General features: G+C 43.1%; 8 protein-coding genes and 2 non-coding genes across 13 annotated transcripts; 6 read left to right on the top strand and 4 right to left on the bottom strand.

The window, feature by feature from the left end:
• Positions 1-5,734: 5,734 nt before the first annotated feature.
• Positions 5,735-30,209, top strand: ERICH6B (glutamate rich 6B). Its single transcript, XM_049815733.1, is given in 14 exon segments — positions 5,735-6,098; positions 8,681-8,738; positions 10,760-10,898; positions 12,146-12,224; positions 14,417-14,548; positions 20,456-20,580; positions 21,599-21,697; positions 21,898-22,052; positions 23,682-23,746; positions 24,328-24,473; positions 26,318-26,406; positions 26,632-26,784; positions 28,716-28,944; positions 30,063-30,209. Coding segments are annotated over 14 exon segments (1,980 nt in total).
• Positions 30,210-31,570: 1,361 nt separating this feature from the next.
• Positions 31,571-63,267, bottom strand: COG3 (component of oligomeric golgi complex 3). Of its 3 annotated transcripts, XM_049815713.1 has the most exons (23): positions 63,058-63,267; positions 61,101-61,247; positions 60,482-60,543; positions 58,603-58,768; positions 57,717-57,791; positions 57,503-57,595; positions 57,062-57,187; positions 55,716-55,796; positions 55,464-55,507; positions 55,129-55,255; positions 53,951-54,042; positions 51,354-51,493; positions 49,917-50,077; positions 47,404-47,509; positions 45,264-45,388; positions 43,540-43,629; positions 41,704-41,824; positions 39,308-39,396; positions 39,075-39,209; positions 37,802-37,877; positions 35,999-36,126; positions 34,979-35,077; positions 31,571-33,749 (listed from the first exon to the last, which is right to left on the bottom strand). In XM_049815713.1, exons 1-23 carry the CDS (start codon positions 63,217-63,219, stop codon positions 33,720-33,722), a joined length of 2,475 nt encoding a protein of 824 aa, XP_049671670.1. In that variant the 5' UTR covers positions 63,220-63,267; the 3' UTR covers positions 31,571-33,719. The 3 variants fall into 3 exon arrangements, with proteins under 3 accessions (XP_049671670.1, XP_049671671.1, XP_049671672.1); XM_049815714.1 differs by lacking the exons at positions 60,482-60,543; positions 63,058-63,267 and having other exon boundaries at positions 61,101-61,243; XM_049815715.1 differs by lacking the exons at positions 61,101-61,247; positions 63,058-63,267 and having other exon boundaries at positions 58,603-58,764.
• A 700-nt stretch (positions 63,268-63,967) lies between these two features.
• Positions 63,968-76,769, bottom strand: SLC25A30 (solute carrier family 25 member 30). Its single transcript, XM_049815735.1, has 11 exons — positions 76,722-76,769; positions 75,686-75,791; positions 73,546-73,624; positions 71,879-72,026; positions 71,095-71,189; positions 70,728-70,813; positions 69,367-69,462; positions 68,630-68,754; positions 67,396-67,534; positions 66,340-66,420; positions 63,968-65,552 (listed from the first exon to the last, which is right to left on the bottom strand). Exons 3-11 carry the CDS (start codon positions 73,607-73,609, stop codon positions 65,511-65,513), a joined length of 876 nt encoding a protein of 291 aa, XP_049671692.1. The 5' UTR covers positions 73,610-73,624; positions 75,686-75,791; positions 76,722-76,769; the 3' UTR covers positions 63,968-65,510.
• Positions 76,770-99,289: 22,520 nt separating this feature from the next.
• Positions 99,290-103,588, top strand: TPT1 (tumor protein, translationally-controlled 1). Its single transcript, XM_049815743.1, has 6 exons — positions 99,290-99,446; positions 99,811-99,884; positions 100,307-100,497; positions 101,229-101,334; positions 101,828-101,944; positions 103,360-103,588. Exons 1-6 carry the CDS (start codon positions 99,419-99,421, stop codon positions 103,360-103,362), a joined length of 519 nt encoding a protein of 172 aa, XP_049671700.1. The 5' UTR covers positions 99,290-99,418; the 3' UTR covers positions 103,363-103,588.
• Positions 103,165-103,294, top strand: LOC126045276 (small nucleolar RNA SNORA31). The gene has a single exon (XR_007508052.1). It is a non-coding gene; the product is annotated as a small nucleolar RNA SNORA31 (small nucleolar RNA).
• Positions 103,589-104,337: 749 nt separating the features above from the next.
• Positions 104,338-104,473, top strand: LOC126045277 (small nucleolar RNA SNORA31). Its single transcript, XR_007508054.1, has one exon. It is a non-coding gene; the product is annotated as a small nucleolar RNA SNORA31 (small nucleolar RNA).
• An 8,915-nt stretch (positions 104,474-113,388) lies between these two features.
• Positions 113,389-204,011, bottom strand: GTF2F2 (general transcription factor IIF subunit 2). Its single transcript, XM_049815740.1, has 9 exons — positions 203,769-204,011; positions 196,301-196,374; positions 195,813-195,831; positions 194,263-194,407; positions 186,114-186,152; positions 160,398-160,479; positions 126,427-126,526; positions 120,426-120,569; positions 113,389-114,277 (listed from the first exon to the last, which is right to left on the bottom strand). Exons 1-9 carry the CDS (start codon positions 203,832-203,834, stop codon positions 114,158-114,160), a joined length of 789 nt encoding a protein of 262 aa, XP_049671697.1. The 5' UTR covers positions 203,835-204,011; the 3' UTR covers positions 113,389-114,157.
• Positions 170,944-173,385, top strand: KCTD4 (potassium channel tetramerization domain containing 4). Its single transcript, XM_049815741.1, has 2 exons — positions 170,944-170,991; positions 171,991-173,385. The coding sequence occupies exon 2, from the start codon at positions 172,191-172,193 to the stop codon at positions 172,962-172,964; it is 774 nt and encodes a 257-aa protein (XP_049671698.1). The 5' UTR covers positions 170,944-170,991; positions 171,991-172,190; the 3' UTR covers positions 172,965-173,385.
• A 22,825-nt stretch (positions 204,012-226,836) lies between the features above and the next one.
• On the bottom strand, positions 226,837-245,382 carry GPALPP1 (GPALPP motifs containing 1). 2 transcript variants are annotated; one of them, XM_049815966.1, is made up of 8 exons: positions 245,290-245,382; positions 240,007-240,151; positions 238,906-239,001; positions 234,762-234,870; positions 231,001-231,135; positions 230,603-230,767; positions 230,088-230,186; positions 226,837-227,797 (listed from the first exon to the last, which is right to left on the bottom strand). In XM_049815966.1, the coding sequence occupies exons 1-8, from the start codon at positions 245,372-245,374 to the stop codon at positions 227,579-227,581; spliced, it is 1,053 nt and encodes a 350-aa protein (XP_049671923.1). In that variant the 5' UTR covers positions 245,375-245,382; the 3' UTR covers positions 226,837-227,578. The 2 variants fall into 2 exon arrangements, with proteins under 2 accessions (XP_049671923.1, XP_049671924.1); XM_049815967.1 differs by lacking the exon at positions 245,290-245,382 and adding an exon at positions 244,947-245,240.
• Positions 245,383-245,618: 236 nt separating this feature from the next.
• Positions 245,619-271,169, top strand: NUFIP1 (nuclear FMR1 interacting protein 1). Its single transcript, XM_049815993.1, has 10 exons — positions 245,619-246,673; positions 246,935-247,023; positions 248,196-248,300; positions 248,949-249,011; positions 249,344-249,420; positions 257,206-257,298; positions 260,231-260,493; positions 264,583-264,711; positions 266,350-266,582; positions 268,863-271,169. Exons 1-10 carry the CDS (start codon positions 245,707-245,709, stop codon positions 269,199-269,201), a joined length of 2,358 nt encoding a protein of 785 aa, XP_049671950.1. The 5' UTR covers positions 245,619-245,706; the 3' UTR covers positions 269,202-271,169.
• Positions 271,170-288,358: the final 17,189 nt, after the last annotated feature.

Here is a 288,358-nt window from a genome sequence, read left to right as displayed (position 1 = left end):
GCAGATGGTTCTCATTCCATGAACCTGCAGAAATAACGTGGTCTTTATCTCCTTGAGGTTGAGTGAATTCTCCAGGGCCTGGATGACCACATATTTGCCATTTCCTTCTGTATTTCCTATAAGCCTGATAACGGCCACTGCAGCTTACAGAGAGGTAGGCAGCCCCTTGGTTGGAGCCGATGTCACCGCTATGGTGAGATCCAGGTTTTTGGATGCAGCCTTTCGAACTGAAAGATGCTGCTGAGATGAGTATTGCTGGCGGGGCTGGTGCTTACGGGACTGGTAGGATGTAATAGGCATAAGGGCTGCACAACGGGAGACCACTCAAGAGTCTTCTGTGTGATTTACGGCAACCGATCGCTCTCCAAACGTCTTTGAAAGTGCAACGTGCAGAAACGGAGTGATTTTAGGAGATTGTTTTCCCTACAAGAGTAGTGGTTATAAGTCGGAATTTGGAGATCTAGTCTGGACGCAGCTGCAATGGCAGAAATAGGGGAAACTTCCTCCTTGCTTTTGATGGGCTTGTTCTGCAATTAAAGCCCATAAATGCTTTTTAAAATATATATAATATTGTATTGTATCATATTATATACATAAATGTATGTAAAGTGTATAATAATAATAGTGTGTATAATGTACACACTATTAGGAAACTAGTCAACTACTTTCCTTGGACCTGTAAATGGATACATATATGCATATATGCATATGTATATGCATATATACACACATATAGCTGCTTCTTCAAGGAAGTGTGGACTCCCACCAGCCCAGCCTGCTGTTGGTGGGTGGTATCGAGCCGTAGATCTGCACATCACAGCACCCACGGTGCTCTGCTCCAACAAAACGGGGCGACCGCAGCGACGGGACCATTTCACTGGGGCCTCGGTCCCTCCTGGGCTGTGGGTCTGAAAGCTCCTGAGATCTGATGGCGTATTGTAAAGTCCTGCCTCAAAATCACGTCTAAGGAAAGCAGAGGCACTGTCAGATGCCTTTCATTGCGGTGGACTATAGAGCAGGAGATTATAAATCTCGTAGGATCAAGCAGGCATTGCTTAGAGGGAAAGATTCCCTCTACAAGCACAAATATCTTGAAGATAGCAAAGGAAAGCAGGGGCTGACTAAATTCATATTTACACAGTATTCTCTCCAGACCCACTGTGGTGTGGAAATTCCCCTGCAGTGTCTGTGTATGAAGGTCTCTCCAGCCTTGTGTACACAGCACTCCTCTACCTTTTGGGATACGTGCAGGGAGCTTACGACTGGAATTAATTCGGCTGGCATTTTGCAGCACGGCGAGGAGTTTAATCCTCATTTGATGACATTGCACCCTCTGCCTTCTGCTGCTGCCTGGGGAGTTACAGCCATGCAAATAATAACATTTCCCCTGGGACGATCCTGCTGGGAAGGAATCATCTCTGACCGTGTGTTCGCAGCACCCAGCGGAACAGCCTGGATTAATGGGTCCCACCAGTCGCTCTCAGCAAAAGAGCTTGTCGATGTTTTCCTGGCCATCCTCGCACCCAACGGGGCACCTCGACCATGATCATAGAAATGGTGAATTCAGCTGGATTCTTAATGGGGGATGACGGGAGAGCTCAGAATAAGGAAAACAAGGTTTTCATGGCGAATCTGGCAGCTGTGATGGGTATATCCATGGGGGGCCGGGTATCTCGGTTCAGGGCAGTGCCCCAGGGTGGAGATGGCAGGAGGTCCTGCCGTGACCTGCCATGGACTCATCCAGCCTGGCCGTGGCCAAGAGCGAAGGAGTGAGGGGCTGCGAGATGGGACACGACAGCAAGAGTCAAAGAAATATGGGGGTAACGGCAGCAGGGAGGTAATTCTAGTGTTATTAACACAAACACAGTCATCGGTCTGCCTTTGTCTCCCGATGAATCAGAGGAAATTGCCTCCCGAGCCCTTCGCCTTCCAGCGACTTCAGCTGTGTTTTGTTTCTCTAAGATTCAAATATTCCGACTGGATTTCAGCATATTATTGTGAGAACAGAAGAGCTATAGAGAAAGTGAAGCTTCACAGAGGAAGCAGCCAATAAATGTTGCTTTGAATTCACTTGCTTTTTATGGCGAGCTCTGATGTCAGGGACAGATATGGCTTTGGAGAAGATGCGTCGCTGTGCTGCAGATGTGTTTGTGAATACTTAGTGGACAATCTCCTGTGACATTGTAATGGGAGGCTTACCATTATCTATTAGATTTTTAAGCCTGTCATTTTGATGTGACTGAATATTCTATTTAGTACCAGTCCCCATGAACTATGAGCTTACAAAAGCAAGAGCACTCTTCTTTGTGTGGCGATCCTATCTGGCCAGATTAGCAAAGTGTTTATTTGCATTTTGCTAAAAAAGATTGGGCTTTGTAACAAAAATATGTATCAGGTCAAGTGAAAAAATGTGATGGTTTGATATCAAAATCCCAGAATGGCTCATGACGGAGAGGGGCAGGCAAACTTCCAAAGCAGAAATCTTTAATTTTGGCACTTTCAAAATGTGGCATTTCATGCCTCTAATTTGCCACGGGCTTTTTGTTTCGAACATTTCTTTTTATGAAAGCAAGCATGCAAACAAAAAAAAAACCCTCTATTTAGAATTCAATAAAAAGCTTCATTTGATCCCCTTCAGTTTCCTGGAAAAGTTCAACATGAACATTTAAGTACTGCATTTCTTCAAATTATGGGGAAACTGCTGATCTCGGAGTTGTGCAGCTTTGATGTGCCAAGTGCCAAGAGAGGCTCTTCTAAAATTCTCCTGTAATTCATATTACTCGGTAGGACCATCCCGATGAGCGTGAAAGCTCAGCCTGGCAGGTACGGTACGAGCACAGAGCTAGAGGCTGTCTGTCCTGAAGGCTTTACCCTCCTGGTATACAATTCCCATAGGGTCAGCGATTTGGTTTTGTGCAGAGTGGCACAGGGAGAACGGGAAATTCCAATTGAAAAGACTTTCCACTGCTGGAAGAGAAGTTCTCCACACTTGCTGTATAAGCTGATTTTTCTCTTTTGTTTTAGGGGGAAATTGGGATAGAAAGGGTGACAAAGGCCAGGTAGACAAGCAGTATATTAAGGATGAGATCCTGCCCCTAGGCACTGCTGCTGGAGCCAGGCAGGTGAGCTCAGCCAGCCTGTTCACGGCTCGTGCTCTTCTGCTGGGTTTGAAAAGTGCTCGTTCCAGTTGTGCTTTTACTAATTCAAATTCCCCATTTTCAAGACCGCAAGAGAAAATTTTTTAAAAGCCTTACTAAGAATATACTACAAAACGTCCTTTAAAACGTTGGCGAAAGAGGATGAGTTCAAGGGTGGCAGCCAGTTTTAACTGGCGATGGTGTGCAGGGACTCACCCAGGTACCTGGTTGGAGGTGAAGAGAAGCGTGGTGCAGAGAGAGATACGGGGCCAGGACAGCCCCGCCATGCAGATATTACAAAAATGGCACCATCCTGCCCCAGAGCAGTCTCTGAGCTTGCCCAGATCCTTGCATTGCAATCCAAATGGCAATTACAGGGCGTGAGAGCAGGGAGATGAAGGCAACGCTGGGTTGGAGGAAGCAGCAACCCAAAACGGCCGAGTGAGACCTGACTTCCAAACCTACCGGGTGGAGGGATGTGATTATTACCCGCTGCTTGGCACAGGTGAGGTACATCTGGAGTGCCGTGTCCAGTTTGGGGCTCCCCAGTATGAGAAACATGGACGTACTGGAGTGAAGGGTCACCAGGACGTAGGGGCTGGAGTCTATGTGCCTATTAGGAGGCTGAGAGAGCTGGGACTGTTCAACGTGGAGGAGAAAAGGCTCGGGGACATCTCATGGCTGCCTATAGCTGCCAAATAAGAGGGTGAAGGGAAGACAGCCAGACTCAGAAGCTGGGAAGCTGTAGGAGAAGGGGCAACGGACACCATCTGGAGTACGGGAAATCCTAATTAAATACTGGAGTCAGAAAGGCTGTAAAATCTCAATCTTTGGAGATATTTAAGATTTGACTAGGCAAGACCCTGAAGCCCCTGATCTAGTTGACTTGCTTTGAGGATGGCCCTGGAGCAGGTGACTTCCAGAGGCACCTTCCAGCCTGGCTTGTTGTACAGGTCCATGACCATGAAAACGTGACACAGGAAGCAAAAGGACAGCAGTACCATGATCAGTAGAGTTAACGACATCAGAGATGCTTTAAAGTACAGTGAAGAAGCAAAGGAATCTTAACATTAATTTGTTACAAGAGAAACGAGAGAACTGTTCATGAAAGGCAGAAAGGACAGACTTTTCCAAAGCTAGTTCTCTAAGGAGATGAACATCAAGTGACGTAATTAGATTACATGGTAACGAGATACTTGCAATGAAGGATGCAGTGTAAGACTGCCACTGGTAAAGCTAGGTGCTTTAAAATCGGACGTAGACATCTAGCCCACGCCAAAGAGTAGTGAAAGAGAAACCTTTGGGATCTCTCTGGGTCATTGCTCGGCATTTGCCTACTCTCTTCTCAGAAATTGTCCTGCCTGGGAAGCCCAGCCGAGGGGTGAGGAGCACGTCCCACTCAGCGGTCCGTGGTACCCACGTGTGTATTTTTCCGTGGGCTCCCACACCTGGCAGAGACCACCCTGCCCATGTGGACGGAGAGGGATGCATAGCCTGAAGGTGATCCCTGGGTGCCCCAAAGGTGGAACCCAGGGCACGGGAAGGTTTTGGGCATCCTGCATCCGTAATAGACCTGGAAACAGCCATCACGGTTTGCAGTCCGTCGGAGCAGAGGAGCATCATGCCCGATGGGAATTGGCAGGGAAGGGGAAGAGGAGGTTGCGAAGCACTAGTTCTGCCAAACTAACCTTATTATGTTTCCCTTCTTTCTCTTTTGACATTAAACAGGCTGAGTGGATGAAGGGAAGATGCAGATGCAATTAACCAGATACTGCAAACAGGAGGACGAGGAGCTTTTTATGGCTAGTTTATGTTTCAGACACACAACTATACAGAATAATGCAATAACAGAAATCATGTGGTAGTTACCCCGCGTTTATTCACTGCAAGTCCTCTGAGAGCTGCTTTTGTTTGTCTTTATTTAATTGGCATGGTCGGATGGCCACCAGCAGGTCCAATTAAACAGATTCAATAGATTCCACTGTACGTTTTTATTATTTTCTTCATCAGCGTGTAGCATAAAATGTCCAAAATAATTTGTCTGAGTACTAGTAATGAATATAAAGTGCACTCTGTTCCAGCCTGCATACAGTAAGTTTCAGCTGTACAGCATTTTTACAGCCAAAGCAAACTAGGTTAATAATGAAATCACTGATGCGATCTTTAGTACAGCCTTAGTGGAGACGAGGGTACCATTGCGTGTTATGATGCGAGGTATTTGGTTGCTCAAGTTTGGGCCTGTCTGAGCACTGATAGGCATTATGCCATGTTTTTTAGCGATCTTAAGCTTTGGTGTTTAAGCGTTAGGTGGAACCTATTTAAGAAAATCCCGCCAATGGGACGTGGGCATGCTCTTAATATCAGGTATTTGTTTAAGTGCTTTGTTGAATTGGAGCCTAGTAGATCCTCTTGAAAAGAAAGTGATTTTCAATCTAATAAGGTTATCTTAGTGTGAACATTTTAACTACATCAATCAATATGCCCGTCAGGAGTAAATGACTAATGGGATTTCTCTTTTCTTTCTTTCTTTGTTACCAGAATGATGAATTGACTTTGCCTGTTGCTGAAGATTCTCATCTCCTTAATGCATTGCAGATATGTCTAATGGATGCAAGCTGTCAGGGCCTGGCAGTAACCAGTCCCAACCAAAAATATTTCCCCCTGGGACTGGTTCATCAGATTCCAGCTCTGCTCTCACAGTGGAAAATGTGAAAAGGCTGGAAAAGGAGTACATGACTTCTAAAGAAGCCTTCAATAAGCAGAGAATACAAGATTATATTAAGCAGACTAATCTTGCTCACTTCAACAAAGACACGACTAAGAAAAGCAGCACAGAGTTTGTCTGGGAAGCAGAGCCTGAAGGATCCTCCTCATCCTTTCCTGCAAAACAGAGTGAAAATAGCAAAGAAGTTTGCTGGAAGACCTCTGAAGAAATTTCAAGGAAAGATAAGCTCCTAACAGGTATTTTTCAGCCATCTGTTAGAGGGAAGGAGAGAAAGACAGCTGTCCTTGATCTTTCCTACGTTTCCGTTTGCATATGGTAAATATGAGTGCCATGCACGGACACCTAAAATGATGATGGATTTTTGAGGAGCTACATGTGCCTGCCCTTCCTTGCCTGGAAGGCTGTGGTTTTGTGGACTTCTGGGCTGGTTTGTCCCATGTTTGGGGCAAAGGTATTGAGCTGTGAGAGCACAGTAAGGAGCACCAGCACCCAGACCTGAATCCTAACCATGGAGATTGTCAGAGAGCTCATCACAAATGCAAGGTGCTAGTCTAAGGGCCCCGGCTGGAAAAAATGGGATTTCAACAGGAATTTAAACAGAAGCAGAGTGAAGCCAGGATAGAGTGTAAACAGAAAACCCACACATCCATTTTAGGCAGCACTCCTGAATTTCCGAGGTGTTCAGAGTCCAAATACTGTGATTAGTTTTGTCTGGAGCAGAGTTGCTCTGTTGCATGTAAATGCCAGCAAATTAATATCAGACAATTATCTCTCTTACTAGATAGCTCAAGCTATGTTTACTTTTTTTTATATATACATATACTCCACTTTTAATAATATTTTACAGCTCATTAAGTAATCCAGCCAATGATCAGAGGCAGATAGCAGGGACAAAAATGTAGTTAATCCACAGAAAGAAAACCCCTCTAAATTATAGGGGGGGAAAAAAACCCTTTTTTAAGGATGGCAAGAACTTGTCCCATTTTGGTTCTGGCTGCATGTGGTGCCCATGTCCTCTGCTTGCAAGCCAGGATGTGGCTTGTGGCTGTACGCAGGACAGGGTCACAACTTTTCCCAGTGACTGCGCAAGGAAGGGACAACTGGCCCCATCAAAAGCCACTGGAAATGGACCACAAAGCAGCCATGGGGACCAGCAACTGGTTCCCTACAGAGGGAGAATCTGGCTTTCTGCAACAGAGGCTGGATCCTGAACTGGGGTCCAAGTGGGACAACTTGGCCTTATCCTAAGTATAAATCAGGTTTTTAGGGGGAAGATTGGACTTTTTCCGTATTTCTTCTTTGAACAGGCTATGAGCATGCATTTCACCTGCTGTAGGAGAGCCCCTAGCACAGCCTGTCTTGGCACAGCCGGCATGAGCGAGCCAGGCTAATCCTTGAAGTAAAGGGTTACCTATTTCCTACAGAATTCATGCATTGGTCTTCCTTGGGGGTTGGCCAACAGAAGTGTTTTTCTGCTCACTTTTGCATTTTTCTCAATGCAAATTTGTCAGCTCCCAAGAATAGGAAAATCGACTGTTTGCAAACGTAAGGTTTATTTTTGAAGAGCTTTCCGTGTGGAAATCAAGTATTCTTAGCAGGCATACACGTGAGCTGCATCCTTGAGGACAAATCTGCCCCTGCAAGAGGCTGAGGATCTCAAGCAGCCACAAGTGACTGGAAGCAAATGCATGCTGAAACCTCTCTCAGTGCTATCCCAGGCAATCGCTTGTTGGATTTCCACATCAGAATTTAAAATTCAGATGAAATATGAAGTTTCTCTCAGCCTGTTCCAGTAGAGGGCTAGTATTTAGACACAAGTAGGTTTACCAAGGAAAATCAAATATGGGAATGCCTCATTAGGGACCTAGAGTGAACAGCTAATATGTCTTCCAGAATTTTGTACAGTACAGCGATTCACAGGACTTCTTTGGCCTTTTTCAACCTCTTTTCGTTGTTTTTTTTTTTTTTTTTTCGTCTTTCATAAGAGTGGCTTATGTAATCTGATCAGTAACCTTCATTCCAATGCTTCTTCTGCTGCCCTGTCACAGCCGTGCCTCTCTTTTTTCCACGTCTCTCACTTTTCTACATTTTCTTTTCCACCATCATCTCCTCTGCCACCCTGCTGCCCTCCCCAAATGCCTCCATGCCCGTGCTCTTTCCTCAGACCTCTACATGCCCACGGGTGCCTCTCCTCTCTCCCACCACCTTCTGCCTATGCCTGCCCTAAATCTCTCCCTCTGACCTCTCTGATTTTTTGGAAATAAAGCCGCTTGGGATGGTGGCACGGAGGTAGGTTGCCTAAGCGCTGGTTTATCTGATAAAGCGTTTGAGCTGAGCTAAGATGTGCAATTAACCCAGTAAATGGGGGCTGCAGCAGACCCCAGTTCTGCTGTGCTCGAGGGAAACGTCCAGCCTGTGGCACGAGCAGGGAAGGTGCAACACGGATGGGAATATGCCCTCCCAAAGAGTCGGTAAAATAAGGAGACCCAAGCTGCTTACAGATGAAACCTGAACAGAAAAGCAAAGTAAATTAGCTTGTAACTCTTGCCTCTTCCTCTGCAAAGCCTGCCCTGGGTCTCCAGCAACTTTTTTTTTACAGCTCATTTTTGGGAGCTTTTTCTTCGCTCTCCCGCAATTTATTATACCATTAAAACTGATGGGGAAAAATGTTCGTCGTTAAGGTGGGAAGGTTTTATCTGAAATACAAAATAATGACATGGCAAGAAATCTCAAGGCAAGAAAAAAACCCTGCTGTTCTACACAAAAAGAGGATCTTTTTTGGATTTTTTTTCAAGAAAGCTTTTTCTCTCCCCTCCAGCACCAGCGACAGATTCCCTGTCAGCTCAGCCCACTGGCTCTAAGCGGAAGGAATCCAAGTAAGGAGAGTAATTGGTAACATTTTTCTATATAATTCAGTCACGTTAGGCTGTATTTATGCCATACACGGGTGAGCATCAGGAACATTTAACAACTGGAGATTTACAGTATGCCTGAGACATCCACAGCCTGGCAGCCGCTGCTGTGCCTCTTTTGTTAATAAACTGGAAGTTATGTCTGTCCGAGTGGTTGTCTTTGGGCCCCTCAACATTTGCTGTATTAAAAGGGATGTTGCTGGCCTCTGCAGAGGTTTTTTTTAATTTTTTGTTGTTGTTGTTGTTAGACAGATAAATGCTGTGCAGCATCTCTCGACGCGGCTGCAGTGTGTGATTTTATTTTGCAGGCTGTTCTTCCAGCTGGGGAGGAAAGGGAGGTCTGATTCCCCAGCCACGGTAAATCAGCCTAATACCACCCTTCACACCACCGATGCTGCTGCAGCAACATGGATTTACATCAGCCGGGGATGTAGCTCACTCCTTTCGGCTGTCCGATATAAACGTTAGACATATCTAATCTTCCTTGCAGACAGAGAGAAGGGGAGAGAAGAGAAATTGAGTAGACACGCTTGTTCAAGAGACAAATAAAGACCAAATTCTTCTGCAGTGTACTTTAAATGGCACTCAGTTCATTGATAACATTCCTTACGCGAATATCTGAAAGATGGTTTGGCTTTTTTCCTGAAAGATGTGACTACATGCACTTGGCACCAAGGGAAATGCATATAAGCAGCTGTTTAAGGAAAGGCTGTTGTATTGCTACATGAACATGCAGCGAGGTGGTTTTTTCATTATAGGGTTATAAATTCATAACTTGCAGCCTGAAAGAGTGCAGGCTCTATTTTTTCCCCAAATTATGAAAATGTTACGGTCTGAGATAAAACCTCTGTTGCGGTATCCAGGGAAAACGGTCTTACGGTTTCCAGGCTAACAGAAAGTCATTACGGAAATGCAAGAAAAAACCAGATTTCCAGCCCATCTGAGAGGTTTGTGCCTTCCCACGAGATGAGGAGCTGCTGCTGCAGGAGCTGGAGGGGACCCAGCATCCCAGCACCTGGCAGGGCTGGCCAGAGCCGTCCTTAAGGAACCCGCCATGATTTGGGGTGGATGTGTGTGCTGTGCCCAGAATCCTTTACTATTTGTAGGTAACTAATACAAAAGCAGTGATGTGTAAAGGCCTTTTTGAATTACTAATGCAGATAAATTAAAAAAAAAAAGAAATCAAAAGCCCTTCACTCCTTCCCTTGGATCAGCTGAAGTCATGCCCCAACCACAGTTTGTTCTGCATCTTTTTTTTCATTTCACGTTTTTGGTGTGGTTTGGTGGTTTGTTTTTTTTCACTCGCCAAGGCCACAGGCATCTTTAAATTAGTATATCACAGGGGCAATCAAGAAATTCTCCCTGCATTACACAGATAGAAGCAGCTGGACACCTTGATAGCTCTGTGTTGTAGGCTCGGAATGATTTCACACCCTGCCAGACAGCTTCAGGTGAAAGGAGAGAATGGGACGGGAAAGCCCCAGTTGCTTCTGGACGTGCTGTGGCAAAGGAGGGGTGCCCCAGTAGACCCCCAACCCGCATGGGGTGCAGAGCGATGCCTGGCGGAGCGGGGCTCGCCTAATGCCATTTGCAGAACTGGGTGAGCAGAGATAAGCCGGAGAGGGATTTTAGGACTGATACAACCTCGTGAACTAGAGGCAAGGGAAGCAGTAAGTCCATAGAGGACTCTGTACGCAGCTGCTACCAATCCTCCTCACTCATTTTTGGGGGGCCGGCCGTTGCTCCCCCTCCACTCTTAGCTTTGCGAGCGCATCTCTCCCCTCCGCACGCTGCAGAGACCTAACTTTCCCATCTTCTGAGGCAGGACTCATTTAAGGTGACTGGTGCTTCCCTGCCCAAAAGAACGCCACTGAGAATCACTGGAAACTGCTGGGAAAGTTTGCCTGCTCCTAAAACCTACAGCCCTCTTCCCCGCTGGCCGTGAACTGCCTACGAGCATCCCACCCGGTGTCACCTCTTTGCAGACAGCGTGTAGACATCTACCCTGTCTCCTGCCGCAGCAGAAGGCACGACATGGAAGATGAGATGACCCAGACGGAGTGGAGCTATTCAGATGAGTCCCTGGCTGCCAGGAAGGACGGTAAGTTCATTTAAAGCTGCCATGTACAAAATCCCAAGTACTCAGTACTGTAGATTTCTTTTTGAAAGTGGCTTTTTGGCATCAGTTTACTAAAAAAAAAAAATACTCACAAGGTAGGCTTTGTTTGGCAGAAATTTTGATTTGATAAATATCCTCTTACCAATATCCTGAATTCTGTTCCTCTCCTATTAAGTAAGGTACGCTCCTGGTAAGCCAGGGCAATGCTGAGCACCTCGCCTGATAGCCCAGCAGCTAACGAGCATCATCAAGAGTGCTCTGAGCCCATACGACACCAGCCTGCTCTGTCAAAGAGCAGGGATGAGCTGCTTTTGCGCCGAGCTGCTCCTTGAAGTCAGACTTGCTCCGCATCACCACCCTAAGCCACGATGCTGGAGCTGAGGGATGACACCTCCCGAGGTGGAAGGGTGCCCAGAGGTGTTCAGCATCTCCAGCCCACGCCTGTGCCAGCCCGGGTTGTCTCACTCAACGGAGATGGTCGCGACCCAGAATGGAGGAATATTGTTATTTGCCCAAAAAAGGGGAGCGAAGTCAACATCACTTGAAGTTCACGAGCGTTTCGATGGTGCTGTCGTCGCAGTCTACCAGCGACGTGCCAAAGCCGTTCCTCCCCTCCCTGCCTCCTGCCGTCCTGAGGTTGTCCCTCCTTCCTATCCCCAGCAAAAGGGGCCTCTCCAACCATCCGAGGTCACTTTCCGAGGCCAGCATCTCCCGTTGGGCTAACGCAACTCCTCCATCCCCAGCCATCCAGGTTCGGAAGGAGACCGGAGGGCCTTCTGAGAACCATTCCCAAATGTGATTCAAATCAATCCCATTGATTTCCAGGGGCACATTAGACACCTAAATGTTTTAGGGGATCCTGGCCTAAGAGTCGCTCTGTGAGAGAGAGAAGCACAACGTTGTCACTAGGCTGCCTCAGCCCATGAGGGTTTATGAAATGCTTAGCTAGCAAAACAAAAAGCATTAACTTCTTGGCTACAGCTTTCTGCCAAGAGATAGGCAGGTTGTGCTTCGATGCAGATGTCTCAGAGAAAAAATGTGCAGTGCATTAGAGAGCTGTGACTCATAGAATAATTATCCTCGTTTCTCATAGTTTATTAATAATTTAAACCCAATCTTGGTGTTATTGATCTATCATTGAATTGGAGATTTATTTCAGATCTGTAGTCACTGGAGCAGTAAATTTAATCCCCCTTCCCCTCCCACCCTTCCATCCACTAAACTCACTTTATAACTAAAACATGATGTTTAGGCTGTTTCAGTAATAGGAGAGGAGAAGAGCTCAGAGGCTGTGGGTGGCGGGAGCAGCCTTAAGCCCACAGAAGACCAAGGTGAGCAGCATTAAGGTTCTGGTTTTAATACACCTTTTTTGACCAAACCATCCTCTGCACATGATCTCAGGGATGCCAAAAGGACCAAGTGCTACTTGCTGGCACCTGCATCGCAACCGGATCCTAAACCAGTTTTGCCTGCTTTCATCTGAGCTTGCTTGCCCATTCCCACAGTTGACCATCAGTATTGCAGTCATCCCAGTTGTGGATCCCAGTTCTACTCTTTGTCCCCTGGAAACACAGACAGGACCTCACCGATGTAAAAGCGCCTGCAACACGTAGGCTGTTGCGAGGCACACAAGCTCTTGGGCCCAATCCGAATCTTACTTAAACTGGCAAAAACCTGAAGCAGCTGCCTGGGTGCCCCAGGAGTACCATGAGTGTAAAATCAATTTAAGTGCATGGAGGATCAAGCCTAGAAAACTGTAATGTGAAGACTCCTACAGCAGTGCTCACTTGGCTGTACCATGTGTCTGGTGCATTCACTAATATAAGCAGCAAGACCTGGCCTTTTAAAGGAAGCCAGGAATGGAAAACAGAGTGCTTTACAGCTGTAAAGTGCCCAGAAGAGTGATTTTTGTAGGCAAATGAAATACATTTTTATTAGACCAATTGTAGTATACAGTTGGGGTGGGAAATGTGTTCTTGGCCATACCAACTCTTTCTCAGGTCTGAAAGAAAGCAGCAAAAATACCCAAATGCTCATCTGTTGTTTTCCATCTGTATTAATGGATATACTTAAAGATATTACCGTTCCCTGCCAGCCCATCCTCGCTGCTGTCCTTAAACCCTGCAGCTGGAACCACAGCAAGCGGGGGCTCTTGGCTGGGGTTGGGGCTCCTGCAGCCATGGAAATGTGCGACAGGGCCAAGCCGTCACAGCCTTGCTCCGAAAAGCAAACAAGACTCGGCGTAAGCAGGAGGAGAGGATGTGTCGGTGAGGTAAAGCGTTGTGTGCACCCACAAGCGTGTGCTCTTGGTGCAGCCAATGTTTCTTGCCCAAGTGGAAGACGTCCCTAGAGAGGAAGCGCAGGAAAACAAAGCACAACAAATGCGGTGTAGTCTGTAACTACGTTTTCCAGAGGTATCATTCTTAATGACATAGTTGTGGAGCCGGGTTTTCCTTGGTTTGGGGGATTTTGGGTGCTTGGTTTAGGTCAGCTAAACCTGGAATAAGACCACGGAAATGCTGGTATTTCGTTGATCCTGCAGGACAAGGGATGGTGCCAGCAGTAACGCATCAGGGTGCAGGTGCCGGGTGTTGCGGCGCTGTCGGGAAGGGAAAAATTCCAGGGAAATCCACGGCTGGAAACGCTGCTGGGTGGCTGGCTCCCTGTGACACTGGGTCCCTCCTGCCCTGATGGGACCGTCGTCATTGGCGGGTCGCAGCTCCTGCAAAACCCAGGCTTGCTAGCATCAAACCTTTCTCTTCTGTGAGGCCTGAGAGACTTGTTTGGGGAGATTTCACCCAAAAGCATGAATTCCTAGAAATCGGGGGGTTTCCTGCAGTTGCAAAGCAGTGACTTCCCTTCCTCCCCCCCTCCTCGGTGAAATAGGTGGAGTGAGCGATCGCAGGCACAGGTACCCATCACCGGCGCGTTTTGAGCACCCACCTGCGATGGGAGCAGATTCGGCACCTCTCTGAACCCATAATCCTTCCTCCCACCGTTTAGTCCTGCGCCAGGCGATTAGGAGGGTGTTTTCAGTACTGTGCAGCCGGGTAGAGAAACTGAGCATCCCTTCAGGGTGCAGTTCACCCACAATATATTATTTAAAGTGTTTAGGTCCCATTGCACCCCGGCGAGGTGAAGAAATGCCTTTTCTTGCCCTTTTAGGAGTGTTTAACTAGACAACCGTGTCCCCATCTCATCCTCCCTGGGCTGGGTGCCTACTCCTCCGAATCGCTTGCTGGAGGTGCCTGTTCCTGGCTGTTGACAATATTAGGCTCCTAATTCAGGCACTTCACCTAACAGGGATGACCGTGGGCCTTGGTTCAGCTCCCACAGGTCTCCTGACCCACGGGACACCCTCTTCAAAAGGCGCAGGTAAGGTATTTGCAGAGGCAGGTCGTGGTCAGCTCGCCCACCCGTGGTCCCCACCACCCCATCCAGCACCCGTCAGAGGCTGCAACGACGCAGAAGCAGTTTCGGTGCCGTGTCCTCATGCTGTGGGAAATTCTGATCTTCCCTCCAGCCGTGGAAGTGCTCTCCAGGGACACCGAGGTGTACCCCAAGGATGGAGATAAGAAGGAGCCAGCCGAAACCAAGGAAGAGGCAGCAGGCGAGGATGGAGAGGACAATAGCCAAGCAGGACTGTATGAGCAAGGTACAGTGCCATATTTGGAATAATCACAGCCACCGTGAGATAAATTTGTGTTTTCTAGGTGCCCACCCACCATCCTTTGAAAATCCCAGGCTAAACTAAAAAAACATTTTGTTCATAAGAATGGCCAAAGCATTTGAAGTCCTCCTTTTGCTGCTGTGGATCAGAGATTCCACGGTTTGGTGGCCATGGAGGACAAGTCATCCTGTCTAGTCATCCAGGGCCATTATAAAAATGAGAAGGGAAATGTGAATGGGAGCATTTTCATCCAAATACTAGAGTTAGCCTCTAGAAAAGGGCCTAGTGGATGCCTGGTAGTACCAGCCTTAAACCGAAGGGTTGCAGCCCTCTTCCTCCCATGGTCTTCCTCCTCAATTTCAGTGGGTTCCAGTTCTGCCACGTCTCAGCTGGGTGGGACATGGGGTGTCAGAGACCACAGGAGGCAAGAAAAATATGTGGTTTGGGAAGGGGGGTGAAAGAAGGAAAACTGGGAATCTGAGAAAGAGGACAAGAAATATGGGATTAAAGAAGGAAAAAATATCTATCAATAGCTGTGGGGATATGAATGAAAAACTAAGGAGGACAGACCCCAGGGAAGAGAGGAAAACAAGAATAGGGATTAAAAGACAGGCAGACTGGGGGGGATAGTGGAAAAACAGAGAGTGAGACATTGAAAGCAGAGGTGGGTATAAATTAGGAGGAGAAGAAATTTAGCAGTGTTGCAAAACAAAACCTGCAAAGCGAAGAGCACCTGATTCCAGAGGGCAGGGGAGATAGGATCAGCAAGGCAACTCTACGGTTGTCCATTGAAAGTTTGGTGACAAAATAGTGCAAAGAAGGTAACTCCTCTATTCTTCTTCTGTCTGGGTGTCTGCAGTCCTCCGAGGAATCAGGCTGTGAAAGCAAGACCTGGGACTGCAAAGCATTTCCCTTCTGTTTGGGATGAAAAGCGCTCATTCCGGGGAGAAAAGGGGAAAGGGCAGAAAGAAGACATTCTTGCTTTTCTTTTTTTTTCTTTTTTTTTTTCTTTTTTTTCTTTTTTTTTTTTTTTTTTTTTATTTTCACAAGCTTTGACACACATTTCTTAGGTAGAGGGTGGCTATGTGGAGCAGGGGACATGCTCCATTGTGAGCTCCGCTCCAGCATTTTCCAGAGCAGATACCAGGCAAAAGGAGGGGCACAACTGCAGAGTTGCTGACTGTGCTACACCAATCCTCTCGGTCTCCCATCGCTGGAGTCCAGCAGCTGGAAATCTGCAGGAGGAGAGTTCCTGGAAACCCAGCTCTATGCCTTCCCACACCCTGCAGCTCGTCCCTCCATCCCTACTTTTGCTTGTCAGGCATTTGTATAAATAGGATTAACATCTGCAGTTACACTTAGCTAGGTTGCAAATTACACAGGCTATCAAGCCTCGTGCTTCAGGGCATAGACTGATTACCATCGGAGGGGCAAAAATGAGTTTTTCCAATAACAGAATATTGCGTGATTGACTGGGGACATTATGGGGCAGAGTGGGTTAGCCTTTGCCATCAGTATCAGTTATATGTCATTACCGCATCGAAGCACCAGATGTGGGTGAGCCACTTCCATTCAGGCAGCGTCGGAGGTGGCTGGGTCCAGAAGAGTAGGGTTGGTTGGTAAAACCAGCACTGGTTTCTGAAGCTGCTTATAAAATATGCTTCCAGCAAGCTGCGCTCCCTGCTTCTGCTTGCCTAGCTCCTGGGCTGCGTGCCTTCAGCTGGTCGGAGGAGCCTGCCCTCCTCTCCTTTGTCTCCTGGCACTTCCCAACGCTGGTGGGATCAAGAGGTGTCAGAGGATTTGGGACCCACTGTAACAGGAGGCTGGAAGGGACCTGACCAAAAAGGGCTGCTGACTCCATCCTTACGGTGCTTCCAGGGGCTGAGGTCCCCGTTAGCTCTCCATTATCTATAAACAGCTTTGCCCACCCTCAACTTTGAGGCCGTCTCATGTCCTTCATCTTGGCAGCAAATGATTGTCTCATTTGAATGGGAGAGCTACAATTGACAGAAAATCTAAAACAAGGAGCATAATTAGCAGCAAAACTTTTAATTCCCCTTTCTAAGCCATTTCTAAATGTGTTAGTGCTTATTTATTGAACCTGGCTTGACATTTAGACAGTTCCTTTTAATGCTAATAGGGTTGATTACCAGGTCGAATCCTACTGCTTTGAGGAAATAGCTGCTCAGTATTCAGAGCTGCCAAATTCCCCCCTGCACGGAAACACCCGCCTTTCTCCACAAGAAATATGTATTATTCAGTGCAAATATATTAAAATAAGGCCATCGCAGGAGCGAGGACCCTGTGCCAGCAGTGTGGCTATGGGATGCCAGGGTTCTGCTTTTCGGTGGCTAAAAAAAACCCTCCAGAGCCAGCGGGATGGGGTCAGCCCACATCGGGGGGAACCAGTTTGGGGTCTGCTGGGGGGGGGTGGGGAACTGGGGGCAGCAGGACCCCCAAACAGTGATGGATGGGGAGCCCTGAGGAGGAGGAGAGGGTGAGAGGGGCAGCTGCAATGAGGGAGGAAGAAGAAGAGGAGGAAGAAGAAGAGGAAGAGGAAGAGGAAGAGGAAGAGGAAGAGGAAGAGGAAGAGGAAGAGGAAGAGGAAGAGGAAGGGGAAGGCACCCGTTTCCCCAGGTTGCAGCCAAGACCTGCTCTTGCCCACTTGCAGTTGGCACTCTACGTTCAAGGCTCTCATCTCTCTCCCTAATCCTACAGAGCCAAACACAGCAGGGACTCCTTCCCGATGGAAATCTAGGGCCGAGAAGTGTGGGTGGGGTGTCTTTTGGTTGTTTGGTTTGTTGGTGGTGGGGTTTTTCCCCCATAACTATCGCTATCAGATTATTTGCTTCGGTGTGTGTAATGGAGCTTTTTGTGCTCCGTCTCCTGCAGATCAATTGACCAGACAGATGTCTGATTGTCCTCTTGTTTCAATATATATCATCATTACTCCTTCGGAGCTGCTGCAAAATAGCACAGGTGTCAATAAGAATAGAATTTGGCCTTACATTTATTTTAAATTAGGCTTTATAGGTGAAAAAGGTTGGGTTTTCAGAAAAATAAGCCTCCTCTCCACATTACTGAGCACGCAATGTCAACACAAGGCTGCTTAGGCGATGCAGCAGCCTCCAGAAATAGGGCAGACTCCTAAACGCTGAGAGTGACAAGCCAGCCTAGCTTGACAAGCTTTGCCAAGGGCTAGCCGAGTGCAAGGAGATTACCCTGATGTGGGGAACAGAGATACTTGAGCTCAGGAATTTTTCCCCGGGGTGTGATTACCTTGTAATAGCCACTATCCCTCACTCTCATTTCTAGCTGGAAAGGAGGTGCAAAGTGAGGCTCCTAGTTTGTATCCATCAGCTGGTAAACAGCCAAGGCATGGCTTTTAAGGCAACCTTGGAAAAGTGCACAGGGACATAAATGTCCCTATCATTAAGGTGGTGAGTTTTCAGCCAGAAGAGACACTCATATATTGTGTCATCGGAGCGTCCAAGTGTTTGTTTTTAATTTACTGGGGGAAAACTTGAGTGAATCGCTCAGATTTGGACCAAGTGTTTGAGCCACTGCTGCACTTTTTTTTTTTTTCCCCGCTCTCTCATCATTCGTAGCCATGCATCACAAGCAGAACGGGAGCCTCTCTCTTTGAATGCAGCCTTAGAACGATAAAACCCAAGATGATCCATGGTCAGGCTAGGGGAGGGTGACCCAACTGCCATAAAACATCCTTGTTCTGAGCCACAGCCACCCCCAGGTCACACTTCCACCGCACAGAAAAATTAGAGACCTGCATGGAGCACGAGGTGCATCCCTTGGTTATCAGCCGTGTTTCAGAACGACTTGGCCTCCAGCTGAGGACCTGCGGAGAAGACCTGTCCCTGCAGGAGAAGGTGGAGTGGACCAGGCTTCCTCAGGTCCCAGACCCGGTGATGGGAAGAGATGGTGCGAGCCAGGCTTCTGCAGGGGGTGATTTTTGCTTTACGTCCCTGTGCTTGTTGGGGATAGCAGGCGGCTTGGTGCTTTCCCTCGGTCACTCAGGTCCGCTTCAGGGCTCCCACCGACAGCCACAGAGGTCACTGCTTCGTCTTCCACGGTGGGGGTATCCCATGAGAAGGGGTCCGTGCTCTCAAGCGGTCGCCCTACAGAGGCTTTTGCTAAAGGCAAAGGGGATGCGCTTTCCTGCAGGTCTTGGCAGAAGGGTTTTTAAGCCGAAAAATCGCGCCTGGTGTGTTCAGGCTGGAAAGCCACCAAGCAGCTATATCTCTGTGATGCAGGGGGCTGCATCAGAAATGATGACAAGCAGCAGGACCAGATACCTCGGGCTACATTTAAGCTGCTTGGCCTTAGTGGGAGAAATGGCCCGGTGTAAAAGGCAGGACGTAAGGTTGACTGCAAAGGGTCAGCCCCAAAGTGCGCCTGGCCCAGCATCCTGCCCTGGATGAGAGACAGCAGATGCTCGGGAAGCAATACAAAAATAGAGCAAACATTTGCTCATGCTTCGCAGAATACTCGCCATTCCCCTAGTTGTCTGCGATTCGGGAACCTCCTGAACTGTAGACACCACCTCTGCATTTAATCGCCCTTGATTGGCTTGAGGGATGCTTCTTCCATCGATTAGTTTGCCCCTTATTGAACCAACACAAACTTTAAACATCCACTGTAGCCTACGGCAAGGAGTGCCACAGCTAAAAATCTCTTTTGTTTATTTTGAACTTGTCACTTGATAGTTTTCTTTGACGATCGCTCTCTTCCTTTGAAGAGCACTGAATAATGCGAACAGCTGTTCCCCAGTCACGCCACTCTTCCCATCACAAAACTTGTTCATATTTCTTCTTCAGTCATTTTTTTCTTCCAAGATAAAAAGTCTTAATCTATTCAGTCATTCCCTGAATGGAGGCCCTTTTATGCCTTTGATCATCTTCAATTGCCTTCCTCTGTAACTTTTCTGTTTCTTCTGTATCATATTTGAGATTGGTGAATCAGGACTGCACAATAGTATTCAAGAGGTGGGAGCCCATGGATTTACGCAGCAGCATAATGATTTCCTCTGTTTTGCTCTCTTCTCCTTTCCTAATAATTTCTAGCTTTCTGTTTGCTTTTTTGATTGCTACTGAGTGTTGAGCTGACATTTGCATAGAGCTATCTATTATAACCTGAAAATTTGGCTCCCAAGTGGAAATAGCCAGCTCAGAGCCCATTATTTTGTATGTAAAGCTAGGATTGTCTTTTCCCATGCGCATCACTTTACATTTATCTACATCAGATTTCATCTGTGATTTTATTACCCTTTTATTCAGTGCCACGAGGGTCTTTCTGCAACTCTTCACAGTCAGCCCTTTGCCTCAACCACCCTGAATATCATCAGCAAACTTCTCCTCTCCCTGCTCACTGCTATTTTGAGATTATTTATGAATATTTCAAAAGCATGGGACAGTGCTTAGGCTAATCTAGCCGCTTTCCCTCTCAAATTTGAAGTGCCAGGTCCCAAGAAGAGGGACGAAATGTAGTCTCCCAAGCTCTTGGCATGTGAGAAGAGATCACTTGGTGCTTCTGGGGATGGATGCCGTTGTGCCTAACCAGCACATTTCCCTCTCCCCTTGCACAAATATATGCGGGGGGGGGGGGGGGGGGGGGGCGATGCCATTTGCTGGGATGTTTGTCTGTCCCCTCCACCAGACTGTATGGGACCAGTGAGAGATGGATGGGGTTATGGTGGCCCTTTCTTCTGCTGAAGCTGGGCCCTGGTACAAAAAGAGGTGCGCAGAAGTCCTGAGGTCCCAGGAGAGGAGGCGGAGGGGAAGCAATGGATGGCAAAGCCTTTTTCTCTGTACGCAAAGTTATGAGACATTGCTTTGAATAAATAGGAGCTAACTGGCAACTCTTCCTTGCAACAAGCGTCACGGGAGCCTGCTGAGCTTGCCCAAGGGAGTCCAAGGCTGGAGTTAGATGAGGAGCCACCATCCACGGGGGGAGAGTGTGAGGATGACGGGATGGCTGCGACTACCCTCCACCCGGGTGAGGTGAGACCCAGCCGTCCGATTAACCAGGGATTACTGTGCCGTGCACTTTTTCAGTGGTGTTTTTACCCTGGGGAGCAGCACCTTGCAGCAGTGCCTGGCTGCAGGTCGGTGCCGGGGTGGGCAACAGTGAGGAGAACCTCTCTCTGCTGGGTGCATCCTTGTTTGGGGGAAGAGGCTGGAGAGCTGCCGCTGCTATTTGTAGGCAAAAGATGTCAGGCTGAGCAGCACCATGGCACCAGAAGTGAGCATTAAATAAATTCGGAGGAAGTGAACAGCTTTGGTGGAGGATTCCTCCTCCCTGTCCAGTGGTGCACCTCGGAGCCGTGGGTTCCCACCGAGCATGTTTTCCCCTCCCGGTGATTTCTTGTTGCTGCATTTAGAGCCAGGCAGTGCAGGATTTGCCAGCTGTCTGGCAAGACAGCTTCCAGAAAAGGCATGCAGCTTCCAGAAAAATGTTCTGCGGACGTGGTTTGATGCTCCTGCAGCTGTGAGGGGAGAAAGGACGATAGTGTCTCTTCTCGGATAATGGAGAAAACATTGCTCCAAAGGGGAGATGTTTTCCCCTTTGAGAGACATAGAATAGAATAGAACAGAATAGAGAATAGAGTAGAATAGAATAGAGAATAGAGAAAAGAGTAGAATAGAATAGAATAGAATATTTTCAGTTGGAAGGGACCTACAATGATCATCTAGTCCAACTGCTGGACCACTTCAGGTCTGACCAAAAGTTAAAGCATGTTGTTAAGGGCATTGTCCAAATGCCCTTAACACTGGCAGCCTTGGGGCATCGATCACCTCTCTAGGAAGTCTGTTCCAGTAGTTTCTCAGGGTTTTCTTTTTAAAGAAGAGACAGGAGCTGCTTTTTAAAACTTGTTTTAAAGTTTTAAGCCTTTTAAAAAGGCTTAAAGCCTTTCTTTGCTCTTTGGTTGCCTGTATGGGAACAGCCTAGACTTAAGCCCAATTTAGTTTTTAAAAAATCAGTGATGCTGATGCTGAATTTCTTTTGTCCTCTGGGGAGATCACCTGGACCAAAGACTCTGCAAAGTGCACCTTTTGCAGCGCTCCTGAAAAGCCGATCCCAACAGTGGTGGATCTGAAGGAACAGCCCCAGGAAAATGTGAGTCTACCCATACCATGTGAGCATGCCTGTAACGTAAGTTTCTTCCTGGCAAAAGGGAGAGCAACCACCCCGTGGAAGTGGCAGAGAGGAAGGGGAGAGGGATGTGGGCAGTGGGAGCTGGAGGGTGAGGAGGTCCCTGGTCCACCCAGGTGCCCCATGCCAGCCCCACCGCTCCTGATGGGCACCGCACCCCACAGATCTTTTGCTGCAGGAGATACAAGGAAGTGTTTGACGCCATCATCCGAGACCTGATGAGTGAAAATGAAGTGGAAGAAGAGCTGGACACGGCTCCCCGTGCTGACCCTTCCCAAGCTGAGCTGAGGAGCAGCATCAAGAAGAAACTGCTGCAACAGTAAGGGACTGAGGGAGAGCAGCCCCAGGCCCTGGTGGGAGGAGAGGAGCCCCATCATCACGTCCCTTCCCAGGTCCCAGGGAATTTCGCTGGTGGAAACCTACTCGTGGCATCGCACTGCTGCCCACGTGCACCAACAAGCACTGAGGCATCCTCATGTCAGTCCTGTGATGGACTTCCCTGGCAGGAAAGATCCATCGCCTGTCCCGGGCAGGATGTCCTGAGTACGCAACAGTACCAAACAGGGCCAGAATAACATGCTGGACTAGGACGGTTCAGTGCTGCCAAGGCAATACTTGCTTGAGAGTCCTCGTGCAGCTTATCTTTAGAGCCCTTAGAAAGGCACTGGATGGCTTGATAAGGAGAATCTAGAGCTGAGGGCTCGGCAGCCATCAGCTGCTCCTTCTCTGCAATTTTGGCATTGAAGTTGTGACGTTCGCAGATTAGGAAGTGCCCTAGAAAGAAGAATGGAGCCAGATGCTTTCCCAGATGGTAAAAGATTTTCCCAAGTCAAACCCCGGGTAACTGTTCTCTGCCAAGAGACCCTGAAGGCACCTGACCCCATCTGGGGTCTCCTTCCCATTGCAGAGCCCCTACACACCTTCCCACCAGAGTTGCTTCGGTCCCCACACCCAGCAGCCTTGGTGGACATGGATGTGACTTCCCAACCTCTTCCCAGGCTGCTCAGTAGCAGGAGAAGGGTCTAACTCCCGTTTCACCCCGCCTGGGGATGCATCTCTCCCAGGGCACACCACGGGTGGGCACGGCTGGGGCATATTGACCTCACCAAGGTGGGCAGAGATCGGACCGCATCACTTTTGAGTTATCCATGCTTTGTCGCTGTTTCCCCTTTTCTCCTGCTATTTTGGTCCTTTGGGGTCTGACTTGTAAGTGCCATCATATCTTCATGGGTGCAACAGCCCACACTAAAATTTCCCTTGGGCACAGAAGAGCAGCGTGAGGTTCAAGTGCCACTCAGGTCGTAGAATCATAGAATCATTTAGATTGGAAAAGACCTTCAAGATCATCGAGTCCAACCATCATCCATGCTCACTAAACCAGGTCTCCAGGTAGGATCTGGTTTGAGCCTTTTGGGTAGGGTCTGTCTTCTGGCTCTGGACGGGTCAGCAGCGTACGTGGCGTGCAACGCTTGGTCCCACCAGCCACGCAAGCTGAGGTTCGCCTTGAGAGACCAGAGTGGCAGTCAGGGGCACAAGGCAGAGGTGGAGTGGGGCAGGGTGTCCGACCACGTGTGGGCAGCATGTCCCGAGGGTTGGGACTCACCTTATTTCTGTAAACCCATACCCACGCCTTCGCCCGTCACCTGCAGCTCTCCTTGACAGAAGGGCAGGGAAATAGGTGTTTCTACTGCACCGTTCATCAGACCTGCAGTGAGATGGCTCTCCCCTTTCTCTGGCTATAAAAGGTGATGATAAATATATATATATATTTATATATATAAAAAATAGATATAAAAGTGACGATCTCATATGCAGACATTTGCGTTGCTTCAGGTGAATCCTGATATAACATCCCATGACACTTTTTTTCTTCCCTTTGATTATGTGGGTGGTGTCATTAGCCAACAATTTGATCTTATTTTTAACTTCCTTTTTTTCTTGATCTTAGGTTAGGCGAAGGAGGCTTTGAGAGCTACAGGGAAATATTTCAGCAGTATCTGAGATTTGTTGCCAGTAAGTGCCTTTCCTAGTGAGTTGCTGTGATTGCTGGGCTTGACCTGGAGCCAGAAGCACAAGGCAGCTTCAGTGCACCTAGAGAAGAAGCAGAGACTCCAGCCCTCTGTGTAGTAAAAGGTGCCATAATCTTAATTACGAGTGGCCAGGAACCTTCACAGTTTCTCAAAACACAGGTCTGCATAATTCCCTGTCTAGAAGGCCTGTCATCACCATATGTCCTCTGGTTGAGAGGAGTAGGAGATGGTACAGAAGAGACTTGCTAGTCCATGTCTAATCCATCCTTTGCTATAAGTAATTATCAGCTCCTCACGGGCTGGATGATTCATTGTTTTAACCGAGGACATCCCTTACATCTCTTAGGAAAGCCATCCTGCAGCGTCACAGATCCCACCCCATTCTAGTTAGGTAAGATTTTGCCTTTCCACTTATTTCTCCTCAAACAAGGCAAAACACACAAAAACTCCTCAGTGTCTCCCTCCATCCCTGCTCCTTTCCAAATAATCCATGATACAAGGCTTGGAGAAACAGAGCTGCGTCACCTTCTCCTCAACACCAACCTCCTAAAATGTTTTTTTCAGGGACCAGCATCTCATTCAGACTCTCAGAACAAAACAAATACGCTGTCAGACCGAAAGCTGTCCCTTTCAAAAAGCACCGACCGACATCAGCACCTCCAGAAGACCTGCTGGAGCCAGACAGAGAGTTTGTTGCAGAGCACTTAAAGGTGGGTCTCTTCTTGTTGCTTTTCGGGCAGGAATTGTAGAGAGCTGTATGGCGTCGTACCGCGTGAGAGTCCTGTGGTTCCAGTTAAGCCCATTTAGATATCTCTCGTGAGATACGGAGAAGATCCTGATTCAGCGAAACAATAAAATGATTATCGGTGGGTGCACTAAGTTGATGGGACATACCAACTGGTGGCTGTTTGAAGATGGATTTAATCAGATATTGATGGCCGGGGTGGAAAGCTGAGTCTGGCGTCCCTGTGGTTTTACTGGGACGGTGCCCATGTATGAAGGCTTTTACTTATGGAGCATCCTATGCAGCTTGAAGGCTGAACACCACCAGTCAGTGATCTCCACCCAAACTGAAGCCTTGGATCCTGGTCTACTCGCTTCCATACCGTTCATCCTTCACCCTCCAAATCAGGCTGCCTTATCCAAACTGCCCAGCAGCATCAGACCCAGGTTCCTCAGCCAGGAATCACTTGGGGCAGCGTTCCCGGTGTCCGGTCCAAGCCCTAACCCAACAATTTAACAGCACAGGCAAAAGCCTTACGGGTCCAGGCAGCCTTGAATTCATCAGTAGGGATGTCACCGCTGTGCCCAGCAAGGGATGGCGTGTCCTGGGGTGTCCCCTCCACCCCAGCTGCTACAAGAAGCAGCTCCCCAGGGCCAGTTGTCCAAGCCCCAGTGTCTCCGAGAGGGCAAGCACAGACTGGTGGCCCACTCCATCAGCCAGGGACTGGATGGGATCCCCCTCGCCAGCTCAGCCCCCGGCAGCACGGCTCTTCTTTTCCCTCCCCTGCCTCTCCTCTTCCCTTCCCAAACCAGAAAGCATTGCAATTTCTGCAGGTGTGCAAGAAAAGTACCTGTGATTTATCACACAATCAGTGATTTTGTTGGCTTTTTTTATTTTTGACATAGAAGCGCCTTATACTGCTCTCCCCTCCTGAAATATAGGGGTAGCAAATCCTCCAGCCTGGGACCCTCTGTCTTTTTAGCCTCATAAAAAGCCTGAAAAATGAAAGCAAGAACAATATCGTCGGTTTGTTGCTTTTTGGTTCCCCTCCATCCCTTACGACCGGGAAGTAATTCTTAGCTATTCTGCAGAGCCAAAACGTGCATCTTCAGGTTATAAATTAGTGCCGCAGTTATGGCTAGAGTCAGCCACTTCACATGTACAAAATGCCTCCACCTGGGAGCTGCCGCGGACGAGTCCCTCAGGTCCTCGCGACAGACAAAACCCGAGCCCGGCCCCTTTCTGCACATGAGAATTAGCTGCTGCTTTTAACAAAGATGTTAAAAAGGAACAGCGAGGTCTCCCCCGTCTCCTAGCTGCTCTCCATTCTTCCCAGGGAAGCAGGCGGTAATGCTGCTTATTCCTATTAGAAAGCATTAAACCCAGCTCCCTTGTAAGGTTAGGAGCTAAGCCCTTAGCGAAGAAATGTTTCTATTTCGCTTGTCAGTATGTTGCAGGATAAATTACTTGCGTGTCTGATGGAAAGAGGGCTCTTGGCAAATTATATCATCAGAGAGCAGCTAATAACATAAGAGAGCTGAGCTTTGTACATGAAATGCAAAAAAAAACCCACAGAAGTGAAGGATGAGTTTTCCTCAGTTATTTAAAAGGATTTAATTAAAAAGTAAGCAAGCAAAAAAAACCCAAAAAAAAACCAAACCACAAACCAAGGCTAGGTGGAAAGCGTGGAGTGTGACGGTCTGGCAGTGCTCTGAGCTTGGTACCATGTGGGGAGAGGAAGACCTCGGGCAGAGCATCCCCATCCCCTGTGTCCAGGCAGGCATCCCCACGACTTACCTGCCTCTCACCACCTTGGGTTTGCTCCTACAGCACTGCCGCTCTCCTGAGCCCGTAAGACGACGTTATCCTGACGGACAGATATTTTTCCTCCTGTTCCCGGATGGAAGCGGTCAGGTTTAGTATCCAGCAGCGACAGTGCTTGGCTGGCTACGCAACTCGTGCTGCTCTTGCAACGGAATGAGGTCTACAGAGCTGGTGGCCTTGGGGTTGGCTGTCTGAAGGGTGGTGGAAGCTTGGGTCACTTCCCACACCCCTCCCCAGACACCGTCCCGTGATGGTTTTCTTCTCAAGCCTTCTTTTCGGTGGGCTTTCTACGGGCTCGTCTTTCCTTAACTGTTTCTCAGCTACCCGTCGGGCAACTTGGCCGTTCTCATCACGTTCACCAAGGAAGCCCTGTTCACCTATTGCATCCTGGAGGACAGCAGGTACCCCGAGATCAGGGCTGCCTTCGGGAGCCACGGCCACGGGCTCTGCTTCCACCCCGACGGCCACCTCTGGTAAGTGCCGGCAAGCCCAGAGGTGACACCAGGTCCCAGCTCGTCCCCAACTCGCCCCAGTGGCACCCTAGGGCTTTAAGGCACGCTGAAAGCTTTTTCATTTTTTTGTTCCAATTTTTTTTTTTTTTTTTCCCCATGAGAAAGTGCAGGAAAAAGGAGAGAGGGCTGTGCTGCAGCCCACCAGAGCAGTGGCTTCTTGGTTTTTGTTTTGGGGGGGGGTTTTGGCACAAGGGCACACAGGGATTGTCCCATCTCCGTCGCTACCGACACTTGTCCGCAGACCCCGGCGTGAGGACTCACCTCAGCCAAGACTGGCCACACAGCCACAGAGGTCTTTTGGCCCCATTACAGTGCAGGGGTGAGGGCAAATCTACTTTTTACCGGTTTCCAGCAGAGCCCCAGGTGGCCACGCTGGAAAAACGTGGGGTTATTATCTGCACATGAGCGAAAGCCTCGATAGCCAGAGTCAGTTAGCTTGAGGTCAACATTGCTTCTGGTTTGTTTCTAATATCCAGTGAGTGTTCCTCACTAAAGAATGACTTAGGTGACCAATTTCTTGCAGTCTTTGTAATATGAGGTGACCGATGGCTTTAGCAGAAACTGCTGGCGTTCGAGCCATCAAATACTAATTTTCCGACACCCCATCCCCAGTCTCCAAAGTTTCCCTTCAGAAAGCTAGTATCTGGGGGAATCAGTAAATCCCATCTCAGTTTTACAAGTCCTCCCCGTGCTGAGGCTAATGAATGGACATCTTAAATGTCTAACCGGCTATTACAAATCATTTTAAATAGCTTTTGCAATAATGCTTCCATCAGACTCCTGCAGTCCTACCGTTTGCCTGCAGGCATGTTTGGTCTTTCATCCATCACGCAGCAGCCAGGTTTTTACAGTCCGGCTCCCAGGCGATCCGTAGCAGCACTAAACCATCGCCGACCCTGCCGCGGGTCTCTCCTCGCCCCGCTGGACCACACATTCCCCATCGGTGTTAGCCACGCACCGGCTGCTGGCTTGCCATCCCCCCCAACCTCTCCCAGCATCTGTAAATTAAGGCTGATGCTCAGTGACCGATTGATGCTCAGTGATGCTATTTATAAAAAGAATATGATAGCTTTGATGAGAGGAAAACAGAAAACCGACAGCCTGTGGGTAGGTCATCTGTCCCGCATATGGACCGGTTCAGGCTTGTCCACGGCTGGAGCTGGAGCACATCACAGCTGCAAAGTCAGATTTATTTTTTTCCATGCTGGTTTTTTTCCGAGCTGCAGCGTGAGGTAACGCTGGGGGAGGCTGAGCCGCTCTCGCAGCCTGCTGAGAATCAACTTCTTCACGCTTAGGCAGAAAAAACTCAACCTAACGTACGCCGTGAATGATAAAAACTCTCCGCGTGCCACGGCTGGGGGATGCTCCAGCGCCCAGAGCCGCCTTCTCAGCCTGTCATGAGATGGGGAGTATCAATTTGTATTTGTATGCCGTAATTAGGGGCTGTTTTCCCCCACACGCTGCATTTCTCTCTCCTTTGTAGTTTGGCAAGGCCGTTTCCCGTACCCAGCCACGCACGCACGGAGGACCTGTTTTTAGCATAAAGGTGGCTAGAGCAAAAGAAATTACCATGTCTAGAGACTTTCAGAAGATGCTGATGTGCAATAGGAAAAGGGAGACTCACACACAGAGCCCACGCTCTGCCCGAGGATTTTTCTCTGCCCTTTGGGGACTCGTTGCTCTCCCAGGAGCCGGCCAATTTCTGTAGCGTGCTTTTAGCATAGGACAAAAACTATTACCGAAAAAACAGTCCCTGACCTGATGCATCAGGTCCCAGCTGTGACTCTTGGATGGCAAAAATAAGAAGTTTGGTCCGACTGCAGACAAAAGATGGCATTTGGAGCTGGGAAATTGTCAGCTCTGGATTCATCCAGCTTCTTGTTTGTTCCCAGGGCTGCCCTGGATCCCTGCACCGGGATCTGCTTGGACCGGGCAGGGAACAGTCAGAAGTGCTGGAAGTGGCATGACTTCAGCCACCACACTCACAGCCCTCCTTTCCAGTCCATCACCATGAAACTGAACGACCACCTCACCCTTAAAATCCTGGCTCAGGATCACATCGACTTACTGTTCACCAGCCGCAGCAATCGTATTCGTTTCAACGTGGGGTCCCGGCTCAAGGTGAGCGTTCGCGGTAGTAACCCAGCCCGGCCAGCTCCTGTCCATCACCTCCTCGGAGAGCGGCAGCAGCAGCAGGGAAACCTCCCGGTGGAGATAAGCTTTGGGACCGGTCACAAATTTTCAGGTGGAAAAATCACCGTTTCGTTCAAAAGCAAATTTCCTGCCCCTGTGAATCTTAATGAAATTCCCTTTCGGGAAAGCTTTTAGATAAGATTGAAATGCTGTCGCTAAAGGGCAAGAACAGCAAATTTATTCTGAAACACTATTTCTTTTCAAAACATTTATATTAAATGTCAATACAAACACAAAGCTCCTGATTTTATCTAAACAGCATTTCACTTAACATGAAACGAGCATCTGGGGAGAGGAGCACCAAAATACTTTGGTACTTGTTGTCACTCAAATTTCCACCTCTGACCCTTCCCTGGAGGTGGAAATGCTGTTTTGGCCAGGGTTCAGCCCTGCTCGGTGCTACTGTGACCGTCCCAGCCTACTGGTGTGCATCCCAATCCTCCACTGGGTGCAAACACGAGTGGCCAGCTCTGAAACGCAGGTCACGTCACCGGGAGCTTGGGGGCTGTGTCCTCAGGGCGAAGGATTTAAGATGTCTTCCCCGGCGTAGGCACAAACCAAATGTTGACAGCCCTCATAGCAATAAGTCTATACGTGCCCATGGATGTACTGCTAATGGAAACAGACATCTGGGGGAGCTTTTCGGAAAGGTGGCAACAACTCAAGGTCAGCATGTGGAAGCGTAAAGCTCTAGCACCTCCTCTTCCATCCCCAAAATTCAGACTTCTTCCCAGGACCCATTGCTACGTTAGGTAAGGAAGTCCTCTTCCCTGCCCCACCACTTCTGGGCAGCCCACTCCCACCAAAGGAGGCAAGAGCCGTGAGTTTAGCTCCTCAGTCCCCTTCTACGTGTGCGGGAAGAGGATCGCCTCCCGAGGGAAGCCGTAGGGTTATCGTGCTCCATGGGCATGGAGGGAAAGGGGACCCCGGACACGCTACACAGGTAATACATGGGTAAGCATCAAAGGTTGGGTTACAAGGGATGCTGCCCCGCTTCAGGGGGTTCAGCATTAACGCTCTTCACCTTGGACGGGCTCTCTTTGCAGTTAAAAGACCCAGAGACAAGTCACCTGCTGAAGAGGCCAGAAAGCGAAGAGGAGCTCTTCCTTCAGTCTAAAAAGATTCAGCTCAGGAACCTGCTGTTCAAAATACAGACGGCGTTGCGGTGCTTTTGGCAACCCCTCTCTCAGTGATATCACACCTCGTGTTTCATCATCTTCTATCTGCACGAAATACCGAAATGAAGGTATTAAGACTAACAGCAAGCAGTTACATCAGCATTTCAGATCAACTTTGCCTTCGTCAAGGAGGTAACGGTCACTTTGCGCTGAAAATAAAGCTCCTTTTTTCAAGCTCCCAGTGCCCATCTCCCTGTACCTCAAGTCCTCATAACACCAAACTCATCTCGGTTGAAAGCACTTGATGGATCCTGGTACGATCAGTGGGGTCATACGCCGAAATGTGCAGTACTTCAAAGGAGACGGCTTCATTCCTACAGCTGATGAACTGGACTTTGGGAATTTGTTGTACCGAGCGTGACCGAGGAGCCTGCTCTGGCTCTCGGCCGGAGACACCCAGGCTGGTGGAGAGGGGATGGCGAACAACAGCTTGGGTACGGGGACCGGGGGTAATCCAGGAGAGGGAAGATGAGGGTTTCAAGGGCTCCAGTTGGTGGTAGATAGCTTAATGGCATGGTTGGCCACCACTGTAAGGGGCCAACCGATTCTTTTTTCTTTTGGTTTTGTTCTATTCAGTCTTTGTACCAAAGATCTGATTTTCTCCACAGTGTTGGCTTGGGTTTTAGGGTTCAGTGAGGATAAAAATGCACGAGGGTAGGAGAAAGCAGTGTTTGTGGACACAGGGCTGGATCTACCTGCAGTCACCGCATGATTTGCTGCAGCAGCACTGACTTTTTCCCCTTTTCCTACCCACATCCCTTTGTCAACACCAAACATGCAGAGTTTGAGGAAGGGACAATTGGTTTTGCTTGGAAAACACCCAGCAGAGCATAAGCTATGCTGTGGGCATCACTGTTGTACAAAAAGAAGCGAGAATGCCTGGCCAGCTGCTTTGGCATTCATGTCGTTTACGAGGGATGCAATCCAAAGGGCCAATCCTCTTTAGGAGGCTCCGAGCACCTAGGAAGCAATGGTCACACATCACTGCCCCACACCAGGCAGAGAGAAGCTGAATTCCACAAGAAAAGAGCATTTTTCCTTAGGTTACTTCATTCAAATGACATTGGCAAAGCCAGAGGGTGAAGGGAAGCTTCACGCAGATGTTACAGGGGACAAACCACAAGCATCTAGATGATGTGTTTCTACAACACCAACAGCCAGAAGAACTGTACGTGGTAATGAAAAACTACAGGTAGATGAGGCTGTGACTAACCAGGCAACAAGAACAGCTATCAAATACAATACTACTTGTGCTTTCTGCCACCAGTTCCCAAGTTTTCTCTTAGTAAAAGCCAACTAGTTAAAATACGGTCTTGTATTACAGTTGCGATTTCTCCCCCCCAACAAAATTGCAAGCCAAGAGACCATTTAGTCACACAATATCATTTGTCAGTAAAGAAAATACAAATTTACTTTTATTATAACCATAAAGAGGCATTACTTCAACAATTAGCTGTACATTCAGCACTCAGGTATACATCTCTGCCAAATAAAGTCAATTCTCTTACTGCTAAAAAAGAACACTTCTTCTCAGCGATGCACTGCTTGTGCTTACAAGGATGTTTATTGTCTCTGTATTACAGTTATCTTGACAGACAAGCCTCAGGATACAGAATAAAGCTTTACTCTTGGACCAAAATAGGAGGCAACATTTTCGTTTAAAAAAATTAAAAACGGCAAGTTTCTAGTCAGATAATATAAAGCATCTTAAATTAATCTTTTGAAAGTATTTACACTATTTGTAAACGTAAATATCTGAAACTGTACATGTTTAAACAAATGTTCATTTAGCAAACAGGCTGTATAAACTGATTGCTCTTCTAATCTTTCAACCAGCTGTCCTAGAGCTGTCTGAGTACTCGAAGAGAGAAAAAGATCCCAAGCACAAGAGTGACTACTGCAATGGTTTACCCTTCATGTCTTTTCTGTACAATGTCCGTATTAAGTCAGTCAACTCTATACAGCAACCATGCAGTCCTCCTGTAAAACTTTATAAAAACCAAATATACATATATTACAATGCACTGGACATTATTTTACAGCCTGTATTTCTACATAAGTAAAAAGAAAGGACAAGTTTTCTTCCTTGTTAGTTCCTTTAGTTAATTTTTGAGGAGTCATGTAAGGTCCTACGAGTACCATTTATGTACCTCAGCACCACTGCTGCAACACTTCTCGTGGTAGCTTTAATACCTACCATCTTAGTCTCCAGCTATACCGTTTATAACAGGCAAATTATTAAATCAAAACACCACCGATGTGCATGGAACTGTCTACATCTCTAAAACTAAAGAGCAGGTTTTATAAACACGTTAAAAATCTGCCACGTAAGTCACCACATTTTTCTTTCGCAGTGCTGCACAATAAAGACTTACACACTCAGACACCCTAAAGCTCCTAGTAGTGTCTCATTCCATTAATGGCCAAGTGTTTAGCATTCAGCTTTCTGAAACGATCACCAATTAATGCATACTGAACGGCGTGCATTAGTTACCAGTTACCAAGTACTTATCCTCTCTTGACAACGCTGATTTGACAGGCTTGCACATTCAATTTCTGGCATCCCCACACCCCCTTATTAGCGCTTACTCCAGCGCGCAAAGGCTGTACAAGTTCCAGTCCCAGTTCCCACTTTAAACAATGCACACCACCATCTGATCTTGGGTAAGGCCAAGAAACCAACTCTAACCTAAAACTAAGGACCTGAGAATCTCAATGCTAAGCTTTGCTGTAAAGCATCTGAAAACATGCAGTTCCCTCAGAAACACCAGAAATTACATTGCACAGCTTTCCATTGCAAATCCGAAGGAACTGAGATTCTTTACATGGAGGAAGGTTAGAGCATGAAACTTCAGGTCTGACCTCACAGCTCCCAATCACAACAGTGTAAGAAAAACAGCATATCCAGTGTTTCAAGAAATGCTTCACATGTGGGAAATACAGTCTTCCCAACTAAAAACCTCTGAATTATGTTCAAGCACGTGATGAACTACCAGGATTTTGGGGAGAGTTAAAAGAAAAATCAGAGCATGCCTGCTCAAGTCAAATTGTCATACTAATGGGCTTATCTCCAAGCCTTGCAAATATCTATTACCGCTCCCATTTGATTCCCTGCGCTTTATTTCCAGCATGTCTTTGAAAAGTGCGGCTTTTCACTGCATACATCAGCTTATTAAAGGAAAGCAAGAACGGTTTTTACATTTAAAAAAACAGGATTTCAACTTTGAAAACATCTGGATAAGGCAGTAACTGAGCTTCCATAGGAGTGATCAGCAAAGGGGTTTTTGTTTTGTTTTGTTTTCTTCCTCCCCCCACTTAAGCCAATGACCAGGAAGACCTTTAACATATCAACAATACTGTTTTTTTCTTTTTTTTTTCCTAAAACAGGGTTAAGCAGCCTGGATAGTTTTGATGCAGACTGGACTGCACAGTGGGATCCTCCGTTTACTTCAAGCGAATGTCTTTGCATTGCCTTCACTGCCTGGCATTCAGCTGAAGTTTACTTCAAACAGCCCCACTGTTGGGCTACTTGGACATTGACAAAAGTAGGTTCACCTGAAAGACAAAAGCAAAGCCTACATTAGACAGAGCAGCTAAGTTTCAGAACTGATGTCCGGTATTTTAACATTCAAACAGGATTCCCAGGAAGCACATGGAGTCTTAGATGAGTCCGGAGAAGACAGGTACAAAACAACTGGGCAAAATTTCCAGCCAAATGCCTACTCACAGGCTTTCTAAAATGCAATTGCTGACCATGTTGACTAGTCATTTCAGCAGTCACAACCTACTGTATCAAAGTTTCTAGGATGACTTCAGCGTTGTCAAGGAATTCCAAGAAATACGCGCACTGGCAAAAAATGTTAACATTCATCTTAGATATCTGAAACACATTTGGGATTCTTTGCAATACTTGTTTCCCACAGATTACAATACGGTTTCCCATACACTTCAGTTTGTAGAAGAAGCGAGCCTAAGGATTTACAGATAAACAATTAGAGGAAGCCATCTCCTCTAGGATAACCCCACCTCCTTCCAGTGCATCACTCCCACTCTGTGCTCCAGAATAGTTATCTTGCATCCCTGTAGCCACATTCACTGCAGGCAACGTCCTCTAATCCGTAAACTAGATTGTCTGTTTAAATACTGGCATCCTGGGATAATCATGATTCTATCCACATTCCATGGACCATTAAGGTCAAAGTGAGATTTTTAAAAACCTACTTGGTTTCTGTCAGAGCAACCTAATACAAAGAATTCTTAACCCCAGTCATCTGTGAGACTAAAGACCTTATCATGTAGGGTTATATTTTCGTAAACATCTGCACATTTTCCCAATGCAATTTACTTCAAATGAACCCTTGTAATTCTTTCTCATGCTTCCTAAATGTAAAAGTTGTTGCTTTTTGTATCTGTCGAAAGCAAGACTGCCTCCACATGCATGGGCTTTTTTAAAGCGTATTCAGTAGCTTTGATATCTCTCCAAAAAGACAAGCCCAGAAACAGCAAGACTCTGTCACAATGTTGTACGACTCAATCCCCAGCAACATCAATCACCACCTTCAGTTTAAAAACTCTATTAGATATTCATAAAAAAACCAAACAAAACCCCCTTTTAGCTGAAAGCCTAGAGTTCAGATAAAGCCCTGAGTTTAATCATCCAGGACTAAGGTTGATAATAAATAAAGATTCTGAACACTGAAAATACTAAAAATGAAAAAAATAATGTTTAAAAAAGCCAATCATGTGAAAGAGCAACTGATAAAACAGGGAGCTTCAATATATACCTGTTCCATTGAAGGACAAGCTATGATCTGGAGATCTTCATTATTGAATTCTTCTTTCAACAAAGCGTGGAGTTTCTGGAACATTTGCTGAATGTTATTCTTTTAAAGGAAAGAAGAAAAACCTCAATATTAAAACCCACAAAACTCATCTCAAACATGAACCAGAAAAAGCACAATGTACATGGAATAGCTACTGAAGTGACCAGGTAGGGAGAAGCGGTTGAGCTTTAAGAGCTTTCCTTCTAAAACAAGCCCCAAAACAACCACGAGGAATCCACACTGACTGTGAGATAAAAACTTCAGCTAAGATGTGCTAAGCTGAAACACTGAGTTCTACAGACTTAACCTGCAAGCTTAAAACTCAAGCTTGGTTCTTTCTGGTGGGTTTACAGTGGGTCTCCTATTGAATCTGTACCATCCTCTCTGCCTCCAGTGCTTCTGCCCATGCATAACTGGCCAAGCTCTACTGGTTTTGGCTGGGACAGAGTTAATATTCTGTACAGCAGCTCGTGTGGTGCCAAGCAGATGATGTGCAGAATGAACAGAACCGGTTACTTCCCTGTAACGTGCGTATGTTATGTAGGCCGAGTACAATGGAGAGCAGGACAGCTAGGTTTGTTTGTTTGGGTTTTTTAAGCTAAACATATCATTATAAAACATATTATTACATTTATTTATTTGTATTTCATATGTCTTTTTAACAAGCTTCTCAGATCAGGGACACCACAGCGACTGTAATCGTTCGCTACTTGGTGCATGGTATTTGTCACGTTTACTGGCTGGACTGGTAGCCTAGAATAACTCTACAGATATACAGATATACGTATGTACGTGTGTCTGCATATATACACTTATAAATATATGCATGCAGACATATATTTATATAGATGTATTATTCACATAACGACACACACACAGAAATACAAGGTGAACGATCCCACAAAATGCGTTTAAAGTCTAACTAAATGAAGGCCCAACACCTACAGGAAAGCATGCTGAAGTACATCTAACAATACTCACCCTAACTGGCTTAAACAAAATTAATTCTGTATCTTTATTGGACAAGTATAACGACATGCTTCGTAACGTTGATGGCAGCTTTGTTTTTATTGTCTTATAAGTGGAAGAGACCAGATCGTTGATCTTTGCTGAAAGTAAAAGAAAATACGCTTAATAGGCTAAAATGGCATTCCGCTAGTTGAAATCTACACTCCAGAATATCACCTCCACTTCACTGGGGCTGATCATAACCACAGGTTTGAGTGAAAGGGAAAGAGGGGGTGACTGGGCTGTACAGCATCAACCCATCATATGACCACAACATGCCAGACAAGACTTTTCTTTTGGGACATACTCAAGACATCAGCCTCTCTCTCCCTGCAGAAAATGCATCTAACCCATTTCTGCAAGCTGCCAAATCTTCCTGAGGTTCCTGAAGTCACAGCCTTCCAGCAGCAACAAGTCCTCCACAGGCTTCCCCCTAGAAAACTTGCCTGGAAAAGCAACTGCTGGGAAATAAACAGTGCTACTAAAGAGAACTACATATCATAAATTCTCCTTACTGACCACAGGCCACTGTAAGAAGAAAGGCTGCAACAGCCATCTGGATTTTGAATCAAGCAGGCAGGAATCCTCTTTCAGACAAGACCGTCTTGCTTTATTGCTAGGTATTTTAATGATTTTACAAGATCTTTGCTTAAAGGGCAGGGGAAAAGTACATTTCATGTAAGTACCAAAGTTGATACACTATGTTCATTTTTTTCCCCCAATTTCTGCTGTATCTAAATTTTCTGCCTACTCCTGCTTCCCAGACAAATGACTCCAAGAAACAGCAGAAGCTCACAGCAGACGCTCAGCTTGGATCTGCCTCTACACATATAATTATCTCCAAACAAACATTAAAAATACTCCTGAAGAAGCAGGAGATGTTAAGTAGAAGTTTGAGTTAGCCCTTGAGAGTGTCTGACCCATGGAGCAGCAGTGAATTATGAATGAATGTGGCCGGCTTTGCCTTTTAAGAACATGACACAACAGAAGGTTCCAATGTATGCATTGGAATAATCAGATTTTTCAGTGTCACCCAGAAGCACAACTTTGTGATGTGAAGAGCAAAACAACCCAGGAACCAAATGTTTGTATGAAGCATTCACATTTGAATTCTTAAGAAAAAGGGAAACAAAGCTGGATTCCATTTTTGCATAGCGACAGGAAAACTGAAAAGGAAGCAGGTACCAAATGTACAGACAATAAAAGCTTCAATGCAGATTCATTTTTTCCTACAAAAGCAAAAGCTTTATCTTAATGTAATCAAATAATTCCTTAAACACATTCCGTATGCAGTTGCGGAAATGCTGTTTTCATGCAAGAACAGTCACAGCTTGAGAAATACTCGAGTCATTCATCTACTGCACCAATTAAATACATACTCTGAAGTTTATCAGGTTTTGATCTAGAGGTATCTTAAGACATTTAAACTAGCACACAGGTAAAAATAGAAGCCAGGATTTTCAAGAAAAAGGTAGACAGTTCTTAAGTACATAGAATTCTTCCAAATCAATCACAGTCTTACAGTCCAAATTAATCTGGCCTGCTTTTCAGATTCCTGTGTTTTAGAAGTCAGGCACAGAGACAAATGACATTCTGAAATACTTGAGCCCCATATAATGCAGCTTATATAGCTCTAACAAAAATGGTGAATGGAAAGGGTCTTTTTCTCCATTTGATGAGAAGTTTTTAGAAGTCATCTCAAACTAGCAAACAGTCATGGCTTTATTAGCCTACAAGCACTTCAGAGACAACATGAATATAAACCAAAGCAAATACCTGGTTGCGCCCAAGGTTGTTGCGAAAGGCTGTACTTGGGACCTCCTTGAGTGGCCATTGTTTTTAAAGCAGCTACCTAAAACAAGGACAACCAACAAAATGATGTTTCTTTCAGCTGAATTCACAACAAAGGGACCAAGTAACAATTGCACAAGTCTCTCAGATACTGCAGTGTACAGAATCTCCCTTGCTCTCTCTCTTCTATGCCCTGATTTAACAACACACAAGGAAAGCAGCTTGACAGAAATGCAAATGAAAATTACAACCATGATCACTTCTTGAAAGTAAAATTCAAAATGGGATTACATTTACAAAGACGCTTAGGCACCTAAGGATACAAAACGTCAAAAGAGATTTATACTTAAGGAGGTTAGTCAAACTCCCCAGATTCCCAATGAATCATTGGGATCACTTGCACAATCTATCAATCTCACTGGTTACCCCTTTATATTTTAGGCTCACCCCAGCATGACAGGCATCAGTAAATTTAATACTGTAATATTCTAAATTCTCAAAAAACAGCAGCTGGGATATTTGTGATGTCCACGCGATGCTGTAGCCCCAGTTTCTGAGAGGCCATGCCACTTCTTCTCAGTACATAAAGATCCACATCACACTTTTCATTTTACAGAAGTAATAGATCCTGCTGTGTGGTTTTCTCAAGTTGCCTAGAAATCCTGAGCTCTACAGCACGTATGAGCAAGAAGTGTACTGTAACAAGACATCTTTTTTGTTCCTATCCCCTAGGATGCCTAATCTTTCTGACCAACTTCTATCAGGAATTTCTGTCACAAACAGGACTTGGGAGGAAAGTCCTGCTTAGCGAGCACCTCAGTGGTGTAAAATATGCTGAAAACAAAATTTTAACATGCTTCACAGCCATGCTTTAAGACCTGCCTCAAGAACACACACGACCCAAGATTGTTTTTAAAGGCTTACAAATTCAGTTAAGGTAGGAGTTTTCCTGCAAACAGAAAAGCTCCTGCCAACTTTCACAGATCTGTTTCAGCTCAATGAAACATTAGAGCTTCTTGATCGAAGAGCATAAGGGGTGCTTTTAGAACCAAACTATGTCATGTTCCTTTAATCTATTCATTTCAAAAATGCCCAGAAAACTGTTGTTGGAACTTAAAGGGAAGCACGACCTTATAATGGGAAATGCCATCAGCTAATCAGACAGAACTAGCAGCTTCTCCTATACCCAATTTAAATACTAATTCCCTTGTCCTACCAGTATTACAGTAATGTTAATGAATATACAACATGTCTGTACCTTTGTCATGAACTCCTCCAGCTGCTCTATAAACTGTTTGGTTTGCTGCTGAATAAACTGCTCACAAGCTGATTTCAGATGACGATCTACATCTTTCTTAGAGTCGATGTAATGTTCTCTGATTTCTGGAGTACCCTGGAACAGAAGACAGCAATTCTCTCCTTTTAATTGCCAGAGATCACCACCCGCTTAAATGACCCAATTTTTCTTAATGCAGTAAGACTCCATATTACCTCCAGTAAGAACTGTATCAAGGCGTTGTTGCTGTTTAGTCTAAAAAATCTTGAAACTGTCTTAGGGTTCAGGATTTTAAATGCTGCATCTGTGAATCAGAAAGTTACTCATGCTTTAAGTCAACGAGATTCAGCTCCAGAAATTAAAAACTTTAATCACTCATTTACACACAAAAAAATGGCCTAGCTGATTAGGACTGTAACGATTCCACTACCACTAGGTGTGGATGCACAAGTGCGCATGCACAGAAGCACACAAAGCGTGACCCGCTATTTTTTAATTGCACTTACAGTAAACCTGAATTAACAGTTGCACAGTCTAAATAGATAAATACATTATATGAACCTAACAAATGGCTGATATTAGCTGTAGAGCTGATAGCATGCAAAGAGTCTGAGCCCTTTTCCTTTTGCAACTCTATCTACAAGTGAAAGACTTTTACATAAACTATGTAGTTAAGCATTTACAAACAATATGCAGAATTTGGCCCATGTTGCCTAAAAAACCAAGTACAGTTGCATGAAATAACTTAGAAGTGGCACTCTTTCCTCTGGGCTTAATTATTTTAGTTAGGACTGAAGAACAAAACATCAAGGTTGATCTACACTCATGTTTATGGTCTCTACAGAAGTCCCAAGAAGGAAAAGCAACAATGTCTGTAATTAACACAAGATATTGAAATTATTCCTATAGTGTTAACAGGATGTTGTCAACCTGAGATCTAGTCAAATTGGGGAAAAGGAAAATTATCAATACAACTTCAGAATGGCTTATTGCCCTAATGTCATTCATTTATCATCCTACACATCCATCTGCTTTTTTTTTTTCATTTCAGAAGCAATTCTGCACCCCTCTTGCTGTATAAAACAATGGGAGGGAAACAAGACATAAGAGTTAAAGAAGTGCTGTCAAAAGCTTTAAACAAAGAGGGAACACCAGACACGTAGACGTGTACGTTTTGCACTGAACTAAGAACCTGCACTCCTATGCAGTTAAAGGACACCAGAGAGAAAGATTCAGTTTGTTCTCCTAATTATTTCCCAGAAACTTCACCAATGCCAAAAAGAGCCTGTGTTCTCGATCAGTAGCCTATGGGCTAGTCAGTGTGAAAGTCACTTCTCCCCACTGTATACTTCAGTTGCACGAACCTTAGCATTATACTACTTTAAAAAAAAATTGGGCAGAAGCATGATTTTACATTAAGCAGCGTCCCTTTGTCTATAAATCCCAAATTAAATCTTAAATCAGTGTGCAGAAAGCTTGGCTAGAACACAGTAAAACTCCTATGAGCCATGTTATTTTTCTTTTACAACCCATCCCAATCCAAAAGCCCTACTGGCCTATGCTAAACTACATTAAGAATTAAGCGCAATGTACATCTTTCCAACACCACCATCACCATCCAATATAAAGAGTTTTCCATTACTTACCACCACCATCTGCAAAGCACTGGCTGGCACAGAAGTTTATTCAGTTAAATGAAGATGGAGAAAAAACTTGTGTGTCAGCCAGGAACAAGACACCAAAAGGATGTATTTGCCCTTTAACCTCCAGTCAACTAGAAACTACTCAACAGGTAGGAGGTTTCATTGATGTTCAAATGCAACAGGTGAAATGGTTAGTGTAAGAATTGCTTGCTTCAGAGTTAAAACAGCAGCACATTAGGTGGCAGGAAAGAAAAGTTATTTCTTCAGCTTTCTCTTCTGGAATGGGAGAGAAACTTGACATGCTTCCAATTATTTTTCCGATTATCTTTATAAACTTGACAAGTGTGTGACAGTTCACTTATGTATTGAGAGGGGATTTTCTGCATTTTACAAAGGAACCACAGTACAATCTTAAAAATCATGACCAAGGCCACTACTCTCTATTTTCCCTTCCTACAACAGACATGGCTGCTACATAAAACTATTCAACAATACTGTTTATTGAACTTGCAACATAAGAAATCCTTTCCAAAACAAAACCTCACAGAAAGGTCTAGGAATTCTTAATTTGTTCTAGGCAAGTCAACTATGTATTGTCAAATTGACCTGCTAAACAGTGGTAACAAAAGATCTTCCTTTAAAGGGTCAGAAAAGGGGAAAGACATCTCTGTGCAAAAGAAATGTAGATTACTTAGCTGTCCTTAAAAGGGACTGGATAAATAAGTTATGTCAGCAGCAAAAAGCAGTCAAACGCATTTCATACAGAAATAAAGAATCTGCTAGATTCACCTTGAATCACCCTGAATAAGAGAATGGCTTGTTTTTTTCAGAGAAGATAAGAACAAAGCAAGAGATTAGAACAAGCATACAGGTCATTGCAAGTGAACATAAAATAAACCCAGAACTTTTGCTGGCACATTAAGGGAGGATAATCCCATCCCATTCTGTAGCCAGCAACTGTTTAGTACCTCTAGTTTTCTTAAGGTCCAGGGAAATTTCCTTAATGGTGAAATCAGTGTGGAAAGGAGCAATTTGTTCACGAAGAATCAAAAGGTGTTTTATTAAGAAAAGCTGTCCATCAACCTGGGTCTACAGCACAACAAGAGAAAGAACAAGCATTACATGTAAAAAAACCCAAAACAATTAAACGAAGAGCAAAGTTTCAACACCTCCACTTTTATTAGTTACTTCCTATAACAAAATTAACACTAATAACCTTACTAACAAGCTTTTTCCATTAGTCTGTAGTGCCATTAACTACACTCCGGGACCACCAAATCCCGCTTCTGTACTGTTCCTAACACATTGCTCTACAGCAGCAGACTTTATTCACATTTCTTAGAAGAATTAGATTACACAGCCATATTACTAAATGTCCACATGGAGTACAGGTATCCATTATTTGAAAGATACAAACTTATTCTTCATCAGAGCCAGGAACTATTTCCTGTAATTCATATCATTTATAGTTGAAAAACATGAGGTTCCAGAATTTTTTTAATCATTACAATGATTAAGAAAAAGCCAAACAGTTAATGTTTCTGTAATGACCTTGATTAACTGTGCTACTGTGGAAAGGTCTTACAAGGCATTTTTCTCATGTCATTAAATGCAAAGCTTAGTTAATTTCTAAACAGTACAGCAAAGATACAAAGAATAAAACAAGGCTGAGTTCACACCACTGAGACGATCAGTTTTGCACTGCTTGTTATTTTAGCTATGTGCTTTACGCTGCGTGCTGCTTTTAATCTTTGAAATTCATGGCTCATTGAGGTAAATGGAGGAGGACTCAAATTCAAATTTGCTTTTGCAAGCTGGAAGAGAACTCTCCTTGATATAATGTTAAATAAAACCGTAAAGAAGAAATAAGATTTAAATCTGCAGTTTTAAAAAATAGAAATGTTTACTAAAAATAAGTGGTGGAAGGGTTTATTGAGTTTTTATTTTTTTTTTATTCTTACATGTATGATTTCACCAGATAATGTTAAATTAACATGCATCAAGAACAAAGTGGTACAGATCCTAGTCCCAGGCCAGCCTATCTAGGGTTTGCTGCAGGATGAGTTTCATTCTCTGCAATACTTTTAAGTCAGTGCTGACCCGATATACAGTGCTGGAATGGATAATTAACTGTAGAACTCTGAATCAATTACATATGAAATAGTTTCTGCTCAAGCTAGAAGGAAACGTGGTTTGAATTTCTTTTTAAAGATACTACATTTAGCAGATACTTTTCAAAGGACACTCAAAAGAAATACTTCGAAGGCTTACTCCAACTACTTAAAGTAACACTTAAAATTAAAATGACTTGATGAAATGGCATTGAATTCTGAGCAACACATCAGATCAAACCTTTTGATAATAGACAGTTCTGAGCAGAGAATACTTAACAAATCTTCCCAGTGAATTTAATACTTGGAAAGATTTTTGAAAATTCAAACAATGGAGGCAGAGAAAAAGAGAACAGAGTAACAGGCAGTGAAAACAAATACAGGGAGCAGAGACTTCTAGCAGAAATTTTTCTTTAGGTATCACTTGATTGAATTCACATGAGTTAGAGCAGCCTGTAAACACGATTGCTACGATTTGTATTCCACCTTTTCAGATAGGCTAGCATGTGAATCATTATCTTTGCTTTACAATACATTAACCGTAACTAAAAGCTGGCAAATCCATCAGGTCTCTCGGGGCAGAGCAACATGCTTTCACTGAGATTTCAATAGAATTCTGAACAACTGCTTCATGCCTTTAGATGAACAGGGAGGGGGAAAAAAATAAATCATACCCAAAGCACAGATTCTGACCTTGTTTTTGCTGATAGAATCAGCAGCTCCCAGCAGCGAGTGGATACAGGCAGATAAGGCCTCTTGCGATAATCCCTGAAACACTGCCCTCTGCAGAGAAGAGGAAATCAGACAAAAAAACCCAGGTGTTAGCAAAGCTTAAGCAGAATTTAAGAGTTGCAGCTTGTGAAGGATGTGCTTAACCAGCACATAAAACTCCACAGTAGTTAGCTACAAACATGTCATCTAACTGCATTAAGACAGGATGGAGCGTTCGTATACAAAAGCTTGCTACAGCACTTAGTCAGAGTGGATACAGGTACACACTCACACATGCCCTGTTCACCCTCCGGCTCTGAATTTGCAGCCGGGTAGCAACATGGACAGTGACACCTAATGCATTCACAGCTAATGGCATGAACGATGCTTACCGGGTAACCTGACTAGACAGTTCACGTGTCAGGGTAACTATCTGTGTGCGCAATTTATATTTGCAATAGGCATGAGATCGTTCAGGGGAGCTTAACCTCAAGCAAACTTGAGTTATCTCATATTTGCACCAGGTTAGTAAACAAACATGACAGCTGCCATGGCCCAGGTGACAAAGAGTAACTCATTAAGCTGCAGCAACTAGATTGTAAGGCTGAGCTAGCTGTAGGAACAGCCTCCACCAGCACTCCAACATCGTAGATGACAGCCCTGACTGCTCCAAGACTCGCCAGTGTCACTTCATTCATGTCTTCTCCTATCTACAGGGTGCAGGCAAGGCATACCAGTTCTGCTAGAATCTCTCAGTGAAAAAAATAAATAAATCACTGTGCAGACACACTATAAATGAGCCTTGCAGACAATGCGAAAACGACTTCATCTCCAAAGGTCTGGCTGAAAACAAGGGCAAATACTCATTTATCTTTAATGAGACTGATATATCAAGCAATAAAGTATTAATATTTCCAGCTTTCTTTTTAAGCAAATAGCATCTTGGTAGCAGTTTCACATAATACCTACCAAAGATATTTTGAAATGCATTAAATGTATCTAATAAAGATACAACACGTACAGAAAAGCAAAAACACTGGCATTATGTTTCTTAGAAACTTATTAGTCTTTTATGCTATTAGGTGACAAACATAAATCAGATTCTAAAGGGCAAGTCTCAAAATACTTGTGAAGTAAGCACTGCTTTTGTTTCTGTTAGACAAGGCGATTCCTACTGTCTTAAACTTCGGAAACGTCTCCTACGTTTTGGAAGGTAAAAAGATGAGCCACAAAAAATTCCTGAGAACATTTCCAAAATGCAGAAGTAGTAGAGTCACCATTTTTAAGACCAGAAACATTACCTTGTCTGATGTCCTGCAAAGCCCATCGCAAGAAACACATTACCCAGAAATTTCAGCAGTAAAATCATTCTCTATAATCGACCCAGAACTTTCTATTCTTTCTTGTCCTATTCAGTCCTCAACTTTAGTGCGATAAATATCTTGAGCATCAGACACTGAAGTATTTCTGTAGTAGCAAAAGCAATAGATGTACAAACTAGTGCCTTTTTTCTAACTCTACAAATACAAAATTCTCTTGGAAATGATCATCTAAATTTTGTCAGTTCACATGTTTTACATGAAGATAGCAGCAAAAAGACTAAGCGATAACAGAGGCCAGTAATTGTCCACTCCTAATTTACATTAAAATATTTACACACTTTGTAACTTCACTTAAAAAATTTAGATAAAGAAATTTTTGCATACGTCTATACATCTGTACAGTTTGGAGAGACACACTAGAGTCCTTCTGACGGTAGGATACCACATTCCATGCAGATCTGCTGGTGAAATCGTGGTCTGGTGCCTGGGATTAAGGGATTCTGCTGAACCTGTTTAAAAGTAAAATAATACACCCATGAAAAAACTTGCCCATCTGTCCTTTCAACTGAAGGAGACTGCAATATCAACTGCACTTTATACTGACTCCGCAGTAGTAAGACATATTTTATTGCACCCAAACAGGTTAGGGTTTATTTTTCTTCTGAGCAGGTCAGTACTAGATTTCTGACGTATATAGACCACATGGCTGTGAAAGACGAGAATTCACTTTCAGGCATGGCCCAGTTTGACTTTTTTACTGAGTTAGTTTTACAGGCATGTCTCCAATGACTCACGCACATACACTATTTAGCTCAACAGCAGAAATGATCAAACAATTACTTTAAAAAAGCATAGGAGAAAAAAAAAAAAATTAGTTATCATGGACCTACAGGAGATGCTCAGCAAAAAAAAAAAAACGGAAAAAAACTCCCATTCCATCAGTTTTACTTCTTCATGCTTTCCTTTCTGCTGGGGATAAACCCACATGGATTAAACAGTCGCAGAAAGTGTAGAGTTTAAACATCACATTAATAACTGCAAAAATAATGGCAAAAACAATTTTGTCATGAGGGGGCTGGAAACATAAAAACGTGCTCCTCTTGGGTAACCTTTGTAATAATTCTGTATGCTCAAAATGGATTCTTGCAACACCTGACAGACAGAAGTCTTGTATTATTTTCATTTTGTCTTTGAATCCTGGGAAACAGCTGAGTCAATAGCATCAGAACTCTGATTCCAATTAGCAACCATTCAAAAAAGTAAAATTTTTAAAGTTTTACCTAATGATGGAATAAGCACTTGTGAAACGTTTTTGTGATCAGTGCGGGAATTGTCTAAAATAATTCAGTGATATCTTTCTACCTTTTGCAACAATAAATTTATTGCAACAGTAATTAGAAGGCCTGTAAGACTTTAGTTGTCAGTTTGAGGTTCCTAGGCTCTTTGTTAGTCACTTCAGATACTCCTGCAGGCATTGAAATGGGAGAGAGGCACCTGTGAAGGGCAAAAAATCCCAATTATCTCAGACACTTATCTTCAAATTACACCATATAGCTTCCTTCCGTCTCCTGAATGCAGGTGGGATTTACAGGACCTGTGAATGCCACACACTTGGCTTGAAGCAAGATGAACTCCACTCTCAGTGGGATTTGTGGAGTCCAGCTAGAAACAGCCAGAAAGACCTCTGCAGGCCTTGCAAGCCAAATGCAAGAATCTACCCTGTAATCAAAAGGAATATGAGAAACAACTGACAAAGAGCTGAGAAAGGGGCTGCTGGGAATATTAACCATTCTGAAAAATGATAAAATAAAGGGAGAAATTCTTCATGGATCTTAAACAAAAATTGAAAGGGTTGTAACACTCAAATGACTGGCATCAAAAGAGCTACGTTTCATGGAATTTGCTTCCAGTTCGCTGTAATTTACAGGCACATGGTCTCACACATTTTAAAAGTCAATGACTATATTCTGAATTATTGTAAACAGCTAAAAGTACTAACTGGTTTCACTAAGTTGAAACACATTCAAAGGAAGAATATTCCCAGGTAAAGGCATGCACAAAGACACTCCTAGATGCTCAAAGGATTCATTTAAGAGACATTCCAGACACACCAAACCACCCTTCTCATCTTAGCACAGCTAACAAACAGAAGCACCCTTAAGTATACATCTTGATGGTAGGGCTACTTTGCAGTAGAGAATACAGAAGCTCAGTTTTACACAAAGTACAATAGATGTTGTCAGCTACAAAAGCAGTTGCTCCACAGAATGGATTGCACTGGAAGCACAAAGAAATGCTACAAAAGAACAAGATTAAGTTGTTTCTCATTCAAAAAAAAAAAAAAAAGTTTAAAAAAAAAAGTTAAGAACCCTGAGACAAAGTTCATCTCAAAATCTCTTATGAATGTCTCTAGGAAAATAACCCTTTAAGATACATGCAAGTTTCTCACTGATGGTTCAAGTTAACGCTCACTCTCTGCGAGATTTATACATTAATTTGACAACGTGAGATATATATTTCATACCAGATTTAACTAAGCTGCAGGACTCAGGATCTTCTAGCCGGACATCTGAAAATGAAGCTTCAGATGGCAGCTTCTTCTGTTCCTCTTTCAAACTCTGTGCAATTTGCTGCAGAGGAAGATATACCACAAATTTTTTTTTTCCTCATTAATTTAAGCAGCATTACACTGCTTTGATTACAATAGAGAAAAGCATATTAAATTTCAAAAGGACTCAGCTACACTCAGCTCCCCAGTGTTTCAAAGACATTAAAAGAAATGGACAGATGTTTCCAAAACAGTAGCAGAAACATTTCAATATCAATTTAAGATTCACAAGTATTACACAGATCTGTGTAAAGCAATGTTCTTTCCATTTTGTCTGGTTTTACTGATCTGTAAATAATAACCAGTGAAGCCACCTAGAAAGAGAAGCTCAAAATAGGGGAACCCAATTCAACACTCACATGGATTTCATACAGATAATTTCTGTGATGGCTTTATTCCTATAAATGATACGTGCAGATGGCCCCAAAGTACTCTCTAGTTTATTCCCTGCAGGAGTTCAACAAAAAGCTTTCTCCCAACATTCCTCAACACTTCCACACTTCAACCTTTTTCACTACTTGATCTGCTTCAAAGCAACGAGAGGCAGCAAGAACGGGCAAAGAACTGCATTAATATTTGAGCAGAACAGCATAAGAAATATTTCTGCCCTGTGCTTTTAACATTTTAATAATTAATTTACTCAGACAGAAGGTCTCTCTAAATAGCAAGGTTTTGAGGTTTAAAAGCCATCAAGTAGCAAAACAAATCTCAAACCAGGCAAAAACTGGAGTCTTATGAGGACATATGAAGAGCAGTGTAATTTCTCGATTTAGAATGAACTGTAAAACTCACTTTCTTCTTCTTCCTAACTGAATGGCCACAGGACCCTAGTTAGAAAATAAGGCCTTGTACAGACTAAGTATCCATACTGCTTGCCTATAGAAATTATGGCTAACATTAAAAGGTTCTCACAATCATTTTTTTATCCTGTTGCTCTATTCACACAGTTTTAGCAAAAAAAGCCACACCAAACAAACAGTGCACTCCTAACGGTTATACTGGTAAAACTTCTGATCCCTAATTGTTCTAACAGAGGAATCCCATTTAGCTACATTTTGTGTGGTGGGCTTCTTAATTACTATTTTTGCTTTGTCTTCAAAATCTTGTTAGTCCTTAAACTCTCAGTATAAAGGGCAACTATTCTACAAACTCACTAGCTTCAGGATTTGTAAATGCTTTGCTAAAAACCTGTGAATGTTCCTTATACTCATCAAAGCATAAACTGTAGCATAAGAAAAGCTTTAGTCATGTATAAAGACAAGATTATAGCAACCTGAGTTCAGTACTAAGAAGTTTCTCACAGTGTTTGTCTGTTTACAGGCAAGAATTGAACACAATAAGGTACAGTTATACAATATTAATTTCTTCCAGCCCACAGCAAAATATATATATATAGCTATAAACCTTCTGCATTTTATATAAGTAATGCTCTGATTCTTAAGTCAAACAACAGCTTCTCTACCAACTGGTCAGCTGCAAGTAAGTCCCACAATTTTCTAAGGACCACCAGCTATTCCAGGACGTAGATGGAAAGCAATATAGAGCAATAAAACCTGGATCTTGCCAGTCCTCGGAATTGCCATTCTTAGTCAACTCAATCCTTTGACAGCTTGGGCCTCTCATCATAAAGTCAATGGCAACAGTTATTTAGGGAGGGGATCTTTAGTATGCTTAATCCCTTCTGTGCAATGCTACCTTTCAGTTGCATATCAAATGCAGTTCGCTCTAGTCAAAAACTAACTTAAAGTCTTTCATCAGCCACTTTGTTATTTCTGTGAGTAGTTTCATTCCGAAATCTTTCATCAATATAGTATTAACCTTTTAAAGTAAGTAGAAGTAGTTTGATTCCTTTCAGCAGGAACATTGACTCAAAGGGCTTGGAATGACTACAAGAATGGCTAATACTGATAAGAACTTGAAAAAGTTCTGGAACCCATTGCTGACATGTTAAATTATTTGAAGGTACAAGCAAGTCTCCCTTCACACTGCCTGAGCATAGCGTGCACACGTGCATATCAAACACCAGTTTGACCAGTAATTCTGAAAACAAACTTGCAGCTGACTGTGCCTGTCTCAAGTTTCTCTTCAATTCCAGCTCAACTAGAAAATACATTGGGTAATGCCTACTATTAGGTACAAAAGTAAATAAAAATTTACTACTATGACAGAAAACTCAGAAGCTTCAAGTTTAGACAAAACTGTTAACTCCGAGAACTATCATCAGTTTTACTGAGTTTGATGTAAAGTGTTCTCTGACATCTAGTTTAAGGTCATAATTTAATCAGCAGGTGCCAGTTTGGTAGTCCCAGTAATACTAAATACACCCAAGAACTGGAAAACCCCATCTGCAAAGCACTATACTGCACAATTCTATATACTGCATAGAAAAAGAAAACCAATCAAGAACAATAAAATAGCTGATGCTATACCTCCATCATTTCCAACTTGTCAGGATATGCAAGATCACCCGGAGCAGGCTTGTAGCCTGTGATATCAGTCTGAATGTAAATATGTGTCCTATAGACAAGACGCTCTTGTACGTCTTCTAACATCTGCTTGACACCAGCAGCAAACGCACCCAGTTGTTCAGCTGACAAAGGTAAAAAAAGGCACAAATTTGTTAATTTAATTACAAAACAAGCTTATAGACACAAAGTTTGAAGTTTCACATATAGAACTGCCACAAAACTGGCACACTGCAGATGAACTCAAGACTATTTTTGCAACAGCGGCATGAAGACAAATTTGTGACAAACAAGAAACTACTGAACTCGGTATTGCAGTTGCTTCAGCTCCCCAAATTTTCATTAGATTGTGAAAATGCAATCTCATGCTGATAACATCAGACGCCATGTTAGAATTAAGCATTCTAATTATTTGAGACCTGGGTACGTCAAGTGGCATTTCTGCCTAGACATCAAACCAATGTGCTTTCGTTCCGTCATAACCAATGCCTGCAGTGTGACTGTCCGGAGTTGACAAGCTAACTCATCTACCTACCTACCAGAACAGATAATCCAAAGCAGCTCACATCCAATTTAAGAACTATTATATCAGCCTGAGTTTAAGTAGTAGAGAGTCACTTAAGATTAGCTGAAAGATTATGTCACCAATTTTTTCCTCATTCCCAACAGTGTTACAATTCTACTTCCAGGAAAATCAGCAATTCTTCACTATACTGGCAGAGCTTCAGAGACAAAGGGGTACACTGTGTTACATACCAGCTACCAAGTATGATTTCTGTTTATCACTTGGTGCAAGGTTAAGACTGTGAAATGATTCCATTACGCACTGGTCATAGAAAAAAATCTGATACCTCATTTTCTTAGTAACGGTCAGCTCACTTCTATGAGACTATGAGCTCTGAACACTTCCAAACCTCCAAAAACTCTACCAGCTATAGAACTCCTCCTCTGATGTTGCAATTGCTAGTCTGGGAAACACCACATCAAGGAGAATGCAAAAATCAGGTTTGCATTCCTTTGTTTTATCATCATGTATGCAGAAAGCTCTACACGGATGATGCATTAGCAGCTCCAAGCGAAGTAATTCATTCATTTGAAAAGTTCATTTAAATCAATCCTGGTGCACGTATACGCACTGGGTGGATGCTTGCTTGCAGTTGTACAATCCAGAGAAAACAGGACTGTACAACATCAGTACATTAATTTAAATTAAGATATATACAGACCCTTCTATTATAAATGAAAAAAACTAATTTATTTAAAATAACCTTACCTCATCTTTGACATGTTGAAGACCCATTAGAAAGAAAAAAAATCTAGGGATTTCTTTGCCTATGCAATTTAATAATTTTATCAGTTAAGAAGACAGTTAAAAACAATCAGCTTCCATCTATGAGTTACCGTTGTTCTGCACATGATCTTCAAGCATCTCATTTTTGAGAATCCCGCAGAGTTCAGAAAGTGTCTCTAAGTGAATGACATGGATGATCATTGGCCTCAGGACATCATACAATGAAAGACACAACTTCTCCAAGAGTTCACTATGAAATAAAAAAAATAAAACAAAGCAAAACACTTTCAGGAACCTGCAATACCAAAATAAAATTTTATCACAAACATGGATTATTTTATGGCAAAGATTTTTAAAAGGAGGGTGAGAAAACAATGCAACACAGCATCATAGGAGACTTAAGAAAGGACTGTTTAACATATGAACCCCTCATTTCTTACAAAGTCTTTTAAGAGATGTAGGATACCACTGCTTAAAACGGTGGTGCAGTTTTGAATTAATTTTAAAATTAAAAAAAAAAAAAAATTCAAAAAACAACCAACAACTCAACCTGTCACAAAGGGAAGATACTGCAAACTGGTTTACCTGGCTTCTGTGTAAAGAAATGCTCGTGGTGAGCTCAGAATCATACCTCCAATCTCCCTTTGAGAAAAGGCTCATCTGATTCCAAGTACTCAATAGTTAATTCGAACCAGGACCACACGGAGAGGGACACAGGAGGAGAAGCTTCGTAACCTTTTCTGTTACAACTTCCTACATTGCAGGGCACGCTTTCCAACCTAACTGAAGTTACGATACCAATGCAATACGAAACACCAGAAATACTGCTTTTATTTTTTCCTTTCCTGTTCAAACTGATGCTTATCTTGGTCAAGACACCAGAAGCATTCATCCTAGACATTTTTGCCATTCTCAATGCTACCTTCACTAATCACAGATTAGATAATAATGCTGTCACCAGTAGTTGAAAATTCAAGTAATTCCCCAGTTAGACTTGGAAATATAAACACTAAGAATATTAAGTATTTACAGTGTGGTACAGTTGTTGAGTCTATTGCACTACTTTTTTTTCTAATTCACTAAGAATGTCTGACAATAGGACAAGGACACTTCAGTTCCTTTCAGAGTATAGACAAAAAGTGCTCACAAAAGAATGTTCACAGAAGAAACATTTTGAATGCCTCTCTTCTGTCATATTCCATAGCTTTACAAGCAACTCTATAAAACAGTAACTCTGCATGTTAAAAGCAGAAACAAAGGAGAAGTTTCAACAGCCTTATTATTAAATACAACACTCAACCTCAGATCTCTACTCTTGGCTAGATTTTTGGTAAACTCTTTTATCTGTACAGACACCTAGTTATTATGTCCTCAGAGCACCTCAGCACTTCAGAAAAAAAATGAGGCTATTTATTATGCAGCTAAGAAAAACCTAGTGAAGTAGTTACTATTTGAAACATTTTCCTCAAACTATTTTATTTAGATGTAGGCAAAAAAAGGGAAGCAAGTTCTTAGGAAAGGAGGTTAACTACTTTCCATCAAGATTCAAAAATAATCAGAAGTCTATTCTCATTTTTGGTGTGAAGAGCAATAGTGATGAAATCTCTGTCTGAACAACATTTTACACTGATTTCTACTAGGGATGTTTACTTCAGGATTTGGACTGAGATAGCTAAACTGGTTCTTAAGCCAATTTAGTCAGGTCACCTCAAAACCTGAGCATGTCCTACACGACACCTCCATTTCTCAGAAAAGAGAAAGGCTGATACTACTCTGGCACTATGGCTTATTTCTAGTGAGCTTTACGCATTTATGGTTTTCCTTTAGCTTTAGAGGATGGGGAGGGTAGTGGGCAGTATTTTTTTCTATGTTACACATATTCAACTCAAGCTGCGCTTGATTTTAGAGATAATACAACACTCAAACCCAGTGTCTCAGTTATATTAATAGGAATACACTTTATTTATGGACTTCATAACTAGGGAACATGACCTGCCCGAATTTCAAAATTAAGTATCATTATTAAAACATACCAGCAAATTGGAAAAGGGGAATAATCTACTGAATTGCTCTAATATTACAGGTCTGTTGTAAAAACTTAGAATACCTTTATAATGCAATTACCATGGGAAGACAACAACCTGTCCCTCTTCTAGATCTAGGCAGAGCAGATACAGATACTGTTCTTGCCAGGTGTCCACTACCCTGCCTTCCGTTCAGCCCACATACAGGCACATGCAAATATTCTGTGACAGTAAGGGCAGCTCACTAACTCTAAATCCTTGATGAAAAATGGCTGGAGTTCATCAGCTTAATTTTACACTGAAGTAAATGAAAAGCATTTCTGCAACTGACTGTGCAAACCATTGGCATAGAGGCAGTATAAAAACAGCTGAGATCTGTAGCACTGTAAACTTCTACAGCTATTTCCAAAGCAACTGTGTCTCTTTACCTCTTTCAGACCATCTACAGAGCATTTACATTACTCAGATTACTTATGGAGAATGTAAACTATCAGATTCACTTGAAGAAAAAAAGAAAACAAAAGAACATCAAATTCTGATGCAGGAAATGATTGGGTTTTTTTCTTGCTGGTTCTTACCAAACCACTTCAATACAACCCTATTTGCCATATAACATTGTCTGCTGTATCACAGCATAGTAAATACAACATGCAGTAAAACAAAAAACAGCATGTACCACCTACTCCAGTTTTGGTGTTGGTTTTGTGAAGAATTCATTGTAGAGCTGGTGTTCATCCTGGCATACGTGGACCATAAAGGCACAACCACTTCGTACCTGTATTCACGGAAATGCAAATGCTTGATTATTAAATTATTTTCCTTGCATCAGTACCACAGGAGGTATTACACATATTATTATTATATACTAAATTATATCCTATATTGTATTATCCTTATTACTACAGTAGCTATGATTAAATTGAAGCTTTGTGGAACTCAAAATCATTGAGATCAACTATAAAACTGAGGACTGAAAAGATGTTACTAGCCAAATACAAGCTCATTGTGCAACTTCTGTCCCTTTTCGTTTCAGATGAAATTTAAGTAACCACATTTTATGCTTTTGCACACTCCTTTGTGAGGTTTGTAGCAGAACAGAATTTTTACAGAATAATCTTTCCCAAAACATGCATTACTTGAAAATATTAGTAAAATTTTAATGATTCTGTCCTGGTTTCAGCTGGGAGAGAGTTAACTTTCTTCCTGGTAGCTGGTATGGTGTTACGTTTTGGGTTCAGTATGAGAAGAATGCTGATAACACACTGATGTTTTCAGTTGTTGCTAAGTAATGTTTAGACTAAGTCAAGGATCTTTCAGCTTCTGATGCCCAGCCAGCGAGAAAGCCGGAGGGGCACAAGGAGTTGGGAGGGGACACAGCCAGGGCAGTGACCCAAACTGGCCAAAGGGGTATTCCAGACCATGTGATGTCATGTCCAGTATATAAACTGGGGGGAGTGGGGCTGGGGGGGGATCGCTGCTCAGGAACTAACTGGGCATCGGTCGGCAAGTGGTGAGCAATTGCACTGTGCATCACTTGTTTTGTATATTCTAATTCTTTTTTTATTATCTTCATCATTATTAGTATTTTCTTCTTTTCTGTCCTATTAAACTATCTTTATCTCAACCCACAAGTTTTATATTTTTTTCAATTCTCTCCCCCATCCCACTGAGTGGGGGGCAGTGAGCAAGCAGCTGCGTGGTGCTTAGTTGCTGGCTGGGGTTAAACTACGACAGATTCAAAACCACAAATAAAAGTGACAATTCTACGTGTAAACTATTAAATTAAGTAAGTACATTTTACTTGGGGGACAGGAGATTAAAACATAACAAAAACCCCACAACACATGACTACTTTACCTACCAGCGCACAATGATCTCTGTTGTTCTGACTGGTTAATTCTGTAACGGTGCTAGCGATACTTGGACCAAGCAAAAGCTCCCTCTGGTCAAGGTAACATTGATGAATTTCATTGAGAACTTGTTGATACCTAGCCAAGAAATTAAAACAGTAACTGCATCCTGAAGCTCATTTTCTGCTAAACACAAAATTCATTCTAATACCCTCTTTAAGGTCTACGTAATTTCAACTTTTAAAACTTTCTTTTGAATGAATAATGTATTAAAAAATACTTAAACAAAAGTAAAGATTTTCAAAACTTAAAAACTGTTGAAAATAAATTATGTAGACATACTCACTCTGGGATTTTTTCAGATCTTTGCTCTACTTGTTCAATAAGAGTCTGCCCAATAAAAAGCAAAAAGTATTATCAGTAAGTGCTTTTTTTCTAATAATTGGAAAATAGTTTGCAGTATTTTTCCACGGACACAATATGCAATCTGTGGACATTCACACTTGCACAATATGCAATCCTTGCATTCACACTACTAATAAATTCAAACCCCATTTTCATAGCTTCCTTCTTAACAGCTAGTTACCAGCCTACTTACTCTGACTTTGGGAGCAGCTGCTCTGAATTTTACATAAAACAGCGTGAAGGCATTGTCAGAATTTGGCACAGCTGAAGGATCCTGAAAGAAGAGATGAGTAATTGGTTAAAAAGGAAAATACTATATTTGGCTTCTAGTATTTAATGGCTGAGATAATTAGGCTCTAAAACAGGATATTGGTTCTTTATGCTTATATTGCCAGTGGGACAGCTCTTTGCCACTTTCCACCTAGAAAGGCATGCTGTTTCAGAACTTGGATAAAGCCAGCTGGAAGAACAAAACCCAAAACAAAAGTTTCAACCAACAGTCTCTACAGCAAAAGTAACGTTTTCAGTAATTACAGCATTCTCCATTAGAGACAACAATTTTCTCTGGACCTGCCACAGTAGTACTGCTTGTTGCTCCTTAATCTGTTGTACTAAAACGGAACAAAACCTCCCTTTTACCTGCCAGTCCCAGGGTGGAGAAGCTAAGATTCAGTTCGCATTCAAGCTTCAACTGGAACATCAAGTTTTGACGCAGTTTCCCCTGCAGCTCCCCAGCATAGCTGGGCAGACAGCTTGAACTTAGGCAGTTCTAGCACTAATGACTCTCTAACATCGCTGTCACCATTTTAAAACTAACCAAACGATACTGCCAATACTAGTAGGAACCTATCACAGTTATTCTCTGCAGCAATGCAAAGCACTGCAGACTGATCAAAAAGAAATATTTAGATGAGCAGGAGCACCCAAAAATACTTACTGGAATACAACACTGAAAGCGTAATTTCATGAACTCACGAGTTGTTGCGCTTTAACAGTTTTCATCCTACAACACCCAGCTCCTGAATACTTTCTTCCAGTATTCCCTGCAACCTCTCTGTCTCTTAACGATCCATCTCCAAGAGACCCCCACAGTAGCCATATTTCTCTTGTGCGCCCTCCCCATTTGGGAACACAGATAGCAGCACGCACTGCAGCTGATTCAGAGCTACAGTGCACAAATGGGTTCAGGAAGGCATGCTGCTTGGCCAGCTGGTTGCTGCCTCTCCAACACAACCATTTATCCATCCCTGGCCTTCACTAAGGTTACTGTTCACCTACCTCAATTCACCTAATTTACCTTCTTCAATTTCCAGGATTTTTTAATTATTACTATTTTTAAATCTTCTGGATCACTAGGTCTCTGTCAGATTCGGTTGGAACTTGGCCAACCTACAGAAACACTGTGGTATAGGACTGACCTATTTTCACACAAAACTGCTGATGCGTCCCACTCTCAAAAACACAAAGAGAAGAAAACTGTACAGTGTTACGATAGACATTTCAGTACAGCTTGAGTTACCACTTACTGATTCACCTTACCCTTTTCATTAACTGGCTTGTGAGGTTCTGTAGTGTATTCACAGTGTACGTCTTGATAAGGTGCATAGCTTTAGAAAGGCATTGTTTAAACTTAATCAAATATACAGGATAGTCTTTAAAATTTGGCTGAAAGAAATAAAAAAATCCATTTTAAATATGAACAGTAAGAGTCGAAAGTTTATCAAAACTTAAAATAGTCTTTTTACTAGCTAGAAATGCTAGTTTGTACGAACCAAAAGCAGTATTTTATAAAAATTAAGCAGAATATTAAATATATTCAGTAAAAATTTCTTATGTTTACAAACCGTCATCTTTGCTTTCTTACTGTATTTGGCAGAGAGAACATTTTATAGGGGGGAAAAATCCACACCACAAAAATAGTATGAGTGCATAGTTTTGAAACTATTAAGATTTAACTAAAACCAATATAGAATTACTTACATGCGATGAAATATATGCAATACAATCATCAAGCTTAGCCAGCATGGGAATGAATCCTTCACTGTTCACGGACAGCGTAGGGGAATTCAATTTCTTTGGAAAACAAGACAAAGCATCATTGTAAGGAACCCAAGTAACTTAGTGTTGGCCATAAAGTTCAAAAGATCGGTACGCTTTCATTTTCTAAGACTATTAACAGTGAAATAATACTTACTGTGTTGATGTTTTCCAGCTCATTAAAATAGGAAAGTTTCTGTTGGATGTTTTCAGCCAGGTCAACAAGTTCTGACTATTAAAAAACAATAAATAGAAGAAAATCAGCAACCTAGCAAATATAAATATATATTTATATACATATATTAGAACAGATATATATATATAAAATTATTCAGCCTCCCTTTCAGCTTTCAACATGCACCAGCATTAACTAGCTTTAGACAACTTGCAACTAAAGAAGTACAACAAAAGATGCAGAATACAGCTGTGCTCTCTTGCTCTCTCTTACCAGAGAAAAGACACGTTACTCTCAATAGTATATTTAAAAACATATATTCTACAGGTTTGTCAGCATTCCACAGATTCTATTGCATACAAAGAGCAATGCTGTCATCAGTATTACGGAGAACTGTAGAAATCCTGTATTTCAGGACTGGAGCCTTTAAAAGTTCTCCCTTATCCTGTTATGCTAAAAAGACACATTTGTTATATCACTATTGGAGCACTTCGTGATGAGAAAGAAAGTGTGTGGAAATAAGCTCATAACTTTTAAAAAAAATCTTTCTTCTTGCAATAACCAGCTAAAATACTTTTATAAGGGATATGAATTATTAATCTCAATAAAGTTTGCACTTGTCAGGCATCAGTTACAAAAGCTCACCTCAGCTAGCTATCCTTCTTGATTAAAGCGTGTATCAACACATACCGAACATTTTACTGCACAGAGCCTGACACCCTAGCTGCAGGTGAAACACACCAAAAACGAGGTCCAAAGCAAATGGAGGGACTGTCACCACAGCTCACAAGTCTTCCCAGCCTGAGAAAAAGAAACTTTCATTTATGGTATCTTAGAAGTTTCCAGTAACGCTCCCATCAAAGATTACCTGCTCTTTCAGAAGTTGTTCACACGCCTCATGCAGCGTTCCTGTCTTTGTGGATACAAAAAGATACTGTTTTTGCAGTGACTCCAGGTGCTGAAGGGCACTATTCACATCATTCAAGATAGCATCACACTGCTCCTGAAAGCCAGACAAGTAATCCCTCATCTGTCTGGAAAAAAGAGAATCAACAGATGACAGAAGTAAAATTTCACTTTCTGAATTTGCAAATCCGGCTGCCTGCAGGGACACTGCCACTACCTTTCCCTCTCTAGGAATAAAAGACCACTTCCATCAATCAAGAGCGCACAATAAGCAGATGTTCCGTGACCCACAGAAATAACACAGCTATAGGGTTTGGAATAGCCACCGCAGTTACTCCATTTCCCTGACATTCCTTATAGCAAGCGTACCCAGAAAGCAGCAGCATGCACCACAGCTAGTCTAGAGCACGTAAATACTGTCTAAACAGACAGCACAAACATAGTGACTACTGCAGGCTACTGCTAGCAGGCAAATTTTACCTGCCTGCCTTCCAGTAGGGGTGTTAATTTGGGTCTCTCCTACACAATTTTCAGTTTCCATTTAGAAATTAGTTTCACTCTCCTAAAGTAGCTGAAATTATCCAGAGGGTTCAAAACTTACTGCGAGGACTGAAAGAGGCTTAAATGAAATAGATCCAGTATCTAATGTCACCAAGTTTGTCTAAGGCTCAACACAGATATAAACTCTAATGATCACTAAATATGTGTCAAGCATTGAGCTTGACCAAAACATCATTTAAAATGAATCACTCTTGGATTTCAGCTAAAAGTTCTGAGATCTACTTTACCCCACACAAAGCGGCAAGTAAAATCACAATTCTCGGTAGTTGCGTGCAAAACCCTTTAGTGTACAACAGGCAAAGAACTTACTTTACTCCTGCTCCTCTGGCCTCCTGCAAACAATTACATATTGGCCATCCTACAGACCATTCTGCGTCCACGGCACACTTAAGTATCTGTGTGTGCTATTATGAACATGCCAACTGACAAAGCGTAAGGGTGCTACACTTTTTAGGTTGTTAATGATCTGATCATGGGCTCAGTATATGCCTAAACCTCTACTTTTAAGAACCATCATGTCCTCAAATGTCAGAGCAAGAGAGGAAGAGGCAGACCAAAGACAAGCAGAGAAAAACAGAAGAGGGGAACACAGCAGCATCACTTTGTGGCCAAGGGCCAGTTTATAAAGTCTCAAAACACAAGCCAGTTTCCATAAAAGCCATCAGCAGATTTGGCAAAGTCATTCAGCTGTACTTCAGACTCTTGAGGAGTAACTGCAGAAGTCAGTGGAAAGGAGCTCTTGGGAGCCCAACAGAAAAAGTCAATTAGACACAAATAGATGAGAATGCCAAGTCTCAAAACCGGAGTTGAGCTCAGTGTCAAGAAATGCAGGGAATGCAGATAAGAGAATCACAAATCACAGCCACAGGCACTGGTGAACCAAATGTTGAGAGAAGAAATTACTACCAGCTACACCTGCTCACACAGTCTCGCCCTCAGAGGATGCCATTTCAACAGCAGCGGCAGTTGAAAAGGCATATGAAAGCTCTTAGACTGCCTTTCTCTACAGGCCTGTCTACAAGCCAAACTAATTTTAATCTGTCTTAATGTACTGGGCAGTTCAGGAGGAAATCTGTGTCCCTTTTAACTGCTCTTCCACGAGGGCAATAGCCTTCAGGATGGGAGTGGGGCACACGGCTTTGGAAAGCTTCAGCTGTTCCAACACACGCCCCCATTCCCCGCCAGCTGAATCTGAACACGTGCTAACACTACATGGACAAGATGAAGTCCTTCAAGGTTGAAATTGCTTACAGCGAAAGGAACTAAGGAAGAACACGTACCTATACTTGGCACCTTCATCTTGATCCATCTGTGTTTGTACCTGAGCAAACCAGGAGAAGAACTAGAAGAGATTTTATGGTGTGAACAACACAGATATCACGTGCAATAAATTAAAAAAAAAAATAAAATCAGATCTATGAAATGAAGATGAGCTTTTGTTAAAAACAGAGCTGTTTCAGAACTTTATTATTAATCAAGGAAACAAACTATTAACTCCTCATTGTAGGTCCCTTCCAAGTGAAATATTCTATTCTGTACCTCCACCAAATTAAAATGGGAAAGACTGAATTTCATCTCTTTTTATTTGCACAAGAACAAGCCTGTCACATTAGAAAGGGGGGAGAGGGCATGCACTCTTCTACATGATGAGCAAAACCACCTTACTGAAGGGGTGCCTTAATCTCACATAAGACTCCACTTGAAATGGGAAAAGTATCTTTCATTTAAGAGCTAAGACTTCAACAATTCCACACACACCCCCCCCACAAGTTTCTTCATGCATCTTGAAAAAGGCCAAAATTAACAAACCCACCAAAAACTATGCAAGAGGCACAGAAACTCACAGAATTCTCTGAAGAAGATTACTGCAACTTGGAGGTTACTTTCAGCATCACTTACCTGCTGTGCTGTTTCAATTCTTTCATCCTCCATCCCCAGTACGGCAAATCCTTTCAAGAGGACATCCTCTGTGGATTCTGGCACTGCGGCCGTCAGCGTAACAGTTAGCGACTGGGATGTGAGGCTGCACAAATCTTCAATTGGAAGCTGCTCACAAAACCCCACAAAATTTGGTTAGCGAACTTACCAAGAATAACTGTATTCAGCTCAACTACAATGACACAATCCAAAGCATCAGCTTGAGAAAATTACAGGCATCTAGTTTTGAAGAAACAAATGCAATGGACATTTGATCTACCAATGTGATAATACGCCAACCACTACCATATCTATATATCCAGAAACACCTAACTTTTTTTAACTCAGAAAACATTATATATCATTTTATGTAAGTACACGTTTGTGTAAGAACAGAAACTGAATGTACATGTGCCTGACATCATGATGAGCTATACTTTGATTTCCAATTTAACTGGTTCTATACCTAGAGAAATGCACTAGAAAAGTACCTGAGAACATAAGAATTCAGAACGCATTCAGAAGCAAAAACAAATGCCACTACTGTCTACACTACACGGCAACACCACCGCACAGGAATTGTCAGGATTTTTTGCCAGAAACTGAGAGAAAATTCAAGACTTAGCACTGCCAGAATTTATTCAGGAAATAGTGCCACATATTCTTTCAAATGCCTTTTACTGAAGAAGCCAAGCCAAAAAGAAAGGCTTATTTTAGAAGACAAGGAATAGCTCCGCTGAATGGGAATTATCAGCCACAATGATTTTTTTTTAAGCAAGAAAAATACAGAAAAAAGTAACTTGAAAGAAATTGCATTTAGGGATGATTGGAGACTATTAATTAGCTTATATGGAAGAAAGTAATTAAAGAAAACAAATATCATTGTATACTCTTAATGAATGCCATACCCTTTTTAATTCACTCGGCAAGTAAAGTATGCTTTCTATTGCTGAGAACATCAGTAACATAAAACCAGAAAACACTACTTAAACAGAAGTTGGTATCTCTCTAGCAAATTACTCGCTTAGTAAAACATCCATTGCCTGGTAACATTAGTCCGGCAAAGACAGGATTTCAACCATTCGAGAAAAGACAGATTGACCTATCTTGTTCAACTTCCACTTGTCTCCCGCACCCCTCCCGCCATCCGAAACAGGCAGGACCCTAGCTGGGGAGCCTGGGTTTCTCTCCTAAGGAAAAGACGAGTCCATCAGCACCCACTTTTTTGGAAAAGACAAGATGCCACTGTCCCAATCCACTTCAGCAGGAGCCTAGACCAGCTGAAGTACTCAACGTCTCGGCATCCCTGTTGTTCTGACTGGCAAATCCGGTACCTGCCTTGTTGCAGAGCTGTTTGAAAATCCTTAAGGGCACCCGTGGGCAGCAGCACATCCTTCTACAATCCTTTGGGATGCCTGCCAGGATTTACTTTAGTACGGTTGCACACAGCTGACACCAGAAAGAAACCAGGGAGCGTGTCGTGAAGCAGGTGCATTTCAGGACGGGATTGCCTTGCCCCCTCCCCTTGGTTATTTTGAGTTTTCGGACACCCGCTGAGTGCCAGCTTTGTGGATTTTGTGGCACTGGGCCTCGGTCCTCATCAAATACAAAACCTCCCCTGGAGAGCGCAGGTAAGGAACCCAAAAGTTTCGCTCCTTCCCTTTGCGGACAGGGGAGCATTTGTAAAGAACCACCTTGCCGGAGTTTTGACATTTTATAAGTGAGCGGGAGACCACCCCTTCCACGCTAACGACAGCTTATTGTCAAAAAAAAAAAAAAAAAAAAACCCAAACAAACCCCAAAACGTAAAAAACACCCCAAAACGGGGAAGAGCGGCGGCCTGGCAAGGCCTATAGCCGGTGGGGCCGGGCCGAGCCGCCAGGCGACGTGGCAGCCCGGCGCCTTCCTCCCTCCTTCCCTCCGGGCCCCGCCGCCTCACCTCGGCCGGTACCGGCAGATTCTCAGCCGCCGCCTTCAGCTCCAACACCGAGTCCGTCTGCCGGTCGCTGAGGGGGGCGGCGGGTTGCGGCCGGCGGTCCCACAGACACAGGCGATCCCGTACCTCCCTCCCCGACGGCTCGGGGGTCGGTGGTTCCGCCATACTGCTGGGCCGGGGGCGGGGGGGAGAGACCCGGACCGGGGCCGGACCGGAGCGTGACGTCGCTTCCGGGGTGGGGAAGCACGGCGGGCGGTGTTCCGTGGCGTCACGGGGAGAGGGAGGGAGGGAATGGCGCCCCCTGCCGGGGAGGAGGAGCCATGGCGGGAAGGGAGGCAGGCCGCCATTTTGAGGGCGGGTAGCGGAGCTGCCTTCCCCACCGTGCCGCAGAATTCATGGTTTACCGTGGAAACGGCCTTCGGGAGCTCGGGTGGGCTGTTACGCTTACGAGAACCGAGTCTTTTGCCATTAAACTAAATCCTAAGGCACGTCTGAATTCCGAGAGCTCGGAAAACCGCTGGAGGGAGGTGGGCGTTCGCTGAGGCAGCCGCCTCCAGTCCCAGATCCCGAATTCCCACTTCCCTCCCTGCGTGGCAGCTCATTTCACGCTCCGCGTCGTCCACCAGTGGCTCGCCGGCTTCCCCCACGGAGGAGCTGGTGGGGCCCGCTCCCGCGCTGTTCCTCATCCCCTCGGAGCTGCATACATGTGCGTAACACCCGTTATTGGGTAGTGAGATACAGAAACATAAGCTTTTAAAACTACAACTTCAGTCCACCTTGCCCAAATAACCAACGTACGGTTCAGTGCCAGCAACGGCTTTCCTTCCTCAGTCACCTTGCAGTATTTGGAAACTCACCCCTCTTCCCCTACCTTGAACAGCAGTTCAGAGTCACTACGTAAGGACTTTAAAATTTTAATGAGCTTAGAAAATGTAAAACATACACTTAGTTTACGCAGTGTACAAAATATATTTACAAATACTTCTATTAAGGCATAGAAACAGCTGTAAGGAAAAACGCTGGACATAAGCATACCCATATACATAGAAAAACATTGTGCCTTAAGAAAGAAAGTGCCTTGTGCATTTAAAAATCCATTTGTGAACTCAAAATCAGTAGTTTTAAGTGATTATAGCAATTTTGAAATCACAGTGACATTTAAGTGGAATGCATGATTAACCAAAAATATTTAAGAGATTAACACAATGCCACAAAAATACAGAGCTATGGATCCTACTTTGCCACCTTCTGTGAACACAGAAGGACCGCTCTATGACTTGCATCTCACCTGCTGCCTTTCCTGGAATTCAACAACAGCATTTAATAAGAACCTTGATGTAACTTTAGTTAATGGCCCTGAGGTTTTGAGATACATTTCACTAAAAAGTAACACTTAAAAGAACTTGTGGTTGATTTCTACACAAAGTGTTTGCCTGCATGTAACAGCAACCTGGGGCTGTCTGCTATAGAACAGTGCTCCGTAGCTCTGGGTTTGGATGTCTTAAAAAGGAGGAAAGCAGCTTTTAAAGAGGACATAACCTTTGGAGGGGCTTGGTTCTTTTCACACAGGCACCTACGTGACACAGCCTGAGCTGCTCAGGGTAAAACTTGCATCTTTCAGATGACACATAACAGCCAGTAACCATTACAAGTAGTTCTTCCCAACAATGGAAGAAGCATGGAAAGTTTCTCTGCAAGACAGGCAGATGAGCATGGACTTGTTTGAACGTCGTTCCTACTTGCAATTTACATATGAATATGCTGAAGAATCACTTATGGCAAAAATCAAGAATGATACATTGGAAAAAAAACTTTCCTCAAGCTACGCAAAACTGACAACTGCAGCAACCACACTTTCAAATGAAGCTGGGTAATTCCCAGCAAATTATGCAGACATCTAAGGACTTGGAACACAGGAAAGCTCCAAAACCAGAAGCAGATTTTTGTATTGCAACAGGTATTTTGCTGAACTGAAAGCCTGCAAAGATGTCATGTGACACTTTCAGTTCATTAGAAGCTATTACAGTCAAATTGTATATGCTTCTGAAAACAGGAGAAGCCCACCTCCTTGGAACTACCTATCTTCCTTTACAGAAAGATTGTTCTGTCTCTTACACCTCTAAATACCATGCATCTGAGTCTCAACAGCATGAAGTTGCACTACACATCTTCACATTCAAGACGACTCAAAACAGTTGACAGAAGGTATTCCACCACATTTGGTTCAGTCTAGAAAATACTGCACAGCATCCACTGAATCATGTGAGCAAGCCATTGTTACGGGAGCCAGTTTGCCTTGAAATCACTTCCAGGTTGTTCTCATTCACGACAGTCTTGTAATGACCTCTTCCTTTGGCCAGCATCTCAGACAATAAAGAGCAGATACTCAGGGTAACTTACAAGTTGCTCTGAACTCAAACTGTACATTAACAGAAATCAGTATACAGTTCAGCATGTCAGCAGTCTAATTTCTTCAGCTGTTCATATGTCAAAAAGAACTGGAACAGCTGATTAAGGAAAACTGTTTCCTGTTCATGCAGTGCAAAATGATCACTTTACTTCTAAAGGACAGCAGCATCTGTGTGAAATTTTGCTCTTCTCTTAGTTCCCTCCTATGTAATGGTGCTGGTTGACCATTTTTGTTACGCAGAACAGTAAAACTTGCTTCAGGGCACTCCTGTACATCAAAAGCTTTAAGGCTGGTGATGACACCTGCTTTCCCATCCCTGTTCCTCAGGATCTTAAACACAGGACTGACAGGAGAGCATTACAAAAGCCCTTAGAGACTTCACTCACTTAGCTTTGATAAGCTAAAATAGATTTGCTCATGATAAAAAAAATTACTACCAACCCACTTCCCAGGGTTCCAATCAGCTGCCTCTTGAAACACAAACCAAGTTGTGTGAGACTAAGATAAATAGAAAAAGACTTCATGGCTAACTGCCAGCAGTTTCCCTAGTTCTAGAAGTAGCCCCCATTTCTAACTCATCTGGTCAATTTTATTTAAAACTAGGCTCCAAACTAAGGAAATGGACAGGTATGAAATTGGAGGAACAGAAAAGTGTTTTGCAAGATGACATTCTAATAGTCACTGTGTGAATCACAAATTCAATCTGACCAGCAGCAGTTGACAGGAAAGCGGTCAACTACACCATGTTCCATTCAGAAAACAGGAATATTTGTGCTGACATGACACTTTCCACAGAGCACTCTGTGAAACTGTCTGACAATACTTGCTGTTGTATGGCTAGATTAATAGTTTTGCACACCTTTGAAAAAGGATACAATGATATTCCAAGGACCAAGTCTTAACCAGTTTGGCCAAAACCCTTTATATAGGGCAAAAAAGCCTTCATTCTTCCATGTCTGGAAAAAAAAGAAGCCACACAGTAAGAACACACTTATGTAATTCTTTATTAGTGAGAAATCTAAACAGCAGCTCAGCTAACAAGATTCTATACCACTGAAGGGGACGGCTTAGTGCTGTAACCTCGATTTAAACATATTATATGATGGGACAAGGACACGTTTCACTAGATAAAGCCAAGATTAGTAATGCCTGCAGCATTACCTGGCAGGTAAAGATGTAGTCCATGTCATTTAGTACCCAACCCACATTCATCCTAATTGCATTCCTGGACTTGTTTTTTTTGTTTGTTTGGTTTTTTTTTCAAAAACCTTGCAGAGAGTGGCATGTAAAGCTGCAGTTCATGTTAGGCACCCCCTTGAAATTTTTCAGTTTGCTTTATGGACTTCACAAAGTTGCACTGGACAGTGTGACTTGGACTGTTAAACTGGACTGTTCAGTCAACAGCAGCTTCCTACCCACTATTCCCCATGTAAAAGGCCATCATGCTCCTACCTCATACCCAGTTTAGGGATTGAAGAAACCAAGCCAAAAATCAGAGACTGACATTGCCTTTGGCTGTAGTAGGCTTCCTATTATGCATTAAGCAACAGAGAAAAGCATCTTCCCTGGAAGATGCTGTTCTTTAAGAACTGACCTATGAAATTACTGTTTCCTATCAATATCCTAACATCATAAAAAGTCAAGTAAGAGACCGTGCTGCTGAGAGACTTGGTCTACTCATCCAAGTACCAAAAGGAAGTAAGTGCCTACAGTACAAGCTAACTTTCTTCCTGCCCTTCTGTCAAGACAGTAGATAGTTTTCACACCAACTGCATTATTGGCAGTACAGTCTTTCTGAGCATAAGGGCAAAAAGCACATTTAAGTTTCCTTAAAAGTTAATCCAGGTAACTTGGAACAATTTCAAGTTCTACACCAAAATCACTGCTTGATGGCACCAGTTTCTACTTATGCTGATACATGAATTACTTACTTGTAACAAGCAATCCAAAGTACCCTTGTAGTTTGAGTGTCCTCCATGTTGTTGGCTTCTCTGATTCATCATGCGTGTTCTCACAACATCAATTGGGTTGGATGCAACGGCTCCAGCTAACCCACAAGTAAAACTTGAGCTAATAAAAGAAAGGTTTAATGAAATTTGACCTAGCACATTTAAAGGTGCACAAGAATTCCCCCTCCCCAGAGAACATGTAGTAATAATGAGCGACTACTGCTTTTAGTTAAAAGTTACTGTCCTGGTTTCAGCTGGGAGAGAGTTAACTTTCTTCCTAGTAGCTGGTATAGTGCTGTGTTTTGGGTTCAGTATGAGAAGAATGCTGGTAACACACTGATGTTTTCAGTTGTTGCTAAGTAGTGTTTAGCCTAAGTCAAGGATTTTTCAGCTTCTCATGCACAGCCAGCAAGAAGGCTGGAGGGGCACAAGGAGTTGGGAGGGGACACAGCCAGGGCACCTGACCCAAACCAGCCAGAGGGGTATTCCAGACCATGTGATGTCATGTCCAGTATATAAACTGGGGGGAGTGGGGGGATCGCCACTCAGGGACTAACTGGGTATCAATCAGCAGGCGGTGAGCAATTGCATTGTGCATCATTTGTACATTCCAATCCTTTTATTATTACTGTTGCCATTTTATTAGTGTTATCATTATCAATAGTAGTTTCTTCTTTTCTGTTCTATTAAACTGTTCTTGTCTCAACCCATGAGTTTCACTTCTCTTCCCAATTTTCTCCCCCATCCTGCTGGGTGGGGGAAGAAGTGAGTGAGCAGCTGCATGGTGCTTAGTTCCTGGCTGTGGTTAAACCAGTTACACCAGCTAATACATGTGAAAAATTATTTTTATTTACTATAAAGCATCATTTTGAAGATTTGCTATACAGCCCTTGCATACAATTTTGGTATACCTGAAGAAATGTTTGTGCCTGTGAAAATAGCAAATATTTGATTGGAACTTTCCTCTAACCTCAATTTGCAAAGCTGAATGATTCAGACCATCCACAAAACAAAATTCTATATTCAAAAGAAAGTTAAATCCAAGTCCTACATAAAATTAGCTTCCATGCCATGTGCTACCATTTGAGATGCTATTGCATTAAAAAGTATAAACACATCAGAAGTATATTTACATCTAGAATGATTACAGAAAAATCCCTCATAATGAGAACTAACCAATGATGAGCTATGCAAACAGTTAGTTATACAAACTTACAGGAAGTGAGTATATACTGTATCTCCCATAAATCCAGACATAATTATGTGCTTCTTGGTAAGGTCATACACTGGCAGTTCCACTCCAACAACAATAGCAGCTCTCTGCGCTGTCAATGATACTCCCTGTCAGAAGAAAGGATATAGTTGAAATTTAAAATTGAACTTTTGTGCACCATCAGAAAAGCCTAGCTTTTACAATACAAAGCAACACACCATGAATGCATTAAGAACATTGTAAATTCAAATAAGACTAATTAGTAAAAGTCTTATGCATATGTGTTCCAAAAATGCAAATTCAGAAATCACTTTTCCACGCTGAACGGCAATTTCACAATGTACAGGACTGAGTACAATAATTCCTGAGCTAGAGGGGATGTTCATTAATACACTAAAGAACATTTGGAAGTAAAGGTATCTTTTAAGCAGAACAGAGCATACAGACAGAGAAGTGCCTTGCAAAGGGTTCCTGAACTGATCCTAGAGCCAGTCACCATAATTTAAGCCTCCATTTGTTTCCCCTTTTTTTAAGAAGTGGCTAATCCTTGAACATAACAGTGGCAGTAACTCTTTGTCAAAATGCACTGAGACACCAGCAGTGAAGTAGTCATGAAAAATTACACACATATTAGCTACTGACTTCTCCTTATTTTGGCTGAGAATACTGTAGAAGTACGCGAAATTCAGTTGAGCAAGAAAGCGTACTTGAAGCGTAGGATATAGTTCAAAAAAACTTACCTTCCATAATCCTTTAGTGCCTTCCTTTTGGTAAATCTGTATGAAGTTGCCCATCATTCCTCCTTGAATCACACTACCTTGGGCTTGCATTCTGATCTGAAATTCATTTGAAGATAAAATTAGAATATAAATACTTTTCAAACATACAAACCATAATAGTTTAATATAGTTTCATTAACATTTGAAGTTTCAATCTTTTAGGTAGTAAAGTCAACTTCTGTTTGACTACAGATTAAGAGCTGACATTATCATAACCATGATGCAATCTTTCAAAGCGCCTTAACTATCCAAATGCAGCTGCTAATTTTGAACGAGTACGTGGTGTAGTTCTTAACGGCACTAAGTCACTTCTATTTCTGTACTTGTACACTACTCCATTTAGATTAGACTGACAGATGGGTTCTGCAGGATGTTCTTCACAGTGTTCTCACAGGAACATGTGAAAATGAAAGGTTAAAAAGATTAAGGTTTCAGCTAGTGAGATCCATGGTCTTTGACCTTGGGTACTTCCCAAGAATGTCCTTGGGAACCTGCCATGGTAATCACGAAATACAAGTTTGGTGACAGGCAAGTTGGTACGGGGACATAATTTTGGGAAATAACTAATTGAAGCTACACTTGAAATAGAAGCTTATATTTGAAATGCCTCTACATAACCACACTAGCCCTATGAAGCATTTAGTTTTTAGTAGTTTTAGAAGAACAGAAAGAGTTTTCTTGAATTTTTCATTAGAGGCAGTCATGTAAGTCACATGCTACAGTTTTGCAAGTTAAATACCATCAACCCTTCCAAGTAACTGGAAATGAGGTCATTGACTATCATTAAGCTAACAGCTTCTTAAAGAGGTGATCCTTTCACCAATTCACTTTGATGCTGGAACAGTTTCCATGGCACACTGGATTGCAAAGCCTCTCTACAAGATTAGAGAATCACACAGTACAGGTAGCACTCACTGAAACTCTTGCCTCTGAATTGATCTTCACCTATTTTGAGCTCTAGAAACATCCTAGTGCAAGTGTTACCAAAAAGTATAGATGAAATATACAGTGTGGCTTCCACACAAACACTACAGCATGGAAGTTAAAAAGAGTCATCTTAAATTATTCTCTCCCCACCCCCAGAAAAAGCTATATGGATCCAACTACCTCCCCAGCCATCAGTTTCCTGGTGCATACTTCCAAATAATTAGTATAGACCAGAAGGACATTCCAAGAATTCAGGACATTACTGATTTTTAAAAGTTAAGAGATGAGAATAAATAGGGTGACAAAACAACAAATCCTATATTCATCAGGAGATTCTGCATTTCCTCAAGGAGAGGACAAAAACCAAGGACAAAGTCTACGTAACACATAATTACCTTTAAGACATCTGTGGGGTTAGCAATAGATGATGAGATTACTCCCGAAAGAATGCCACATAGAACATTTATCATCAGGGTTTCATCTATTCCATAAACAAAGAAAAAGAGTTTAGCTGCAGATTTACAAAGCCTAATATGCCTAAGGGCAGGATGATGCCACCCTTCCTTTAACCAGAGAGAGTGCCAATTACAGAAGCCTTAAAAACTGCTCTGACAAGTTTTCCTTGCCGACTCACTTTGCTCTAATTGGTACAAGGAATGTCTTCTCAGTAGCCTTGGTTCAAACCACTACAGTAAGATATGAAATGGAAACAACCAGCTTCAAGCAAAACAGTCCTCAATTAAATTGAAAAAACCCACTCACCTTCTGGATTCTCAACAAACATTCTTTTAAAGCTCTGGTAAGTGCCTATTTTTATAGTTCCATATGAAGCTTGCCGTAGCATTGCAGGTGCAATCCTGTAAAAATAGGCAGTGATAATATTTATGCTCAAAATTGCAAAAGACTGATTAGCAAATACTTTTTAGAGCAGGAGAGAGTGAAGATACCTACCAGAGGAAGGTTTGTTCATTTAAATCAACAATTTAAATTCACTATAGACAAAACAAGCTTTCGTGGGTTTTGTTTTGGGTTGGTGGTTTTGTTTGTGGGGGGTTTTTTTTTTGGGGGGGTGGGGGGGGGGATTATTGTTGTTGTTTGGTTGTTGTTTTTTTTTTTAAATAAAGCCTGCAAGAACATGAATGAACTGTGGAAGGATTACTATTAGAGCATACTTCAACTTGTGATCGGTAACTGGCAAGCTTGTCTGAAACATAATCTGCAGATTACATCTTTCCCCCACCATCCTGCATGTTTTAAAGAAAAGTATGCCATTTATACAGAAAGGTGAATTCAGTTTTTCTTCTGAGATGGAACAGCCATAGCAGCATGGTATAGAATAACTTTAGGCTTAGCTGGTTTTTTTCAAGTTTTTTTTAGAAAACATGAAATGCTATTGCAGAGTGCAAAGACTGAAGCAATCAACTTCCAGATTAATTGAAGCTAACCAAATACTTTGTAAATCTGAGGCCCAAGAATTCACACACTATGGGCTTATACTTATCAATATACTGTTCATAAACCATTACTGCAAGTCAGTTAATTTTACCCAGAGTATAAGGCTTTCAATCCTTCTTCTCTGCATATTCTGACTAGCGCATGCACCATTCCACGGTAGCGTATCTCTTTATATTTGGCATCATTAACTTGACCTTGAACCTGCAGACGTGTTTTGGTCAGGTCAATGGGGAAAGTACCTTGAAGAAAAATCAGAGAAAATGAGTCAAGTACTTACCTAACCAAAGACAACAAAGAACATGATATAAGAAACAGTGTTCATTATATACTAAAACATAAAAATACTCCCAGGGAAGAAAGTCTCCCTTACCAAGGGTTTCTGAACAAGTGGTTCATTTTATGTCACCTTGCTGCTTCTAAAAGCTTGTCAGAAGCCGTACCTACTTCTCATGTTTACATTTTGCATTCACTATATTTTCAGGCAACATGGTATTGCCTGGTTGTAAACAGCCACACTGAACAGGACTCTGCAATCACAATCAAGTAGAGTTTGGGTGTGTATTCTACCAACATCTTTGAAGAGCATTTCTTTGAAGGCAAAGAAAGAAATCCCATAGGACAAGCTATACAGATTCAAGTCTAGAATCTAAAGAAGCAGTAGCAGCAGTATCCATTTCTGTTATTGCTTTCCTATAGCCTACTGCTATGTCAAGTTCATACTCTCCATCCTCCCTTTATGAAAGGGTTTAGAAAGCATATTCTTCCAGACCTTATCTTTAGAAAACGGACCAGCTCAACATTCAATACTCACCTAAACACTAACAGCAGTCAGTATTAACTACATCTGTTCTAACATGGTTTACCAGACAAGCAAGGCTTTTATGAATTGCTTGTCTTCTGCACAAAGCTTTTGGTATTATTGGCCATGTTAAGTCAAGTCAAATAAGAGAGGTTTCAAACTCAAGTTTGAACAGGATTCATATGAGAAGGTAGAAAAGAAAAACAAAATAGTTAAGTGTAATTTTATACTACATCTGTGTTATTAGACAGACTTCACATGCAAGCCCACCACGTCAGACTACGTTCTGCTACTATGAAAAAACATATTTCCTTTATACTCATGTACATGCATTTCAGGTAAGACTTTAAAAAGGATGTTAGTATTTTAGGTTTGTCTTTAGAGTAGGCACTAAAACATCAGATACACCATCTCACTATAGCAATTATTCTATGTTGCACACTAACTGAATCTAAGTATTCAAATCTAATCAGCCACTCGCATTCAAGAAGAGAGAATTTAAACCACAAGACAGCTACTGAGAAAAGAGAAAAATTTTACAAGCTAAGAGCTTAACTTGTCTAGGAGAGAAAAACAAAAGCTGTGTATACTTATGACCACTGTCTAGGAATACAAACAGCAAATACCAGAATCCAAAGGCAAAGTTTGTAAAAAACAAAACCACCCCCCTCCCCCCCCCAAAAAAAACCCAAACACAAAACCCACACTAAAAAACCTACAACAACCAACAAAAAAAAAACCAAAAACAAAGACTTATATGAGACATGAGTTTACAGACAGAAGTGTTCTGACATTGTAACGGAGTCCTGAGCAACTCTTCAGTCAGCATTGAAGAAAAAAACTCCTATTCTGTAGACCACCATATGCTACTGTGTCACTGACAGCATGGAACCAAGCTTGTTTTGGAAGGGATTTTCTGGGTAAAAGAAATCATGTAAACAGTTAAAGGAAAAGCTTACCACATTCTGCAGTGATTGATGCTAAACCTCCATAGATAAAGGGCTTCCAGTTTAGTGCTGACATTATTGATTTTTCTTTCTGTGAAATAAGACAATGATTTAATGCTTCTATAACTACATCTGTTATATATTTATACATGCTAACATTTAATAAAACTTTGTGCGTTGTCCATTTAAGATGGACCTTCCAAACCTGCTAAGGGTAAAAGCATTTAATATCTTTGACAATCAGAAGTCAGTCAGTAATACTGCACAAAGGCATCTGGGTTCAAATCAATGTCTCCGCTACATATTTGGGCCACCACTATCATCAGCATGCAAGGTTAAAGTAGTTTGTCTCCCAGACATGATTAAGGAGCACTGCAGTGAATAGCCTCCAATGATTCTTACCAAGCTGAATTACTTTGACTATACCCTGCAATCAAATGGAACTTTAGGACAGTCATTACCAAACTTCTGTCTCCCGCCCCCCATCAACATTAACATGGGCTGGTATACCTGTACAGAAAATAGAGGCACATACCTTAAGGCCTATTTCTGCTACCAGTGTTCACAATATTCATCCTTGTGAATGTTATGTGGAAATAGTGTAATCAGGTGCCTAAGGCCTTTTACAGTGAAAAAGGCTGCTCTAACTTAGAGGTCAATTGAGTGAATTTGTCAAAGTGGTTGCAAATCATAATTAACTATGGCATATGCTTTACAAAATGCTAAAGTAATCCAATTATCTTAGAAAACAGATAAGAACTGCAAAACCAGACTGGTCCAGCCCACACAAGATTGCCCTTTGCAAAGCCAAGTAGGTCTCTCCACAGCTTATCTTTCCCCTTCCTCATAATATAAGAACTTCCCATTCCCCATTTTCTATAATATCCTCCTAAACATTGGATTCTACAGTTATCTTTTTGCCAATTAATTTTGTGGAATAATTGCACCTGAAACTATTTCCCTTGGCACTTCCATTCCCTGTTACTTTTGTTTAGTCATTTGTACTGCCCAGCTGGAAAACATCACCAATACACCAGTTGCTTAGCACCACCTTTTGTAAAGATAAACATTCTTTGGTCACTTCCTCTAGAAGTGCCAATAATCCAGCATCCAAATGAAGTTAACAGAAGTAGCAGACACTGAGCATGCCCAAATAGTTACTGCAGCCCTGGTTTTCCTTTTGTCATCTTTATTTCAGAAGCAGTTAACCTGGGTCTTCAGTCTTCTGACACTCAATACAATAAAAAAACCCCAGGAGCTCAAAGCACACAATTTCAAATACTCAACAACTAAGCCCACAGAAATCCATCTTGCTCTTTAGGCCACTGCAGAGAACGCCACTGATATAAAAAACCCACAAAGAAAAGGCAAGTAAGGGCACCCACTACATTGCCAAAAAGAGCACAGTACAGACAGAGATCAGGACCCACTGGCACAGACTATGCAAGCTTTTTCAATATGAAAGCAGCAGAGCTACATGGCTACAGCACTGTGCCAGAGGCTGGCCACTTCCAGCTCCAAGTCGCTCATATTCCTGTCCTGCTGTGATTAATGGCAGATCATTTAATTAAGGGAGACAAAGCCAAGATAATTTTCCCCACTAGCCAGCCACACACAGCATCTTTGCTTTTGAGAAACTTATCAAAGATGAAAACAGAGTTAACTTTTTTCCCCCCTCAACACATCAAAACAAACTTTCATCTATCACAAATCCCACAACACTGAAAAAAACCCCTTAAAATATATATCTGTACTTTTGTTTGTTTTGTATTTCACTCTGCCTAGGCAAGGAAGGCTACTCAGTTTTTCTATGCAATTCTGGGGCACTGACACAATGTAGAAGTATGCAAGCACAGCCAAACAAAGTTTTCAATTCTTACACAGATTTACTAATATTAGCTGAAGTTTTGATATATGTATAGGATACCCTAATGCAGAAATTTTATAGCACACTGTTCCTCTGAGAGATCCCAAGGTAAAGGCCTCACATAGCACTATCGAGGTTTGTAACTCTGAAAGGCTTACTAGTCTCCTTTCCTGTTATTTAGGCTAAGCTAACCATCCGAATCCTTCCACTTACTTCTACCTAGCATCCCTCCTTCTAGCTTTCCAAACTTACAGGAAGAAATTAAAACAGAGTGGCAGAGCTTACCTCAAAAAAAAAAAATCCAAGGCATATCAGGAACTTCGCCTTTTCTCCTCTACCGTCTCCTTTTCTGAATTCCTGTTTTGCTTCTTCTCAGAAATTCTTCCCTACGCTGATAAAAATAGTAAGCATCTCCTTAGAAGAATTCCATTGGCAACTGGCAATTCAATTGGCAGACTACTTAAAAATGAAGTCCAGCCCTCATTATAGAATAAATTGAGGCCTCCAATTCTACTAGAAAGAAATCGGCCTTATCAAATATACATTGTTGTTCCCCGAACATCATTAAGATGACAGCGGTGCTACTACCCCTGAAGGACACTGGGTTAAGGGTTAGTAGAGCAATTCATCCACAAACTCTTTGCAAAAGTCAGAAGCAAGTTTACTTGCTTTTAGTTACCAGTGTGACTGAAATAAAATCAAAAGCCAAGGTTCCATAAAAGAATGCATCACTTAAATATTTAGATATTTCCCTGTTAGAGAACAGGCTTTAAAAGTCACATATCAAATTCTTTATTGGTTAACAACATTGCGAGTATACTAGGCACACAGTATACTCCAGATTACAGTGGGTTTAGCTATGTGAGATGGATTTGACCCTTGAATGTTATAGAAGGCTTACGCTAAATGAGTTATTAGTCGTAAAAAGTTATTACCTGTAATATAAACATGCACACACAAGATAGTTATCCAAGCAATACTTTCTAACTGCACGGATTACACTGCAGACACACAGCTACAGACTTTGTATTCAAGCAGCCAAGCACCATCAGAAACAAACAAACAAATAAAAAACCCCAAAACACAGGACTAAAGCTAGCAACCTCCGTGCCAAGTTTTTGCAAGATACCAGCTCCCTTACAAGCACAAAAGCCAGTGAACCCCCCCCTTCGCAACTACAGGGATTGCCTGCAGCACTCCCCGTCCCCCCTCAGCAGCTCTAAAAGAGCCGGAGCCCACAACGGCCTCGCCGGCCGGGCGAAAGAAAACTCCCCGCCGCCAACCCGAGGAGCCAGCCGCCGCCTACCCCGCTCACCACCACCACCACCGCCGCCGCCGCCGCTGCTGCCGCTGCTGCTGCTGCTGCTGCTGCTGCTGCTGCCTCCTCCTCCTCCGCCCCCGCCGTGCCAACCGCGGCCACCCTCCGCCACCCGCCCGCCCGCCGTTTATAAAGGCCCGCCGTGCTGCCCTCAGCCGGGGCGGCCGCTGGGGAACGCGGGGCCCCGCCTCGCTTCCCCCGTTGGCGGGCTCGCCTGAGGGGACGAGCTGGTGAGGTCTGGGGGGGTGTAAGGGGTGGATTTAAAGGGGCCGTGAGGGGAAGGCCGAGCCGGTCTGTAGTGAACCGGGGAAAAAAAAAAAAAAATAACCGCCCTGTCCTTCCAGTGAGAAGTCTCCCTTCGCCGCTGGCCCTTGGGAGACTTGTGTTTGGCCGGGCGGGATGGTATTTTCCACTAGCAATCCCTCCCCAGGAGACTGGAACAGGTATGTCAGGTATTTCAGTGCTCCTCGGTTAAGGAACAGGTCACTCACCCCTCGGGGGTTTTCCTCATCATTAACTATAACGACGTTGATTTTGTCCCTCGGTTTACAGCTGTACGGCCGCCCTTGCTGGCTGCCGGCGCGACAGCGGTATCTGGGTTCAGCTTCCTTGAATCTAAGGTACGGGAACCTTAGTAGCTGCTCTGTGGAGGAACAGAGAGGGGTCTGGTGGGTTTAAATAGCTACTTTGCTCTTTAAAATACCCCATCTAATATTTTTGGCAAAACAATTCCACAGGTGATTTTTTATATTATTATTATGCGCCTTTGTGCAATTCTAGGTATATTTCTTTGCATTACCAACGCTGAAATCGTGCAGCCAGTATGTAAGCTTTATATTGCTTTGTAAATGTACATCCAGTGCCCTTCCAGAAGGATGGCAGTGTGCCATACGGGACATCGGCTGTGGCCACCACAACGCAGCCTGGCCAGAGGAGGAACATCTTTTGGGGACATCCAAAACGGCAGGTCTCTGCTGCTGTGCAAGTGGCAGCGACCAGTCCACCAAGGCTGAGTGAGAACCAGAACTAGTCCGTTCCCTTAGTTCAGAGCCCAGGACTCCCTGTGAAATAGTTGAAATTAGCTCTTTTCTCTGCCCCTAAAGGCAGCCTGTTCTGGCAACTCAGTGCTTTCCCTTTCTGACTGAAGAGCTGCCAGACGTGCTTGTAGGATCTATCCCCGCCGCACAGCCCTGCTGCTGCTGTCACTCCACTGCCTGGCAAGTGGATTGCCATGCCTTACCCCTGAAAGGTCAAAACATCCTGCTGTATTGCTCCCCGCACTAATCTCGGGGCAAGGCTGGCAGCTAAAAACTTTTTTCAAGCTTATCCCGCTGGTGGACGAAGGGGATGATGCCCCTTCAGCTCTCATTGAGAAGCTAGCTGCGGCCTTACATGAATCTGTCAAAACATAAGGAATTCAAAAATTGGGTCACAGTGTGCTGTAAATGCTTCATAGAGTGAAAATAGTTCTCTACAACCATCCAAGTCCATTGCAGACCTCCCAGAAATTTTACGTTTCATACTCCCAATTGCAGTGTTGCAGAGTTATCTTTGCAGACGGGCCTCTCAGAAAATAGGTACAAACTCACACCTCAGAACTGGTACTCGTGTTCAGACCCCCTCCTGAAACTCCTAGTAACTGCCTCATACTTTCCAGGTTTTATATCTACAGTGGGGAGGATCTTATTTGAGGTAAACTTTGAATGGCTCCTTTCTTTCTTTTTTGCACAGAGATCATTTGGACCGATTCTCAAGCCGAGTGATTTTGCAAGACGGCCACTTCTGTTTTCTGACTTCCCAAATGTCGCTCTCCTTTTAAGAAGGACTTTAGTTCCACTTTGACCTTAAGTTGTTCCTGGAGTTTAGCCAGCTCCTTCCGCAGGCAGCCGGTTTTTATTATCTCTGATGCAAACCAGTTCCTGCTCACACATTACAGCTTGCACCTGACTGCATTTCTTAAGTACCTGTTAGTACTCAACCGTGTACTTCTGAGTAAAGAGGAATTCAGGCTAACTTTTGTTACTCCTAGTGACTTTTGGATGGGTCCTCTGAATAACCTCTTTTCTTGAATTTTCAACCCGATTCATACCATGAGATACGTAAGGCTTTGATCAACAGCCAGTAGACTATATTTGGCAAACTGCCTCGAGCCTGACATCAGTGCCATATCAGCAGTTGACTTTGGTGCTCAGCATCTTTTCACATGTCTCCAAAAAATCCATGTGCTACTGGTGTGCTACTGGTGTGCTACCGGTTACACAGTCTTACAACAGTTTTGACCAAAAGCCAGTTCTTTCCTGCTGGGCTGCGTAGGGCTAAGGTTTAATTAATTAGTTCCCAGACCCCTAAACTTACTGCTCCTGAGTTGCCTCACGCCTTTTTTGTTTCTTTTTTAAACAAAAGAGGGGCACCCATTCTACCAGAGAGCTCTGCTTTTTGTGCATTGATTCTCGTTTCACTGTTTCCACTGCTACTTACATAGGAAAATCATTTCTTCTCTCGTCTCTGCAGTGGTGAAGGCAGTTTTGCCTAGTGTCCTACTGCTTAAATGAATGGTTAGTGAAGTGACCCAGATGGTTATGGGCATTATTCAAACTGCCTTGTTGTTTTGTCACTAGTTGTAACTGCTGCTTTGTCCATTGGTAACTTTCATAATTATTAGTCACATAATTCATTTGCTTTGTTCCTGTCCCATTGGCTGCATGCTGAAAACAAGTCTGGCACATGGGAGTCAACTCCTCCCTGCCCTGGCTCAGCCTTCTCATCTTTGGTGTTTGCACTTTCTGTCTGGGAAGGAGTTAATCTGACCCTCAGTCATAGAGCAGATGACTTTGTTGGAAAAAATAAACACTCAACCTGCTATTGGCATGTGTAAAAAATGTAAGACATATTAAATAGTCGTTCCATTGTGTTTGCCAGGGGCAAAGCCACAGCTGGAGCACCATGTCCAGCTATGTGTGATGCATTTCAGGAGGGCTGTAGAGAGGAGTTAGGAGGATGAGGTGAGGGATACAAAACACGATCTGCAAGGAAAGATTGGAAGAAGTGACTTGTTTATTTTAAAAAAGATTAAGGATAACATAATCTTCAAGACTGAAAGGTGGCCGTACAGAGGAAAGGAATTACCTGTTTTCCACCACTTGTATTAGACATTAGAACAGACTTTCTAGTGGTATGGACAGCGCTAGATGAGACTGACTGGGAAGCTTGCAGTGCCTTCGTCATCACAAACTTTTAAAAACTGTTAAGCAGCTGTTTCTCAGGAATATTTTCAGTCTGGATGATCCAGCCCAAGCATCAGGATGGACTCTCAAGGATCTTTCCAGCCCTTTTTTCTGTAATTATTTAATGACATTTCCTGCTCCAGCTTCTAGCATGTCATACAGGCGTACAATGACAACACATCTTACAGTTTCTAACTTAGTAACAGACTCTGCTGTGCAGAGTTCAAGGAGAAAGGAAAGTGAAAGCAAGAATAACAGTAAATGTTATTTTGTAGCCTTTTTGTTAATAAATATTTTTTTATGATCCGATTTGGGCCCTGACATTGGCAAGAGCCAAAGGTCTTTATCGTATCCTCATTTTGTGGATATTTGTTTTTAATGTTTGTGGTTATTTGTTTTTAATGCGTAAAGGGTGAAGGAATGGAGGACAGTTCCGGGCTTTGAGGGTGAAGGAACTGAGGATAGTTCCGGGCTTTGAGTGGACGGAAGAGTCATACAGCACGAGTTCCCAGCAAGGCAATTCTAGTAAATGTAAACCTGGAATCCAAACAAAATTTTCTGAAAGTGTTGCAATCTTCCAGCAGGACCTGGGAAATTGATTTCTCTTCATTTCTGAGACTCCCTACAGAGATAATAATTCCTATGTATGTCACGGCATTGGATTTGATGTTATTTGAAAAGCTGTTAAAGATTCTCAGATAGGAAGGCACTACAGAAGGCTTTTCATTACTATACAATACTTTCCGACCTCAACAGGCAATTTGAGAAGTAGGCTGTTGTCCTCTGACCGCTTGCCAAATAAAGATCAGTCACAATTGCTTCACAGAGGCTTCTGTCCAACATGGCACTGCAGCTAAACAAGCAGCAGCTGGAAGAAATTATGCCAATTTGAATGCTAGCAGATGCAACACAAGGAAAAGCAAACATGTTTCTATGCCCTACTAAAAACCAGGCAGCAGGTGGTGTAAGATATGGCCTAACCTTTTCCACAAGAGATGATTCAATGTTGAACGAAGGACAGAGAGGTCAGCGTGTCACCAAAGAACGTGGTACATACAGTATGTTTTCTACCACTTTAAGTACACCCCTCACTTGGCAGTACTTAATATCCAGGGACACTAGGACTAAGCATCTGCTGGGGGAAATACTTATTTGCACTTGACTATCCTGTGAAAGCAAAGCTGCAGTTGAAGTAGTTCTACAGTAACAGAAATGTGACTCATGCATGATAACAGACAGTGAGATGTGGCGGCAGATGACCCCAAGCCATGTCCTTCATAGTACAGGATTTAGGTCAATCAAAACACAGAAATGCCTATGTAAGACATTTCAAACTTTCAGTGCTGTTACTTTTTAAAGGAGCCTCACTATTCTCTTTCCTGACTCCCAAGTTTTCATCATTTTCCCATAGTATCTATGGAATACTTTGCATTAAATCATTATCCAAATAATCCAGCTTTTCTTCTGTTTACCACAGTCTGGCTGTGGGTAACCCACCTTTTCCTATCTGCGTTTGAATACCATTTCCTTCTTTTTAACTTTAAAAATGTACTTTACAAAATTTTGTAAAATGAAGCATTTAAGTAACATCACAATTTTTTTTTTAACTTAAAAGGTTTGGGAAAAACAGGATGCTTTCTGAAGAAGTACTTTCTTGCTTCCCAGGCCTGCTGATTCACAGCATGACAACACCAGGGTCCCAGAACTAACGCTGTGTTTGGCCAAGATGAGCTGATTGCTGTTAACCTTGAGCAAGACAGGTTAGTCTGCACAGCAGGAGAAAACAGCTGTAGGATTTCATCCTTATGCTAGTCATCTGTCACGAAAAACACATCTTGGACAAGTCACTCAGGATCTTTAGTGTGCAGTGGGGTTCCTTGCCGATGCCGCAAAGCAGCAGCCACAGGTAGGAACTCCCATCTCCACTTGCTTCCAGTCACAAGGCCTGACAGTGAGGGAAAGTGCTGGTCTTCCAGGGGCTGAACAGGCACAGACTGTGGTGATAGACACCCTGGGCTTCTGGGGAAACGTGGCAGCTGATGTGTTCAAACACCTCCCTCCATTTTCCACAGTAGTCCCTCCCTAGGGTCTGAACAGAGGGTTCAGTGGATGCCAGCTTTTGGACCGGCTCATGCCTTAGGTGGCAGCACCAGTGAGCGCAGCAATGTGCCTCGCAGCTGCAACAAGGGCGTTGTGCAACATGGCAGTATGGATGTAGGAGCTCATTGCCAACAAGGAGGATGCTCCCTTACCTTCCCACATCCTGCCCCTCCCCATTCCCAGACACAGCTCTGGCCCTTTGCTCATGCCGGTGATAGCTTTCCTCTGACTCGTGAGCACGTTCAACTCTCTATGTTTACAGAACGCAGTCATCAAAACCTAGGCTTTTGCCAGCTGATGGAACTGAATTGGCTTCACACTGGCACCAGCAGCAATGTAACAGAAGTGGCAGGAGTGCATGACTTGCAGTGGGTTCAGCCTTTTTGGAAGCATTGAACTATTAGAATGACTCAACATCTCACAGGACTTAGCCACAAGTACTGGGCACAGCAGAAACATCTGAGGAGTTGCAGTATGCATTCTGCATTTAACACCACATCCTAATACCTCTGGCCTCCTGTCTGGCTTGCAGCATGAACAGGAGGTGGCATTAACCGCTGGACTTCACACAATGTGCTGACAACTTTTTCTGACCTTCTTCAAAGTCAGAGAGCAGAGACTGCAAACAAGGCAGAGCGACCTTGCAGCCTGCAGGCTGCCAGCTGGACCATGTGGAAAACCTCACTGAAGGACTTTGGATGGACTCCTACAGTACAGCTAAAAATGCACAGTGTAATTCATGCAGGAGATGGGTTGGCCTCATTTCAGCTCTAAGGCCAGGGGGAATCCAGTCCTGTAGAATCAAAGAACCAGCCTACAAATTTCATTGCTCTCCATTTCAAATGCAAAGCAAGCAAGAAGACAGGGAGAAGAGAGACAAAAAAGCAATTAAGAGTGACATGGTTGAACAAGAGAAGGTAGTGCAAATGAAGGCTGAGATAAGAGACATGAGAACAGGCATGTATAAACTGTGCAGAAGCTTTTACTGGTGCTAGACTGAAATGACAAGAGGGGGTTTGTAAGTGAAAAGAGTAAGTGATCTTTTGAAAACAGATGGTCTGCCAGTTCTGTAAGAGTTTACGTGTGGATTAAGGCATTTAGGTAGCTTGTTCCAGAGGAAAGTGCTACCGGTGAAAGCTATTTCTGACACCTTCAGCAGTCTGAGAGCCAAAATGTTCCAAGGAAAGTGGCTGGAGGTTGAGTTGAATTCCCTGGAGGAGGTCTTGAGGGACCTTGGAAGGCCACAGCAATATGCAGTCATACCTCAGGAGACCCACCATGGCCATCCTTTAGGCTGCTTGGTGAGCAGGACTTAGCAATAGATTATATACTTCTCCCTGGATGGAGTTAAACTTTGGGAGTTTGTAATATCTGTAAATTTTATGGGAAACTAGCCCAGCTCTTGTAGTTCTGACACACCCTGGATTTTATATGGTTCCAAAAGACATACATCCACCGTTTTTACTATTTTTTTATCTTAAACTACAGTCCCTAACTGAAAGGCTTCTAATAATGGATGCAACTGTGTGAAAATGCACACACATGTGAAATGCCTCTGTACTAGAGGCTACACAACTTTTTTTCAAATCCTTCTCAGTGATATGCAGATGACAGCACTTTTTTCTGATGTTGACTGTCACTGCAGACTCCATTGTAACACTGAATTTTTGAGAATATAAACAGGATGCTCTGTATTTCTAAAGCCTTGGAGTACAGAAACAGTTCCATAAGCAGGGAAACCCCAGAAAATGGCTTTTTTATCAGTAAGTGTACAGCAACTGAAAGGAATGGTAGAGGTGCAAAGAGTGGGCAATGAAGTGCACAATATAGATGATCTTACTCCCTGCATACTGTCTGGCACATCGTAGAGACATTTAAATGGTGTGGGTAAAAACTAGGTGGGGAAAAATCACAGTGGTGTGCAGGCTCCTGCAGCTCCATCTGGCTTATCTGAACAGAGCTCATTCAATTAGCTCAGCAAGTCTCTAATCAGTAAAAAAGATCTTAGTTTAACCACTGCCTGCGTCACCACGGCAGAAGGATACAGCTCCCAAACTGAGCTGCCTTCTCATCTGACCATGTTAACACATAGCTATGGGTCAGTCTTTTAAATCTAAATGTTAACACACCTAACACACCTAAATTTGAGGGTGCTTAGCTAAGCTTAGCCAGACACTGGCTTCTGGATACCTGCCCAGAAATGGTTCTAAGAGTTTACTTAAGCCTGTGTAGCCTCTGCAGCAGTTCTGTGCTGTGCTGTGATCCCCTACATGGTGATAGGAGACAGAGCTGCAGCAGCAGTGAGACCTTGTAAACTTCCTGTACATGTTGCAGGAAGACAGCATTAGGAACAGAATACTTGGCATGCTGTCACCAGTGCAGCACTTCCCCTAGCAGGAGAAATCAGAATTGGGACTCTTGTGATCAAAGCTGTTCTGCCTGTGCCACACATTGTTTCATTTTGCTGTTTTGCATTAGAAATAATGAGACCATTTTTGCATTTTCATAAATAACATTCTTGGTCAAAATCAGTTTACCCAGAAAGCTCAGCTGAACAGCTTTTTTTTTCTTCTTAATTCTTCTAAATCCACTGCAAAATACATTGGTTCTCCGGAAAACAATTGTTCAGACAGGCCACAACGTTTTTCCTGCCATCCAGTGCGCTCTCTCCCAACAGTTTCAGCAACCCTGGAGCGCGTTTGCCAGGTTTGGAGGTTATTTGCCATTTGCTGACTAGTGGCAATGGCATTGGGCCCTAGAGCTTCTCACTGACATTCACTTCTTTCTCCTTTACCTTCCCCGTTTTATTTACTTTAAATGCACTGAAACAACTGGCAATGTAAATATCAATGAATCATAGGCTCATTAAATGGACTTAGGTTTGCCTCCAAGTTTTAGCTGCTCTCTCTTAGCCTTGTGAGGAAGGTACTGTGAAAATGTTTGGAAAGCCAGAGCTTTGATTTCAGAGGGCAGTGGTGGGAGGCCGATTATTATTTTCTGAAGTTCTCAGGGCATAAGTTTTGGACACAAAAATGGGAAAAAAAGTCTTGAATGAAAATCAAGAGCAAAATATATCCCTCAGATTTTTGTCAGGATGGTAACAACTGCTCATCCTAAACCAAGGGTATAGCCTCACATCTTCAAATATTTGGCTAGTCACAGTCATGTTAAACTGCTTCATGTGCACTGGCACTTAAGGTGCTGCTGCAAAAGGTACAGCTGAATTTATAGAGCAGATGATCCTCTCTAGTGTACATTACACCTAAAGACGTGCCATGACACTGACATTAAGTATTGCACTGTAAATACAGAGATGTATGTTCAAACATTGCTCTGAGCTCATATAGGCTTTGCTCTGTTGATTCTAGTTGACTGTGGCCATTGGGCTGAGGAGTCAAAGGTGGCAAGGCATAATAGTAGTCACTCTGAATTTTTGATGATGGAGACTAGCGCATCTTGGCTCCAGTATGTCTCAATTTTTAAATCTTCTCAAGTGTAGACTGAAATGTTTGCCATCACTGAACACCACATATGCAGATACAGACACTCTCCCACCCCACTCCCCACATTATTTTGTACTTGAAGAGGTGCTTGCAAACATGAATTTTAAAAGGTATAGTCAAAAGGGCAGTCAGGAGCTCTGTGGGACAGGTAGAAATATATAATAAATCTCCTCTCTCAGAACTGCATCTCAGCTCTCGCTGCCTGTGTTTTGAGCCCAGATTTGGATGTCTGAACTTTTCCCTGGGTAGCGCATGACAGAGCGAGTTTGTGCCAGGTTCCAAAACCAGCTCCCAGAGACCTCTCCTGACCACAGACAGGAGGCAGTGCAAGCAGCGTGACCTTACTGTGGGGTCACTCTGCACTGGTCTTTTTAAAAGTAAGTCTTTTGCTTTCTGCTTTACACTTCTGTAATTGCATTAATGCATTCATGTCTGACTTACTGCAAGCAATACAAAGAGAAAAAAATACAGCACTTACTAAATAAATGTGTGATTGCAAGAAAACTAGGAGGAGTAGTGCAAATTAAAGCTGTTTACATATTTGTAGAGACTGCATAAAATCCTGTAGCAAACGCCTCATGGCTTTTGGTAATTTAGTGCTGTATTTTATATCAACTGTAAATTAATCACAAACATTTGTTAACATAAACCTTGTCTATGGAATATAAACTTACTATGCCTTAATACTTTCAACATGTTAATGAATAGTAACAGTGGCAACAATGATGATGCATCAGCTAGAACATTATGCCAGCTGCGTTCATACACAGTAATAATTCAGACCATCCTTCTTCTTAGTTTAAAAATGCTCAGATGCACTTCCTTGCAGAGCAAGCATTGAAAAACAAGTGGGAAATCCTGAAAGAATTGTACCTAAAATTTTGCAAATCTTCATTGTTTGGCTTCGTTTCCTCTTACTATACACTATTAACATGAGAATTTGTGTTTGAACTAAGTCAAAATAAAGCCATGGTTCACTTGCCAGAGCATGGACAATAAAACATTGCATTGTAAATCACAGTTCTTGTCTTGCAAACTACATGATGTCCTGGTTTCAGCTGGGAGAGAGTTAATTGTCTTCCTAGTAGCTGGTACAGTGCTATGTTTTGAGTTCAGTATGAGAAGAATGTTGATAACACACTGATGTTTTTCAGTTGTTGCTCAGTAGTATTTAGTCTAAAGTCAAGGATTTTTCAGCTTCTCAAGCCCAGCCAGCAAGAAAGCTGGAAGGGTACAAGAAGTTGGTACAGGACACAGCCAGGGCAGCTGACCCAAACTGGCCAGAGGGGTATTCCAGACCATGTGATGTCATGTCCAGTATATAAACTGGGGGGAAGTGGGGGCAGGGGGAATTGCTGCTCGGGGACTAACGAACTGGGTGTTGATGGGCGGGTGGTGAGCAATTGCACTGTGCATCATTTGTACATTCCAATCCTTTTATCATTACTGTTGTCATTTTATTAGTGTTATCATTATCGTTAGTAGTTTCTTTTCTGTTCTATTAAACCGTTTTTATCTCAACCCATGAGTTTTACTTCTCTTCCCCATTTTCTCCCCCCATCCCAGTGGGTGGGGGGGAGTGAGTGAGCGGCTGGGTGGTGCTAAGTTGCTGGCTGGGGTTAAACCACGACAATGATTAAAAAAATGTAACAACTGCAGTCATCTTAATAATACTACTGTATCACAAACCAGAGAAAACGTGAGCACATATATTCAACAGTCTTTACCTCTCAGATTTCTACTGGACATTTGCAACAGATGACTAAAGTTATCTGACCACCAGTACATTCTCCAAGAGTTATATATGCAAGTCCATATGTGCAGTATATGCAGTCTGTAGCTTTCATATTTTTCACAGAAAAAATTATTAGCTAGCAGTAGTTAACATTGTATGCATGTTAATATAATTTTTAATTCTTTGAGATAGATATATGAATGAAAACAGTACCATTGAAATATTGGGGGGATAGCATAAGTCTGTCTTTCTCCCCTTTGTGCCTCCTGGTAAATCCATAGCTATTCCTAGTACAGTTTTTAAGCTAGTAGGTCCTTCATATTAATGGTATAAAAGGGCAAATAAAGGACTTCAAAATTCTGAATACGACTGAAATTCCACTGATAGTGAAAAGAGGCTGGAGCAGTGCCTGCTGCTGTTCACGTCTCTGCAACTGGGCTTGAGCAAGCAGGTGTGATTCTTAGATGCTTTGTAATGCTCAGCCTTCTGTCTCAAGGCTTAAAAGGATCTCAACCCGTATACTGCACTTCTAATGAGTCTTAGGGGTACTTCTGTGTGGTCAGAGTTACTGCCCACAGGTACACGTTATGAATAAAGGGACTGAAACCAAAAGATAGAAGCCCAAATTTAGAGCCAAGAGCAAGACCTGAGCATTACAGGAAGCTCCTACCTCCTCCGAGAACCCAAAGAAAATTACTTAGGTTCCTAAATACAGATTTACAAGCTTGGCCCTGAACACCCTAGAAAGCGGCACTGCTCCAGCAGGGCTGGGGCATGGGACTTTGCAGCTGTCAGTCCAAAACCCAGCCCTTTTTCATACTTCTCTTTTCAGGGTTAATAACTTGGGGATGCGAGGCCAAGTGCCACACTGTGAAAACAAACCCTGTAGCTCTCTGAAGACCAAACTCCTGCATCAGCACCACTGAAATATTTTATCATGGCAAGATCTCGGGCTCTTTCTATCCTTCTTGAATATCCATGATCTCCATAGTTTTGTCTCCCTACCTATGGAAATATGTAATAATTTGTCACAACAGCATTAAATCAAAAGAGATGCTATGAATGAATAAACACATTTGGTCGCTGTATCTACCAACTGTCATGGTTGTTTTCAGGAATGGAGAATATCATCAGATATCAAGGAAATTACAAAGAAGAATTTTCATGGCTCTTAATTTTCAGTGGGCTAAAACAATCAGAAGATCCAGCCTTTGTATTTGCACTTTTCATGTGAAATCTGCAAAAAAAAAAAAGAATTGCAAGTAAAAATCACTGCCCTGAGCCTCTGCCTAGGTGAAACTCCAAGTAGTACAAACACTTTGCACCTACAAGCAGTCAGGTTGTTCCTCTGGCAAAGCTGACCCTCAGGGAAGCGGCTTGCTCATAGGTCAGGGCTGCACACGGAAACTGAAACGGTGCCTTTTGTGTTCAGCAGTGGCAGAACTGTTCAATGAACTAATGGAGAATTTACTTTTTTTTTTGTCTGTATTTCTTATATGAAGCATGTGAGTGCGGGCCTTGGATAAAAGCCAAGTCTTTAAATAGCACTGGCTGCCGGCAGAAATCCAAAGGAATGGATGATAAACTCAGATTAATAGAAAGAAAGGTAAACTGTCCCCATTTCCACAGCATTGCTTTTAAGTGCCTGGCTGGGGCTCACCCCCTTTGCCTCACAGCAGAGGAGTTTGAAAGCAGAGGCCAATTTGTATCCTGCTATTTAGGGGCCGACCGTGGCTCTGGGCAGCACCAGCACACCATACCCTGCATGCTCTCACTGTGTGTCTGCAACACACACTGGAACCAAAACCAACTCCTCAGCTTCTCTCTCGGGTGTTCAGCACAAAACTATTCATGAATGGTGAGGAAATGCACCAAAAAGACAAGCGGAATAATTTACATACATTTGATGTTCAGCATAGTGCATCTGTTGCATGGTTTCCACATTCATGCTGTTCTCAGTGGAGAACCATTTGCTTTGTGCTGTAAGAGCATACGCCCCCGAGCCTCCTCTTTCCTCCGCGTTCACTTGCTCCTGTATATATTAATTATTTCAATGGGATTTCTTCTTGGTTTCCTATCCCCATAGAGTAATAATGATTTGTTCTATCAACCCTCACAGTAGGTGGATAAACATTACTAGCCTCATTTCATGCATGGAGAATCTGAGACAGGAGGGTTATGCACTGACTGCCGTCGCAGAGAAGAGCGGCTGTAAACACCACTTTTGGCACAAAGGAATTTCTTTGTTGCCTGCCAGGTGTGTACCGTGCTCCCACCCATGCTGTTGAGCTTTTCAAAACTGAGGGATGGCACAAACTTTTAGGAAAAAAAATAACAAACCCAAACGTAACAGGCATTGTGCACATCGTGGCCACAGTGGTTTTCATTTGCAACAGAAAAATATGTATGGTCAACTTCGTATGTGCATATATGTCTTTTCGATCTCCTGATGTGCTTTGCCTGCTTGCACACATGTAAATATTTGTGGGTTGAGATGTGCACGTATGTCAGGACATCCCAGATGGGAAATTTGCTGTCATTTAATGCCCAGTGAGCCACAGGTGGAGGAATACAGGACTAGACCACGTTGCAGAACAACTCAGAAGTAAGACAGATGGAGGGTGCCTGTGGCTGCCCAGAAGACTGCAGAGGGTGGACGTGATTTCTTGGCACGGCTGAAACAAAGCACCTCCATAATCCTTCGCTTACCCAGGGATACCCAATGTACAGTCATTAAACAGTAAGGAAGCTGATGGCAGCTAAACCACTTGACACGTGTGAGGGTTTTACTTGCTCTTTCAAATGTCAAAACCAGGTCAGAACTATGAGACAGCAAAATTAGACCAGGAAAAATCCTCAGGCTGGCAGTGAATGCAGTTTGCATAGCTGTGAGCTGGTGAGCAGAGCAGGCAGCGGCCCTCCCTCACCTCAGCACAGTCCCACAGCTTGCCAAGGGTTATTTCAGGCCAGAGAAACAGCCGGAGATGATTCCCCAGCCTCCTCATGACCTCCTTGCTCCCTCTTCCTTCCTAGGACTGTCCCTTCCTGAGGCTGCACATGATTGGTAAGTTAATAAAGGCGATTCAAGGGTACAGGAGATCTCTTCCAAACCTTTTATCCCGCAAAACCTACAAATCTATGCAGAGGAAGATTTTTGTAACATTTCAGCGTTAAATTTCCCGGCCTCCAGCAGTCTTTGGCTGAAGGGCTTCTTCCTGAGCCATTCTGCATTTTTTTGGTTACTCTTTCTAATTGCTTCTGCATTAATCTAAACTTTTGGCATCCACACCATCCTCGAGCAGTAAGTTCCACAATATAACTATACACAGGGTGTTAAAAGGAGCCGCCTTTTGTTTCTTCTGAACCTGTCAGCTCATCATTTTCTTGATGTTCCCATAGTTCCTGTGTGCTGAGAGGCAGTGAATAATTAACCTTTTTTAACTTTCTCAGTGCCACTGTTAATTTCAAAGACCGTTAATTTCAAATATCATACCCACCACCTCAGATATCTCTTAAAGCTGGTGTGTCCTATTCCAGTTTATTATTTTGCTCCTTGCCTCTCTTCTTGGTACTGTTACTACTTTTATCATACCCTTCTGGCACTGGGAGGCCAGAACTGCACATGGCATTTGACATGGAATATCCCTTTGGTCAGTTGGGGTCAGCTGTCCTGACTGTGTCCCCTCCCAACTTCTTGTGCACCTGCTCTCTGGCAGAGCATGGGAAACTGAAAAATCCTTAACTTAGGATAAGCACTACTTAGCAAGAACAAAAACATCAGTGTGTTATCGACATTATTCTCATACTAAATCTGAAACACAGCACTATACCAGCTACTAGGAAGAAAATTGACTCTATCCCAGCCGAAACCGGGACAGGCATACAGCAGTTATATATAAAACGTGTATGTGCAGATATATATATATATATGTATTTATTCTGTGTGTGTGTATATACAGACATATACATGGCAGGGATGTTTCTGGTTTTATTCTCCATTTCTTTCTTAAAATTTCATTAACAGTTTAGTCTTCTGATCAGCACTGAGAGCTGCTCTTATGTTTTCACAGAAGTATCTATTATCACTTCAAGCAAACTCAGCCCTGAATTGTATTCATTAGCTAAACTGCTTTTTATCTGTAAAGCTTCTTGGTAGAAATACACGAGATGGGCTGGTTCCTCCATTTCTCCTCTCTACCTACACTATCATGTATCATGACCCCACAGATAGACTTCCATGTGCCCCTGGCCCAGTGAAGGAACCAAACAGTGGAGAACATCCTGGTTCATCCTGTGTGGAAGTACTGACAAATAATACAGAAATTTTTCAGTTAAATATGGAAACTGTGCAGCCAAGTGTCCATGTAGAATGAGGCAAACTAAGGATCTGAGCATCAGACAGACCCCTAAATCCACTTTAATACATGTTATGACCCATCCTATATTTACAACACTCACAGGGGAATGAGAGGACCCAGCCCCCAGCCCCTTTTTCAGTAAATGTTTGTTCTGCAGAAGAGGATGGTAATCTCCATCATCAGGAGATCTGAAAAACAAGGTAGACAAACATCTCCCCAGAGTGGTGCATGTCTAACTAATCCCCCTGATGCAAGAAGACTGGCTGATTGACCTCTCAAGGTCCTTTCCTAACCTAATCATAAAGTGCCAAGGATTATCAGCCATCTTGCAGATAGATAAACAGATAGGGCCTTATTTTCTCAAAGCACAGCACATTTGTGGGGGACAGTTTGCACAGAGCTTCTTCTACCACCCTTCCATTGAAATTCCCCACTTCATAATGGCTCCTACAGTACTGCCGTACCTTTCTAAAACAATATCAACCGGAACAGTTCAAAATCACTCAGAAGATGGATGATACCTCCTAACCCTCCAACATATCCTTTGTTGCTCAGGTCCCTTTTTGATTTTCACAGAAGGGGGGATATAGTAGACAGAAAATCCTTATCAGAAAATAATGAATAACAAATCTGTCTTGGGATCTTTGAAGATAATAGCAGGTTTGTGTTTGCAGCTGACAAGCGTTATGAACTCAAGTTACTGGATTGCATTTAGGAAGCTGTTTTCCAAAATGCACTCTTTTGGTCCTGTTGCCTGCTTTCTCCTACAGTATTTTAAAGTGATGCTTTGCACAACTGGGAGACCAAAATGTTGATCTACCACTTTCCTTATAATGCCACCTTTATTCCTGCCATTCTCCTGGAGCATCTGCAGCAAGGTTTGCGTTATAAACGTAACTGAGTGTGTTCCTTATTTATTACCTGCTGGCAAATCCACTGCCAGAATTTTAGGAATAACACCATTAACATGCTGTGTGCTCTGATGATTATTTCTCTATTGACAAGACCGAGAGCTCACACTGCATAACAATGAACTAAAAAGCACGCAGTGACAAATTAAAACGATAGAACTCAATTTCAGGCTTCAAAACATTTGTGAAGCAAACACCATTTTGAAAAATGGCAAATGATTGAGTTTAGCATGGCAGGATCAGCCCCTCTAATGGTTAAAAACTCAACAGAGCCAAGCAGGGATGCTAATTATCTGGAGAGAATGGTATTTGTGTGCAGCATCCAACTGGCCAGGAGCCCAGAGGAGTTCTGTCAGTTACAGGCCCAAGATCAAATTTTTCTTGAGCTGGTCCTGGGGCATTCCAGGTGATACGGGAATGACCCCAACACCAGTGGAAAAAGCACTGGCCTCCTACCAAGATGAGTAGAGCCCTGCTTGCCATCCACCGACTCCTGTCCTGCCATCTAGTGGGGTGTCTCTATATGTCACAGGTACCCAAATAAGCAGAAAGTCTTACATCTGGAGGGCAAACACAGAGATCTAGCAGGGGAAAGTCTTGAGTCTTCCCGAAGTTAACTGAGGATACAATTCAGCTCAGCGTCTTCAGGGAGAAAAATTAGGCAGAGAGGTTAGCTGGCCTTAGAAAAAAGCTGTTCAACTTTAGAGGGGTGTCTGCAGACAGAAGTTGTAACCTTGGCTCAAGTTGCAGTAAAACCAGCTGCAGTGTGAGCTGGAGCCATGAGCGACCTCGCTGGGACCCTCTCCGTCCATTGCTCCACAGCTGCATTTGTGCTCAGGCCCTTCCCTTGCTCCCCACCTGTGTTATGCTGCAGCCATGCTCTGCCTGACCCTGGATCTTGCTCATCCCAGCTCTGGCTTGACTTCAGACCTTGGTCCCACTCCGCTGGCCTCGCTGGGGCAACATGGGCCTCAGTCCTTGCTGGGGAGGACACTGGCCCTGCCTGTCTTGCCACCACCCACGCTCCCAGCTCCCCTTCCCTTATGGAGCAGGCCCTGCTGCTCCATGAGAAGCCAGATCCAGCTCACTTAACAAAGGGATCTAGTGGTGAGCCATCTCTACTGTGGAGGTTAAATAGGATGAATTCCAACCTCATTCTTTACAAAGCAATTGAACCAGCCAGCTGTGCACTGATTTTAATTTTTTTTTTTTTTTTGTGGATGAATTTATAAATCTTCCACTCTGCAGATTAAGCAGAGTCCTGGCAAGCACAGGTAGTTAAATCCCTGGTCACCTTTGCCTTAGGTTTGGCATGCAGCCCTTTCTGCAGCATAGCTCTGATTTGAGTCAAAGGACTGTACCACATTGTATTTAAATAGGACTAAAGTGGGGAATCCTACCTGGATTACAGCTCTGGGCACTGAGGAACCTGAATGCTTCTCTCTCTGCACACATGTGATTTCCACGCAGACCCATCTTGCCATGCAGGACAACAAACACATTCCTGTCTGACAATGTCCCTTTTCCAAACCCTCTTGTCCATTCTGAATAGGGATACGAGGATATTATTTTTATCCCAATCGTGTAACCAGTCTAAACAGGTGTCAATGACAGCACATAGTTCATCTAGGAATCACTGGGTGACAGAGAATAGGGCTAGAAAGGACCTAGAAGCAGCCTGTCCCTCTGTTGTGGGGCAGGATCAGCTATTATCTGTGTCATTCATGGTGGATCTATCATGCTTTCTGATCTCATCTGAGCAGGTTTCTAGCCTATGCTCAAAAACCTGCAGGGACAGAGAACTAGGTAGACAGCCTATTCCTTGCTTCTCTATTGACAGTACTGGAAAGCATTTTCAATGCCTAATCTAAAACTCCTTGGAGCAAAATAAACCATCTCATATTCCTTCGACTCATTCCCGCTGCTCTTCTGAACCTTTGCCAATTAGTCCGTACCTTTTTCAAAGCGTGTTGCTAAAGCTGGAGTCAGTGCTCCAGGAGGTATTCACAGCACTGAACAGAGCTCAGCCCCTCACATCTTTAAGACAGCAGAAGTTTCTTACATGTAACATCACCACTTATATATTCCAAGATGGCATGGCCTTTCCTTAAAACAGGTAAGACAGATGATATTAGGAAAAATTTCTTCACCGAAAGAGTTATCAAGCACTGGCACAGGCTGCCCAGGGGAGTGGTTGAGTCACCATCCCAGGAGGTTATTTAAAAGACACGTAGACGTGGTGCTTAGAGACATGGTTTAGTGGTGGACTTGGCAGTGTTAGGTTAACGGCTGGACTCGACAATCTTAAAGGTCTTTTCCAACCTAAACAATTCTATGATTCTGGTTCAGCTTTGGATCTGCCAGTGCCCCAGGTCTTTTCTGCAGAACTGCTGCCCAGCTCTTTGTCCTGTGTCTGTAGCCGATCATTTCTGCTCTGCACTCAAGAGCGTGACATCAGAACAGCCATATGGAGTGCAGCATCAGCTCAGCAGCCCCTGGCATTTGCCAGCAGCAGAAGCCTAGGGAAGAGTGGAGGACCAGGCCCAGTAGAAAGCAGCACTTCCCCCATACACCCTCTCATCTTCTAGCAGTGTGTGGCTTAGACCTTGCCTGAACCTCGTGTTGCATCTTTGTGTTTAAAAGCCTTCGACAGATTTTCCTTTAGTAAATTTGTTTGACTGCTCAGTGACCTGCTGGCCTTGTGCAAGTGCCCTCTATCGATTCAGGCCATTTGTCCAATGTGTCAAGATCATTTTTTAATTCTAATCTCACAATACACTTGTGGTCCTTCCTGACCTAATGTTGTCTGCAACTTTAATGAATGCACCCTCTATTCCAGCACTCTGCACATTAGTGAAATACTGAAAGGTAGCAGACCCAAGACAAGAGCGGGCCTGGCTACCATAGTTCTTTTAGTCACAGGGATGTTTATAAGGTGACCAAGTCTAAAATGTGGCTGCAGCTTTGGGCAGCACCTTGCTTCAAAGTTCCTATCTTGGCAATTCCAGTCCCGTTTTTCCTGAAAATGCACTAGTTGCAGTGCAGCCTGACACCCTCACACATCCCCACTGGCAGCGTTTTAGGTAAGTTGAACTGGTGCACTTAATGTCACCGATAAAAAGCCTTTTTGTTGCTGTGCAGTGACCTCTCTGTCTGTTCGAAGAAGTGCAGCCAGCCATCAAGCAAAAGAGAGCTGTGGGTGTACAGCCAAGGGAGATGCAGAGGATTTTGAGGGGCCCAGCTGCAACAGAAAGAATTGTAAATACTGTAAACGTCAGGGTAACACTACCTACATTTTTTCTGAGTGCAGGAGGGGTTGTTGCTGAATGGAAGACCTTTCTTGTAGTCAAAAAAGTGATGCCTTTGTCTGGGATCTCTTCATCTATTTAATCCAGTCTAACGTATTCTATTATTTGTGAATAGATCAGACCCGATAAGCTACACTGATGATCAAAGTTCAACTCTTTCAAGCAGCAATCTTGGGATCTGGGATTCTGGCTTAGTACATTGCCAGAGTAATCTAAATTACAAATTCTGGCTCAAGCTCCAGGAGGCTCCAAGAATTGCCAGGGACTGAAAGGCTGGCTATATTGCATAACCTAAACACACCTGAAAGAACCAAACTGATGGCCTGGTTTTCTGCTGTCAATTCCCAATTAATAGGAAGGTTTAGCACCTAGAGGCCAATCTTTATTGCCCTGAAACTCCTTGGGGAAAGAACTCGAACAAAACCAGTTAGAGCTGCAGTTTCCCTCTGGATGGGTGGAATGAGGGGCTACAAAGAAAGTCACAGCTCCCATTTCAGTCCTAAATTCCAGCCAGATTTGTGAAGACACAAGCTGATCACAGGTTTGTCATGCACCCTCTCTCCCAGTGCAAGAGCCTTCATGCCAGGAGATGCACTGGGGAATGGGGGCACTGGGCCCAGACTGCCCTGCCAGGCCTCTCTGCAGTGCCAGGTCTTGCTCAGTCATTTAGTCTTTGATTTCCCAGTTTCTCGCTACCAGGATATATATATATATTTTTAGGACCCTCTGCCCTGCATCCAGCAAATTATGTAAAATATCACCACTACTATGTGACTTTCACAGCCTTGTACAAAGGTTAGAAGAACGCATCGGTGCCATCCCTTACCTCAGAGCCCAGCCTCCCGTCTCTTCCTCCAGCCTCACCTCTCATTTATTTCCACTGATTGCACTTCACAGGATACTTAGCTGCAGGCAGGATCTCCTCCCTTTTCATTCAGCTCAATGGGAGCTGCCACGATGGGCTGAAAATGTGCTGTTTACTTAGAGGAAGAATGGCGAAGTATCAGCTATCATCCACCATTTTAATCCAAGACACAAACAATCAGTTGAGCACAGTCATATCCAGATGCTGATATTTGATGGAAGTAACACTGCAATAATTCACGACTAGCAGAGATGTGTCTTCCATGAGAAAAGCTTCTTGTGAGACTCTGCAGACACCTGCCTAGAAAATCCTCCTCAAATGATATTAAAAGCCTCATCTACAAAAACACAGGACTTCCATCAGTCCTTGGGGATTTACACATCTCCAAAGATGAGGTACACTGTCAGGAAAACTTGTCATATCATTTTTAGCTGTCAGTCAGCACCTACAAAGACCCTGCTGTGGAGGGACCACCTTTTTAACCTACCGCTCTGGACTGTATTAACAAAATACCTATTCTCGCTGGATGTGATAAGTGCTTGAAGGGGCTGCCTGCACAGAAAGCAGGTGAGGAACACCAAGGTTTTCTTCAAACGATGCTGGTTTGGGGGGGGGGAGGGGGGAGGATAAAAAAAAATTTAAAAAATGCATTTTTGAATCTAGTTCATCACAAAGGATCAGCACGTGGCAGAATTATCTATTTATACGGCATCACAGGTAATTTTCAGCACTGGTACCTCAGTGAAGTGATTCCTGCAAAGCCTACACCAATTAAAATATCAGTAACTTAGTCCTGGGATTTATTCAGGGTTGTCTGAGTTTAAATCAGTTTTAAAAGCAACTCAAGTTAAATGGATGCAAAACCCGGTCATGTCAACACTCCTAGTCTCATTTAAAGCTTTTTCAACTTGATATTGATTTAGCTTAACTCCACATCAAACTGGTATTCACACAGGAGCCTTGACCTATTTAACTGATGCATTTTTAAATAATATCTCCCATTTCACAGCTGCAACTCTGAATATAGACCTACAGGCAAAGCAACCTGAAGGTCCACCTACTTTAGCAGTTGTGCCGAAGGTTTTCTACCCTGGCTCCAGTAAATTGAGTCAACCGCTGAATTTGTAAGGGGGTTCAATACCACTACAGAAATATTCATTTTTCTAGAACAAACTCTTCAAAATAAAACCAAATTGAAGCACACCTACTAACTGGATGTTTTTAGCTGCATATTACACTACGGAGAAGGAGCCAAATGTTCCCCTGTCACTCAACCCACTGCTAAAGATGCAAGTTGCTCTTTTTCTACTGTGGTTTGTAAAAAAGAGGGGCTATCTTTTATCAGGCCAGCTGCCACTGAGAAAAAAAACAGGTAAGATTTTGGGCAGAAGCCCCTTCTTCAGGTCTGAAACAGCACCAGCAGTCTTGAAGGTGAAGAACAGCAGAGAACGACTTACAAATTTAATTGGATTACGTAAGCAGCTAGACCATCTATAAAAAAAAAAAAGGGGGCACTGATATCTGGAGCAAAGGAAGGGGTAGCAGGGCAGGAGGAGATAAAAGGTGAGCTCCTCTGGCACACACAAAGAAAGCAATGAGTAATTTACTGCTTGAGGAGTGTGAGGAAGAGGGACTTGTACCCTGTGCCCTGGTGTCTCTGTCAAGTCTGGGATCGTTAGCAGCATTAAGCATTTTAGGTCCCATGATGTCCTTTGAAGGTATTTTGTCAATGTCCCCTAAGAATCAGGGTTCAAGGGAGGTCTGCATTCATTTCAACTGTGGCAGGCTGCTGCAGAAAAGTACGTGCAAGGGGGGGAAAAAGAGGCCTAGGTATTACTGTCCTTCTGCCTTTCATCTCAACCCCAACTGCTGGGCTTTCATCTGTGGCAAAATAGGAAAGATACACCTGCCCCAACTGGTCCTTTCACAAGCACAGAAGTGGTGCCTCTGAATGTCCTGAACTCGATTTATCTGCAGGAGTAGTACCAGGAAGAGTCTAACAGCTTCTTAATTATTTGTCCACTAAAAAAACCAGCACGTATTTGGAGAAGGCACAGCGCTCGGGACAACGAATACATGCCGCGGCCCTTCCGAGGCGTCAGGAGCTCCACAGCGAGCGAGCGAGCACAGCCCACATTGCAGCAGTCACTACAGACGACGGGAGACCATAGCTAGACACCTCCTAGGTGAGAAGGCAGCGGCTAACACACTTGTTTGCCAGGCTGTCAACGGAGCGAGCGACACAGCGGCACGCTGGGGACGCCTGGGAAAAGCTGAGAGCGTTTCTCCTCACAAAAAGGAAAAAAAACCAAACCCTCAAGCTTGTGGCAGAGCTAAAGATTACACCCCGCTCTACCCTCCTCGGCTGAGGGACGCCGGCTTCGCCGGCCCTGTGAGGTGGAGGGCGGCTCGCGCGGCGCCCTCGCGCGGCCGTTTGGGCGGGAAGGCGGTTGGTGGCGTCCACCACCAACCGCCTTCCCGCCCAAACGGCCGCGCGAGGGCGCCGCGCGGCGGGCGGGCGCGCATGCGCGATGACGCGCAGCGACGTGCCCGCTATATGAGCACCCGGCAGGCGCTGACTCGGCCCTTTCCGCCTCGCTCCCGCCCAGCTCTCGGGTCGCTGCGCAGAGACCCGCCGCCGCCGCTAAATCACCACAAAACACCCTTCTTTCCCCCCCCCTTCCCTTCCCGCCGCCATGATCATCTACCGGGACTGCATCAGCCGTAAGGATTGACGGCGCGGGGGAGGGGGAGAAGACGGGCGCTCGGTGGTTTAGTCGGTCGAGGCGGGGGGGGGGGGGGGGGGAGAGAAAAGCGCTTGGCCGCGGCCTGCGCCCGGCCGTTGGGCCTGGTGCTGCCGCGCATGTGCAGTACGGGCGGCTGAGGGGAAGGCGGCTGAGGGGAAGGCGGCTGAGGGGAAGGCGGCTGAGGGGAAGGCGGCTGAGGGGAAGGCGGCTGAGGGGAAGGCGGCTGAGGGGAAGGCGGCTGAGGGGAAGGCGGCTGAGGGGAAGGCGGCTGAGGGGAAGGCGGCGGTCGGAGGCTGACCTGTGTGCCTTGTGTGTGTCCCCCTTGCCCTTCTTCCTCACAGAGGATGAGATGTTTTCCGACATCTACAAGATCCGGGAAGTGGCGAACGGCCTGTGCCTGGAAGTGGAGGGGAAGGTGAGTGATCCGCCCGCCCCCGGAGAGGGAGGGGGGGGGGGGGGGACGACACGGGGGGACGGACTCGGGGACCGGTTGCTGCGTGGAGGTAGGATTTGGGGGTTGGCTTCGCTGCTGGAGGTCCGAGAGGGGCAGATTCACCATGGCCTGGTGCTTGTGGCCAGGGCAGGGCTGGCTGCTGTCAGGTGTGAGAGGGCACGGGGCAGCCAGGCCAGAGTGGAGCACCGGCGGTGTAACGAAGCTTCGGTCGGGCACCGGGAGAGGAGTCTGGCTTAAGAAATCTGTGCTCAGGCTGCAGTCGGGTTCCTTGCGCTTAACTGTGGCTCTGAAGTCATGCCCTGCCGTCAGGTCATAGATGTGTAAGAGCGGTAGCGTTAAGATTTTTGCAGAGCCGTTAAGTTTTTTGATGTCTCTAAATCTAGATGGTCACCAGGACAGAGGGTCAAATTGATGACTCTCTAATTGGTGGCAATGCCTCTGCTGAAGGTCCTGAGGGAGATGGAACAGAAGCCACGGTCATAACTGGTGTTGATATAGTAATAAACCACCACCTTCAGGAAACCAGCTTTACAAAAGAATCCTACAAGAAGTACATCAAGGACTACATGAAAGCGTAAGTGTTGATAAGCTTTTTCTTCAAACGGGATTGCAAAACTTTTAGGCTGCTGAGATTTTAAAAACGGCGTTGAACTTTATTCCTTGTAGGTGTTAGTTCTGGTACAGGTGCCAAACTGGCTGTGAACTGCAATAATGTCTTAATACTTGGCAAAACTGGAAGTCTAAAGAATTGATACTGGAATATCTAAGTTTATCTTGGCTGGGGCAGAGGACCTGATCACGTGCTTTGGATATTATTTGTAACCTTGCTGTTTTCTTTTGGATTTCTCTGTGCCAAACATTCATGTGGAAGGGAGTGAGGTGGCGAAGAAAAGCTTCCTGAAGCTTTTCTAACTTGAACAGTTTAAATGTCGAAAAATAGTATGTGTGAATGGAACTTTTTGCTAATTCAAGGTGTGGTTTCTGCTACTCATGGTTCAGTGGGCTAGTATTAAAGGTGAAAACAAACACTTTGTGATACTGATGGTGCTCTTGGTGCTGTGAAAATGGCTTGCTAATTCTTGTCTACCGCTAGCCTACAAGTAAAATGAGCTTGATATGAGTGGCAGGCACTGTTCTGCTAATTCACTAGCAAAAATAAAAGTGGGGGGCTTTGAGAGGGAGAGGGGGAGGGGCAGCAAAATCGAACAGTTTGACTGCTAGTAACTCTTTCTGTTATGGTGTGATGCTGCACAGTGAAGTTACATAAGCTAGAACATGTTTTCAGAGCTTTTTTTTTCCTTCCAGAATCAAAGCCAGACTTGAGGAACACAAGCCAGAGAGAGTAAAGCCTTTCATGACGGGGGCTGCAGAACAAATCAAACACATCCTTGCTAACTTCAAAAACTACCAGGTAATGAAACTTATGTCTCCTTATAGCAGTATTGCAGTGATGCAAGCTGCGATTAGTTCAGCAGATGAACCAGCTTGTTGAGAGTTTTGAGGGCTCCTGTTGTGAGGACACCTAACTTGCCCTTCTCTGAGAGTATTAGGGGCTCTGAGAGTCAGGGAGGAGAAATAGCAAAAGACTTAGGTGTTTGGGGATGTCATTTCAGCTTGCCATGCTTGTAGTTGGCTACATTTGTACTTGCCACCATTTAGGAACTGTGGAGTTAAAGACTTGAAAGATGGATCACTTTGGCTGCTGCTGTGTCTTACTCTGCTGTTCATAGCAGCGTGGTGAAGTTACATGGTACTGAAATGGACAAGCTGCAGAAAGCGAAATCCTGCAGCTGGTCAGGGGGGCTTTTAAACTGAACTTGGAGATGTTACAGCTTGTTTGTATAAAAAGGCGCTTTCTCCTGATAATAGCTCATTAAATGTCTCAGTAACACATTTCTCTGAAGTTCTTTGTAGGAGAGAACATGAATCCAGATGGTATGGTGGCTCTCCTGGATTTCCGTGAGGATGGTGTGACCCCATATATGATTTTCTTTAAGGATGGCTTAGAAATTGAGAAATGTGTAAGTACTGACCTGAATTGGATGAATGCGCCTAACTACGTGATTAGCTCTTTCAATGCATCACTTGTTCTGTCGTATCCCTCTTAAAAGTTGAACAGTAGCTGCCAGTTTAAAAACTTAAAGTTCATGTAAGTACAGCCTAATTGCTGCCTCGTGTTACATAAAGTGGCTGAAGCTTCCCTTGTACACTATTCAAAGGGGACATAGCTTCACTGCAATGATTCATGGTGACTTAATGGCTGAGAAATGCGGAAAGAATTGCCTTGGAGAGATGTGTGTAACTGGTAATGGTTTTAAACTATTAGATGAAAGACAGTGTCCTTGGAAATGGAGCACTTTTGCTCTGGATCCCTCTTGTGGGGGTTAATCAGAGTACCTTACATGGTCAGGTTCCATCTTCTTTCACTTAGTGTGATGCCCTTACTTTGTTATGTGAGAACTGTCTGTTTAAATATTGCCCTAAATTTGGGAACATGGTAATACTTGGCCGAGTGCTTAACCTTATTCTATCTGGAATCTCCAACTGCCTGAGCTCAGACAGCTCCTGTGGTCTGCTTTATCTGTAACTACTCTGTCTTGGAATGTGGCTGCAATGAAACAGTATTTGGACCCCAACACTTGCATTTTTTGTCTTATTTGGGGAGCCGTGGAATTTGCTGCAGACTAGGAGTGTGGGATCACCGATTGCTTTGCCCAGTCATTGTAGACTTACGAAGCCTGTTTATAGCCAGCTAAATTTATCTGTAAAGCCTCTTGCAGGCTTGCTGGTATGAAAGTCATGTAAAGATGAACCAACTTCTAGAGCAGAGCAGTGGCCCAACTAAAGGAATACTTTTATTGGCCGAAAGAGGCACACTGCCTCCTGTGTGTCCTGGGCCCTAGAACAGGTGGTCACCTGGAAGGTGCCTCCTCGGAGCAGAAGCTTGTGTGCATCTCCCCTACTTGGACAGACCTTTTGTATGTATAACTCCATTTGCTTCCAGATGGAGTAGATAATTGTAGCAGGGTGTTCCAGTGGGCAAAAAACTGTTCCAGCTTCTTGGTACAGCTGTTGCAAGAGATAGCATGTACATTGTAAGCTTTAGTACTTGTTTAGGATGTGCTCTTACTTGAGAGGAACTCTGGAACTTGGTGTGTCAAGCAAAAAGGGTGTGAATGAGTATCTTGCCTGGCTTGCTCAGCAGCTGATGCCAGTTGCTCTGTACAATTATAAAAATGATCAGCATCCTCTGATAGACCATGAGCACTCTTCCTGTTGCTCTCTGGTTTGCACTAAGATGCAAAAATAACTTCCTTGCGCTTTCTGCCTGCCTGACTGTGGCAGCTCAGATTGAATTAGGGAATACACAAATAAGTTGTAGAAACTTAGCGTGACTGTCATGACTTTGAACTAACACTTGCTACTCTTGTTTCAGTAACAACTCAAACAGTATGGTTTTGGATCACTTGTCTTCATAGCTGGCTGCTGTTTCTTCTTCATCGGCACAACACCAGGAATCGGCAATGTCTAACAACTGGACTGATGTCATCTTGAGCTTTATTCACTTATTTTGACCCTGATTTGGAGTGGAGGCATTGTTTTAAAAGAAAAAAAACCAAACATCTGTCATGTAGGTTGTCTAAAATAAAACTCATTTAAACCCATTCTAGGTGATGCCTTTTGGTCTATAGTGTGTTTCTTAAGGTGACTTGCAGGAGAGGTTGCAGCAAGGTGTTTGTCCAAGGATCTGGTACTGTTATTAGTATAGCCTGGTCCTAGCGCACCACAACTTGACTGTTTCCAGACAGACTTCATGTGGTTTCTACCTGTGGCATTGGAGTGCGAGAGCAGGCTGAGGTCAATAAGGCAAAGCCCAAGAAATGTCATCGTAATGGAGTGGACCACCTTCATCTTTCATGCTTGCAGAGAGACTTGCCTCTGGAAGAGATATCAAAATTAATTAAAAAAACCCAAACAAAACCAAACCCAGAATGGAATATGTGCTGTTCAAGCTGAGCTTCTTTGTCAGACAAGGACACTTGAGGCTGTCCTCAAGTTGTAGTATGACTTCAGGATCAAGGTAGGAGCATGGATGGAGCAGGAGTCTTAACACCAGCACTCTCTCTGAGCCCAGGTACTGGGAACATTGTGGGGAGAGGGTGAAATTCCTAGGTTTTCCAACACAGGCCGGCTGTGGTACTAGCTCCTTTGTATTTGACAGCTGTTGAGGAGCAGACTAGCTAGAACTCAGTCAAGCTGCAGGACTTTGGAGTTTTCTGTACTTCTTGGGGAGAGGAATGTCAGAATGGCCTAGCCCTGTCCTAGGCTTATGACAAGACAGGTGTGTGTCTGGGCTTGAGCCTTACCTGAGCCTTTATAACTTCAATGTTCCTGCTGTGTTGCCTGTTAGGAAATGCATCTGTTTGACAGACCTGGAGCAAACAGCCGTTGCTTCTCTGGTTCTTGCTGAGATGCAACAGTAACAGGTTCCTTGCGCTTTCTACCTGTCTGACCTTGTGGCAGTCTGGATTGAATAAAGGAACACAAAACACCTTTGCAGAGCCCCTGCTGCAGCTGAGGGCGTTGATGTCACTGCTGACAACACGGAGGTTGTCAGCCTGACCAGGGTTGTTGCCTTGGACTGTAAATCATTAACTCTTAGTGCAGTGATGGCAGAGGTACAGGAGGTTAAGTTGCCTGAAAAAGGGGAGGGCATGACCCACTCTTGCCAGCTGTTGATCTGTGAGGCTTCAGGCTTCTGTGTCAGAATTTTGTTAGCATTTTTGCTGTCTTGTGTCAGTTTTTGGTCCCTGGTGCTGGAGGGCTGAGACGGATGTGGCAGCAGGCTGGGAGGAGGGAGAGAGTGCGGAGGTGGGGGTGGAGTGTGCCCTAGTTATCTCGGAGGTTCCTGTCTGGTTTAAACACACCTTATTTTAGTTCTATGGGAACTTCATTTACATAGCTTTTTTTTTTAGCTTTCCCAAGAAAGTGTCTTGGGCTAGCTGTGCTTCTGGCTGAGGTACAATTTTGGTGTAATCTAAGCAATGTAAATCGGTGCTCCTCTGCCTTCACCCAGTCGGGCTGAAAGGCAGGGAAGCAGGTTCAAAGACTAAATAAAATCACTGTGAGCCAACTCTGGCTTTCCTTGCAGAGCATTTGTTTACCAGGGCCCTGTGAGGATGTTTTCTTACCCTTCCTGTTGCATCTTTGTTAAACAGGGAGCCTTAAAGGAAGAGGAGAGTAAGCACTTGCTTAGCTTGAGAGTTTTGGCTTCTCGGTGGAGTATGGTTAGTGCAGGCAGGGCAGTGCTTGTATGCCCATGCAGCCTCTAATACCCCTGGCTGCCACCTCCAGTGACTCAAAATTGTTTAAAACTTAGGGGAGCTGGTATGTGGGAGTGAAAACAGCTCTTCTCCCCCCTGCCTGGCTGCTTGGCAAGTTATGCCTTGCTGTTGGGTTGGATGGCTTATGGCAAATTGCGTGCCATCCTGTCTGTACTCCAGGCTAATTGGGATACTTAATTGGTGTGTGCAGACATGCCTAACTAGTGGGTTACGTGCTCCTCTCCATCTCTTACGCTTTTCTGCATGGCGGAGCCTCTGATGGGAAGTCTCCCTTCAGCCTGTTGTAGGAAAGTGTCAGTTCAAAGGCTCTTGAGATGTAGGATTTTGTTCTGTTTGTCTCCAGCCAGCTGCAAGAGAAGGGGTTTCACTGCTGGCTGTGCCATGCTTCCCAAAAATATATTGCTGCCTTCAGTTTCTCGGGGGAAAGGGGCAAGTCTTGCCGCTCTCTGGTGTCCAGGCACCGGGGAGGAGAGGTTAAACCCCACTTGATGGCAGGGAAGGACCGTGGCAGTGACAAGCAGCAGTCTCGGCCGAGCTGCTGTGGTAGCTGCTGGCAGCGGAGGCAGGGCGAGGGAAAGCTGGGATCCAGCTCCTTGCCTCAGGAGTTGCCACATACTGTGAAGTGGGAGGCCTGTGGCTGGTAAATGGACTTGTCAGCAGTCTGTGACGCAACTCCGAGTTGGAAATGAAGTCAGAGTACTTCCTTGTAACCCAATTCCTCCTCTTCTGGCCCCTTGTCATTTCAAGCAGCTGGTTTCTGGGTTCACAAAGCTGAAGTGATTTGAGAAGGCAAGGCTTTATACTACTGTAATGCTACAGCTTTGGAGTTGCTAAATTGATAAAAATCCCCCATCGTAACAAATTATCCTGGTGCTGCTTAAACACAGCCTGAACTGAAGGACAGTTTTAAAAGCTCTCCCCATCTTGTTTTAAAATGTGCTTATCAGGTTCGTATCTCGCATTCCTGGAAAGACATTTTCTGTGGCTGGAAGGGCTGTGGAGCTGGGAAGGATCCAAATAGCTTTTCCTCCTGAGCCTCATGGAGTGGGTTAAGCAGCTGGGTAGAAACCTTTCCTCTGCCGGCACGGGGCCAGAAGGTGGCTCCTGCACCCGCCACGAGCCAGCTGCTGGCAGGGGAAGGAAGCTGATTGCTTATAAAGAGGGGAAAAAACTTCCTCCCTTTTTAGTTTTCTTACTTTTGTGGTTAAGGGAGTGATGTCTTGGGGCTGGAAGAAGCAGCTACTGCGCTGGGCACGTGTCCCACCGTCCCCTTGGCCTTTTACCATCCCACCCCAGTGCTCTCCCTCTGTCTCACAGTTTTGCTGCCCCAGATGGGTGCTGGGAGAGGTGCTGGTGGGGCCAGGGAGAGCTGGATACCCCCATTGCCCCCTCTTGGGTACCCAGCTGAGCCAGCCCAGCTCCATCCCTTGGCTTTGCCCACTCAGCGTGGGCAGGGGGTGGATGCCAGAGCAAAAGGAAAATGAATGATGTAGGGAACATAGTTGGGTTTGTTCTGGTTTGGGTTTTTTTTTTTTTCCCACTTGGTTTAGCTCAAGGCCAGGAGGGATTTACTGTAAGCTTAGGACATGGTTGTTGTCAGAGAAGTAAAATTAGATTATTTTTCAAATAAGCTGTAGAAAAAAAAATATTTAAAAAAGCTGCAACTTGCTTCCTTCCCTTAGCAAGTCTGTTGAGCTGGCTCAGGCTGGCCTGCTGCAGTCCTGGCAGTGTTTTCAGTGACAGCTGCCTAGGGACGATGTTTTTATTAAACAGCAATAGTATCTGCATCAAGATACCTCTGTTTTCTTGCATGCTGCTGCTGGCTTGGAGCAGGTAAGACGCCTCCCTCCGCTCCCACGGACCTCTGGCTGTGCTTCAGCTCTGCAGCTGCTTCCCTGGGACGCGGCTGTTGTCAACTGGGCTGTTTTACCCTGCACCAGCCAGCAAGTAAATCTTCATGTCAGCGCTAGCCCACAGCGGGAGAGCAGCAGTTAAACACCGTGTTCATCTAGCTCAAGAGATAAATGTTTTTGTAGGAGAGGAAAAAACCCAACTAGCCAAGCCTGAAATTCTTTGCTATAAACAGCCCAAAATCCATTGCCAGGAGCACAACCGTGCTGGTTTGTGGTCCCTGGGCCTTGGCTGCCTTTTGGTTGAAGCTGCAGCTGGAAACTTGTGCAAAGATCACAGCCAAGTGGCTGTGGCCAGGGCTTGGGAAGGTTTTTTTTTGGGTGCCAGCAAATGCTGGTGACCCTGGAAGTGCGTTCTACAGGAGGGCAGCAGGATGTTGTTGAGGATGTGTGTAGCTGCTGAGTGGTTTTGAGCCATTAGAGCTGCATTCATCACCTTCCACTTCTGGCAGAAAGGAGCCAAACACCCTAGGAGGCCTTTTTAGACTATTTTGGTGTGTGATACTGACCTTGACAACGAGGCAGTGGCTGAACGTGGTGAGAAAAATGCTGAGCAATCATTTCTCTGCAGCCCTACCGATACCCTGGGAGCGACCAGCAGCGGTGGGAGGCATTTCGGAGAGCGGCCCCATTCCCTCCCATCCTCGGCAAGGTGCGGGCATGCCGGCAGCCCTGCCAAAGCAATGCAGCTGTTTGATTTTTATAGGGATTGTCCAAAAAACCTAGATGTCCGGAATGGATTTAAGGATTAGCTTCCCAAATTCTTTGTAATAGAGTAGCTGAGAAAAGGCCACGTAAAGCTGGATGCTCCCTCCCGGCTCGCTGTCTAGGAAAACCCCACTGCTGCTACTGGAATAGTCTGGTTCAAGGGCTCTGTGGGCTGCAGCCATAAAAGTGCCTCTAGCTGCTGGTGCTTGGTCGAGCTGCCCACAAAAAGGCGTTTAAGGGGCTCGGTGCAGCCCTTCACCCATCGGCTTTGGCAATCACCTCCTGGCAGTCTGTGCTGTCCAGTTCACCTGGCGTGGTGGGGCGAAGAATGCTTTGACCCCCATAAACCCACTTGATTTTTAAGCTGAACGGGCAAGATAGCAGCTGCCTGCAAGTAGAAGGGTTTTGTGTTCACAGCCAGCTCGTTCACTGCGGGTCGGGCAGTTTTGGCAAGGATGCGCAGGAGGAAAATCTCGGGGTGCTCGGGCTGGTGGACCCTGCGCAGATGCAGCCCTCGGTGCTTCCAGCATCTCCCATCGCTGGAGTTTAAATGGGGTCTTCCCAAGGCTGGGCTTGGCCGGGTGATAGAGGGAGGCTTTTCAGGAATCCGTGCTGGGTTTTATGTGAGCCTCTCTGGAAGAAAAAGAGAGACCTTGAATTAGACGTGGGAAGCCCAGGGAGGGTTGGTCTCATTTCCCTCCCCCAGTGCTATCAGCTCTCCCACCAGAGACTGGTGGGGGCAGCTGGATGGGTGCAGGCGCAGGCCCAGGTGGCTGAGGAAGGACTTTCCATCGTTTCCTTCATGGCTTTTAATCAATTCTTTGCCCGTGCCTGTTCCCCTGGTGCTTGGTACCTGGTTATCTGTCTAAAAGCCTTCCCCATCTCCCAGAGGTGTTCAGGTCCCCGTGGAAATCCCACTTCCAAGAACAGGCTCCAGAGGTAAAACTAGTTAATGGAGTAGAGGGAAAAAGAAACAATTGTTCTCCTCCTTTCAAGACTGAAACTCCACTACTGGAGCTTCTCCCTTCTATTTATTTCCCTGTAATTGCAAACATACTGGCTGCAAAAGCCCAAACCCGTGTGTAACGCCCCTCTCACGTGGCTGCACTTCTCCGAGGAAGGCATTTTGGCTGAGGTACACCTAAGACCGGTACCGAGCAGCTCCTTGCAGTGAAGTTTGCCGAGCTGGGCAGGAGAACAGGGTTGCTGGAAGTTGAGCTGCTGGTGCTCGAATCTCGCTCGTCAGACCTGGGTGCGGTGAGCTGAAGTGATGCTCAATGGCACCTATGTTCATTGACCCCTCTGGTTTACAGGTGGCCCTTGTTTCCCATCCAAAAGTATTTATCGATTCCTTATTCCAAAATGCAATGAACTGAAAAAATTTTTGAGTTTGATGAGAGAGCTGAAGGTGGAAGAGTTTGACAGACAAGAGATGTGAACCTTAATATGCCTGCTGCAGCACTGGGTGCTGAGCTTTTCTGGAAAGGGCGTTTTTTTGATCTTTCCCATTGGAGTTCACCATCATTGTGCAAATAATTAAACACTCTACGAGAAAGGCTGACCCCGCAGCCTGGTAGCCAGACAGAGTCTTGGTTAGAAGGGCCAAGAGAGAGTCCTTTGGTCCTGGCACCGGTATGAGACACGGGGCAGGTTGTACCCAGCCACAGCTCTTTGAAAAGCCCAAGAAGCAGAGCTATCCTCCAGGTGAGCCTGGAGCAATGGTCTGCTCCGATAGCGCGTTAGCGAGAAAAATGATTTGTTAGGAGTCAATAAATCCAGTGATTAATGAAAATGCCATCCTGGTGACAGGGACACGTGAACGTGGGTGGGCATAGCTGACACGCAGGAGGTACGTTCGGCTGGAGCCAACTCCAAGCAGCTGGTGAAGACGATATGTGGCTGACTGAAAGCACAGACGACATTTAGGGAGCATCCACTGGGATCACAGCAGCTAGTAAGCTGCGGTCCCACTCCGAGCTCTGTGTCAAAGACGCGGTGTCAGCAGCAGAGGTCTCCCAATATTCACATGTGGTGCCTTCTGCTCCCATGCCTCTGGCAGTCCTGCCTGTCCCACCGGCAGCCTCCGGGCAGGGCAGTGGAGGAGGCAGGCAGATGTTTAGAATCATAGAATATCTCGAGTTGGAAGGGACCCATGAGGATCATCGAGTCCAACTGGGACTCAGCTGGGAAGTTCTTCCTGATCCCTGGGAAGACTTAGAGTCATTAAGTTTGGAAAAGATCTCTAAGATCATCAAGTCCAACCATCAACCCAACACCACCATGCCCATTAAACCATGTCCAAAAGTGCCACGTCTATGTGGTTTTTTAACACCTCCAGGGATGGTGACTCAACCACCTCCCTGGGCAGCCTGTTCCAATGCCTGACAACCCTTTCAGTAAAGAAATTTTTCCTAATATCCAATCTAAACCTCGCCTGGTGCAACTTGAGGCCATTTCCCCTTGTGCTATTGCTTGTTACTTGCTAGAAGAGACCAGCACAAAACTCACTTCACCCTCCTTTAAGGTAGTTGTAGAGAGCGATCAGGTCTCCCCTCAGCCTCCTTTTCTCCAGACTAAACAACCCCAGTTCCCTCAGCCGCTCCTCATAAGACTTGTGCTCCAGACCCTTCACCGGCTTTGTTACTGTTCTCCAGACACGCTCCAGCACCTCCCTGTCTTTTTCCTTAGATCCGTGAGCTGGCCAGGAGCGGAGCACGGCAGCGCTGTGACCAGCCTGTCCCATGCTGGGTTCAAATCCAGCCTCTGCTCCTCCACGTAGTAGTGGGAGCCTCCAGGCACGCACCTTCTCGCCCATTCCCAGCCCACTGGCGTGGGGATGTCTCATCGCTGCCGCCTTGCATCGGCTCAGGTCCATGCCGGTACCGCCTGGCCTTCCTGAGTATGACAGTTGTGATGATTCAAAGAACTGGTCATTTGGGAGAAATAATGCTAGAGTGTAGATATGCTTTTAATCTCATTTAATGGCATTTAGCACATTGATACTTCTGCTTGTGCCTATGGGACTTGCTCATGGATCAATGTTTCGACCGCTAACGTTCAAGAACATCTGCACAAGCAGAGTTGAGCAGTGAGCAGAGACGGCAGCACATGGGAAGACCAGCAGGGAGTCGGTGTTCATCACTGCTGAGGGTTCAGAGTTTAAATTAATCCGAATGTGGGGGCTGGGGAATCAGACTTGAACGCCTACAAGCCTCCTCCTCCTCTCTTTCGGCAGATGGCGATCCTGCTAACAGCACTTGCCTAAGGTCCCCTTGCAGAACAAGCGGAGCAGAGCTGGAGAGTTTTTGCTGGTTATTACGTGCTGGATCCAAATGAGGTTGCCCCGAATGCTAAATCATTATCGCAGCCTCGCATGCGGTTTGACCGGGCTCACGGTGCCTTCAGCTACTGCAGAAGGGAGAATGCGGAGCCCACGGCAGCATGTCTAACCCTGCCGCGTCTGTCTCGAGGGCAGTTTGTGCTGCAAGACCCCGTGGCTTGGCTGCAGGCTGGATGATGACCTGCTGACGGCACCTAAAAACTCCATCTCCGTCTTTACCTCGTGCTCCCACCCGGCAGGAGCCAGCGGAGTCCCTGAATCCACAGCACAGGTCCTGGTGTTGGCACCAGGAGAGCAGCTTTCATCCCCTAGGTCAGCATCTCTGTGGGCTCGTTGTGCCCTTCTCACATGGATTTTGTGGCTGCTTTGGGGGCTGAAATTCCAGTTGCACCCTAACAAGCTAGAAAGCCTTTAAAATCATGCAGGAAGCAGATAAAAAAGTGCTTCACGAGCTGCCTGGCTTCTGGACTGTCCACTGGGTATCTTTTCTTAGTTTATCCTGGCATAGTGTTTCCTAGTTCCGTTTCCTAGTTCCATTTTTTGAAATGGAGTTTCCTCACTGTCCCATTCCCCATTTTACCTTGAAAACTGGTGCTACTCCAGAGAAGGCTGCAAGTGAACTAGGGCACCTTGGCTTTCCTCAACCTTTCTATTGCTCGTTGGTTGAAAACTCCACTGCTCGTTTCCTTCTGGCACTCTCCGTGTTTTTAATGATGCCCATTAAGATCAGTTTTATTGTAAATAACATAAACCCCAGAAAAAATGGTGTACTCGGTACACTTTGCATTGCTCCCAAGTAGAGCCTATTTACCCTGTCCAAAGGCACTCTGCAGATCAATAACATACCTACTTAGATCTTCTGGCTTTTCACACTGACTGATTACGACCCTCTCAACTGATTGGGAAGCAGTATACTCACATGAAACCAAAAATACAAGCAGATCCAAAATACCTTCCTGCTAAGCTAATCCTGCTGGGGATCCCACTAAAGGTAACAATTTCCCACCTGAAATGGCACAGTCATTTTTACTTGTGGCACTGAATTACAACACTACTAAATCAGGATTGCACGGCGTTGTCCTGCGTGGTTTGAGAAGATCACGTGAGGAGCAACGCAAGGGAGAAGCTGACCTAGACTTTCTAGGTACCTTAGCTGCTCAAATAGGACATGAATGCAGCAGAGGAGCCCAGCTCATGAAAAGCAAGAGTTTTCATCCCACACACTTCCGAATGCAAGTCTCTGCAGGACTCGAACAGCGCGAGGAGGACGGCAATGTGTGCGGGCTCTGGCTATTGCTGGGGAGCACAAAACGTACCGTAGCAAGCCACGAAAGCTGATTTCCTGGGTTCCTCTCGGCATCCTCAGATATCTCCTGCAGCTGTCAGCAAGCTGGGTCCTGCTCAGACAGCCCGAGGAGATGGGAGTCAACGGCGGTATTTATGAAAGCACACACGCTTCCCTGGAACGTGATTTGCTTTTCCAAAAGCCTCAGTAGTCCACCTGCTAGGAACTGGACACTTCATGCCAGGGAAAGCTGAGCACCAGCAGGAAGCGTATCTGTAGCGAGATACTTACACAAACAATTCTAGGAAAAATGAATTGAGCAAAATTAAAATGTGTGACTTACGCGTAAGGGGTCAGAGTTGTTTTACAAACCTCCGAAGGCGTTTGACCCCCCCTCCGAATCTTTCATTGCTTTCAAGTGGATGAATAATGGAATGTTTGCTTTTCACGCAGACCAATTATTTTATTACTATGTGCAGAAGTGATGCACACATCTGAAGGACCTGAGGGAATGTGAAAGTTGTGCTATAAAATCTCACCGTCTGCTTCATTTACAGGTATGCTAATGAGTTTTTTTCCACTCTGCTTTCTTGGCTCTTTTTTTAACAGAAAAGCTTTGAGAATATAATTAAATAGTCCTGTCCCATCTCCCTCCCTGCTCCCCCGCAAAAAGGATGCTGAATAGACAACCCTTGCAATGTGCATTCCAAAAATGGGGGGAACAGAGACACGGATACATTAAGGAATCTTCCCCAAAACACATGGAAACCCAGTGGCAAAGCCAGCAATAAAAACACGGTTTGAAAAAAAACCTTCATACCTATGCTACCTAAATGACAACACGTGGTCAGTCAATAATGTAGAACATTGTGTGGTAAAAATTAAAATAATGGTTTTATTGATATGCTTAAACATGAAACATAGGTAACATCATAAAAAAACCAAACAAAAGATAAATCTACTCCTTGATGTACCTAATAGACAGACATTTCATTTTTTTTCTCAGTAATCACCTGGAGGGGATCGTGGTCTTCCCACTGACCTGCGTATCAAACAGCCTTCGCTTTAGGGGTTTTTTAACTGTCTTGATTTGTTCCCATGGAGCCTAAGGACTGCGATGAGCACCGCGGTTATGGCTGTTTTTCCTAAAGCCTGATCCCAAAAGAAGCATCGTGTCTGTTCCACCCAAACACTGCACAAAGCGTTGTGCATCTTTGCAGCCGTCCAGACGAAGCCCTGACAGATCCCAGCAGAAGTGAGGGTATTAACCCGGTTCTACTGGAGTGCAAAACCACCAAGTTACGGGTTCCTCTAGGACACATTTTCCTTCAGACTCATCGAGGCCTGGAAAAGCCACAAAGCTATCAAGAAAAACTAAGATCAGAACTCAAAAGATTTCTAATAAAGATAAATCTAATACAAGTTTCATCTATAAATATTTTTCCTGTCAAAAGACAAAACACTTATAGAAACGTACAAGAAATATTCCTTGGAAAAAAAATGAAGCTACGGAAAATTACAAACTATCAGCTGCTTTAATTTAATTTGAACCTTGCAGAAAATTGCGCTGTGCTCAGTCCTGTCTGTAAACCCACCACGGTTCCCTCAGTGCAATCAATCTAATTCTCTCTTTGTAAACGCTTTTGTTAATCACTCTTATCTTCTCCTTGGTAGTGCCGGTATTCTGGCTTCAGCTCCCATGTGTTTTTGTGGGTCCCCTTCACGTTGTAGATGCCTATTTCTCTTAGAATTTCTTTCAAGTATATCTGAAAGGAAACAAAAAAATTCAAATTATGCAGGCAGGTGATTGCCACAATTCCTATACGATATCACGCGATCTGCTCAATCACATCTACTCGCTTCATGAAAACGAGTCGCTGGACAGCAAGGCTGGCCGATCCGCACCGATTTGTGCCGTAACGACTCTGTGACGGTCTTCAACCCCCAGGCACCGAGAGGTATGAGAGCAGCCCCAGGAATGCAGCAGGGAGCACCCAAGCCCCAGGGGTGACGGCTCCCAGGCAGTCCCAGGGTGCGGAGAGGCAGGTACTAGCTAGAGGGATGCTCCGCCGGCTGCCGAAACGAAGCTCCACGAGGGTCTCATCGCACACATCTTCCCCCTGTTGGAATTTCTCCACCTAAGCTAAAAGGTCTTGGCTTTTCGTCTGGCTTGGGCTGGGATTATCTTGAAACTCCTTGTCTTATTCAGACCCCATCAAAGCCCCCAGCTGTTGGTTTTCATGCCATTTTGCAAAGCTTTAAGCATTTTATCACGGCCTCGTTTTTAGAGAAGAGCTGAGGAGGTGCCAGAGAATTTTCTAATACATTAAAATATTAAGGCTAGGAAGAGAAATAAAAAAAAACAACAAGCAAAGCTATGATACCAGTGGTATAACCTTTGACACAAGACAGCTCACTAATATCACCCTCCTCTACTCTTTACAATAAGCACCAGTAATTTGTTTCATTTTTCAAAAAGCTGTTTGCCTGCTTGTTTGTTTAAATATTAATCGGGACCGACTTGAGGGGATTGCCATGGCAACCGCAGACCACGGTTTAAGAATCCCCACATTAAATTTGTAATTGCTTTAGTTTGAGCAATTTAATCCTCTTTGAGTGCCTATATTGAACTGGAGTTACTGGAACCCTTGTATTTTCTGTACCTACAGTTCCACTAAGTGAAAATATCAACATACTCCAACTCATAAAAAAAGCAAATATTTATTGATGACGTAGGAAAAAAAGAAAGGCCGATTGCCCGGTCTCTTCCTTACACTCCTCCCATTTTTCTGCTAAAAGGAAAAGTTAGGAAATAAATACAAAGTATATTCTCAGTCAGTAAAAAAAGTCTCTTTTAGAGAAACCGACTGTTTCTCTCCAGGTACGCATCAAAAATTTACAAAGCAAAAAAATCCAGATCCCACGCTAACAACAATACTTCATTTGGACTCACGTAGCAAAGTGGTTCTTAAAAACCTCTCTCCAAGCAACGAGGAGTGTTTAAAAGACCACTTTGTCCAACAAGTAAGAAAGGTGACTATACACTGCGTATACAAACTAGTTTCTTGGGGTCTCGTCTTTGACCAAAGCGGCTGCGGGCAGGAGCCGTGCGTGGGGAGCAGGGGGTACATTCTGCACAGCGGGGACGGCTCTTCAGTTTTCGAGGGTGCCCGATGCAAACCCCAGCAGGTGGCAGCAGGAGATCAATATACATCTCTCCGCACACTTTTCCACATCCCATCTATTGCAGAGATGCTGTCATTATTGGAGAGTCAGGTACCCAAGACGAACCTACTCGCTACAACAGCAATTAGCGTGCGAACGGTATCGTACGACAACGCCGCTGTTGTGCAATGCGTTTTTTAAAAGGTGATAAAAACAGGTGAAAAAGCGATTTCTACCGGGTACCTGCATATCCGCTGCTTTGTTTGCAATCCTTGTGCACGCACGCAAGGTAGCTTTCAGTAATGTCCCTGACAGGCACTTCAAAAGATGGCAGAGTGGGTGGAAAAGAACACTCAGATTCAAGGTCAAATTCTGCTCTAGACCACACGGACAGATTAATGAGAATTGGAAAAAAAAAAATAATCGCACCGAGTCCCCCGAAGTACATCTGTGTGCGGTTCCCGGGCTCAGAGACGTAGTCTGCGTCGGGGAAGCCAGGTCACCAGGCGTGAGGACGGCGCAGGGCTCGGGCAGAACAAAACCCCGCGGCTGCGGGCTCTGCGGCTCTTTGGGTTGACGTTTTGCACGAGGCAGTTCTCGCCCCTTGCTACTTGCTCACGCCTCCAAACCACCCACCCAGTTAAACGAAGGTTAATTTTAATTTCAACTTGTTTTCAGACCCAATTTCCCAGGCAGTTCTGCTTCTATCTGGGCAAAACTTCCAACAGTTTTGATTCAACAGCATAACGAAATGAAAGAAAACCAACCCAAACTGAATAGCGAGGTAATGTCTGTGCCACAAGTAAGGGCACTTCAAGCTGGGATGGTGAACTGCAGCAGCTGAGGATTTGCAACATCTTCCTATTTGCCACCTCTGCTGCCAGGGAGAAACAAGCAGCAGTGGTTTTGGGGAGGGCAGCTGACAGCTTTAACCTCCCAAAATCACTCTGCGTGCACATACAATGCCGAACTGTTGGAGCTTTTAGACCATCACAAATCAGGGATAATCCGGCTGTACTGTACCGTATCTGAGTTCAAGTGGCTTGATGAGATGCGTTCAGGGGACGTTATGATTTTTCCTTCAGGATCACTTCTCCTTCCAGAAACCAGGACCCTCCACCTTGGGTCTGCGCTGTGCCGAGTTGGTCTATACATCTTGAAGCGTACTACTCGGTCTGAATACTATATCATCAAAAGAAACCTCCCACCTCCTCCAGTGATGCCAAATACTGAATTTCAGAGCCTGGTGAGCACTAATGCGGATCCCACAATTTCTTCTCAGAAAGGGATTCAATATGTTTATATACACGTAAATCTAACACAGAAGCTAATCTGTAGGTAATCTGTTGTACATTTAAGGCATCCTCTGCTCTGTTTCACCCTCCCTCGTGATTTTTTCCATAAAAAATGAAACGTTATTATAGAATTATGGGATAAAAGTTTCTGAGACAGGAGTTAAGTTCCAAGCTCTGAAAATCCTTCTGAAATTTTGAGGGAAGAACCCCCCTCCACACTTAGGATACTTAAGCTGAAACAAAAGAAAAACCTGCAAGCAGTCTACCCCATTTTGAAAAAATACAGTTCTTATTAGACCACTGGTTCCATACTGGTTCCATTCGTCATAAATATTTGATTGTTCACATAAAAAGCGTATTATGTTCTCAGCCATTAAGTCCAATTCTAGAATTACTGCAATATTTTCAGGGAGCGCTCGATACTTACATCTGAGTAGGTGGCAACAGGTTTGCCTACTACTGCAAAATGTTATTTTTCATTAAAAAGAAAAACAAATAAAACCAGATTTCCCTAATATAACAGTAGTTTGCATTCAAAGTAGACTCGCTTTGTGATTTCATGATTGCAAAATAAAGATGGCAGCAGTTTCCCCTGTAACACGCAACATATTCTGTAGCAAGGGTTTACTTTACATTTACCACTACGTAAGAAAAATACCCTTATTTTTTTGTTACTTCACTAACGAAGACGTTGATTCCCTTAGACAAATGTGTTTTAAATATTATTAGCCCATGATGTAAGCACCTAGAACTTCATTTTAATGGGAGCTGAGGAGAGAGCAGCAGCAGCAGCAGCTTTTTTCCCTCGCGTCTCAAAATAACCTCAACATTTAGAAACTCAGAAGGGAAATTACATACCCAGACAATCTTAGACACTATGACAGAAAAGAAAGCAGTGAACACTCAGCAGAGATTAATTAGCAGCCAACCTCTGTACAGCATGGGGAAAGCATGCCTATTCACCTGTTGGCATTTTAGATTTTTTTTGTCAGGTATAGCTGCTCTGTGAACAATAAAGTCACAGTGGGCATTAGGAACAGATACTTGATTTGCAGAAAAAACCTGAAAGTTGCACACCAGAGGTTGAAGTCTGCAGCACCAGGGATGCTCACACACGGAGCGAACACCGCCTGAGCAGCAGGAACCAAGGGAAAGTATTTTTAAATGGAAATGGATGCCGTTAGCAACTCCCTACAGAAGTTTTTAATGGGAACCCAGATGGGAAATTAGGATAGCTTTAGATGATGGGTAGATGATGTACTGAAAGATAGTTTTGAATTTATTGCCATACTGGCTAGCCAGTGAATGAAGAAAGGCATCAGGAAGAGGATTTTGGATATTTCTTTTCTCAGGGTATCCAGGTCTGAGGATGCTGGATGGGCACCAACACCTACGGCGAAAGCCCGGCTGGGAATGAACACGAAAACCCTAACTGTCCCACACAGCTCGAAACGGAGACTGCAGAGCCCATTCAGGGGAAGAGGGTTTAATGGTTTGATTAATCTCAAGAGCCCTATGGGACTTTTAGCCGTCAGTAGAGAGACTCAAATAAACAGATGCAAAGATATAGCTCAAATAACGTGCGATGTTAGGTCAAATTAGTCTACAATTTCCTTTTAATGTATCTATTTTACTACAACGGTTGAAAAAAAAAAAAGGCTAGATTTGCTGAGGTGAAATTACACAGCACAGATCTACTATGCTACGGGCAGAATATATTGAGGAGCATACGGTGACAGCAGAGGTATATAGACAGGCATAGAAATTCATCAAAAATGTAAAAAATGTATTCGTGTGAGGTGTTTTGCTCTATACATCTAATCTAATAACTACCCTATACATCTAATCCTTAGGGCAGCGACCAAGATAAAAATTGGATTAATCTTGCCCAACTTTTGGTGCTTAATGAAGAAACTTGTGTCAGAAGCACAGCTTTTCCAGGCTCCTCTGAGCTGACGCAGAGAGACAGGTACGTTCAAGAATTAAATCACATCACAGGAGGAAGAAAACTTTTGCTCTCCCATGGCCTAAGTGGGAGTTGTGGGTGACTATTTCTAGCTGTAGTCATGCTAGAAAGGATAAATCTGCACCTACTTACTTCAAAGTGGTTGAGATAGTGACCGTCACACCTATGTCTTACAAAAAAAAAAAACAATTTAAAATTTTCTTGCCACTCCCTCCATACCTTCTTCCTATTCCTTCCTCCTCCTCAGCTCCCATGATCCACACACTTTCTCTGCCACACAGATAAGGAGTTGACTCATTAGATGAATGGAATAGAGGACGCAAATACATTATCCAACTAGTTTCTTCCAAGGTACTAGAACACTGTGAACCTACGTGCATTTGAACTGGGTAACGTCTTTGTGCAGCTTCTTAACCAAACAGATTGTGCACCTTATACAAATCCTCTGATACAGATCCACTTAATTCTAAATGTGAAGTGAGCAAAACTAGTAAGCATCTTCATTTTTTCCCCTCTTCCAGAGGAATAATTTTTTCCATAGTCCAGCTGTCACTGTTTCTTCTTCTGCCTTGGCTCTAACAACTTTTGAAATTGTTGCTCCATTTAGACTCAAACATAATTAAGTCCCTTTAAGTATTCTGAAAACTGCAGCTGGGTTGAGGATAGATATTGAAGTCAGCAGTGAAAAACATCGAAAGCACCAGAGATACTTCACGTCCCCCTGCTCTGGCCTGGTCTGCTCAAGGAAAGCTTGAACACGGGAAGAAGGGAAAGAACTGGAAAGTTAGGGTTCATAAAGGAAGGGGCTGGCAGACACTGCAGGATAACAAAATCATCATGTAAGCACACCTCTTCACGCTTTTCTTGCTTGTGTATCATAACAGGGTTTAAAAAAAAAAATCAAAATAAATCCCAAATATCAAACCCCTAAACTCTTAGTCTAAAATTTATTCTATTTGTAAAGGAAATCAAGTGATGATGCCCGAGCTCCTAAAGTGGATAATATGTGCATTTAATACTAATTCCATGAAACACAATTTTCTAGACCCACAGAAAAAGAGTAACCCCTGTTGCTATGCCAAGGTAAAGTTCAGAAACTGGAGGAGGACTGATCACTCACACAAGCTCTCTGCTGCCGACAGCAACACAACTAGGCTGTTACTTCAGTGAGGACAGGAGTAGCATGGGAGACATCAGAGCATTACAGAATTTGGTTTCTAGTATTAAAGCAAACCTAAATAAGAAAGAGACCATTTAGGTTACTTAAACCACCTCTGTCAAGAAAAAGCATACTCACTACAATGCTTGGTATCCTACACAGTTCTACAATGGCGAACTTAAAACTTGATGATTTCTGTTTGTTGTAAAACATATTTAGAGAGCTGTTTCAAAGGCATATAGTATACATTGAGCTATTTTCTGGATAAGAAAAATATACACAATAGTAACTACTGAAAATGGTTATATTAAAAGACTACTAGTACGTACCACCGGCTGTTTGGTTATGTCCACCAGGTCTTTAATGTTGTAATACTGATGTTTCTCAAAGGCTGAAAAAAGCATGTCCAACACTTGTTGTTTATCAGCTCGAGCCCGTTTTCCATCTTCTTTCTTCTTCTTCTCATATTCAATCTATCAGATACAAAACACATTTTAAAGGCATTCATATGTAATGCTGTATAATTCTTAGTGCTGAACATCAAGACATAAAAAACCTCTTCTATTTAATAAAACACTGTTCAATGACTCAGTGCTTTTCATCTGCAAAATTTTCTTTTGAGCATTCAAATGTTCTTTTATGAACATAAACTAAGTGTTTTGTCCTCAGCACAATAAGCTTTTCAGATATGTATCTCTGCTTTAACCGGTAAAAAAAACCCAGAAACAGAGCCTGCATGATGTGCCCAAACCTGGAGAGAGAATTCGTGTAAGTACAGGAATCCAAACTGAGACGGTATTTTCACTCCACCTCTGCTGACACCAGCTTCTGAAGGATAATGACAAATATCAACCAACCTACAAATTGCCGTACTCGGGGAAAAATCCACAGACCAACATGGCTACATCCAGAACCGTAACAACCACCTGCCCAAAGGATGCTCAAATGGCCCTCGGCTGTCGCCTCATCTGCTCCAGAAACAGCGCTCAAGGCAACCACTCCATCAACATAAAACCAAAAAACCCTTCACGCAAGTAGAAGTAGAAAAAAACCTTCCACGCAAGTAGAGGCCCCTCGTTGCCACGCATCATCCTGTTTCAGAATCTGTATTAAAAAGTACTTAACTATTATAAACTGCACAAGACGATCATGTATTTTTGCAGAAACTTTTATCGCCTCCAAAAATACTTCCTGTATTTCCTCAGATTCATCATCAGAAGGAACATTTGCACAGACCAGCACACCGCAAACAAACCCCGATCACCGCAGGGCACCAACCGCAACATCTGCCGGCACATCGCCTCATCCATCCCCAGTACCACCCTCGATAATGGAAAACCGTCAAGCTCCTTGGAACCAACAGAGGTCACCCAGAAGGTAATATAATTCATGTAATCATCAAGTTCCTTCAGGCAAACTGCGTGGGTGAATCCGAAGTGGCACAATGTACAGCAGCAGATGCACATGATCATTGAGGGACGCACGCCTGGCTGCCAGTGGGATAATTTTGTATGGGAGTCGTTCGGCCTCTGCTGTCTCAAACCTGATCCTCAAAAGGAAGACCTTCAGGGAAGAAGCCTAGAAATGAAAATTCACAGTTCTACTGGATACTAAAACCCATATTTTTAAGGAGAGAGATTAGTTTTATGGCACAATTTATTTTTTCCTGTGTTTCCTTGCCAGCTAACTCCCTCCTACTCTCCGAGTGAAAATAGCCTGTCTCTTGGTATCTGTCTCAAAGTGGCTAACGACTATTACCACCTTTGCCATTGCTCACAGGTCTCTGGCCAGCCAACTTTCTCTTTCAAATCCTGAAACAAATGTACATCATTAAGTTGAAGGCAGAATTCCCAACCTGTAGCTTGAAGTCTGTTGCTTCTGCTTAAAATCTAAGATGGGCTTGGGCAACCAAATACTTGTCTGCTTTTCCAACTGTATGTTAGTGTTATAAAAGATAAAACCTCTCCACGCAAACCCACACAATTGATTTTTACCCACTAATACACTTTGGTGTAATTATTGAACTCTTTAGCCTCTGCATTTAAAACAATTAATCTTCAAAACAGTAATGGCTTTGCAACAAGAGCAAACTGTAGCATCAAGTAAAACAGCTTCATGGTACATCACCTCGGTTGCCATGGTCTACAGCAGAACTGCTACGCCAGAGAAACTAGAGTAGGAACATAAATCTAGGACGTTGGCCTTCCTATAAACAATAGTTCGTCAAAACATTAGCTTCTTCTGAAAGTCCAACAGACAATTCATTAGGAGCCTCTATATACTTGAATATATGCACATGTTAACATTTTACAAGAGGAGGAGATGGATTATCCGGCCTTAATTTGTTGCCAGAAAGGCATCCAACACTTCAGAGGTCAAGCCCAGAAGACGGCAGGAGATGAAGGCGTCTCTATTTGCAATGTTTGACTGAGTTCTGGGTTCCTGCGTACATCTGAGGTCACTCTTCAGTGTAAAGACCTACGCATTTGTTTTTGAGGCTAGCGACTTTTCTCTGACTCAAAAGTACCCCAGTTGAAAGATGTGGTGTGAAAGACAAAGCCAGTTAGAGGCTCCATCACTCTGCCACAGCAGCAGCTCTTACGCCTGTTCTTACCAACCCTTCTGCAATTTTCTATCTCCCCAAACAACAAAAAGAAAATGAACAAGAAGAAGAAAAACAGAAACGGACAAACTGTGCCCTCCTCAGGTGGAAGGTCAAGCAGAAGTGATGGAAGAAACCAGTCTCCTCCTTTTCTGGTTTTTGTTTTGTTTTTAAGGAGCAAGAAGAAGAGTGAAGCACCGAGGTTGTTCCTTCTCTACATGCCAGAGCTATGGGAATAATGGGTAAGTAACATGGGCGGAATGGGAAAAGCTACCGGGACTCTCAAGACAATCTCTGAGAACAACAACAAAAAATCCACGGTACTGTTTGTACCTCTTCAAATGACATATAGCGAAAATGTGTTTAGCCAGCAACTAGCTACTAGCTACAACTCTCTCCATGTGGAGAAAAAAATTACTCGCTCTAAAATTGATGCTTCCTACACAAAGGAACAAAGTAACAATAAGGAAATTCTCAACATTATCTTCACTGATGTTCGGTCTCTGACAGGACAATTTCACGACTGAGTATAAAATCCTAATTATACCAGTAACAGTCTCCTGGAAAACAACATGAAGTAGTCTTTTTAACCAAAGCACAATCTTTTTTTTGCTGGTAAATTGTAATGCCCAGCATTCTTCTTTCTCTATTATTTTAGTGCCTTTGGTACACTCTCCCCAGTAGGAGCTTCTATTTTACATTCTCTGGATGAACTAAAGTAAATCAAAGAAGAGTGTTTGTATTCCCTATACAAATGCAGTGTGAATATTCTAATATTCTTAATTTATTAATGTATAAAATCAACTCGCGCAGAAAACTGATTATCAAACCCTCCCTTTGTTGAAAAGTTATTTGCAGCTGGCATCCCAGTTGCCCACATTTTAATTAGCAACACTCTAGCATTTCCCTCCAACTTCAGCAACAGCTCCCACTGTTGTCTAAAAACACGGAGCATGTTGTGAAGTGCTATTTAAAAAAAAAAAAAAAAAAAAAGGCATGGTATCTGTTGCTGTTTTCTTCTTTTTGCCTTGTGAATACACTGCTCATAGCAAGTTACAATGCAGCCTTTCATTTTTTTCCTTCTTGTTTTCTTTGCAAAGAGGATGCTTTATTCAGTAGGCTAAAGCCCTTTTTGAGAGTCATATTACAGAATGTATCTACACTGTAAACTAATTAGATTTCTTAAAAATTGTGTGGGTTTTAAATTTAAAAGGCATTAAAATACGATTTGATTTCAAGGAAGGACCATTTTAGAACAGGCTGTCGAGTGCAGAAGTTGCGAGTTTATCCCTGCAAGACTTCATACAGAAACCAATTTCTCTTTGTTTACCTTCTCAGGATGTTGCTAAGCTGGCTCAAAAGCTGCCAAAATTGCCTTCCTGAAGGTATCTTTAATACTGAAGCTGACGTATTGCACTGCTTCAGTAGACAGCTAATACAAAGGTGATAGAGAAGAGAGACTAAATCTAAAGTTTCATCTGAAGATGTCTGAAAGATGTCTTAAAGACTTCCCCATCCCCTGGACCACAGGTACCAGCGTCCACAGTACGGAAGAGTGGGAAGAGGGGAGACCACAAAGAAGCCTCTGAAGTGGTAACCAGGACCACTAGAGAACTTTGCTGCTGTATTACAAAAAATAATTAAGTCACAGAAAGAGTCCAGCTGCAAGAACGTTGCAACCTTGTAAACAGGAGTAATATTTACAGATATACAGAAAATGAAGGTCCCTTTCCCAGAGAAGAAAAGCTAAGTTACAATCCTGGCACATATCGTAATGGAATTGCAATTTCTTCTAATAAAAAGGTAGGCTCAATACAATTTCTTGGAAAAAAAAAATCACTTTCCCCATCCTTGTAGTCAAACAAGCTATTGCTATTTCCCATCCACATGTAATTTATTTCCCTCCTCCTTTCTATTTTATGTTCACTTATGGGTACATGGAGCTCCCACACTTCAGCCCCGTTCAATAATCTCTCCCTTCAGGAAATGTTATCCCTTTCTTTCTTATTTAGTAGATACTCATTCTTTCCTCAGAAACTCCCCAGAAGATGACTGAATGTATCAGCATGTACAGTAGTTTGTACATTTTTTTCTTCTTTCTTGTGAGACGTCTCGTCCCCAACAGGGCTGTCATACAGTTACAAGCAATGCAGCAAGTTTTAAGAAAGCAACTGCTGCTTGAAAACAGCAGAGAAATTTAACCAAGAGGTTTAAAAAGTTTATGGACTTGTTCTCCCAGTTGCACATCCTTTCAGCCATCTAACCTGAACCTTAATAAAAGATTTAATGAAAAGAAAGATGTTGTAGAAAGCAGCCGTGCCTGGGTCTTTAGAGTCAAGGCAAGGCCAAGAGTGACTCAAGTACAAGTATGGCCTACTCGATTTTTCCCATCAGAACACCATTAAGGTAGACACGAAAAGTAAACACGCTGCCAATGGATTTCCATTAGCATGGACAGCTACGTAACCAATAAAAACGTTACAATTAAGACACAACTTTTAAGAAGCCTGGTTACCTCCTGGTTATACCCCCTGAATCTCACACAAGACTTAAATTTCCATAACGATACAGCGACAGCAGTTTGGAACTGGAATAAAGATTCAAAGATTGTCTCCAGGCTGAGGTCATACTGTTGTAATTATGCTAGGGTCAGGGAAATGGCACAGGATCCCGCTAAAAAGAGAAGCTGTACATCACCATAGCTTATTCCAGAATTAAAGGAGAATAACAGTAGCATCATAAAACAATATACTCCTATAAAATTGCATTTGCATAGCAGGATATACCAGCGTGACTATTTTGGTTAAATGTCATTCCCTTAGCTGAAATAGTTATATTGGTATGATCATCTATGTATAGATCAGACTTTGAACAGTAACTACTACAAAACAGTCCCATGAGAGAGAAACGACTATTTTTGGTTCTGTGGAAATAGACTGCCTTTCAGAATAATGCTTAAATATCATCCAGTATATTGTCATTTGTTTTATGTAAATAAAATCTTAATAAAAAGTGTAAAAGTTTAAATGACTAACACAGTGACTCATTTTCAGTATGACTTAACATTTCTCACATTCAACAGTAACAGTTATTATATATGCATACATACAAATTACTCGAAGAGGATCTTTAAGAAAAAGGACATTATAGTTTGTATGTACATCAACTGATCTGGAACAGCAGTGTGGGTGTAATATTGACAAAGCCAATGATGCAAATAACACGTACCATGAAGGTATGAAACTGTGAAAAATTATCAGCTGTTATTCTTTTCTACTTGTCAGTTCCTGCAAAGGGCTGGAAACTAATAATTCTTTTCAAGTCTTTTACCCACCTCCATATGATATTTTATTTGGCTCAAAGGAGTGCTTCCACATCTCATAGCACAAAGCCAGTGCCTTTTATCCCCAAACTTCAAAATTACATTTCAAAAAAAAAGACTAGAGGAAGAATGTAATAAAGCCCCTAGAAAAGGCTTGGGTAAAGGCGGTCTGCCCTCCATCAGGTAACACGAGGGAGTTAGAATTGGCAGACCTTAGCCCCAAGGGTGATATTGGTCTTAAGACAGAAGACAAAATCAGGGAGAAACCAGATAACATGGAGCGTTTCCAAAGACAGTGGCCAACTGCAAGGGAAAGAGCTGTGTGACAGCAGCAGAGCGATTCTGGAGTCCTGAGCCAGGCTCCTCCTGAAGAGGAGAAGAAGGGAAAATACTGAAAGCTACTTACATTATATTGATGATTAGCCACCGGTTTATAGTTCGTGGTTACGGCTTTGTCCAGCTGCTGTGATAGCCTTACGGGTTTAGAAGATTCTTCTATCTGTAATCTGCAAAAGAGAAGAAAAAAGAGAATTAATAAAAATTTCAGACAAGCACACGCTCAAAATGAATTCTAAAAATCTGCAAGTATGAACCAGCCCTTTTCAAAGGTCAGCTGCAAGCAAATCATAAATCATAAGGCAAACCAGATGCACTCTTGTGAATTAAGTTCCTCCTACTCTATTTTTGCTCGAGGACAGTGAGGACACTATACGCTACAGAAGATACTGAAATGCTGAAAACCAAGCAACTGTGAAGGGAAGATACTAAAACCCACACCTGAACGCAGATTTTATTCAAAAAGCCTGACACTCACGTGGAAGAAAAGCCCCTGCTCTTCAAAAAGACCAAACCCAACCCAAATGAACCCAGAACCTCCCAGCTTACTCAGCTGAGGGCTGAAAAAGCTTTTGATCCACCTCCGCTGACTCCCGGAGCACAGCAAAGATCAGACTCCACGACCTTCTCTTAGATATTTTAATGTAAAAATAAAAATTTCCATGACCTTTCTTTTGCCATTACAGCACAGTAACAGAGCACAAATAATTGTTTTACGAGCACTTTGAAAAACGTGAAGACAGAGAAATCCACCCAGGATCAAACCGACGTACAATCAAGTCTCAATCATACGGTTCACAACAGGCGACCTTCACTCCTCTTCGGGAGGGACTCTGAGAAGGTCAGAGGTTGAACGCATTCTGTCAAGCTCATCCCTACGTAATTTAAAGCTTATATACGATGGTGTAGAAGGAGTGCTCCGTTTACTTCAGGTTTCGCACTCAAGAATTAGTACTTGAAATGAAGATGCAAGAAACCAAGCTTTAGAAAGGTGCAGGACAACGTCCCTTCAGAGAAAAGAGTTTTATGGCATATAAAAAATTAGTATTTGATCATCAGTGAAGTTATTTTGTTTCCAAAGGCGTATCTTACAGGTGGAGGAGTCAGTTTTCACTAAACACAAGACTTTTAGACCAATAAATGTATGCTTCTTTCCAAAGAAAATTAATATGGTAAAATTAATGCAAATAATAACTAGAACACCAATGTGATAAAACAGACAGTATTTTAAAGAACGCTGCGTTTAAGATCCCTGATTTCTTTTCATAAAAACATAGCATACAACCAAACCCCTAAACTTAAAATTCAGCACGCTTCTGACTTGACACCTGAACAACCAAATAAATTACATTTGAAGTAAGCATTAAATTAAGAAATAAATTCTCTAGCTCTAGCAACTGGAAAGAACGGCAATCATCCTTCATAGCTAGGATTGCTGGATAGTAGTTGCCGTCAGTTTTGTGTCATACATAGGTACAAACTTGCTTCCTCTTGAATCTTTGTAGACTTGTCATTTGTTCGACAGTTTTATAATTACCCTTAAGCGACCTTTGCCTTGTATTCTACATTTCTAAATCAGGAGAAGGTACATCGATGCCGCCTTCTGTCCAAATGTAGCACATTTTTTCTTAGCTTGAAGGAAAATCAAGTGGAAGGTAAACGAGCAGTGAACACTTTTTACCCCTGTTCTGGCAAATAAAGGTAGAAGTTTTTATCACAAGAGTTTATCTTTTGGCCTTCAATCTAATTAAATGATTCTAAAGATTTCATTGATCTGGTTACCAGAGGTCTTCTAAACTCATGTTGCACAACGAGGCAGAGGCTAAAGCTAAATCAATATCTTTTCTCCAAACCTGTCTTTTTCTCCACATCTTCATTGCTTAATTTTTTTTCTTTTTTTGGTCCCAATGACTTTTTTTAGTTTTAAATACTTTGGCTTTAATTTTTTTTTTTAAAATCTTTTTTTGCAGTTCTTCACCATTTTTCCCATCGTTTTGACCTGGGGAGTTTCCCCCCTCTCCCGCTCTCCTGTTGTAGTTATTTCTGACCTCACTTCTCCCCTCTCACGTTTTTCTTTTCTGTGAAGGAGATTTCTTGCTCAACCTGTTTACTGACATTGCTCCTGTTCATGAGACAGGGGGTCCTGGAGATGAACTGGGAATTCTTGTCTCCCCTTTCCCCTCCAAGACCACGGCACCACCTTCATGAGGACCAGATTTAGTTATGTGATTTGTGACGTTGTTCCAGAGCCCTTCTCATTATAGCTGCAGCACAGGTAAGTGATCAATAAGGTTCCTAACAATATTAAAATACATCAGAGAGTCTCACATTTTCAGGGAGCGCCAGGCTTTCAACAGTGGCATTTCTCCATGACTAAATCCTCCTTGCACTGGGCTTTACATTCATTACTCTTGACAACGTAAATTTACAATATCCTCCATTTCTTCAGGAAAACAGCCAAAGAACATTAGCCCTTCGACGATGAAATGCCAGAACACTGAAAATATGGACTGAACAGTTCAGACTGTCCTCAGAAGGAAAAGCTTTAGAATGGTGATGTCAACCCCCCTCCAGCTTTTTAATAAATTAGATATTTAAGCCTGCAAACAACTGAGAGCTCTTTAGCCTCAAGCCTGTCATGAACTTTGGACACCACTCCATGTTGAAGGTCTCCTCCTGTTCTGGCATTTTAAAATTACAATACAGGAAATTTCAACCCCCATTTCAGTGCAGCTCCTATAAATTAATCCTTCTTTGCCTAGGAGAACACCAGCAATTTATTTCTTAACATTTTTCACTTGCCATGCAGGATATGCATTTCAGCTTTTTTATTTTAACCTGCTAATTTCCAAACCAGCAGAAAAGCAGACGTGTAGCAGAGCTAACACACTTCTCAGAGGCTTCCAAAGGTTGATGGCAGTGAAGTTATGTTTAACCAGTGAAGTTCCCAAGCACACAATCTTGAAAGCAAAAAAAAATTCCTGCCTGCTTAGGAAATGGGATGGAAGCCTACCAAGTGCAAATGGAAATGGAGAATCTTGTTTGTGAAATGGCAGAAGACTTCAGAAAGATCTACATGTACCAACTAACAGATGTATCAGCTACAAATGTATGCGGCTCTGAAAGAAATTTCAGAGATATCCACAATGTACTTCAAGATTTCTTGCCAAAGGTTTCCAAATTATGACCCCCAGATCTCAGATGGTCTTTAGAAAACTGGCTCACAGGACAATGTTAACTTTTTTTTCCTGTTTTTAGTTGATATATTGCTGTAGTGAGAACTAAAAATATATTACATCCCCGGTATTACTTTTTAATGCAAGCAATTACAGCAGTTGCCACATGCCAATATGGAAATCTAAATGGGAAGCATGGTGACTCGGGAGGCAACCCTTTTTATTAATATGCATTTATTCTACACATGCATCTTGCTCTTCTCCCTAACGGCTGCCCTTCTCATTTCTTTTTCTGCAGCTTTCAAGATCTCCTGGAGAATGACAGAGCCTCAGGTTGCTTTCCTTCCACTGGGCTTCCATGCGGAATACGGTCACACACTCGTATGTGGAACAACAGCTGCTGCACATCTGGAGTTAGCCTGCCCAAAATGCACAAATACAGGTAAAGGGCCTGAGAAACGTACTATAAACCCCAGATTAGCAAATGGTTCATGTGTGGATGAAGCACTGAAATTTGCTTAGTGCATTACGAAGGGTAAAGACAAATAGCCTGTAATCATTTTGTCCAGATGATTTGTTGGTACAGACACTATTTGCAGGGAAAATATAGTGGTTTGTTGGTTTGTTGTTTTTTTTTTTTGTTTTTTTTTTTTAAACCATGCTGTAATTCTCTTGTATTCAGAAAGCACTATGTCTGGGTGAATATAATTGACTTCTTAAATTTGTATAGCTGTTGTCTGAAAAAAGTTGATGAAATATATATTTATACATTCTAGTAATTATACACTCAAAAATTTATAACAAAAGCTATGAATTGGGCATTATACTAGCCTTTCAGATCGACATTGTAACGTGTTACAGATATAATTACCTTTAAATGCTCATTTCTTAAACAGAATTTTAAAAGCAGTATTAAACCAAAATATTACGAAACATTTTATACAGGGTTCTCTCAGAGTGTATCTGCTGAATCTTAATTGAAACTGTTGGTAGGAATAAAGAAAAAAAATCAATAGATATTCTGAGTCACTGGTGACACTGATTTAAAGGAGCAGTGGCTTTTTACCTATTACTCTTTATTATGATTTGCCCGAGCGTGACAGCTAAAAGCCTTAGTTATGGCTCAGAACTACACACACAACTCTCCAAGGAGTTAAATCTTCCACTTGACTCTTGCTGAAATAGCTAGCGCCATAATTCATGCTAATATCTGGCCTAAAAAATAAAGAGAATGCAGATTTTTTTCCCCCAAACTGCCAATACATTAGCGACCGAGCAGCCACCAGCCTGCACACTGTGGTTTTCTCTTCCACCCCCAAGATCAAATATAGCTCTTCTGCCTTGAAATACAGCAAGTAACCAGCACAGCATCGAATTCACCACGGTCATTTCCCAGCAAAATACATTTTATACTGCAACTCTGATTTGTCATTGTGCCTACAGTTGAATAAGGGGGAAAACTATTCGAACAGGCTGGAAATAATTCTATAGGACTTGTCAACGTGCAGCAGGCACATAAAGGGAGACAGATGAAGGCAATATGTACATTCCTAGGAGGAGGTGCTCATTGGCTTTTAAATGTATGTATCTTCCAGCAATAAAAAATAAACCAAAGACCTTTAGAATAGATGATTTCCTGTGATTAATCTTCTGCCACGAAACAAATATTTCAAAGATTAGAAGCAGGTATTAATCAGAAACGCTGCTAAGGCTTGAATTCTTGACATTTCTACAGAAATTATTGTTCGGCCGGGACTGAAAAGTTTCAATACCTTTTTGTGCTTGGCTGTATTTCCACAGGGCACTGGTAAGTAGGGAGCCAACCTTACTGCTGCAAAAGAGGAAAAGTTGGTTTGCTTCTCTCTCTGCAGTATCACCCAGCAGAGATGCACTGGAAAAGAGCTGACCCACTGCCCAAAGCTTGGAGGGGAAGAAACACAAATTCTCCAGCTCTGCACAGTTTTGCAGCTTTTTTTTGACTCCTTGAGAAGTTCCCAGCCCAGTCCCAGGGGAGCGAAAGCCAAGGACTAATGTTCTTTTAGCCCTTTACTCAGTTATTCTGTACTTGAACCAGACACAGGCAGCCGCATTACATGAAGTTTCACAATACCTGATATGGGCAACAAAGTTTTTTCTTTGCTTCCCTATTTTGCTAAGCATCCCAAACATGACGGAGGCAGGTACCTTCTGCAAAATCTTATCCAAACCAAGCTAATAAAAGAAATGTGCCCAACCACAAACAACGTAGGAAATTACCAGAATGACCACATCGGTAAAAATACACATTATCTAAAATAATGATGGCAATCTGTTGCTACACAAAACAATCTGTCATATAATCCGAAAGATAAGAAAAGCAAATTCAGCGTGTTGTGTTTCATTGTAAGAAGTTCTACTGTCTGGCGTTAAATGGAGGCGGATGACTGCAGCCCGTTGCACGGATGAACCGAATCTACCGTTCTCCTCCAGACGCTGAGCGTTACTCCAGCACACACCCCCAGTCAAAGCAAAGTGAGTCCGTCCCCATTTAAAAAGACTAGACAGGCAGACAGAGAAGGGGATGAGCTGAATGGAAATGGCATTAAGAAGTGCATCTGCCAGCGTTAAATAATGAAATGTTTCAGATTATTAATACAGAATATGATTTATAACCAATTTTAAGTCCCGGAATCCTGGCATTTCAAGAAAAGTGCTGCAATTATTATATGTTCAGGAAACCTATTAGGTTTTTCTGAAGTTGACATCTTCAAATATATATGTTGAAGGCTGAGCAATGAATCATATAAGATAATGTTATGTCTAATATTGAGACAGGCACCACAGTCATAACTGAAGACTCCAATTCTACATATCTTTCTCCAGTACAGAACACGAGATGATATGAATGGTAATTCTACAATAAGTAACAATTTCTTATGCATTTTATTTTCTGGTTTGCTAAAATGGGAGTAATTGATTAAAACCACTAAGTTCCCATTTTTCCTCTCTGAGTTTAGTATTGCAAATGATTAAAAACCTTCTGGGCCGAGGTTGTGAGGATAAATAATGTAAAGATAAAATAAGACGGACTTTAGCATTCAAGGAGTGATATAATTGAATAACTTCTCTATTATTAAATGCCCAACTTTAAACACTTTAAGTGATGCCCTAATACAATAAGCATGAAGAATATTTTAAGATCTGCTTGACGTCACGGATATTTTTAATCAAGCTCACATGTGTCTATGGATACTTCCTCTAGAAGTGTCCTGATGCTGATGAAATCAGGCTCCGGCGGTGCCTGGTCCGTGCTGGGGACAGGCTGGAAGTGTTCTGGAAGTTATCTGAGACGAAGCTTAAAAAGGCATCATAACCAGAGATATTTTCTATGCAACGTGACTGTTAAGCGAGGTTATAAGTAGTCCATCCGTTAGTGTGGCTGACGAAGTTTGTTTCTTATCTTTGCCGCTGTCAGGCTTGTCTGTCCAGGTCTGTGTCTCTGTATGTTTTGTTTGTTGTTCCCCCCTTTACTCAACACCCCTTTTTGCACCAAAAAGGGTCCTTGATCAGGTACCCTTAAGGGCGCAGATGCCCGCTCGCCCTTGTGAAGCAAGGCAGCCTCTGCACCCTCCTCGCCCTTCCAGAGGATTTGGGCCAACCCAGCATCGCCCTCCTGCCGGGTGAAAAGGCCCTTCCACCGCCGTCATGCTGTGGATCGACGGAAAGGCCTTGCACAGTCTATCATAGAATCTTTTAGGTTGGAAAAGACCTTTAAGACCATCGAGTCCAACTGTAAAGCTAGCACTGCCAAGTCCACCACTAAACCATGTCTCTAAGCACCACGTCTACACGGCTTTTAAATAACCTCCAGGGATGGTGACTCAACCACTTCCCTGGGCAGCCTGTGCCAGTGCTCGAGAACTCTTTCGGTAAAGAATTTTTTCCTAATATCCAATCTAAACCTCCCCTGGTGCAGCTTGAGGCTGTTTCCTCTCCTCCTATCACTTAGTGCAAAGAAATGAATATTTCCTTATTACAACTCATGTACTCTGGGAGAGCAGAGAAGTCCGCAGCTCTGCAGTTGTTGAAATGTCAGGATTTTGCAGTCCTTTCCATCCTACAGTTACCATATTCAATCAATTAGTGCCCAGAGGGGAAACAAACCCTCTGTTACTGGTTCCTACCATACTTTCAACATTTTCTTATTAATACACACACCAGGAACGTCTCTGTTCTGCCCAGTTTTCAGCCCAACACAAATCCCAACACAAGCGAGCAGATCAAGTTCAAGAACAAACAAAAGCATAGCTAGAGGGGACAGTCTTCTCCGAGGACTAAGCCAGGCTGCAAGTGCATCCATGCACGCTCCGTTACGTGCTGTATCTCTATATGGGGCACCTCATCTTAACTTTTAAGTGGATAAAACTGCAGGACACAGTACCTTTTTATACCAGGGTGCTTATACTTGTGGCTTATTCCAGTGACAGAAAGGTCTAGAACTAGGGTGAAGTAAAATCTGGATGCCCTTTTGAGTTGTCCGGAGCGTGTGGGGTACCCCGAGCACAGGCGTGAGATGAGGCATAAGGCTGGCAGAGTGACAAGGTAGGCAGAGCAGCAGAAATTAGGCAGCATGCCAGAAGAAATGGGAACGCAGGTGAAATTTTGGAGAGAGCTCTGCAGAGCCATGTAGATGTATATGACGCACATCAGTCCTGCGTGGAAAAAGAGGGAGAGGCGACACAGAGGCTGGAAGAGAAGCACAACACAACGGGAATGGCCAGATAGGGAGGAGCCTGGGGGACGTACACCAGAAAAACAGCAAGGAAGGGGGAAAAGTAGGTTAAAAAGTCTTAGTTTCCCTTTGGGTTTGTTCAGCTAAGGCATGCACGCAGAGATCTACAGACCTCTATCACTAAGCTCACCATTCGACATTGTACAGCAGTCTGTACAACACACACAGATGTCTGCGTCTTAAATATCGGTAGGAATGAATAACCAGTGAAAGCAGTTCCTCGCCTCGGGGGAAGCACCGGGAATCTCACAAGCCTGTTACTAATACTACAGAAGGCGAAGACTGAAGATCTAGGAAAAGTGACTCATTAGCAATCTAAGCAGGATAGAAAAAGGCCAGCTCTTCAATTTTAACGTGAAGATTATCCTCCTGAATTAAAGCCAGACGTATTCCTTTCAAAAGGATCGCATACAATTGTAACTATGCATGCATACATATTTTAGTTGTTCCTGTCAACATAGATCCTTTAGGAAACAACTATACAACATCACTTCTTCCTTTTTTATGCTACTAGATAGTTTAGAAGGTAAATGGGAAAAGAAAATAAAGACTGCATGGTTTTGAGGAGGGGGTCCGACTTCTTGAAAACGTACAAGTGAGCTTAAATACATGCAAAAACATATGAAGAAGTGTACTTATTTTTAAGGCAAAAATGTAAGGAATAGTTTTATCTTCCCTGTTGCTGGCTCAAGACTTTTTCTTGCTTTGCAGCCAGATGTTTGGAAATCTCTTGCCTCTTACTAAAAAGGAAGTTTATTTTAAATTGTGAATGCACAAAACCAACCAACCAACTGAGAAATAAAGTATTTGAAACACCGTTGACAAAATGCAGACTGCTAAAAACGACAGCGTGGGTGAAAAGGTTAAACCCTGCAAGTTTTGATCTAGGTGACAAATGATGTCCGTGCCTGAGATTTTTGAACAGGAACCTGGGATAAGACGTGTTTACAGTCAAGCTCTGTTCCAGCTCTGCACCCTCGTACTCCACGTACACCTTCCTGAAAATGATGCAGTTTGGAATCCTACTCTTATCCAAACTTTGGGGACCACCAGGTTCTATATTTCAGGTCTGTCCTGACTACCCTGGGTTGCCCACTCTCCCAGCAATACAAATAAACAACATGTTTGAAAGTGTGTGCACCTGTACTTGGGAACTTGCAGCTATAAACTGTTTCCTGTTTAAGAAAAATTCAACTGGAATATTTTCTTTGATATCATAAACCAATTAGTCACAATATTATACTTGGATGCCTGAGGAGATAAGAGGGGGGGGGGGGGAAATCTGACATCCTAATGTAAAAACCAAGACAAACCATCTTTAAAAATGAAGTTACCTTCAGGTATTTATATATTTTAAAGACAGATATGACCATTATAATCATGAAATGATAATCTACATTTTTCTCCTGCGCACTACTGACTGAAAAGTATCCAGTTATATAATCTCAATTTTGCCACACTAGATCGTTTATACAAAAACATCCTGTTGTGATTCAAAATATCAAAAATGATGGAGAACCACTGTATGTCTATGCCTTTTTATCAGATTTTTAAAGATAGTCTCCTTTCCCACTTCCATTTTCAAAGATGCAGTTTCCTTTCTGCTCCGTCTTCCTCAGTCCCCAAATTTCTCCATGACAAATGTATTTATTTGTTAAACACTATTTCAATTTAGAAGAGAAATTTTAAATTCTCAACTGTTAATTATCTCTAAAAGTAAAATAAATAAGACTTGTCTCAAAATCACATCATCTTCATTTTCCTGCCAAAACTAATCTGCAGTGCCAACGGTGTAAATAACGGGGACTTGTAAGTCCAGGCAACACAAAGTCAAACACTTCTTGTCCGTGCCTGCAGATGCAGAAATGGTGTAACATTTTGCTAATGGGAACAAGAAAGGAGAATTTTAGGAAGAAGTCTGTTAGACATAAAAGCTGTATCTTTACCATACCCTGAAAGGCCTAAATCTTGAATTACTGGTAAAAAGGTGGATGACTTACAAGCTCAGTCAATGCACTCTGCAATGACACCACTCCCAGCTAAAGAGAAGCTGGAAAGAAAGGGCAGACTGTTGGCTACAAGGCTTCAAATGAAAAAAAAAAAATCCCTGCAGCATCTCAGCTAACTCTTCTCAGTCTGAACCTCTCCTCCCTTTCTCTTGCAAGATGTCTTTAGGGAATTACAGCTGCCAGCACTCTGCCTCTGACTACACGCTCCCATCTCCGAAACTCCACTTCCCAGATACCTCACCACTCCCCCGATAGCTCTGCAAACAGCCACGGCATCTGGCTCCATTGGGGATCTTCCAGTTAAAATTTACTGTAAACAATTTAACAGTTTGTGGCAATCTGGGAAACATTTGGATCGCTTCCCTAGAAAACCTCGCCGGCTCCAATCCTCGAGGTTTTTCTCTGCCTCCTCCTTCCTTCGCCTGCAGACCTAAAATGCCAGAGAGTGGAATGCCTTTTTGAGGACATCCACCTCCTTTCTGTTAAAATAAACTTGGAAACAACCGGCAAGGACTGCTGCAAAGGGCACTGGAATGAAACTGCTGGGAGAAAGCGTTGCACATGTAAATGACTATACTGCTGTCAATAGCTTAAAAGGTAATCTTGCACTGTTCAGCTACTGTTAAACAGCTTAACCGTATGCTTGCACTAAACTGCTGAATTAGCTCACCGTTGAACTGCTGAATGAACCCACCCAACACTCTTTCCTGCAAGCAAAGAGAACCAACTTGTTTTTAACTAAACTCTGAAAACACAGAGTTAATCCAAACAAAACCAGATTAAGTTAAAAAGAAAAGCTGTGTAGGCTCAGCAACCTTAGGAACCCTATGCTATAAACAACAGAGCAAACACAGGCAGGGAAAGAACCTGTCCTTCTCCTTAGTCCATGCGAAAAAGCAGTCTTGCTTATCCTCCAACTGGAAAACTTAGCAGTTTCTCCTGCAAGCCGCAGGAAAAAAAAGAAACCTAACACAGCAACCGAAGAGCAGAGTGAAAGATGTATCAGTTAAAGCAGAAAACAGGTTATTTTTTTAAAGTTTGATCATCACTCTTTCAGCCAACTGTATTTCCTCTGCCAATTGTACAGCCCTGCTCTCTACTGTATTTGTTCGAATACTTCCATTACGTTTTACTTCCTCCGACTTTGCAAAACAAACGCTTCCCCAGCTCCCTCTCCCAACACCTTACCTACCTGCCCACCTCCGCCTGAAAATCACTGCTACGACGTCCCTCAGCCATCGTTCGAGCGGGGACCGGGCTCCCACGAGCAGAACAAGGGGGTACGCGGCCGGAGGCAGAAACCAGCCGCGCGGAGGGAGCCCGGCGAGCAGGAGTAGTGGTAGGAGCTGCCGGGATGCTCTGCTGCTGGGAGGTGATGGCAACGGGGAGAGAAGAACCACGGCGGAGCTACCCACCACAAACTTCTGCTCCTGCTCGCCAGTCTGCGTGAAGGATGGTTTTACACCATCATTCGGCCTGGCTCGAGTCACCTTCCTCAAGGTCTGGTCTTTGAAGTCCTGCTGCAGAGGGCAAATGGGGTTGTTATTTTCTTAAGAAGCCTTACTTGGCTTCTGTGCATCAGCTTCGGGGCGGACGGTGCTCATCGCAGGCACAGGTGTGTCACTTTTAGTCCCTGATAAGAGCTCTCACTCAGTATTTTGAAAATATCTACAGGGTCTGGAGGCTGTGGCTCAAGACTCAGGTCCGCTACAACTTTAAACCAACAATTCTCTAAGTTATTTCAAAATATCTTTCTTTTAAAAACACACCGATGACCACAAGGTACAACAAGGACACGGCTAGGTTTTGAGGCAACTGAGCCCAGAAAGCATAAGATTTCATTTTGCATTTTAAAAACACAATTTAAAAACTAACTTTGCTTTTGTTTTGGAGAAAAAAACCAACATAAGCTTGGTAGCTCAGAACCTTGTCTTTTGAACACTCCCTAGAGAGCTTATTTGTTAAGAAATAAACTTAGCTCCATGCACTTCTGAGGTCTGCTACATTAGTATTCTCCTCTTAATTAGAGATTTTCAGAAGGGTTCCTGTTATTTGTGAACACAAAGAAACTCACCCAGACTTTGTGAAGCCATACCTATTCCGTTATTAAATAAAATCCCCCAAAGATTTGATTACAGATTTGTCTGGCATGACAAATTCCAAAACCAGTTAATGGCTGAAGCACAAACGTTGTCTAGCTTCCCTAATAGGAAGCTGGATAATTGGGTTTGTCCGTAAGATCTGTGTGAAAGCAGATTCTATGCATGTGTTATTTGGTTGAGTACGTCCTCAGTAAAATCTTGAAAGAAGCTTCAGGACCATTGTATTTTAAAGCCCGCTCTGCATAGTTTTTCTTAATTATACCTAAGGCTGCAATTAAAAAAAAAAAAATACGTGCAAGAAGAAATGCTCCACAAAAGTTTCACTGATTTGTCATAAACCTGCATGGAACTGAATTTGTTAGTAATCCAAACACGAAATAAAATCTACCATGAAATTATTATTATTGAGAAAAGACTACGGTTTTCCAAAAACTTCTACAATTTTTAATCAGTATCCATATACGTCGCAAACGGCAGCGTAAAACAGCGTATCTTAGTGTAACTGAGTCTGGCTGGGCTGGGGTTAACTCTCCCCATAGCGGCCCCTATAGCGGCTGGGAGGGTGAGGATAACCCACCTATGTGTTGGGTGCTGCTGAGGAGCACCAAGGCTGTCTCTCCAACACCCCCCAAAGGCCGGTGGGCAAGAGGTTGGGGGGGGACACGGCCAGGACAGCTGGCCCCAGCTGACCAAAGGGATATTCCATACCATACGACATCGTGCTTAACAATAAAAGCTAAGAGAAGAGGGGACGGAGGGGGGGACATTTGTTATTAATGTCTTCCGAAGCAGCCGCTACGCCTACTGGGGTCTTGCTTCCCACAAAGCAGCTGGACATCACCTGCTGATAAGAAGCCGAGAATAAATCTCCTTCGGTTTTGCTTTGCGTCTGCACACAACCTTCGCTTTCTTTCACTCAACTGCCTTTATCTCGAGCCATGAGTTTTTCCATCTTATCTTCTCCCGCTGTCCTCCTGAGAAGGGGAATGAGAGAGCAGCTGGGTGGGCGTTTGGCAGCCAGCTAAGGTCAACCCACCACGCTTAGAATGCTAATAAATTTGTAACGTTATAAAAAGTTACCTTGGGATTAGAGATTTTTGGAGCTGTAAATTTTTTGAAAACGTTGAACACCGATGTGAGAAGTACTCTGTACTAACCAATACACATACCGCTGTCTGCAGAGGGTACGCAGCACCAATGTAGGTCAGCTCAGAACGATGTGAACCGCTGGGTATCTGTCCTCTCTTCCGTAGCATACACAGTATATTTTTAGGAACAATCACAGTATATCACATATACTTACTACTTTACAGAAAGGCAGTTTTTATTTTCCCTACTCATATGTCTCCTATTAAGTTCCTCTCTTTTACACAATACTATCACTTTGAAGTACGCGTATTAATTTTTCTCGTGTATTAATTACTGGCTTTGTACCAAAATAAAGTTATAAGCATCTCTAGGGGAACCGGGAAACAAACCATCTTTTGTGAAAGTCATGACATTTGTCAGCTTTGGAGCTGGTGGATGGTGTTTAAATTGCATGGGAGATCGCTTTTTAAATTCTAGCCCTAAGTCCAGAGGAGCTGAGGACGCTCTAGAGAAAAGAACTGGGAAACAGAATCACTTAAAAGAAAGAAAAAGCTCTAGCAAATATTTAATTCTCAAAACGCAGAGAACGGTCAAGCAATTACTCAGAAAGGTAAGAAGCCTAACAGGTTTCTTCCAAACGTATGCTTTTGTATCATGTTATTTCTGCAATATTTTCCGGACAAATTGTTCTACTCTACCACACCCTTTAATTTTATTAACTCCACAAGATTTTGCAGGATTCCCACATCCTTCAGCGTAGAAGGAAATGGAATATAAAGTACCTGTCACTTTCCCATCTTTATTGCTTGCAACATCTGTATCTAGAGCTGCAAATATTTTGTGTTTGTGGTAAGTGTGGAGAAGAAAGCTGTCTCTGCTAGCATGTTTCTTCAGCTATATAGAGCCTCAAGACTTCTATAGCAATTCACCATTTCAGCCTAAGCAGTTCCTGCTTTCAAGGTTATAGGATCTGTCTGAGCTGAAGAAGACAGACACTACACACTGTATTCTTTTCTGCATTTGGCTGAGCAGAAACAGAACACAAACAGCTTTTCTGGCCTTGGTAATTTTGGAAAATCGTCCAATCTGCAGAAAAGAGGAAACTTCCTTTTCACCATGGGAAAAATGCCAACTTACACAAAACGTTGTTATAATTAATTTCAAATTCCTCTCCACTTCACAAATCAAGAAAATAATTCACCATCATTTCTTCTCAAGTGCAAATTCTATTAATGGCTGCATGAAAACTAGGTTTGCAAAAGGGACTGGCAGTACGCAGCTTTGTAATGCAAAAAAAGTAATGAAAAATAATAACATATGAAAATACCAAATAACGGAGAACGTAGTCTTGTGCATCGAAACAATGTGCCTTTACAATAGGCGTCTGGTATGCGATACCCCATGTAACACGTGAAATATTGCCATGAAATACAAACAACTTGAAATGGGACTTCTCCCTTTGCACATGTTCCATGACAGACGGTACTGGAGTGGTATTTGCTGCAAACCAGATTAAATCAGTTTTAGAAACTGAATTCCATCGATGAACAGATTGCACCATCTGCTTCTACTAATATACATTAGGGAATGTGTATTTTCCATAGCTGCACGTTTACTCTGTAATCAGAAGACTATGAGACAAATAGGTATAGCTTAGCTACAGACTGACGGAAAACTATCATCATTTGTGGATGTCAAGGGTGTAAACAAAAAAGCAGTTAGGTTATTTGAAGGCTGTGCAGTGCAGTAATGAAACGGAATTAGGCAGAGGAAAATTGAAGCAGCACACTGGGACACTAACAGCCATTGCAGTCATGAGAGAAATACAAATGCAAAAAGCGTAGATGTAATAAAGTTTCTTACTAATAACATGTAGAAAAAAAGAGAAATAATCTTCCAACTGAAGCGTAAACAGAGCTGGCTGGAAATCTGAATTTTTATTACATGCTTTTTGTGTTTTCAAGAAAAAAAACCCCCTTGAATCAGGAGGTAAGCCAACATTTAAAGTTTTCATAGAACAGAAATCCTTCAAAATTTTGTTTTGGAAACCCAAACATGATGTTCCCAAAACAAAATATGCTTTCCCAGTATCCTCAGCAGCTGCTGACTGAAATTAACGCAATTCCTGTCATTTCACAACTGCCATTTCCATGGCTTGCTGCGGTGACAAAAATGCCAAAAAACTACCTTAGACTCCAGCTCAGGGGCTGTCAGAGCATCTGCGGTGCCTTTTCTCTGGCAGTCCGGCCGTATGGGTTGCCCGGGAATGCCAGAGCCCTGCGGTCCCTCCCCGTGTCACCCACCATCAGGACAGCCAGCCAGCCAACTTCAGAAACGCTGACATCTCAAACACAAGACCCCTTCTTAAAAGCAGCTGCAAAGTCAGGCTGACACATTGGTTAGACGCTCATCTGGTGCGCTGGCATCGCAAAAATGAACCTGAGCTAAACGCTTGAGAAGCCAGGGTGAGATTTCAGCATTACGATTCCGCGCATCCTCAGTAGCGAGGACGATTATTTCCAGGCCAGGAAGATATTGCAATTAACGAAACGGTATTTCATTAAAAAAGGCAGTCTTCTCTTCTCTGAAAGAACAGTAAAAGAAACGAGAACTATTGGGGCACTATTGTACCCCAGTATAAATTCAGAGAGGTATAGAACAAGTTACGATGTAAGAGAAAACAAAGAGTAGGACTCTTCAGGGCTGCAGAAGAGAAAAATGAGAGATGGAGCTATGACTGAGGTCTACAAAATCACTGGACAGGAAGACAACAGTAGGAAACAACTGTATGTTCTGAATACCAGAACTAGCAGGCATTAAACCTATAAGATAGGAAAATTCAAAGCAAACACGGGAAAGCAGTTCTTCACGCAACTTGTAAATAAATGACGGAACTTCTTGCTGCAGGATATTATGGATGTTAAGAGTGCATATGGGTTCAAAAGGATAGATTCCCCGAAGAGAACTGTATTGATGGGTGTTAAACGCCAACGCAAGAGTCCTTGAGGCACGAGCTGCTGGAGACTCGAGGATTGCGCTGAAGAAGTATCAGGAGGTGCTTGCCCTGTCCTAACAGTCTTCTCTAAGCCACCCATTACTGGCAACTCTTTGTGACATTTGGTGAGACAGTTTTTGCTCTGACCCAGCAGAGACAGTCTTGAATTCAGGCATAAAACATGTTATATGCATCAAGTGCTGGATTTAGCAGGAAAACTGAAGAGACTCAGCACCCCCTCCCCTTCCCTTGAGCAGTGCAAGGCATGAGCTGTGCCCACCACGGCTTACCAAAAGTGAGCAGCCACTGAGTCTCTCCCCTTTGTAACTACAGCGTAGCTACATGCAGGTCTGCCAGAAATAGATGAAGATTTGGATGTGCTAAGCGTTCGCTCCAGCTCAGTAAAACTGACAATCCAGAAGGAGAAAACATATCAGATACTGTTGTGATTTCTTCTCACTCGCTTGAAATGACAGTCCTGAGAAATGTTAATTACTGGGCCAGTAATCAAATGTCATAAACAGCTACAGTAGATGAGGGGAAAAAAAGAATTTTAATGTCATTCCAAATGTGTGGTAGATTTAATTAGCTTCTGCTCAAAGGTACCTCTTAACAGAAGGATGGGTTCCATACAAAGACACAAAGGCATATATTGTTGCAATTCTATAGTTGGAAGTCAGTCTAAGAGACAGAAGAAAAATTGAAAGGAAGGCTTTCTGAGTCGAGTAAGTATTATTTCAAAAGCAAGGCTTTTGACTTCAGAGTCTTGGAGAGAAGAAGCATCTCATATGACCCATACAGACAAAGGAAAATAAGAGGAACCTGATTTTTGCCAGAAGCTGGGAAGTGACCATGCCACAGAATTTCTGGCAGGACACGCAGAGGAACACCATCGGTTCATTTATCCTATCTGGACTGGGCAGCTTCTTCATATACCTATTTCCCTGCTTGAAAACACAGCATAAAATTGACCATCTATAAAATGCAATGCCTTTCATGACCCTTGGATACGGGCATATTACACAGAGTATTAACAAACCCCACCAGGCTGTGAACATGCGAATAAACACAGAGGTACCACTTTGGAATAACACGCAAGCTAAATAGTTAAGCCAAAAACAGGTAGAAAGAGGAAAAAAGTGAAACATTTATTCCTGCTGGCCAATGAAACTGCAGAGAAATTAAATTACTTGTTCAAGATGGACATCCTCAACAAAGCTGGGTATTCACACCCATGATAGAAAAGAACTAAAAGACCTAAAACGAAGTAAAAAAAAGTTTGAGAGTTAACTACATTTAGGTAGGATAAAGTAACATAGTCATGACCTGAAGAGGACAGTGTAAAGCAGGGAACCCCATGGATCTGTGCAGACATTCAGATAGGCCCATCTCCTAAAGCTAGAGAAAAGGAGGAGTGAAAATGTAGACAGAAACATGTTACAGAAAACTGGGAGGTTTTTTGGAAGAGTTTTTTCAAAAAAACAGGAAGCCACAATTACATAAATAAATAAAACAGGATTTCTTCAAAAAGGAGTAAAGGCACAGTACGGAGGAAAAAAGATAACCAACGAATAGAAAAGAGAGACCAACAGACGGCTATTGTAAGATATTAATTTTCTGTACTTCACATAGGAGATCAGGGACATCAGAAATTTTGTTCGTACACTAGGGGTTCTGAGGAGAAACACATCCATTTGTAGGGGGAGACAGGGAAGCTGCTATTGCACTTGAATCTCCATCCAGAAGTCACAATTCGGCAACCTTGAGGCTATTTCAATGAGGAACAGAAACTGTTAATGGAGTCAAGTATTTCTTTCTCATAATCTTGTTTATTTAAAAAAAAATGTCTACAGCTACATTTTTCTTGGAGATTGGCTACTAGCTGCTTGTTTTGAGTCATTTACTTTGACAGAATTGTTTCCAAAAAGCTCCTATCTGCTGCAGCCAGAAGCTATGTCTGAACAAGATGATTCTCTTGTCAGCTGGCTTTTATATAGCTAAATCCTCTAAACCCGACTTTTCTTTCCCTTCTTTATTAATACTGCAATGAACTGGAAGTACATCTGCATCTTGCCAAACCTTCGAAATAGTTTTTTTTCTTTAACTTAAGAAACATTCTGAACAAAACCAAAGCAAAACATTATATTTTTTTTTTTAAAGTGAAGACGATGCCACTACTTTGAATGAAAACTACTGATTTATCTTGATAGAAGGCAAAAAGGAAGTGTGTGCTAATTGCCTGGTCCCTGATAGCTCGGAGCAGATGACCCTTTTTAGCCTCAATTCCTTTCACAGGGGACTTTCAATTCACACACAAAACCGAACACAAAGCCGGCTTCAATTTATTTTATTCAGACAGTAACTGAGTCCAGGGCACTTGCTTGAGTTCACAGTGATTAATGAAGAGAAGAGATGCAACTGTCAAGCCCGTGTGAGAAGCCAGGTTATCCGAAGAGCACTTGGGTGACAAAGCAATGCTTAATCATGCTGAAGGCAGTGTTACAGAATGGGTGGCCCCCACCTTGCACTTTGTTTCAGGAAAAAAAACCCACCATTATAGCAGTATCTTCTTCACTTACATAGTAGAGGCAGACAGCTGAGAAGAGCAAAAAAAAAATTAAAAAGCAAACCAAGTATTATATGACCGCAAAATACAGCTAAGACATAGGATTCTGCACTATCATTCAAGGGCTGGATTTAATACCTGCTGCACCCGATGGAAGTCTTCCTCCTTGATTTGATAGGATTTAGGGATCAGGCCCTAAAAGCTCCTAATAACCACTTGGTTCGTGTAACATGTCATGAATTCAAAACATTTAATTTTTGCCTTTTAAATTTTGCCAAATAAACGTCTTGTACATCAGTCACTTTTTATATAGACACACAAATACATCAAAAGGCCCATATAAACATCCAAGCTGACCATGTAACAAGATGTTTTCCTTGCTTCCAAAAAGGACATAGGTCTTTCTGAACTTGGTAAGAGCTTGTGCGCTTGCTTTCTGCCAAGTTTTCGACATCTCTCTCCAAGTTTCCTAAATCCCAGACTCCAACTCTATGTTTATTTTTTTATTAAAATAATGGCGTATGCAACATTTGGGCAAATATTCTTATAAATCCTCTTCATCTTCTCTGGATGATACATAGGACACTTGTGCTTCACTCATTAGTTTCTGAAATTGATCTGCCCATAATCTATGTAACTCCAAATTACTTCATGCATAATTAGGCACTCCTGATTTTCATTACTCATGTTTATCTCTGTAATATTTACACAGCACCAATCATACAGCTGCCCATGTACAGATCGGAACACATCACTAATTACATACGTTTAATTTGGTTGTATTCCTCTGCAAGGGAGGATATTGTTTTCAAGGGCCTTGTTCCAGCCTCATCACCCAGATGTTCAGGGACCAAGAAGTCCCTGAGGTGTATAAACTCATTTGAATTTACTGACCCTTTCAGAGAAATAAAACCACAAGTAAAATATGTATGCCGTTTTGTTTCAAAACTTGTGTATCTGTAGCTAAAATGTACCAGCTTGCATTCACTAAAGCTGGTAATACTTTACCTGTTTTACAATATTTTTAAAAAAATTATATTAAAAGAAATGCATATTTTATCTGTTGGAAGTTTGAAATCTTTGTTGGAAAATAGTATCACTAGATCAGTTGATGATTTGTTTGCTTTTCTCTCATCAATTTAGATGAACGACTACAGCCTGCTTAGGCCAAGCAGCTGCTTTTCAAGCAGCTTTCACAAATCTTACCTTCCTTCACACAGCTGAAGTCCCAGTATGTACACAGGAGATAAAAATACAGTCCTATTTATTTCCCCAAAACTTTATCCTCTCCTCCATTTTGCCAGTTTCTAGACTTCCACAAATGATATGCTTAGGTAATTAAAGCTTGTGAAACCTCTCTTTCAGTTGTACTATGCACATTTATAAATGGGAAGTAGTAGAGTGTAATAGAAAACAACTTCTCAGGTTATATGAGCCTATAAAGTAATCAAACCAAATAATTCCCATATTCCAATCTATGTTCTGACAATTTTGATGACATAGGCACAGACTATGCAGCAACTAATATAATTCATTGAATACACAAAACCACAGCTCATTTTCCACAAGCATTGGTTCTCAGGCATGCTCAGGAACAAAAATCAGCATACGCACGCTACAGCTAACGTGTATCATTTACTAGCCTAGTCTTTCACTTACATACAGCTTAGTGAAATTTTAAAAAATAAAAATCTAAATGCTATATAATAAGCATGCTCCACAAACTAACATCCAAGTGACATTCAAAGTTACTTTTTTTAAAAAACAGCAAAAGGATGTATTAATTAATAATTCTTTCTGTGGCACACGGGGGGTGGGGGGGAATATCTGCATATGATTGCAATAAAATGGCTCAAATTGGGAAGAACTATTTGCTAGCTTTGTCCTTGCTAAGGTACCACAAACTGGTACAGTTTGTGGGAAGTATTTCCCCTCCTAGAGTGGATACTACATCGGATCATTTGTCTACTAATATAAAAAAAGAGCTAAAAAGAGTTAAAAAAAGAAAAAGCAATAAAACCAGTTTTAATAATCTGCTCAGATCGGGTGATTTAGGTGTCAATTTATAAACCCTACACCATTGCTCCTACTCCATTATGCGGCAGCATAACTATGCTGGAGGTGTTTCTCTCCAAGTGACCCTGAGTGTATCTAACGGTCAATGGTCAATATTGCAGTAATAAAGTGTATTTCATACTACTTTACATTTGTGGTAGAAAGACAGGTGCACACAGAAATTAAAACAGACACTTTAATTCTGCTACAATTTAATAGGAAATATTTGTATGATTCAGTTTCACAGCATGAGTGAATATAAATCCTCCAGGGATTTAATTAGCTGTATTTTATCAGAAATTGCACTCCCATAGACAGATGCTGCTCCTGCATCATGCTGATAATAACAAAGACCAACTGACACTTAAGAGCACATCTGAAATGTGTTTTTCTGAAGACATTAGGTACAGTAAGAGAAGCACTCCATAGTGCTGAATGAAAGTATCGATGGTTTTCCCAGCTGGTTTACCATACCGGCTTGAAGGGCAGTTTATTTTATACAGTATAAACAAATTAACCTCATGAAGTTATACATTTTGTCAATCTGCAAAACGTATCTTTTGCTTCTGACACCAAAAAGACTGTTTATGAAAATTCTCGGTTTGCTGTACCCCTAGTTGTGCCTTCCGAGAGCCTACAGAAACACCCACTTGTTTTGAAAATCATGATTTTGATCAATTAACCTCCTGTCAACTGAAAGGTCATTTCTGCAAAATAGCTATTTCTTAGTGCTCTAAGCATTTTGATCATAGTTTCAGACTTTCAGGATGTAGTACTTATTCCCTGCATTTTACTTCAGAGAAAGAGTACCTACTTTTCAAGGACTTTGTTGAAAAGTCCCTTTTCAACATGTGCCACCAATTGCAAAGTAGTTTCTAAGCAGTTCCCAAAGGTGAGGACAGGAGCCAATGTCTGAGTTGAAATTAGAATTCAAAATAAAGCTATTGTTTGAAATATAATTTGAACATTATATAATTTGTTTGTGGATTGGGGTTTTTTTCATTTTGAAAAGTATTACATAAATACAGACCTAACGCATATTTCTCTCTCAGATATTATCACGTAACATCCCCAGGTATGCATGCAGATATCAGTGTTGATCTCCATGTAGTCTTCTATTTTTATCACACGTTTTTATACTCCCGCCTACAGTCACATGCACTGAAACTTCTCTTTCAGGATGACTTCTCAATTGAAAATACATTCCAGAAAGCTGGGGTTTTCTTCCCTTTTTTTTACAGAGAGAAATCTGGCCATGGGTATTTTTGTGCTCCCGTTTCTCCTGCCTGTTTTCCAGTTAGAAAAAATAGAGTGAACTATGATACAGATAATGTTCAGCCTTGTAACAGTTTTGAACATAGGGCTTTCTTTAACCTCAGAAACAGCTAATTACCTCACTGTTGGAGAGCTAGGATCCTTTCTTTTCCTTCTTTCAGATATGACACAGGAACTTTTTAAAATGAGCTTAGCAGCCAGAACGTGTGTCTCATTGCCTCTAGCCCCAACTAAACTTTTTTTTTTTTTTTTTTAAATCAAAATGATTTCGCAAGTGATTTTTTCACCTCCCTCTGCTTTTAAATCCAAAGCGGTTGCATTGTCACGGTTATGACAGTCTAAGGATTAACAAGAGCCTGGGTTCATGAGAAGTTAAGCACTCGTGTTAGCCTATTTTTTTACATGTAGATTCTTCATCTTAAAGCTGTTGTCACACTCCTAACTTATTCTAACCTGAGTTAACACGGTTCAACCAGTTCTGCAGAAGGACAGAAGCCCGTGTGTCTCCACCATCTGCGGACTGGAATCATGAAGGCAGGGCCTTATGTTATTCACAGAAATGAACCCTGTAAAATCCCAAACTTCCCTGTGCCTGTTAATGGGAGTGCTGCGCAAAGCCTCGGAATTGAATACAGTCCAAGAGCAGAAGGAGCAGAGGAAAGCTCTTTGGTGAGCTGTTTCTTTTCCTAATCCATTACTATTTCTTCTTTATCTTCCTCCTTGGCAAGGTCTCAGTCAGCACTCAAGCACATACACACAATCTGAGGGAACAGCAGGACAGTAATTCAAATTTCTATTACAAGTCGCAGGGTACAGTTCCTCCTGATTCTGCCACTAGCATTAAAAAGGGTTAGCCAGATATCCCTGCAAAAATACTGAAGTATTCAAAGACCTAACATAGATACTTCATTGGCATTAATTTTGGTTAGGTCCCAACCTGTTCACACTTCTCTCAGTTACTGTTTCTGTGTGTCCAGCACCTGCAAGATAGTGCTGTACCTATTAATTGCTGGCAGGTCTTTTTGGACTTGCAGCAGAATGAACTCTGTGAAACATCTGTGAGGATGGACTAATACGTTAATAAAGTTGGAAGTTTGCTATCTCTAGCATTAGTTATTTATAAAGTCAAATGTAAATCGTCAGTAGAATACGTAGTATGAGTTGAGCACAGAATTAAATTGCTTTACATTTTAAAACGGCTGCTGAAGATAACCCCTGGATAAACTCACTTGCAATTTCATCCAAGTCAGAAAGGGCTATCCTAAACTCACATCAGCGAATCTTCAACGGTGCTTGGCAATACTAGGAGCACCTGGCACACTTAAAGTTGGAGTGAGATAAGTACGCTGGTTGAGAGAAGGGAAGGAAAAGTGGGGGATGGAAAAGACACACACAGAGAGTGAGGAATTGAAAAAAATCAGTCTGTCCTCCAAAACATCCCAATTTCAGTCGGTCTGCCGCCGCAGGTTCCGCTATTGCCCTCCTCTACCCTGTAAGTTTAAGTTCTGATCTGTGCACAGAGCAGTTTCTAAATTGTTCAGAGATGGCCCAGCTAGAAAAGGCTTTAGATAGGTTACAACACCTTTGTAAAGACAATGGATCCCAAAGAGACAAAAATAAAATAGTTTTGACAGGGCAGGTGACATACACGAATATATACTGCTATGATATACATGGATATCGATAGGATATTAATTCAGTTGTGCAGAATCACTTTCAGTGCAGAACACTATCAGCGTTTATGTGTGTCAGAAACTTGGGTGAAGATAAGCACGCTTCATTTTTTTTTTAATTGTTATGGTCCATTTAGTGGCTTTGCTATATTCGTTACACTCTATTGGAAACTTCAGTTTCAAATACCAGCACATAATCTCTCTCAGGTTCACTTTATGCTATACTTCGCTTCCAAACTCGTGGCTTGCAAGCACCTGAAAGAGGAGTAGCTGACAGCTCTCAGATGCCACACTACCCATTTTAACTTTGTATTTGGACATTTCAGACTTTTTGTGAGGCGTTGGGAAAGCACAGAGCAGTCACCTGGAACGGTCACCTCCAAGGCAAAACAGATCTTCACAACTCCTGTGCGACATGGCACGTCTGCCTCCACTGCATGGGCAGGAGACAGTTCCTTGCCTTAGGCATGAAACTGATTGTCCAGTCTTATATCCACATATTTCTTAGAGTCACGGAATGATTTGGGTCAGAAGGGACCTTTAAAAATCATCTCGTTCCAACCCCCCTGCCATGGGCAGGGACACCTTCCACTAGCCCAGGTCGCTCCAAGCCCCATACAACCTGGCCCTGAACTCCGCCAGGGATGGGGCAGCCACAGCTTCTCTGGGCAACCTGTGCCGGTGCCTCATCACCCTCATTGTAAAACATTTCTTCCTTGTGTCCAATCTAAACCTGCCCTCTCTCAGTTTAAAACCATTGCCCCTTGTCCTGTCACTACAGGTCCTGGTAAGAAGTCTGTCCCCATCCTTCTTATAAGCCCCCTTTATATATTCAAAGACTGCTATAAGGTTTCTCCAGGCTGAACAACCCCAACTCTCTCAGCCTTTCTCCACAGCAGAGGTGCTCCAGCCCTCTGATGGTTTTCGTGTCCCCCTCCGGACCCGCTCCAACAGGTCCACGTCTGTCCCGTGCTGAGGACCCCAGAGCTGGACGCAGGACCGCAGGTGGGCTCTCACCCGATGGGAGCAGAGGGGCAGAATCCCCTCCCTCGACCTGCTGCCCACACCGCTTGGGATGCAGCCCAGGACACGGTCGGCTTTCGGGGCTGCGGGCGCACGTTGCCGGCTCGTGCCCGGCTTTTCATCCCCCGGTACCCCCAAGTCCTTCTCGGCAGGGCTGCTCTCCATCCCTTCATCCCCCAGCCTGTGTTGATACTGGGGGTTGCCCCGACCCAGGCGCAGGACCCTACATTTTATATATATGTGTGTGCTACAGAAAAGAACCACATTATACAAGAACAAACTCAAACAAAATAGTAAACTGAAGTAACACGGATCCAAAACCTTAATGATTACAGCTAGTTGTCATAAAACTGCTGAGTTCCAGCTCACTGCCATGGGCAGCAGGGAAGGAAGGAACGGAGCAGCAGCGAGCCCACAGCACTCTTAGGCTTTCCTGTTGGGAAACATCACAGCATTCAAGGTACGAGGATAGCTCAGAAAAAGCTTCTCATCCCAATCTCAGGTACGGATAAAGCACATCAGCCCTACAGTGGTTTCACATGGACACTGTACTGTTCAATAAACATACTCACAGCCAGATTTGTAATACTCTTTCTACCAGTGCATTTGTGTTAGGTCCCACTGGTGGGACTGGCTTAGCGTACAGTGCAAAATTTTCAGCAGAGCATCACGGATACTGAAATGACAATGATTAAATCCCAGAGAAATCCACTAACTGCAAACAAAGGAGGCAACAGCTTATCAGAAACATCATAACAGATCATAACCAGAAACCCCAGGAACTGTATGATTATTGTCTACAAGGTTCACTTAAGAAATGTATTTCATTAAAAAGCACAAAGCAACTTGCAAATTTCAAACTCAATGTAGACTCAAAATAGGAAGGAGTACTTGCATGATTTGCACATCACTAGCACTGACATTTAAGTCACATTCTCTTGATAAAATACCATTTCAAAGAGAAACCATCTCGTTCTCTCGCAGCCCTGTTGGTCTTGCGATGGTAACAGGATAAAAATAGCAGCATATATTTCTCTTAAGGCCATAAGCAGATGTGTCTGTATTTAAATGCAGGCATGGAAAATACAAAGAATTTGAAAACCATCATTTTGATATTGTTAAATTTGTGCATGCACATGAATGTACGTAAGAAATATTTTAGGCAGTGGTCCTTTGTATTAATTTCTGCTCCTTTCAAGCTGTGGAAAGTAACATTCCGTAGAAGAGCTTTTGTGAAAAATATACTGAAAATGATTTGCACTTGACTTGAAATATAAATAAAACCCCTAGGATTTTAAAGTTCCTTCACTCTATGTGCAACTTAAGTATAATTTGTTGGCCTCTGATACTGACAGTCTCCTTTTCTCTATCCAGAAAATTCAACTGGAAAAAAAGGGAGTTGAAGTAGTCTAGATGACTGAAATGCAAAGCATTTTACATTACATCTCTCTCTTAAAAAAAAAAAAAAAAAAGTAACTTACTATTGTTTTTCATTTTATGGCGTTCATCTGAATTCAACTACCAAGCCATTTTAAAAACATCCCAGACTCCAGCATTGGCAGGTGGCTGCACAATATCCTCTCTTTTGGAAAATATTTCAGTATTGCATCTGAGTACTAACTGATGGTTGCAGTGCTTCAGCATTTTGTATGAATATCTGAGGTATTTAGAGAAAGAAATATTCTCCCATAAAATATAAAGCTGTAATTAATTCCTAAAGCTGGGATCTTTTCCACCCACAGAGCCTTTGAGGAGCAGAGGAGATACCTCTGTTTGCTTTCCCCGCGGTGTAGCTGGCCCTGTGGCACTCCAGGAGTTAAGCTCCCGATGGAATTTTGCTGTGTCTTCAGGAATTAAATCACCCACCGATCACAGGGACCCCCAGTTTGAGAAGCATTGGAGCCCTACAGACAGAAACTCCCTCAAAAAAAAGAACCAGAAACAGAGGATGGATGGTTTGTCATCTATGAACTCATTTGAACTTGACGACACCCCAAGTAACAAGTGCTATTTGGATGGACACATATATACTCTGTCACCCTTCAGGCCATCATTTTAGCACCTTCCTGCAATTCCATGAATTTCAGAAATATTTTAATACACCAGGAAATCAATACGTCACCACCAGAGCTTGCCACCCGGTGATTCTAATCTTGGATTTTGCACAAGAATAACTTTTAGTACTCAGTGATATCATACAATTTTTGGAGCTCCTTGGCAGCAGGGTAACTGTTGGACGATACTAGTCTACCGATCTCTCACAAATTGCAAATATCATCAGTAGTATGTGAACAAAGTTGCTTAAAAATAGAAGATGTGCTGTGGTGCTGACATTCTACATATTGTGTAAATTTGAGCTCGTCAGCCTGGTAGATGCCAAAGCAGTTTTGCAGAACCCAGAACGCTGGCAGCACTTGGCATGACTATAGCATCTGGCATGGTGGCTAGGAAGAGATCCATCAGGTTCAGTGAGCTCTGCTCTGCAACAGAGAAAATGAAGATTTACATCCAAACTCTGACACCGATGTAGAAATAGCCTTTTTTATACCAGCTAGCTCTCCCTTCCCTGACAGGGTCAAGCATGACAGTAAACAAAAAGAACAGAAGGTTAGTATGTCTGGTAACACAGGGTAGGTGATGATAGTTGGAACTGCACTCTCTGAAAGAGATTTTCACCCGTTATAGCGTGACTTTCATCCTACAGAGGGAAAAGAAGATGAAAAGGAGGAATTGGTGCTGCCCTGGGAACAGGAAGGATGTCCCTAAGTACTAAACAAGTCCCTCACTGATATCTGGAAAGCACCTTAGCAGCAGAGACATCTTTGTAATTGTTGTAGCCCTGGTAACAGTAAGGTAAAAAGACCTCCAGCACGGTCCGACACCAAAGACTTTGGTTCCAAGAGAAGGAAGCTGTGCCGCTGACATTTAGGTTTACTGGAGATACAAGTACCCAGAACTGGTGCTGAGCGCTGGTACTGAATGAGGCTTTTTTCAGCCTGAAGAAGCTGGCTACGACTGAAGCCTGAATATGTTCCAGGGCGACTATTTTTAGCCTCACCCCTTTCAGCAGATAAAAAGGAAATGGATGCTTTTTGGCTAATTACCACAAAGGCAAACTGGATATATTCTTAAATGCAACACCTCTGATAGCAAGGGAAAAGGAGCAGTGTCATCAGCAGAAGAGGAATACTGTTTCACGAACTCCCCGTTAAAGAAACAGGACAATGAGAACTCTCCAGTTACAACTACTGATTTCCTTCCCCAGGGTATAAGGAAAAACCCATGCGATATTTGCCATAAACTCTTAAATATGCATCCCTAAGTAGCTCTCTTCTTTCTGAAAATGACCTTCACGCTAGGCTCCTCTCAACAACGCGCCTTTCTAAAAGGCACAGAACACATTCAGTACGCCCGCTATTAAAAAACGCCAGAGCATCCCACATCCCAGCGGCATTTTATCACACAATTTCAATCCCAGAGCAATGCAGGGGTGTCTGGACACAGTCTTGGGCAACTGGCTCTAGGTGGCCCTGCTTGAGCAGGGGGTTTGGACCAGACGACCTCCAGAGGTCCCTTCCCACCAGAACCAGCCTGTGATTCTGTGCCTGTCACCTGGAAATGATGATACTTAGAAGACGGAAAGAAGGCAAATTTCCTGCCACGCTGTAACAAAGCCATTTTAAGGTAAAACAAAAGGAGAATGGTAAGTCAGCCAGCAAGGAAGCCTACTTTTTTGATCCTCTGCCTCCAGGCATTTGCAAAAGGAAGGAAACTGAGATCCAATGATCAGATCAACAGTCTCTCACAAAATGTAAGAGAGTCTCGGTTTCCATAACTAGTATGATTCATTATACTGGAAAGTATATTGAAAAAATATAGGAATGTTTCATGCCTCTTTTTTTAAATCTTTTTTTTTTTTTTTTTTTCCCCCCTAACCCCCCCTCCAAATTAGTCCATATACACCTGGCTACTAGAAGTTGAAGACAACAACGAGGTTAAAGGGATATGGTAACCTTCTGCACCCAGCTGCAGGTTTAAGAGAAACCTGATAAAATACCTGCTGCATTACAAACAGTAGGTTATTCCTTATTTATTAGCATTATTGTAATGGCTGGAAGCAGTGCCAAAATTAGGAGCTTTTCGTATCACTGAACAAAAAAGCATGGTAATATAAAAGACCTATTAAAATCCAGGCTCAAAACAGCACTTGTAAGAATGGTAAAAGACAATAGACAAAATGGAAAGGACAAGAGACAGAGAAAAGAGCCACAGATCCCAAAGAAATACATAGCAAATCAACAAAAGCAACTCTCCCGACCTCTGAAATGGGGAATAACCACTCCTCCGTGCTGTTGAACTCATCTTACTTTAACCTTATTTTTCTTACTTGCTCTTCTCCATTACTCTATTCAAAAAATGTGAAAAATGGACCAAAAATGGACAAAGAAACTTAAGTACTAGTGTGCCTGCTACTTTGCAGTCCAATTGTTCACAAGCAGAATGGTATTTGCTTGATTTGTAAAAACTGGTGGGTGTCCAGGAACATAAGGCAAATATAAAATACACCTCTCAGCAGTACACATTAACCCTTATGAACATGATTATTAGATAATTTCCTACAAATGGCAGATTATTCTCCAGGAAAAACTGGCATTGGAAATATTTTAGCACATGGAAAAAAATGTGGGTTTTGTAGTTAACGACGAGTTACTCAAAACATCCTACGGAACATCTTTTTGTATTATGTTGAATCTTACTTCAAGACAAAGGAATTGATCATCGATACTTGAAAAATCAAGATTGCACTGACTGACAGGCAGACGCAATCTCAGCTTTGTGTAAAAAAGGCCTCCCCCTTCAAATAAACTGAACAGCATTTGTGCAGCACATCAGCTTTTGTGGAAAATGCACGGATGTATTCATACATATTTATTTTGAAAGGCAACTCATAGCCAGCTAAGCATATCTACAAGAATATATATGAAGTGGCATGCTGGTCAAATTATTCATTTTCTTTTGCTAGTAGGGGGTATTTGGGGAAAAATAATGGCATAATGCTCATTTTCAGCAATATACTGAGCTGCCAGTCAATACTCTCACAGTATTTTAGAGAAGATGAGAACTCATCTGCACTAACTAAATTTCACTTGCTTGGCCTAGACTACCAAGTGTCAGGACTTCTAGTGGCCTCTGTAATACGGCTGTAAAGAAATGGGACTTTTCAAATGTGGAAGTTCATTAACTATTCCAGAATGTTTTGCAACCCATTTCTCCTAAAGCCTATCATGCATGTTTCTTCCAGTAGCTTCTTCTAAGGACGTTCATCATGCTCTCTGTAGAACTCTTAAAAGAAAAAGCAAGAAAATATACCAAATTCTTGCAGCCTTGTTACAAGCTGCCATGTTGGCAACTAATGATACTTCAAGATGTGTTTTTGAGTTACTTAAAGAGAATTATAGGGATTACCGGCCTTACCGGAGTGTTAATTGTCAGCTCTTCTAGGCTTTCTGTAATCCTGGGACTCCTTTTTTGTTTTAATTTCGTGTACAGTTTGGGAGAGTTCAGTAATTCACCTTATGTATAACTGAATCAGAGCCATTTTGAAAGGCAACCAGCATTTCACTGGTACATTTGAGAATGAAACAAGGACTCTGATTTTACCCCAGTTTTTGCCTGCCATCCACTCCTGTTGGGGAAGTGCTATCAAACACTGCATTCAGCAACTGCTTGAGCTGCGCTTTGCACGTGCCTTCAAAACCTGCCGCGAGAACTGTGAGCCTGGTGCCCAGCCACCCCACGGCCAAGGACCTGGACCTTGTCGTAGCTACTCAACTTGACAATGTCGCTTTGAATCGGAGCTTTGCAGAAGTCGATCCCAGAGATAGAATTTTTTTTTCCTTCTTAACTTTTCCTCAAAATGAAATGTAGGTTGAGAGTATAGGATACTGATGTGTTCAAATCATTTTGGAAAATAGAATTCTTTCTGTGAGGAATAGAGAAACAGAAGTAAACAGAAATGGGAATGGGGGACCGAGAAAGAATTGGGGAAGAAGAGGGTTCGCTATGGTCAGAAGGACGAACAGAAAGAATGTGAGGACCAGTACAAGGATGGAAACAGGTAATTTGGCAGAGAGATGGGGTGCATGCCAGTCCCCCATTTTCCCCCTTCCGTGCATAGCAAAAGCCCCTTGGGAGTATCAAAATCTTATTCTCATCTCCTCACAAGTCAGCTGGAGCCCGAGGGGATCCCGAATGTTTGGGGGACTCCTCTCTCCTCTGCCACAACAGCTGACATGCCACCGTCTCCCTTCGTCTGACAGGCTTGATGGGGCAAGAGGGGAAGCATCAACCAGAAAGAGTAGCGTAGGGACAGTATTTTCTGTGACCACCACACAGTAAAAACATCCGCAGTTGGGAACAGTCCGCCTATTTTTTTCACCCACAGTCCAAATATTTTTAAGTGGGACTGTGAGATCCACTCCCACAAGACAGAAATTAGGACAGGTGCTTGGAAACCCCATATTATTGCCTCAACAGCATCACCAGCGGTAACTGCAAATGTATAACTAATCATTAAGGTGTAACAAAGAACAAATACATTGTTAGTAAAAAATTTCTAGGAAATTCAACAGCATGAAGCTTTACTAGTGCAGGATAGCAGGTGTTTCACGGTATTTGTTCCCCTTCTAGAATCTGAAGTTCAGGAAAATGGAAAAAAAATAAATAAACCTGCCAACAACAAAACTTCCAAAATGGAAAACAGCAAGTGAAGGTCACAACCTGAATCTTTGTTTTACCTTTCTGACCAGCTATCCGTAGACACACATTTGTACCTTGTATTCAAAGTGTTGTGAACATCAGCCATCTACACCCTTCCTGTAATCAAATCAAAAGCTGCTCCTTGGGAAAAAACCTTCCCGTCTGCTACATGTGATAATGCTTTCACCAAACTCTGTGCTTTCATTGCCCACCCTCAAACCCACACGTCACACATATCTCCCACCTAACTGCTGGCAGCCCCGTCACAAGACCATCACTTTGTCCTCTCACTGAAACTGCCATGGAAATCAGATGCCACGTCACACCACAAACCCATCAGCCGACTTCCCTGACCCAGATACGGACGGTAAAATAGATGGGATCTATAGCTGCGTTTAATACCAGGGAGATATATAATCCCTTTTGGTCACTGCCAGCTCTCGGAAAACAAATGATTGCAGCTATTGGAGCGTGCAGCTTAACTTCATTTTCTACATCTTCAAAGTTTGAAGCAACTGCATTTATCTTTTATTTCCTTCCCAACTCAACTTACTATTGTAGCACTCAAAGCCTACACAACAGACTTGCTGTTTTATCAATATTATCAATTCCACCTTTGGAGAGTCTCTCTCATGTAAAGCACAATAGTAAATAGAAAAATGAATAAAAATGGTTCAATATAAACACAGTTCTGTAACTTACGTGGTTTATCTTCAATGCTGTCACTTTTTTAAAGCACAAATACAGACTGCAGCATGTTGAGGGTGGGAGAGAGTAAAGGGAGTGAAGAGAAAAGTTAGATCCTACTACTCGAATACCAGAGATGGTATTTGGACATAAACCAACTTCTTCTGAGGCTGTAACTGCTGGATCTGCTAAATCTCATGCTGATTCCCACAAGATTTTTTTTTAAAACTTTTTGGTAAGAGGCAAAAAATCTTTAACAACATGGAAAGTTAGAAACTAGGCATATACAGTCTGACAGTTTTTCTACAGGAAAGAAAAAACAACAGTACCATCAGTTTTAAGCTGCCAGTTCTCCCAAACACAAAACCTGCCTTTGTGTTTGGATCTTCATTGCTCCTATAGGAGTTGAACACAACAAAATCAAAGACCAGGAGGGGTTCCATGCCTGCGTGCATGACAGAAAGTAGAATGCTGAGAAATTCAAAGTTTGGGTAGCATGTCATTAAAGCTATCAGTTTTGTTTTGGTCTCCTGCTGTGGCCTTACCAGAAGCAGCTTAGCTGATCAACTAAGAGAAAACTGTGTACAAAATGCAAAAAAAAGCACTTGGATCAGGCAACCTGTGATTAAAACAATTATGAAGCAAATACATCCCACAGACTATATTTGTATATATTTAAAATTGCCAGATTGAAATGAGTCCTTTTCTAGTAACATCACAGTTGCTTCATACTCCATTTCACACAGATGACAAAAATCATGATAGCAATCACAAAACACAATCTGAAATGAAGTACTTCACGTACATGAGCAAACTCATGGTACTGATTTGCCAACAGCTAGAACATCGTCTCAGAATTGAGCACAATAAGGAAATACTGGAGCAGTTTAGATGACAGAAGAGGTTAATAAAACATAAGATACGGCAAATGTAGTGTATGATACACAGAAAACAGATCAGGAATTGGGGAAAAAACATCACTTTGCCTTTTCTGCATTTCTTTTGATGATTCGAAAACTAGTCACGGACGACTCTCTTCCTGAAATCTCCTGCTTTGGATTTCTCTATTTACAGCAAACTCACAATATAAAAGGATGATTTAATTAAAACCCACATGCTTGAAATTTATAAATAAGTATTTAATATAATACACAATTCAATTCCAAATCTGATTTATTACTAGAGTACATCATCAAATTAATTATCCGTATGATATATGAAGCACATGGTAAATTCTAGATGTAGCAGATTAAATTTTCAAAAGTCACTAAATGACTCTGTTAAATGTATGTCTTGTGGTTTCCATGCCACTTTTGACATTTTCAGCCATTACCTTTCCTACCAAGCAAGCCAGTCTAGGTCTAGTACTTCTCCCTGAACTCTCTCCTATTTGGGGCATTTTAAATAACTTTTCAGAGGTGTTCTTCATCTAGTATGGCACAGTATTAAGTGGAATTACATTTAGATGATCCACACAGAAACCCATACTCAAGAAGCGTGTCCCGACCAGACCAATGTAAACCTTTAAGTCCTCAGGAAATCCAGCTTTAATCACACTTGAATATAGCCACACATTCGTATGTTCACGTATGAAGAGGCGCAACGTGCGCTCTAGTAAGAGCTTTGCACGTGATGGAACGCAGAAGTCTACATCATCCCACCAGACAACACCAGAGGGAGGTACAAGCCCCGCGCCAGCCTTCCTTCCCTCCCTACAGTAAATCCACCCCGAAAGCAAGAACAGTTCCAATCCTGTATAAATCCTACATAAGACCATGATAATACTGAAGTCATCCATCCCTGGTAAGACAATAATAAAGCATCAGATATCACATATCCATTTGTAATAGAGCACTCCTACCTTTTCAGTTTCATATAATTTTCACTAGCTGCAGGTCTGCATTCAGCACGTTGCACCACTATTCCTTCCAAGGAAAGTTTATCTAGAATGAGAAGAAACAAAGCAAACCTGGACATTAAAATAAGATTCACCGACATGGTCAACGTTTGAATTATTCTTCACTAATTAAGCATTTAGTAAATATCATGTAATTATAAGTTCTGAAATCTCAAATTAAGTTCTAAAAATCTCTGTTTAGACACCAAAGAAATAAGCAGGAAAAACATGTTTGCACAGCTGGTATACCCTAGACTTCCTGATTTTGCCATCAGGTGTTTTACATATTAAGAACGAATCACAAAGACCAAATTTTAAATAAGAGATGGTAACTATGTGGTCCCCCTTTCTCTAGATTGCCGCACTCATTATCTAGGAACTGTTTTCTGGAAATATGTATTGAGTACAGTTAGTGACCATGAAAAAAATAATCTACAAAGAGAAGCCAATCATCAAAGTATCCAAAATTAGTGGAAGATAAAATGAGACCTAATTCTATTCCTATCCTCAGAAAAAGAGTAACCTATTTTCACCTTATTACAATTTAAAAAAAAATTGTTCACTAAAGGACCATAATGCAATACAAGTAATTACTACATATGCTAACACTCAGGGAAAAGAAATAAAAACTTGCAGTTAGTAACCTAGGAGATCACATACTAAGTTTTAGTTAATATTGCTCTCTGTACATTCACCTCTGTAACACAGTCACTTTGTAATCCACCGTGGCCTAAAGCAACGCTGACTAACAGAGCCATGCAATAGTACCAGCCTACTCCACCAAGGTGGAAAAGTCTAAAAATTAAAAGCAACTTCACATAGAAAGGAAGAGAGAAGTGATGGTGGGCAAACACCTGCGGGGGGGGGGGGGGGGGTGCGTGGTAATTCATCCGTCTCTTTGGGACGTAGCCAGTGCAATATGTGTAAACCAAACACCTCTGGAACAGCCTCGCGTAACAAGAAAGGATGAGCTTTAATGGCTTGATTAGCTCTCACTATTTAAAACGTCCTTCCAACAGAGAGCCTCATCTTACTGTTGGTGTAGGGTACTACACTGTCACCGTCACCTTCAGCTGGCAGCGTCACAAAAGGTAACAGGAACGCTTAGAAGTATTGATGCCAGTAATGCAAGGCGCTCTGAGACATCTCTAATTTTTCTGCTGCCTCTCTACTGAAATATTATTACACCTGGAAATCTACATCTGCTCTCCCTGAATAAGGCAGAGACTGATTACTTCGACACCATGTATTTTAAAATGCTTTGATCTAAAATTTCTTGGTTTGATTTAAACTCAGTCCTTGAAAGGAGTAAGAATGCCATACTTTTTGCAGGTAGTTTTGAATGAAACAAAGAAAATTTGTATTAAAACACTTCTGGTTTTACAGATTCCTAAGGTTTATGGTCAGGAGAGACAACTTGGCAAATCTGCCTGACCTCCTGTATATCACAGACAGGTAAATTTTATCCTCTTTCTTCTACACAGAACCCAGTAGCTTATTTGTGGCTAAAGTGGTACTAATATTGCTGCTTAATTTCTGACATGAATTTGCCTTCAGCTTCTAGCAGTTGGTTCTTCTTACGACCTTCTACATGGTGCTAAAGAGCCTGTTAGTACCTGGTGCGTTCTCCCTTTGAAAGTACTTCCACGCTGGAATCAAGTCACTTCTCAATCATCTTTTCAATAAACGAAGTAATTCAAGCTCATGCATTATCTCACCACAAGGCATTTACACCACACTTAAATCAGTTTTGGGTCTCTTATCTGCACCTCGTTTTAAGAATACAGAGAAGAGAAAAAAGACCTAATACTATTGTACTGGTCTTACCAAAACGAGATACGGAGGTAAATGACAGACAGGAGCTGGAATTTCTCTCACCTCTCTTCAGCCATCGCAAGGTTATTCAACAGACTCTCTGAATTCAGCTGAGAGAGGGAGGAGGGGGACTGTCAGAAGAAAATTGGTCCCATCTCTTTCAGGATTCAATGATCTGCCCTGTGCTCGTGGTTGTGGCTTTCAGGGTTGTTTTTTTTTTTGGGGGGGGGCGGTCCTGTGTCTCAAGACTGTGCTTCATGTTTAGATGGCTAAAACTGGGTTAAGATCAGTTCGTCTCTAAAAATCAAGCTCTGGGGGTTAATGGAGCTGACTGGCTATTATATCACTAATAGATCTATTTTGAGTCTTTTCTAAGCCTCACATTTCACTTATGTGCTCTGCATTCCCTGTTCCTAGGTTTATAATTGCCTTTGGCTTGGTTAAAACGCATTGCCTTTAAACAGCTTCTGTGAATTAAGTGATTCCAGTCCCACCATGACAGTCCTGTCCAGCATTTGTGTCAATCATGACACATTTCATAAGCAGTGATTCTCACTTACTACTGTCCCTCTTGCTAATCCTAGAGGAAGCCCTTCAAACTACAGCCCGAGTGGCTTCCTACTGATAATTACTTTCTGATAACTGTCAGCCAGTTTTTAATCTCGTTCTGTGCTTGCAATTTTTTTAGACATAAATCAGAATGTCACAAGATTCGAAATTACGTGCAACACAAAATGCTAAGCGGGCTGCAAACATGCTGTTTCTTTAAACTCACAATCTCCAAAATAAACAAAATTAGGTTTGTTTGACCAGAAAACCTTTACATAAAGCCATGTTTGCTAGCATTCATTACATTTCTGATCTTTTCTACCCCTTGAACTCCATGACAATTTTCCCACTAGTTTCTACGGTATGGGTTCAAGGCTAACTAGCCTATAGTCATCTGAGCCATCCAGCCCAGCTGTCTGAACACTGACACGCTGCTATTGATCTATCTGCACCTTGCACACTTTTCAAATTATTCTTAAGTTTTCAGAATCAGTGAACCGGATAGCTTCCCCTCCCTCCCCCCCATCTATTTAGGAAACCAACCTGCCAATTAAACATGCTTATCCTTAGTAATATCTCATCTTTGATGTCCTGGCTAATACCCTCTTTTAATTACCAGAGAGCCGGATTTGGCTTTTGTGCTGGTTTGGGCTCGGATAGAGTTAATTTTCTTCATAGTAGCTGGTATGGGCCTTTGTTTTGGATTTGTGCTAGAAACAGTGCTGATAACACAGGGATGTTTTCCTTATTGCTGAGCAGGGCTTGCACAGAGCCAAGGGCTTTTCTGCTTCTCCCCCCACCCCACCAGCGAGCAGCCTGGGGGGGCACGAGGAGTTGGGAGGGGACACAGCCAGGAGAGCTGACCCCAACCGACCCAAGGGATATCCCAGACCATAGGACATCATGCTCAGCACTAAAAGCTGGCAGAAGGAGGAGGAAGGGGGGGAACGTTTGGAGTGATGGCATTTGTCTTCCCAAGTCACCGTTCTGCATGACGGAGCCCTGCTTCCCTGGAGATGCTGAACACCTGCCTGCCCATGGGAAGCAGGGAATGAATTCCTTGTTTGGCTTTGCTCGTGTGCACAGCTTTTGCTTTACTTATTAAACTGTCTTTATCTCAACACATGAGTTTTCTCACTTTCACTCTTCCAATTCTCTCCCCCACCCCGATGCAGGGGGAGCGAGCGAGCGGCTGTGCGGGGCTCGGTTGCTGGCTGGGGTTAAACCACGACAGTCCTTTTTGGTGCCCAACGTGGGGCTCGAAGGGTTCAAGATAACGACAGATTTGATCGGAATGTGCTAGATCGAATTTATAGCCGTTATTGCTGTTTAGCTATTAATTGACAGGCTTCTGTGCTTACCATGGGGCTTGCTTGCCTCACTGTATATTAGAATCTAGTGCTCGTTAGCGGCTGCTTTTTGTTTTCGCTGCTTGCTCTACTGCTGTACTGCTTATCGTCTTACTCTGCTGTGCCTGGGAACATTCTGATAACAGCAATGGCCGGGTGCCTGGGCTGGCAGATGGCCAGGGCATCGCTGCTGCTTCTGCGCTGCTGTACTGGGCAGGCTGGAACTCCAGTCTGAACTCGAGTCGAAGGGACCGTGGCCGTGGATAAGCCCCTGCCCGAGCAGGTACATCTCAAAGCGTCTGCGGCCGTGGTTAGGTCTGTGCCACAGCAGGTATAGCTCCGAAGGGATTGTGGCCCAAGGAGAAGTCCACGCTGGAGAAGGTACACCTCGAAGCATCTGGGGCTGTGGGTCAGTCCACGCTGGAGAAGGTACACCTCGAAGCACCTGGGGCTGTGGGTCAGTCCACGCTGGAGAAGGTACACCTCGAAGCATCTGGGGCTGTGGGTCAGTCCACGCTGGAGAAGGTACACCTCGAAGCATCTGGGGCTGTGCATGAGGTCACGCCGGAGCACCTCAAAGCATCTGGCCATGGATAAGCCCGTGACAGAGCAGGTACAGCCGGGGAGGGACTGCAGTTTGGGGTAAGTCCAAGCCAGAGCAGGGGCAACGGGAGGAGTTCATGGCAATGTGAAACCCGACGATCTGGTCCAAAGGGACCAGGGGTGGAGATTGTAATGGAAATACCTTTAAATTGTTGTAACCCCGGATTTGAGTTGCACGTTACAGGAATTGCTACAGCAGAAACCACCTGAACTAATGGAAGACAAGCCTCACAAGAAGCAGTGCAAGCGCAGCAGTAGGCTGACCTGAGCTGGCTTTGGTGCCCAGTAACTCCAGGCAACACACCACCTCTCCCATCCTGAGTGACCACCGTACCAGATGGAGCCCAAAGGCATGGACTAAACGAACTCAGTGGACGCTTTGTGGCATTTTAAAGACATTTGATAGGTGTGGTCCATAGACTAAGGGAACAATATTTGTGTATTTTATCAAAGGACAGGAAGGGTGATGGTGGTTAATGAGGCTGTATTGGATAATGTGGTACCTGAGCATGACATAAGCAGTATGGAATAAGGGGTGAAGAATGCACTGGTTTTGGCTGGGATAGTTATTTTTCTTCATAGTAGCTAGTATGGTGCTATGTTTTGGATTTCTGACCAAAACAGCGTTGATAACACAGGGATGTTTTCGTTCCTGCTGAGCAGCACTTACCCAGAGCCAAGGGCTTTTCTGCTTCTCCCCCCACCCCACCAGCGAGCAGGCTGGGTGGGCACAAGGGGTTAGGAGGGGACACAGCCGGGACAGCTGACCCCGACTGACCCCAGGGAGATTCCAGACCATACAACATCATGCTCAGCAATAAAAGCTGGGGGAAGAAGGAACATTCTGACATTCAGAGTGATGGCATTTGTCTTCCCAAGTCACCGTTACACGTGACGGAGCCCTGCTTTGCTGGCGACGGCTGAATACCTGCCTGCCCATGGGAATTAGCGAATGAATTCCTTGTTTTGATTTGCTTGCATGCAAGGCTTTTGGTTTACTTATTAAACTGTCTTTATGCCAACCCACGAGCTTTCTCACTTTTACCCTTCCAATTCTCTCCCCTGTCCCACCGTGGGGGAGTGATCGAGCGGCTGCGTGGTGCTTGGTTGCTGGATGGGGTTAAACCATGACAGCTTTTAATGTTCCAGTTGCTTCACAGTACAAGGCTGTCCACAGTCTCCAAGAACACCACCTTGACCTAAGCTAGTCTGCTGACAAAGCTTATCCACTGTCCAAAAGCCAAGGTTTAAGTCCCACTTCCCCTGGACCCTCTTGGGGATTTTAACACAACCAGAGAGCCTCGCAGAATAAATCTGCAAAGATGCACGCAGACCTCCGGCTGCAAGACTGTAGTGGGGGAACACTTTTTTACTCCCTTTGCAGCCTAATTAGCTCTCATTCACCAAACTCAAGTTGAGATACTTGGGTCTGTCTTCACTTATTGCAGGACCAAAGCTGTAATGAAAAGACATCCAAAGTGCTACACGCCTGCCTTGGTATTTCCATAGTCACATCAGCCTAGAAGCCAAAGGATGAATAAGGCATAAAAGTGGCAATTCTCTGTTAAAAATACCTACTCAAAATAAAGCAGATAGTACAAGGTAAATGAATAGGTCTGGAAGACTAGCTAAGACCAATAATTAGAAGGGAAAACAGATATTTTCCCAAGTGTCTTACGCTCTCCGTTGCCCTATGTGGGGTGGCAGGTACAAGTACACTGTGAGTACAGCTCTGGACAGGCTGGTCTACATAACCCATAGCTTCATCATTAGCTGCCAAATGCACGCTCACCCCAACCTCCACGCCTGAATGCCCCAGTGCCAATTCATAATGGAATCTCAACTGTTGACTTTTTCAGTGAGATGATAGGGAATTATGCTGGGGAGATGCCAATTCCAGCTTCAAATCCTGCTGTCAATCACCAGCAAATGAACTGAATGTGGTTAAAACGCTTAAACGGGCACTGGGGAAATTTACTGGAATTGTGCAGATGATGGTCTGATAGGGGCTGGTTTGTTGGGGGTTTTTTGGGGGTGGGTGGGGTGAGACAGAGAGATGGACTAGCTTGGAGAATTTAATGTGTTAGTTTTCTAGTCTGACTGCACCCGGCTCCAATTTCCAGCCACTGGGTCTTGTTAGAGCATTGACTGCTAAGTTGAAGAGCCTGCTGTGAAAGCATTTCTGCCCATCCAAGCACTTATGTACTCTCCACCTTTATCAAGCCTAATAAAAATAAACTATGTTTTCTTGACTCTTCCATTACGCCTATTTTTCAGCTTCTTAATCATTCTTATTGACCTGAGAAAGTTGAGTTCATGAACGTCTCTCCTGAGACATTGTCTCTCACAGCAGCCTTGACAGCATGAGGGACGGGATCCGGGGTTTACCAGCTCCTGCTCTTTATGAGCAGTGCCAGGGAAGGAGGAGATGAAGAGCTGCCTCAAGACACACCATTCCCGAGCAGCAGAAAAAAGTGGAAGAAAGTGCAGTAAGGACAGACGACGGGCACGTGTAACTTCAGCTCCTCAGCAGGTAGCAGTTGGGCTCTTGCTTCCCCGCATCCATGTTGGAAGCTCCAGTAGTTCCCACTGCCCGCTTACACCTCTGTGCAGCTTCCCAGGTTATTGCATGTGGCAGCCGGACAAGGAGCAGCCCCCTCCTAAACTAGACCTCAGCTCTGCTGCTCTCCCAGACCAGAGGCATTCTGTGGCACCTCTCTTCCATTCCAAGGGCAGCCTCAAAGCTAATGCCCTTCTCAGACCACCCTTCCCTGGTAGCTACGCAGCTAAAAAATAGGATTTCCCCATCTTCACTTGCCACTCCCTTATTTAGGTATCCAAAGACACACACTACATTTTTTTACTGACCACCGCACAGGACTATGACCTCAAGTTCAGTTGTCAATGACGCATTACACATAGGAGTAACCCTCCCGCAAACATATGTACAACAAACCCCACCTACAGTGTATTCCTGGGCGTATAAACTTCATATTGGTCATATTAAAATGTTATCCTAACCAACTACCCAAATGGTTCTGCATCAGCAATATATCTCCTTATTGATTACATTCTCAGTCTGTATCGTCTCCAAACTTCATCAGTAACTATCTCCTTCTTGATCACTGACTAAAAAGAAATAGGACCAAGAACCAAAACACAGCAACATTTTAGTGATAATTCTCTGCTTCCCATTTGCCAGTTTGAAGCCGGCAGATAATTTTTGTATAGGTAAATGAAACGGAAACTAATACAGTACATAGTACTAACATTAATTCAAAATAACAAATGAGACATACTCCAAGATTTAACAGAAGAAAGCATCACCTGCTTTGCTGAACAAATTGTAACCAAAAAAGAGAAAAGATTTTGGCACAATCCATTTTCCCTCCACCCACATTGATTAGTATTATATTACTCTCCCTTAATTTTTAACTGATAGACTTCCAAGTCAGCCGTTGTATTGTTTTTCATGCAGTCCCTTTTCATTTTTAAATACCTGGGCCATCCAATTTACCTTTCAAATACTGGCACATCATTTGCTTTTTCAGTCTTGTAGAAATGCAGGGCTCAAAAATTATTAAAAATATCAACAGGAACTGTTGTTAGAGATTCTCAGACAGCTCTTTTAAAACTCTTGAATGCAAATTGTTCAGACTTGCTGATTTGAAAATCTTCTATTTTAATGAGTGTGTAGAGCTTGTCTTCAATAGCTGTTAATCAACATCCTGGAGTTGTTACTGGAATGAGAATGTCTCTGCTATCAACATGGTGAGATAGTAGCTATTGAGTGGTTTAATTGTCCAACAACCTGGCCAATTTTCTGTGTTATGACATTAAATGACTAGCAAATTGCCTCGATAACCCAAACAGATTTCATTAGCATGGTGTCCTAATACACTTAAAAAATTCTCTACCTCTTAAAGCTGCTATTTCTCCTCATATCCTTTTGTACTGTAATAAATAAAAGTAGCTGTTTTCTGTAACCCAGGTCATTTTCACCAACAGCAGACTCTCAGTGAAGCTGATGCCGTTTGGACACGTGAGTAAGCTGAACCATTGGTAAAGCACCAACTTCCCCGCGGTGTGCTCTAGTCCCGAATCGTCAGCTCCATGGCGTGCTCAAGCTTCCAAGACCGGGAGGTTCAGGAGAAGGATGGAAGCTGAGGAGGAGTGAGGTTATCTTCCAAAAGGAAACATGTAGGACAGAACGAGGGGCAGATGCCTAGCCCCCTCCTCCTTGGATTTGTGTTCCTGTGTAGCTGACAGGCACCAGCACTGCATTTTCACTGTCTCCAGGATGGCTCGTCTGACTGAGAAGAAACTGAAAAGCTGTGGATTGCCCTCCTGGTGCAGCCCAAAGGAAGAGTAACTTGGAAATGGAGTAGTAGTACTACTACAGCCACTCTCCTAAGTGTGTGCAAGAGTGCTTAGTATATTTTCTGACTTAATCTGGAACCAAACCAATATCATTTCAATTGCTGGATTCCAGCACCATTCCTTACTTGAATGGCCAATCCCAGCATACAGGCGACACTAAGAATTTGCGAAGCAGCAGTCACTTCAGGACTGCTAGCTACCAACACCTGCAAGCAGGATACTTCAGCTGGATGGGGCAGAAACAGACAGTTCGCTCACGGCATGGGAGAGCACACGGTAGCAAGTTGCTCTGTCTCAATCCAAGTGGGAAGCAAGAAGATCCGGGATGCACAGGGCACATCTCAGCTATCACACACCTGGTGCACAACACAAAGACGCTCAGAGCACCAGAACGGTCAAAGTCTCTAATTTGATTACAAGAAATACTTGCACACCTTTACCAAAATGAACTTTTGGGTGATCTTTCAGTACATGGACAAAAGGTCAGAAAAACAGAAATCCGGTTCCTCTAGGCATAGCTCCACCTTCAGAAAACAGCAAGCTATATAAAATCACCCCACTAAAACTACATGAGCTGCAATACCATATGTATCACCAAGTGCACAGGAAGAACGAGGGCTCTTTGGAAAAGTTGTCTTGTAGTACGGCACAGAAAGTGGAAAATTTTCACAAAGATGTGCCAGGCTTTAATTTTGTGTTACAGATGACTGTCAGCTGCAGTGAAGTAAAGTTACATGGGTTTGTGGTGATGAAAATTTTACAGCAGCTCTACATTTTTCAAGTCTCAAAAGTTGAAATGTAAATATTCATGATCTCCACAGAGTATATTTTCTACATCAAATCGATTTTGAATATTTTATCATACAAACCACTAAAATGACTTTGGACGATATTTCAAAGAATACTTACTTGTTCACAAAAGTGGAAAATTTCAACCGCAAGTGTTAGAACATTGAGAAGACGATGAGCATGAAAAACTAAGTGAGCAGATACTGTTCTGTAACTGCTCTCTCTTAAAATGTAGACAGCTTAGCTGGCCATGAAAAATTTCATCTCTTTTACAAATCCCAGCTTTCCTTAGAAATCCCTACTTATTTGTGCCAGGACATTCCTAGTTCAGCTTCAAAGTATTTCAAGGTCACTGGGTTAAGATGAAAGCACCACAAAAATCATTCTCTTGGGGTTTAACAGCCACTAAGATGGTTCAACATTGTAGCTAAGCACGATCTAAGTACATTAACTGAATTTTCCATCACTTGAAGACAAACTAAATTTGAACGGATGTCTCCTGTAATGGCAAAAAAAAATAAAATCATATTTGAAACTAATTGGCTCTTTCATTTTCTCAATTATTCACTCAATAATCGTGAAAGGAGTTAATTTTGAAAAAAGTCCGAATGTTTAAAAATTAGAAACTGGTTGAAATCTCTTTGACTGAAGTTACGCTAAACATATCAATGGCATCAAAGAGTTAAAATGAAAACCATGACTAAATCCTGATAAATCAAATCTAATGAATAATATCTGCTTAATATATCACATAGAGCAGCAGAAAAATTTAGCATATCAGTGCTAGGGTTACACTGGCAAGGAGAATAGCAAGTAAAAAGGAGTGCATTTATTTCTACTAGATTCAGTTATCAATTAATAAAATATTGTAGTGATGACGCTACAGTATCGATAAACAGCCTTAGAGAGAGTGGGAGCAGTAGGAATAAAATATTTAGAAATAGCACAGAAGAATTTACAGAAGAACAATCTGACTTTTCGCTGCTAAATCGGGCAAAGCCGGAGACATCTACCTGTAAAATGAAAAACACATCTTGAAAAAGATGGGACCTCCTCTCCGGGTCCAGCCCAAGGTAAGCGTTGGCTCCCGCCGGTGCTGGGGAATGCATGCTGCGGCTCCGTCCGCTCCCCAAGGAAACACACACAGAGATAGATGCGTGGCGAGCTTTCCCTTTCCTGCTCCAAGCTGCAAATGTTTAAAGGGGAAACCTTTTTCTAAGAGCCTCCAAGCAGAGATTCATGGAGAGAAGACAGCCATTTGATTCAAGCGTGCTCTGCCGATGTTTCCCCCCCCTTCCCATACTCAAGTGTTGCTAAGCTATAATGTTATGTGATGCTCAAAGCTATCTGTAGGCACACTAACCCTTTGTTCTGCAGGGCAGCTGAGTTGTTTCTATCGAGAAAGAACAAACTGATGCCAGACAGCTTTGGTGACTTGAAAAACATCACCGATATAAATAGTAAATCCCCCCCTCTAAAACAGTTTTTGTCTATGGCACAGAGAAAGGCAAAAAGTGACACCGAATCAGGCTGTAGTTCTTGTGTTGGCGCGGATGCTCCCATCGACCGCAAAAGGAAGCTTTCACCACAAACTTAAAGCAGTCAGAGCATCCAGTCCTCAGCACCGCTTCCAGCGTATCTCCTCTGAAAACATCTTACCACTGCGCACGTGTCCGATAAATGAGGAATATGTATGCGCATACGCTCCACGGACGACACCCCCCCTTGTACAGCCAGGAACACCTTTCCTTTCAGTGTCGTCCTGCTGTATGCACCAGGTACTGTAATCGGTACCAAAAACATGTGAAAAGACGCTTTGTGAAAATTAAAATCCTTCAAACACAAATGAAGCTATCTGTTTAACACCATAGGTACTAAACACGATTTGGCCAGCTGATACTACGTATACATCTTGAAGTATTAAAAATAAGGTGTCATTTAGAATAGTAGTATGCATTTCTGTGAATAACCCCCAAACTATGTAAACTTCCTAGACTTAGAGGAAAGAAAGAGACAAACAGTTGTTGTACCCTTCTTCCCTTATACAGTTAAATGCAAATTCTCCTTTACAGTCATATTCCTGATATCTCCCTGCATACACAGCTGATACGCCACCTACTGCAAACCCGAGCTGACAGTCGGAGCAATGCTAGCAGCATTTCCATTCCAACATCGTGCCGGAGCTGAATAAAGGTGCTTTTTCAAACAAAAATCTCTTTGCAAGCTGAGAAGAATAAAGCAAGATAGCTGGCTTTTTGTCCTAGCTTCGATAATGGAGAGAAAAATAAACAGAAGAGAAAAGGAATGCGAAGAAAAACACAGCAACTCTGAAGGCTCTGAGCAAGACAAGGACTATAAAACGTCTCTGATTACTCTGAATGTTGGTGGCTATCTCTATATCACACAAAAACAGACACTAACCAAGTATCCAGACTCTTTTCTGGAAGGGATCATAAACGGAAAAATAATGTGCCCATTCGATGCAGATGGTCATTACTTCATAGACAGAGATGGACTGCTTTTCAGACACATTCTCAACTTCCTACGAAATGGAGAACTTCTTCTACCAGAAGGGTTTCGAGAAAATCAACTTTTGGCACAAGAAGCAGATTTTTTCCAGCTCAAGGTACTCTCGGACGCAGTGAAATCGAGGTGGGAGAAGGAACAGCTAGCATCTCGAGAGACTACTTTCCTGGAAATCACTGACAGCCACGACCGTTCTCAAGGACTTAGAATCTTTTGTAATGCTCCTGATTTCATTGCAAAAATAAAATCCAGAATTGTACTGGTGTCCAAAAGCAGGCTGGATGGATTTCCGGAGGAGTTTTCAGTATCTTCAAATATTATTCAATTCAAGTACTTCATAAAGTCTGAAAACGGTACACGGCTGGTACTGAAGGAGGACAACACCTTTGTCTGCACCCTGGAAACTCTTAAGTTTGAGGCTATAATGATGGCTTTAAAATGTGGATTTAGACTGCTGACCAGTCTGGATTGTTCAAAAGGGTCAATTGTTCACAGTGATGCACTTCATTTTATCAAGTGATCACAAAAGCAAAGGAAATGAGCATGCAGCCAGTAAACCTCCTTGACCTGCAGCCTCCTGGCATCACAAATAATTATCTATCTTACTAGCCTTGTACCACAGAGCTCGACTGCTAATCAATTGATGTGAGCTAATGGTATGTAAGTCTCATAATGACATCCATCTCTGGCTTACTTAAGCTGAATGAAAATTTTATGCCTGAATTTAATAAATTATCTGCTAAACATCGTAAACACAGATTGAATGCTTTATGCTATTTGTAATATATGTTTTCTCGATGCTGTCTTTCGACCAGAGAGTCTAGCTGAATTTTTGTGTACTCGTATGACTAACATGCATACACCTAACTGTTCTGCTGAACAGCAGTGAGAGTATTTTCATACAATAAGCAGGCTTAAAATATGTTTTGCTTATAACCCATTCAGAATGGATTTTAACTGGAATAAATGATTTTGAATGCTCATTAGTGTTTATGCTAATCTATTATCCTGAATTTGCAAAAAATGAGATTGCAAAAGGGTTTAAAATCAACCAACTTGATTTTAAAGTTAAATGATTTCTCAACTCACTCAAAACCAAATTTATAGCTGTGTGACTACATTAGTAACAATTGCCAAAACCACGTAAACCAACCAAGTAATGCTGGGGGGATTAGTTCTATTACAGCAAAGAATCTGCACAGAATGTTAAATTTTCTAATTATATATACACATACGAAATAGCTAATAAAAACATTTGATATAAAGTTCATGTAACAGGTTTCTAGTAATGACATCCTACAACATCAAAGTCACTATTTCCTACTAATCACTTGTGCCCATAAGGACAGGGAATTAACAGAGCCCTTGCTTTGCACAATGGCTTACTGAAAGCAACTAGTACTATTAGTTTTGAATAGACCACCTGCTGGCATTTAAGATGCATCACTCTAAGAAACAGAATAAACACCTTCTTTCTCCTCATCTCTGCTATTTATCAAATCTTTTCATTTATATGTTAAACAAAGCTTTAATAGCTTCTGTGGAACAACTGTAACTAATTTAACCACAAGCATTACAAACCAGTCACTCCGCAAAAGCGGACTGAAAAATCATCACAAAAGGCAAAAGGAAGCCGTACTAACTCTAAGTTTACGCTTTGTCCATCATTGAACCCAACCATCATTCACAGGTTGTAGGAACCCAGAATTCAAGTAACATGCTATTAAAGACAGAAAAAACCACCAAGTTATTTCTCAACTTTCCCAAAACATCATTTTTTTGTAGAAAAAATACTAAGAATGTCAACAAAATGCAGTATAATCCATACTAGAAGTGACAACCGAGGAAAACAGCTAACACAAGACAGGCTGAGAACAGTTTTCTTTTGGATTTTAGAGGGAACAAATCCATCCTCTAGTAGTAGTGACTGGGAATGCAAATGCAAGGTCCACTTACCCTTCAACATGAAATGCTATTTCACCTGTAATATACAGTAGGTGTTGTTAACTAGGTCCCTCACCAGAGATGAATTGAGAGGGACTCTACAACTCCAGAGCAGGCAGCAGTGATTGAAACATATTCTAATATGATTTTATCAAATGGGGAAATCCAACCTCTCCAGAATACTCCCTCAGAATGAACCCACTGTCTAGAAACGACAAAGTTTTCTATAAAGTCCCCATGTTACAGGCTTACAGATCATAAAAGATGTGGTTCTAAGCGGAACTTCTCCAAACTGAACTGATTAAAAGTCAGGTAACTCCACATTTCAGGCATACAAGCTGAAGAACTGTTCATGTAACCCAAAACTGCTCTGAGTTTGTCAAAATGCATTAGCTATCTACAAACAAAAGATATATAGTAAAATACAATTCTTTACATACACTGTTACAGTGTGTCATCCTCCCCCCCCCCCCAAAGTTATCCTCAAATTTGTATCTTCAAAAAAAATCCTCATTAACCACTAATCTTGTACATACAAGAATCTGTAGGACTTCTGTGAAAAGTAAATGTGAAAGCTTCCCCAAAAGAAATCCAAAATCCTGATCTTCTAGAACAAGAACTAGAAACACCATCACACAGAAAATTACAAGAAAAGCCCTTTGTGGACACAATTCTCTACATGAGCAAGAAAAAATGACAAGTCAATATCTAAAAAAGCTCCATAACTAATCTGCAAGTTTTAAAGCAGCATGTTCTCAGTGCTGTCAAACACACAGCCTGTATAAGCACGAAGTCTAGAGGAGGCCGTTGCTCCTAGATGTCAAATCATCCATTTTCACTTAAACGCTTTTGACTGTAACCTTCACTTGTAATGCCTCTTTGAGATTTAAAATGTCATTGCCGTTGAAAAGAAAAAGTAGCAAAAATCAATTTTGATTTCAAACAATTCATATATGTTAATTAAAATATACCGTGGTTGCTTGCCTTTCAGTTGGGCTCTTAGGATGCCCAGTATCAAGAAAATATTAGCACTTCAGTATCAGAAAGCAGTACCAGTTTTTCATCATAGCATGACCTTACTCATGAAGAAGCAGTAGAGAATTTGATGGTTCTGCATTTATTACGGAAAATACTTTTGGAATATAAGCTATTCAAAGCTGGTAATCACAAATAAAATTCAAACCATCTGAAATATCTTCTAAGAATAGTCTCCTGCTATTCTTAAAAGATTTACTGGAAAGCTTTTATTTGGCAGGCCTGGTTCAGAGTACCTACTTTCCTCTTTACCTACATAAAAGAAAGAGCACTTGAAACTCCTTTCTTTTATTTAAAGTGAAAAATGTACATCTCTAATCATTAGTAAAAATAAATACTTTTTTAATTTAAAACTCAATGATTCATTACATTAAGCATTTTCCACTGCATTTTTTTTTTTTTTAATTTCTGTGTAAATAACACTTGACATCTATGGCATACATGTAAAGTCATTTGCTGTAACACTAACTTCAATCTTGTCATCTCTCCCCGTTTTCACGAGCGCTCATGCCTTTCTACAAGTGTCAGGGATTGAAATTTTTATGTGCCATCTCTGATCAAAGGCACATCACTCAGCTGTTTGATTCACATAGCAGAAACAGAAGGAAGATGAGGGTGTCAAAATCATTCTCTTCCCTGTTCACATTGAACAAATCCACAACTACATTGAATCACACCATATCAGCTACAATCAAGATGCTTCAAACTAGTTATAAACCTGAACAATTTTTCAAACCAGGGTGAGGGAGTGTCTTGCTTTGGTATATGAACAAAATGACCACGTAGAACTTCCATACTGTGCATAACGTTTCCTTTTTACTCCATAAATATGTTGAGTATAACATAAATATATTTTCCGTATGTCAGTCACTCAGGTAGATGCTTGTGTTCCACCACTGTAGGCTGTGCCAGAACAGGTACCAAGTTATACATGAGCTACCTTTTCCATCTTCTCTTTAAGGCTGGAAATTGCATATTTAATACTACTATGACAATGAGAAAGCTGCAAAATCAGGCGCTAAAGTCAGAAATACTAACAGTTGTTCTCACATTACTTTGAATACCATGTGCATGCAAAGTATTTCTATTCATCTTTCTCTCGTTAAGAGCTGGATCACAATGAACTTATTGGAACAGTCCTACAAATATCAGGAAGGAACAACAATTTCCATAATTTCTCTGATGCTCTTCAATTATTTGGGTAGGAGTAAAAAAGAACTTCCCCCCCGTTCCCCAAGGAGGCACTTAACCTGCTCCCACGCAGGTTGGCTCCTCTTGCCTCCCTGCCCATCTTCTCGGGTGAGAAAAAAGGACCACCACGCAGACAACTCAGAAGGGACAGAGGGAGCTGAAGGCAGGACTGACCCCCACACACTAAAAAAAGACTATCCCCACCCCTGTGAGTTCCCTGAATGACTGCTCATGAAAGAGCAGTGCCAAGTGGACCAAAATACCCATTGTATTCCATCGTATTCCACACTTGTATGCCCAGCTTTTCCACTGGTGGAGAAGCCAACGGCTCTTTTATCACGCTTGGCAGTACACTGGCATACTTATCACCTATTTGGGTTTTTTCCTACGTAAGGACAAAACATAAGAGTGGCTGTACTACGTCAGACTAAGGTTTATCTAGCCCAGTGTCCCCTGGTGACTGTGAACTGTTTCCATTCCCTGATTCTCCACACCTCTGGGCAGAATCCCCATGTTTGATCCTTTGACCCTCACATCCTTCCTCTTATCTTGTCTTCGTCCCGCATCACACAACGACTTTTCGTTTTTCTTTCACCATACCCCTCCCTTTCGCCAGGAGGGCTGTGGGGCTCTGCGAGGGTCGGGCAGCAGCCTGACTCAAGAGGAGAAATCAGTAAAGACAGTGGCCAAAAGCAGATGCCTAGGAAAGAATGTAAAAACCAGAAAATACCATACACGACAATGCTCCCTTGAAGTATTCGCTCAGTCTCCAGCCACTTACTGCCCAATGACTTCTAGAGCCAGATGTGGTTTCTTGGAGGTAGCCTTGATGTTGTGAAACACGCAGGCTGGGCAAGAACGTCAAATTACAGCTCCAACTCCGCACCTTCAGTACCTGCTCACCCACCGACCAGTGTTTCACAGCACCATAATTGCACTATTGACATTTTGACATATTGACTCATGCCTTATTTTTAATTGTGCTTTTGCATTTGTACCTATTACACCTGTGTACACGGCAATTGGTCACTTCTTTTCTACAGTAATTAATATTTCTTTAGATCCTAAAGGGGAAAAAAATTTACATCATTATTTGCACCAATCAGTGGCATTGTTATTTTCACCTCTTACTTAAAATCATTACAAGGTTTCCATTCAGGAAGATGGGAACAGCTTAAGAAAATTATCTTCCTCCTTGTCTCCCCACTAGTATACAAGTAGAATAAGGGCAGGCAACAATTATCACAATTTAATAACAGCAGTGCCTCATCCATGAATTTATTTGTGTAGAAGGGTCATGTTGCCCTAATTCTGTTGACTAATGAATCAGGATTGGGGATGAAGGGGACGAGTTAACTTGGGTCTATGACAAAATAAATATTATTTTCTTAGGCTAGAATTATTTCATCTTTGCTAGGTAAGTATTGTCTAACCCTAATTTTGTCTCCTGTCCTGCAACACAGAGCAGAAATTCTTAGATTGACAGGAAAGTGACTACTAGTTAAAAAACTAAAAGTATTTTCATTTGGAGAGATAGGTTTGCATAATTTACTAGGCTGAAACAAAAGCAATCAATAAGGCACAGGAAATTTAAGATCAGAAAATTAATGTTATGGTTTTTAATTACTTTTGAAATAGACATTCTGTAAGTCCTATGCACCAGTATATCACACAGAACATTCTCTCACAACACTGCCTCTATAAATCATCATCATTCACAATAAAATGCCAGAAAACGAGAAGCGTGGCAAGGACTGGGGAAGGTAGGAGGGAGATGTATGATGATACCTGAGGAATGCGGATGAGCAAGCACTCAGAAAAAGAAAGCACAGTTGCCTTTCTTTCTGAAAGAAATTGCATAATATCCTATAGAACTAGACAGTTGATTTCTTTTCCTAAAAATGTGCGTAGTAGGAGTACCACACACAGCGAAAGCAACAGTCTCCCAAAAAGCTGTTTCTGTCTGCGCTGCTAACAGTTTAACATCATTGCCATTATCATTTAACACCATGTTTGTTCATTTTAAGCTTCAGAAAAGAATACTGTTCTGCTGCTTCAGAAACAAAAACGTTCACAAAACTGGTATAGTAATTATAGCTGTAAACAGCAGCTACTCATTTAAAACCCTGTTAGGCATGATGACATGCAAGTTCAACATGTTAAGGTTTCAAACCCAAGCAGTTAGAAGGTGACGGTTAAAAGTCAAGCCATTCCGAAGGTCTGTGAACTTCTCCTGATAATGCCAAAACCGACTATAGCATTGCCTTGTTTACTGGTGTCGTGACTTTTGCGGCTACAACCTCAGTTTATAGAGTACATGAAACCCACAATCTTTCCAGACATTAAAGAGGGATTCCGCTAGTCCCACCCCAAGTTCAAGTTACCTGAAAACGAGATCACTACGCTTTTCCAGGCTACATCTTTTTTGCCTTTGACACCACCTCATCCCAAGCTCTCAACAGCAGCTTTTTTCCAGGTATGGAAAGCCTGGCCAAAAGGAGTTGGCAGGTTTTCTTGTTCACATCTCCTTAAGGGAGATTCGGCATCCTGTGTGTAAGGGGACAGCACTTCACTAGCTGCAGGAGCACACCGAGGAGATGAGAATTCAGATTTAAAAGCCCAAGGCTGCTTGCTAGGGAAATGCCCCAGGAAGATGAGGTCCACGGGGCTTGTTAGAGCCACGGGCCTGATGCTCAGGGAAGCTTGCGGTGCTGGACTCCCCGAGTAGGGAGGGTGAGGAGGGAGCAGTGTGGTGAGAAAGCCTACAATACCTGAGCAGTCGGAGATGAAAAGGAGGGCTGGGGGACTCCGCGTCAGTGACCGTCACCTGGGGGCCTTGGGTTTAAGGAGAGGATGCCAACACAGTGCAACGCTGAGGCTGTACAGCACAAGTAACGTCTAGTTAATCCTGAAATTATTAAACTAAAAAAAAAAGAAAACACACACACACAAAAAATTTCTCTTTTGGCTTTTCATATGTCATGTTTCAGAAAGGCAATTTGCTTTTTTGCAGCAGACGTCAGAGGAATGGAGAGATTCACTTTTTAAAAAATTTGTTAATGCGAAACCTTGAGCTACAAATCTACTGCTGCAGCTCCACAGAAAGCTGCTTGTTATCTCAAAGGAGGTTCTTGATTTTGTACCATAGTGAACAGATGAATAAAAAAAAGAACAGGTCAGAGGTGGGTACAGACTCTCTCAATTAGGAAGAAAAAATTAAGCAAACAAACTAGCAATGAACAGGCTAAGCATCAAAAAATGTAAACAGAATAAGCAACGGTAACACCAAACCCAGTCATTTATTGCCTCTCTACCACTTAAATAAAGCCTTTAGCAAGTATTAGGGATAAAGCAGTACATTTTCTCAATGCTGAAACTGGTAATCTCTGAGGAGACAAATTAAAGGTCCTGCAAGTCAGGCTGATAAGAATCAGCTTAACAGAGAAAAAGGTACTCTCAGGTTAGGAGTCTTATCAATACTAACTTTATCTAAGGCCTGCAGCATTGCCAGGTCTGGTGATACTTCCAACACATTGTCTAAAATGAACAGCAAATAATGTTCTTTCCCAACAGGGCAGAAATCTAACATGTAGGCTATTTTATGCCTTCTCACATTATAATAAAAGTCAACCTCTGTAAGACTTTTGTGCCATGCACAGATGATGATTTCAGGGTTTGCCCACAGAGCACGGTGCAGAAATCCCTACGACAACCTGCATGAGTAAGACAATATGCTGTAGCAGAACTACACGCTGTTCCTGCTCCGCTATAATCACAGCTGTTGGCAAGATGCTGGGGCTGGAAAAGCCTTGTAGCTCAGGAAGAGCACCAAATGAGCTCTGCTAGACTGTTTCCAGACTCAAGCATACAGAAAGCTCGGGTCCTGCTGTGCTGCAGCCTCCAGTGCTCTCGCAGCTGCAGTTAGCCAAGGCAGAGGTAACGCACAACCTCAGACGAGCTGCTCTTGCTTTTGCGTCCATTGCCTTCCCCCTCAAAAGTTACTCCCATGGATAAAAAGAAGAAGCTTCAACTATCCCTGATGCAAGCTGTGTAACAACAGTACAGAAGTGGAAAAAAAGAAAAGAAAAAAAAAAATCAGGGAAAAAACGAAGCAGAGCCTGAGAGTAGTAGGACTGGATCAGGCTAAAGGTCTGTTTTGCTCAGCATTGTGACTCCAGCAAAGTGGCCAAAACCAGATATCCATCAAGAAGCCTAAGGGCAAAGCAGACATGTATGATTCTCCTACTGGGTATGCATACCAGTGTCCACCAGGCTTTTGTGGCTTGAGGTCTCTTAAATCAGATACCCTCTCAGTCTTAGTACCCTTTGGTGGATTTTTTTTCACGTACCTCTTTGGTCTCCTCTAAGGTCATGTAAGCCTTTAGCAAATACCACCTTCACGTCCACATCTTCTGGCAAGGAATTCAATAGCTCAATTACATTCTGAGTGCAGAACCACCTCTTTTTATTTACTTTGAAACTGCCTCCTGCTAGCTTTACATCTGCTACACACCAGTCTTCTACTAGCCAAGGCAGCAAGCATTCGATCTCCCTCTGCCCCTTTGATCCATCGTTCAAGGCTCTAATTTGCAATACTGAAAGGTCGTGATCCTGCTGGTAGGTGGGTGAACTGCAATAATCAGCAAAATCCCTCACAGAAGACAAACGCAATTTGCGGAGTCACAATCTGCGACGCCAGGCATGGCTGAAATTCCTGGGATTTCTCAAGAGTCAGAAGGGAAGACCAAGAACTCCGATACGAGCCAAAAGCATGCTTCTGCTTAGTGCAATACTTCGCTGGATGCGGACATCGTTGAAGGACAGAATAGGCTTGTGGGATTAACTCCCACCATTTTATATCGGGTTCTGTTCTCAGGATAGAGACTGAATGACAATAAATACATCAGTGCTGCTCAGACAAACATAAATGTTAGAATATTCATACCGAATACTAAAATAAATAGCCAGACCCTAAGGACACTAAGGCCATTTATGCAAGTTCTTAAAAAATGTAACTCAGGTTTGTGTCGACCTACATTAACACCACACCCTCTTTGCTGTTCTATCAGTCTACCTTCCCTATTTCTCCACAATATTTATTATAACCAGCATGACAGACTTTGACTACACATACCTTAAAGCAGGAACCGTTGCTTCTTTCTGTGTTTTAACAGCTACAAATGGAGTCTCGTTACCGATTATGGCTCCTGGAAAACTACTGGGAAGCTTATAAAAGTTTTATTGCATTCATCTGCCAACAAAACCAGTTACATTTCCAAGACAAAAACTGTTTCCGTGGCTTGAAAATGGCAGATTCCATAACCAAGTTATATTCAACACTGAGTTTTGAGCTAGCATTTAAATTAGGAATTAGTTTTACTCCTCCTGATGATCATTTTTCAGTTAGTTTCACTTTGAAGTATAATTAATATATGCTAACCGCTTTAAAGAGGATTAAATCAAATGTGCATTTAGAAGCTTTATACAGTCCTGTGCCATAACAGCTTTTTTAACAAAAAATTGCTGATTTTACCACATGCAGTTCAGTGTTTTTGAAAGTGCTTACACTGAATTTCAAATATTCCGACACAGGTATAATCAACACCAAAAAACAAAGCAAATGTGATCTGCTGACAATTCAAGTGTTCTATAGTTGGGACTGCAGTTAAACACATACATTCACAATTGGCAAAATTTTAACACTATGTTCACACAATATTGTCTGTAGCAGTTCAGATAATTTACTCCTTTTAACCAGAGTCAAATCAGAAATGGTGCCAATGGTGCCTTTCCCTTCACTTAGAAGGCACTTGTACTACTCACTGGCAGGTTTAGGGAAAAGAGATGACTAACACCTTGTCCTTAAGCACGTTAAGTACTGAAGGCTGCTATTTCCTATAAACTTACATCAAAGACTTTAAGAGATGAAATTTAGGTACAACAGGATTTCAATTGGCTTTAAGAAGGTTCAGGAATTTCAACCAGTAGGTTGCACATAACACTCCCTGATGTACACATTCTTGAAGAAAAAGGTGCATCTGCAGTTTGTGTACAGAGTTGCTATATCCACCCACCCCCCCGAAAGCAATACTACGCTTTCAAAACTACATTCTCAAAGCTTAGGCAACATTATAAGCAATCGCTGCCCATGCGACTTTCATTTAACTCGCTTCCACAAAGACACTACCAAATTACATTTGCTCTCACGTGAGAATGCATTTCTTTACCGTATCATTCTCAACAGACTACACAGGCTCAGGGTGCAGCTTCTGGGTATTTTTATTGGGGCGGGGGGGGGAGGTTGGGAGCGGGTCACACTTTAAATGGCACAAATGCTTGGTTTTCACAGCTTCCGTCATCACCGACAGCACTTACAGGCAGGTACAAGCAAAGCCATCAGCAAACAGGAGCTACATACACATATTTGAGTTTAAATCACTTGCTCATCACCATATAGGAACAAGCCAAGCCAATTCTCATTTTGCTTTTCCTTTAGCTGAGTGTGCAATCTGCTACACTCACATTTAACACAAAGCCTTCAGGCACTAACCACTGGTTGAATCACCAAGCAGTATTTATCACAAGCAATAATCAAATAGGATTTCTGTACAGAAAAAGTGATCTAAAATGATAATATGCAAAAGGAGCTCAAATTAAGATTAGGTAAACTTGTTTCAGGTATGTCTCGATTCCTGAATATTTTTCCTATAACCACAGCATCATTCAAGATAACTATGGATACTAAAGGTTTGCATGGGCTCAACCAACAAGGATACTTCATAGAAGGAAAATCCATGAGGGCCTGTTAAAACACCATCACCCCAGCTCTACGTCTCTTGAGCTGTGAATCATTAAAGGCTGGAAAAAGTATTTTGGGGAGGTATCACTATGCTTCTGCGTCGTTCTTATCCTCTTCTCAAGGCATCTGCTATTGACTACCACTTAGGACAGGATACCAGCTAGATGATCTTTGGTCTGACTCAGTACCACGTTGTCTTTCTCCAAACAGTATCAGGTAGAGCAGCAATGCTGGTACTAGCTCGCCTTTTGGTAAGTAGTTTACAACCATCCCAACAATAAATGTGATTAAAAATGTCATGCATAATACTAATGATTTATGACATAAGAAATTCTGGATTGACAGTACCCTCCCAATGTAAAAACGTGGGGGAACATTTAAGGATGTAAATCAAAGGATTTTTGAATGTTATTTATCTCATTTACCTCCTTTATCTACTTTCTAACTACAAATAAACCTTACATTTTTTTATTACAGTAATACCCAAAAGCAGTCATTAGGGTCTTGTTATGCTAAAATGCTACATAAATACATAAAAGACACCAGCTTTTGCTCAAAAGTACTTATTGTAGGCCAAGACAAAGTAGATTAACGGCAAAATGGAGCACTCAACCTGAATTACTTGAGAGGTAGTTTGGAAAAGGTCATCTGAGTTCCACAATGATTTCAAGAAAAAAAGTGAATAAGCAAATAAGTGCAACTGATGGCCGAGAGTCCTCCTTTAAAGACCCCAGTGTAAGCAACTACCATCGCTCAGAAACTGAATCCACAACCAGCTTGATTCCATCAAATGGGTTTAGCACTCATCTTGTCAGCGTATTTGAACAGCCCACAGCATACAGTAGTTCATTCTTCTGACCAAAGCAAAATACAAACAACTAAACACGTGGCCATCTTACACAATATTTGCAGAACAAGGAGGAGACACCAAGAGTGAAAAGCAGACAATCCAATCATTCAAACACAAACTGAAACAGAATAAAAAAACCCAAAAGCCAAGGAAAATCAAGGGTGCACCCCTACAACTAAATAACATCAGAGAAATGCAATGTATCAAAATTCTGATTCATTTTAGCAGTTAAACTCCCAAGATCTGCTTTACATGCGACATCCCACAGCAGTGAGTCTCAGTTTTCAAGTGGTATAAAATACTAATCTCAAAAACCACACCGCAATAAACATATCATCAGTGAGCAGGTTTTAACAAATAACGGAAAAAAATTGCAAGCTATAAGACACACCTTGGATTCAGTACAAGCCTACAGAGTATAACACTTCTAACATTAGTCTTTTGACACGCTTAAGCCAGTGTAATAAAAAGCATCTAATACTACAAAGAATTCCCTCCTACAAAAAAAAACCCAAACCCTACTCCTAGCCAGACACAAAGTATACACCGTTGACAACATTTGATGCTGAAATGCAATTCAAACAAAAGTCAAATATTAGAAAAACCAAGACATCTTCATGTTAAAGTGTCCAAAAAATTACTTTCAAGAAGACATTTTGAAAACCCACTAGCATTAGTCTTAGGAATTGCTTTTTAAGAAAGGCAGGGGCATAAGGCTCTTTCCAGTCCATCTGCTGTCTGTGCCATTACCGCTCACCAGTGCCAGCCCAGTCCTAGAACTATTTGATCTGTGTGCATCAGAGGTAATCCTTCTACTAACAAAACCGAGAATTGTCTATATATTTTGTATTAGCTGTGTCTAGTTTCCCAGGTTCACACATTCTTGCTAACATTGGCACTTATTTGCGCTAGTATGTTAATGATATTTTTGAAACACCTCTTTAATAATAGCAGAAAAGGGGAATTTTATTAAACACTACTTGACACTTTAACATTCTCATGCTGTTGTGTACCTATCTGGGAATTTCAGTAATGTAAGCCCAAAGGATTTAGTAGAAGAAAAGGGAGCAGGCTAGGAACACACCGCCTCAAGAGAGCTCTGCTCGAGCTGCTGGGAAATATCCTGCCTGATATAAGCATGTTGCCCATTTCACAAAAAAAATATGAATTGAAGGGCAATTCTTCTATTTACTACTCTGAACTGTGTAAAAAACCCACTTTTACTATAGCCATTGCAGTTTGAGAAGCACCCTTAGAATTTTTAACTGTACTTACGATGTCGTTGGGACTGACTAATATGTAACTGGTAGGTAACATCAGCGAACTAACCATTTTTGACTCTTTCCAAAGAATTTATAAATATTTCATTTGCTTTCATTAGAAAACTGAATAAAGTACAATACTAGAACACTATTTTTCTGACTGCTTAGTCTATGCAATTAAAATCAAGTAACAAAAGATTTGGAAATTTGCTACAAACTTTCCAATCAAAAGAGGAAAGAATTCAAATTAAAAAATACAGACAATGAACCTAAAAAAAAAAAGAAACAAAAAAAACCCCCAAAAAACCCCTGAGAAATAAAAAAGAATTTCTAAAATAACATTACAATTCTAAAGCTCTCCCTCATCATTTTATTCCCCTTCATTTTAATAAAAAATGCTAATAATTTAAGCTTTTGGTCGCAGCGGATAATCAGTTTATGAAGTAATTTTTTAACTTTATTATATTCTACCCTAGAAATACAACAAAAAAAAGACTTTTTTTTAATCTACAATTTTTTAAAAGAAAACTGAAAAGCTGCAGTCATAAGTAATTTCTTAAGTGTTTCAAAGAAAGTGTCCATACTCACCAGCACTGCTGCTTTCAGATTTTTCTTCTGGTTGGCTTTCTGGAAAAAAAACCCAACAAACAAAAAAGGAAATGTAATGTTTCTGTGTTGATTATTTGAAATTACATCTAAAGAGTGGGTTGTAAAGCACAGAATGATAAAAATCATAATCCCTGGGTTAGATTAATGTCTATAAATTTACTTTCTGAAGAATAGTTTGCCACTGGGAGCAACAACAACAACAACAAAAAATTCTCCTTTAGTGCCCAAACTCACAACTTAAATGAGAGAACTCCATTACACCTCCGACAGAGCTCTGCAAGAATGAAGTTACACATTTATACAAAATCAGTAGTAGGATTACACTTAAGCAATGAATAGTATCCATTTACCTCACTGGTCACTCCAGACAAATAAATGTTATCTTTGTATATTAAAAAAAAATACAATCAAGGTTCTGCAAAAGAATGCTCTTAACTAGCATTAGGTAAATTTTTTAACTTGATCAACCTCTTCTCTACCATTTCTACAGATCATTCAAGAATTTATTTCTTCAACTTTTCCCTGTCTGATCATTGGCCCTCAAATGGTACTACAGCCCAACTTGTTAGGTACAAAAAATACACATAATCAGAAACGACTCCTGATCCACAGAGCAGAGAATCAATGTACAATGGAAAAACCTACACACAAGTGTTGCAAAGTGACTTGCCAAAAAAATTATCACTCGGGTGAACGTCAGAGTCAGATTCAGAAACAGCTTTCTGCATGAAATTCCAATCCCACGTTTCAAGAAATGGCAGCCGGCGGATGTATTTTGGTAAACTGAGTTCTAACACTTACCAAGTCCCATGAAATTAAACCCCTACATACATTTGTCAACCTGAAACTTGACTGTTCCTCCTATATTTCTCCTTTTTGCACTTCTTCTAAGGTAGAGAATGAAAAGAACATTTTCACTTACCTGAAATACAATTTAAAATGGTAAAATATACTTGTCCTTAGCTTTCAACTCAGACATGTCACAGCTATCATTACAGGCCATTTACTTACAGGCAAGAGTAAATTACTGCTCTAACTCGGAGAATAATTTTTGAGTCCAGTGAGTTTGATCATTTCTGCCACTTAGAGGCTGGGTATTAACAGAAATGAAAACATGAAATATCTTACAAAACCTTTTTCTTGCCACTGATTCTTGCTGGCTTTCACGGCTGATGGCCCTGTTTTCTCATTGAGATGGCTGACAGCTGGAGGACTAATGCAAATGGGAAAAACACTATCTCACAGACCCTTCTTTCTTCACCGGTGGCTGTTGTTAGTCTTTGAAGCTGAAGGCACATGCTTTCTCTAATGAGAAAACATCATTACATGGCCTCTTCCCACCCATGAGTATTCACAAAGCAAGATAAGATCCCTGCCAACTTTCAAATAGACATGCAGGACAGTGTGTTTGCAGAAAAACATGTATCTTATCGACATTATTCTTTGTGTGTATTTAGCATATTTACAGCATAATGTTATCACCCAACCAATACCCTAATTCAATTGTAACTTAATTATGGAAACATTCAGTACACACACAAGAAGCAAAGAGGACTAATGAAGAATATGCAAACACAGCAAGATAGCAATGCCTGCCTGGACTGAGATGTAAGAAGCAGCTGGATTTAAAGCTGTTTCTTTTTAACTCCGTTTCAGTGAAAGACTAGCTACCTAGCCCAAACTACCGCATAAGACATCACACTTCAAAATTGTTAATAGCATCTCTGATTCAAATAACAATAAATATGTACCATGTCTACAGGGGCAGTGTGTGTGTATTTGCTTGTATGTATCAACAGTATCTGCCCTCAACAGCAAAGACAGAAAAAGAGACAAAATTCAAGCCCTGCAAAGAGTAGTGGTCTTTTTTCTCATCATTAGACAATTTGCGTTTGTCATGATTAGGTCACAAGTCTCTGCTTTGAAATTCTTCTCAGTACTAATATCAAGAAGGTAAAAGAAGTTCTACTATGTCTACTCAAAATATTTTACCAATGCAGACTACAGCTGCTCAGCCTCCTCCACAACATGTGAGATTCACAGATAAATGTCAACAGGTTGGGGTTGGTTGGTTGGTTTTTTGTTGTTGTTTTTTTGTTGGGGTTTTTTTTGGCAGGGAGGTTGGGTGGGGTTGGTTTTTTTACACATATATCAGTGAGACTGAAAAAAACAAAGAAAATTTAAGTCAATGAAGTAGGCAGAGAGCCAGCTCTATTCCCATCACACTGAGCCCATTCTAATATACTATATATTTTGTGCATTATATCCTTGATTGTTTAAAATTGTATGGGAATTAACAGTCTATAGTATCAATAACAAAAATGAAAAGAAAATTAGGAGCTTACCCCTGCCAGCCAGCTGAACCCACTTTACAGTAATTTGTTAATCCTCACAACGTTCATATCAACTAAGTAAATAAATACAATTCCCATTTTTTAGACATGGAGAAGAGAGATGATGTAAGCAGTCACAGCTGTTTTCTAAATGGACTGTGTGTGACCATAATACATACAAAACTTTGACCCATCAAAATGCTGTCTGTAATTAGAGTAGCTTGAGTCACATATTCTGCTTTTCTGATGATGGGTTCCATCTTCTTTATGATCCTCACAAATATTTGGAAATTTGCATAAATGCCAGAGATCTGAAAGGCTGCTATTGCTTCTATTTCTTTTGATCGTGAGGCTGCTGATAGGTTTTCCTCTTCTGCTAATAGTCCATAAAAGACTGAAGTACATAAAGGAACAAAAAGGCATTAAATAAGACCCCAAAGCATTTTGGAGACTGGAATGTGTAGTTGAATGACAGCCTGAACAATTGGAAAGTACTGTTAAAAGTAGTCAGATATATGTCAAAACTCCTCAGCAGGCAGAGCTAAGACGGCAGAATGATGAGGGAGGGAGTTTATTTCCTAAATAAGAGTTTGATGAAAAACGGGAAAAGTCAAACATTCATCTAATATGATTACAAGTAGTGTCACAAGGCATCAAGATTCTGAGCACTACATATTTTACTGGAAACAATTAAATATAATTATAGGAGTAACTGCTTTAATGAAAGAAAGAAACATCTTTCCAGGATTTTTGTTAGTGTTTCTTCCCTTCACATTTCTTTAAATGGCTGGATATATCTGATATTTCAAAATACAAATATACAAAATACAGAACACAAACCTCTGAATATTCATTTTCACTGGAATACAATCACGCATTGTAAGTTATATAGGCGTGATTCATGTACAAACTCAGAAAAGGTCCTTTCATATATGAGAAGCTGTATAAAGGAAAAAAACCAACCAACCCTAAACAAGGGGAGAATATTCAAGCGGTGTGCGAATAAAGGAGCTCTTCTAAAGTATATAGGGAGATTTATGTGTATTATTGAACAGGAATACAAAAAAAAATTTAATTTCATTAATTGAGATTCTGAAAGAAGAGAAGACTCAGAAAACTGGAGAAGAACGCAATGTTAAAAGCCAGCAACCTTCTGTGAAGCATGAAGCAGTAAAACAATCCATGCATGAATGCTGCTCAGAAACAAAGGTCTGGTAGTCATTCTGTCAATGGAATTCTCTAAACACTTTTTACTTTCAGTAAGATGGAACAAGCATGAAGGAATTTAAAGTCACTAAAATAGGCATTAAGGCAATCCCACTTATGAAGGGGGAGTTGTGAAGATATATTCAAAATTTCAATAAAATGAGTCATCTCACCCAACTTTACAGAAATATCTTATACTTTATTTGTGCCTACAGTGTGAAACCTTCCTCTCCACCCATCAGTCCTTTACAGTTAGGGATGCAATTGCCTGCCAAGGTCTGTGTTTTCCCAAGTCACATTAGTAGCACATTTTTCCAAGAACTAGCTGAGTAAGAAACTTTTATCATTACCTATAACATAGCTGCATTTTTTATTTAGAGCCAGCAATCCCAAACTACCTGCTGGCAGAAGAATGAAGGAACAGGCAATTAAAGCAGTAAGGAAATTAATTTATAATCACAATCAGAAGAGTTTGCTGTTAAATGTTTAACAAAAGCATGTTCCCATTCTTCAACCAAGAAAGAAACTGTCAAATTATAGCATTTCCTTATGCCAGGGTGTCTGCCAGTAGGAAGCTCAGAAAAAAACAATTTTAACCAAACACACCCTATATCAAACCCATGACTTGCCCCTAGATAGTTCTCAGCTATACACGCATAAGAAAAATTCATTTTGTTCAACACAACACATTGAAATATATGCAAAATGCTCTCCTTTCCTCCCGCCCAAAAAATTACAGCTATGATAGCTGATGACAAAGACAAGATAAAATGACTGGAAGCACAAATAGCATTGTTGCATAGCAACTGTTGATGTACATATGGTGATCTTTATGGAACAGAATGTAGTTCATATTTAATGCAGAAATAATACTGAAACCAGCCTAGACAGCAAGACCTAGACAGCAAGAGACAACCGTGCTTTGGATGCCTCTGCAGTCATCACAGAAGCCACACTTCCCGCCAGCTTTGCTAAACTGATGTTCAGGAACACCACCGCAGGTCTCAGTGATTTGCCCAGCAATGAAGACAACACCACGTCTCACATGTGCAAGCAGCCTTGCAAAGGAAGCAGGGAGATATTTTGCAGCTACTACTTTCGGAGTGCATTGCACTACTCTGTATTATTCATTGCAGCTATTTCAAAATACAGAAATCAGAAAAGGAACAGGAGAAACCCCAGAGTTAGACTAAACAGAAAGTGCACCCTGTGTGAAAACCAGCATAGAACAGATTTTTAACAGTATCTGGGATGGGATCCACTTTATCCAGCTTTATATTAGCTCAGATCTAGTGCACACACTGCAGAAGACGAAGAAACTGCAATTTGTTAGACTTTGGCCATAACAAACGGCACCTCAGAAAAGGCTATTGCTGTCCATTAACTAATACAGGACCACCAGAGATGCAGAGGTTTACAATGCAAGAACTAAAAGATTTCTTCCAACTACAACAGGTATTAGAAGCAAGTTCAGTTAAGACAAAACAAAACAAAACCCACAGAAAAACCATCCAGAAATCTAGAAATTACATCATCCAGAAAATATTAAATTACTTGTCAAATTTGATCTCTTTTGCTTGCTCTAAGTGACCTGACAAGTCAATGTGAAGTGCTGAATTATCCAGAATATGTAAACTCCCTGCAGCATCTTCCAAGATTATAAAATGTTTCAGAGGCAGCTTTGTCATCCCTCATTCATCTTCTGAAAGACCATCAAAAAGATGGGTCACTACAACATAAGGATCCCAGTATTAGAAGGCAGCACACAAAATACATCTTGGGGCTTTTAATGGAAAAGAAGGAAGAAAAAAAAACCCAACCCAGAACCAAAAAAACCCCACCCTTTACAAAAAATATGCCATTTGATCCAATTTAGGTTAAGTTCAGTCCTCAAGAAGGGCATTGACTGAGAGCAATAGAGCATGAAGCACGTTTTTTTATCCATATTTCATTTGCATAATTCCTCAAACGCATCCTTCCAGATGCAACTCTAGCAATGCCATCTGCAGTTCCATACCAGCTTAATCTTTGGCCCACGGTTCCAGTCGGCATACTGCTTCTGTTACATAGTGCACTTCGCAAGAGAGAAAGGAACATCACCAATGCTTTTCACTAAAAAATTCTAATTATAATTTGAAGACAAATACTGGTCTGTGAACATACGAATGAATGAATTTTGATTTGCTATGACTGTCTCTTACTGTGGATTGACTGATCTGCAAAGATGTGTAAGTTTTTATTGAGTCTTTTTCCATGGATGATATAATTACAGTGGTTTTTTCCATGGGGACTTTCTGGCATCAAATAGGGTAGCAGCCTTTCTTTCTGTTGGGATATCCATAGTTTCATTCCACTCTTCAGACACCTGTTTTTACACTAGCCATAATTCACTAGGAAATTTGTTGAAATTGGCCATGGAGCTCAAAACATATTGGCAATACACATTTAAACACAAGAGTGTGGCTGCAGGAACATGGTGTCTGTAAGAAACGTTGACTGGAATTTGGAATATTTGTGTCACATTCATCTTTACAACTGAAAAAAAGTCATGCAAGAAAAGCACATGAAAGTTTATTTTTGATTGTACTGCCAATGCCAGCTTTAACACAACAGCAACACATTTTAGCCATTTTGCATTTAAGCGAGTTTCATGAAAACTCACCGACTGCATGTTATGCTTGCTAATCTCAAGCAAAAACAATTTTGACAGGGTCTATGCTTATTCAGTGCTTCAGTCCAAACATTTCTCATTTCACTAACCACCCTTTACTCCTAATTAATATAATAATTTCTACTCAATAGATCCATGGTCTTTGAATAACATTTTCTAGTTGCTGAGAAATGCAAAATTTTTAATCTATTCAATAAAAATTGGACAGGTTCTAATCACCTAAAAGTTTCGAGACACTGGTATTACAGATGGTAAAACAGAAATAAATGGGCATCTTCTAGCTACCACATTCTAATGACTTTCATTCTAACTGATGACAAATACTCCATATTCAAGTTAAGCATCTGCACTCACTGCAGCTTAAGTTACCGTTAGAGATTTCTGAAGCAATACTTTGCATCAAAATTTGTCTTGGGAAGCAAAATCCCATGGGATTTGCAGCAAACATGCAAAAGTCACTGAACATGTACTCTAAACACATCTTCACACCCAAAATCTCTCTCTTTTGTCAAGCATTCTGAGATTGGGGCACAGAGAAACAAAAAAGGATGAGGTACTACTAAAACACTTGCAATGCTCTTGAAAACTTGTTCCCTATCTCTTTCCACATTTGTAATCTATGAATTATAAAACCCAGTATTTTTAAAGTGTTGCAAGTCACACACATGAAAATACAGATTTTTTTTTTTAAGTGAAAAACCAATAACACAATTACATTAGTCTCAGGGAAAGGGATAACAAATGAAAAGTGCCTGAGTTGTAGCATAAGAGCTTGTATTTCTAAACATAACTGAGACAGCCAAGCTACTTGTACCTTAGTATCTCAATGCTCAGCCATTAAATCTTTAAAATAGATTTTAAAAAGGAGGTGCTCAAACTTACTAAGTATTCTAACTCTGTCCCGTGAGTTACGATTCTCCCTCCCTCATTTATTTGATATAGCATCACACCGCCATCACAGCAATTACTTGCCAATGAGCATCAAAAAATCAGAAGCTGCTGTGACCACTGTAGTTTTCTGCCCCAAAGAAGGCAGAGGTATCAAAAAAACATTACTATTATTTGTCTTCTGGGGACACCAAAACCTAAGTGCCTGAAACTAAGACACCTTCTGCAGACAATGAGGTATGCTCTGCAGACACCTTCCTTCTCTAATATCCAGAACATGACCATGTAATTTCAGTAGAAAACCTTACAGCACATGGGAGTTACATGCAAGGCAGTCTGCTGAATTTATTGTACAGTGTAACACTACCACGTCCCTTAAGTCTAACATGCAATTTAGGACATATGATCTTGAATATCCTAATCGCTTATACAGCTACTGAGCTGAACTTAAGGCAGGCCAAACAGCCGAAATGCAGTGAGAAAAATTATAACCTTACTGCTGCATTGTTTGCTATTATGACCTTATTAAGCTTTAATGCACTTTGAAACCATATATATACTTCAAGAAAATGTAGTGAACAGAAGTATTTATTGCTAAAATGGATCTGTTCAACTGGACAGAGGAAAAATCAGCATTCTTATAAAACTATATTCACAGCAGAGACCTATTCAAGGAGAAAAAAAATAATATTAGTCATCCCAAAAGTACATGAGAACACAAAAAAACATTTTTTCTAGTGAAAACTCTAAAGGGGAATAAACAATGTACTGCACTCCATGCTCTCTCTGTTCTCTTCAGCAGACCCACAGCTGAAATGTACATGATAACCCTATAAGGAGAACTTCAATTAGTTGCTCAATCATATGAAGGAAAGAGACAGACACAGAAAAAGTACAACAGCGTTATGTACGCAGATAACAACAAAACAGCGCCGAAATCTGACTTCTGAGTCTTCTGGCCTTTACAGCATTCAGTTTATTGAAATCACGTATACTGGAATAGTAAGAGATAACTTTAATTCTAACTTACCTACTGAACTTTCTGTGAACACTGTTAAGGTCTGTCCTCCCACACTTTGCAAAAGAAATGGATGTTCCCTTGGTGCACTGACTGAAGCAGGTTTTCCTCCAATATCATTGATGCTTGCAAGCTCTTCATTCAAAGTAAATGATACCTAACAGTCACAATTACCACAGTGTTACTAAACAGACTCAATTACACAGCTTTACGAGTTATGGGGAAACAAAAAGAGAGAAAACACAAGTAGTATAGCACATTTCCATTTCAAAAACATAAAGAGTGGGATAAGAGTCTTACTATATTGATCTCTTGTTGAAATACAGAATTCAAAGCTTTCATGTACTTAATAAAATATACTCATCTTTTAAAAAACTGTAAATTACTTCCCCCTAAGTCAGAGAACAATTTGATTTTACTTATTAAAACATAAGGCATAATAGGTTTTCAGACATTGTTCAGTATGAGTGCTTTAAAACGTTCCACAGAGCCAGCTGAGTTCTGGAAGAAGTGCTAACGTAATACAACAAGTGTTATTAGTCCGGAGACTCCTGAATTGCATGCAGCCCAGGAGAGGTTCAAATACGGCTCCTTTGCTATGTTTACATTGCATGCCCAATACAGGAGCTGAGGAGGTACTGGAGGCACTGGGTAACCAAAATCCCTAGCCACAGGACACAGCAAGAAACCTGAAGAGGGATATTTAAGACCGGCACTGCATGCTTTTCCTGTAGGTCCTGCTTGGCCTCATTCTGCCATGCAGCAACAGGGGCCCTGGGAAGCCACCCGTTCTCATGGACTGCAAAATGAGCTTTGTGCCTCTCATCAATATCAAGATTTTGGTGTGGGGCTTACAAAATTAGGAAGGTTGGCTTGTATTCCAGCCTAGAAGAGTCCAATCAAACATCCAAACCTCCAGTAGAACTCTCTTTACTTATTCTAAGAGTTTGGCCAGGTGATCAAACGTCAAATGCGGCTTGCTTCCCTGCCATCTTTTTGTCCACAGTTTCTTCCAATTCAGTGACAGACCTACATGGTAGTTGAAGTAATTCTAACTAACGCAACTCCCTTACCTCCTGTAAAAGACATAGGAAGTTACTATCATTCACTAAGGCTGCTAATAAAAGCAGTTACCTTTGCATGCAGAAAAACCTTCTAGTTGCTTTATATTTAGTAGGACCAAATTCCAAATATAAGACAGAATACTTTCTGAAGTTGCAACCCTCCATCTCCACCTTCTCTTGCTTTATCATCGCCCTCCCTAGTTCTCAGACAGCCTTTTGCACTAACACATCTCAAAATGTTTGGAGAGAAGATCGCTACTACGATTGCTGCTTACAGATGGGGAAACAAACTCAGGGAACAAAGTGACCTGATGAAAGTCGCACAGTAAATCTATGGGCAGAGCTATGAACAGAATTCTCTCCTCCTGATTCTGTGGTACAATGCTTCATTACAGGTGTAACAAAAAATAGGTGACATTAGAAACCAGCATGTTCTAAACAATTTTTAGAATTCAAAACATAACACATTCACAGCCTTTGTATTTAGTAATTACTTACTTCTGTTCTTCCTTGATTTCTGCAAAAGAAAATATTTAATGTTTTAGTTTCCATAATCTAATTCCACAAGTTTAGCTTTCCTCATAAAAAAGCAAATTCAAATTCTAGTTTTGTTACTCATCTTCACTCCTGAGCTGCTCAAATTTTTTTGTTACACTGATGCCCAAGAATAAATGGGAAAAGCCACCAGGTGAGAACAGAAGCAGCAAAATAGCACATATAGGTTAAAGAACATTCTCCAGTTAGATGTGCATATTTCTTGAGTTTAAGAAATCAAACATCATGTAAAGGGATACAGCCACTCCCCAGTATAATTCCGTATAATTTATATTCATATCACTATACAAGCAAGTACCATTCAGATATTGAGAAATATGCACAGTGTTTGCAAGAAACAGGATTATGTATAAGAGGTGCAACATAATCTCTTTTACTGCAGATAACTTATTCTAAGAATTGCAACCAATAAAGGTACAGTAAAGGCTTACTTGGCAATCCTTAATTTTCCCACTTCACCTCTTCCTGAAGCTTTACTCCACTGTTGTGACAAGTATTTGGGGACCTAAAAAAAGAAAAGCAGTTTTCAAGAAAAGCAGTTTTTAAAATTCTATATAAATTGTACATATAAATATAAATTCTATATAAATGTGTATATAATTTAAATGCTTTACCCTGACCACTTCAGAATACAGTATGAGCTAAATATAGTAGACAATATAGAATCATAGAATGGGTTGGGTTGGAATGGACCTTTAAAGGTCATCTAGTGCAACCCCCTGCAGTGAACAAGGACATCTTCAACTCGATCAGGTTGCTCAGAGTCCCGTCCAACCTGACCTTGAATGTTTACAGGGATGGGGCATCTGCTTCTCTGGGCAACCTGTGCCAGTGACTCAGCACCCTCATCGTACTACTAAAAAGCCTGTTCCCTTCTTTCTTATAAGCCTCCTTTAGGTACTGGGGGGCTGCTGTAACGTCTCCCCAGACCCTTCTCTTCTCCAGGCTGAACAACCCCAACTCTCTCAGCCTTTCCTCACAGCAGAGGTGCTCCAGCCCCCTGATGATTTTCATGTCCCCCCTCCGGACCCACTCCAACAGGTCCACGTCTGTCCCGTGCTGAGGACCCCAGAGCTGGACGCAGGACCGCAGGTGGGCTCTCACCCGATGGGAGCAGAGGGGCAGAATCCCCTCCCTCGACCTGCTGCCCACGCTGCTTGGGATGCAGCCCAGGACATGGTCGGCTCGTGCCCGGCTTTTCATCCCCCGGTACCCCCAAGTCCTTCTCGGCAGGGCTGCTCTCCATCCCTTCATCCCCACCTGTGTTGATACTGGGGGTTGCCCTGACCCAGGGGCAGGACCCTGCACTTGGCCTTGTTGAACCTCATGAAGTTCACATGGGCCTACTTCTCAAGTTGTTATTTATTTTTATATATATATATATATATATTCTGTTAGGGAGAGCAAAGAGAATAATGTAGCAATAATACCTTGAATCTCAAATACTACTATGCAATCATGAAAAAGCAAAAAAAGTATCAGCATCATATTCTTAAGCTAACGAGTCCCAGTAATTTTATCAGGTAAAACAATATTTTAAAATATTTATTTGAAATTATCATCTCTCTGGGAAAAAAAAAAACAACAAAACAACCAAACAATCACGATGATGAGAAGTTAGGCAATTACAACTCAGAGACCAAACAAGTGCTGTGAAAGGAAGGCTTAGAGTTTGGGAACCTCAGACACATTAGGCAGCAAACCGCAGCCCTACTCTCACCAGATGTCCAACAGCAGAACTACCCTAGGCAGATCTGCCTCCCATCACTCATTCCCACCCCTCCACTGTATTGGGAAAAGTCTTTGTGCAGCTGGTCGTATATAGAAAGAGCAGACTGATCTGGCTGGGAGGTATGGGGGAATTCTATGTTTTAGCTGTGCTGATTTTGTATTTAGCAGGTAGAAGAACCAAACCAGCTCCCCAACCCATTTCCCCGAACAGCTGCACAAAGCAGAGGTCAGTGCAGGGACAGGAACAAGCAGCCCTGCTTAACCAGATACATCCAAGGAATAAAAGCTGCTCCAGTGATGCTGACTCACCTACACACAAATTCCTTCAGTTTCAAAGGGTTTGGTATCTGCAGCATTGGGTGACCTGCGCTCTTGATGGACAGTAAAGGTGCCTTTGCAACCGACCAACAAGCTGGAAGCTGGCTTTCCAAGTGGACCTGTTTTTTCTCTTTTCCCGTCAATGTAGTATAAGCTGAAATCACAGCCTGCCTCTCCACTCTCTGGCGACAGTAATGCCAGGAGAATGTGTTCAGCACTCAGCAGAGTTACTCTGGTTCTCCTTAAAGGCCAGGCAAGCTTAAAGATGACAAACAACATTTATTCTGTGAAATCAAAAGGTTAAGTGTTTGTTTGGATACATGGTGCTATCGCTGATGAACACCCATAAATCTGAACAGTTGTCTGAGTGCACAGTTCCTCAGGACTTCAAAAAGTGGCCTGTGCTGGTGGCTGCCACTGCCCTGCCCCAGAGATGAGCTCCCAGCTCAGCCAGTATGTCCACGCACCCAGCCCTGGCGAGGCACTTCAAGCTGCTCAGTTTAGCCCCAGGGCAACGAGGAACTTCTCTACCTTCCCTGCTCCACCGCACGGCATCAGTTCTAGTCAGGTCGACCTTTCCTTGCAAGAAGCCAACTCAATCAGTTATAAGCGCAGAGTGCAATGTTTTGCAGGTCACATAGATTTGCAGCTTTTTTCCCCACCGTTTAGGAATTACAACTGTCTTTTCTATGATGGCTTTTTATAAAGACTGAAATGACGCCTTTGTACAACAAACGTGAGATTGGAGCACTTGGCCCCCTACACACAAGCTATTAGACGTAGAAGTACTGTGGCACATCAAGAGGTGGAATACAGAGGTGAGGCAATAAGGACAATCTCATATCTGACTATTTAAAACTAACTGTAAGATGTTCAAGTAATATGGAAATTACAGATTTTTTTTCAAAAGCAAACAGCTGAAACCAGTCTAATAGAAGCTACTACTTTCTAGAAACCCCTTTCTTTCTAATAAGGATGTAGCAGTCGCTGGGAGAACATAATCTTAAAGACCTACAGTAGTCTCACTGTCTAGCAAAACAGTAACTTGTTAAAGGAAAAATCATTTACTTTTCCAACACCATGTACTAAAGAAGTATTCTGATATAGGAATTTTATATCTTTTTTCTCCATGTGCTCATGACACATCAGGACAATTCTACATTCTTTAATTTTGCAGCAATGTTCTTTACTGGTACAGCAAAGTTTATTCTGGCTCACACAGTCCACAGCTACTGAAATCATCTGTGCCCACATAGTAAAATGGTGTGAGACACAGCCAGCGAGAAAGAGAAATGTACTAAGCGATGCATGTGGCATTTTCTGTTTCAAGCAGCAAAGAGGCACTTTGTAGTCTGATTTTGTCTTGCATAGAATAAAACTAAGCCAAGTTTCACTGCACAGCTGAGGAGGCGAAGAGCCTGATCCAGGAACTTGCTGACAAACAGCAACCTGTTAACTTCCTAAAGCTTAAATGAATTTAACACTAACCTTGCATTTACCTGTTCTTACAAAAAAACCCACAAACCTCTTGGTACTGGTGCTTAGCACTTTCCTTTAGTCTCACAGCACCCCATGAAGTACTGTGGAATAGCTAGAAAATCCAGATGTCCTCCAACTGCTCAGCCAAACTAAACGTCAGTCCAGGTTTTCATGAAGTCCTAACATGGGGTCAAAAACACCACAAATGCACAAGAGAAAGCCATGAATTGGCACAATCTATTAATATATATTTCTTCCACAGTCTTCAAAGTAGTAATTTTCTACAGAGGATTTCATGTCAGATCAGATATCATTTTCTTTCTAAAGCCAAGATAAATGCTATGACATGCCCCAGCTGACTCAATAGAAGTATTATCATCAGCACCTAATCTGTATCTAATTTACATTGCCAGGTAATAAGGTAGACATACATTCAGTATGAGTGGACAAGGAGTGAAGGACTCTCATGCTGTTAAAATCACTAACTTGCTGTATAATATCATCAGATGGGGAATTTATTCAGATTAAGAGGCTGCAGATCAATCATACTTCTTTCAGCTGCATGGGAAACAGTCTCAGAGTGCAATTAATCATCTTTCTGCTGGCCTATCCACAGTCAAGGGCTATGCAGAGGGAAAAAAAAGGGTTATGAAGGACTGTGATCAAAGGATTACTTCTAGCTATACACAGATACTTCAGTTAAAACCAGATGGTACTCTCAAAACCATGTGCTAAACTCTGTAGCTCCATGCTAATGGCATAAGCAATCACAGGAAAGATTAAATAAAGTCTTACACACTGTAGACATCTTAATTTGCCACTTCCTTTAACTTGAGCATAATAAAAGTTTAACTTACAGAGAACAGTCAGTTTTCAAACTCTTATACTCCTTGAAAGAACATACAGAAAACAAAAGCAACCTGCTTTTACAGAGCAGAATAATTTTCAAAGATCCCACAGTAGGATTTTGAAAAATACATACCCACAGAAAGACTGACTTGTGTACAGAGTACCTGCCATACTGAAAGGTTACTGAACGTTTTTAAGACAAGTGGCCTTTATTCTGAGATTTGTAGTAAGAACACTCTTCTCTCCAAAAACCCATACAATTTAATCATGAGAAGAAATCTGACGTACTAAGTAGCATCACTTCAAGGCCTCTTCACACTGCTGTTTTCTTCCTGCTACTCACATCACACAAGCACCCAGGCTCCAGTACACGAGGAACCTGCAGGTAGCGTATGACACGAGGGCCCCTGCTCCATGCTTTCAGCTTATTCACAGCTTCCTATCTGCCTTTAGAACAAAACACACAAGCAGCCCCTATCTGTAATAAACTACTTCCAATTTTCTGTATGAAATTAAATTAGCTCTTTCTCTATATAGCAATCCATATGCAGTACGTACATCAGAAACTGAGTAAGGCTGATGTCAGGTTCTATGTTTTCATTTTCCTTCAAACATACAAAAAAGACATTATATAAAGATATCCTCTTTCTAAACATAGATCAACACAGCAGATTAAATAAAAACAAACAACCACCCAGGGAACAAGAAATTAACAAAAATAACTGCTAACACTACATGGGCTTCACTTTACCACAAGTACATAACGAATACTTCTTATAATATCTTAGCTTTCACTGAAAACACAGGAAAAATTATTCCAGTTGCTTTCTGGGTTGGGTTTGTACTAAAGCGACTCACTCGATTTCTGGTACGTCCTCTTACTGCTCATGCTCCTAAAATACTCATCACTACCTTTTTTATTGCCTGTTAAGTAGTCTCTCTAGAATACTTCCTGTGCTAGCATAATACATGCTAAAGGGAAATTAAATAAGCCACGTTTTTTATTCCAGCAGAACTGATGGCTCTCTCCCTCAAAGGAAGGATAAATTCAGCCTCATTATCCTAGCTAGTGAAGATAAAAAGTAAAGGTGCTACACACTGTCATGCCTCTGAGTGTGTTGAAGGTCTTAGTAACAAGGACAGTTGTTTTCAAGTTCAAGTCCAAAGGAATTCAAAGGATAAAATTCTGCACATCCCTTGCTATGGTCTATCAATGTTAGCAACTTTGTACTATTTTTTTTAATTATCATTATACAAGAAGACAGACAAATTATAAGTTCAGACCACATGCATGAAGGATTACATTAACATTTAGTTGGAAGACTAATATTTAAGCATTCCTTTTAGTCCGATTTTCTCATTAAACCAGGCAGCACTCTGTGCTCACAGAGTGGCATCAACTGTAAGCATAGATGTCCCTGAAAATTCCTGACTTGCTTCAAGAAACATCAAACTGTATCAGAGCAAGTTCAGTGTCCTGTCTCCAAATGCAGCCAACGGTGGATACTTCAGGAAGAACAGGAGAACGTAAGAAGAAAAGGTATTTCCCCAGCATGCTCTTCTAATTTCTAGGATCTTTTGGTCAGCAGTCTTGGGGTATGGAAGCATGTTAATTTTTAATCTCTCAATCCAATTTTCTTGCCTGAATTTGTCTAATGGCTTTTTGAGCTTCTGCAAAGTTTTGACATTGACAACAAGTTCCAAAATTTAACTATGTATTGTGCAAAACAGTACCTGCTTTGTTTGCTCTGAGCCCCATCAGATGAGTTAATATGACACACCCCTAATTCTTGTGTCAAACTGGCTCTTCCCTATTCATCTTTGCCTATTCACTTCTTCCTTATCCACCTGTGACATTACTCATTACTTCAGACCTCTAGATGATTTCCTAATCAATCATCTTGCCAGCCTGAAAGGTAACAACGTATTTAGGAGTTCCCTCCACAGCCACCATTCCTTGTTCCCAAGATCATCCCTGGTTCTCTCCTCTGTCCTGTTTCTGGGTCCACTGTATACCTGCCACGATGGGGAGGATGAGACCAGAACTACACACAGTATTCAGGATACAGGCAATATGATGGCACAACAATATTTTCTCTTTTGTTCTCTGTATCTTTTGTAATTATGCCCAATGTTGAATCTGCTCGTTTGACGTGACATTCTTATAGAGCTATCTACATCTACTGAAAACCTGAACCTCCTCCTGAATGACAACAACCAGCAGAGACCCAATCGCTGTGTAATTAGGATAGTTTTTCTCTATGCATGTCAGATTAGATTTTTCAACTCTGAATTTCATCTGCCACTTTATCATCCTGTCACTCAGCACATCATGATATACTCCTGCAGCTTTCTGTTGTCAGCTTTTGCTTTCACTGTCCTGGATAAGCTATTACAATTAGAGCACTTCACAGCATTCGTTATGGTTTCATGAAACCAGACATTCGGGTGTCAGTACGAAAGAGGAAGCCAGATGCAGCGACCTACCCACCACCAGAAATTCTGCACAACAAGGCAAGACTGAAATTCCCCACCATTTTCAAGGGCCACAGGTAAGATCCTAGGGGCCACAATAAGATGTTTTGCTCGTTTAAGTATGATGGTATCACATCCCCTCACCACCCAGAACCAGCATTTGGGTACTACCCCATCCCCACAGGTTCCTTCAAGTTGATGTTCTGAGCCTGTTCCCTCCGTCCCCAAAGGAGGAGGCTGCTGTTTCTCCCCAGACAGAACAAATAGAGGTCTAGAAAAACAGGGACACATCCACAGGGGACTAGAAGAGGGCCACTGTCTGTGAGTCTCCTCTTTCCTGAACCCATGCTTGCTGTTGCCAGCAGAAGTGGCCAAGCTATCTTGATAAAAGACCCTCCACAGAACAGATTTGAGACGCAGGCAGCGGCAACCGAGTTCGCAGCAGCAGACGTGAGCGTGGCCCTGCACCAGGCAGGTGCCTGGGTTCGACTTGACGATCTTTACAACTTTTCATAGCACCTTCACCACAGCTGTACTTCTCTAGCACCAAGCTGAGCTGTGGTGACAAGAGATGGGCGTTTATTTTCCTTGGTTTTGTTGTTTTCTTTAACCAGGACGTGAATTTGGGAGCACTCAAACTTTCTCCGACTCTCAAGAGTTTTGGGAAAATAAAAGCCACGCTACCGCGTTCGTCACCCCTAACAGAGCACAAGCCGAGGGCAGCTCCCAGGTAGCCCAATTTTCCCTCCCGTGTATCATTTACCCCAACAGCTAGCCGGGCAAACGCCACACGTCGTTGCTCGCCCACCCACCCCGCACCCACGAGAAGGGAAACGGGGACACCGGCTGCCCGGGGGCACCGGCCAAGCCCCGCCGCGGGCCTGCTCCCCTTCCCCAGCGCCTCAGGCACGGCCCCGCTCCGCGCTACCGCCCGGCCTCTACCCCGGGACCCGCCACCGCCACCCCGGGCACGGCGGAGCGGAGACGGCAGGGAAGGCCCGGCCGCCATAGGCCGGTCCCGGGAACCAGCACCGGCGGCTTTCTCACCTTCACCAGCCACATGCCCGTGTTCTGTTTGGCCCCGGTGAGGTCCAGCTCGCCCTTCTCGCTCATGGCGGGGCCGAGGCGGAGGACGGGCCGAGCGGGTTTTGGGGCACACCGGGCCGCTCTTCCTGCTCCCCCGGCCGCTGTACCCGCCCGGACCCGTACGGCAGCGCACCGCACCGCCGGGAGACGGTGGCCCGCGGTGGACAAACCTCCTCCGTTCGCGGAGAGCGGCCGGATGGCGGGGCGGCGATGCGGGGAGGACGAGGGTTCGAGTCCCCGCCCCGGCGCGGCAGCGGGCAGGGGAGGGCCTCGACATGGCGGCCACAAAAAAGTTATTCTCTCCCTGCAGGGGAAGGGTTGGGCCGGCGTGCCGGAGGACGGCAGCAGCAGGCAAAATGATCTAGAGAACCTGGAGGAACCGCCTGAGGAGAGGAGGCGCCGCCATGACAGTGCTCGTTGGCGTGGGCGGGAAATGGCAGCTGGGGAGCAGCTCCAGGGAAAGGGGTGAAAGCATCACAGTGCGCCCAAAAGTCACAAAAAGTGAGGGGAAAAAGAGCAGGTGAATCGCTGACTGTGGATAAAAAGTGAAGAATTAGGCTTAGCTTTCCGCAAAGTTACCTCACGGTGAAGCGTTGGAACGGGCTGTCCGACGATGGGATGGCGTCTCAGGTGCCGAAAATGTCTTAAGTCAGGAGAGAGCAAGCGTCTGCCAGCTCTGCTTTGAGGCGGGGTATTTGGCTTAGATAACCTCTCTAAGTCCGTGTTTTATGACTGTCCTTATCGCTAGGGCAGTTTTCCTAACATCTAGTCTGTTTCCCATCTTGCACTTTAAGCTCATTATTTCTCTTCTATCCATTGTGAACACGGAAAGCATCTTATTACTTCTTTTTCTGCACTTTTACCTTATCCGTTCACTGAGGTGTATCCCTGTGGTTTGTCTCCACTTACACTAAACAACCTCAGTTTATTCGAATCTGTCTCATAGGTCGTATTTTCTAGACCTCCGTTGCTCTCTGAATTCTCCCCAGTACAGGTTTACATCCTCCTTGAAGTCTGGTTGCACAGCAGTGAAGGTCATACTCCTTCTGAGACTGCGCCAGCAGCAAGCAGAGAATATTTCTGGTACAATATACAAGACATTGCTTATCTGGTTTGCAGAAAATTATCTCAGTATTACATCTCAGGTATGATCGCCTGTCGTTCTAATTATAGGCAAGCATCTAGGTAACCAAGGAGGGCAATGCTTTTATGCATATCTGAAGCAACAACAGCTAGCACTGAACTGTTCTGTTTAGGATTAATTACATTTAAAAATGACTTTTGTCTTTACATTGGAATTGTACTTGTCTGCAGAACTCAGCTGGGAGGGTGGGTGAAGCTTACACTGTTAATCAGCTTCCACTAAAAATTCAGATTTCATTGAGACAACCTTTCACAGACACAGCGGAGGCATCTCCTCAAATGTTAACAAAAATGGAAGCAGATGCATCTCAACAGTAGTAAAACCGGCCACCATTCCTGGGACTGTGCTACCCCCAAATATTATAGGTCTAAGACCCTTAGGTTTTGTTCACCTGGAAAAAGGGTGGATCTACACAGACAAACACCACCACTTTAGTTTGCTTTTGGGTCCTACTCCACTGATTCTCTGTGCTGTACATAGGAGAGTTTGTTCCTGGGGTCTCTCTGAGAACAAGCCAGTGAATTCCCTCTAAGTGAAACGCAGAGGCACGGCTGGATATCCAAGAAGGTACGGATGCAGCCGTATCCCACCTCCCTCTCTCTACCCAGCGTGGTCCTCCAGCATAACTCCGAGAATCACTGCCCCCTCAACCGCAGCCAATTTTTCAGGGTACATGCTGTTCCTCACCCTGCTATAAAACAACTTGTTGATGGGTCTGGCAGAAATGAGGGGCTCAGTGATATGATTTTCCTAGAATCACAGGGTCAAAGGATGGTTTGCGTTGGAAGGGACCTTCAAAGATCATCTCATTCCAACCCCCCTGGCACAGGCAGGGACACCTTCCACTAGACCAGGTTGCTCGAAGCCCCATCCAACCTGGCCTTGAACACTTCCACTGATGGGGCAACCACAACTTCTCTGGGCAACCTGTGCCGGTGCCTCATCACCCTCATTGTAAAACATTTCTTCCTTATGTCCAATCTAAACCTGCCCTCTCTCAGTTTAAAACCATTGTCCCTTGTCCTGTCACTACATGGCCTTGTAAAAAGTCCCTCCCCAGCTTTCTTGTAGTCCCCCTTTAGGTACTGGGGGCTGCTATAAGGTCTCCCTGGAGCCTTCTCTTCTCCAGGCTGAACAACCCCAACTCTCTCAGCCTTTCTCCATTGTAGAGGTGCTCCAGCCCTCTCTGACCATTATTGTGTCCCTCCTCCAGACCCGCTCCAACAGGTCCATGTCTGTCCTGTGCTGAGGACCCCAGAGCTGGACACGGTACTCCAGGTGGGATCTCAAATTTTGCCCTGGGATAAACACTGAATTAATGACAAAGTTGTCCCTCTGCCACCGCTCCCAGCTCACTCTGCGTGCTCAGATCACACCCGCCACCACTTTTAAAAAAGTAAAAAGCGGTGGAATGGATGTTTCTAATAGGAGTGACGTTTTCAGCGAGGCAGCATCGCGGCAGGTTCGGAGGAGCCGGCACTCTGCCGGACAGGCGATGGAAGGAGAGAAGCTCTGCTTGCAAGCAGCCCGGCTGCAGGTGGCACCTTGGGACACCTGAGAGAAGGAACCCACGAGGAGCCATCGCTCCTATTCCAGGTGTAAATGACAATAGTGAAAACCTCTGTAAAAGCCTGGCAATTGGGGTGGCTCAGCTGGCAACCAGGAGGGGAAGGCGGCCAGGCAGAGATCTCTCCTGGCTCCCTCCAGGCAGCCTCTCCAGACCCGTTTCCATGGAAACTGAATTTAAAGGGACAACAAGCTGGAAAAGAGCTCATTTTCATTAATTCCTCATTTAAAATCTCAACCTTCTGTTTGCCAGGGACACATTTAGCGCCACGGAGGAGGATCCAGGGGCCAGCTGCTGAACAGCAGAGCTGTGTGTTAGTCACCCATTTTCTTCTTGCTTGCACAGAAGCAGATGTTGTGTCTGAGGAGATAGGTGGCCAAATTCAGACTTGCACAACCTTTCCCTCTTTTGCCCCCACCCCATCCAACTAGGTGAGATGAAGAGGCTGCAGTGTTGTCGGCAGCCGCACATGGTTTCTCTTCACCGGTTTTAGGAACGGGCTAATCGCTGCAGCCTCATGGTGCTGGCTGAAAACCAGCGCAGCAGAGGATGCAAAAGGCCTGATTGCTGTCCTGTTGAAGCTGATGGGAGTTTTGCCATCGGGAACTCACATGCTTCCCTCAAAGCCCAGTGAGGATGAGGGGAGATGTGCTCCTGGGAGCTGGTAGTGGTCTCAGCCAAGATGTCAATGACGGACACCATTGGACAAGTTTCACTGAAAACACTTCTCGGCTATCAAATGGAGTTTTTAGGGGAAAAAGACCTACTGGCAAATTGAATTGCACGTGAGAGTGCTCAAACCACTCAGCTGTATCCTCTGTGGGGAAAACCTGCTTTATTTTTGGGTAGCACTAAAGCGTGGCACCTGGGAAAGCTCTTCAGCTCCTGCCATGGTGTGCACATCTCCCCAGGGACAGCACTCACGCATGTGCTGGTCACTGCTTCATGACTCACTGGTTTCCACTGGAGAGAAGGGGACCTAGACGTGCAGGCAGAGAACTGGGCAGCGAGCCTGGAGGCCAGGTGCTTTCTTTTCCTGAGCCCCCCCGAATAGCACCAAACGGAGGAACCCCCACAAGACAGCTCTTGAAGATGTCAGGATTCCTTTGCCCCAGCCTCACCGATTTTAGCTGCAAGATGATTCAACATAGTTCTTATTTGCCTGCCTGGCGAGAAGTCATGGGATAACATTGTTTTAGAAACCTTGGAGGTTTTGATGAAAACTACATTTTTTCTGTATTTTTCCTGGTGCAGGGAGACGGCTGGGGAAGTGAAGCAGGCTTTGTAGAAAGGAAATAAAATAGAGCACTTGATTATTAGTGTGTTATGAGCTAATACAACACAGAGATCTATATTGCTCTATTGTCCCCAAACCTTCCACATTGGGTAAAACAGCAGATGACAAGCAGTTTTCATACACTAGATCAGACAAATCAGCTATAATCACGCTAAACTGCAAGCACTGAATTATATGAAGCAGGTGGATTGCAACCTGTGTTTCAGTTTATAAGCAAAGCAGAGTGCTTGCGTGGAATTTTAACAAGAAGAACAAAATTTCCCTACTCCAAGTGCATGACAACAGAGAAGAACGTCATTGCTTTGAGTGACGGAAAAACGGAGTCACAGCCACCTCTGTCTCCTTGTCACTGCTCTGCCAGCAATGAGTTTGCAGACACCCTGTCTTTAATACTTTCCACATGGTGGATGAGGAGGAGAAGTGTGTATGTGGCACAAGGCGAGGAGGAGAGGGACTGCAGCTCCTGGCTCTGGTCCTGTGAAATCACATTAAACACACGAAAGCCCCTTCCTACCTGAACTGCTGCTGTGACTTTGCTCCTCTGGGACTCCAGATGTGCCACAGGGGTCCAACCGTGGGCTCTCCCTGCAAGAAAAACCATGCCACTGGGCCACAGGCTCCCCTTCCCGTGAAAGGCATTGGGGCACAGCCAGCAAGCCCACATCCCATCGCGATGCTCGTGTGATTGGGGACACAGAGGGGTGGGAAGAGTTTGGGAGAGGCCACGAGGCTGCCCAGCTCGTGCTGGCTGCCTGGCTGGCCCAAGAGCTGGGAAGCCCTAAAATCCAGAGGCCACGACCTCTTTCCTCTGGCCAGATGTGGCATGGCCGTCTTGCAGCCCAGAGGCTTGGCTATCTAAGACCAAAGCATTTAGTTAGATTCATGTGGATAGAAAACCTCGTTTTGGTGATGTTTCACTCCTCCTCACAGCAGCTGGAACACCCTTCTCCTTTTCTGGCTGCTGGTGCTGAGCACGTTGCAGGACCACCACCTCCTTGAGTCACACTTCATGTTTGATGGGAGCCCTTGGCATTTGCAAGTGATTCCTGGTAGGTTTGGGACATTTCCTCATCTCTCGGTTCCCAGGTTTCCAGAAAGCATTTCACTGCGAAACAGTGATGCCCCAGAAACCTGGTTTCACCTCTCCTCTTCTCTGTGGATGGGGTGACCCCCCCAGTCTGTTTTCTAACATTTCTATGTGCTGGAGGAGCTGAGTGCTGCCCACACCTGGATGCTCCCTGAGTTCAGCTGTGTATCATACACCTCCATAGGGTCAAAACCTTTGGGTCGGGAGCTAGAGATGAGTTTTCTGCCAGGCACGAAGGGAAGCTCCTGCAGAAACTGACTTTCACTTGGAAGCATTGAGCCAGGAAGGAGACTATTCCACCAACAGCTAATGCTCTGACTTCATTCATTCCTGTCAGCCAACCTCCTCATTAACAAATTAAGGTGAGCAGGGCACTCATTTTGGAAGAGGAAACTGGTGGAGTGAGATTGTTACAGAGCTGCTTGTCCTACTCCGTTACAAGTACCGCACAGCATCAGCAGAGCTCCGCTGGCCAGTGAGGGTCTCTCCTATAGCCTGAATACCTGATTTTTCAGCCAGCAAAGAACCCATGGCTTCACAAGTGTGCAAGAAATAAATCTCAAAACTACCATTAACGCTTGAACTGCCAGGGCAAGCAGACAGCAAACCTTTGCCATCTTCAACTATATCATTCTCTTACCTGCACTGCAGATGCTCTATGTAACCCTGGAAGAAGAGAGGAAATAATCTGCAAAGGGGCAAAAAACATCTGGGCAGAACATGGTCGTTGATTTTGGAATAAGAGGAAAGAAAGCTTGTGTAGCTTATTCCTCAAACAGAGCATGGGCCATCAAGCTGCATGTCTAGTTCCTCTGGCAGCAAAGGATTCTCAGTGTGCCTTTTTAAGGCCAAAATATATGTTGCAGCCGTTGTGTTTTCAGACTGCCTTCGAGCAATACATTAATAACAGACTTGTTCACCCCAAGCTGTTCTGTCAGTGCACAAGCATCAGGTTCACAGCAGAGCTCCCATTTCAGTAGAAGCTAGGCAGTATGAAACCTAACCCATCACACTTCTGCCCAAAACCACAACTCAAAACCCCAGTTCTGATCAGAAGGCAATCTTCATTCATTAATTAATCCATTTTTAATTCTTTCTAGATGTTTACAGCCACACATTTTTATGTATGGTATGCATTGGAGAACACCTAGTTTTCAGGTTAGTGGAATCGCAGCTGTGCTTACAATTTCACCCATACCATGTCTTCCAGCACATTAACAACGTGCAGTGAGTTTGACTGTAGGCAGCTTGCCCTCTTGTTTGTTTGGGTTTTCACCATATCAAGGAAGGGACCAAAAAAAGAGAGAATTGAAAGATGCAGCTGCAAATTTTATTTTAAAAAAGGAAGAAGACACTTGTCAGAGAATTTCAGAGATACTTGATCTGAACCTTATTTAAAATTATTTCTTAAAAAGTGACCATAAAATTGACATTATGTCTTTAATTCCAGGTCCCTTTTGCCTCTCTCTGGCATAAAAAGGTATTAGCTAGCATTTTTCACTAGTGTCTCTCAGGAAGGGGTTTTAAGCATGCAACATTTTTAACCCAGTAATAGTACAAAGGTAACGTAAGCTCTGAGCAGCTTGTTGCTTTCTAAAGTGCCTTTTCATTGTAGGTGAGTAGAAGATGTTACACAGAACTGAGTACTACCTGTTCTCCAGTCCTCCACTCCTTCACCTTTTTTCTGATCCTTGAGTTTTCTCTGGTGATGTACTACCTCAGTACAAAAGGTCAGCAGTACCTACAGTCACTCATTTCCTGGACTTTCTGCTAATGATTTGGTGAAAAACAAGGGATTTTCTGTTCAGCTACCAAAAAAAAAAAAATGTTTTCAATGGGTTTATTTCCCTTGTGTTATAATTAAACAAATGTGATTATATGCCAGTGATATTGCCATAATTATGTAGGTATAGACAAGGCACAGTTGCCAAGGTATGTTACCGATACATAAATTATCTCCTAATGGACTGTTGTTTTGCAGAGGGAGCTTTCCAGTGATGGTAGGAGAAGACTGTGTGACTAAGCTGAGCTAAAACAACATTAGTGACCAGAAGAACAAATCTAGAAGGTTACTAAAGAAAAACAGGACGCTCCTGTTGGGAAGCCAGTCAGCCTGTTGCCCAGGGGTTGCACCGTTTGAACATGTATAGGACTGGCTGACAACCTCCTGCAGCTGCCCACAGTTGAAAACATAGGCAGATATATACAATTTTGAGATCATGTATATATATATAAATGAGATAAAGGCACCTAGTTTGTGGGTGCCACTGCTTCAGAAGTGATCACTCTGGACCCCTGCAATGCCACATATTTAAGTGCCATCGTTAGAGGAAACAAACCACGTGGATTTGCATCCAACCTCGTACCCCACCCTTGCACCTGGTTGCAGCTCAGCCACCGCCGTGCCTCCCAACAAGCTCTCAATGAGATAATTAACTGGAGACATCAGACGCGTCTGCTTCATTACCGCTGCGAACTGCCTGCAGGTTCCCTCCAAAGCCTTTCCACCTAATGACCTTTACTGCCAGCTCTCTTTTTTCCCTAAGTGCCAGTTGTTGGCTCTTCTCTAAAACAGTGCTAATGATCTAATAAATATGATTATATGAGAGTGGTTTGTCTCCTCACTGCATAAGATAACAATGCTACTGTGGACCAGAGCAAAATACATTATTTTTGCCACCAAGAAGGGCTTTCAGACTAAACTGAAATGAATAAACTGGAATGAATAGAAAGTGTTACAGACCTACAACTGAATTGCATTTTACTAGATTTCTCTCCATGCATGAGGTTAAATAAGGTCTGAAATTTTGCCTCCTAGTTAATTATTATGAATTAAACGTGAAAGAAGAACAGAAACAGCATTTCAGTCAGTGGGAGGAAAATAAGCAGAAGAGGAACAGAGGGAAACAGCAAATAAAACCAGTGAGGACAACAAGATCCGATGAGAACATGGGTGCCAAAGGGTGGTGAAAGGGGCAGGGACTGCAGCGAACCCTGACACCCTCTTGTTGCTTCGTTTTATCTTCTGGCGGGGCTAGGAGAAAGAAACACAATGATTCTGGGATTATTTATCATCAGAGGCCATTTCCTCATAGTCTGTTTCTTGCTGAAAACCACAGGCTTATCACTGAGAATGATTTCTCCTGGAAACGGAGCTTTTGGCATCAGCAGCCCTCAAATCCGCGCTTGCAGCTTGCAGGATACGTCCACCTCCCTCCAGAAGCTCACACGCCGTTTCACATAATGCTTGTCATTTCTGGAGACTCAACGTGATCAGGAGTTCAACTCTTTGCTTCTTATACTCTTAAAGATGAATCACTGAAGCTTTATCTAACAAAGCTGAATGTTATCTTCTTTCTTAAAGTTACCAGAAGAAAAAAACCCACATAAATAACAAAAAGCCATCTCTGACTGCAATGAGATTTCCCTTCGGAGCCTGCAATATTTTTGCTAGCTTTGCAAGCCTCATCCCGTTACTGCTCCCTGCCCTAAGTCTCGCAGGACCTTTCCTCTTTTCACCCTCCGGCTTATGGTGGCTCTCATTGCTGTCCTGTGAATTCAAGCTCTTGGCCCTCATTTTATCACATTACTTATTTGCACTCCTTTTTAACATGCATAGTTGCTCTCACTTAAATAACCTTCCTGGCTGTTGGAGCTTTTCAAGGCTTTACCATTATATTCTTATTCTTATGCGTACACCTTAAAACCCCCGTCTCTTGCGCAGCACCAGTGCTACATCAATCGTATATAACATTATCCTTTCAGTATTCTTATTAGCAGAGCATTTGCCTAATCTGTCCTTCCGTAGTCTAGGGCTCAGAGCCCCTCAGCAAATTAGCAGCATCTTGCTACACCGTTCTTTGAGAAATCGTATTCCCCCCCCCCCCCCTAGTCTGCCTTGCCTTGCCCTGCAGATCTGGTTCATGCCTGCACGGCGCATTACCTAGTTATTTCTTAGAGAACAAATGGAACATAATCCACTTAGAAACACCTCGATAAGAGCTACAACGTGTCTCCTACCTTCAACATCTCTGCTTCTAATTTACTGATTTGCTGTTAAAGATTTGCTGTCGCTGCCCACTCTGACTCAGCCGTCTCACAAATAAAGACCAAAGAACAACGCCAGCCCCAGCTGAGCTTCTCGCTCACCTCGCCATCCCTGCTGTGCACCACCAGCACCTCCGATGGCCCCTGCCTCCCGCTGAAGATCCTAACACTTTTGATCAGGAGTTGAGACAGCAACGACTTGAAGTCAGCCATAGGCTTTACCCTCATTTGCTGGCGTGTCACGCTAGGCAATAACATCTCCCTAAGAGCCCCGTGGTTAAACTACCTGAACTTTCTTTGTTCACGTGGAGATCTTCCGCGGTGAGAGAGAAGGCATCGTTCTGGCAGTGCTAGGAATAATGAATTCTGAGTTCTCATCTGCTTGTATCTCTCGCTTGGCTGACTTTGAGTCCTTCCTTTGGCTTGGACAGGCTTTTCCCCCATCATTAAATCTTAAATATTAATACTATGTTAACAGCTATACGTTACTTTTCAACATGTGGAGGGTTAAAACTGAAAAAGGGAAGGATTTAAGGATTTTCTCACCATGTGGAGAGGTGAGTGGCAGAGCTGAGATTAAATTTTTGGGACTTGCCTTCCTTGCCCTTTTGTTCTGATCTCAGTGACATACAACCATTCTTCTGCTGAAGAAAACCCAGACATAGGAAGTCCCTTGTGCCTGCCAGACCGTCGTGGGTATTCTAGGCATATGGAGTCCATTACAGAGAGGAGCCCACTGCTGTGTTAGAAATGTGAACAACACAAAATCATCGAGGTGACTGCTCAATAAAACTCGGCTTTTGAAAATCAAGGCAGGTCATGCTAAGTGTCCGCACATCTCGATGAGTTGTAGGTTTGGCGTGACCTCCATTTTGAGCACTTGTGGGTCAAGGTATTTTCCCTCTTGTAAAACATTATTGATTGAACCACAGTTACGATTTTGATGAGGGACTTTGAACTGGCCGTTGGAGTAGCAGGCAAATTCACACAGAGGGAAGCAAATGTAAGAAGAATGGGTAGCAATTTCCTTTGGGCCAGATGTGTACTTATCTGACATGTCTGTGCATAACAAAAGGCCTGGATTTTAAACCATCTGTTGCCTCTGCTGTTGGACGGTGCAAATTATTTCTGACAGCCATTCAGAGGTGCTTCAGTTAAGCCCCCAAAACCATGCAGCCTTTCACTAGAAAATTTACTGGTATTTTGAAAACATCATGGTACTTCCCTAGGCTCAGAAATCATTGACAACCTGTCAAAGATAAGAGTTGGCGTCGAAGTCTCCGCACTAATAATTACTCCTCTAACCTGCTAGAGAAAGTGCCAGATATTCACCTTCCTCTTAGGAAATGTGAAATCTCTGGCAGCTAGTAGCATCTTTTTAACATATTTACAGCAATTGTCCATTCTGACCCTCTCCAGAAATGTAGCTTCTGTAAGCCGCTTTTGAGAGCGCTGGGAGAGCGCTGGCTGGTAGCAGATTCCCGTTCTTTCACTGTTGTTAGTCTGTACTTGTAAACAGTGACCCAAAATAGAAACATGAGTGTTGTTTGAACAGCTAATATTTGCTATGAAGAAAGCGGCTCCACAACCAGGGGCAGATCCCCCAGCCTCTGCTCAAGTGAGTCATCTCTCCGCACACACGAGGTGCTGTCAAGTTCAATAAACCCGTCTGTGCAAGGCTCAAGGATCAGACTCATCGCCCTCCTGTCATCTGTGGCATGGGGACAAAGATGCGGATGGCTTTTGCGTTGCTGAGCCTCTGCGTATTTGTGCACGTGTTTGTGAATCTACTCTTAGTGGGGGAGAGCGTGCGTGGGAAGAATGTAAAAAAGGTGAAAATCAACACAAAATTAAAAGGCATCTTCCTCCGCCTAAACACACTCCACTGAAGTTGATGTGCCATCGCAGGAGGTACTGCATTGCATATAAAAACGCTTCCTTGAAAGAGTCATTAAAATTGCAAAGTCAAGTAGCCAAAGGTTAAAAGAGGCCAAAATTTAGGCAGGCCACACAGCATTATTTCTGGACATCTATGTTTCTGCATTATAATAGACCCTTGAATGTCATGATTACATAGCATTTAGCTTGTTTTCCTACGGGAAGGAGGCCCTCGTGGTCATGCTGTCTGTGTAGGTGTACGTCTGCTTGACAGTTGTCCCCTCCCTAGCTTTTGAAACCATCCACCAGTTTCAACCAAATTTCAAAGATATTATACTGCCATAAATATATGGAAAATGGAGGTCCGATTGAGGAATGCTAGAGATCCAGTGAGAGAGCGTGAGCAGTGTAAACCCAGCCCTTGCTAGACACCTAGAGAAGCTACCTGAGGGAGGAGATGCTAAAAATACTCCAGGTATGAGAAAAGCCTCAGCTGGTCTCCATGCTTTATTAAACACTTGGCCACAGTCAAGGTTTACCTCCTCGGCTGGTTCTCTGAATGGGATAAATACGTACTGCGGTGATACTCCTTCAGATACTCCTTCTGAACGGGATAAATACAGGTTGCAGTGATACTACCCTGCAGGCTGGGTACCCGCTGGTCCCAGAGCTCCTCGTTCTTCTCCACAGCCCAGCCCCATGCGGTCAGCTCTTCCCATGGGAGCATCGCTACAGCGTTGGCTTAGCCCACGCCGTGGGGAGTCCCGCACCCTCTGCCCTGTGTGCTGCCTTCCACGAGCAGTGCTCCTTCGCCACGGGATCTTCTCCCGCAGCCGCTGCTCTAGCACGTGAGGGCTTTGCAAATTTTGGGTAAGGCATCCTCAGAAGCTCCTGGTGAGGATATTGGGCTTCGAGGAGAAGAGATTCAGGTCCTCTCCTGCTGTGGAAATGCCTGTGTCCTGAGAAACAGAATCTAAGATCTTTTGTGAAGCATGTCATAGTATTACACCTCTATTTTTCATAAACCAGACCCAGCTGCATGCTGCCCCTCCTATTTCCAGTGTATGCTGCCTTTTGGCACGGCAGTATTGTTAGAGCCAAAGGTTTAAAGATAAAGATTTTTAGGTAGGTGTAATAGCTTTTATGAAGCCAGATAATATAGCTGGAGAAAGCAGATAAGATTTGGGGCACGCACGCTCCTCAGGAGAGACGCAGTGAATTTCAAACCTAACTGCACACGGGGAACAATTGTTCTGGGTTTAATTAGACCTGTGTCTGAGCTAGACATCTGACAGCACCTGTGGAATATAAAGAGGATATTGGTGGTTATCTCCTAAGGGGAAAAGAGAAGCAGGTAATTTGTAGAATAATAGTAGCACAATGTAGAGCACTGAGAGATTAGTGGGAATGGTGAAAAGAGGAGGATGGTAATGTGCTCTAAAACGTTAGTATTCAGAAAAGTGATGAGAGACAGTTCCCAGATTTACCTAGGGAAGGTTTTGTAGGTTTTCTTTGAGAATCAGGGCTGGGACATCAGAGGTGGAATGACTACACTGTAAGAAATGTTGCCTGTTGGAAGTGCTTCATCCCAGCTGACTTGTATGAAGAGTTTAAGATTCTATCTTTTGACAGGCTGAGAAAAACACTTTCTTTTGCCTTTGCAAAGTTGTGCCTATTGCATTTCAAACTCCCAAGCATTTGGCAGATCTTCACTGTCTCAGCCTAGCTGCTAAACCAAGAATTCCTCGCTGTGAAGAGTTTTTAATGAGACTTTGCAACCAAAACCGCTCAGCTGCTAATTGAGGGGTGTGCAGCAGTCAAAATAGGATGATGCCTTGGCTGCCTGCATCGTGTCTCGTCTCACTCGTCGGTGATATTCGGATGCTGGGGAGGGTCCCTGCCTTTTCTGTGTGCTTAAAGCCAGCGGAGAGGTTCCAAGTCTGCTATCGTTTCCTCCTTGGGACAGCAGGGATACAGGAGGTGTCAAAGGAGGACGCCTGAGGTCCGTGTCCCGGGAGGTATCAGCCTGTTGGGCTGTGCCCATCTCCCAGTGCGAGTGAAGATCACCACCAACTGGTGGCCAGGCAGCTCCTTCCACCCTCAGTTTTCCAGGACTTTGACGAGCAGGATTCAACATGTGGGGATGGGACAGAAATTTCACTGGTTGCCTCAAGCTGATGGTGAGACACCATTTCATCTCAGGAATGGACAAGACGAAGCGCATCTCTCCGAGTCCTTCAAGGGAGCGGGTCACGAGTTTTCTGCAGGCCAGCCCAGCCACATAGAAGGAGAAGACTGGTCCTGTGGGGTGGACAGGCTCCCTGCTCTCAGATCTGCTCAGCCTGGTGTTCCTGCAGCTCATGCCTGCCTGAGGAAGGAGATCTCAGCCAGCTTCTTTGCCTGGGGCTACAGAATCACCAGAGCAGGTCCTGGGGAGCTGCTCCTCAAGCTCCAACCAGTCTCTTCTCAGCATTTGTCACCTGAGAGGGTCCAAGGATTGTAGATAGGGGCAGATTTGGTAAAAAATTAAAAAAAAAATAAAATTTCCTGATGCTAGTGAGACTCCCAAATTTGCCTTTCCCAAATTTAATTCCGTACCATTTAAATCCAAACCAGGGCTTCTTCTCAGCAACACACAGCTAGGAACTCTTCACTATTGGCAGTGCTGCTGGAGCTTGTGCTCTGAAATACTTGAAAAAGAAAAGTGGCATGGAGTCTTGTGGGTGGATCAGAGCTGACACCTGGGGTAGGTGATACCAGCTGACAGAATACTTCAGGAAAGCCACAAATACCTGGAAAGGAGGGCCTCTTGATGCCAAGTTTTTCAGACAATGTTTGCAGCAGGTGTCATTGCCATGTCCCCTTCTGGTTCCTGGCCATGCTCTGGTTCCAGCATCAGTACCGTGCAGAAATGCTTCTGCCCGAACAGGCTCAGCCTGGCACCTGCATCCCTCTCCCGGCCGACACCTGGGTTGCGTGAAGGTGATGGAGAGAAGATGCTGGACCAGGGGCAGCAGCAGTGCCACGACCCGGGGCGTGCATCCGTGAGCTTTGCGGGAAGCTGGCATTTTTGGGGTGGGCTCCCTGCCTGTGCACAGTGTGATAGGGACAGGAAGAACCGCATGAAGCCTTCGGCGATGGCCTTGGTTTCTCTGCTCTTGGAAACTTTCTTTTTATGGACTATAATGCATACATTAAAGAATTAAAGTATTGCACTCGGTATGAGTGCATCCTCTTACTGCTCTCGTTTTCCTCTCTCACGCTGGTTTTGAAGAGACAATTAAAACCCGGTGGCTTTTGTAGCAGGCGGTCCAGAGGTGAACAGCGTCTGGCCCGTGTCACCCCACGCGGAAAAGCTACCTGGTTCTCCTGTGACAGCAGCCCAGCTCTCCCATGGTTACCAAGGGGGTGAAGTTTGGGAATTCTTGACTCCTTTATTTCCCCAGAAGACCCTGGGACAGCCTTGAGGCAAAAGCTGAGCCCAGCTGGTGCCGATGACGGCCGGTGGACTCGCGGATGCTCTCAGGTGAGGATGCAGGCAAGGTCAGAGCCATGCGGTGTGGGCACCGAGGAGCTGCGCATTAACGGGGTGTCCCTGGGCTCTCGAGTCATGACTCCAGCTTTGAAGCCACCTGCAGAAATTTTGACTTACCTGGCTTCCCTCTGGCAGCAAATGAGTGGTGAAGGTTCAGCCGCGGTGGCCAAAATCCTCATCCCTGGCACTTTGCCTTGGTGGGCAGATGTGGAAGGGCAGAAGACGAGCAGCTGCTGGCAGAGCAGCTGGGGTAACACGTGGCATTTTGTTTTCCACCTCGGAGCCACTATTTGTATTCTGCCCGTGTGCTCATAAGGCTGAGCCTCACCTGGGTTGCAGAAGATGGAAGTTACCTTGGAAACTGCAGCAAGCCCTTGATGGTTTCTAGACAGCTTCCCCCAAGCTGCGGGCTTTGTGCACACCAGCAGCCGGCCGGTCTCCTTTTTCTGAAGTTGCTGGTTTTCCATCGTGCCTTTTCTCCCCGAATGGGAACCGACTGTTTTGACTTACCATCTCCCAGAGTTCTGGGGGCATCAGATGCCAAGGGCTGCCATGCCAGGAAGATGAAGGTGGGCTTGCTTGCTTTCCCAAACACGGACATCCCTCTAGGTAAAGGCCAAACCTTCATCGCCCTGATGGGAGATGTACAAAGCAGCTGAACAGAAAAAAGCGGACCCCAAGCAGTGGAAAGGATTATGAGTCTTCCACGGCCTCAGTGTAAATGCTCTCCAGGCCTCCTGCATGGTCAGATCAGCCCCGGGTGAGGTGGAGCAGACCCAGTCCCCATCGCGCTTGCCAAGCACCGTGCAGCATCCGTCCCTGACTGCTGCTGAGACGGGGCCAGCCTGCTGCAAAAGGCAGCAGGGAGGGAGCAGCTCATGCTCCCGTGGCTTAGCAGCATATGGCTGACTCATTTGACCCCATCGTGTCCTTCTCATTTGACCCCATTGTGTCCTTCTTGTCAGCCGTGCCTGCCTGAAGGGTCCACGAGGTCAGCATCTCACGTCATCCACAACTCCCTCATGTTCCGTGCAACGGGAAGAGGGGAAATGCAGGCAGAAGAGGAAGATGCCAAGAAACACAACTCAAAACCACAGTAATTAGCACCGTGGGAGTCCCCTTCTGAATGATGAATGGCGTTCAGGAGCTCCCATATCTAACATCTTTCTTGTGGCTGTGGGCAACACTATATCCCCAGAAAACCACCTTTGTGGGAGGATATCACGTGGGAGACGAGAGCTCCAGCAGCAACAGAGCTCTGATGAGAAGCACAAAATGATGTGAGAGCCCTGCAGAGCATGCACATGACCTTCTTTTGGGTCATGGAGAAACACCTGAAGGTATTTAGGACAAGATGATGGGCCACAGCTGCAGCGGGGCTGCAGGTTGGGGGCTTGCATGTCCAGGTACCAGCAACGGGGAGAACAGGGGGTCAGGGATGACCTAGGGGATGGTGCGTGCAAGGGCAACCACGTGTGTGTGTGTACGTACATGTCCACACGCCATTAGTGGTCTTCAACCCTGATCAGCCGTCAGGGACGAAGAGGATGGGGCGGCAGGCTCCTCTGGCAGATGGGGAGACCAGCTTGCTCAGAAGAAGCAATTCTCAGCACAGCAGGACAGATCTGAAGCTTTGCAGAAATCCCCCAAACCTTCAAATTCATCACAGCTCTAAAGAGGGGAATTTTTCCTTTCAAAGGTCTTAAGCTTTTCTTGCTTTGGGCTCTTGAGCGCCCAGTGGGGATGCAGGTTTGCCACAAAATACACAGATTGCACTAATATGAAAAAGGTAAAATCAGATCTACAGATTTTGAACAGACATAAGAATGCCATGCTTTTTCCCTCATAAAGGTCAGCCATCACTAGGAGGCAATATTAATCAAAGGAGTGAACCAGGAGGGGATTTTACCGCACGGGACTTCCACAAGGCTGAGGAGCAAACAGTCTACTGGGCTGCCAAGGGGGACCAAGGGGTGGCCATCCTCGAGTCTCGAATTTCTTCTGCTGCATTTGTAATGAACAAATTTGTAATGAACAACGTCGAAGTAGGGCAGGACACAGAAACAATACGATAGTTTCAGTTGCTGGAAAATACCACCCAAAGAAAGTCTACCTATCTTCAATGCTCTACCACTGGAGATGAAGTTGAAAGTGCGTTGCAAAGCTCTGCAAGATATTACACCAAAGAAAGTCTTTACAAGACATTACAAGACAGAGACTCAAGTAAAATAAGTTTTAGACTAAACTGCAGAGAAGAAAATAATAGGGAAATTTTTTACCTATCTGGAGCAACCTTTTATGGAAGAGTTTTAAACTTTTTGAGGTATTAGGGCTGCATGTATTCTAAGGAATATACCATTTATGTTAAACAGAAAATATTGGGCGTCGCTATTTAGAATTGCAGATAGCTGCAGGTCTACAGCATCCCAAGTGTGGTCCCAAAGGCTGTCATTTCATTTAGAGGCTGGGGAGAATTACAATCACAATTTTTATGTTCTGCAACAGCTGTTTTAGCTTCAGCTAAGGCCTGGTGCCACAGCCAACACTGTCATCCTGCGGCTCATGGGGAGACGTGTTAAGCCCTCACAAACCTTTTCTTGCCAAAAGGGAGCGAGTAGGTTACAAGAGCTTTTTTACATACATATATCTATATGTCAAGTGTGTAGAAAAAGGAAAACCTCTTCAGTTTCCAAGGGTGTGCCTCTCAATAGCAAATAAACGCCTAGAAGAACACCGCTGCCAGGGCTGCAGCTCCGTGGCTGTTAGGCACCGCTGAGCTTAGCTGTGCCCAACCACCCCGAGGACTACGAACACAGTGCTTTCTAAAAGGAAAACTGAGATCCATACATATAATCACAGGTCTCCAGGATCCGCGGCAAGTGGAAAGAAACTCAATCTCGGTAACAACCACGGTCTTGATTTACTCATGACTAAAGCAGCGATGGTGAAGAGCCCCAGGAACTGCAAACACCGGCCACCAGCTGCATCTCGGTGGTTTTGCTCCTTTTTATTTGTGTCACTTCATCCCTTTCACGCTGTGATTCCTGGGGATGCTCTTCCTGGGACCTTGCTCTGTGTTAGAGGAAAAAAACTCAGGAGGGTGTTTGGAACCTGAGGGTTAAAGAGCGGCAGAGTGCTAATTGCTGCGTTAGTCAATCCTGGTTGCTCTCGGGCAATTTGGGAGTCCGTCTGCCTTTGCCTCTACTAGCAGATCACCTCTATGTCCCACAGGCAATGGCATCTTAGCCTGTTTGCTCCTTCAAGCTTGTGCATCTCCAGCTTTTTTGGGCTATTTGCCTTTTCGAGGGGAGGTGACCTGTGGAAAACATCGATTAAAGTATGTCGCCAGCGATGGGAATGAAAGCCACGCAGAGATGTGTCGCGTGGGATTGAAATCTGGTGTCCTAACCACATGCACAGCCATTGCGGTTTTAACAGTGCAGTTTCGGATTTATCTATAACCAACATGGGCAAGAAAGAGGAGCCACACCAGAATTCCCTTTAAAGGCAGAGTTTATGGTACTACACGTTTGTGTCTTCAGCATCTCCTAGTACTCTTAGGAGGAGACGGAGGTTGGCTTTGTGGGGCAGCTCATGCCGTGGCGGTTCAAGGATGGGGGCTGGCAAGGCAGCAACACGGGACCTCCCTGGGACCAACAGGGGGGACACTGCTGGGGGTGATTTTGGGGGTGGTGGTGGGCTCAGGTGCCCCAGGGAAATCCTCCCAGCCTCAGCGCTGAGGTGCTGCAGGGAGGGAGGGGATGGTTGAGTTTTAGCATGGGCTGGGTGGACACGTGAGCTCTGGTGGGTCCCTGCACCCTGACCAGGGAGACAACCCCGGTGTCTTCACGGGGCTTTTAACGACCTTCTCAGCCCCAAACCCCAAGCTCCGTAACACGCACCACGCCGGTTTCCGAGCACTCACTTTGGAGACTGCTTCTTCAGAGATGCTTAAAAAAATTAGTAAGTCGTGGTGGACTTAGGCCAACCTACGTTGGGTTGACTGTCGGATGCCGGCCACATGACTGGACCCCTTCTCTTCTTAAGAGATGCCCACAGAGCCAAGCAACCAGACTGGATCCAGCCCAACAGTGAATGACTGCGGGAGGCCCCTGGGACCATCTGGCCAGACATCGAAGAGGAGAGGTGTCTTCAAGAGGTTCTCCTCCAGGAAAGGGCATGGCTAATGCGGAGAAGGGTCCTGCTGAGCGACGGGGCTGTTGCTCAGGCGAAGGAAGGCAGATACATACCCGTGGGGCTCTCTTCCTCCAGGATTTCTCGTGTTTGAACCAAAGTCTGGCTTGACGGACTTAACCAGGGTGGCTGCTGGGTTCGGGGTGGTGTCACAGCTCTGCTGCTCTACCATAAACCCCACTATCAAACTCCAGTGGGCAAAGGGTCTTCTCTTCCGTGAGCCGAGGCCGATGTAATAACTCAACACTTCTCCTCTCCCCATCGTGGCTCGGCTCAGGCAAATTCCTTCATCACCCTAAGCTGGTGATGGGTGACAACCCCACACAGGCCAGCAAGATCTAAGAATGGCTCCTAGAAAACAAAACTCAAAACCAAACAAAACTGCAAAACTCTGCAGTTGGCTGGTTCTTAGACCCAGGCCACCAGGAACTCCGACGGGGAGAGCGGCAGTGGCTCTTCCAGGGCTCACGCAAGTTAAGACGAAGCAAAAAGCGTTTGTCGATGTACATCAAGCGTTTTGTAGCAGCTCGGGTACTGGCAAATGCAGGGAGCAAGGCTCCGAGAGAGAGACAGTCAGGAAAGAACAGCAAGAAGATGCGTTTTGCCCCGAGGCCAGGGAGTTGTCAAACTCCTGGTCAGGTGTACACCTGCAAGCACAAGTGGCTACAGCCCTATGAAGTGAAGCGAGGGATTGCAATGTTAAGCAGCTGAGAGCCTGGGCCGGCCACTTTTTTTTTTTTTTTTTTTTTTTCCCCTCCCTCTGAAGTCTGCTTTTATGAGAACTGCTTTTGAATATTTATGTTTGGATTGCTTACTTGGAAGAAGTCACAGCTGCAGCCGCTCCTGCTGAAGTGACAGTCTGTGCTGCTGTCTCCTAGAGACCTTAAGTTCCCACTCTAGACTTTTTTTTTTTTAATTTGCCATGCTGATTCAAACTGGGTATAATTTCAAAGAGCATTAGGACTTATTACTGGTTTAAAGACAGGTGTAAGAAAACAGATGATCGGAACCACAAGGAACGAAGATGAGGCGATGGAGAAAGGGCTTTTGCCTGTTGCGGTGACGGCCACTACGGGAGGACGCAGAAGCTGCTGCTGTGAAAAGATCATCTCTGCACAGGTAACACCTCAGCCTTCACATCACGATTGAAAAGAACAGAAATGCCACATTTGGGTGAGTTGTTGTGGAGGGTCGCCACTTCTCATTCGGCTGCCATGGCTAGAAGCACCAGGAAGATGCATTTTATGGGAGCACAACCAGTGCCCACGCTTGTGTTCCTCACGGACATCGGGTAACAAGGCACCATCTTCATTAGTGAGCACAGGAGAAAAATCTAAAGCTGTTGGCTGAAAAATATCGCATAACCTTTTTTTTTTCCCCCGTGTATAAACGCTGCACACAATTCATAAGGACAGAAAATCGCATGCCTGTCTTTTAATTAGAGAATTAGGTATTTGCGCAATTAGAAACTCTATGCGCTGTATGCAGGTGGGGCGGCTGAAGTTAAGGATGAATGTACAGAAAGTTTTCACAGATTCTGATTTTTAATACTATATTACCCTTGAATCAACATACAATTTATAATTGGCTGGACAGAAATAACTAAGTTTACATTTCCAAAACAAAACAAGCCCCCAAGCAGGAGCAGCCCTGGACTCCTGGAGCCCTCTGGAGCATTTTGAAACTTCTTTTATGTGGAAAAACCCCTTTTCTACTGGACAGAAACATCAATGTTTCATCTCAACATTTCTTTTGAGAAGACAGCTATTTCAACAATGCCACTTTTGTGCCATCAACACGACACCATCAAAGCCCTAAATAAAATGCATTTCTGTTGTTTATTATTTGGGAAATGCACTTCATCCAACATGCACAGTGCATCCACTGACTGCAACAGCAGAAGCAAAAAAAACCTCTCCATAAATAGGTGTTTAAATCAGAAGAGCAGAGATTTTCCTCAGGTGAGAGTATTGCTATACCATGTTCTAACAAAATCTTCCAGATCGAACAGCACGGTAGCTCAATATTTGGTTCTGAAGATACACACAAAGAAATCAGTAAGTCTTCTTGAAATGTCTTTATTACTTTTAACTGTTCCTTGGTAACAGCAGACTCAATGGGTTTGTGGTGGTTTGTTGTTTTTTTTTTTTGTTATTAACATATAATATTCTTTAAAATTCCTCTTGCACATTCAATTTATCATGCGCCCACCCCAAAAGGCTTCATTTTATTGACTTCACTATAAATTCCACACCTGCTTGGCATTTCAGAAGGAGGGGACCCGACTCTTGCAGGAATTTTTAACATCAGTATTAATAAAGGATGTCTATGCCAGCACAAAACAAAGGCAAGCGCTTTAAAATCTAGGCCGATGGGCTTTTCACATCCAGGAAAACCTCCCTGGCATTTTTTTTTTTTTTTTTTTTTTTCCACAAAACAGAGTTTCCTGATGTGCCTGGAATCAATATGCTGCAACGCAGGCTGGCGGCGCAGAATAGCAACAGAATCCGTTAAATCTGTGTCGGGAGCCAGTTACCAGAAACGTTACATAGTAATTACGGTGAGGCTTTTCTGTGAAATAAATTCTGGTTTTTCAAATAAGATTCTGAAAAGCCACCCACTAACATCTCTGCAGAAATACTTTACAACTTGTCCAAACTGTAGAGGACAGCTCATCTTTTCCCACAAAAGCTTACAGAGCTTGTGATTTACTGAGTTACTGCTTGTTCTAATGACCGTCGGAGGGAACGGTCTGGCCTCGGTAAGACGAGATTAGTTTGTGTATTAAGGCAATTCAAAAGTTCACTCAATTTACACAAAGTAATGAAAAGCTTAATTGGAACTCTCCACAATTCCACTTTCCCCCTATCTCAAGTTTGTAACGCGGATTTCATCGAGTCTTCGAGAGGCTGCTTCAGAGTGGAAAAAAAAATTAAAAGTGATGACATAGATGAAACACTTTCCCCACTCACATCAAGGCTTCGCTAATTAGAAGTGCACGTCCCGCATATGTCCTTGGAGAGGGCAGAGAACCGCGACGGGGCCAGGGAGGGCAGCGAGCAAACAGCAAGGATAGGGCTGGATGGCAGGATCTGGCCATCTGATGACCGGTCCTCAGTTTGGAGGAGGAGGGACCGCAGAACAAAACTGAAAACGAAGCACATAACGACAACAAAATCTGCATACAAGCAGCCCTCGTCGCTCCCACAGACTCGTCTGAATGAGCGACGACTGCACGATGTGCTTGTGAAATCACCTCTTTCTGCCTAAGGTGACACCTGGCAATAAATTCATTTCTAAAGGCACTAGGGTTTCCAGAAGTGGGCATGAGGATCATTTTTTATCGACCATGAAGATTTAGCTAGTCACATGATGCTCACCCTGTTATTGCTTTAATTGCCTAAAACCCCCCCAAAACATTCCTAATACTGCCTTTCCCATTAAGAAATCTACATTTGCTGAATTGCTAGAGATGTTATTTAACCCCCAGCTGCGGAGGAGCTCCCCAAAAAGGAAAAGGGGACAACTCAGAAGGCAGAAATCTAGCGAGACCTCGCTTGGTGAGGCAAAAAAGCACAAGGCACTAAGAGAAGTCTGGGTTAGGGGAGGAAAAATAAACAGCCGTTGTTTAAACTCTCCTCTCACCTCAAAATGAAAAGGCTCAGAAAGTCAAAACTGATTAAAGAAAAACCAAAACACAATACAAAACCAGTCCCTCTTCCTCCTGCAGGCAGCATACTTTTTGGATGGCAAAATAAATTGTCTATTCAAAAAAGCAGAATCTAAATAGATCACCGGTAAGCATTTGTTTGCGACACTAAAAGTTCTCCTCAGCATGCGGAGGCTGTGCCTTGGGCTCACACACACGTGCAATAAAATAAGACCAAGTTTTTAGCCCTTCATTTCTGGGGTTTGTTGGGTCACTGCTCTATTAACATGAACTGACCCAGACACCGTCTGTTACAGTAGCCTTTTTCCAAATTACAGTGAACCCCATGGTACTTAACACGCAAAACGCGGCACACTTCCAAACAAGTTGCCAGCATCTCGTATATAAAATTATTTTCATATATAGATACTTCCAGTAACTCCTCAAAAAGGATCCCAAACATTACTTGAGAGAAAAAGGATGAAAGTACAAGTCTAATTTTAAAGAACACAACTCTCTTCAGCTGCTCCGCACACACACAGAAGAGCTAAAGAACTCTAAACATGGATGTAGATTTTTTAAATGTCAGATTTATTTCCTTTGATATCAAAGAGCTGTTCTGCTCTGCAAATTAACTGACAAAAGCTTTATTTTGGTTTGATTTTTCACATTGTATTTGCTTAAAAAAGATGGATTTCCTGATGATACGCCCTACAAATTGAAATTCAAATGAGATATTCTCTTATATACTACCATTTTATAATTAAATCTGCAAATCTTGAGGTTTTATTCTGCTACAACGAGCTCTTCCTGCTATAGTACAGAAATTATACAGCATACATATCAACTTGTATTTATGTACAGACACAGAATCATAGAAAAGCACCAGGGAGACGTAAAAGCTGCCATTTTGAGTTTATACACCCCAGCAGGAACTCCAGTCAAGCAGTGTCCTGCCCACGAGCCTAAAGGGGATTTTTCCATGGCCTTCAGGTCAGGCTCAGCAAGAATATCTTACGCATGGCAGGAGAAAGGGGGAAACTGCCAACTCCATTGTAAGATCAAATCTACAACTCCTTAAAATAATAGCCATTTTAATTAATTACTTTTATGCTAACAAAATATATACGTATCTCTCTCTCAACATTTTAAAGTAGCAAATCTACATTACCTTTTTCTATACCAGGGCTCTCCTTTACCAGTTCAGTTTTAGTACAGATGATCCTCCCTAACAGAGTATTTACAGACAAGGGAAAAATAGTTAAACATCGGGGTATTTATTTTGCATACAAATATTTACAGAAAAATACTTTAAAAAATCAAGTATTCAAAGTCTAAATGACTTCACTTCAAAAAATCTTCATGCTTTTATGTTATAAAAACATATTGCCTTTACTGTGCTCAAATTTAGTATTCAGGTCTCTGGATTTTCTTATAAGGGCTTTCTTTTGTGCTTCGTCAAATCGATTGACTTTGAGATCCTGGTCTCGGTCAAATGGCCTTCTTTCTTGAGGTTTGTTCTTTTCTTCAGATGCTTTGCTCTTCAGCTTTTTCTGGTGTATGTCCATGAGAGATTCTGACCTCTTTGACTCCTGGAAAAATGGGAAGAAGGAAGAGGAAATAAAAGCGCTACAAAATATCAACAACATAGAGACAATCCAAATGGACAGACTGGAATTAGGAAAGCTAAAAATTCCAGAAAGAGGCGGCAGCTTAGTAACTGTAAAACAGAATGTTAAGATTTACCATACACAGAGCAGAAAGTGCGTGTAATCTTGTTTATGCAGAATAAAATACTAATAATTCACTGACGTTAAAGATACCCATAACATTGTTGAATCTCTGCAGACAGTGGAGATAAGTTATAAAAATAATGCCAAAGAAATATAAAAGTTGCTCTGCCATTATTAGCAGAGAGAAATGCAGACAACATGTCAAGAGAAGTATCTCAAAGTACCGGCCCAGTTTCTTAAACGCTTCCCCTAAGCATCTGGTTTTGGTCACTGCTAGGGGCAGGAACAAGCTAGATACCCTTTTGATCTTATTCTTATGCACTTTTGTGTTTTTAATGTGTGCTCTTTTAAATTTTCAGTATTTGAATCAGCTGGTGCAAGCCCACAGGACAAAAATCACAGGTTTGAGCTAAAGCATGTGTTCTGCCAAATCAAGGACTTCAGTTGCCTTTATTAAAGAGCATGATCCAGCCCAAATACAACAGAAAACTTTTGCTGATTTCACACAGAAGCAGGATTAGTTCTCACAAGACTATGTGGCCCCTACTTTACTCAGGCAAGGTGTATTTGTGTCTCCCTAAGTAGTCAATTTCTCAGACTCTCAAATCATTACAAACCAGCCAAAAGATCGGTCCAAACCAACTGTCTCATCAGAAAGAACAAAAGATGAGCAGCTCTGTTTTCTCACATCTAGAAACACAAGATCTTTATTCCAAAGGTTCATTTTCCTTCACTCCCTGTGCAAATACTTACTTCACCACATGTACAAATAATCATTCATACATGACATAAGAAATGATTTTCATGGAAAACAGAAAATGGACAATACTTATTCTTGGTGTAACTGTGTCGGTGTTGACAGAATTGCACCAGAGAGAGAGAGAATGTATATGACATCAGCACTGAAAGAATTAACTGTAAGAAGCTAGTTTAGGAATTAAAGCTCCTGCTCTGTGAAGGTATCCTTGATAAAAGTCAGTGGAGAAAGAAATAAGAAAGAATAGAGGAAAAAACTTTAAAAGAAAAAAAAACAAACAACAAAACAAAACCACCACCCACCTGAAAACCAGAAAAGAGCTGATTTAAAAAACAACAAACAACAGAACAACCCAAGAAACCTTGTTCTTAAACAAGATGCCTTCTTCAATTTTTTTTTTTTTTTTTTTTGAGAACACCATTAACCTTAGGAACAGTACAGGCCTATATATGTTTTATTCTGGCAATGGTACAGAGCAAACCCTGTAGTTTTACATGCAAATTATTCTACTATATTCATAATGACAGTAGAAACAGACAATACAGAATAAATTTAAGACAGTATGCTAACAGCTCTGGATTTGCAAGCCTCTAAGTCAAGAGGGACATGTGATTTAATGAACTACAAATAAATTATTAAAAGTGCCAGATAAACTTCAATCATGTAATATAAGCCAAGGCTGCAATTCTCAAGTTAATTATACTCCCAAGAGACCAGACTGCCTTCCGTAAGACTTCAGGTCATCTATCAGGGAAGAACCGCAACGAACAGCTATAAGGCAGGCAATAGTCCATATACTCTGGTGGGCAGGGCTGGCAGACAGAAAAGTGCGTAATCAACATCTGCCTGTGAAAATTACCTGCTTCTGCAGAGACTGAGGAAAACTTCATGTAATAATGCTGTTGTAAGGAGCAGTTAACGTAATTAATTACATGGTGTAATTAATGCATGGATCTGCTTAGCCCATCAAGCTTCCTTTGGGTTAATGGCATATTTTGTCCTAGAAGTTAAATCTTTACTACTGTTTTATTCTTGGTATGTTAGTAATTCAGTGAAGCAATCTAATATTTGAATTAAGGTTGTCTACTCCCAGCAACCATGTCCTGACATGAGGATAACTTAAGGAAAACATCACCTAAAACTGAGACAATATACACAAACCCCAATTCTGTCACATTGTTTTCAGCAGTAGCTTGAGGACCCAAACCCTGCTCTTGTTGAAGTTATGGCAAACATTCTAAGGACTTAAACAGCAGTAGGTTTGGGCACTAAAAGGGAAGACTGTAGTGGCATCACCATGGAAACCAGCAGCGCTAGAAATGAGAAGCAGAAGAAAAGAGTGAAGAATTAAAGGAAATGCAGGAAGAGGAAGCATTTTGCTATTACACTTACATTGTATGAAGTCACCTGCTCAACAAGTCTCTTGTCTCTCCCAGATAATACAATTTCTTCATTATCCTTACTGGTTGACTTTTTTGCCTCTTCTCTTTCCTGATGAGTAGAAGCAAATCACATGCTATAGTAATCAGAATGTCTGAAGTAAAAAGCAAGGAAATCCATATTTAATTAAATCTGAAGGGTAGAGGCCACGATAGAGGCCACTGGCTATTTTTTGCTCAGCTTGATAAAAGAAGAAACTGGACACACTGTAATTGGAAATTCCATTTGCTGATACAGAGTACCTGACTACTGCAGAAGGGAGAAGGAATAAGTTAATATCAGTGTTACTTAAAATCATTATTTCCTTGCCTTTACCTTAAAGCCTGAATTAGTAAGTTCTGATAACAGAGAAAAAATATGGAAAAAAAATTTTCATTGAACAGTTCAGGATATCTTTACTTTGTTTCCACAGAACATCAACAACATGCATACTGCCTGCAGGTGTATATGAATGAATAAATTCTCACCTTGGCTTTTCTCTCTCTGTCAGCTGGAGTATCTGTCCAAATAGATCTATCGCCCGATTTGTCATCAGCTCTTCTCTTGAATGTTCTTGGGCCAAATCCAAAGCTTTTCAATTCAGGTGGAAGTTCTGTCATCCACAATTCCCTGGTAACCTGCTTGGGTTCATCCTTTACAAGAGAAAGGCGGGGGGTGGTGGTGTGTGATTAAAAAAAGCATAATCAAAAATTGCTGTCTGAATCTCTTAGCTTCCAGCAAAAATTGTGGATTTTTCTTTGTCTTAACAATTGCAAAGACTTAGCATCCCAAGCAGAACTGCAACTGGGTTCACACAGAAATAGGCGAAGAAAAACACAAATACACTCCATCAACAAAATATTAAAAGTTAAGAAATCCAACTTACGCTTTCTGCTGAAGTAAGTTTTTCCTTCATTCTCTGAGCTCTGCGTTCAAATTCTTTAGTCACATCAGACTCCACTGGTTCTTTCGCAGGCATTGGGCCTATAAGATTGTCTTCGTCCTCACTACTATCTGTTACCTTCCAAAAATAAAACATTTCTCTCAACCACAGTAGTAAGACCATCAAGAAACACTTTAGCTTCATAGGATTAGAATGATTTTGTCTAGAAGAGCATATAAACCTAATGCAATGCATCTACCAGTCAGAGAACAAAAACCTGGATTAAAACTCCAGATTAGACCTGTTCTAGCACTTTAACATGGATACTTAGTCTCCCTGTTTCCAAAAGCGCTATCTCTAGTCTGAGGCAAAACCACTGGTAAACGCAGTAGCAATACACAAAGTCCCGCTACTTTACATGGCTCTGCAGGCAGCCACGTAGCCTCCGTGGCCATAGGTAAATTCGAAACACACACGCATACATCTTTGATACTTTAGGCTTTACCATCACTAGCAACATTTGGATGCATCTCTGTAATAAGGATCACAATTTCGCACTGCCAGAACTGTCTTGAGCTCAGCTTCTGTAAGGATGCTAGAAAGATTAACATGCAAGCCAGGGCACAGTGGCAGGCACGATACAACGTGTCAGGGTGTATAGTATCTGCCAGTCTAATCTCCTGGTTCTGTCATTTGCTTCTTCGATCCCTTTTGACGTTGCATTCTAAGCAATTATTTGGAGAATGACTCAAAAAACTAAGTTTGAAAGGAACTAGATGGTAATAAGAATCTTTCTGGATGCCAGGGGCTGTACAGAAAGCTCACAGGTCCCTCCAGGTTAAAACAGTACAGAAGTGGATGAAGGCAGAACTAGACAGAAAACGGTGACAGCACAGTGCCCTGGAAGCAAAGCTAAGGTACCCAATATCTATGAAAGTGAAAAGATTTAGCTACAGCCTGAACGTGGGTGATAAAGCAATGGGAGTAGGATGACAACAAGGCTGTATACTGAGGAAGCACAGAGCATCACTTAAGAACATAAGATGGTGGCAAAGAAGTTTCAAATGAAGGATGAAGAAAGTGGGGGGGAATGGCTTGTATTTGTCATGCCAAACTTTGGTCACCAGGTGGACATCCTAGAACCAAGATACAATGCCATCTGAGAAGATAAGGGCTCAAGAGCGATGAGCAGTGGAAAAACAGTATCAGGAACCTTCTACGTAAAATAAGGTGCCCGAGGCAGAGGTGACCCAGTGGAGAATACAAGAACGGAGTACAGAACCTCACTAGAAGAGTCACCTAATGAGAGCATGGGGAATGGAGGACGAGTGAGAGGAGGAGGAGAGCAGGAAAGGTATCCTGCTACGCTGAGTTCAAGCCTAATACTGCAGGCTGCTCACAGCTGGCATCCCACTGCTGTAGAGGGATTTGGGCTAAGGAAGACAGCAGGTGTGAAACGAGCCACGTTACTCCTATGTGTGCCATTTGCTACTGAAACCGGCGTGCTTTAATGATGCCGCTCCAAGCTAGCCAAGCCAGCTGGCCCTGTCTGCCTTTAGGAGTCAGCAAAGGTATGAACAGCGGGGAAGGCAAGTTTCAGGTGGCAAGAGACACAGCTATGTATGGCTGTGGACCACAAGGTGCAAGAAGAGGCTTAGCAAACTTAATGGCTGTATGACCAGTTGCACAAAATGGGTCTGAAAGTCTGAGGATGGTGAGAAATAGCTGCTCATTTATAAACACCATCAATGCAAGGTGGTAACACCAATTTCTCTTGTTGTTTTTCTCAAAAACAGTTACTAGTCAAGCTTTCACTAATTATCTACTACTGTGATATCGCTTCCATTTTTAGAGAGTGGGGTGACTGCATTCTCTCTCTCTCTTTTTTAAAGATGGAGCTGGTAGGGAAGAGGAATAACCATCTTGAGAAAACAAGGCAGTAAACCACTTCCCTCTCTCTGTGTACAAACAAATAAAAAATGCAAATATGTAAGACTTTTCATAATAAATTGTATTGTGAAGTAGTTGAGGATGAAAGACAAATTCCACGCTGAGTTTTAATTGAAGAAGCATGTCTCATTTCCTTTCTCATTAGTCTTAAATTCAATTCACTCCATTACCACCTGCCTCAAACAAAATGAAATTAAACAAACATTGAAAAATACTCCCCTCAAGTTTGAAGGGGAAATCAATATAAAGCAAAGAGTCAGCATGGAATAAGCTGCCTCTAAAGATGTACTAGAATACAAAATAATTACATAATTAAAACAAAATAAACAAAAAAAAGTACTCATCATATTCAAAGGTAAAACAAGAGCATTATTAGGAAGAGAAAATAATGAAATAAGCTAAGTTCTGTAATAGCTGTAACAAAGCTTATGCTAGAAGATCCATGTAGAAGAAAAGAGACTTTTTTGTTTGTAAAATATATAAGCAGACCAGTTTTGACATCCCTGCCTCAAGAGATTTGTCATTATGATAAATTGCTTAATCATTACTTGGAGTTACAAGACTACGAGTATCTTAAAAATGTCAGACAATCATTCTTCATGAAGGATTATGACAACACTCACTGTAGGAGGCTGCAGAATGATATACTTTGCAACTACTAATCAAAAAAGTGAAGTTCCAGAGCGGCCTTTGCCTCAATCCTTCCTGGCATGTCTAGCATGCCCAGCATGTCCCATAGTGTCTCGGAGTTAAACTTAAAAATGGAAGTATTTTAGAAAGAAACAGAATAACTTAATTCTCACAAGGAATTAATCTTTAGTTCATCATAGCATGAGAGAGATTCAATTACCCAAACACTGGTATCCAGTATCATTTTTGATGTCTTAGGGTATCCTGCCTGGCTTAAGAGGTGCTGCTCAAGAAGGATGCAAGCTTCCCTAAGGTACTACTCCTCATCTGCCAGCCCGCTGCAGACAATTAAGACCCCTCAGAATGGTACTAGAGGCCCATGTTTAGGGAGCTGAATCTTCCCCGTACTTCTCGCTGTATTTTATCACACATCTTATTCTTGAATGTTCTTTAGTAGTACATGCATTATTTTGCGGCTAGGGATTAGACTATAGGACTTCTACCTAGTTTTTTACCTAACTTGATGAGAACAGTCAAAAAACATGAACCAAAAAATTGTGTCAGTGTCACTGTCTTGCTCTGCCCTAGTCCCAGTTACAGGTATCATCTTGCTATTGATAGGAACAATTAGTGACACTGTAGCATCATTCTTGATTGGATTCTTTTGGATAAACTTATTTAATACATCCACTAATAAACATTTTCAAGGATGTGAAGATATGCAAAATATTCAATCATTTTGCTCGCCCATCAGCAAAGGAATAAAAGCTTGAATGACACGTGAATCTTTTCATTCTAACAGGTTGTGTTACTTCTTTAATGTCTTTACAAATTTGAACTTTGCCAAGATGTTCACCTTTGAAGGACATCACACCAAAAGAAAGCACAGAAAAACATTTGGAAGAATTACTGTGACTGCAGTTTAGGATGCCTAGATCTCTTGTGTTCAGTGAGCACATCATCTGTCTAACAGCAAAATCACAACAAACCAGACCAGCCTTTTTGTTTTTTAAGGCTTATTTATGCTTCAGTATTTGACTCAGGCAAAAATATGCCAGACACTTTCTGGTCTAAAATTAAACTATCATGCTGAAAAGTATGCCTAGTAGACTTTTTTGGGCTCCTACTTGTTTAAGCATTTCCGATAGCCTGTACTAAACCAAAATGCTTCTGTTTTCACAAACCTGGGTATGGAATTCTGATGAAACAGACGGTCCTATGGAACATCTGCTACTCCCGGTGTCCTGTGAAGGTTTCCTAAAGCCAGGCGGTAATGCAGGACCTATAATGGGCCTTGATAGGGGAGGAAAAAAAAATAAAAAATCTTGGTTTTCCGTTGGGGGGGGGAGGAGGGAAGGAAGTAACATAACTGACATGGACAGTAATTAAATGACAGCCTGCCACTGTTTGCTGCAGGGAAAAGAAAGTAATAGATTAATATAAAAATAAAAATTGAATGTTGATGAGAAGTGTGATTCTCCTTCCTCCCTATGCCAAGTGTGCCCCCTATGCACACACCATAGAAATAACTGAATAAGAAGAGTTTCTCCATTTTCCAGGAGGACCTCTGCAGATTCCTGGTTTTCTGGCATCCCAGCTAAGTTGCAGCATGTAGTCAAAGGAATCCACTTTTTTCTTCCCTAGCTTTCTTCACCAGATTCAAGTGCAATGAAAGGGGGGAGGTCAAATATACGCTTCTCCTTCTCTAGCAACAAAGCCAATTTTGTTCATTCTTGCCTTGCACCACAGTTTCACTGTCCTTCAATACACAGAATCAGTGATCTGCTCTGATTTTAAGTTTATTTTCCCTTGAAGCAGGGACAAGAGAAGAAAAGTTTTGTGATTCCAGGTAACTTCACTGATTTGTTTTTACACAGCAGCTCTGCAAGCAGTATAATCAATTGTCTCCAGGAACATGGAAAGGTGAGAATCTCTCTTCAATGGTGAAAACAGTTCAAAGCATACTACAAACTGTGCCTGCAGTACTGAAAAGACTTTTATATGAGTTCCTCTTAATAAGTCACCATCATATTCTTTAAAGCTAATAAAAGCTAATTAAAAATCCAAACAATTATCACCTGAAGAAATATCCAAGTGACAGTATCCTCACACTGTAACAGCAGAGACTTTGTTTATTATGATTATTATGTTTCTGAGCTTTAGGGCGATCAAACATAACACAACAAGAACTGAATTATGCTAATTATGGTCTTCTACTAAATCCTGCATAATCTAATCAGTACAGCCCTGCTGTAGTGATATTATTGTCAGGATTTAAAGAGGGGACATAAAAAGCAGAAAGTCCTACCAGAATGCCAACCACAGATAGACAGACACAGGCAATTAATGTGAGCTCAGGCCAGGACAAGGGCACTGGTGAGGTTTCAAACCCAGGCAAGAGGTCTGCTTTAAATTTGAAGTTTCACCCCCCTCTAGCTGCCGCAAAAAAGAAACAGCTTTTACTCGCCTCTGTTCCTTTCTGACTGCTTTCTTGTTAAGATGACCGTATTTTAAATTCCAAATATAATTTAAAGGGATTGAATTTAAACCTATACAGATATGGCCAAAATAATCTTTTATTTTAGTATACAAGTACCTTTATTTTGCATGGAGAGACAGTTAAACCAAACTATAAAAAAAGCTTTCTACTAAAATATATAAGAACATCCATGTTGTGGGCTGTATCTGCGCAACTTGTCAAAAAGAGCAGATCTCAAATACTCTGCCTTGCTTCTGTCACAGCTCAAAGGCTCTTCCAAGGAATAGAAAAATGGTTCCCATATTCATCCCTCCCACACTTTCCATTTTATGCCCCCCTTTTTTTTCCCCCCACATGAATAACCCTGTTGCTTGGGTCTTTCCTTGGCAGCACATAGCTGACATGATCCTTCACAGTTTCCTGGATGTCCAAAGGCTCTCTGAACAGGTGAAGTGAATCTAAATAAAACTGTTAAACACATTTTGCTGCTGTTGGCAACTTCAGTACTTACCTATACACATTCAAAAAACCACCCCAAACTTACCATGAGTTAAGCTTTCATTTAAGGAAGATTGGATGTCATATATGGCAAAGAAGGCTTTCCTGTTGTTGGGCTCTGAGTCCTTGCTAATGTGTATTTCAAGATGGGTGTTTGAGTGTTCTTCTTATGTATAACATGAAATCTTTTAAGATAACCCTTACTCTTTACCTTGGTGTGTGAATACTTCCAGAATATTTACAAGTGCTGCACTTCTATCTAACATTGATAAATGGCAATATTCTTTCCAAAGTTGAAGGAAATCTGCTTTATATATATATATTTTATGCTGGAATGATTCAAACAATTTTTAACAAGCTGCACATTGCCACATGAGCTGCTCCTAATCATTAATATGTTGCTTTGACAAGCCTGGAAAAGATGTAACAGAACAAAAGCTTTTAGAAAAGAAGAAGTATGGCACACAGAGCTAATAAACAGTATGTCCATACATTGAAACAAACAGCCTACATTTGTTTCAATTATTCATGGCTAGATCATCAGCTGGCAATCTGCTCAACGCTACAGCCAATGCAGCGGGGAGACAGTTAACAGCATTGTGTCTACACCCTGCACAGCTTACACGCCTCAGTGTGTCAGCACAACTAGACTGCCAGGTGTACGGGGGTGGAAGATAGACAAGGCTCTTCCCACACATCACACCTTTCCCACCTATTCAGGGAATCAGGCTGGGTGCAAACCAGCTCTGCTCAATCTGCTTTCTCAGGGTATGCTACTAGCAGTATGGTGAGCTAGGACAAAAAAAGCCCCAACAAACTAGCAAGTGCCTTTTACTGCTTTAAACTCTCGTATTCACAGACACAGAGCAGACTTTTGCCCTCTGAATGTAAATGCAAGTTATCCAGCATTTTGGAAATAAGATGCTAAGTAGAAATAAAAGTTGGGTGAGCATACAAAAGACTACGATTATATGATGGGTCACCACCTATGTTACTGCTCATCTCTCTACACCTTCAAACCACAAGTTGCCTCTTTTCTTCCCTTTTTCCTTTGCACACTATGACATAACATTTTACCACAGGAGTAGTCACGTCAAAAAAATCAAGAAAGCAAGAAGGCTACCTCTGCTGATACTAAAAGCTACAAGCACTTATTTGCTTTATTAGAGATCACATTATTTTTAGTGACTCCCTAAATTTCATAATTAACATAACACATCATGCATAGGAAATGCAAGAAAAAGAAAAAAATATTAGTTACTCTTGGGACCAAAGCATCAAACGAGCCCACTGAGCATGATACCCACAATTATGAAAGAGTTTGTCGATTACAGCAAAGCGTAACCAAACAGATACAAAGAGGATACTTCCAAATAGCCCTAGTTACATAACTTCTTGTTTTCCTAACTGCTGCCAAGCATCATAAAAAATTTATCCAAACTAAAAAAAACTTCAACTTTGAAATTTCCTTTGAGATGGTATACTACATATACAGCTCAACAACAAATTGAGTCACTTTCCTAGAACTGAACACTCATACCTGACAGGTAGGTATTGATTTATTTTATCTACCAGCTACCTGTTGCTCCAAGGAAGATAATAGGGACTCTCTCAAGGGACTCTCTTGTACCTTTCCTCAATAAGCGTCCCCTTGGAAGTACCAATTTCACAATGGATTATCATTTCAAATTATGGAAGGAAGTGCACAGATTGATGTAAAGACTAGAAGGCTGTGGGACATGGTTAAGTTCTGCATAGAAAATCCATAAATAGGTTTTTGGGGAAGTATTTTATAATTGCATGCAATCATATGGAAAGCTTCCTAATAAAGGCTACAAATAATGCTTATTTGCTTAGACCTGACAGCTTGCTTTCTAGAAACCTACACTGTTCAGATTAGTTTTCTACCTGGAAACACATAAACAATAATCCTTGGTGCACTAGCAAATGACAATTCCAATAATCTGCATTGTATTGCGCCACACAAAAGGTAACTGCCCTACCCCCTCACAGCCTGGAATGAGCTACGGGTCCTTGTACCTGTAATTTGTTTTTTCTGCACTGATCTGAGACCTATTGTAAGAGATGGAAGAAATCTGACATTCAAAAATATAACTCAGACAATTCACATTTTTTCTTTTTCTGTTCAACCTTCCAACCAGGACTATGAGGACTGTGTGTTCTGTTTCAAGGGAATGCTGTTCCTGTTCTCAGAATGTGGAGGAAGCAATTCTAATCATCTGAATCTGAGGTGCACAACTGAAGTGTTCTGTAATAGTGCCACAAAATATTTCATCTAAAATAATTGTGTTTTAAAGAAAAGTGTCTGAATATAATTCCATTTTAATTACCTCTCTGGAGAATCATCTTGTTTCTTGAATCCCGGAGGAAGAGCAGGCCCAAAAAAGCCATCATCATCATCGTCTTCCTGAATTCTTTTTGGCTTTCTGCAAATACAAAAATTTCACTTAATAATTACCTTGACATGCATAGCAATTATCTACATTTTTAAAAGGAAAAAAAACCCCATAAAATTATTTCAGTCTTATGTACTAAATATCCTGCTGTTACCAAGGAAACAGTGCAAAAGGATCCAAAATAATTTGAAGCAATTAAAAAATTGGGAGCATAAGCTTCACTGCAAAAATGCTGACATTTAAACAAACATTAAGAACGCTTTTGCTGTAAAAAGTAGTATAATGTTGAAATACCATTTTCTAGTCACAAAGTAATTTTAAATTCAGCACACTTCTTTCACCATTTTTATACACTGTCTGCATTTTGATTAGTATTTTTCCCAGTTCGATTCTAATTAACTGAAAAACTCTTGAATAAGACAACAAGAAAAAAGTAATAATTAGTCTAACACTCATTAACACAGCATAATGCCCTTCAAGTACATATACAAGGCCTAGCACAAACACACTCAAGTTCTTAACACAGCAATTGTGAGTAATCAACCCCACCAAATGAGAGCATGTGCAGACTCCTGTTATTTGTTAAACAATTTGGGTTTTTTTCCATTAGAGTTGACTTAATTGAATGCATAAATTCACGCCCATAAACAGTTCTTATGACCTCTCAATGAGAGGTAGTATACAAGTAACAGGGCAAAACTCAAGTACCAAATACTTACATAGATAAGTGGTGTCTGTCCTTAGTATAAACAAGCAAAACATTAAGGATTTTATTACTTTAATTGCAGAACTAAAATAAAACATGTAAATACAGAGATCTGATTGCTCTAAATAACTTAATTCCACTGCAGGTGTCAAACAGGTCAGCTGACCATTCTTGACCACAAAGAACACGCAGAACATATCATCAAGTTTCACATGGGTAGAGACTTTACCCTTTTATTTATATAATACTGTTCCTTTCTCATCATTTACGCAGATACATTTCATTTGCAATGCAATGTAAATATACAAATAACCTAAGAACATGCTCACTTGGATGCTGGATCTCCTTCTGTCTCCTCTTCAGATTCTTTGTTTGCGTCTCTGGGTAGAGGAAGAGATTCCAAGTCATCATCACTGTCAGGAGTTTCTGAGCTACAGCTGCTTTTATAGCCTGGAGGCAGTGCTGGTCCTGCAACTGAACATCCAGAGTTATTTGGATACTTATTAAACATTTCAAATGAGTATGATCCATTTTGGTATTCCCTAAACACGTATCTATCTGGAATTAAGTTATTCAATCATTGCTCTGTTTAGCACTTCGCAAAAATATCTAAACAAACTCCTAGAAGTTACTTTTTTCAGCACCGTATTTCCTCCCCTGAATTAAATCAGTACATTACTAATCCCCTACTACATGAGTGTCTTCTGGAACAGGACTAGAAAGCCCTGTTTCATCTAACAGCTGATTTACAATGCATATGGTATAAACTGGTATATTTAAAAGAAACTACCACCTTAATAAAGCATTTGAAGCTTACTAGTGAAGAATCACATCATTTGTACATACACAGACTGGGAGGCCATAGATTAGTGGAATTTAATTGCCAACCTGCTTTAGGAATGGTTTAACGATTAAGGTTATTCCCAGTTCAGCGAAGCATGAACAGCAGGCACAGACTTAAGTACTCTGCTGAAAAAGGGATGGTCTAGGCATTCAGACTTCAAAGAACTGTTGCTGTCGGAAAGCTGGGGCAGTGAATGGAGCTCTTGTGGGATATCCCAGCAAAGGAAAAATTCAGACGTTAACACCACTAACAGATCTGAGCTGTTCCTGGCACTGTCCCCACCAACAGGCACAGCTCTTTATAGACTTATTTGGATATAGTTCCATGTACACCGGGTCCAGAAGTAGCTTATGCCCCAAAAATGAGACACTTATCACAGATACTCTCACAGGCTCAGTCAACACAGAGCCAGCTGGAGTAAGCAAGGACCAGCAATGGTCCCAAAATAAGAGGCCTTCCCAGACCCAGGGCAGTGCATGCAGGACCAGCACCAGTTTACACACACAGCACAAACAGCCATCTGATAAAACAGAGACTTGATCCTACTGATGATTTAGCATCCTGAAACACAGACACCATTCCTCCTTTTAATATTTCAAGCATTGAGTCCAAGACTGACAGGAGAGAAAGATATTTTGGTGGAGAAAAGACATTGTTAGCTTTATGAATAGTCAAGGATTAGATGAAAAGATGAAGTGCAATAAACCCACATAAATGAAGGGTACCAGGAAATTACATCTCCAGTTAAAGAACTACAACTTTTTGATGGTGCAGAATAAAACCCGATACAGATACAGGTTCCATTGTTAGCTGACAAAGGCTAGGCAGAAACTGAGTCCTTCAAGGGAACTTCATAAAGCTTTTAGTCGTCTTTAGCACACGATGCAGAACAAGGACAGTCTACTACTCACAAAGCATCCAGATGGATCTGCCACTTATTTTGTGTTCTGTTTTAATGGGAAAGAATTTAACCAGGACACACAAATCCATTTCAGCACTAAGAAGAAAAAAAACACAACACCTGAGCCTATAAAGTAAGTTGAAGATGAGAGGGAACCAACAGCTGAACAATAAATAGGAGTAAAGACTGCTGTCAAGAAGTCTCCCATTTTAGTATGAGAAACGCCACTGGATAAAATGCACTTAAAAAACAGACAAAACCCATACAACAGCTTTCTCCAGCCACCTGGTGCCCTGATACAATGAAAACAGAGCTTCATTTGCTCTGAATGCATGCAGGTAAGAGAAAGGACTTGGAGTGAAAGGAGCAAACTGAGACGCAGAGAGAGAAATTGGGAACAGCTTTGTGAGCTGGAAAAAACTGGTAAAACCAAAACTATTTAAGGAAGGATACTGGTCCCACTGACATGTTGTTCAACATCAGGGCTAACACACATGCTTTCTATCCCAATTCCTCTCCGTTAAGCTGGCACAACTGTTTGCGTAGGCTAGGCAATAAACTGGATCAGGAAACTTAAGAGGCATAAAAATAACACTGCAAAATCCAGCACTTCCCTGAAAGAACTCTTTGTTCGTGGAACTGCAGCCTAAGCAGGACAACTAGAAACAAAATAGACAGAAGCTGGTTCATGAAGGGAAAACAGCATTTAAAGCCTGGGGAAAGAAGAGTCATTGGACATGGTGAAAGAAGTGGAGGAGAAAGACTTGGGAGAATAGGGATTAAAAATTACTATGGTCACTGTACTGACTGACACTAAGAATCAGCACAAGCGAGGCTACAGCTATGGATCAGGGTGGGGAGCTGCAGGAAAGAGTAGAGAGGAAGGAATGGGAATTGCTAAGCATAGATTCTGGGAGCAAAGAAAGGAAAGGGTAAGGAGGGAGCCCAAGACCTAATGAGAAGTCTGTGAATGAAATTCCCTGAAAGCCATGGAAAAGTGGAAAGATACAGATCAAAGGAGGAATGGAGGAGAGCTCGGAGTGTCAGGAAACTAAAACCAATGAGGCGAAGAAGAGAAATGGATGTAGCAATGGTAGAGCAACAGGAAAGCAAGGAAGTAGCCAGAGCTCAGAATAAGTCAGAGCAGGACAGTCGGATAAGAAAGTGCCAGAAGAAAGTTTTGGGGACAAAGAGGAGAGAAACAGAGCCAAGGATGCATCTAAAATCAGACTGAAGTGAATGTTTCACAGCTGCTAGAAGTGGCCATCCTACTACTGTTGCTCTGACTTTCCCTCTCGATTGAGCTGGCTCTGGTGACTATCTGCCTAAAAATCAAGTCAATTCAATTCAGAAGCCAAATGGAAAACTAGTTTTTGTTTTGTTTTTGCTAGGTTAATTTCTGCTGTATTTGGCGATTCTAAGCAATCTATCATGCCACCAGAAAGGCACTGGAACCTTTCAAGGACACACAGGAGTAGGGCCTTTCACCTTCAGCAACAGTGATAGATCAACTCAGACATATCACATCAATGCATCTGTTCAAATGTGGCCTCAATGCTGAAATAGACAAAATCCCCTTCCACATCTCTGGTTATTTTTAGCCATTCCCTAGCATTTCTCTCCTGGTGGTACAAGGACAGCACAGCAGTGACGAACAGGCCAAAGAAGTACGATTCTTCTAGCAGGAGCACATTTAGGCCAGCTTCAAAGAATCATCATGAGATGAAGAATCGGAAGATGAGCATGTCCCATGGGTTGGACAGAGACAAGCTGAAGAAGGAAAGGTAAAGGATTTACCAGGGATGAGCTTTTGAGTCTGTCCAACTACATTCCCTCCCATCCTGGTCCTGATTAAGGGTCGCAGGGTTTGAGTAGCGTCCGTTCTCTGACACCAATGGATATCGTTATCTCCTGGCAAAGTCCATTTCGGCTCCCCCTGTGCTGACCTACAGGCAGAGCAGCAACTGGCACTTTGGTTACTCCCTTATCTTCTGAGGCAGGGATGCACATGGAAACGAACAACCGAGCTTTTAACTCTGTTCATGTTTCACAATGTGAAACACCACACGTTCTTACCTGCTAAAAATTACAACTATTAACAGAGCTGTTATGTCAGGGGTTGGAACCAGATGATCTTTAAAGGTCCCTTCCAACCCAAACCATTCTGTGATTCTATGTAATCCATATAAAGATGTAAAAAATGCAAATTTAAGAATGGATCAACACACGTTTATTTTGTTCACTACATGTAGCATGACCATGCTGTATCACAGATGGAAGACAAATGCTTATCTGGCAGCCAAGAGGGCAAACCGCATCCTGGGGTGCATCAAACACAGTATAACAAGCCAGTTAAAAGAGGTGATCATACCGCTGTATTCACCATTGGCACGGCCTCACTTTGAATACTGTGTGCAGTTCTGGCCCCGCAATTTAAGGCGGCTGTGAAGGTCCTTGAATGTGTCCAGAGAAGGGCAACAAGGCCGGTGAAAGGGCTGGAAGGAACGAGGCTGAATAACCTAGGCTAGATGCTGCCAAAACACTTGGTATCACAAAACCACGGCCTCATTATAAGTTTAACTTATTTCGTTCAGTGGATTCATACACAATATAGATACTCGCAATGTGTATCAGCATGTTGATAGAAAGAAAGCGAATAAGCCATCAACACAGGTATGAATAGGAAAGGCTGCATCAGCTCAGACAAGCGTGTAGTCAGGACTTCAGTACAAAGCCAAGCTACGGACCTGGAGCTTGATGTTGCTATGGTGTCAGCTAAGGCAGCAGCTTTGCTCTCTCTTCCTATTGCTCCCTCTTCTGGACTAAAAAATGAGAAGAACGGACAAGCACAGCAAACGTTTCCCATCAGAACTGCTTTGTTTGGAACAACCAAATGCTCACTGAAACGCTGCCAGAAACTGAATATATATACTAGTGACTTGAAGCTGGATTAAAGACAGGGAGTACTAACGCTCAAACCGCTACTTCCATAGATACTATCGATGCAGAACATGTCAGAGTTTAAGCGGGGGAAGCTGAAGAGCCAGCTGGTCTTGGAGAGATCCCCCTTCCGATGGGACCCCTCCTCTCAACGTTAGAGACCCTGGCAGGTGAGGCACCACAGCATCAGTTCTGCATCCTGGGGAAAGCTGGCTGAAAAAACCGATGGTTTCGTGAAGCGTTTTGATTTGATAAAGGGAAATATGCCGCAAAGACATAACTGCCGTTTTGTTTTGGGTTTCGTTTTTTTTTTCTCCCTGCCCACTAACTTCACACTCAGAGCCACTGAAGAACACAGGCCTAGGGGACTTGAGTAGGAAAATAATAAGCAAATCAACACAGCGGGTTTTTTTAACAAAAACTTTAGACCGTTTCATGCCTGTAGTACCTCATCACACGAGATTTTTTTCCTGAAAAAAGCCACTATTAACCCTCCCCCCCCCCCCTTCATCCAGGGACCACCCCGGCACAGGCCGAGCTGTGTGTGACCACCCCCCCCCCCCCCCCCCGTTACCCCGCCTCACCGAGCGGCCCCGCTCCTCTTCCACAGGCCCCTTTCAAGCACCTGAACACACCGGGGACCCTGAGGGGACGCGCTTCGTCTGTCATGTCGTCGTCATCCCCCTCCCCGCTACCTGACGCGGCGCTGAGGTGAAACGCGGCGGACACCCCCCACTTCCTTCCTTCCCTGCCACACGTCCTTCGTGTATCCCCGTAGCGGAACGGGGAGCCGTCCCCGAAACTCAAGCCCGGCCCTGAACGGAATCGAACGGCTGGGGGATGAGGCGAGTGGGAGGGGGGTGGAACGCAGGACCCGGGGGAGCCCCGGAGCCGTTGACCCCGCGGGGCGGCGCTTCGCGCCTTTACCCTGGCTGAAGTCCTCATCCGGGTCCGCCTCGGCGCAGCGCGGGAAGCCGGGCGGCAGCGCGGGGCCGATGAGCTCGCGAGCCATGGCGGGAGGGGGGGAAGGGGGCGGGGACGACGCCGGCGCATGCGCGCTAAGATCTGGGCTGGGAGGTGGGCGGGGCGCTCAGCCCGACTCCTCTCCCTCCCCTTCCCACTCCCCCTTATCCCCGCTCAGCCGCCGCACTTCCGGCTCTACCGGATGACGCAACTGCCGGCGCTCACCAGAAAGCTTTAACACCCCCTCCCCGGGGCTCGCCTCCGGAAGTGACGTCTTTTGTGGCGGCCGGCGTTGTGGCCCCACGTGGTGGCGGCGGCGGCAGCACATCGCGGTAGCGGGGACCTGCAGCCGGGCCGCCGCTCGCTCGCCTCGGGCCTGACATGAACCCTTTCGCCTGGTACCCGCCGCCGCCGCCGGGGCTCCCCCCGCCCTTCTTCTGCCCGCCGCCCACCTGGGAGCCCAGCTTCTGGGCTCCCCCCGGGCCCTTACCGCCGCCCGGCCGCTACCCTCCTCCTGACGGCTACTCGCAGCCCGCCGAGGGCTACTCGCCCACCAAGGGCTACTCGCAGCCCGCCGATGGCTACTCGTCCACCAAGGGCTACTCGCAGCCCGCCGATGGCTACTCGCCCACCAAGGGCTACTCGCAGCCCGCCGATGGCTACTCGCCCACCAAGGGCTACTCGCAGCCCGCCGATGGCTACTCGCCCACCAAGGGCTACTCGCAGCCCGCCGATGGCTACTCGTCCACCAAGGGCTACTCGCAGCCCGCCGATGGCTACTCGTCCACCAAGGGCTACTCGCAGCCCGCCGATGGCTACTCGTCCACCAAGGGCTACTCGCAGCCCGCCGATGGCTACTCGTCCACCAAGGGCTACTCGCAGCCCGCCGATGGCTACTCGTCCACCGACAGCTACTCGCAGCCCGCCGAGGGCTACTCGTCCACCGACAGCTACTCGCAGCCCGCCGATGGCTACTCGTCCACCAAGGGCTACTCGCAGCCCGCCGATGGCTACTCGTCCACCGACAGCTACTCGCAGCCCGCCGAGGGCTACTCGCAGCCCACCAACGGGTACTCGTCCACCGACGGCTACTCGCAGCCCGCTGAGGGCTACTCGTCCACCAAGGGCTACTCGCAGCCGACTGAGGGCTACTCGCAGCCCGCTGAGAGCTACCCCCAGCCTGCCAAGAGCTACCCACCGCCCACTGACAGCTACCCACCCACCGACAGCTACCCGCCACCCAAGAGCTACCTGCCCCCTGAGAACTACCCGCCTGCCGACAGCTACCTGCCACCCACCGCCTGGTACCCTCCAACCTACGGAGAGCGACCGCAGGGCCCACGCTCTGGTGAGGAGCGCGGGGGAAGTCATTTCTTAGGCCTGTGGACTCTGTCCCATTGCGGGGACCCTGGGCTGGCCCTAACCCTTGCGGGGAGACCCCTTCTTCCTCCAAGGATGTGCCCCACTCTCTGTGCTGGTCGTGGAGCCCCGGGTTGTCTCTCCCCCAGGCCCTTTCCCACCACAGTGGGCCCATCAAGGTAGCAGGGGTGTGTGTTTTACTGGCTCTTTGTATAACTTGGTGGTTGTTTTTTGTTTTTTTTTTTGGAAGGTGGAAATGGCAGTTTCTCCCAGAAATGGCAAGGCGAGCAAGCGCCTGGGTTTAGCAAACGTTTTCCAGAAGAAAATAACAAGCCAAAGGTATGGGCTGGGGTCCCCGGGACAAGAAAGACGTGGACGTGTTGGATTGGGTCTGGTGGAGGGCCGTGAAAATGGTCAGAGGGCTGGAGCACCTCTCCTGTGAAGACAGGCTGAGACAGTTGGGGTTGTTCAGCCTGGAGAAGAGAAGGCTCCGGGGAGACCTTACTGTGGCCTTTCAGTACTTAAAGGGGGCCTGTAAGAAAGATGGAGAGAGACTTTTTTACGCAGAGCCTGTTGTGACAGGACAGGGGGCAATGCTTTTAAACTAAAAGAGGGCAGGTTTAGATTGGACATAAGGAATAAATGTTTTACAGTGAAGGTGGTAAGACACTGGCACAGGTTGCCCAGAGAAGTCGTGGCTGCCCCATCCCTGGCAGAGTTCAGGGCCAGGCTCGATGGGGCTTGGAGCGACCTGGTCTAGTGGAAGGTGTCCCTGCCCATGGCAGGGGGGTTTGGAACTAGATGATCTTTGAAGGTCCCTTCCGACCCAAACCATTCTGTCTTACTGTGATGGTGGCAGTCGTGTGGGACTTGCCCCATGGTACTACAGAGGCCCCATATTCTTGTCTAACGTGCCTGCCCTTAAAAAAGAGCTAAATGTATGACAGTCAGTCTGCAAATCTTGAGCCCGTTGGAAGAAAGATACATTTCAACCAAAATCTAACACAGTTTTAATTTAGAAAAGCCCTTACCATGATGATGCCCGAGTACCTAAATTACATTAGCGCTCTGTTATATTATAAGGGCCAGGCAGCCAGATCACCATGATGATGTAGTGGGAGAAGGAAGGATCTCTCCTACCCTCTGAGCTCTTGCATGTCATGTGTGAACAGGCATGGTCTGACTTGATAGGGAAGAGACTCAGGGCTGTAGCCTAGCTCTCCTCCCAGCCCTCAATAAATCTGTGCCAGCCTGGTATGTTTGCAGAAGCGATAAGTGATGGAAAGGTCATAGTGGAAAGAGCTGGGTGCAGGGTGCTTTGTTTGGAAGAGGAGTAATTTGAATTTCACTTTCATGTTTTGTTAGCTTATCTTTGAAACTTTTGAAACATGTTTTAATTGATGGTTTTATTAACAAAAATACTCACAAAAGTGTTTCACACCTAGTTAGAAATAAGGATACCTTGTAATCTTGTAACTGCAATCTTGAGATGATGTCGTCTTTTTTTGCAGACCAAAAAGAAAAAAGAGCCAGTTTTCTCTCATTATTGTGATACCTGTGACCGTGGCTATAAAAACCAGGAGAAGTATGATGAACATATTTCACAACATAAACAGGTTGATGAGTTTGGGTTGTTTTATTTACATTTTGGTTTTTAACTTTGTGCCTGATAAGTAGTTACCTGTAGTTGCTTTTTGAATGGAAGACTTAACAAAGAGATTCCAGAGCTACAGAAAGTGTTGGGGTAGGATTTTTTCTGAATGCTGTGTGGAGGGGTGGTCTCGGTTGTATTTTTTGTTTTATTACTGAAGTCATTTTAATGTCTGTCTTGTGAATTATTGCTAAGTCACCCCAGTGGTAGGAATTAATTCATTGACATCAGTATACCATGTAAAATTTTTGCGTGAAAGGACTTTATGTGGAAAACATATTTTAAAAATCTACTCCTTTATTGCGAAGAAGTATCAAAATTTGGAATTGGAGAGTCTTGCATATCTTTCTCTTAGGTTAACTTCACATTATCTCCAATTATCAAATATGTTGGCTTCACTCATTATTCTAAAATCAGATGAAATTTTAAAGTACATGATGTCTTCTTAATGTTTTTACCATCATGTTTGTTCTGAAACTGGGTAGCTTAAAAGTTCTATATAACTGACTCTACAGGCATCTGGCACTGAGTTTGTTTGAAGTGTGCTCGAATACTTGTTTATAATTTGTTTGTGTAACTTGGTGTGTCTTAAGTTCACCTCCTTATCTTGCAGTGCACAGAAGAAGGTTGCAATTTCAGCGCACACGAGAAGATAGTTCAGATACACTGGAAGAACGTAGGTAACCCCCTGGGCCCAATATAGGAGTGTATGTAATCTTTCCTGTAGTCCATTTTCTCATTCTTTGGAGGCTTGTTTTCATTATTCTGGAAGGAAAACGTATCACCTCTGACTAGAATCTGTTGTAAGACAATATTATGGATGAAAGTATGTTGAATGCTATGGGTTTTTTTAATGGATTCATTTTGTAATCACTGTGTGCAGTCTCTCTGCTTTTGTAGATGAAAACAGTGTGGTACTACTATAGTTGACAGAATGATGCTTTTTTTTTTCTTGTGTTTTTTTCTTTCCTTCCCCTTTTAAATACCTGTGAAATACTTCTTCCTTAGGCCCATGCACCTGGTGCTAAAAGAATAAAATTAGATAGTCCAGAAGAGATCGCTAGGTGGAGAGAAGAAAGAAAAAAGTGAGTAAAACTTGTGACCTATGATTTTTTTTTCTGTATTTTCCCTCTGTGATCATTAGATGACAGCTAAAAGGCAGTAGCAGCATGTGCTTGCTGCTGCTGTTCCTTTGACTCCCGCAGTAGTGGTCTATGTCAGAATGGCTGAGCCAGGACAGTGCAAGCTGTAGAGACTATAATCATTCAGATTATTATAATAGAAGGCAAGATAGCAACTGAGAAGGAAGTAGCTTTCCCAGACGTTTGATTTGGTGCCCCAGGTTAGGTGAACGACTCATTCCTTTTAGCCTGATCACTGAGACATTTTAGCTTAGAAATGTGTGTGTGTTTGTTTGGTGGGGTTTTTTTAATAGCTAAGAAATCTGAAACTATTGTAATGACTATAATTGTAATGCATCCCACTGTGTGCAAAATTCCTCAGCTTAAGTTGTCCCAGTAGATGCCAACAGGGAGTTTTCCTAATTTTTAAGAACTTTCTGCATTGCTTGACACGTTTCTACTGAAAGAGAACAGAATCCATGAACGATGCTGTCTCAGGTATTCTTAACTCGCATTGTACCTAGGGTGCAAGATAAAGTGCCCATGTAAGCAGTATTTCTCATTATTTCTCACTCTGTGATGTGAGGGGGTATAGTTTTTTTTCTGTTGACCAGCATTGAAGTGTTTAAAAATTTGCACTGTACTTCTGTAGACCCTATCCCACTGATTATTTTTTTCTCAGAGTTGAACAGATTAAAATCTACCCTTTTCCAGCAGGTAAAAGATGCTGTAGACTTCCCTTGCTTCTGTTCCTTAGAATACAGTCTTGTGAGTGATTGGTACATGGGTTTTGTTTCTGTGAGCAAAAGTCCTATATGCAGAGTGGGAAGTGATACAAATTTGATTTCAAGGTCACTGGTGATGAGATAGGACAGTGTATTATTAGTCACTTGTTTTCTAAAAAATGAAAATAAATGCAGTTGTCTGCAGTCTTGCTAATGAATCCAGCTTGCGTTTATGTCAGAAAGCAACGTTAATGCGTTCTTGCTTTGACCCTGGCTTCCTTTAATAAGTTTTTACACAATGGCTTTGTAAAAGAGAAAAATGAGTGGAATGTGTGGTAGGAGATTTTTCCTTTTAATTGCCTCCCATCACTTTTTGCTGTATTGAGAAGCAAAATTTCTCCCCATGTGAGTTCATCTCTGGAAGTTTTAATTTTCCTCTGGATGAGGCTTCAGCTTTTTCTGTAAATTGCAGAAAGGCAAAGAGAAGTCTTATCTCTATGTCAGCACATCACAGCAGTCAACTGTTGTACCTGCTGTTCATTTTTTACAAATGAAGATTATCTGTAGGTTCCTTTTTTTTTTTAAGAAAAAAAACAGGTCGTATTGATACAGAAACAAAAATTTCTTTTCTCCTATGTTTAAAATGCCATAGTTAACCAGACAAAAATTGCTTGTGATCTGTGCAAGTGCAAGTTTGGTGTTAGTTTTGGTTCCAAGGTTTCCTTTTATTGAAAAGATACCTTGAGGGCTTGGCTTTTATTTGCTTTCAGTCTACATATTGCTGTTCTTTTTTTTTCTTTTTTTTTCTTTTTTTTTCCTTTTCCAGCAGGGATACTTACCAGGTCTTTATTACTAATAAAATGAAGTGTTAACAGGGTTAGCAAAACCCAGAATGTCCTTAGGTTTGCCTGTCTGGTGGCCTACACTTAATTTTCTAACAGCAGCCCCAAGGATGAACATCAATACTTGTGTGCGGAGTCTTTGCTACTCATTTTCAACTTTTCATACACTTCTCTGTTTTGGGAGACGTTTGGGAGAGTGCCTGTCTTAGCTGATGCTAAGGTTTAAGTGTTGAAATGATGTTTAAGGTGTGTATGTCAGTATGTGCTCTACTGTATACTAGAATATCAGGGAAGCAGGAATTGAATGTACAGTCACGTTTCAGATACTGCTTGCTCAGGGAGTGGGTGCTTTGAGTCAAAGCAATGTTTACTTACAGTTAATTTTAAGGATGATACTCTGCCTGAGATTGTTTTTGCTCAGTTGCTAGATAATCTCATGGTGGGTGCTGTTGGTTTTTTACAGATTAACATAACTTGGCTGCAGTACAACATTGCTGAAAGCCTTTATTCACCGCAGCACAGTAAAATCAATGGAAATAAAGTTTTGTAGATGCGACCACCAACCAAAAAAGGCAATATGGGATTAGGTCCTTCTAAGCCAAGGCCACTAGATGGAGTAGTGCTGTGTCTTATTTTGGGACTTCAGTCCTTCTGTGGGCATCTTGTTTAGCATAATGGATGGGTGTAGAATGACTACCTGGGTGGCTTTTGTTACTCTTTGTACAGCAAGGAAGCTGTACTAACATCCTTCAGGGATAAAAAAGAGAGAAACCCAGCTGAAACTTTTGTGAAGCATTAATTGGGTCGCCAGCAGAGCATCAGTTTAGTACTGAAGGTCTGTTGTTGACTTACAGTAAACATTGCATTGTACAGAAAAAAAGGACACCAGAGGGAGTCTAAGCTATTAGGCAGTTTTGGTTTATGGTGACAGGAAAAAGCCTTTTTCTTTCTAGAAGCTCCAGTCAGAGCTAAGAATGAATCTTTTCAGGTCATTAGTAGTTTGTTTCTAATTAGGCTGCAGTGATTTAACATGTGTGTTTCCATGCTGCATCCCTAACATTTCTGTCTTGCTTGTTCTTTCAGCAGTTGTAAATAATTACCTACGGAGTTGAGATTTTTTTTTCCTTCCTAATTAGCTGGTGTGTTGCTCAGTCATGTGTTCTGCTTAAAATCTTTTAGAAAGAGCCTGTGTTTAAAGTGCAGCCTTACGTAGAGGGAAGAGAAGGGGGAGAGCTGGGAAGGAGCGAGTATCTCTGGATGAAGTATGCTGGGTTGGAATGCTGCTTTCCTGTCTGATTCTGTACAATGCCCTGTTCATTGCTGCAGCCTTCACGTCTCTGCTTACCTAAAAGACTCTTTAGTGGTTTGTGGCCCACTGAACCTGGTGAGCCAGGCAATCTAATTAAGCGAACAGCAATAGAGATGAAGTTCCACGTGATCTCAGGGTTTTCCTATGTTTTGCAGGCAGACGGTTGTGAAGTCTGACATCAGCTTTGGTGTTTACAATTACTTTTCTTGTTTTAATTTGTCCTGTCCCTTGCAAGTATTGAGAAATGTGCTGTTTTCAGCGTATTTTTCCTTAAACACAAGCTTAAAAGGTATTATCTACAGTGTATTTCCTGAATGTGCCAGAACGAGGTATTGCTGTCTTACTTTCTTCCTAAGTGAGATTTGGGTCCTGCTAGCCCACCTGTTTCTAACCAACTCTTCTTCAGCAAAGGTTATTAGCAAGAATGTGGCAAGGCTGCTTTGGTGTTAAAGAGAATCGTTAAACTTACTTTTGCTTAGGTCCTAATATAGCATTGGATGATTTTCTTGATCTTGTGTGTTGCCCTTCTTCCCCGTGTCTTTAATCTCTTGGGGTTTTTTTGTTCAGTTAGGGATCGACTGCTGTATTTCCTTGCAGTACATCTCATAGGGTGAGCACATGCTTAATGAATGAAGGCCAATACTGTCAACCACATGACTTTTAATTAATTTGTGGTTCTCTAGTTGAACAACGGTAGTCCTAGAGTAGCTTGGAATCCTCCCTGGTGTTGTGTTCATAGCAGTTAAATATGTAATAAGGAAAATAATTTCTTAGCACCTGGTAAAAGTAGAGAAGACGAAGCAAAGTAGAAGGAATGTGTTGGTAGATCAAGGTAAACATAGGTACAATAAAGTTTACTCCAAACTGCAGGGATAGATTAGCAATAAAACCGCCTCAGCTAATACGGTAAAATCACACTAGAGACGCAATGCTTGATAGAATGCCTGGGAGTCTTAAACCAAGATTTTATCAGCTCTCTGTTGGCCCATATTTGTTCCCTTTGCACTATCCATGTTCCCATTGCTGTTGGCTGTGCATATGCAATCAAGACCAGCTCAACAAATTATTGAGGCAATTTGATCACTGTGTTGTTCCTATAAAGATGATAAACTTGTATAGCTCTCAGCTCAGAAATTCATTGTGTAAACTGCTATAGAAACAGGTCTCTCTTCTGTTAGACATTGGCAAAGCTCTGTTTTTCCACTGCTTGCTAAGAGCCAGTTTGTTCTGATGTTTATGTGAGTGAGATAGAGTACGCTGGCCTATAAAACATGTATGACTCCGGCTAGCGCACTTATTTATTGTAAAAAAACCCCAACTCTATTCACTAAGGCCCACATGTTAGTGATTATGCTCAGTGTCACCATTCCCTGTCTCTGGACGTTGTTGGTGTATACGTAACACACTCATTTTAGCCTGAAAACCAGTTTGGATTATAGATGTGTCTATGGTTGGAAACTGCAGCTGCTATGAAATGGGGCTGCCTTCCCAGGCAGCACTGGCTCCTTCATGATATCTGCTGCGCCAGACCATCACATCCAGGTCTAACGCCCTCTTTTACAGTAAGTTGCTTTGGTTCGTAAAGCCTCTGTGGTGAGTGATGAAGCTGTCTGTATTCAAGCTCTGACAAGTTGCTTGCAGGACCTAAGTGCTGGGCTACTTCCTCAACTTCAGTGGTGTTTGTAGGTAACATTTTAAGAACCTTATTTTGTTAGGGGAGGAGGAGGGCATGCCTTCTGAGAAGGATTCAAAACCCAAGTTGGCTCACTGGGTTTTAACACGTGGCCTTTTATGTGGAGAGAATGAGTATAGGCTCTTCCTTCTGCATTGTCACACCTCTGTTCAGGAGCAGTGGTGTGGTTTAACCCCAGCCAGCAGCTAAGCACCACGCAGCCGTTCACTTGCTTCCCCGCCCCACCCAGTGGGATGGGGGAGAGAATTGGGGAAAAAAAGTAAAACTTGTGGGTTGAGATAAAAACAGTTTAATAGGACAGAAAGGAAGAAAATAATCATTATAATAATAATAATTTAAAAATGACAGTCATAATAATAAAAGAAACGGAATATACAAAACAACTGATGCACAATGCAATTGCTCACCACTCGCTGACCGATGCCCAGTTAGTTCCCGAGCAGCGATCTGCCTCCCCCAACCAAGTCCCCCCAGTTTATAGACTGGGCATGACGACACATGCTATGGAATATCCTTTTGGCCAGTTTGGGTCAGCTGTCTTGGCTGTGTCCCCTCCCAACTTCTTGTGTCCCTCCAGCCTTCTTGCTGGCTGGGCCTAAGAGGCTGAAAATTCCTTAACTTAATATAAACTCTACTTAATAACAACTGAAAACAGCAGTGTGTTATTAACATTATTCTCATACTGAATCCAGGCATAACACTATACCAGCTACTAGAAAGAAAATTAACTCTATCCCAGCTGAAACTAGGACAAGCAGTCTTCCTAAATTTACCCTTCCTGAATAAGAATTCTCTGTATCGGGAAAAAAAAAAATCCTCTCTGTTTTTTGAACTCTCAAGTACTTTATGGCTGTCCTTAGATAGTAAAGTTTGCAAAGTCTGCCATAAAGTTGCACCTCAAGAGCATAACGTGCCTCCACTTTGGGTCCAGTTGAATGTTGCTGCCTGGTGTGGGTCTGATGCCAAGAGGGGCACAGACCTCTCTGTGCTGGGAATGCGGTACCTGATGAGTTGTGGGGTTGCACTGGGGCTGGTTCATTTGGGGTGGGTGGGTAACTTTGATCCGTGTCTCTTTGGTCCACTTGCTCCTTGCAGGGACAACTGGGGTTCATTTGGCCAGGTCCCACCAGGTGGGCTTAGCCCAGTGAACCCAATTTACCCTGTACCGAGGGTGGTGACTTGAATGTCTAGAGCTTACTGCCCACCAAGTCCTCAGATGGGAGAATAAACTAGCGGATGCTCATTTGCTTGTTGCGAATGAAGTGAAACACTACACGTGCTCGGTCAAAATAGGTACGTTTTCTGCACAAGGTAAAGCAGTGAGTAAAATGCTATTTAACATTTGCAAAGAGCTGGAGAAAATAAAAGCAGCCACTACAGGTGCCTTCATATGTGCTTTTGTAGGCATACTCGGACTTATGACTTGGTCTCTCTTTAGCTGTTAGTTACTGCCTGTGTCGGCTGGGAGGGTGGTTTAGGAGAAATTGTCTGTCTTGGCAATGAATCGAACGGAAAGCTTTCGTGGAGTCCATTACGGTGGCTCGGTGGAGGGAGTGGTAACTCGTAGGAATGAAAGTGGGAGGTAGTCACGTCTCAAATGTTGTGAGAGCGTGTCTGAATATGTCCTTAATCAGCATAACTACAGGAGCACTTTGAAGACTCCTTTGCTCCAGGATTAGGGCTCTTCCGTTATGTCTTTTAAAAAAAATAAAAATTTCTAAGACCAGCTTGGGGCTCTTTTGAGCATAACTACTTATTTTACAGCTCTCTCTCCTGCTGTGAGCCTTATGCCCGTGAAGGAAAGCACCTTATCCTAAAACTGTGGAGAGGTGCCAAACACAGGGGTCTTTGTCAATGCAAAGCTTTTGAGATTAAATAATTCATTGCATGCTTGCTGTGTGCTGGGAGCGTTATAACATGGATGAACAAATGTAGCTAACAGGGAAGAGCAGAGATAAAACATCACATCCCTATGCTCGAGCTGTATGGCGGATTTCTGGGAGGAATCCAATGAAAATAGATGTTGACAGCTCGTGTTCAAATCCTCTTAAAGGACACAAGTTCTGTAGCGTGTTTAGGTGCGTCTTGTAGGAAATGCTTCTCATCTTTTTCCCTTGGTATGTGGTTGAAGCTGTCTTGTATCAATGTGGCACTTAACGGGGGAAGAGAGTTAATGGGGAAGATGTGTGTGATAAGCTTAAATATTTAAAGAAAGATACGTGTCGTTTTTGATAGCTACATATAGTGTGTAGCTGTTCCAAGTTTCTTGTTACTCCATTCTAATAGGCTTATCAAATATTTATATTTTGTGTTTTTATCCAGAAGCTGGTGGGGGAGCGCACGTGTTTCTTATGTACCACCTTTATCTCAAAGCACTGGGATTTAGCTAACTAATGTTTATGGAGCAACTAACGTAGCCATTTGGGGGCTTTGACGGTAATTTGCAGTAGGCTTTGCATGTTAGAACCAGCGTGGCGTTCGTCCATAGGGAAGGATGGGAAGGCAGGTGAGAAATGGAAGAGGAGGGCTGCTTTGGGAGATGGTTATAGCAGTAGGTTTGTTTTGATCTGCATGACTTAGCAATTTTTCTCGAAGCTGGAATTAAAAAGGGGCAGTAATTTTGGTGAACTGGAGGTCAGCGTGCAAGCACAATACTGAATATTGCTCGAGAGGAAACTTGTGTGCTTTTCCCTAATTGTCACATTAAAGGATTCTTGTGTGCCCAGAACCTGTTCTTATCACTTTTTTTTTTGATATTACAAGAACTCAGCAGTTGGTTTGCTAAAGACATATTGTACCTTTTAAGATCATTCAAATACTCCAATTGAAGCACCATAAAAATAAAATTGCAGGACTAAATCGTGCTGTTATGTGTAGGGGCAGGCAGAGGATTCATAAGCATAACAGAACTATTTGTCTGTAGCTTGTTTGATGGTTTGGTAAATCTAATCATGAAAAGTTGGTAGTTTGTTTTATTTTTTAATCTGAGTGTGTAAGCATAAATGCACTTGGGTTTCTTTTCCTCACCAATGCCTTTTTAAGAAGGAAACAATCTGTTAAACTTCCATGAAATGTTTTAAAGATCTGTTATGTTTATAGAGGACGCTGGTTTGGTAAAGTGGGAATTGACAAAGTGCAGTGAATCATTTCAGAGCCAGTGAATTATTTTTTTTCTTCTAGAAATTTCCCTACGTTGGCGAACATTGAAAGGAAGAAGGCAATGCAGATGCAGAAGGAAGAAAGGGGAGAAGTGCTGACTACCCAACAGTTTGGGTAAGCGTTCTCAAACAAGCTTGTTGCTTTCCTCTTAATGTGTTCAGAAGTACACTTTCTTACTGTGGTCTCCCAGCACTTACTTACACAAGTTCTAGCTGCCCTTTAACAGCGGACAGGTCATTTGACAAACTGCAGATGTAACGTTCTTTTGTTTACAGTGCTTCATAGTCCAGTTAAATCAAACAATAATTGTATTAGAAATCTGATGTTCTTGCTGAATTCTGCACTCTGGCTTGTTTGAGAGAACCACTTTCTAGTGGCCATTCATTAGATCAGTGTAACCTTGGTCTCTGAAAAAGAAATAATGGGGATGGAAGTCACGCAACATAATGAATCCACATGGTCTAATCCTTTAATGCCTGAGAATGGCCAAGAGAGATTTAGGAGCAGGTTTGGCTTCTTACTCTCTCCTCTCAGATGATAAATCAACAATCAAGTGAAGAGGGGAGGAAGGTTTAACTTTATTTTCATAGCTGAAGTAGTGTTACTTCTTTCTTCTACCCTCCGTCATCTTTATCCATCTGCTACCTTTGTTCTGAACCTAATACTCCCCTTGGATTTTTATGTGTTCTCTCCCTTATATTGTGTATTACTTTCCAGTATGGTCTTTGTGCTTTTCTCTTCCCCTCAGTGTCAGTGTTATGTGGAACCAGCTAACTTCATTAACTCTACTTCAGGGCTTGTGGGAAGACGTTTAAAAAAATTGTTATAATGATCCATGCTCCTAGAATATCACTTGTGTAAACTAGAACAACTGAGCTGGAAGGCAGGAGCAGACTCAGTTCTGAGGGGCTCTTGCTAAATACCATTTGCTGCTGCCTGGAAGTGAAGCTGGAGCTTGCCTAGTTTTATTTTTTTTGTAAGGAATGACATCAAACAAAGTAAAACCGTGGTAAAGCGGTTGAACTAGTGCAGCATAGGGTTCACGTCAGGCTAGTATAATTTGTTAAATGGCGACAGTGCAAATTACCTTGGTGCGGCATGTGGTTCAGAAGTCCCAACGCTTACCCACCCCCTCCAACCGGTTGCCTTTCCTGACTTTGGAAAGAGCAATTTATAAAAGACTGAAGGAAAACTTCCTTCAAGGATGTAAAGGTGCGGAAGTGCTTTGGACCCAAGGAACCAAACGTAGGCACTGAGACTAAAGCCACAAACATATGTAGTATTATGTTTGGAGAGTCTTATGAGCGAAGATGAGTTTTGCTTGTCACAGTAACAAACCGTTTGGTGTCTACAGGTTTATTTGGTAACTCTTGTGGCTGTGAGTCGGGTGCATTAGGTAGTCTTAAATGTCTGTCAGCAATTCAATACTATTACATTTGTTAGTAACTTTGTATCTGGAAAATTGTTTGGAAAAAAAAGCCCTCAAAATTACAGGTTGTTTGCTTTGACTTAGTGACCTTTGACTCTGGTTGATTCTAGAAATCTCTTCCTTTTTCCTCTCCCTTCCCTGAGCTGTTAGCACTATAGACTTGATGAACTGTCCAAAAAGCTGTCATTTCTGCTTTGTATATCAACAGTAAAGATTCTGGAATTGGTGCTTATCTGGCAAATTTACTGCTGCATAAGACAAAAATAGAAAACAACTTGTTCTCTGCAAGCTGTACTATTAAAGCAAATAGCTAAGTAAGATTTAGAAAGGATTAGATACTTAACACATCTATGGCGCTTTCCATGTGTGGTTCTCTGAAGTGCTTTACAACTGCTAATTCTCAGCATCCCCACGTGTGCGATTAGAGATGCGGAAGGACCACTTTGCTAGTCTGTCTGGTGTCTTGCAACAGCTGATTAATAGCGCATGGCTCTTTATCCCCCTCCGAACAGGAAGCAAAGAGCAGTATATCTTTCATGAAGGGAAGGCAGATGCCAGGCTGACGTTTGTTGGGATGTATTTGTGACCTTGGGGTTTCTTTCTGGGTGTTTGAGGCCCCAGGGAAATCAGAATGTTGTTTTTAACCCTTGGTCAAGGACAACACCTCTAATTGAGCCTATATTTGCTCAGTATCTTCTAGGTTATACGACAACATCCTGAATTCAGAGCCTGGCTGTACAAATTCAGAAACGCGTTTTTCTGTCTAGGTGGAATTATGGGAGGTAGTATTAGCCTCCTTTTGTGGATGAGACTGATGCGCAGGAAGGTGGTGGCTTGCCTCTTGCGCCACAGGAGCACTATGGTGGATGATGCTATCGGGGCTGAGGAATCAGTGTTAGACACTGTCATGAAATGAAATGCGTTTTGTTGCGTTATAAAGCCATTTTGAATACTATGGCAGGCCCTGTTCTCCTCTCAAGAAGGACTTAATTAGGCTGGAAAGGTATGGAAGAGAGGAATGTTGGTAATGGGAACGTTTCTGCGTAAGCAAAGAAATGGATGGCCTGGAAGGGCTGTATGATGGAGGTCTAGAAAAGTTGTGTACGTGGGAAGAGGTGAATGGAATACTGAATGGATTTAGTGCAGCAAGATCCTTCTCTGAGCTGTAACTGGAAAAAAAGAGACTTCAGCCGTGGAAGTATGCTTATAGTAGATGCTTCCCTTTGAATTCCACATTCCCCCTGTTTTGAATGACTTAATTGCCTAAGTGAAGGGAGTGTTTGTTGACTTCATAATGTGAAATGAAAACACTGTGTCCTCACACTGTAGATGATCAAGGAACTTGCTTAGCCCACGTACCCTATGCCTTGTTAAAAGATAAAAGTCACGAATTTCCAACTCTTCATTTAGGTTCCAGCTTGGTCACATTGCCCTGCCAATGAGATGAGCTGTGACTGCCTGTCTGGTCTGTCATGACATGTTAGCTGAGCTGGAGAAAGTCCTGGCATCATGCTGTGTTGCTGAACCTTAAATGTGGGTCTGAGCCGTTTGGTTACATCGACTGATTTTATTCTTGTAGCTTGTCATTTGTATGAGCTTTGCGTTTCTGTTCTCCAGCAAAATGAAAGGGATGTGGAAACCTCCAGAAAATGAAGGGAGGCTGGGGCAGCAAGGAAGACAGAGGAGAAGACAAAGGCGCCCGTTCTGGAAGAAATTTAGGAATAATGGTGACAATTATAAAGTACATAGAACGCAAAATGAAGCCAATGGACCAGAAAACGGCACGTGTGAAAAGGAACATGAAAAACGGCGTGCTTTGGCAGCTCAGCCATACGTGAAGGACATGGACCCTCTCAGTCTTCTGGCAAACAGTGATGTTGGTAAGACGAAGGAACTTGGAGAACTTTTATTTTAAGTAGTACTGCCGAAGCGATTACTGACCTTTTGCGTAACTAGCAACTTCTGGGGAGAGCTGGGGATTTCCAAAAACGTGTAGACTCTGCCCTTGATTGAAAGGGGGCTAACTGTGCATGTTTGAAGTGGGAAAACGCTCTCTTAGTAGAAGATTGATGCAAGGCTTTACAGTGTTCCTGGAGAAAAAATACTGGGGAGCATGTTGTCATACTTACTTTCTCATTGGTACTAACAAAAAAGCCCAGGATTGCTGTATTGTGGCTCAAATAGTGCCAGGGCCAACACGGTCATAAGCTTGAAGGTAGTCCAACATCCCTGCACCTGAAGTTTGCACTTAGAACTTCCTTTTAAATGGAAATTTCTGTGGAGAGAATCCTGATTCAGGACATGGTCTTTTAAGAAAATTTCCAGGGCGGTAATTGTGAAGAAGTGGGTCAGTGCTTTAGCTAAAGGAAATGGGGTAAATCTTGCGTTTTGGGGAACTTCTGCCCTAGTAGGCTTGGCCTGTTATGGAGGAAACTATCTCCGTAGTCTAGAGGTCTTTGAGATGTGTGTGTGTGTCTGACTGAATTCATGTCCACATGTGCTGGTAGCAGGAGCTAAAACTAGTAGACTTGGCCGAGATACGGTTCGGAAAGAAGCTGAAATACAAAGGCATTGAAGAGGAGGAAGAAAAATTCTCATTTGGAAAGGCTGACACAAGAATGTTTAAGATACTACCAGCATTAAGCACTTCTACATAAGTTTGCTTGCAAGCCAAGTTGTAGTATTATAAACACACAGGGATGATCTAGCAAACTACTTTTATGTCTTTCTGATTTTTCTGTGAGAATTAGGAAGCATTAAATTTTATTCCGTATCATCAAAAAATGCTGAATCTGAAGGGGAGAAGATGTTGGGAGACAAAATGTAGGTGTGCCTGGGATTTGAAAAATAACCCCTCTGGATGCTTACTTATCTTAGCTTTGTATGTTTAAAGCACATTACTAGCTTTAAATCAATATTTAGCTAACAAGCTGAAGAGGGTTTCTGGGCATTTAATGGAGCACCTGAATTCTATCTTTGTTCTAACAAGTACTTTACCGTAATAATTTTACCTGTAATCTCCTGATTAGGAATGCTTTTTTTGTCCAAAACACTTAGCTGGGAGAGGCAAAGGGAAAGTGGTTTGGGCCATAGGGAAGTGATGCTGTGGTATCTTTAGGAAGGAGAGGAAAAGAAATACATCTGAGTTGTTTTAAGTTTAGATTCTGAAATTTTTGCTTGCTAGTCAGGGTTTTGGAAGTGCTGCCATAAAGTTTGTGTGCAGTATTACAGATTCTGACTTAAATACTATACAGGAGTCTAAAGGACATGCACCAACTTAGGTTGCTAAACTGACGTGTAAAATAAGAAAAACTTTATAAAGCCAGAAGAAGAAGAATGAAGTACTTCAATAGTCAAATTCTTTTTAAAGACCATTGAACAGCCTTTTGCGGTTTTGAAAATAACAGTATTTAGAATGTGAAAACAAATGGATTTCCTTTTATGAGTTAAGCGAATTACTTAAAATCTCAGCATTTTTCTTTTAATTCTGTTTTTTGCTGTATTATCTAATTACTCTTGATACTTTCCATATGTGTGTGTTCTCTGAAGTATTGCTGCTTAGGTTTTTCTGGTGAGCATGTCTTGTTTCCACATGCTGGCAGCAATATAAACTCTCCAGATCTAACTATTTATAATATAGTCAGCAGTGATGCAGTACTCTTAGAATATGGCATGTAAGCTGACTGATACTCTAGTTATTTTTAGCAATAAGGCTAGAATGCATCCCCTGGAAAGATGTCTGATGCTGAGTTTTTCCTCTTGAAAACATAATCTTCAATTAGTGGGAACAAGAACTCAGCATCCCTATGCAATTTGTTTATTCCACTAATCTCTGCGTGTTGGGAAACTTAAGTATGCTTAAATATAACTGTATTTCCCCGCAGCATCTGTGTTTTACTTAATGATAAAAAGTCTAATTATACCAAAGTACAGCTAGTAACTTCTGTTATAATGGGAAGGAAAGGAATGTGGTACTTGCTTATTACACATTATTAAAGCCAGTTGCAGTTTTTTGTACTACTGAGAAATATAGTCATAACAAACACAATATAACTAAGTAGAATATTTTTTAAAAATCATACAACTCAAGTCCATGATTTTACTGGATAGGTACATTTTGTTGGAGTATTTAAGCCTTTCTAACAGCAGCAGCCATTTCTCTAGAGGGAATGTATTTTTTTGCATAATGCATTCAGTTAGGTTTAGTGGCTAGTTCCTTAAAAGCTAAGAAAATGAATGGGAGATGAGAAAACAGAATTTTCCTCTTTCTTTATAAGCAGAAACAAGGTAAGATGATGAGCCTGTCAGGTGTAAAATTTTGAGGGATCTGCTGACCAGAAACAATGGTCAGTTGTATTCAGGAGGGCCTAACGCTTCCTCCAAACATGTCACTCTCAAAAAGAAAATGTATTCCAGTAAATGTGTTTTCCTCATTTGCCTAAAAGCAAAGTAAAAGTAATTCTTTAAAATAAAAAGAAAAGGCACCCAACCACAGTATGCATTCAGCATTTTGGATGAGAGAGAAAAAAGCAGCAATGAATCAAAATAACTTGAAGTAAATGCTGTCTTTACAATTGCTTGAGTATATGCAGATGCTATGTATTCTCCATTAGAAAAATGCACTGTGTTTAGCATGAGCTTCCAATGTAATTGCAAATTGGCATGATTACTATATCGGTGAGAATCAATCTTTCCCCAAAAGACCTCAAAGTAAAAAGAGGTGGGTAAGCAGTTTAGAGAAATACTTGTGTATTTATGTAAAAGTTGTTTTACCGAACAGCATGTACTCCAATGAATCAAATTGCCAATTGTTAATGATACATTAGAAGAGAATAGAGAAACATTTGTGACTTTGACATAAAGATCTCAAAAATGTTTACTTCAGTAAAATCTTCTTAAGAAGTGTGAGGCCGCTTTCCTTGGGCAGGCTTAGACAGGCAGGGGGATGGGAGAGGGCACAACTCTTTTTCTTTGTGAAAATAAGATTGCAACCAGTCTTTTTCTAGAAGACTCAACAGGCTAGTTTCGCAAAATCTTGCTAGTAGTGGGGGGTGTGTGTGTGTATATATATATATATATATGACATTTGTTTGTAGGTGTATTACTGAAAAGCATTTCCTAGTTTTCTTGCTAACTAGCACTGTTCACCTGAGTCTTTCCAAGATTTTAGTGCATATAGATCCTTTGTTTCAAACTAAAGCCATCACAATTTTGTGTGTTTATTTTTAGGAATTGTTTTCTGGTAGGGCTCTGTTTTCCTACTATCCTCAATTTCAGCATTTTTGGTCCGCTTGCCTCCTATCTTCTTGGTATTCTGTTTTGGGATAGTTTGAGACTGTAATACCTCACTTACTCATGCATGTCTGTAATGCTCTGTGGGGATTTAAGTATCAAATGGTCTGAAGTACTGCTGAAAACTGATCGTCTAATTTGTAGCCTTGGTTCTTGATGTCCCTTACAAACTTTTTTTACTATCCAAAAATTTCTTTGCTCTGAAATTCTCACTTTGAATGAGCCTAATTCTCCTTTCTCTCTCTCTTCCCCTGCACCTCCCCGACTGGCTTTTGAGTCCTTCTCCCCCACCCCCTCGCCTCCACAGGACTAAATCCAGCAAGACTTCAAAACGTATTAGGAAATCCTCTCTCTCTCTTTACCTACACTTGATAATAAAACCTATAATTATGTTTGGTATGTGAAGAAGGAACCAGAAAGCCCAAGCTCTTGTTTAGGATACTTTGCTTCTGTAGTTTTGCTGGCAGGACTGTGAACCAGTGGCGAGACGACTGTGCCACCGAATGCCCACAGAGGGTAGACAAATCTGGGTTTTTTTCCTATCGGTCCACGGTGTTGAGCAACGGTGCCCAACATCGGGCTTGCACAGCGGTGAGGTGGGGATTTAGCAGCACGGCTGGCTGTTGGCATGCAGGAACATTGGGAAAAAATCCCTCTTGCCTTTTCTCTCCCTGCAGAATCCGACAAGGACGAAGCAGCAGCCGAAGACGGGAGGCTGGGATTGACTGTTGTTCCCAAGCAGGTCACCTCCGCCCTGAGTTCATTGTCAGCCAACTACGGCAGCGCATCTGACAGCGAGCCCGAAGGTACGTAGGAGCCTGTCTTCTGCCCTTCTCCTCTCCCCTTCGACCCTATGTCACTGCTCTGGTGTGGACTGGAAGCAATGATAAAACCTGATTGCAGGTTTCCTCTTCTTTGGGAACAGTGAGGGGCTTCACCTCTCCTGTCTTTGGTCCTTTGCCATCTCCCATCCCATTGTCCAGCCCCTATGTATATATAAATACAGCATTTACGAGTGCAATAGCCCAGTGGCAGCTCTTTACAGCTGTGTCCCCAACTGCTGAAAGCTGCAGGTTATCAGTCAGAACCTATATAGTACTTAAAATTTATTGAGAAAAATTTTTTAAGAAAAATCAAACGTGTTGCAGAAAACAAATACAACATGTAAGCTGTGGCTTACATTTAGCACAGATGTTAAAGTAATGGCAGTTGGAAATGCCTTTTGATTTCTGGCCAGTCTACCAGTGCTGTAATTGAGAGCTGTCTTGTACCTGTTGATTTTTAGGTTTATACAAGTAAAAAGAGAAGCTTGTTAAAGGTTATGCACAGGGATGTTTTTGCGGTCTGTGTATAGATCCTTTCCAGTTTGCTGTCAGTGACTCAGTGCACGCTAGTACTGGTGTTAGCCTTGCATAAAGACAGGCTGGGAGGAGTAAAAGGATATGCTGTTATTTTGCTCCTCTTGTTTCCCCATTCCTCCCTCCTCCCGGTTTTGAGCATTAACTGGAGTTACTGGGTGAGCCATTACTTGTTCCCAGTATGGTGATAGCTCCTACTTGCCCTGTGCCTTCCCTACAGCATACTTTAGAAAGCCTCAAGGAGAGTTTCCTGAAAGACTGGATGGGTTTTTTCCCCACTCTTTACTTGCTTTTTTCTCAGCAGCCTGTCCTGGGTTGAAGGTGGGGCATAAAATGACTTTGGCTAGGGTGTGTGTCATCGAATTTCTCAAGCCTTTTTTCCCCTAGTTGGGGGGAAAAAAAAGCAGCCTGTCTTCAGTCTCGCTTCAAATCGTGTTTGAATAGTGCCAGGAAAAAGCCGTTACGCTCACCCTGTGAACTAATTTCCATGTCCTTAAGGGCTTTTTCCATAGAAGGCTGCTGGGTATTGCAGTAAGACTTGAACTCTAGTACTTGGATTTTGTGCTTCTCTGAGTGTATGCATCAGCACTGCTGCTGCTCCTGGCTTTTGCAGATAGTTACTATGCCTTACTTACCCTAGATGGCCTACCCAAAGTTACAGAGAGCATCTAGCAGGCAGGGAATTGAATTTGGGCATCCTCTGCCCTCATGTCTCATGATTTTCTCAGCAGCCAAATTTGCAGCAAGCTATATTGTGAAGTGGAAGCAATGTACTTTCAAAACGATAACAAGGCAGAAGTTTGAAAACCTCCTTCAGCTCTTACTACTTCTATTTTTCTTTTTGCATTGCAGAATTTAAATATCTTTTTTCCTTTCTGTGAATGTTTAGAGATTATCCTTTGTATTTTAAAAGAAACCCCAAGCCCAAACCAAACAAAACCCTCCCTTCCTCCAAGTAAACCTTGCACATCTTCACATCAGGTTATGTGAGTAAGAATAGTACTAAAGAACTGCCAGTGCATGGGGATATAAACATGTTAAAGAAGCTTTTAAGTTTGAGATGAAAGTGTATTCTTTTTCTTTAAGAAATCCCTGTCAAGACTGCAACAAAAGCTGAGAAAAACCAGGCTGCGCTCAGAAATATGCCTCAAACTACTTATGTTCCTTGGAGTCGAAACCCGAACCAAAAATGTCCAGAATATGCAGGCACGACGTTGAGAAGCTCAAATTCAAATGCGCGCCCCCCCAGAGGGCCTGATAACTGGGGCAAGAAAACATTACCTCTCCTTCCGAAGCGCCGTCCAACTCTGCTGGAAATGGTAACAGTCCTAGTGCTAAAATAATGCCTCCTGTACAAGAGTAGCACTATTTGTGAGCCGTTCTCCTCTTCCCTGTGGGAAGTTAGAGCAGTTAGAAAAGGTCTTGTCTTAAAAACAGCAAAGTGAGTGAGAAGGTGTAAATGCTTAAATAGACTCATAGAAATACCCTGGTGTGCATTCAGGTAAGGAGTGACTTTGGTGAGCAAGAGGTGACAACTTAATTGTGTGCCTCAAATGAGCTGCACAAAGGACAAAACCTCTGTTTCTTCCTCTCCCCTCCCTGTGGTAGTATCCAATAGGTTTTGTGTGAATGTGATCCCATCAGCCTTGTTCTGATCTTCCTCCTTTTGCTCCCGGCTGTGCTGTTCAGCTGCCTTCCTCTGGTGGAGGAGCACACAATTTTTTCGGGTGCAGTCAAAGAGATCTTGTTGATAAGGGTGTTGGTGACTTAAACTGTGAAGCGGTGTTGAGCTGCAACTTGCACGTGCGTGGGTTTCTTCTCCGTAGGCATGTTTAGATCAACCTGAGGGAAGTGACAGCTCTGCTACCTTGAAGAGCAGGTTGGTGTCTCAGAAGGGTGAAAAGAATTTTGTTAGGGTTGAGTCCAAGGTGTTATGGTTCTGTTCTTAGTAACAGTGCAAAGCATCCTGTTTGGAAGCTTGGTGGTTTTCTTTAGTACAAACAAAACTTTGAAGCTTTTATTGCATTTAGTACTCAAAAGCAGTATCAGATAGGTAGACTACCCTCGTGATTCTGTAAATAGCCAGCGTAAAGCCCCCCCACTAAGGGAAAACTTGCTGTGGGCTGAAGACAGGAGAAAGCAGGGTGCCACTGACATCAGGGCTCTGAAACAGCACAGGATGTTTAGGCAAGAGATACCTGATAAGGCACATCCCAAGCTGCAGATGTGGGAGAAATCCCTTGATAGTCCTTTTAGCACATACTACTGTTGCTGCCAAGAATTAAAGCTCCTAGGGACTGAAAAGGAAGTGTTTGCCCTTTGTGTAGCTCCTAAAGCATGCAGTTGTCTTTATCTCTTGCTCTTCAAAGTTGTTGGTGATCAAAGCAGTGAGGACTCTGGAAAAAAGTCAGATAAAGTCCCACATGCTGAGAGAAGCTGGCAGAATGTTGGAAGCTTGAATTGTAGCTTGCCAGCATAGCCCGTTTTTAAAATTGCTTTTTTAAAAAAAAAAAATTGCTTTTTTTTTTTTTAACCTTTTAATGTTGCTCAAAACTGTTGTTCAAGGATGTGTACTGTGGCTGTGAATCACAGAGGAGTGCCTGAGATTTGCAGGCAGGCTTCGGCTGTCAGAAATGGTCAGTGTATAAAAACCTTGAGGAAGCAAGGTTGAAATTTTACAGTGAGTCGGTGCTGAGAATTTATCCAAAAAGTGAGGAAGTAGAATTGCTAAGAAAAGGATGTTGTATCAGTGAAGTGGTGCTTTTTAAAAAAAAAAAAAAAAAAAAAAAAAAAAGGTAGGAGAATAGCTGTAGATGTCTATTGGCAATCATTTGGCTGTGAGCTTGGGTGCTACTAAAACGTGTTTATTGTAGCCATGCAAACAGTAATTTGTGTTTAGCCATTCTGTACACTGACAAAATAAAAAGCTTGTGTAGCATCGCTCCACCGATACTCATCCCTGCATTAAAAAATGTAATACAAAAATACAGTCTTCGATAGGGTGATCGTGCATCCCAACCGTGCCTTTATTTGGCCATTTGGGAATTCAGCAGTTTCTCCCAGTCCGGCAAAGAGAACATCGCTGTGCTGTCCCTTCTCTGCCCTAATGTGCATCTCTTAGTTCAGATGGGAGGTTTCTGAAGGCCCATTTTAGGTGTCAGCAGCTTGTAACACCTCTTAGTAACTAGTGTAACTATGCACACTTTAAAGTGGCTGGTTAAACCACTGTTGAATCTTCTAACAAGGACAGAAAAGCTCCTCTGTGACGTTACAAGCCAAATTTAGCTAGATCTCCTGCAAATGATCAGGTAGTTACAGATTTAACCACTTGCTTTAAACTTGTTTTTTGTTCAGAGTACTAGTTCTGCTGATGCTCACAATGACAAAAGGTCCTTCAGCCTTCTGGCTCACTTTTATTATTTTTTTTTAATACCAAAATGAACTTCAGTGAGGTCAAAGGAGACTTGTGTGGGAGAGCCAACTATTTAAATTCAGAGTTGCTCAAAATTACTGAGCAGAGCCGTACATCTTACTAGGCGTGTATGAACTACAGAGCAATAGAGGGGAAATGTGCATCATCTTCTCTTCTTTCTTTCCAGTTACTGGCCCAGGACATCCGACACGAAAGGAACGTGATTTTGCAGTGTGTTCGATACCTCATCCAAAATAACGTGTTTGGACTTAATTTTAAATCAGAACCACAAGCTGAAACAGAGACTGAACAGTCCTCTACAACTACAGCAGAGTCTTTGACGGACAAACTTGATGAATCTAATTGTTCTTGTAGCTCTGACCTTCAGTTAGCAGGAGGAGAAGAAGATGCATTATTAATAGCCCAGGGTGAGAAAGCACCCGTGGATCAGACTTCGCAGATGACTCACGTGGCAGATGAGGACACGTGGGAAACCCCATCAATTCAGTGTGAAGAAGCACTGTAGAGGATGTCTGTTGTGGACAGTAAAGCAAAGGCTCACGTTTTCTACCCGACTGATGCTTTCTAAAAGACACCAGTATAACAAAATAATCATTAAAGTACATACTGAGAGCTGTTAAACCCACTTTTCTGATCTGTTCTGCCCGAGGTAGCCATTTCCTTGTGAAAACAGCATTCGTGTTGAATAATCAGGTTTCCCCATGGCAGAAAGGCAGCAGTGGCACAGAGTATGACCTTCCCTAGAGTATGTGCAGATCCCCACTTTTTTGAGCTTCAAGGCTCTGAGTATTTTACCTCGTCACGAAATGTGTGTCAGTCTGTCACCAGAGCCAAGTAGTGTTGCGGTAGGATGGATCTTCCTCATGTGAAATCGTGGTCTGGTGTGTGTGGGAGTATCTGAGTGTCCAGAAGTATTTCAGTGTACTTTTGAAATGGTAATTCAGTCTGTTGGTTTTTGGTTTTTTTCCCCCAGCTGTTATTTGGTACAATATATCCAATATAAATGTAATATATCCAGTATAAAATGAAGAAATGAAATGGAAGATATAACTGACTTGGCTCTAAAAGTACTGCTTGCACCAGGAGTCTCCTCCTCTCTGAACTGATTTGTTAATTGAGCAGAGAAATGGAAATGAGGGTGCAGACTGATGCAAGAAGCCTTTTAAAAAACCAACCAAACAAAAAAAAAAAAAACCCAAAAAACCAATAACCGCTAACTGCTTGCATCAGTGCTAGGTTGCTGGTTGACCTCAGGTACTAGGTGCCAATATTAAGGCTTAGGCCTTAACTGCTGTTGTAGTCATCGCCTGACAAATCTAACTCTTGAAGCAAACTCTTAGTATTAAGAATATTATCAAAATTTAGAAAGCTTACCAAGAGATACTGATTTGTCCCTTTTTAATGCATTGGGAAGTTATTCGTTGGCCTTCTGGAAGAAGGTCTTCCTTGGTACATTGTTACAATCCTCCTACAGCATCCAGGGATTTTTTTTTTCCCTAGATTTGTGCGTACATCCATAGTGTTGTGAGCACTAAAAAGCATCAGCTGAGGTTTAGAAACAAGTTTAGTCTTTTGATTACATTGTGCGTTTGTTTGTCAGAATCCTTAGTTTGTCACGTTGACACTGAAAACATGCCATGAAAATAATCTGTTATCAAAACCTTCACTTCAGAATATTCCTCTGCTCTTTGTCTTTTAGGCATGACAATGTTGGAGTGAAATCTCAGGGACTGATTTTATTTTTTTGTTCTTTGGTAGAAGTCTAGCCTTCCATTCCACCATTTAAAATATGGAGACTCACATGGGGTTTTTTTATTGCCTAATAACTGTATTTTCTTTCCTCTAATTCCTTAACTTGTGCCATACATCTCATCTGTAGTGCACAGAAAACAAGAAATAGTTGAAAACTCTGTCCCACTGCTCTGCTATTTATAGCTATGACTGCATATTGTGTTTGTAATGCACCCTCTAAATTTACGGAATTATATAAATATCAACACCCTTGTAAAAGTTGCGTGTCTCAAGAATATATGTGCAGAATAGAAGCAGTGATCATAAACATTTATATTTCCAAGGCAGATGATTCATTCTCCCCGTGATGGTCCCGCGAGCCATCTCAATCTCACTGACTTGCTTACGGCTCTTACAGTTTTACTGCGATGAAAATACCAGCAAAGGACTCTAAGCCACGGAGGTCTGGCACTCGGGCAGAACCTGATTTCGGAGTGGAGTGGTACCAGTGCTGTTGAAAGCATGGGTAACAGCTGCAGGAAAAGAAATGGATGTCTTAGGATTGCTACTAAATTGCACTTTAATCAACCCTTAACGTGCTTCTGTCCCTATCGAGTTGATGGCAGAACTTTCTTTGACTGTACACTTGACCTTGTGTTTAAAAAAAAACAAAAAACAAAACCAAAACAAAATTTCATTTGAATTCTTTATACTGTTGTCATTATGGACTTAAGAATATTAAACTTTCACACAAAACAAAAAGCTTTGTCAGAAGAAAATATTTTTAAAGTCTATTTCATGTAGATAGGAAGAGGTGGGTTTCTTTGGGGGGAGATCTGCACAAGGCCAGCGTGGCATAAATCGGAAGTTTTAACCTAGGACTTATTGCATACATGCAGAATTGCTATTGTTGTTCTCGTAGCAAACCATTTCTGCCAACTGTTACAGCAGACATGTGGAGATAGACACTGCAGCGATGTTAAACTCTGAATTGCAGCCTTGGTCGACAGGTGGAAGGTCGTTGTCCCTTCTGCTCCCCGACTTTTCTTTTTCTGTTCTTCCAGGCCGTGTTCAGACTTCACGTACCCCTGCCTGCTGTTCAAGAATGTGCTTTCTTAGCACTTTGGCTTCAGCCTTTGGGTAGGAAAGCTGCCGTAATGACCTTTTCTGGTACTGTCAAATGCCTGTAGGCCTCTCTGGTCCCTGCAACTTTCCTGTTCTGGGTTAAGAGGGCTGGGTTTTGTTTATTCCTTTCTAATAAGATGCCTCTGTGTCTGTGTAAGAAGAACCTGTTGCTTCTGACATGCTGCAAGAACCAGTGTCTTGATTAAGCTTTGTGTAGCTTTCAACTTTCTCATTGTTTTGGTGTGGGGCGGTGGTTTTGTCTTGATCTTTTTAAGTTTTTTTCGCAGCGTTATTAGGAAAAAAAAATCCTACTTCTCAGGCTTTGTGACTCACTTTAGATAAAAATATTCCAGTGACAACCTTCACGCTTCTGAAATGTTATTTTTATCTTTCTTCTTTTATAACTGAGCTACTGAAAATGTAATTGTGGGTGTCTAGTTTAAATTCAGTACACTTGGGCTTTGGTGTTTCTTTGTTTGTTTTAAATCCATCTCACCTACTGAGCTAGAACGGTTGAGAGGAAAAAAAAAAAAAAAAAATCAGTCTTCACTCCGTTGTGGTGGTGCAGCTTAGACAATCTAGGCTCCACTGTGAACAAAAAGTCACTTACCCTACAGTGCAGCAGCTCCTGAGACGAGGGTAAGGGAAACTTGGTCAGCGAGGGCTGTTGCAACCGATTTTACGTGTTGATGTTGCGATCCCTGCATCGAGAAGGGGAGGTTGGATTATCTCTGTGCCGAAGGGAGATGCTGTCAGTGCCTGATCCTCTATCTCGGCTCCCTCCAGCTGGGTGTCCCCTCTGCTTTCCCTTGTTCCCGTAAGGGCTAATGCAAGTCATGCGGTGCCGTCGTTATTCAGGAATAACAGTGGCACGGTCCTAGCAGATCTTGGATGTTTACAAGTGTCGAGGAACAAATACAAACTCTTAAGGCAGGTTGTTCTGTCAAAGGCAGAAATCTGGGCTGGAATATTGCATTCCCCAAGCTATCTAGACATGACAATGTGGCATACTATAGACCGATGTCATCGTGAGGCCAGTCTTGAATATTTTTAAAAGCACAAGACAATAGGAGAAAGCTCCTGAGGACTGGAAGGAAAGCAAATATAATTTCAGGAGGATCTGGGGACCTACAGGCTCTTCAGCTTCACCTTGATTCCAGGGAAGGTGGTGGAGCAGATGAGCCTGGAAACCATTTCCAGACATGGAGGGCAAGAAGGTGTTTGGGTTTAGTCAGCATGGATTTCTGAAGGAGAAATGCTTGATCAACTGGGTGGTCTTCTACAATGAGATTACTTGCTTGGTGGCTGAGGGGAGGGCAGTGGATGTTGCTTACTGTAGCTTTAGCAAGACCTTCGATGCCGTTTTCCATAAAATCCTCATTGCTGAAGTATGGGCTAGACAAGCGGGTGGTGAGGTGGACCGAACGCTAGAGCTCGAGTGCCGAGCTCCAAGGATTGTGATCAGTCACCAGTAGGTTGAGGGATGTGGTCCTTTCTCTCTGTTTGGCACTGGTGAGGTGCATCTGGGGTGCTGGGTCCAGTGCTGGGCTCCCCAGTACAGGAGAGACGTGGGCATACTGGAGCAAGCCCACTGTAGGGCCACAAAGATGCTGAAGGGACTGGAGCATCTTGGATATGGGAAGAGACTAAGAGAACCCGGAGAAGGCTCGGGTGGATCTTATCCATGTGGGTAGCTACTTGATGGGGGAAGTAAAGACCGAGCCAGGCTTTTCCGAGCAGTGCCCATGGACGGGACTTGAGGCAAGGGATAACCAAAACACAGGAAATTTCTTTTAAATACGGGACGAAACCTTTATACTGTGAGGGGGGTCAAACGCTGGCACAGATTGCCCAGAGAGGTTGTGCCATCTCCATCCTTTTGGGGATACTCGGAAACTGGGAGGACGCAGCCCTGAGCAGCCCGCTGTTGAGCGAGAGGTTGGGCTGGATGACCTCCAGAGGTGCTGGGAGTCCGTGGGCTGAACTGGATGGGTTGCTCAAGATGACTTCTTGGTGTATGACGACCGCTTTGGAAGCTCTGCCCTGGGCTGAAATGACGAGAGCAGGCAAACCCGGCGGGCTGTGCCCGTGCAAGGCTGGTGGGTTGCTTCGAGGACCGAAGAGAAGGTGCCAGGGTCCAAACTCGGGGTCCGCAACAACATCCGTGACTCCATGGCCTACGTTTGTTCCTAACGTCTGCCTTCGCCTCGGACTTCGGCTCCGTGCGTCGGTTTGCAGAGAGGGATGCTAAATCCGATGCTTGAACTCTCCTTGCAATGCGATTTGAGGTGGATGAATGAAAAATGCTGCCTAAGTGTTGGGTTTTGCTGTTCCTTGGTGAGGTGAAAAAGAGTTGTGTCATTTTGGGTATTCACTGCTGCTGTCTGGGAGTGCTCGATACCTAAAAGAAACTCCCACTCTCCCTAGTTTTCATTACTCTTCTGGCTTATGTTGTGTGCCTCTCTTCCTAAATTGTCCTCTAATTTCTAAATATACCCTTCAGGCAGCAGCTCTTGTTTGGTAAGACAGCTTTCTTGGCATGGTATAATTTCTCCATCTTTTCTTTATTGTATATGTAAAGGAAGCTGTATAGACTCTGTGGGCATGGGCTTTTGCATAAAAGCAATACCAGCTCAGTAAAATAAAGTTGAGGAATATCTGATGCACTGAAACCCCTCAGTGGTCGCAGGAGCAGTTGTTGTTTTGGGTGAGGGGAAATGCAGTACGGATTTCAGCTGAACGTTGTCTTTCAGGTTAACTAACATCATCGTGAAGACACTCACCTGGGTACTTGTTGCAGAAAACGAGACAAGAAATGGGAACAAACGCAATGTGTAGTCAGAGTAAACCAGCAAATTCGTTTTCTGTTTGCCACAGCAAGCCAGGTAGCGCGTTGTTAAACCTGCTTCCCCCACTCCAATCTCACCACTTCACTTTCTAAACACGGGGCGATCCGCCTGAACAGTGGAAGTGTAACCTTGGCTTCGGGGAGGCCGAAAGAAAATCGCCACCATCGATAGTTGTCTGTGCTGATCCACGGCTCTGGGCAAGCAGGATTTTATTTCAGTTCCAGAGATGGCCTGAAACATCCCAAAGTACGCCGGTTCGTAATAATTTCAGAGGAGTTTTCTTTCTGATGTCTGACAAGCGTGTAACATTTTGGGGACATTGCTTTTAGATTGGTGAAACCTTTCTTTTCACTTGGGACAAAAGCATTTCGTTTCTGTTTTAACAGAAGAGAGGAGAGCAGATCCTCCTCAGCGTGGGAGAAGGTGACCCCCATCCCCAGGCTCCCAAAAGAGGGGTGATCGGAGCCGTACCCTTGGGGTGCGCGGGGCTGGCCGACCCCATCTCCTGCCTCCCCGTGACTCCATTTGGTCCAAAGTGGTTCCCTCCAGGCGTAGGAAAAACCAGGCTGCTTTGCCAAGAGGCTGCATCTCTCACGTTGGGAGGCTGGACCTCTGCAAAATGGAATTTTAGACGGGGGGAAAAAAAAAAAAAGAAAAAGGCAGAGGATGCTGGAGAGAGGCAATGCGATGCTGGGAATATTCCTGGGTAGGGAGACGTGGGGGTCCGCGTCCTCGGGTTGATCCCCTCCTGAGGAATTGCTTTCTCTATCTTGCCTTCTAATTAAAGCTGTCTGCTTCTTCCTCCTCCTCTGCCCGGGCTGGGGAGTCTGGTCCACGCTCTCTCGTTTGCTGGAGCTATTAAGTATATTCAACCTGAATTTGAAAATAGCAGTGGGATTACTTAAACCACATTTCTCAGCAAGCTAGCTGTTGCTAAAACTCTTCATCCTGCCGTACTTAAATCTAATCCCTCTTCTTTATTTTCATTTGGTCTCTTAGCCAAGAGATTTTTGACTTTCAAGGGCAAGATGTCAGTATTGTACCAGGCAACGTTGGAGGGAAGGTGATTGCATCATAGAGCGACAAAAGGTTATTGCAGCTTTCCAAAAGTGGAGGCTGTTTCCCAACCTTTTTATTAAAGCCTTCTGAATTTTGGTGCCTTTTTTGTCTTTTGTGCTATGAGGTGATACTCTTGATACAGATTTTCTCACAAGAGATGATGAAATTTGTCTGCCCTTGCACCATGGAGAGAAAATACCAATAGCAAAGGAAAAAGATTGTTTTTTTTTTTTTCTTATTGGCCTTTGGTTTCATGGCCAGGAACACGTTTTCCATCTCAGTTTCAGATGACCCTTTCTGAGAACCTGGTGTCTGTTAGCCCAGGACCTCCATCCACACATGGGAGCTCGTAGCTGGTGTCTGAGCTCCTGTGACACCCTCTGAAAAAAACCCCAAGACGCCCAGAATTGACACATCTGGTGCTTTCCAAGGATCAAGGGTGCTGTGGAGGGAGCAGTGTTTCGCTTCACGTACGTATTTATTTTTAAAGTGGATTTAAAAAATGCTTGGGCGTTATATTTGAACAGATATTGGTAAAATAATGTCAATCTCCAATATTTATGAGATTAATATCCTCATATTGGTGGTTCTGGGGCCATGACAGGCAGGTACCCCCATCCTCTTTGCCTGTGGGAGGGCTCCCCACTTTCTGGCATGGAAAGTATCGGGGGGACCCCCGGTGTAAGCATCTTGCTGGAGCCTCTGCTACGCAGTTAGACGTGGCGTAAGAAAAGCAGTAATACGAAAAGTGAGTCTCCTCTTTTGGAAACAACTGAATCGTTGTCGTTGTCGAAGTTAGAGGCGGCGTGGAGCACAGGCTGTTCTCGGTGGAGGATTACGAGATTCAGTTGGGATTTAGGAATGGAAATGCACATGGAATTTCCTTTTAAAAACCCCTGTGCTTAAGTAGCTGGATTTTTTTCCGATGCTAAAAACTAAAAATCTCAGGCTGGTAGGCCGCTTTCTGAATTTTTGGGGCGTTTTGGCTCACCCTGTGGCGTGCCATGCTGCATGCTAGAAATCTGGCTCGGGAGCGGAGTTTCTTGCTGAGGGTGCAGCAATGATCTCCTTAACCGAAGTACCAGAGTATGCACAGATAAAAAAAGTGGGTGCAAGTCGCCTGTGGAGGATAACGCAGGGTGCTGGTACCTGCCTCCCACTAATTTGGCCCGAGGGGAGGGGAGCACGGGCTGGGTGCGGACAGCTTGAGGTTTCGGTGCGAGTACCGACGATGATGCTCCATCCCGTTAAGCCAAGGAAGCCAAGACATCAGGCCACCGACACGTCTGGGTCGCAAGGCCAAGGCGACGTCTCTGTGACCCACTTTGAATTTACCACTTAATTCATCTTCTCCAGGGCTATAAATAATTCAGCCTGAGGCAGTTTGACGGTGATAAATAGGACAATAAACCTCGTACTGCCGCGAAGGCTACAAAGAGAGCAGCGCTTTTTAATTGACTGTTGCGCGGTGACAAGGAAAAGCAGAGAAAACTCGCTCGAAGCGCTGCACACAAACGTCAGCGAGCACAAGTTCTTTGATGGCTTTGAAGTTTCCTAGAGTAATTCAGCCCTTATCAAAGGACGGCGTTTCACGTAATGTTGGAGGTTTGAGCCAGAAGTTTACTTGTGATCGCAAAGTCTTCGCACAAAGTAATTTAACTTCATGGCACCGCTGTGAAGGTCCTGGTTTATATCTGGTAGGGTCTCTCCTCGGTCTACTTTATTCATTTTGCCTCCGTGAGGGCCCCGTAAAACCTGAAGGTTGTCGGTGGGGAGCTCCATAACTCTTGCCGCCAAGTTACGACCACTGCACGACACCCGTCTCTTAATTAAAAGATGTTTTCTTTGCACTTGACACCCAAAACTGTTAGTCGGGTGCCCTTACTGCCCAGACGTGAGCCAAAAGCAGGACCCACAGCAGTAGCTTCACAGGCTTGGACCAGGAGGTCATCCCGGTGGCATCGGCTGATGAAAAGCTGTCCCTGGCTACCATGACCGGTTGCCACCAACACCCCTGATCCCAAGGGAAACACAACCTCCAGGCTACCAAGCGAGCCTTGAAAGCAGGAGCGAGCCACAGAAGACTGGAAAGAGTAGCGCATCCTTGGGTTGTGGGGTGAGCTCGCGCGTGTCTGAGCGTGGAAAATAACCAGGCGGGCAGGAGGCTGGGGTTTTTGGCAGCGGAGAAGAAGCACAGCATTCCTCCCCGTGGTTCTGGAGAGATCTGGTTAAAGCTTTCTGGCTTGCTAGAGCTGCAGTTGCATCGTCTGAAGAACGTCTCATGTGTTACGATTTTCTGCTCCCTGATGAATTAGGCTCAGAGCTTTAGAATTACTGATTTTTGGTTGTTTGTTGGGGTTTTTTTTTATGTGTGCCTATATTTAGCTTAATTTTGAATGGTCTGCTAGATTTCTCTGCAGTTAGCTAACGAGATCTGGTTCAATAGGTTACTGTGCTACGTCCGTGTCCGGTTTGACTTGCAGCTATGGGAAAACAGGGGCCAGGGAATCTCGGCGCTTGCGTTTGTACACTACTCATTCTGCACCACTCCGGGAGCAGACGTGCCTCTGCTCTTTCCCCTGATCCCATCTGAGCACGGAGCCCCAGGGTGGCTCGTGGGAATGGCCTGTTTTAATTTTATAAGCCTGGGATTTATGCTTAGGGTCATGGGCGGTGGGGATGTAACCGGAGAGGAGCCGAGATCTGGCAAAACCACTCTTTGGCTGTTAATGGCTCCAGGGAGTAATGATAGAAAAGGCTTCGCCAGCCTGCGTCTCGTGCTCCCCCGAGAGCTGGGATTGCTGAGTAGCCTGAAATTTGGTCTGCTTCAGCAGGATCTTGGCCACCACTGAGGGAGACGTTATGGGGCATGATGTGGGAGAGGAGGGGAGGGAGGTGGAGGAGATGGTTTAGTCTCCGTAGCCAGCCCAGAGCTGATAAATGGCTTTGGGAATGCATTGCCCTATTAAGGGCAAGCAAATGAGAGGGTGCTGACTTATAAATATCCACAATTTCTTGGGAGAAAAGACCCAGGAGACAGATGGGCAACCAGCCATCGGTTTCTGGACTCGGGAAGATGCTGTTTATACCAGCATCCAATGACAGTATCTAAATATACATCTAAATCCATAACTCCAGCAGTAAGTATCAAAAGGGTTAACCATAATAAAAACCTAGCTTGGCATTGTGTCTTTTCACTGCGAATCACTGAAGTAGGGATTTTCATTCTGACCCGTGTAGTTAAGCTCCAATCACTTGAAGGTCCCTTTAAATTCAGGCCAGCATCCCCCTGAGACTGCACTGATGTTTTCTTACAGCTCTTTCAAATTCCTATTAAAAATGCTATACCTGAAGCCATTTTGATCAACTGATATTCGCTATGTTCCAAAAGAGAGAATAAGGTTGCATCCCACCTGATCTTGGTAAAGTGAGACAGTTTTGCTCACGGGCTTGGGGTTTTGGTTTTTTTCCTTAATGGTTTTAACTGCACCACCAGGAAAAACTTCATCCTTTGCCTTCAGCTTCACGTAGCAATACATCAGAGAAGGAGCGTAAATTCAGCAGGCTAACGGGGACAAAGGGTCACGGGAGTAGACCTTGGCAGATAAGCTGATGCGTTGAGCCTGGTCAGTACCTGGGTGGGTAATATATCACTGCCGCTGCAGAGCGAAAGGCCACCCTGTATTGCAGCTGAAATGGAAACCCCTGCAGTAACGGAGGTGGGGTTTCTCGGATGGATGGTGGTGGGGTGAGGTAGATTCGGGAGGGGGAGTTGCGGGCACTTGCAACCACATGGGTGGTGGAGGCAATGCCTCTGGTTTTTTTCTTTTTCACTCAGATGAGTCTGATCCCTAAAATCACCTCCTGATCTCAACTAGAGATGCTAAATTCAGTATTAACCTTCAAACAATTTTTTCTCTTCAATGCATAAGCTTTGGCCTCCAGAAGTAGGACCTGTTCCTCTTTGGGACAGAAAGCCTCAGTATAAAAAGCCAAACCCCTGAAAAAAAACCATTACCCCGGTCTTTCTCCCTGACAAAGCAAACGTCTCGCACCTTGTGTTTTCTGTGGGAGATGTGCTCACCCCGGATACATCTGTAGGGCACAGCGTGTGCCCCTTTGAGCGCCTTGACCCCAAATTCCTAATAGAGCCACTTTGGCTTTCAGAACAAGGGTCCCTTCTTTCACCTGTGAGGGTGATGACCTTCTAGCTCTTGCATTTATGGGTTCTTGGAAACGAAGCTGACGGGTGCTCTGTCAGCACCGTTGTAGGCAACGAGGTCCGATGGGGTGGTGTTGATGTAATTTGTAATCAATCCCATCATTTGCAAGTGGCTGTGTAGAGTTTAGAGAGGTCACGGCACTAAAACACTGCTTGAAAAATTTCACCTTGGGTCTCTCTTGTGTTCCCTCTGCAGCAGTATCAGGCTGGCTGGCAACCCCGTACCCGCTCTCCACCCATCTTCAAGGCTAAAAGTGAGTGCTGGCTCTGGTTTGCAAGTCGAAGGATCCCAACAGCTCAGGAAATTGTCTTGGAGGCCTTAAGCGATGCTGGTGGGAGCTTTCTGTCTCAACAGAGCGGAGACAGAGGTTGGAGAGCAGAGCAAATGCTAGCAGGCAGCCAGGTTTGGAGGGGAAGGGGATTCAGGTCAGGGTAAGACGCTCTTGGGTTAAAATGCACCGAACCTGCAAAGCAGTCCTTTAGCTCCAGTGGGACCACAGCGAGATGTACTTTGTGCCGATATCTTTCTCTAGCAGGTCCTGAGAGCAAAGCTGGTTCGAGCTATTGCTGAAAGCCCCGAGTGCTAAACTAGAAAACTACTTCTCGCAGCCCAAATCCAAGTTGGCTTTATTAGTGGGAAGGAGTTTTGGGAAGACCCTCGGGGGGGGCTGTGGCTTCTTTTTTTCCCCTCTGTTAACGTTGCCCAGCGCGGCAAGCGTTCGTGCAAGAGCTGCCACGTGCGATTTTCCTCCCTCCTTCCCCCATCGGCACTGCAGCTGCGTCCAACGTCGTGGCTTCCCGTAATAGCAGCTCTAACCAGCCCTGTAAGTCAGGCTCTGTAATTACGGGACCCAGCGTGGAATAACAGGATGAACGTATCGGTCAGCAGCCGCTTTGAGGAAAACAGGCAAATACACCGAGAGGCCCCAGTAGGTGCTGAAAACAGTTCGTACCAAAATCCGGACCGTCCCGACGGTTTGTCTTGGAGGCGATTTGTGCTTCTGCTGTCTCCGAATGTAGCTGAAAATCGGTTCCCTCCTTCTCACCCTCCTCTGTTACCTTCTCAAAGGGCAACCGCAACCGCACGGTGAGCCACCTCTCTTTGCAAAAGAGTTTGGGAATGAAAACGGCGGCCAAGGCTTCGATTTCCCTCACTGTCCTCTACGACGGACATTTGCAAAAGTGTCCCAATAGAAGGCCCTGGTATCCTGCAGAGCACTGGTGGTGTGCCTGAGAGCTCAAACTTTGTGCTTTCGGGCATTCAGTCCTCGATAAACAGCACGATTACACGCTCCTTCTGGATGTGCTCTCTCTTCTGCAGTGAAATTGTTTGTTGCCATGGATATCGCTTCGTCTTGAGAGACACATAACCAAAATGGATTTAAGCAGACCCTCGCGGGTCAATATTTCCATAGGAGCAAATGCACATCTTGAGGCTTCCTAAAATTATTTTACTTGTCCCTGATGCAAGGAGCATGAAGCACCCAGAGCTTCAGCTGGAGCGGTGATGGACACCCCTTACGTGTAAGGAAAGATGGAATATGTTTTGTAAATTATTTTGCCCAAACCCAGAAAGGTAAAGGAACCTCTCTGAACTCAGCAGCCGGAATGACCAGGTAGAAGTTTCTCTATTGTTTATTCTTGACAATTTGAAACTACTTTTTCTTGCCAGTCCTAATTTTCTTTTTTTTAGAAGTGCCTTTCAGTCTGGGGTTTCCAAGATGTGTCATATTGCAGCTCATAAATGGACTTGTGTTCTGGGTGAACAATAGTTGTTACTGTTTAATGCAGAGATTTGATAAAATTTGCTAATGACTGCTGCAGAAAATGGGCAGAGCAAGCGGAGAGAAGTTTTCAGTTTCTACCCAGGAGCAAAACTCCCACTCCCTGGCTTATGAATTTCATTAGGTAGAACTAATTAAAGGGATGTTTCTTATTACCAAGACGAGAAGCAGTCCAGGGAGGTTTGTACGCTGCAGCACAATCGCTCCGCTTTTAAATGCTGCGAAAGCATTGCGTCCTATTTAATTTGACATTCCTTGTGTTTGTTTCTCTTCGTGACTCATAGCACAACACTGGCAGCGGGCCTAGGAAGTAGGTTAGGGGATCTGGCGTGGGGACACTGGTGGATTGTATTCCAAATGTTGTGCTTACATTGCACCACCAGCCGTGAGAGCATCCAGCAAACTGTGTTCATACTGCCCGGCAAGCAAGTGGCTTCAAAAATCAGATTAACAGCTGCAGCAGCGGGCCAAAGCAGGCTTGACTTAGCATTTAATTCGCCCCGTCTATTAGCCTAGCTTGTTTAATAGGAAACAATTTTAGCACGTGAATAAAAAAGCTCCGCAAAACACGCGCTGCTTCTCCTAGCTGTCACATTCTGGTTTTAAGCAATAGGTCGATCCCTTCCAGCCTCTCACCCGTACCCTGGCAGAGACGCTGCGCTGCAATCAGCAGACCTGCACAAAAATAGGGTGATCAAGTCATTGTTGACAGAAATTGCACGAGGGCTCTGATTTCACCCACCGATGGGAAGAAAACGCGTTCGTTTTCACACTGATGGGGACTTGATGGCGAGGGGGGTGATGGTGGGTGGCAGCAGCTCTGCTTCAGCTCTTCAGCTCTCGGTCTCTCCGGTACAGCCCAAGAGCTCAAATCTTCGCTCTCTCTGGCTTAAGCTAATTAAAAGGCAAGGGCATCATGCTGCTCTTGTGGATTCCGAAGCCGAAAATGCTAGCGGTATGTCTTGGGAAAGACTGGGTAGTTTATCTCGCGTTGCTCTTAATTTGGTCTTCCGCAGAATGAAGAACTCGCAGCAAACCAAATAAAGTGTTTAGGAGGGTCCTTTGGCCTCGCATGGACTTTTCATGACCAATGGAGCCAGCAGGGCATAAAATACAGCCGGGCGGTAGGCTATGTCAGACCCTGCTTCCTTAACCCAACTCGTCTCTGTAGAAGGACCAGAGGCAGAATTTAGGTTGTCTGTCTTCCTTTGCCAATTTCTTCTGAAAGAAGACAAATGATTTCTTGCAGGTTGGTGACAGAAAATGAGTAATATTTGGGGAAAGCACCGCAAGAAGTGATCATGTGCAAGCAGAAGAAATAAAAGCGTCATTCGAAGATATTTGTCTGTAGTGCCTACCATAATCACGTTTGTGGCTTCTTGCGTCACTTAAAATGGTGTGTGCATTTTGCAACGCAGGTACCGAAAAGGGCGTGTGCATGCTTCTATGTGTTCTGCTCAACACAGAGCTAACACCTCAACTAAATTAAATTTAGTTTAGTTTTGCAAATTTATGGGGAATTTACAAAGTGGGAGGTCAAGGGCAAGATGCAACGTTTGTGCTGGCTTATGGGGATCTGAAGAGCAACATTAATTTTGAGTGATTCAGGATTGATTTTTTAAAATATTAACCAGCATTCAGCTAAGTGAAGAAGCAAAGCAAAGACTATTCCCTGTTGCGTTTCTTGGGACTTGCTTTCTTAAGAAAAGAGTTTCTAAAAAGCAGGGCTGGCCTTCAGGATGACCGTCCCGAGGTCAGCAGGAGCAGCACAAACCCAGCTCTTCTGCCTCTGCGCAGCACCCAGCGCGGCGAAGGAACAGGAGTTTCCTTGGGAATCCAAGGCAGGTGTTCCTGGAAATGCTTATTTGCATTTTATCACGCTTTCAGGGAAAATTTCAGAGAGCACTTAATTGCCCCTGAACTGAAACGAAATGACTCCTTTTTTATTTTTTTTGCAAGCTGGAGGTACGAAACAGCAGTGTTATTTACTGGTGGTGAATTCACATCAGCTCTTCTGTCCTCTTCCACAGCTAGAGACTCCTTTATTTATAGTGACGCAGTGAAACATCTCTGGGGCTGCACGAGTACTGGGATACACAGGAAAAGGTGAAATTAAGCAGGCCATTAATACATTACTTAGGTTTTTGTTTTTATGGTTATTTTGCAGCTTGGAAACAAAGAAAGCCAGCGCCGTACCGTCAGCCAGCTGGAGACAGGCCAAAACCTGGAGACACACACACGCACTTTCACCGTCTCCTCCTTCGTTTAAATTCTTGACAAGATTTATTTTTTTTTTCCCCCAAAGCTTCCCAAACAGCTGTCTGGCTTCCCTTCTGGAGACGAGTAAAGGTAAGACAGGAGCCATGACCGAGGCTGTCAGAAGCGGTGGCAGACCGGCCGCTCCAAGCATTTGCCGTCGCAGCGGGCTTTCTGGCCGGGCAATGCTGGAAAACAGGTCCCAGGAATCCCAGGTGGCAGATCCTTCTTCCCCAGGGGGGGAAATGATGGAAAACATATGGTCGTGGGAGACTTCCTCCAAGTTTGTGTCTTTAAATATATTGCGTTTCGATGATAAGTGCAGTGAAAGGGCCATCTCCCTGCAATTCTTTGGGTCGTAGAGCAGATTAAGCCCCATAGATGTTGTCACTTTGATTGTCGTATGGTCCAAATCAGTTTAGCACCGGTAAAATATTGTGTTATCCGTGAAAAGCAACCTCTGTCTCCAGCCAGGGCTGTCAGCTCTTCAGTGCTCACTCTGACTTTCTCTGCAATAATGCGTTCTTCTCCAAGGCTGTAATTTTCTACGAAGAGAAACATTAGATAGAGGTCTTATTTATCAATTATCCTGATAAAAATGATGTGGCTTCCCATGGTAGGTTGATATTATTTTTAGAATAACATTTTGCCACACACTGAAATAATAAACACCATACAATGATGACTTCATTTTTTTTTTTAATCTTGTGCACATGAAATCAATGGGTTTATCCAACTGAGAGGAATTACTTATCTTCTTTCTTACTTTTCCCTCCTCAAGGACTGCTTCTCCCACAGGGAAAGGTGTTGTGTCAGCAGGATGCACATTAAAAATGTAAGTGCACTTTCTTCTTGAAATTTTAGCACAAGGTCAGAAATATCCAAATGGAATAACCTGACTGCGGGGTTGACAACTGCAGCCTGTCAAAACATCAACCCAAATCCAGCGTTGGTCACTTGACTATGAGAAACACATCTTGATAATAACTTCTGCTCCCCTACCGAATAGTGTGTTTTAAAGTATATCTGAAAGATCAAATAATGCCCCATACATCATTTTCCCCACCTCGGCATTGGGTGGCTACACGGAAAGAACGATAATTAGTATTCCTGCTTTCCTGAGCTAGAAGATCCATCCATCTGCAGTCTTGCTGCTCTATCTTAAATAATGCACACGTCCTTATGTGCGTGTAATTTCTGCAGGAGAACAGGATCTATAATAGCTAAGCAGTAAGCTCATAAGAAGCTCTGCCTCACCTGAAGGTTTAATCCTTTATTTGTGACATCCCAACTAGTTACCGCTGGAAAGGATTATGGCTCCATGTGAGAAATGAACAGGGCCAGTGGAACCGAAGAGGCTGAGGTGGGTTTTTTCCATACATTAAAATGTCTCTAAGACATATTTATTAAAAAAAAAAAAAAAAAAGGAGGCGCTTAGGTGAAGCTGTGCCCACAGGAATGCTCCTGAGTAAGTTTGCTCCTGGCCCGTCTTGCTAATGTCTGCCTCTGTCTTACTTGGACCTTATTGCCAAGGAGAAATGGATAAGTTATACAAATTTTAATATAAGGAAAAATCTGAACTAGCAAAAGGCACCTATGCTTTAATTCTGCAGAGGTAACAACGATGAATGTTATCTGACATTAAAAACCTGCAGAGCCAACACCACAGGACTGTACTGGTAATTCCTGATCGTCCTGGGGACCCTTGGAGCATCCTTTAGTTTTTCAGGAAAGTGCAGCCTGCTCCAGTGACCTGGCCCCGCTGACGTCTCGTATTATAAATACAGGCTTGACCTCGTGGCCTGACTCTGTCCTCAAATGTTCGTGCCTGAAGGGCTGGAGCGTAACGCTATACCTCCCCATAGAAATAGGATAGGGGGAGATTTCTTGGAAACTGCTAGGACAGGCACCAAAAATAAAAGGCATCTGAGCAACAAGTGGAACCGCGCAAACACAACGCTTCTCTTCTCTGCTTTTCTGCTTGGCTTTTCCTCTTCAGGACATTTGTGGGAGGCTACAAATATACAGAGTCTGTGCAGTTGTTACTGTGGCAATGAGGGTTCCCGTGTCCCTGTGCTTGGGACTGAGCACCGCGCGTTGGGGCTGTGATGGGGGGTCTGCTGCTGGGCTGCCTCTTCCAGCAGCTTAGGGAAGGAAAAAGAGAAGCTTGATGTTTTGAGGTTGGTGCTGCTTATGTGGCACAAGGGAAGGCACTATATAAAGGGACGTTTGTCCAAATTTGGGATTGTAACACACGGCTATTCTGTCTCTCTTCATCCCTGCCCCGTCACGGCTCGCACGGAGATCCCAGCGTGCCCACGGCCATGAGTGGCTGGGAGAGAGACTCGGCTTGTTCTAGAACATGCAGTGAAACGTCATGACGAGGCCTGAATTACCCCAAAATACTCAAGCCTGGGAAGGCTTCTGCCCAGAGACCCTCCCATGCGGTTGCACGAAGAGCCCACAAAAACTCGCCTGCGCCTGTTGTACTGGGAAGGCTCCTTGTAGCCGTGAGCAAAACCCACAAGGTTAGAGATGAAATGCAACCTCTGCTGCTTTTCGTGGCAGGGCAGTGCAGCGTTAGAGGGTTTCGGTTACAGCACTGGGACCTGGATGGCCCGTGTGGACAAGCGCATCCCCGCAAACACCATGCGTAAAGCAGACCAGGCTCTTTCCTCCCAAAAGTCAAGGTCCCAGTTCTGTCTGGGACTGCTGCAATGAATTTTACCACTCCAGGCTGACTCCGGAATATCCTTTCTGCTTAGTTTCTGGTTACTGAGGCTGGGGAGAAGCAAACCAAACCAGAAAAGTGACCCAGCCTTCTGCCTGCTAACTCGGAACCTGGAAGCTGGTATTAGCGAGCGGTGGCTACGCACGAGATGTTGCGACTTTGTGCAACATCTGTGAAGTCCTCCGGAGCTTGGGAGCGGGGACAGGGAGGTTTTGCTCCACAAATAGCTCCTCAGCTCGGTGGAACAGGCCAGGCAGTAAAAGAAAGGCTAAATGGAAAATTATAGGGTGAATTTGGCCTCATAATCACACGCAGATAATTTGTTGCTTGAACGGAGTGGGCTGAATATAAACAAGTCTACAATGTGTCTCATTAATTGGAGCTATTTTTCTAGCAAGCCCCATGGAAATATGAAGTGGCTTCGCTCTGCAATTTGCGATACAGTTTGCTATTAAATGCATTCAGTTTAATTGTGGCAATGCGTCTCATTTTGGAAGCTTTCACAGCCACCATGTAAAAATAGCAGAAGATGGCAGAAATCAATTCCCCAGCACAGATGTCCTCCTCCATTTGCCGCGTGGTGTTGGAGCAGACAGGTGTGCTGGGTGAACCTAAGCACAATAAGGCTGATGGCGGCGAGAGGCATTTTGGGACAAGTGGCTTTCGTCTACCGGTGGCACTACGTGGGATAGGATGTCACAGGTTTGGACTGCCCGGACAGCCACAAAGCCCTGTCTGACCTTCATCCAATTTTGGCTTTCCACCTGTAGTCACAGTGACGGACCCGTACATCTCTGCGCAGATATAGTGCCTAATGTTAATCATATCTGACTGTTCTAGGCACTAATCCCGTGACCTCCCGAAGATGAGATCATGCTGGGCTGCCATATATCAAACGCTCACATCAGCCTCTTGTTGACTTTGGCCATATGGTGTCAGAGCAATGAAACAAAAACATTTCTAACCTTGACGTGCTGGAGCTTAAGACAGTAACTTAAAACATTTTACCATAATTGGGGGTGCAAAGCCTTCTCTTTAAATGTACGGTTTATTTTAATCTGTGCGCTTGATTGGACAGAAACCTATGAGTGGGAAAAGGCTGATTAGGAGCCAGGCGAGCTTGCCCAGCCCAGAGATCTTTGTTTCGATGACATACTATCGCCGCTGCATCCCCAGCCGTGAAAGTCTATTACCTGGCACAACCAAAATAGACCTGCACAGTGTTCGAGTGACTGGTTTTGTCGATCATGCTGCATGGATCTGGGCTTTCAGCAATCTGAATATGACCAAAAAGGGATCATCCCACCTTTTCAAAGAGCTCCGGTCTCGGTGCTGGCAGGTGGCATGTGGTCAAAAGGGTTCAACATGAACGTTGGTTTCAGAGAATGGGAAATAGCTGTCAAATATTTATCCGGCATCTCTCATTTGCCCTCACGGTGATTGCTAGCGGTGCGTGATCGCTGTGCTGCGAGGAGCGCGCCTGAAGCAGCTTCTGGATGTGAAGGAACCTGCGATAGACGACGAAATTTTGGCTTTACTCACTGCAGCGAGGAGGACAGGTCTCATTCACGGGGGAAGAAACAGTGCAAAGATATCTGCGGGAGAAGGTGCCCAGAGGTCTTATCTGTACAAACACACGCGCGGTTCGGTGATGATCTGTGAACTCGGTGACATTTGGCAGCGGAGAGCTTCCCCAGCCCCTAGTCCAGCTTTGGTGGAGTGGGACGGCCGAGCAGTCTCTTGCCCAAGACCTTCCGACTGCTTTCTTTGCGCACGGGAGCAGCCCGTCCTGGAGAACGTCAGCGCAATTTCACAGCGCATATTTTTCAAGGACACGTACTGTGATGACACATGTCACCCGGTGTCATCTGCGCCTGAAAAAATATGGCATTCAGGAGTAAACAC

This window comes from Accipiter gentilis, chromosome 13 (genome assembly GCF_929443795.1).
Source record: "Accipiter gentilis chromosome 13, bAccGen1.1, whole genome shotgun sequence".
Taxonomy (NCBI): Eukaryota; Metazoa; Chordata; class Aves; order Accipitriformes; family Accipitridae; genus Astur; species Astur gentilis.
This window is presented reverse-complemented; position numbering and strand designations above follow the sequence as displayed.

Coding starts and splice junctions, on each gene's coding strand:
- TPT1 (XM_049815743.1), top strand. CDS start 99,419: ATGATCATCTACCGGGACTGCATCAGCC. Junction 99,885..100,306: donor GCCTGGAAGTGGAGGGGAAG/GTGAGTGATCCG, acceptor CTCTAAATCTAG/ATGGTCACCAGGACAGAGGG. Junction 100,498..101,228: donor ATCAAGGACTACATGAAAGC/GTAAGTGTTGAT, acceptor TTTTCCTTCCAG/AATCAAAGCCAGACTTGAGG.
- GPALPP1 (XM_049815966.1), bottom strand. CDS start 245,374: ATGGCTCGCGAGCTCATCGGCCCCGCGCTGCCGCCCGGCTTCCCGCGC. Junction 239,002..240,006: donor GAAGGAGATCCAGCATCCAA/GTGAGCATGTTC, acceptor TTGTATTTGCAG/AAAGCCAAAAAGAATTCAGG. Junction 230,187..230,602: donor ACAGAGAGAGAAAAGCCAAG/GTGAGAATTTAT, acceptor TCTACTCATCAG/GAAAGAGAAGAGGCAAAAAA.
- SLC25A30 (XM_049815735.1), bottom strand. CDS start 73,609: ATGTCAGCACTAAACTGGAAGCCCTTTATCTATGGAGGTTTAGCATCA. Junction 70,814..71,094: donor GTTTGTTGAGAATCCAGAAG/GTGAGTGGGTTT, acceptor TTTATGGAATAG/ATGAAACCCTGATGATAAAT. Junction 68,755..69,366: donor GCACTAAAGGATTATGGAAG/GTAAGTTTTTTT, acceptor TTCTTCTGACAG/GGAGTATCATTGACAGCGCA.
- KCTD4 (XM_049815741.1), top strand. CDS start 172,191: ATGGAGAGAAAAATAAACAGAAGAGAAAAGGAATGCGAAGAAAAACAC.
- COG3 (XM_049815713.1), bottom strand. CDS start 63,219: ATGGCGGAACCACCGACCCCCGAGCCGTCGGGGAGGGAGGTACGGGAT. Junction 57,188..57,502: donor TTGCATATATTTCATCGCAT/GTAAGTAATTCT, acceptor TATTTCTTTCAG/CCAAATTTTAAAGACTATCC. Junction 33,750..34,978: donor CTTGTCCTTCAATGGAACAG/GTATATATTGAA, acceptor TTTGTCTTTCAG/GTGAACCTACTTTTGTCAAT.
- NUFIP1 (XM_049815993.1), top strand. CDS start 245,707: ATGAACCCTTTCGCCTGGTACCCGCCGCCGCCGCCGGGGCTCCCCCCG. Junction 249,421..257,205: donor TGGAGAGAAGAAAGAAAAAA/GTGAGTAAAACT, acceptor TTTTTCTTCTAG/AAATTTCCCTACGTTGGCGA. Junction 266,583..268,862: donor GTCCAACTCTGCTGGAAATG/GTAACAGTCCTA, acceptor CTTTCTTTCCAG/TTACTGGCCCAGGACATCCG.
- GTF2F2 (XM_049815740.1), bottom strand. CDS start 203,834: ATGAGCGAGAAGGGCGAGCTGGACCTCACCGGGGCCAAACAGAACACG. Junction 186,153..194,262: donor GTTCACAGAAAGTTCAGTAG/GTAAGTTAGAAT, acceptor TTTTTTTTCCAG/AAAGCCAACCAGAAGAAAAA. Junction 120,570..126,426: donor TGGCTAATCATCAATATAAT/GTAAGTAGCTTT, acceptor TGTATCTGATAG/ATTGAATATGAGAAGAAGAA.